A 206,590-nucleotide genomic window follows, 5' to 3' on the forward strand; every position below is an offset into this window, starting at 1 on the left:
CTCACTCTCTCGTTCTCAGTCTCTCTCTCTTTCTCACTCTCTCTCTTTCTCTCTTTCATTTCTTTCTTTCATTTCTTTCTTTCTTTCTTTGGAATGATTTGGTCAGTATCCTTATCAGTATTTCTAATTGGGTCATTCTGCCTTCTCTTTATAAAGCAATACTGAAATCAAATTAACTCCTTAAATTTAAATTGCAGGGAGGGTAATCTGAACCACTGCTTAGAGTACTGTCAAAACAGAAGCGATACTAATTGTATTTACACAAGTTTAAAAGAATCAAAATAAAAATAAGGAAGCAAAACCACCCGTCTTTAATCCTGACAGAAATCAAAGTGTGAATCTTACTTATCACTAAATTTTCCTTGTGACACTTCAGGGATTCTTGCTGCAAGTGGGAAGCAGGCACTCAGATACTCAGTGGAGCCATCCCACCCCACCACAATCTCCAAAGAAACAAGCACAGAATAAAAGCAGCGAGGCTGAAGGGGAAAGAGGGAGAAATGTCTCTTTCTGCCATCACTTTCCATTTTGCGGCATGTCCGTATAGCACAGGAAGGACATAAACTAACCCCGACTGATCAATTAATCAGGAGTGGGCTCTGTGTGCCACCAGCTGTCTGGTGATTAGTAACTTTGGTGTCTGCTTTGGCAGGTCCCAGGTTACCTGGAGCATGAAGGGGCAGGTTTTAAAAGAGCCTTAGTTTGAGGCGCTCTGAAACGAAAACTTGTGCGTGGTCCACTGCTTCCCAGACCCTGCAGTCCCACAGTTTAATTCCAGTGCCTTGGAGCACTTAATGGAGACCTGCCCTCAGCTCTGCCTGCTGCCAGTTAGTCCTGATAAAGCCCTAACCCACCTTCTCGTTGCCTAAGTGGTGACATTCAGACTTTCATCAAAGCAAGGAAATTAAAGGCACATAGCAGACTCGGCTTCATTTAGCCAGAGCTCCGTGTCCAGACCCAGAGATTTCTCTGTCTTGGAGGGAACACTGTCCTGCCTTGTGAGAGAAGGTAGCGTGGCAGTGAATTGTTACGATCTGCGCTTCCCAGTCACTGGAGAAAGTTACCCAGGTGGTAGGAGGCAGAGTTAGGGCACAGATTTATCTACTGATGTTGTAAACAGTTATGCTGCTTTTCAGGGGTGTGTGTATTCCTGAGCTGGAAGTTTTGATATTTAACTTCTGAAATTCCATTGCTGATAACTAGACCTTGCTTTTCATTTTTCCCTTGCTACAGTGGATTTTTTATTCCATCATTGGTTGAGGTTGCATTACCAAACCTGTCCAGATTCCTTTTTTATGCTTATAGTGATGTTCCTCTACTGGACAGAGCTCCTTTATATAATCTATAAAGCACTGTAGAGCTGCACCAGGGTGCAGAGGATGATGTGATAATTTGACAGTAATGGGCAAGTTTCTTCTGAGTCAGCTCTCCCTCCTTTGGGGATATTTGTACAAGGAAATCTGCATCAAAACTCAGGATGTTCCTGTTACCGTGCGTGCTCAGTAATGGAAAAGATCCAGGGCTCTCCTTCACTTTGTACTTACGGAATGTTGTGCCACTAGAAGGAGGAAGAAGCATTTGTACCCTGATGTGAGAAAGAGGATAGATCTTGCTGGGCACAACAGTCACAGCACCTTCATTAAAATATTTCCCAGCAAACCTGTAATTTGCCTTCTGAGCACTTACAGGAATTCAAGCTGAACTATCTTGTGCTGCTGGGTCTTCAACACTTTAACCCCAGGAGTCTTGTGATCCTTTGTTCTCTGCTCTAGTGTGACACAGCCTCACCCAATAATTTTGGTGTCAAGACCGTTAACTTCTGCTGCTTCCAAGACTTCTTTCCCAATGGCTCAGTTACCCAGTCAGACCTCTGGGATGGGGAGTGAAACCACAGTAACACCAACAGAAAACTGCTGTCTTCAGTTAGACAAAATTTTCCACTAGGTGAATTCCCCCAATTAAAAATCAGGAGATTTGTTCCAAGGAGTCAATTAAAGGCAATTTCTCTTTTATTTTTTGGCTTATTAAAACTTACCATTCTCGATTAATCAGCATTTCTTAATTAACATAAAATTCCCAAGGTCTGGTACAATTCCACCACCCACAATCCAGTTCCATGCTGTTCATTTCTATTTAGACTACATATTGCTAGAGCATGTGGGATTATATTGCGTGCCGCAATTATTTTCAGGGCGGACTGTGACACTTGGCCTTGATCTTGGCTTTCTCTAGTACAGAGCACTGTAAGTATTCTATATTTATTTATAACTTGCTGAGGGGAACAACAGAGGCTGCCTGACACTGTGCACTCTCTTCTTCTTTAGATTGTAATTCTCGGATAGATCTCTCAGGAATTACAGGGAGGAGAGCTTTGCCATTTGGAGAGAAGGTCTTACAATTTAATCAGAATACAATTTTAGCCAACCAGCTAGTTCAATCAGCCAGTCCAATTATGGTGTGGGTTGAGCAAGACTCTGTGCTCAGGGTTCCCTGGAGTTGTTTTTAGTTATGAAATCAAAATAAGAAATTAGGTCAGTTATACTCTATTGACTCCTAGCCCTGAAGCTTTCAGGGGTGTACAGCAGCACGGCTTTGCCTCAATTCATGTTTGGCGTCTCACTGCTCTGGCTGGGCTTTGCCACTGGTTGAAAGCTAAACTGGGAGTGCTCATTCCAGGTGGCAAGTTACAAAAGTGCTTGTCCCTGGGCTGGTGCACATGGGCAGAAATCACATGGACTTGTCTCTGCTTTTAACCCTCGCAGCGCTGCAGGCGAGTGCTCTCAGTCCCGTGCTGAAAGAGCTGCAGCAGCTCTCCCATCACCATCTAAGACAGCTGACAGAGCTTCTTACTTCTATCACCAGCCTCTCACGTTCTGTGGGCACACTCAGGAAAATCTCTCGCTCATCCTCCTGCTATAATTTTAGAGGTAGGACTGAAAGAACTGTGTCAATCCCTTCTTGCCATGAGCCAGCGTATCCTGCAACATAATTTGCAATAGCTTCTTCTTTTTTTCTAAGGATTGTTTTAAGAAAAATATCCAAATCCTGAGCCGGCAAACAGGCTGTGTGCATTGCTTCATTCATGGCTGGTCAAATTCATGTCTGTTCTCACACACTGAAATTTAGTGCCTGCACACTGTGAAGAGTGTGGCTCCATGTCTCTGCCCATTACACTGCAGAACAATATTAAATCCAAAATGTGCTGGGAAAACCTCAAAAGAGACGGAGTTTCGATACCCCCCAAGTGTTTTGGTGTCTTGTGTGCACTTACAGAAGTCATAAGAGAAAAGAGATCCGTAAAAATTCTCAGTTCCTGTCCATTTAAATGGCTGTACTCCTAATTCACTGTTTACTCTTCACCCCACCATTGCTGGTGCACATTTCTTTGCATTCAGTGCCGTGGATGCACGTTGTTGAAAACAAGTCCCCTTGTTACAAAGTGCAGATGGGATTCGAGGCATTAACTCTATTTCTTACAAGTTCATTAAAAAAATCAAACCCCATGGAGTTTACACTCGAAGGTAATGGAACTTAGGAAATTAAGATGTTATGCTTCCCAGTTGAAGCTGAGTTGCATTTCCATCTGTGTGATACTGTTGGGTTTTAAGGCCACATGAAACCGAGTGATAAAACCTGCTCCTTTCCTAACAGTGTCATATGTACCTGAGGACAGCTTTATGCACAGATCCCACTCTGAAGCTTCCCGTTTTGTGAAATAAAAGTTGTTGTATTTGCATGTCTAGAATTCACTCCCCTGCTCTGCCGAAGATGAAGCTCCTTTAAATCGCTTTCCTTCTCTTCAGCAAGTCATGTGTGCTTTGAAAGCTTTGCAGGCTTTCCAAGACTCGTCCTCCTTACTGCAAAGCCAGCAATTGTCTTTTCTCAACACCACTGGGCATGGGTCAGGCTAGACTTTTGGAAAACAGGAATGATATTTGCTGTTAAATTATCCTCTGAAGTAAGTAGATTATATGGTATGATCCGAATTATTCAAAGAAGTCAGAGATATTTGTGCAATGTAATGAAATAAAACTGTATCTAAATATGGACTTTGCTAAGTTTCAGTTAGATCTTAACATTTGAGAGTGATTTGGCATCTAGGATAGCATGAAAATTAATTCCAGAAACGAGATGTAATCAGTTCACCTTTCTTGGCACTGTATCTTGCTAAACATAAAAAAAAACCCCTCTTTTCATTTACTCTATAATTATCCTCGTGTATTCTTGAATGAAAGCATAGCAAAGATCACATTTCTGGCACATTTGGGAGCAAAACAGTTAAATTGCTAACAAATAATGTTTTGTAGTTTGTATGAGAGCCAAGAAGATTAATGAAATGTTCATGAGAGAGGCTGGCAAGTGGCCACATTCCTATGGGAACATTGCTGTAGTGAGGTTTAACGGAGCATGAGGGACATTAAGAAACTAATGTGTGGGAGTTTTAGGGTGAACTGTAAATGATAAGAATCTAGTAAAACTAGATATCGTGTATTTTGCCTTTGAGGCTTTCCAGCGGGTCTGTGTAACATTTCTCATCCTTATCTAAGGGCTGTGAGGAAGATGAGCAAAGTGCACCCTCCTTGGGTTTTTTTAAGAGCAGCTGTCAAACACTTGAGCTCTGCTGACTTCTTTGAATGTTACAGCAGATGTAAACTCATTAAACAAATGGCTACAAGAAATAAGTCCTGCAGCCTGACTAGAGTTTTTGTATAGAAGCTCCTCAATTTACTGCTAAATCTGCCAGCCTTCCCAAAACTTCCGTACGCCTTTAATGGCAAAAAGCAGCATTAATTCCATTCTTTTAGACAAGCCAAGGAGAAGCTGTGTTACTGCAGTGTTATTTCTATTTCTGCTGTTCCACCACCCCCCCTGTCATAGCAGTTGTCTCTGAATTACATCCTCATCGACCCTGGGTATCCACTATTGTGCTGCATTTCTGTTTTTTAATGTTACTTTTAATCAAGGACAAGAAAACAAGCTAAGTTTCCCGTGTTTAAGAAAAACCTCTTTTCCACAGATCGCTAACAGCAATCAAAGACTTCTCTTTATCGTATACCAAAAGATAAGAAAAATGGGAAGGTATCGATTTCCCTGGGAGCAGGTTAGGCTCTGAGACATGTGTGGACTCCAACAATAAGCTTCCTAGAGGTTTTCCAAATTAGCTAAAATAATCCTCGGAGATCCTCGCGGGCAGCTGTTGGAAGAAAACCTGTGTCCTTACTTACCTTTCCACTAGATGGCAATGGTACATGGTAGTTACGTGCACTTTAGGAGAGGAAACCTCTAAAAACACTTTATTGGAGGGCTGGATACCTCTTTAAATGAGGGCAGTTGGGCTGCTAACATGTGCTGGAACTCAGCTGTCTCAGCACTCCCTGTCTCGAGCAGTTAAACTAATTCTCTCTCTCTCTCTCTTTTTTTTTTTTTTTTTTTTTTTTTTTTTTTTTTTTTTTTTTTTTTTTTTTTTTTTCCCCGTAACAAATGCAATATCCAGATTTAGAAGTAACGGATGTGAATAATGAAACCTATTCAAAAGCAAAACAGAGGGCTGTGGTGAGCAGGCTGTCTAACACACCGAAGTTTGTGTTAAGTTTCTGCTCTTCTCGCTGGATGAGGCACTTCTCTGGTATTGAAATCAACAGCAGAACCAGTTCTTGAAGTAATTTCATTCGCTTCAGAGCAGTTGTGTTAGGGATGTATGTGGATCAGGAATTTTGTGTTGCAAAATTAAGAGTGCACGCTGCTGTGTGAGGAGGAGAAAAGACTATTCTTTTTCACTGTGGTGAGTCAGAACAGCATCCAAAGTGGGACTCCTGTGCAAAACTGCCCCCAAAGCCATTTGGAGGCTTAACAGCCTAAAGGAGGTGATGTTGGAGGAGGGTGAGAGGGGAAAGAGAGGCACCAAAAACCCCACTTTTTTAGTGTTCCCAAATTTCTGAAGAAGTGCAGTAGACATTGGGACAGATGGGATATCTGAACTGGTGACTTGGCATCTGGAGACCATTTGAGGCCTGCCTGTAATTCAGAACACACCATGGCAGAGCTGCTTTTTCCTAAAGCGTGACAGTTTGTTGTGATGCGCATTAACCATCCTCCTATGAAACTACCCAGAGTGCTCCACCTGACCACAGAACCTGCTTCCCAGTGGGGGGATAGAGAACATTATTAAAGTGTTCTGATACAAGGAAAATCTTTTAAGGAAAATCTTTCATGCATATCAATGTAGAACATTTGTCCTATGCTAACCATGTGCTTCAGACTGGAAGTCTTATAATAGATACCACCTACAGAATTTTCAAATTCGTTTCATGACAAGAGAAGAGCAAATTCAAAATACAAAAGTTTAACTGCCTCCTAGCCAGAGTGTAGTCCCAGCAAGATTAATAACCAAATGTACCTTGCTATATAGAGATTTGGGTTTAATTACTGTTTTAATTTCATTTTGTGCTAACAGTCCGTCATATTACTCTTCTTACTTACATCTGTTTCTGGTTGTAGCAAAGAACCAGACAGTTACATTATTATCAGTGAAACATTTTGAAATGGTTTTGATTGGTTTAGTTCTCCTGTTATGACTGCTTATGACTTCTGAAATGAAGTACATGCTGAAGTTTAGGCATTGGACCATGTCTCTAGCAGTAAAATGATTTCCTTTCGTTCCTCTGCCGCCATGTTTCCATCCAGACCATGGCTAATTTACTTGGACTTTTCAGATATTCCCACTTCATTTCCAGTGTCAGGCATTCCTTAATGTCTGGCTTCAAGGCAGAGTCAATCTTGAAGCAGTAGGACTGTGGTGGTCACTGGTCTAATTAAACATGAACCACTGTCCTACATCCTTAAAGGCCTAGTGCCTGCCAGTACAGATAGGAATTAGGTACCCCAATATAATTGAAGAACTAGGCTTTTGTTTGTTCACAGCCCTCTAGATTGTTACTCCAGCATCTTTGGAGGCCAGGGCCTATGAACATCCACATCTAACACTTAACTCCTCGCGCCAGTTTCACAGAACGCTCCGCAAAAACCTTTCCTCCTGCCCCAGCCCCGCTCCTGTCAGCCTGGTTCATCCCCACACAGAGACCCAGGGGCTGCCAGCAGCCTGCAAAGCACCCCAGCAGCCTGTGACAGCGGGGTCTTTGGCAGGAGAAGGGGCTGCCCCCTTCCTTGGTGCAGAGCTCAGCAGAAGCGCCAGAGATGCTTCCCCAGCAGCAAACCTGGAGCCGCCCGCGTGGTCCCCGGTGGGAGCGCCACCAAACAGAGCCGAAGGTGGCAATTCCCGCTGCTGCTGGCTCCTGCAGGGACATCACCCACCCCGAGCTGCGGCATCTCCCACATTGGCCCCGGTGGATGTTCTTTTGCTTTGTGCAGGTGTGTCACTGAAATGTTTTCACATAAAGCTGTCGCTTCAGACTCCCTCTGATATCTGGGGGCAAGGTGAAATGCTCCATTGCAATCTTTCAGAACTTGGAAGCTCTTCACAGATCCCTCGCTGCCTGATGCGGTGGTTTTTGTCCTGAGAGAGAAATCTGGACGTAGAACCCCTCTCTGGAGGTGTCAGGGAGGCTTGCAGAGTCCCAGAGGTCCTGTTGTGCTTCCCAGAAGCTTCATGGTTACAGCTGTATTACATCAATCCCCAGAGCTGCTGAAAAACCATGTCTGCAGTTGGTCAACATGGCAACACATCACATTCTGCTACATTTGGGAAAAAAAAGGATTTTTTTTTTTTTTTACAGCTCAGCTCTAGCTGAGGTGGTCTTTGTGACAGTCCCAAAATGCTGCCAGGCAGAATTAATATTACTAATGTTGTCAAGCTCAGAGATCATTTTTTTTTTTTAGAACAGGACTTCAAGAAGGAGAAAACAATGTCAAATGCTATGATCAGGTCCCATTTTGTCAAGTGAAAAGAAATGGATTTCATCACCTGCCGTAATAGACCCAACTGCTCTTGTCCAAGTGGAAGCTCTGGCAGTGCTTTAAGAATGATGTTCCTGGACTCTTTTAGGGGTTGTTGGTTGGTTGCTTGGGATGTTTTGGGGTTTTTTTTTGTTCACGGTTTTTTTGGGGGGTGGGGTGGTTGGCTTTATTATTATTATTATTATTATTTAATTTTAAAATTTTTTTTTGCATGTATTGACCTCTGCCAGCAAGTGAAAAACGCATTTTGGGCATGAGGAAGTGACAACTCCCAACACGTTATCCTGTCATAACCCAGATTGGTGCATATGGCTCTACACAAAAAAAAGACCACTTGTCAGTGTGTTTCTAACAACAAGACACTTAGGCAAAGGAAGAAATGCTCCTATCTTCAGAAATTCAGACTGAAGGTGTGCCACAAAGTGTGGGAATTTTGTTCTAGAATATTATTCTCTCTCAGGGGAAAAAAAAAAAAAAAAAGAAAGAAAGAAAAAAAAAATAATTAATATCTCTTGCAAGATCTGTGTTGTATTCTTAATTCTGAGCATCTGGCATCCACAGTTTCTACACTTAGACCAGAGAGACAGAGAAGACATTTTAGAGCTACAGCCTTCCAAATGAGGCAGGAGACCTTCTGCAGCCCTGTGGCTCCATCAAACATCTGAGATGGCTGTTTGTAGGGCAGCTGTCCCAGCTCAGCTGGTGGGCAGTGGTGCTGAGGAACAGGAAAAACTCCTTTCTCCTCGTGCTGGGAAGTTCATTTCAGCTTTGTCTCATGCTTTTTTTTTCCTAAAGCCTGTTTTTCTGCCTCACACCCCTGATAATTTTATCTACTGGATTACAAAAACACTCCAGCAAGTCAACCGTAGGAAATGCAATGGCTGGGTCTTATTCTTGTATAGAGCTCTAAATACAGTCAGGTGCATAAAATAAAAAATCACAAACATAAGTCAACATCGTGGATTTTTAAGGTCTGAGGCATTATTTAGCATAAAAGTCAACCACAGTCCTGCTTTTTATTTAATGGGACCTGTAGACTCAGATCCCTGGGTCTGATTTTGTCTTGTCTCAGCTTTATCAGAAATGATTTCAAGTGTCAATACCTTAATGTGCTGATGGTGTAATACACAGTGAAAACCTGGCACCACACCAAGGGAGAGTCCTTGTTTGCTTCTTCCACTCCATAGCTGCACTAACTCAGGCACATTCTTTTTATTTACTTTCTGCGGCTGTACAAATCCAGGGAAGACACTTAGTTAAGGAAAGAGACTTGGAAGAATATGATTAATTCTCACAAACCAGGTGTGTCCAGCCATAGCCCAGAGAAGAAAGGACGTGAAGCTGATCCTGTCATCGTGCCTGCTCTTTCCAGCCCATCTTCCTGTCACTTTACTGCCAGAACTGTGGTCACAGGGATATCCCCTACCCTCCACTGGTGTGCATGAGATGGGAATTCACTCAGTTCTCCCTGAAGACTGGTTGGAGGCACGACTCCAGAGGGGTTTATGCTTGGTTTGTCCCTCTGTGGTTGCCACAGGAGGACTGCAGCCACCAGGCTCTGGTGTCACAGAACTGCTCTTGGGCAAGAACCCACTGCTTGCTAATCCCCGCTGTGAAGAAGAGGTGAGTGATACATCTACAGCTAAGGTTTCCCAAAGTAATCTCTACTAATTAGTTGGGAAAATGAATAAGAAATATGTTCTTTTCCTCAGAAGGCCCTAATCCCACTTGACTGAGCAGTATTAAGCAATCCTATCAAAGAGTATGTATTTTTGAAGCAGTCCTTGGGGCAAAATTAGACCTTCAAGAATAAGAAATAATGAGAGTTGTAAGAGGGAGAGGCTTTTTTATTTTTAGAACCAATATTAAAGAAGAGCCTTTGCTTCTGAGTCAAGTTCCCATGCTTTTTCATTATGTTCTTTGGCTGAAGTGGTCTTTAGATAACAAATGTGTCAAGCTGTTCTGTCTCACTAAGTTAGAATTAGGTTATGTCTGTGCAGAAGAAAGTTTTGGAATAGCTGCAAAAACAATTACAACGCTGCTTGATTCACTGATGATGTTAATTGTAAATCCATATTAATCTAGGGCTGGGCAGGAGTTGCCAGAAGGATTCATTTTCCATGTAGCATGACAGATGCTTGTCTCCCTTTCCTTTTTTCTGGTGCCTTAGACCTTGGATATCTCCAGTATTTTCTGAAAGCATAAACAGTAGCCTTAAGCAAAGTTGCAGTTGATAGGGAGGTTGCAATAGCCTGTATAAATCTCCTTACATTACTTCAGCTCCCATAAAAGCAGCTCATAATATTTTAATCATAATCTGGAAGTACTTGAATAGTAACACATAGGAAACACTGTACCAATAGCTAGTTTCTTACTTAGGAAACTTCAGGATGAATTTTTCTTGTTTCTTGTTTCTTGTTTCTTGTTTCTTGTTTCTTGTTTCTTGTTTCTTGTTTCTTGTTTGTTTCTTTTTTTTTTCTTTTCTTTTTTTTTTTTTTCATGTGATTCTTAATAAGGAACAGATAAAAATGGAAGATAATATTTTTTTTTTAAAACTCCATTTTTATACCAAGATGGAAAGTTGTCCTTTCCAGTCGGATGCCACGTCTCTTTCTGTTTGCAGGAGTTTTCAAACTCTGTGTGTGCTGCTGAGCTGTGGCAGGCTATTTGTGTGGGAATTATTTCTGTTTGGAGCTCTGTGTTTGCAAAAGCTTGTCGATGCTTGTGTTCTACTGTGCAACTGTTAAAAGCTGCTTGGATTTTGACAAGCTGTTCTAGGGATAAGGAGAGCGTGGAAAATATACAGCTTATGGTTGGTTTTGCCTGCTGCAGATAGGCGGGCTGGCAGGTTGCAGCCCATTTATGAGCGGTCTTGGAGATCCAGAGGCACGGTGTGGGTGCCAGGAGCTGGAACTTTGGCGTGGGCTCCTGGTGTCACCTCGGTGTGGCCACACCACCAGGGGCTGAGCCAGAGGTGAGTTCTGGCTGAATGGAGGGAGTGGGAGTGATGGACCACAATCCCACAGATTCCTGCTTCCAGGAAAACCATGGAAATAGGAACTGCTGCTGGGAGATTGCAGCAGAGTACAGAAACGAAGCGTAGAGTCCTGTGTCTCTGGCAAAGCCCACATGAAAAATTCAATTAATTTTGGTATATTGCTGAGAAATTAGCATTTCTGTGGTTGTGAGACCAGCAGAGGTATTGATCAATGTGAATAGGGCAGTTTATACTCACAAGCATCTTATTAGGCTCTCTGCAGACTCAGGGAGGTCTTGCTGTTCCAAAATATGTTTGAGTCACAGTTTCTCCCCAGGCATAGGAGCTGAGGAGCTGAGGAGCTGGGGGGAGGGGAGGGAAGTGGTTAATGAATAGCAAAGATGGGTGCAAATTCATGTCAGCGAAGCTGAATAGAGATCACAGATCCTCCAGGCCCTTCTGTGGCTGGCACAGACAAAGGAACCACTAAATTGTTCCTGTGACAGAGACTGCACAGCCCGTGAAAGGGTCCTATTAAGTGTGCTTTTACCCAGAACGTTTAGGACTCTAATTGCTGATGCAAGCTCCTTGGCACAGCAACTGACAGTTCATTCATAACTCGGTGGTTTCTCCGTTAATAACTTACCCCCTAATTAGTTCCTGTGAAGGTACTTTATGAAAATGGTGAAGTCATATTCTTGTAACTTCTCCAGTATCACATCTGCCCCGTGCTGGCCACAAAGGACGGGAACTCGCCAGTCTGCTGAGCTGGGCTTGGGAGCTGTCTGGGGACGGGAGAGGGAAGATGTCGACTGCTCTGCGCTCTTCTCAGTCCTAAAATGAATGGTTGGGGCAGGGACAGCAGCAGCCAGGGCACTCAGGCCCCTCCTGCCCGCAGGTGGTTGGTGGGGAGGTGGAATGCACCCCTGCAGTGAAACACGGCGCCCAGAGCGTTCATTACGGTGATGCTGTGTCCTCTGTGGTTCCCGGTACCCAGGTGAGATCCGCGCCTGTCAGTCCGAGGATCTGACCAGGAGCGCTTTCGGTGGCTTACGATTCCCTCGAGTTCTTATTAAGGGAGCCAAATATATTTTCTGCAGCTAATCTAAGGATAAACTGGCTCTCGTCTTCTGCTGCGCTTCCTCAACCCTCTTTTCAATATTCAAAGATAATAACGGACTGTCGCTGCCATTCCCTTGCTCTTGTTTTGGGTTGTTTAAATGAATTTCCAAGTCTCTGACCTTCTGCATCAGCAGCACCATCTGCTTGAGAGTGACATTTTCTTTATCTTGGCAACCAAAGACCTGGAGTTACAGCTCTTTATACTTCTTTTTTTACCGTGCAGCACAAAAGAGCCTTTGGAAGCAGAAAAAAAAAACCCCAAACCACAATTTTACTTTATTGTTTCATGCTTACCTGTGCAAGGTTACCCAGTGCAATCACCCAGAGCTAACTCACCTTTCAGAACAAATTCAGGGCTGACTGTTGTCTGCGCTGAGACCACTTCAGCAGGATGTTGTCCTACAGGGGCTGCATCTCTTGAGATTAATTTAATGGTGCTCTTAACTCATGTATTTTGCAAGGGCTTTTTTCTTTCTTTCTCTAGAGTTAGGGGCCTGAACTCCAAATCCAGCTGGGTCTGAAGTTGTCTAAAGGGTCATCTCTGGCCCACCAAGATCATAGGAGAAGTCTATGAAGCTTGGGTGAGTAAATGGTTATTAAAGATCTCTCTTCTCTCTAAAATGTATCCGAGCATCAACACAAACCTGGAAATGTTTTTGCCAGGTCTTTTTTTTAGTCTCACTCACAAGCTTCCAGGAAGTGCAGTTTTTTAATGCCTTTTAGCTAAATGTCCCATTTGGCCAAGTACTTTGTACCTGAATATTTCTGTAATGAGTAACTCAAACAGATGCACTACTACTACAGCTAGGTCTCCATCAGTTAACCCAAGTTTCTTGCTGTTAGGTTATTTATTAAAATGTTTATTTCTTGAATTGAAATTTGAGATACCTATTAACACATGTTATGAGCTGAACAGATGGCTATATATTTCTAACTCTAAAAAATACATTATGCAGCCAGTACAGCTGTCCTGCCATCCAGAGGAGTCATAAAAATAAAACAAACTAAACTTTACCTAGGTGGGGGTTTTTTTTTCATAAATATTCATCATAGATTTTCTGAACGGTAGATTTTATTGCCCTAGAAAAATGCCAACTTTCATAATACTTCACGTGCTGTGACAGAACATTCCAAGATGAGACAAAAACTGAGGATCAAATTTAATGATGACCTGCAGAGCAGCAGTTTAAAAAGCAGGAGCTTGGCTTCCATGAAATGATCAGATGTGGCCAATTTCATGGGCAGAGGGTGCAGAGCACGAGGCATTGACAAAGGGTCTTTTGCCCCATCAGGTGCAATTTCTGCGTTGGAGTTGAGCAGCACAACCCAGAGCCACTTGCACGGCTACTGAAGGGGCCCGGTTTGGGTGGAGGAAGGGTTGGCTTGGCTGAGGACTTCTCTGGGAAGGCGTGAGCTGAGGTGGTGTCAGGACCAAGGGGTCTGTGCAGAGTGACCCAAGGCTCCCCATGAGGCTCTGCAGCACCAGTGTTGGTGTTGGTCGCTTTTGGCCGTGACCACTTGGCGCTCAACGTCTGAGTAACTTTTTTGTAACGTTGAACGTTTTTATTATTTTTTACAACCTCAGGCTTTATGGGATTCCTGTCAACCAGCTGCAGCCTTAACAAGAATAAAAATCCGTGCTTGTCTGGTGGATCAGGGTGCTGGTAGAGGTCTTGTCCTGGCTGCCACTGGAGCTGAGGCTGCCCAGCTATCCAGGGAGCAGCGTGGGAGGCCAGAGTAGGCTTGCTCAGCCCTGTTCCCAGGAGGAGCTCAGCCCATGCTGGCGTGACAGTAGCACAGAGCAGGTGAGTGTCGCTCTCCTACAGCCCGGGGGAACTGGAACACAAACGGGTTAAAAGATTCCTTTCACGTCAACCCTCCAGCTGGTCCCACAGCCAGGAATAAAACCCACGTTTCTGCAGGTTCCACCAGAGCATTTCACAATTATCTGAGGGGTTTTTTTTTTTCCTAATATCAGCCGCCAAGAAATGCACTGAGACCTATTTGTGTGTGATTTCAATAAACCAGCCTGTGACTCCTTGGGGAGGAAATGCACAGTGAAAAGTTATGGACTGCAGAACCTCGTTACTCCAGTCACCCAGAGTGCAGCTCTGACCAAGGGCTGCTCCACTTCCCTTCCAGGGCAGGAAAATGCCAGCTCTAGTCTGATTCTCTAGGGACTGATGCCTCGAGCATGAATAAGACACCACAAAAGGCTGACAGTGATGTCTACACAAGCTGAAGTTTCTTTTTCATCGTGGAAATTTGGCAGCTGGGCTGCAGTGGTGCTGAAGAGGACCCTGATATTGCAACCCAGGCCACAACATGGGCTAGTTACCCTGCAAAGCAGCTCTGTGGGATGACAGTGAAGGAGCTCCCCATCCAGATTGCTCCCCTGGCTCTCTACTGCTCTGTAGCTCGCAGCAAGTGTCTCTTCCGTGGGGCAGAATGAAGAGCTTTGGTTTGAAACGGGCCACTTCCAGGGGAAGGGACAAGAGAGCTGTGGGTTAACACTCCACCTGAACACTGGTTTTGGTTCTAGATGTTAAAGCTGTTACATCTGGGGTTTCCCTAAGAAGCATTGTGAAGGTGCCTTCCCAGCAGATGTTACTGTGAAACAAATAGGGGCTCCGGAGCGAATACTGTGCTCAGAACCAAAAGTGGCGGCCTCGTTTGAAAACTGACATCTTCTGAGACAAAAAACAGCCTGCCATTCAGGCAGAACAGGACTTCAAACAGTTTGGGGGGATCTACAGATGAAAGGAGGAATCTTTAATTATGTTCTTTAAAAGCTCAATAGTGGGATGTCCTTTAGGATCACAGCTCACAACTCAGCTGGGCTGGACAGTTTGGGGGAGCAAGAAGTGAAAATATATTGACACTGTAGCGAACACAGAAGAAAGAATCTTAATTGAATGATGTGTGATACCTTTTCTGTGTACTTTTCTTCGGTGTGCTGTTAGGAAATGGGCCAATTTCAGGAATGCAGTTTTTAATTTTAACTACTACAGCAAGTAAGCTGATAGCCTCTACAAGAAGATGGAGCAGTGTTCTGGAGGCAGAACCAGACCACACTGACCCACACACAGCAAAATTTTCTCTTCAGAAACCAGAAACATTTAGAACTGCAGAATTGTGAGGGATTCCAGAAAATCACTCGGTCTAGCCCTGCACTGAAATGGGATCAAATGCTCCCAGACCACCCTGGCACACGCACATCCCAGCTTCCCTAAAACTTCCTGTGAAGGGAGCTCCTCTGTCCCCCCAGTCTGTTCTGGTGTCTCACACAACAAATGTTCACTGCTATGGCAATGTAACTCGTAAAGCTGGACTCAGTGATCCTTGTGCGTCCTATCCAACTCAGAACACTCTGGGATATCTGTGAGATTGGCTAAAGTGCATTTTTAACTTAAAGTTTAGGACCTTTTTACATTGCTGGAGCAACACAAAAGGCCCACTAATGCAAGCGAAAACCGGGTTCTGGTTTCTGAAGATGTTTCTAAAGCTATAGACTGGAAAAGCTCCCAAGTACAACAATGTTATTGGCTGCATAAAGAAAAGTAGATCATATACTTCATCTTTTCTCTGAGAGTGTTGTACAATGCCCACATTTGTATTGTCTGGAAATAATAAAAAGAACTGCCCTGATAAGAAAAGAGCGTGCAAGATTCTGAAACCATCTGTCACATATTTTAACGCATATTCAAGAGACTTATGACGTAATTTAATTTTTTTTTTTTTCCCCATGCTTTGTGTGTTGCATCTTCCTCAGTTTAACACCGACAGAGAGCCTTTCAAACACACCAGCTGTGTGGTACCTCCCACACCCACGTGAAGCTGCCCAGGTAAAAAACAGCCTGCGACTCCCACCTTCTGCCTTTCTGCCTGCCCTCTCAACAAGAGCAGGAGACAACAGACTGCAGCCCCTCTCTGGTTTTGCTGGAGACAGGACGGCTCTTTTCCATTCCTTTCCCTCCCTGGATCCCTACCTGTGGGTCTCCAGGCAGCTCCAGACTTGCACCCCCCGTTCTCCTGCTCCATGTGATGGAGTGATGTGACGTGTGAGGGATGTGTGACGTGTGATGGATGTGTGATGTGTGATGGATGTGTAACATGTGATGGATGTGTGACGTGTGATGGATGTGTGACGTGTGATGGATATGTGACGTGTGATGGACGTGTGACGTGTGATGGATGTGTGACATGTGATGGATATGTGACGTGTGATGGATGTGTGACGTGTGATGGACGTGTGACGTGTGATGGATGTGTGACATGTGATGGATGTGTGACATGTGATGGAGTGATGTGTGACGGATGTGTGATGTGTGATGGACGTGTGACGTGTGATGGATATGTGACGTGTGATGGATGTGTGACGTGTGATGGACGTGTGACATGTGATGGATGTGTGATGTGTGATGGACGTGTGACGTGTGATGGATGTGTGACGTGTGATGGACGTGTAATGTGTGACGGATGTGTGATGTGTGATGGATGTGTGACGTGTGATGGATGTGTGATGCATTAACCACCTGCCCCGGCGCAGGAGGCTGCAGGTGAGGCTGTGCCCCCAGCGCAGGGCTGCAGGCAGGGCAGCTCTGCAGCTGCAGCGGTGCAGGCAGTGCCTCCACCAGCCCGAGGGGACTGAAAATCTGTTTTGTTGCACGATGTGCCATAATTGACAGCGAGGTGTCTGGTCTCCTTCTAGAATGCCTATTTTAAAGGACGTTTTCTCGCTCTGTGGATGGAATAAACCAGTTTTGCAATCAGCTGCAGGCCCCACCCTGCCTAACCCTGGCTAGTTAACCTGTAACTGATTGCAAAACTGGTTTGAGTCACACACTGAAGAAAGAGACATAAATTAGGTTTTCAATGGCTCGGCTCTCGTCCTCACCAATAACACAAGCCGTCGGTTGTCGGTGGTGGTGCCACAGAAGAGCACTGCACGTGTCGTCCATTTGCCACACTTTAATGGATCTTTTCATGCTTTTGGAGATTAAAATTTGGGCAGAAATAGAAGTCCCTCCCTGGTGCTGCAGTTTGGATGCCAGATCCATTCCCTGTTTGCAGGATTCACATGGATGCCATGGAAGGCTCTGACACAACTGAGCAGCTGATGTGCACCGCCTTGCAAAACCACTGCTGCTGGCTCACATTTCTGAGCCAGTGCTCGGGAGATATTGGTGGATAGCCACAAACCCTTCAAACCTGGTAAGCAGAACCAGCCCGTGCCTCAAACAAACTGCTTTTCCTTGCCGTTTTCCACTGGCCTGAATTAATGAGGCAGGTTAGACAACAAACCGTCACCCAGGGAAAAGAAAGCCAGAACAAGGAGGTACGGGCAGTGTTTCACATGTAGGATGTTTATGTCAATGTGTTACTAAAACAACCCCATCCCACAGAAGTTTCTTTTCCCCATTGTTTTGCCATAATGCCTGGTCAGAAGGGGCCCAGCCCAGGACTGAAGATGTCAAGCCAATGAGTGCTCCTTCTGAGCAGTTGTTCCTTCCCAACTGGATTTAGATTTCCCATTGCCCCTTTTCAACCTTTAATTCTTTTTATTGCAAAAGGGAGCAGAGTGAGCAGGAGTGACAGTGCAGAGATACATTAATGCCTAATTCCAGTGCTGATGAAGACAACAGGTACATTTTTCCCAGGCTAAATCAAGGCCACACAAGAGATGGAGCCCCCTTACCTCACTGAAAGGTCCTCTGGTGGCCATGCTCCTGGTCCCATGGAAAGGGGAGATTGTATCCCACTTCAGTTCCCAGTTTGGAGGGGAATATCCACTCATGGATATAATACCCACTGATCTTGCCCAGAAATGCTGGGGGAAACCCGCTGCTTTCTTCTGCCAGGAGCACAGTAAAACACAGTTAAATATCTCTGAAGTAGAAGCTGCTCTTCTGCCCCAGAGCAGCCTCCTGCTAGGCAGAGCTCCCTCCGTGGGGCTTGGAGGAGTGCACTTTGCCCAAGCACTGTCAAACACGAAGCAAACGCCCTGTCAGGCACGACACCCAGAGCAGGGGAGGTTCATCCGTCCCTAAGAGCATCAGCTCTGGGGTCCAGTGCAGGGGAAAGCATTTTAAAAAGGAATGGAGAAAAAGAATTTTTCCTCGTGGGGGGGGAAAAAAAAAAAAAAAGGTGCTTTTGTCAAGGTTTTATTCAGGTAATTTTTCCTGTGTGTGACTCATGTGAGCAGAGGGGTCACAGAAGCTTTTTGTGCTGAGGGGTGGCAGGGGGTGGTGCTCTGGCAGAGTTCAGCCAGGTGCCACTGCCCTCTGCCAGTGTGGACGAGATTAGAGGAGGAACCAGTGCCCAAGGAAGGGGTTGCAGGCTTCAAACTTTGTCTGACTGCTACCCGGGGTTTCTGCTTTACTTGCCTTTGGCTGCTAAAAGCCTTCACCTGCCCACAACTGTGTGTGTAGGGCCATTATTGTTAATAAATCAAACGACTCCCCGTTGCATGTGCTTGGAAGGAGTTTCACATTGCTGAATGCTCTACTGCAGCTGAGAACACAGCCCCTCTGAGTTTCAGCCCTTTCCAAGAGTTACTGATGTCAGCTTGGAAATGCCTCTCTTTTACAAGCCATTTAATTGCTTACTTTAAAAATTCACCAAAGCTCAGCTGGGGCCTGATTTTCAGTGAACCTCGGTTTTGTACCCACAAGGAATTTAGATGACTCTGTGACCTCGTAGTAAGCAAATAAATTAGAAAGATGACTTTTTAAAGGTATTGATTGTACCTGGAACACATTTGGGATAAAATATCTCAAGGCACAAAAAAGTTGTACTCACTTAGAGTATTTCGGAAGCTGTCTTGTGGACAAGTTGGGAGCTTGGCTCTTCAACTCTACCAGAGACCAGAAAGCTGGAAGAACTATCAGAGCTGAGGAGGGGATCTTTATATGTAAATAAGAAAGAAAAACTACTTCAGGGCAGTGTGGTGTGTCTGTGCTTGCATTAGGAGAGTCTGATGTGCTACAGGTGTATTTGGATGGTACAGCAAAAAATGGAATTTTGCTGTTACCTTAGCTACTGTGAGGATTGCTCTGACTTCCCATTACAACCTCCATTTGGTAAAAAAGGAAATAGTAATGCTTGGGCCACAGGGGTGGTGTGAGGATGAACTGCTTTGTGTGTAAAAAGTGCTTATAAAATGATAAAAGTTATGCAATTGGAAAATGCTGACAGTTATCATCCATCTGGGACTGAATATGGAAAAAAAAAAAAAAAATTTAACTAATTTCCCCAGGATCTAGAGGGTAAAAGAAGCATAAAACAGACAAGGCTGTGCAGGTAGTGGAGTAAGTGGGCTTGAGAGATCACCTCAGGTGAAATCACCTGTGAAATGAGGTCAGGTTCTCTACGCTTATGATAAACATTTGTCCATTACATCATCTCATTGTATGACACCCTTCTGCCCAGCTCTTTAATGACCACTTAGAGGGACCGTGACTCCCAGGTGTGAGTGTGAGCCACTTCCCTGTGCCACCACTGTGGGCAGGGCACACAGCCCTGGGCTGGGAGCGTTCCCTGAGCAGCAGGACTCGTGCTTGTCCCTGTCCCCCTGCCACTCCCACTGGACAGCTCTTCCCCCACGTTTGGGAGGCATTGCTCTTCCTGCAGGACACTGGGTTGGGGTGGTCTGCCCTCCATGGACCACTCCAAGCCCTGGCAGAGTGTCCTGCCTGGCTCTCAATGGGATGTACCACGTCATGAGCAGAAAAGCCAGAGCAAAGAGAGCATTTGCAATCAGGATTGAGCTTCATAGCAGCCACTCCATCCACTGCGGCTTGCCAAGCTGCAAAACTGCTCCTAGGTCTTCAGCTGACTCTTTTTTCACCCCTGTTTCTAAACTGCCTTCCTAAATACCGGCTAGATGAAAAGTATTTGTGGTTCCCCCCTGGGAGGGATGAGGAAAGGTCGGGATTTACATGCTGATATTTACTACTACGGATTCTGTAATAGCCATTCCAGAAACTTGCTTCAGTGGTTCTCATCCCTGTGAAGGGAGCCCATCCAACGGCATACCCATGCACCATCAGGATTTCCCAGCAGCTTTAGGTAATTTTTTTTCTTCTTTCATTACCAATCAACTGCAAATTACTCTTGGTAATTTTCCTACCAAAAAAACCATGTAAACCTGGCCTTCAAGGATTACTTGCAGTAGGGAATGGATTACCTCTCTTTAGATTTCCTTTTATGCTCATTTGAACAGCTAAAAAGTCGAGTTTAAGGGGAAATGGAAATTTGTTCTTGTGAGAGTCCCTTTCCTTTGCCTCTCCTTTCCCTCTTTCCCCCTTCAAAGGTGGAAAGACGGAATCCTGCTAGTTTTGTACTGCCTGAGAACTGGTGCCGTGCTCTCTCAGCTCCCCTGCTCTGTTCTGAACAAACCCTGAGCTTTGCAGGGCTCTGGAACAGGTTTGTATTTTATTTGAGCAGAAGAAAACACACTGGTAATAATGAAGAGAAAATAATGAAGCGTGAGAAGCTCGGTTACTTTTTGCAAGTGGCATAGAAGGCTGTGTGACAAGAGGACAGACATCTTCTGACTTCTCCCTTCTCAGCAACACTGCCCTTAACACCTCAGCAGAGCTCAGACCTCCTCGCTTCTGTTTTCTCCAAATTTCATTTACCACGAGCGATTCTACCTGCATCATGAGTGGAGAAACAGAAAAAAAAAATCACTGTAAAATAAGGATGACAGCATTCTAGTTGTGCCTTCAGTGTGAAATCTGTCCAACCTGCCTTGATCATGTGCTGGGTACCCCTGCCACTCACATGAAGTTTGGGCTTGTATTTATCAGAACTTCCCGTGATACTTTGGGTTTCGTATGGATAAGGAGCGTTAAACAATTGTTTTGTGTCTGGGACAGATTGTTTCCACTTTAGACACTGTCACTTGTGGCCCACTGGTTTTGGTGGCCTTTCCTAACATATGGCAACTTCTCCCTTAGCACGCGTGGCTTTCCAGGGATTACGTGGAGCAGCAGCCAGGGGAGTCTGTGTCTGCTGCCCTTGGTGTGACAGGATCACGTCATGTCCCTGGCGAAGCTGCCTGGCACTTTCCCTGGTGAAAAATCTTCCATTTCTGGTATTGAGATGGCAGAATGCCCCTGCCTGCAGAAGTCACCTGTGGAGTCGTTTTGGTGGGATAAGTGGGATGCTTGGGAACGGCCTTGTGCAACAGATCTCGCAGCAGCTGGTGCTTTGAAGTGCTCTGAAATATTCCTTGGATGTAGATTTCAACCATGAGCGAAAGGAAGCCTTTGGTGGTTAAGATAAGCATTAAGGCATCTTTCCTTATTATTGTTACTGCTTTTTAAATTATTATTATTATTATTATTATTATTATTATTATTATTATTATTATTAAATAATAATAAATAAATAAATAAATAAATGTGTCTAGATAAGCATGAAGAATTTCCAGAATAGAATTCCCATTGAAAACAGAATAAATTAGGTACTTAGATACTGAAGAGGATTAAAAATACCTGCACCTAACATCAAACATCTGAACACCATCGGAACTCTGGGCCAAAGTGAAGGGAGAGAATATAATCTGCCATTTGCATATTAAGCAGGCTGAGAAATGCTCAGAAACCTGAAATTTTTATGAATCCAAGAGATACTTTGGAAATTTGAATGGGAGTCCTTTTCTCCTTTCCAATATTTTTTTCCTATCCCAGCACAAAAGGACAGTAACACCATGAAATTTGTGGTGCAAAATATATTTTTAAAAGCCCAGCCACACAAGTGGTTTTGACAGCAATTCGCTGCAATCAGTGACACTGGGAATTATTGCTATCAGGAGAAGGAACGGGCTGCTGTGCCTACATTGTTTGCTCTAAAGCAGGACGAGAGCCACACCATTTTGGTGTTAGTGATTTCATCAGTGGGAGAAATACACAGCCCTGCACTCTGGTCGTGTCATTTTAAAAAGCTCTCAGTTCACCTTTAGAAATAAGCACCCAGGATTGTCTGAAATTATATATTTCCACTCTCTGTACTATTTGAACTCAGTTGGGTTCTGAGGCTGTGGTTCATGTCCTGGCTTCCTCTCGACTCAATTATTGTAATTCATTATTAAATTGTTATTTGTTTTCATTCTGTATGCTGTCTGCTGCTTTTCAAAGCTCAGCAGCTAGATTTGTAACATGAAGAGCTCTGTTCCACCACATTACAGCCTCCCCACAGCATTTTTTTCTTTTTTTTGTTGGCATGTTCGGCAGCACATTGATTTGGATATTTAATTCTTTGCACGCTACAGATTAACCCTAATCTGCAGTGCTTTAAGCTTTTCCTGGGATTTGCAGTTTTCTTAATCTGAACTGCAATCCAAGTGCAAAGTTTTAAAATTCTTTCAGTGTTTGTAGCCAAAACACCGAGGCCAAGTGTTGCTGAGCTTTGAGGCTCGTTCCAAGTCCAAAACGGGCTCTGGGTCTAGAATTTGCAAAGTCCACCTTGTTTCCATCTGCCAGTGCTCTCTAGGCAGATGAGAGTTTACTTATTCCTAGAGCAAGCAAGGAATTCTGCTAAGCCTGTGCCTTTGGGTGCTGTTTAATCTCTCAGAGAATTAAAAGCACACCTGTTTTCGGGTGCCTGGGCTGAAACGCGTAAGTCACGTTCCCTGTGCCCAGTGCCCGCGACTATCAGCAGTCTCATTCATAAAGGCAGAAGTGGCTCCTGTATGTAAAGCACAGTTCAGCCCCCACCTTATCTCTAAGCATGTTCACACTTCCCTCTGCCCCAGACTCAATAGGACTTGCACTCAGAACAGTATTTCACTGACAAACGCAAGACTTGATAGTGCTGCAGACCTTTATTCTCTAATTTTTTTTTTTTTTCTTGCTCTTTCTGTCTTTCCCTACCTCACTCCTTTCAGGGTCAAGCTAATTCCCTTTCCTCACTGTTGTCTCCTGTTTCTACTACTTCCTATTTTTTCTTCTCCTAAACTACAGTCTCCCTTGCTCTCTCAGCCGGTTTCCTTTCAGCTGTTTTTTCTGCCCCATCAATTCCTTTTCTTTTTCAGCTTCTCCTTTCTCCATTTTTATCACCCTTTTTAAACCTTCTTTCATTTTTCCTGTCTTCTGTCTGTAGTCTCAAAAACTTTTCTTGTTTTCTCCTCTCATTTCTCCGTCTTTTCTCTTTCCCCAGTCTTTCTCCCAAAAGTCCTTTTATTGGCGTCCGTCTCTTGAATCTCATTCTTTCCCTTTCTTACATTTTCACATATTCCCCACTTGTGTGTCTCCTTTCTAGCTGAGATAAGCATTTGTCCCCAGGAAATGTCCCTGCCTGGGCCTGTCCCAATGTCCCTTTGTTTTCTCCAGCTTTTGTAATTCTCGGCGCACCTGTGTGCCTGAAGAAGCCATTCATCAATAAACAGAGGGCAGGCAATTCATCAACGTTCTGTCCATGAATGCGCTGCCAATGTGCTTTCCTTCTTTATCCATCGGGCCTCCAAAGCCTCCCCTGGCACGGAGACAGTGGCTGGACTGACAGGCTGGCTGATCCTGATCTTGTTTCACCTTGTCTTTACCATCTGTCAAAATGCACAGACCTCTCTCTCCACACCTTTTCTTCCTGGCAGAAAGTCATGGGCATTCCAGGTGGGTGTTTGTTTTTTGAGGCGACTGCCGGCACGGTGTGGCACGACAGGACCATCTCCAGGGTGTATGAGCCAGGAGGAAAGAGGTGCCCATACTTGACAGAGTTTCCCCTCCCTCAGCGTTCAGAGGACACTGGTTTTTGTCTGGAGCTTGCTGGCTGTCCTCTGCAAGGGCCGTGGTTTAGTCACCACACTGGTTCGCTCTTCATCCTGCCCCCAGGTTTGGCAGCTTCCTTGGTACCTACAGTTGCCTGAGAGAAAAATATTGTCAGGAGCCAGCCTTGAGTTGAAAACTGTGGATTGTGGATGAACCTTTACATTGTGCCAGGCATCCAGACTTCCCCAAGCGTTTGGTTTTGCCTTTCTTCAAAGGGAGCATTTATTTCATCCTCTGAAAGACACTAAAAGAAAACTTCAGAACCTGGGAAATGGACAGAACTGCATGAGCCTTCCCTGCTGCTTGCAGTTAACAGGAAAATATGCAGGCATCAGGTAAATTTAATTATTCTTCCACAATTCTTCTGAATGGCAAAAGAGCTAGTGAACTGTCTGCAGATACAGCAAACAGCTACAACCTTGTTTGAGTCCGATTTGTGTTCAACCACAACTATGGCTGAAGAAACAATCCTCTTTTTTGTTTTGTTTTCCACAAGGAGAGCATGGTCCTGCAAAATTTGCATGACTTTCATTTGTGAGAACTGCTGTAGGTAAAAGGTTTCCAAGATCTACTTATCAGTTGTCCAAAGATTTGCTGCTCTCCCTCCACATGTACAGAGCTGTGACACCTTTTGGGCCCTGCACTCGCATAGAATTAAAGAGTCAGTATTCTTGGTGCTTCCTCTGCAAATCTTATGGGAAAGAAAATCACATTTATTTAAAGACATTTCACATTTCTGTGCGTGCAGTGGGGATAGCAAGGGGAGTTTAAAGCCTAGTGACTAAAAAAAAAAAAAATCTATGTTATAGGTGTTAGGGGGCAATGCTTTGTCCCATTTTTCTGTTCCAGCTTTGGAAAAGAGTTGGTAATCTTTAAGTGCACTCAGGAGACTATGGCTTTTGTGCAGACATCTGCAAAGTGATTGGATTTTACCAATTGTGCAGGCACTCAGACACTTATTAGACTATATTACCAGAGCTATTTGGAAAGAAGGAGTCAGAGAGAAATTTTGCATGTGTGAAGGGGTTTCTCGTAGCCTGTTTTGGGGAAGAAATGTTTCAGCCAGTGTGAAACGGTGTGGGGGGAAAAAAAATATCCTAAAATACGTTCGGCTTTGCATTCTCACAGTCCTTTAACCATGACCTGCTCAGACTTTGGCTTGGTTTGACATTGTTGCTTGTTGCACGCTCTTCTGCAGGGTTGCTTGAGCAGGTTTCAGTCAGTGTCATGCGTGTGACCAGCGGGAACCCTGCACCTTCTGCCTGCCATACACACTCCGTGCCTGCTCTACAAAGGTAAAAAAACCAGCTGCAGCCTCCCTGTAAACTGCAATGTGAGCTTCAAGTGGCTCCTTTTCAAGAGGCTCTGGGGTCAGTCACGGGCTGCAAGGATGTTTGTTAGCAGCATGGCTGTCTCACAGGATGGGTACTGGGAAAGCACCGGGACAAGCCTGTTCCTGGTGTTCACACAATGACACACGCCAGGCATCCCTTCTCGATGTTGCAAAAAATTAATATGCAGGGCATTTATTGGGGATTCCACCAGCATGTCATGGACTTACGTGCGACGTGAACACGTGAATGCTGCCTGGTGACGCCGACACATCGTTCTTCTGAGGCCATAGCGTGATTTTTGTGATCGCTCCGAGCGCGACGGCCCTGCTGGGCAAACTTTCAAAGGTGGGTAGAAGTGTGTGTTTGCACATCAAAGTAGGCAATTTATTTCACAAACACCAAGGTGTCCAGTTATCCGTTTTGCTTATGCAAATATGAATTTTCACGAGCACAACAGCTGTGCCTTCCCTGCAATTATTTCCATAAGGTAGCGGTTTGTTAACTGAAGGAGACGCGCCTGTGATGCTGCTTGGGGAGCGTTTCTGGGGGATGGGTTGCACAAGACAAGAAGGGTACAGATAGTCCAGCGGCGCTCGGGCTCACTCGATTGGAATGGTGCAAAACTGGCGTTGAGAAATCTGGATCCGGGGACAGTTTTGTGAGAAAGGTCAGGATCTGGACTGAGGGCGAAGACTGGACCCCTGGCCCACGCCGCGTCCGTGTCGATTTGGGGTGCGATCTCTTCACATCCCATGCTGCGGGACCCTGTTGTGCCTTTTGGACGCAGATCCGCATCTCCGAGCGACCGGTGCGGGCTTGCACAGGGCTTCGCGGGGCACCCGGGGCTTGGATGCGAGCGCGTGTACGCTGAGCTTCCCGGGCCAGCCGGACCCCAGGGCAGACCCCCACCCGGCGCATCCCTTGGAACTCCGTTTCACAGCGCCGCACGCCCCGTCGCGGACCCGGCCGGCGCTCCATCGCGGGACGGCCTCGCCCCGCGGTGCCGCCGGTGCCCGGCGCGGCGGTCCCGGTGCCCGGTGCCCCCTCCCGCGGGCTCCCCTATGAGGTCAGCGCGGCGCGGAGGCTCCGCCCGCGGCCCCGCCCGCCCGCCCGCGGCCGCTGGGGGCGGCGGGCCGCGCTCCGCCCCGCGGCCGCCCCGCTCCCGCGTTCATTTCATTCCTCCCCTCATTCCGCGCATTCCTCGCATCGCTGGCGCCGCGCAGCCCGGCCGGGAGCCCGGCCCGCCCCGCCGCCGGCCGGGCAGCAACTCATCCTCCGAGGGCTCCGTCCGCCGGCCCGCGGCAACCTACGGCCGCGGTATAAATAGCCGAGCGGCGGATTAAAAATAGGCGCGGGGCCATAAATAGCCGGGGCGGCCCGGGGGCGGCGGGCGAAGTTTTGCCGTCGGAGCGCGGCGCGCTGGCGGTGCGCGGAGGGGGCCGCGGCGCGGAGGTAAGAGGGGCCGGGGCGCGCACGCCGCTCCGTGCGGCGGGGCGGGGGGCCCGTCCCGGCCGGGGGCGGCCCGGGGTGGGGGCCCGGCGCCCCCGCAGGTGCCGGGGCAGGCGGGCCGGGGGCCGCGGCGGGGGGGGAGAAGTTGCTCGCCGCGGAGTTGCGGCGCTGCGGGCCGCGGCCGGAGCTGCAACAGGCGCTGCCGCCCGCCCCGCTCCGCTCCGCTCCCCCGCTCGCACTCAGTGGCCTGAGTCACCGCCCGGCACCGGGCGCGCTCACACGCCGCTCGCACTCACTCTCACACACACACACACACACACACACACAGAGGCTCTCCCCCCTCCTACAGGCGCGCACCGATCCTCGGCATTTTTCACATTTTTTGTTGTCGGGTTGGGGTTTGTTTTTTTTTTTTTTTTTTTGGTTGTTGGGTTTTTGTTTTTTTTTTTTCCCCGCGGGGAAGCGAGCACGCCGGGAGCAGCCCCGGGCTGGGCGCAGAGGCTCGCAGCGCTCAGCAGCCATCCCCGGGCCGCCCGGCCTGGAGCGGAGGGAGCTCCGCTCGCCGTGCTGCCCCCACTTTTGCCGCCCTCCCCTCGCTTGTTTTCCTCTAAAAGATGAAAGAAGGAATGCCCTTTTTCGCTGCTTCTTCTCCTTCTCCAGAGCTGCTGCTGCCGCCGCCGCTGCTGCTGGTTAATTGCACATTCAAGTGGAAAATTTTCGGGAGTCAGCAGAAACATTGTATCCAAAAAAGACAAAGTCGCAGTTACAGCAACACCGAGGAGATTGTCCCTGGAAAACTTCCTTTCGGTAGGAACGGCAGGGTTTTGTTTTCGGTGTTTTTGATGGGTTTTTTCCCCCCGTTTCTTTCTCGGCGAGGTTTTGAAGAGCTCCGTCGCACAGCTGTCCCCGGCGCTGGTGCGGAGGGCCGGTGGCAGCCTTTGTTCGCGGAGGAGCGCTTTCAAAGGAAGTACACTTCCAAGGGGGAGGGAAAACTTATACAGTGCGCCTTTTGTACCCAAATTAAAGCAAAGCGGCCCCCTCCACACAACCAAACAAAAACAGCGAGGCGAAATAAAGCGGGGAGGGGGGTGGGGGGGAGGTATATCTCTGTTTTCACCGAGGGGAAAAAAAAAAAAAAAGTTTGCGCTCTCTGCCTCTTGTTGAGCACGGTCCTGGTCGTGATTTTTCTCCTCCTGAAATCTGGTTTAAGTTGAACGGCGTTACCAGTATAAAAATATTTATGAAACAATGAAATACCAGCCACCCACGTTTCTCAGGAGAGTTGTTAACTTATTAGAAACAAGTGCCTGCCTTTGATATGAAGAAATGAAAAGTGACCTCCAGAAGTGCTGGAAAGTTAGGGAGCAGTTCTGCCCTGCGCTCTCTGAATGTAAATGGCTCCCAGGATTTTTTAACTGTTCCCTCCTAGGCGAGGAAGGCCAAGGAACATCAGATTGTGCTGGTATTTTCTGACTTAAAATAGCGTTTATAAGAAACGTAAGTCGAAATGGCAGAGCCTCAGGGAGGGAAAAGTACATATGCAGCTGTATTCCTGCATTAGCAGGAGCGTGTTTGCTTTCTCTTCGTGCTGATAAAGTTTGGAAATGCAGTATTGCCAGTTAGCGGTTTCACGGAGCTGGGTAGTGGCAAAGTTGGGAGCTGTGTGGATAAAACACGCTGCTCTGCCTGGCTGCGTGCTCAGTTATTCTGCAGCACATCTAGTATGGAAATCTCTGTGGGAATGCCTCTAACAGGAAAATTCATGTAAATAACTAAGTGCTACCTGCAATTGAATATGAACACAGAAATGATTATAATTACATTAGGACTTAATTTAAAATTGTGTCGGGTTCTTCTTACAACCCTAGATTGGGAATGTGTGTCTGTAACATCTGATGTATTCTACCTCTATAAATAGTTGGGGAATACCATTACAGAATATTAGATTGTACTGATGGTAAGATGGTGCTATTAAAAATGACACAGACCTGGATATTAAATTACTTCTGGGTGTGGGAGGGAAGCTTGCATGTTTGTTTGTATGTGAACATATATATATTTTTATATACACACAAGCCCTTCCTTTATTTAGGAGTAGAAATATAGAAATTAATACAGTGGATGTTCTTGAAACACAAAGCTGATGATTTTATATTTGGATCCCGTTCTGAAGTTGCAAGTTTTTGAAATCAACTTTTTGGAATTATTTTCACAAAGGGTTGACATTTTAGAGGTGCGTTTATTTTTTCATCTTTGTGGTAAGACACGTCTTTTTCACACCGCACTGGTGTTTAATTAGGTCATAAAGCGCTTTCTGTACTGGTAGGGATAATTCTGTTTTTATCAGCTGACCAAGCAGAAATTTTGGATGCTGTGGTAGGTTGAGTATGCAAAGGATGCCTTTCAATTTTTCTCCTCACCAATCTAGAAATACCTTTGGAAAGTACTTTATCGCTGAACACGTTGGGTGTGTTTTGAGCATCAATCCCGCGTACGCCGCTTTGGTGAAGTAAATATCGCCGGCCTTTTCAGCCAGGAGATTGAAACAACAGCTCTTGGGGCTCAAATTGTGGTTTTGCATTCTCCACAGTTTCCTAGTCGGTGCTGAGTGGGGTGTACAGGAGCACTGAAGCAAAGGAGAAATGTTGATTTGATGGGAGTCTTAGTAAAGGCAGAGTGCGCTTAAAGGAGTTTTAATTAAACAGCTAGAAAAGAACACCAGAAACTTAATTATGAAGTAGCCCTGGCCGTGAGCGTCCAGCTGAGCAGTGATAGCATATGGGGATGTGTGAGCATGTGTGTAGCCTGTTTGGTGGCACTTGGAGCCAGTGGGTTTTTGTTGTTGCTGCTGCTGCTGGACGCTGTAGTGGTTTTGGATATCGTTAAAGTGGTTTCTGGGCTTTGTTTGTCCATGCCTGAAAAAGTTAAGTTCAGTTGAGTCACATGCTGAGGAAAAAAAAAAAAAAAAAACAACCCAAACATTTCTTCCTTCTTTCTGTTTAAGCTGCCTTTGTGATAATATTGTAAGCTAACTTTTAAGGTATGGTATGGGCAATACAGGAATAAAAACTGGAGCTGTGGAGAAATACTGGCATCTTTTGTTTCAAAAAAAAAAAAAAGGGAAAGGTAAAAATCATGCAGTCATGTATCATGATACAGCTGTCAGTTTTCAGCCTGTAAAACTGGATGGTTACGCTGCTGGAAGAATTTAATTTAACCTGAAATAATCTGATTTTATTAGAAGGTGCCTAAGACTTTTCCCAAAACATGGAGATTTACTGTGCAGTTCTGGATGTGCGTGTTTGGGAGAAGGTTACCTTCAGACCTGTTAGGACCACATGGTTTCTTACTGGATACATACTATATATATAAATATATTTATGCACGCATCACTCATTCTAGCTGGTATTTCTTCATGTCATTAATATGAATCCTGTACCCCTCCAGAGGTGGTTTAAAAGCTGTCTTTCTGCAGTGATTCCATTTATTTAAGAAGAGACTATTGGCTGGATCCAACCCTTGCTCAGGTTAAAGTGACCAGGATGACTCATAGGAATAAACATTTGCTGGATCAAATACTAAGATATTTACAGCATGTGCTTTATGGGCATGGTTAGTGTGATATTTGATGTCTAAAGAAGGGCATCTTTGATTTAAAAGAATATTGATTTGACACACATACTTTTTCGAATTTCTCCTCGGGGCTTATGTTCTGCTTAACTTGTAATCTGCCTAAGACTTGAAGGCAAATTTCTATTAACAGCTGATCATTCACTTCATTCAGGCTCTTATTCAGAGCATGTGCAAATATGAGGTGAGGGCTGACTTTATAGAAATCTGCTCTAAATTCAGGTTAATTCCATCAACTTCACACGGCCTGTTGCTGGATGGTATTGGCTGTAATGAGGGCGAAAACTGACCCTTTAAAACTTACTGTGAAGTTCCCCAGCTCATCAGAGGGTAGGTACCTTTCCATGAGAGAAGTGTTCCTTTTTTCTGGGATCCGAGGTTCAATTTCTGTTGTGCCGCCGTGTTGCGCTTTGCCGTTAGCGCTTGCCGCGAGCGGGGACGTTTTACGTTCCTAAACTGCAGTCCTTTGCTGTTGAAGGATTGCTTGAATCTCAGCAAAATTTTAGAACTTTTAGGAGGTAAATAGTCTCCCTGCAAGCAGGGGCTGTTATAGGGTTTGTGGCAGTTTGCTCAAGTGCTGAATAATTTAAATTGCATCCTGTGATATATGAACAGATTAATGGCATTATTAATTGTAAAGCCACCTCTAAGCTGTGCTGAAGATATAGTTTTAAAAGAAAAATCTCTGCAATTTATTCCCACTTTATGACTATCTTGCTCTCTGTTCTTGGACAAAACTCCTTTTGACTTTTGCAAGTGGAACAAGGATGGAATAATATTTCCTGGAATAATTTTGTGTTTGGTTTTAATGATTTCTCATGTCCAAAACAGAAGAGAGTGAAAAGTTGCAGACTTAAGTCCTTTAAGGCAGCGACTTCAAATCTGCTCCTCAGATCTGTCACATAAAGTGTTTTCTGATTTCATACAACAAACTTTGTGTGAAGTCCCGATTCCGCTGCGATCACGGCGAGTTTCATCTCGTTATTGGTGAAGCCGAAATTTCTGCCCGTGTTGATGCAGATTCAGCAACTTTTACCACTGGATCAGGTTATTAATGTTCCACCGGAAGTATATTCATCTCAAAACGCAGGGATTGAAGTCAAAATCCGTCTCCTATCGACTAACTGGGAGTTATTCTACCCAGGAAGTCTCGCAGAGTGACCCATCGTGTGCTGCACGCCCTCGTTTGTCGGGTGAATTTTCGCGCGTACGCCCGGGACGCGATGGAAATCCGCGGGGTGTGGGAAGGGTTTGCAGTTGCTTGCCCGCTTGGCGCAGGGCTGTGACCCCATTTCCTGGTCCCTCCAGCCTGTGCCTGCCTTGTCAGAGGCAGCCTGTTTTAGTTTGGCTCCCGTCCAGCCCGAGGTATCACCTACAACTTCTTGTTCTTTGTCTTCTGCTCATTGTTTACTGGAACAATGTGATTATTCCCCCAGCATCCTGCCGGACCTTTGCGACGGCCCTCCTGGATTTCTGGCTCTTGTTAGGTTTTCCCTAAACTTCGGGGTCAGAGCCGGTCTGTGTGGCAGCAGGAGCACACGAGCACAGAATCCAAGTTTATTTGCTAGCAGGCCAGGAGGTAGAATGTGAAATCTCCATGTGCGGGGAGGGGGAAGGGAAGGAAAGTTTGGGATTATGTGTAAAACTATTAAAATGCTATTGACTGGGAATCTAAAACAATGACGAGTGCTGTTGTTTTTACAGATACATGAACTGAAAACTGCTGCTAATGATGGGAAATGTTAATTATGTGAGAACATATTGAACTTATATTCTCTGGCATGAACTTTTTTAAATGCATCAACTGTGCTGCCTTTTATGCGCACAGCTTTCTAATTATCATAATTCAGTACAGCTCTGGCTTTTGGAAAGAGTTCAAGTGCAATCTCAACTTAACATGAAAGGAGTTGCTTTTTTTTTTTAAACTGAGAATGTTCAAGAACAATTTGAAAAGACAATCTAAAAATGCTACATACTTAGCTGGGTATAAATCAGAAAATAAATATGTTCCCATAACGGCCTATCAAAGCAGAACAGAATATTAGAACAGAAAGTTATCTATTTTTCTCATTATGTCTTTCACACTCCTACAGAACACAACTAAAAGCAAATTTTCATAACTGAATCTCATAGACAGACCTACTATATATTGATTGACAGTAGTTTTTATTTTGTCAATTTTTGAAATGGCTGAGTAGATCACTGTGTTGTTAGGAAAAGATTTTTTTTTTTCTCTTCTCAAACAGCAAGAATTATTTTTTTAAATAAAGCAGGACGACAACTTTCACGACACTTTTGGTATCAATGTGTTCCTGTTACATATTCAAGTCCCTTTGGAAATGGTCTTTGCTGGTCAGTTTTGCTTGTCTTTGTGGAGCTTGAGGGGCTTGTAAATATCAGATCTTTCCAAAGCACTCAGAAGTGGTTTGGGTTTTATTTTTTTGTTGTTAGTTTTGTTTTGGTTGTGTTGATTTGTTTGTTTTCTTTTCTTTTCTTTCTTTTTTTTTTTTTTTTAATTTTACGAGGGGGAAAGTAAATTTCATGTAACTTGCTTTGAATCGTCCTTTCAAAGATTTTTTTTTTTTTTTTGTATGTGATCAAATTGCTGGTTTCCACATCGCACACTCCCCCCCTCCATTTTTTTCGTCTCTTCCGTTACTACAGTACATGCTACATTTCTGAAATGCAAAGAAAGCCCCAGTGAAACAAAATGACTTCATTTGAGCTGGCACTTAAGAGTAGAATTCACTTCCATAGTGCTGAAATAAAAGAAGCCAAGTGTTTTAAATAGCCACTCCCCTAGGCCAGAGTGTTTTTAGAAAAGCTCATTGTCTAGATTTGAGCTGTAGCAGTATGCCTGCCTCTGTTAAATCTCCTGATCCAGACAGCTCGATTTCTAAAGTCGACATCTGGTTTACTCTTTGTTCACCTGTTAAAAAAAAAAAAAAAAAAAAAAAATGCAAATAGCCGAGTGTGCCATTGCCCTAGAGCTCTGCAGGAAAAAAAAAAAAAAAAAAAAAAAAAAAAAAAATGCTGTTGACAGTTTGTCAAATAGTGCTTCCAGTCTAAGACTGCAGTAGCCTATTGTTATGCCAGCAACAGGCAACAGAAGTTGTGGCACCATATGGCCAGTATATGCTTCAGATAAGCTATCTGTTAATTTAGCTTATCAGTGGTGTTTTGATATGCTTCGTGTTTGAATCGCCAACCAGTATGGCCTTGGGTACTTCTGGTGCCAAATTATTCCTTAACATTAGAGACATCACAACATCACAATTATTCCCTTGGTGGAATCTCTCACCATTCATTCACCTCATGGTGCTGTGAACAGCGGTGCTTATTTTTGGAATTAGCTGGCATGGTGTGGTTTTTTGGGTTTTTTTGTTGTTTTTGTTTTTTTTTTTTTTTAACGTGGTTGTCTTGCTGTTGGGAGATTATAATTCAGGAATGACATTTTGGTTTTGAGGGGAGAAAATGTCAGAACAGGCTTTGGAAGAAAAGGTAAATTCATAGAGGTTTAGGGGATTAAAGCTTCCGTTATGTGCATCTCAATTGAAAAAAAAAATATGGTGACCTGGGACAATAATTAATGGGAGAAAGGAAATTTTATTCGCACTTAATCTATCACCAATATTAGTGCAGCTTTTTTTTTTTTTTTTTTTTTTCCCCCCTAAAGCTGATTTACAGTTAAAAGGCAAAACTCTCGAAACAGTTTCATTTTTCACATCCCTGGTTTTACCTTCATTCTTTCAAAAAATTAACCTTTAAAAACAGTCATGTCCCTATATCTGCTGTCAGCTGATCCTTTTTTTTTTTTTTTTTTTTTTTTTTTCTTCCTGCTTTTTCCGCTATCAACTGAAAGCTTTGGAGAAGACTGGAAGAGTCAGTGGCAGTCCCTTGTCTTCCCCCTAGCCCTGTCTTCCTTTGGGAGTAATTACTCTGTTGCAGGAGAAGTTTCCAGCCATAAATACAGTCTTCCATTCAGTGCCTCCATGGTGTCCTTAGGGCTGGATGTGCCTGTGCTGCTCTCTGACCTTGCAGCACATTCCTCTGTCTCCTGCCCCACGGGCTCGGTCTGGCTGCTCCTTGCAGGGCACCACAGCTGTCCCTGGCTGCCTGGACCCTCCTCTTTCCTCGGCAATTCAGACCTGCTCTTGGGGCAGCACATCTCCTACCTTTGGATCCCTGTGGGGTTTTTTGTTTGTTTGTTTCCCTCCTTTTGCAATCCATCTCGCCAGGTCCTCCTTACCCCAGCAGTGTCCTCTGCTGCTGCTCAGGGACGTGGTGGCACTCTGGGGTCCCTTTCCTGCTGCTCCCAGCCCTTCCTTGCCCTGGGTATTGAAAAGGCCACTTGTGCTTGCTGTGCCTTTCGTGTCCAGGTCCTCGATGACCAAGGAAAGGACTGAGGTTCTCTCTCAAAGAAATTTGCAATCACCTTCTGAATCCGTTTGCTGACACCACTTTTTTTTTTAGCAATGAGAAGAGGTCAAAGAGAAGTAAGTTTTTCTCCTGTCCGTTTGAAGCAGAGAAATGTGAGCAATTTGAGCAGTGGTATTCTGTCCCACTTCATTGAAGTCCACCCAGAGGAACTGCCTGGAAAAAGGCAGGAGCTGAACAAAGCACCCAGGGGCCAGTTGGGTGGGCACTGAAGTGAGAGGTGGTGCTCCCACCCTGCTGCTCTGCCTCAGCTGATGTTGGCACCTGCAGAAAACGAGAAAGGCTCCTTGCCCTTGGCTTGGCATTTGAGGGCTTCTGGTTTCTCTGCAGGGACATGAAATGCATGTGTCTGTCTGCTTCGAGCAGGTTTGGGGGGGATTGCCCCCGAATTTTAAATCTGTTTTAAATTCGGATTTAGAGTTCAGCTCCACGGTGTGACTCATGCAGCTCGGTGACAGTAGCATTTTTTGGCTTCTGGCTCGTTGCAGGTTAGACCTGTGATCTCTCATCCTGGTGTGATGAGGGGCAAGGTAAGCAAAGGCCCTGGGAAAGGAGGGGTGTTGAGTCTTCCAGCTCTCTGAGGCGTGCGTGCATCTTCCCTGTGAGTTATTTCTAAGTGCTTAACTGTGAGAGGCAATTTTCAGTTCACTAATGTATCTAGTCACCACCCATAATGAGCTTGGCTGTCTTCGGATTGATGGGTCTGCTAAAACATAACCAATCTATGTTTATTTGGTACCGTAGGACACATTTTTCCGTATGGCCTCTGGGGGTTATTTTGATTAAACTTCAGAGCCTGTGAAGTTTTAGTTTGTTTGGTGTCTCCTCGACTTGGCTTTACTGGTGTCCCATTGGTTTCAGCCACTGCTTTGTGATAGGAGATGCCCTGCTCCAAGTAATGTGCGTTTTGCTCACTGAATTGACTATTACTTATGCACAGTAATTTCTTGCTCTGCTTCTTGGCATTTTTACTATATGCTTACTGAGCAGCTGTAGATAAGCAGCTGAAGGGGCACATTTGGAAGGCAGTTTTAAACATGCAGCTTCCTATACAGATCCACTTTAGCCTCTAGCATTGGTAATAAATTTTTGCTGGTATAACAGTGACCCATAAATAGCTTTATCGTCCAAAATCTCTAAAAACAATACGAAGAAGTCCAAAGGGTAGTAGAATTATTATCATTCTCGGTTGCTTGGAAAATTAACTAATATTCTGGCTTCTGAGATTTTGGAAACAAATTAAAGAGCCCTTTTTTAGGTAGCAGGCTGCTTTTAATGGTTCTTCTGTATTAAGGAGAGTACAGTATTGTAGGTTATTTATTTCTGGGCATGCAGTACAGGGTGAAGAGCCTGCAATTCAGCTCGCAATGCCTCTGTGCCCTGAGGTAAACTCTATTTCACAAAGGGAATTTTGATTATGGTCTACTGCTCTGTAGCATAGTGGAGGCTTCAAGAGGCAAGTGGTAAATGCTACCAAAGAAAAGCTGGATTGGAGCCACTGACGTCATCTAAGTAAATCTGCTGTAGGACTATAGCCATAAAATGACTGCCAGCCACAGAGCGCACTTTGGCCTTTTCTTGTCAAGTGTTTTAACTGCTGGGGGGTTTTTTGGTTGGTTTTTTTTTTTTCCTTTGCTTTTCTTTTTTCTTTTCCTCCGAGCGAGATGCATTTTGTTTTCTTTTTCTTTTTTTCCCTGTGCTGGTCGCGCACAGGGTGAAATATAGAAACGCTGAGGTCCCCCTCTGTCCCCCACCGTGCTGCACCGAGGGTGTGAGTGGCTGCAGCTTGCAGTTCAGAAATTAAAAAGTAAACCAGTACTTTTCCATACATGAGCCTGGCAGAATTCAGCTTCCATCACCGGCTATTTTTTAGGTGCAAGAGCCTGGCAGTTCAAGTTACAGCATACTGATGAGATTTGTGTTGTGGGCAAAAAGGGTTTTGATGCTCTGGAAGGCATGCTTTGCTTTCCTCTGGAAGAACTCGGTGCATAAAAACGGCTGGGCTTGAATTCTGAATTAACACAAAATGCAGGGGGGCGTGTGTGTGAGAATACTTCAAATCCAGCATTAGTCATTGCTTTACCATTGACCTTGGCAGTTTCAGTCACTCCTGAAACAAAACTTCCCTGGGTGTTTGTGACCAGCCAATCTTTGATGATGCTTTCTGTCCACAGCTAAAGAAGCTCAGGTGCATTGACAGTGGGAGCTCTAGGGTTCATTGACTGGGGTGTAGCAGTCATACCTGTTACCTAAGGGTATCTTTAAAAATGCATTGATATCCCAGCTGCTCTCCCCTTGAATTTCAGCTCTATCAGGACCGCAGTGAAAGTGCTCACGTTTTTGACAGTGGATTTTTAATTCAATGTCAACATTCTCTTGAAATGAATTTCCAGGATGCTTAACACACCATATTTTATTTTTTTTTTAAACAGAGTTCACTGTAAAACACATTAATAATTATCAGCCCGTTTGTCCCATGACAATATTCGTTTGCCTGATTTATGTGCTTCTTTATTTTTTTAACTTTCAAAATAAAAACTAAGCATCACTGGTTTTGAAGTTTGGGTCTCATGATCAGAAATATATTAAAACCAGTATCTTATCCATGAATCATTAGATGAGTCAGTTCCTGAAACCACTACAAGCCTCACAGTTCTTGGCTTGGGCTGAAAGCAGGAAATCCAGGCTTCAATAACTTCCTTTCCCAGTACTGGCTATAGCAGCGCTCGTGGTTAGTATATGCTGCTTTTGTAAGCAATAGGAAGATGTATGTCTGAGGAACAAAGGCACTCGAGTCAATTTGCTGAAACTGTTTATAATTTGTGGTCTTGATTTGAATGTCAGGATGCATTGGCATATACTGCGTTCTGTGCTGCAGTACATTTTCCAGCAGTCGCATTCAGCGTGTGGAATAAAGGGAACACGTTATGGCACAATTCTTGGACAAAACCCATCTAATCAGTTTTCCAGAAAACAGGAAGATATCTTTGTGAAATCATCCGACTCCTGAGGACTAATGGGAGTGAGAACTGAGCACATAGGAGTAAATTTAAAATGTTTATTTAGCCAATACTTTGTTTTATGCTTGTGCAACAAGCTATTTTTATTCTGTTTCAATGCTCCAAAAGGGCTTGAAAAAAACCCAACCCAAACTTGGAACTTTGAAAATAAAAACACATGATTTGTTTTTCAGTCTCCCTCTTTTTTTTTTTTTTTTTTCCCCTTTTTTTTTTTTTTTCAGTGAAAACTGTTTGCCTCCTCATAATCAAGGACACATTGATTGTCTCTGTGTCAGTGGAGCATTGCTGGCTGCAGAATCTCTCCTTTAAACTTGGAGTGCCTGTATGCTCTGACATCTGTGCCAGGGGATGAATTATTTACCTTTTGGAGCTAACGGGGCCCGATTCAGGCTTGGTACAACGTTGATCTTAATGTGTTTACACCTGGAAAGTGTTCAACCCTTTATGCTTTTCTTAAATATTATGAAAGATAGCTTGGTATCTTGTACTTATTATTTGGTTAATTTTACTCAAATTAATTAGCAGCACATCAAGGCCAAACCCACCTTCTTTAATTATTCTTTTCATTCTTCCCTCCAAAACATCATTTGTTTTTAACAAACCAAGAAGAATAAGAGCATTGAGATCAACAGATTAGTAGGTACTACATTTAAAAAAGAGAAAGTCTACTTCTGACAGGGTTAGTTAAACTTGTATATTCAGTATTGGTTGAAAACAAATACCAAGCTCTTCATTTCAACAGGCAGAACGGGGACTTTAGGCATGACAGTGAGCATCCAAGCAGGTTGCTTTGTTGAATCTGAGGGATCAGGATTTCTCTCAGAATATTTAAAGGGATGCTAATGGGCCAAAAAGGCGCAGAGAGCTTTTAAAGAAATCAAAACCAGCGTAAGTGCTCCATGATTGCAATTCTCAGCCTCAGCTTCTCTGGTGCAGGTAGTTTACAGTGATCTCCAAGTGCCGTTCTCCACCATTCCTTCCTTTCTCTGGGCTGGTCCAAGCGGTGCCTGAGTCCCAGCTGCTGCGCTGGAGCCCCAGCTGTTTGTGCACGCAGGAGGAGAAGCCTCCCTCAGTCAGGTGTGTCCCCTGTGCCACCACGGGCAGCCAGATGCCGCCGCTCCAGGGATTATGGCAGTGTCGGGCATCACACCGCCCATGGTGGATTTCACTCGCTGCATTGTAATTAACTCCTTGTAATAACAATAATTATAATAATTAACTCGCTACAATAACAAGGATGTTCTTCCCGCTGCTTCTGCTTGCCGGGTTTTGGGACAGAAATCTCGCTTCTTTCCTGTTTTCCGTTTGAGGGGAGCCGTGTGCGCTGGGGCACTGGAGAATAGCAGTGGCATCAAAGCAAATGTAAAAGGCATTGTTCCTGTTTGTGATCACAATAAATGCAATTTTCTGTTAATGAATGTTAAACAACAGATTGTTTAAGAACAAAGGGGAAAACCTTCAAGTGGAATAAGCATCTGAAGTTCAGAAACAGGTTACAGTTGTGCTTGATTTAATTTTTTTCCCCCTTGCAAAGAAATGTAAATGAATTAATATTGCTTTTCTAGTCGAACAGTCCTGAATTTGGGAATTGTAATGCGTAAGATCTGGAGATACATTTTGATCAAGTTCATACACTAAATGTGTATGAACTGAACATCTTTGTGTTGCTATCGATCAGAGAGATGTCCTGTTGCTCTAATGTGGATTTTGGTTTTGGATTAGAAGCCTGGGGCTTTGAATTGCTTGCTTTCTGTAGACCAAGTCATCAGTGGCTAGTGATTGATTCATTAATTAAAATCAATTTAAATGGATTTGTAAGCCTCATGTAACAGATTATCTTATTAAGAGCATGAGAAAGGCACTGTGATCTGCAAGGAATGTGTCGCTTTAGACAAAATATAGCACGATTTTATGGGAGAATTTAATGAATTGCTGTTGCTGTAAGTGATCTATGCAAATGGAAGAGCCTTGCTTAAATCCTACATTAAGCAAACTTCCTGTTGAACATGCTTTATTTTTTTTAAACCTCCTCTGAAATACTTGACTTTAATTGTGTGTGTGTTTCTGTACATATTCATGGTCCCAAAGACACATTAAGTATTGTCAAGTTTCTGATATATTCTGACCTTGGAGATTTTCTATTTTTTTTTTCTCTGTAACTTCTCCCTTGCCTTATTTAAAAATATCCACAATGAGAAAAATGATTTCCTAAATTACTGGAAACAAAATGACAGAAAGAACACGTAATACTGTTTAATCCATGCTCTGCCTGCTCAGCAGTGCTGTCTGGAGGAGACACTTTGGACAGCTGGAGGGGCCAGGCAGGCAGAGGGGACTTCTGGCAGGAGTGAAAGTGTTGAAGAGGTGGCAATAAAAGCTTTCCTGGCTGGGAGAGGGGAGGCTTGTCTGTCATCTTTGCATTCATTTTGTGACTTCTTTTTTAGGTCAGGCTGTATAGCAAGTCATTGTAGGCACCTCTCTGTGCATTAATGTGCTCTGCGATCAGGCCTCAAGAATATCTAAGCCAAGGTGTCAGCAAAATCAACGGGAATTTAGGGGTTAGTCTCAGACAGAGCAGGATTGTCGCCTCTAAGCCATAGCCTTGCCCACAACTTCTCAGTAATCTCACTACCACGTGTGCTCCACTCTGGTTTGCAAGCCAGGTTCCTTCAGGAAAGGAGATTTTTAATTGTGGGTGATAGGTTGCAACATCGCTTCACACCTTCCTTCCTAGCTTGTGCTCTCTTTGAGCATTTGTGATTAGGGAGCAAAGTGAATTAAATCATGAAATCACTTTTTCCTCACAATGAAGCTAGTTTCACTTCATTTCCTCTGCTGTATTGAAGAGATGGAAGAATCTATTATATCAACTGAAAAATTTTAATGAACTTCTTAGGAAAAAAAAACCAAAAAAACAACCCAACAAAAAACAACCCTCACAACAAAATCTCAGCCATCAGAGAGCCCAGAGTTGCCTTGCAGATATCATCCACTCCATGTGTAGGCCATCCTTCAAAGCAAAGCATTGCTGATGAGCTTTGTTTGCTGGGTAATCTTGCTGGCAGAAGAGATTACAAATCTTTAACCAAAAAAGATGTGACTGCATTTTGGTGAAATTAAACTCATTGCCTGAGATGTGAGGAATTTGTCATGGTGGGAAGCGTTTTTTCACTGCTTGGGGGAAATCAAACAAGGAGTTTGGGAGATGCAAATTCAGTGAGATCTCACGCTTCCATTAGAAGACGGCACAATGCCTTGGCAGTGACCTCCAGTTTGCTCCATGGTTATCTCTTGGTGCTCTTTGGGTTTTGACATCAGGAGATGGGTGTTTTGCCTCACCATGCACGTGGGCGTGTTGCCAGCCTGCTGCCTATCAATCCCTCCAGCAGGAAATTTGGGTAATGCCTTGGAAGTGCACAAGGATGGTGCCAGCTATAAAAACAGCAGCTCTTGAACGTGTGCGCCTTCAACAAAGCCGGAGACGCCTCCTGCACCATCCCTTTCCCTCCCTGAGTCTGCAGCAGGTGCAGGTGCCTGAGCCTGGAGGTTTGTGGCTGTGTCCTGCTGGGTCACTCGAGCCTGGGAACTTGGAAGCTAGCATTGGAATTCGGGGCGTGACGAGTTATTTCATCCTGGATGCCGCCCTTGAAACCAGGGAGAAAGTCTTCTTGCCCTGACTTCCATTAGCTCTTACATTAGCATGCCAGTTTGAAATTAGAGTAGTCATGCAACAATTATTTATTTTGTGAACCCTTTGGTTTGGAAAGGAGCAAGGAGACTCTTGAGCTCAGAAGAAATGTGCTGAGCTGCAGCTTTTTCCTAGAAGAGGGTAAGGCAGATGTGCTGCTCTTGGCTGGGCTGGAGTTAATTTTCTTTATCATATTGGTGTGGGGCTGTCTTTTGGATTTGTCAGCTGGGGTTAAGCCACAGCAGCATGACATAAGTAGGATGTAGCCCCCTCAAAGCAGCAAACTGGCAGAGAGGTAACTCCAAGGTGGCAAACCCAGGCCTGGTACTGAGTTGGGTGTGCACGTGTAGTCCTTTCCTTTCGCTGCTTCATCTTACGCATCCAGTCCCTCCGTTGTGGAACCACAATTTCGATTAATTGACTTTCTCCAATTGAATTTCTACCATAGAGTTCTGGCTAACAGGACGAAGACACTGGTGAATAGCTTTTAAATAGCATACTGCATAACCCTGCCATTATGACTTCGGGGAATATTTTCCATTCCACTTTTGTCTATAACGCGAATCTCGGTAACATTTGTCTTGTATTAAGCCTGCAAATATTTTTTTTGTGTATGTATGTTGCAAACCTTGTGAAACGTTTTTTATTCTCACAAATTATAAATAGTTCAGTTGGCTCAACTACCCCTTTTGTAAGCACATGATTTTTTTGTAATAAGACATAGTTCTGGGGCACTGTTGTACGACTGCAATTGAGCTGTACAGTAATAAAATTTCCATGGAGTTCTGTGAAGGTCAGTGGTATGCAATTAATTGCTGGACCCATGACAGGTGCTGAGTAGGAAGTGTTGCTGCCCTAGACACTAAATATAATAATTAAGCTCAGGGGTTAGTATTAAAAGCATGGAAGAGACATGATTCTCATTACCACGGAATTCGTGCCGATATTTGTTTTAACAATTCAATTTGTATCTTGCGTATGCGAGGGAAGCTTGGAAGATGGGAGCCAGATTAAGAGGGCTGTGTACTGAAATTGTTGCAGGATTTTTGGTGCATGGTCAGCCAGTCGTAGCCATGAAAGTCTGTAGTTGCCAGTAGGAGAGAGCTGTGTGCCTTTGAAGGCTTCCAGAGGGAGATCCTGGCCCCCACCCTCTGTGTCTGGATGAAGGTGGGGGGGCCCTGAGGAGATGTAGTAGTTTACTTGGGAGAGGGAAAAGCTGTCATTAGGTGAGGATTTGAACATCTCAGCCTTTTGAGTGCCCAGGTTATCTCTGAATGTTTTACGCTGTAGCTGCCCTTTGCTGGCCCCATGGAAATGTCACTGGGCAAAGAAGGGGGAAAGCTTTGCTGGGTAAGGAAGAACGTGTGTTTGAAAACTGCCTAGCTTGACCGCATCTGCAAATCCTTTGGTTTTTCAGGCTCAGCAAAGTATTTTCTGTTTTACTTTAGAATATTTAGGAAAAAACCCTACAAAATGCTAATGTTTATTTTGCCTGTTTTTTATGACACAGCCTGCCAGATCCCATTGTATTTCATTCTGCTGCCATGCCATGAGGTTCACTGGGGGAACTGGGGGAACGTTTAAAATAAACCGTGGTACACTGCGGCGTGTGAAACTCCCGTAGCACGCGTGTCGTGGTGTGATGCAAACAAGGCATAATTGCCACGAGCACAGACTGAGTGTTCTGCTGGAATAGGCCAGACTGAGCACGAAATGTCACAACTGTGAAGACTGGGTGAAATCTTGGCTCCAGAGAAGTCAAAGTCATAAATGCGCAGTCTCCTCGGCTTGCGTTTACACCTTTATTCACAAAGTCTTTTAGAGAAGGCTTTACTCACTGGCAAACAGAGTGAAAAAAAATAGGGGAAAATCCAGTCTGTTCAATATCTCTCCCCAGTTTTAATAAAGTAGACTTTCTTGAACTCATAGCCCTCTTTAGACAAACTGCAAAAGATAATTGCTCTAATTTCTCCTCTGATTTTAAATGTGCACATTTTATGGGAGGATCAGTTGGTACTAATATAAAAAGGCCAGTTTGCCTTGGCTTAGTCCATCTTTGTAAGAGCCATGGCTTGGAAATTGGAGAATGGTTCCCTGTGGAATGCTGCTGCTGTTGAAGGCATTGAAATGTGTTGTGAGTCCCTGTGGCTGTGTCCTGTGGGAAATAGTGAATTAGTGTTTCAGCAGAGAGTGTTCACAGATACTGCGATGTAAGAAAAACTTTTGAAGTGATGCTTTAGAGGATTTACCACTCCCCTTGTGGGAAAGCCTTCAGTGTGTAAAATGGCTGTAGATTCAAAAGAAATGAAAAGTTATAAATAGTTTGCAACATCTATCTATCTATCTATCTATCTATCTATCTATCTATCTATCTATCTATCTATCTCATATACCAATTTTGACCAACCCTTAAAATCATTGGATTAGAGCTCTTCTAACGTGGTGATTTTTAACATGCCTGGAGATTTTATTTTACTGCTTCTGGGAAGGAAGGTGATCACGTGATTAAGGCACAAGTCAGGGAGCAGAGATTTGCATTTGGTTTCTGGGGCAGAGTTGAGAGAGGAAGCTGGGAGAAGCGATCATAGCTCAGATTACTGGGGTAGGGACAGTTGGGAAAAATCAGAGAAAAACCCATCCTGTTGCTTCGAGGGGGCAAGTTAATATGTGCAATTTCACATACCTATGTGGAAAGTGTCAGTGTAAGTGATTGTTTCCACGACAGATTTCCCTGCTTCTTTACTCAATTTTCTGTAATTGGCTTGGAGTGGTGAGATTGAGTGTAATTAAGTCTCATAATTAATTAATATGAGAAAGCCTACTCAAAAGCAGAATATGTGTTTCAGATTCCATGATTTGTTCCCTTCTGTGAAATTGGAGTAATAATACCTTGTTATTTAATGCTCTAAGCAATAATTAGGTAACAGTTATAAAGTGCTTTATAATGAAAATGTATGTGAAGAACCATTTTTAAGTGCAGAAATGACTGCATGGGTCTCAGTCCTTGCAGAAATAACATGCTGACACTGGTGTGTCCCAGGACCAGAAGACATATCAAGTTCATACTTTAAGGCTGCTCAAAGAATGACCACAGCTTTTTTGAAGTTTGTGTTGTTTTTTGGTTTTTTTTTCCTGAGAATGTGTCTCACCCCTCCCCCCCCCTTTTAATTAAAATAATTGTTTAAAATCCTTAGTTAGAGGTGTAACAACAAGTGATTTAGATTTCCCATTACACTAAGTCACCAAACAGGCCAAACAATCATATACATAATTTAGGACATAAAATCTCAGAGAATGTTTTATGATGAGCTGTTAATAGGCTGCTTTCATCATATGTTTCCAGATCCATGAGAAGAAGGCAGCTTAGAGAGCCCTGGATCCCTTCTGAGAACGACCCACATCAGCAGCTTTTCGTTTTTTATCTTGCCTTAGTAGAATTGAGTGCAGGTGTTGACCTGGGAATTCACTCCACTGGTCAGACACTGGATCTAAACCAAGGGCTGCTTTGCAAAAGTCTGTCCAGCAGCCTGTGTGCAGCAAAACGCACTTGTGCTGCCTGTTTGGCAGACTTGTCCACAGGTGAACAGAGTGAGGAGCAAGGCAAAATCAGCTGCCCGGGTGGGGCTGGGGAAACCAAACAAAGGTCAGTGGGTCTGTGCTGACCCCGGTGCGTTTTGGGGGATGCTTGGAATAGGGATGGGCCATCAAAAAGCTCATCATTCTGCTTGCACCCTGAAGAGGTACAAAAAGCCATGGAACTTGGCCAGGGCAGTCAGAGCTGGAGTGTTTCAGTGAAACTGCAGATGATATGGTCACTGAGCCAGGAAAAGGCAATCCATTCAAAGCCATGCCCAGACCATGCTTTTGTCAGCTCCTTGGCTTTCCTGTTCCAGCTGTGCAAAACTTGAAGAAGTGCAGGCGACTCCAGAGCAGGAAGGACAGACTTTGAGTGATTATCCTTCCAATTGCACAGCAAAGGGTGTTCGTGCCCAGCATGATGGTTTGTGCCCATCAGCACAGGGGGGAGGACCTGGGAAAGGGAGCTTGCTTCAAGCAGTCCCTGGGAGCCCTGTGGCTCCTGGAGGAGCTCCCTGAGGGATCGCTCATGGCACTGGTCAGACAGTGGTGGAGCTCTGCACTTTGCAGCTCCCAGCACTCTGGGAGGGTCCTGTGCCGATCCCTGTGCCTGTTGCTGACCTCAAAAGGAAACCTCCAGAACTGGCTGACTTTGGGCAGTGTAGGAAGGGCGCTTTGGAATGTGCCTCCCGTGGATGCGGCACCACTGACGTCTCAGTGGTACAAAGCTAAGTTTTGGAAAATGCACAGTCTTGTGCGATAAAGTTTGGCAGAGAAGCGCGTGGCTCTCTTTTATTGTTTGCTACATCCTTTTCCTGTGAGAGCTTAGGAGAATGTTTTCATACTTAACGTGTTTCCTCTCTTCGCTGCAGTTCATCTGCCAATCTGACCCTCCCAAGGAAAGTAAGCTGGCTCTGGTTGTCAGATGGATGAAGGGAGCGTCATCAGGAACAGAGCAGGCAAAATTCAAAGCCTAGCCCTTTCTGTGGGACGGGGTTTGGCTGGGTGTGATGCAGAAGGTGAGAGTCAAAGGCCATCTGTGTATCTGCCCGGCACTGTAACAGACGTCAGATAAATACACTGTCCCTTTTGTAAACTTCTCAAGAGAACTTCAGAGCGAGCTGTTGTTTATAATGGAGCAGCGGCAGCTGCTGCGCAGCTAAATCTGCAAGTGAATTGCCAGAGTATATGAGCCTCTTGCTGTGCCCCTCATAAAACTGCCCTGAAAGAAAGTCATATTTATCTCAAAAGTGGCAGGCTTGGCAGGGTGCCCTGGTAACTTTTTGCCAAGCAAACCTAAAAGTGAAACTGTCTCACCCTGACTCCGCTAGGTTTGGGTTCACCTAAACCTCCTTTTGAGAGAGGCTGGAAGAAAGGAGGGGTGGGGACAGAGGATTGCATACGGTTCTTTTAGATTTCCCTGGCACATTTCCACTACCCCACATGAAAGTGCTTTTTAAAATCACAGCGAAGCTTGAAACATATTTAATAATTAAATTAAGATTGTTCCTATTCAGCTTTGGCTTTGCTGAGTCTAATGCAGGAGTCAAATAACTACTGCAGACAGAAGAAAAACAAATGCTTGGCACTTCTCCCTGCAAGGCTGAAAGTGAGTCAGTATCTAAGAAGGCTTCTCAATGGAAAATGAGAAAATAATCTTAATAAAAAATTCAAATTATTCAGATGAGCTGCTTGTAAATTATGCCCATAAATACAGTAGTTGCCGCAATGAGAAACTTCTCTAACATTTTTGGCAGACATTAACTTGAAAATAAAGACTGAGAGATAATAACAATAATAATTATTATTATTATTACTATTACTGTCATTTCGGTTTGTGCTGCATTAGCATTAAGAAGCCCAAATGAGCATCCAAAATCCACTGATCCAAACTCTGCTCTTCTGCAAAGAGATATTCCCAGCTCAGGAAAACTCAGTTTTTAAAGGCCAAGACCAGGATCAAGGTAGGATGTCAGGTAAGGGAATTCAGGAGTCTCGCTCACAGCCCCACAGGAGCTTTGTGGCAGAGTCAGGGTTTAATCCTGATCTGCTAAATTCCAGTCCAGCCTTCTAACCAAAAGCTGCATCCCTGCTGTAAGCCTTTCGAATTCCTTAACAGGATGAGGCTTTACACTGCTGTAACATCAGGACAAGGTATTAACATCTTCTTAGAAAGGTTATACCCGACTCCAATTAAATAGATCTTAAGAAGGAGGTCACGTGACATCAGGACACTTCATGGGGTTTTTTTTTTCCCCTCTTTTCCTTCCCCCACCTTTTTTTTTTTTTTTTTTTTTTTTTTTTTTAAGAAAAGGAACTGTTATCCACCAGTTTACTTCTATTTTATTTTTTTTCCTGAGAGACTACACCTCCCGCTCACGACTTGTCACACACTATGGAGTGTGGAAGTGCAGCATCCAGAACCAAAAGAGGAAATGTGCTGATTTTGGCAGATGACCAAAATGACCTCATTTCTTTGCTATTGGAAGTTTGTGCACTTTTCTGGCAGGCAGCACGGTTAAAAATATGATTGCCTAGCTCTCTTAGCATGTCTTCATTGAAGAAAATGCTTGCCAGATATTTAAATGCTCTATCCAAATCCCTCCTAGTAGCAGAATATACCTGACAGGCACGGGCAGCTGGACAGCCCGGTCGGAGGGAGCACGGCCGGGATGATCGGATTTGGAGGGCAGAGGAAATGGCACCAGCTTCCCGTGCTCTGTGGCTGAGGTCCGGTGCTTTTAGGGCTCTGCAGGTGCAGGAGAGGGGCAGCCAAATGGAACACCTGCGACCTGGCACCTGGGGAATGCTCCTTGTGCCATCCCATCCCTGGCCAGGTTTGGGGAATGCTCCCTGCCTGGCCGTGGAGCATCCCAGCAGCCGGGCCCCACGCGAAACTCTGCGAGGAACTGGCTTTCAGGGCAGCACTGCTGCCTTCCTCTCTCCAAATGGAGCCTGGGACTGTGGAAAATCCTGGTGAGTGATGCAGGTGGATCGCTAAATGGGATTATTGTAGGCTTGTGTTCTGCCCAGAGTCTCCGCTGTGAACAAAACCTTCCAGCGCAAAAGGCACGGCAGCCCGACAGTCTGCAAGGAAAACGGGAATTGTTCAGGATTGTAATTGAAGAGTCCAGGTGAAAATTAAGTCTTCTCCTACGTTAAAACAACAAAAAAATCCGAAAGCCGTTAATTAGTCCAGGAAGAGAAAGTAATAAAAATCTTCATGGAAAAATCGCAGTTTAGATCTGAAGGGTGATTATGTGATTGTATCGGAGGCACAGATGCATGGGTACATTATAGCCTCCTAGAAATATGTAATCTTCCCAGAAGAACCTGACTGCAAATCACAGAAATCTTCTTTTACTGCTTCCCACCCCTCCTGAAAATGTCTTGGGTGTGTCTTGTGCATCAGAAGGGGATGAGATTGTCGTTTGAAGGTTTGGCCTTGGAGAATGTAAGGGCCACTGAAATAGTTTGGCAAAGGGGTTGAGCAACAGCAAATGGCCTATTTCCCTTCTCCAGGTTGGTTGTGTAAGAGCTTTCTTCTGCCCAGCATGATTGATTCTCCTTTTTTGATTTATTTTCTGAGGATTCAACTTCTGGCAGCTCACTTAACTATTTTGGAGACTGAAAATAAAGTGACAAAAGCAAACCTGCAGATGTATTGATGGGCAATTACCTTGCAAGGAGCTTTTTCTGGGTAGACTCCCAGAATCTGTGGAAATACTTGAGAACTCCTGCATCAGACTGAGTGAATAGTCTGGAATTAAATTATATCAGGCTCTTCCTGGTAAAGACACTGTGAAAAGACATTACTGCTTTTGGGACATGGAACAGCTTTGTCATGATGTTTGTTCCATCATAGATGCAAAACTTTCAATTGCAATAAAAGCTTCTTAAAGGTTGGTTAGATGTTAGCTCTTTAATCATACGACTTTAGGTGTAACTGTAAACAGGCAAAAAAACCAACTCAGTAAAGGATTCAGATATTTGAAATAACAATCAATAAAAACCCTGTTCAAAGCTGCTTTTATGTTGGCTGCGAGTGACCACGAAATTGTAAACTGTACAGAAATAGCATATTTAAATAAGTAATTTATCATATTGCATGCACCATATGATACAGCTATGTGATGTTTTTAAAAGACAAGAATCAGATTATCTTTGACTGTGTCACCAGATGGTGCGTAATGGGCAATAGAATTATGGATTATGAGACATAACTTTCACTCCTAGGTAACCTGACTGACAAAACCTTTCTGCCTTGTGAAAACAAGACACTCAAGGACTGAGTGGATGGCAGAATTATTTTTTTTCTACCTGCAAAAATTCCCCTCGACCAGGAAACAAGTTCATACATATAGCCAGAGAAAGAAACAGGCAATCAAACGAAAATATTTCTACCTCGCTGTTATTACTGCATTTTTTTTAACATTAAACCCAAAATTGTTGTTAGAAAGGCTCTCTCCCTATTAATGTAGTTAAATTTCATTAATTGCTGTAACTTGAACCTTGTGGTAGTGTTTGTAGAAATATAAACCCGGGGGAAAAAAGAATTTTAATCTTAAAATGGAAGGCCAGGCTGTAAGTGATTGGGAAAAGTCTCCGGTTACCTGCATGGACTGGTGTAAATTTTGATTTAGCAGAAGCTCTTGCAAGGACGAGCCAGGAGCAGGGAAGCAGAGTGGAAGAGCCAGGGGCTTCTCTTCTTTTCTCTGGGTCCACTCAGAGTGTCCAGGCTCCGTCCTGGGGTCAGGAGAGCTGCCACCACCCACAGATTGAGATGCCAGTGGGTTGGATTTCAGTGTCTGCAGCAGGTCAGAGGGGCTCAGCCCCCGCCTGCCTGGCACCCAGGTACAGCAAACCTGACACCTGGCCTTCCCTGAGAGCAGTGGGAATGGCAGGATCCTGCCTGTGGCCCCTGACAGCCAGGAGGCCTAAGAACAGGCACATTTCTGAAATGCGTGCAGATTTACATTCCGGACAGACACATTGGTCGCCGGAGAAGAACTGCCTGCCCGGAGCGCTGGCAGCACTGTGCCTTTAAATTGATGCAGTCACATTAAAGAGAGACATTTAAATAATGCAAAGGGGTAAACTAGCTTGAGTTATGTGTGGTTTGAGCTGGGTGACTCTTACTGCCTTTTATGGGAATCTCTCATCTAAAGTCCTGCACAATTATCCCCAAGGGCAAGTATTAACCCCATAAAAGAGAGGATATCACCAGTTATACATCAGGCATTATGTATCTGTGTGATGGCTGTGGTTGGCTTTGGCTGAGGATGGAGCTTTATTAGAGCCCGTGCTGGTAGCTGGATAACGGGAACCTGGGTTGGCTTCCTTTATTCATGAAGCAGAGGGAAACTCCTTGGGTAGGGTGATTAACCCACAGCACTAATTAGGCGCTCGTATCATGCTGCAGTAATGAGATGTTGCTCATAAAGGAACGGGGAAAGAAAATGACTTACAGCAGCCTCATTTTTGAGGGCCACGAGCCTGGCTGCGCTGTGGTGGGGTGGAGGGTGCTTGGCAGCGGTGCTGGGGCAGGCTCTGGGCTCTGTTCCGTGACGCAGAGTCGCAGTCCCTTCGTCACCTCCCTGTGGTGGCACGGCCATTGCTACGCGAGGATGACATCCCCGGCACCCCTGCATCCCGCTGGCCGGGGCCAGGAGTGGGAGCTCTGACAGCAAGGCTTGGTGTCCACTCCGGGGGGCCCTTGGGGCTTGCAGAAGAGGTCCTGTAAAGAGATGGTTGTACAGGGGGCCGGTGAGAAGGTTGTTCATTGGCTGAGGCACTGCATTATCTGATGCGCGGCCGCCGCTCTCCCGCGGGCTGGCTGCCCGTAGCCAGAGCTGCCAAAACCTTCCTTGGATTTATTAATCAGGTGATGTCACGAGTCTGGGCCAGTGTGTCTGCACTGGCCTTGGTGCCTGTCGAAACTGATCTCTGGAAAAAACCAAAGTGCGTGTGCAGTGGGAGCAGGGAGCCTGCTCCAAGGTGCGCACCCGTGTCTCTGGCCGCACCTCACGGAAAACACTGGCCTCTGCAAACGGAGTTTGGAGCTTGTTTGGGAGCTGCTGAACCTGCGTCCGTGTGGGCAATACCACCTTAGAGCTACTAACATCAGAGAGCAGCAGTGTGCTTCCCTCAGCCGGGAGGAGAAGGGAAACACTGTCAATGGTTGAAATGGAATTCAAGGAGGGATGAAGCTGGAAGCAGCCTGTAGTGGTTTCACGTTCGCCAGTTTCTGTTTTCTAAATTTACGGTGGCTAAACCACCACACAGCTCTGTTACCTTAGGGGTCATTGGTTGGAGGCAGAAACATCAGGAACTCACCAAGCATCCTCAACAAACAGCCAAGAGCTTATTACTGCAGCTCCTTTCACAGGGGGTTTGAATCTCCCAGGTCTAGAGAGTTGATCAGTTGGGATCTCTCTCCACCCAGGTCTCTGGCCAGTGGTGTTTCCACATCTAGGCTTGAGCAGGGCTGGCTGAGGGTCCCTGTTTGAGTTCAAATCTGTCCTATCGCTGTTCACCCAGAGACTTGTTCTACCTCTTTTCTAGAACGAGCCAAGTCAGCCAAATTAGATTTGTTATGGCCAGATTTATCTTGTCCAGCTACTGACTGTGACACAGCCCTGGCTGAGAGCTGTCCAGAATGTCACAGCCATGGCCATGCCCTGCTGGACCCTGGCTGGGACCTTAATGAGAGCCCGTCCCAAAGCACAGGGGGTGAAATTCCCTCCAGAGGGATCACTGGGGCTTCGGGCAGGCGGGGGGTGCTGGCCTTTGGCCACCAGCACTGCTGTGCCTTGCCTTTCTCTCTGGCTTTTCCCAGCCCTGGGGGCAGAGGCCAAAGAGGTAGAGGCCAGCAGCAGCACACGCTGCAGATATTTTTGAACCCTCGTGCTTTATGTTAACTCACTTTCTGTTCTCATTAATTAGGATGTTGCTTTCCGTGCTAGATTTGAGCTCAGCTTCTCTCATCCGTTCTTTTTTTCTGTATTCTCTCTCTACAGCTTTTCTATTTTCAGGAGGTAAAAGCAGGAATACATAATTACAAAAAAAAAAAAAAAAAAAAAAAAAAAAAAAAAAAAAAAAAAAAAATTCTTTGAACTTATAAAATGCAGGTTGCTTAAATTATGCAGTTAAAGGATAAAGAAAATCACAGAGCAATTTTAACAAATTGCCCTTAACTGTATTGCACAAACAAACCTCTCATAAGAAATCTTAGAAAGGTGTGTTTGAGGGTGTAATCTTAGCTTGTGGCTAAGTAGAGTTGAACTTGTTTTTCAAGTTGGTTGTGTATAACTTTCTCATGCTGAAGATTGTGAGCATTCCAGAAGGAAAACAGTTCATCTGTAGCAGGAGTTTGATGGTAAATGTTGATTATCTCCAGTAACTCTGGCCCCTGGTCCATGTGCAGTGCTTTACCCAGTGGCTTCCCTTTTGATCTGTATTCTCATTGTCTGAGTCGTACAACACACCCGCGTGTATATTTTTATGAAACAACCCTGATGTTTGCAGGTAGTGCAAGTTTTCAAACTCTGGATTATAAACCTGAATGCAGCAGAGTGGACACAGTCCACTCACAATTCCAAATACGCTTGCCATTCTTGTCAGATGCAAGACAAGTTTGTAAATTTTGCGTGTGTGCCAAAGCGTCATGCTCAACATTCCCTTTTAAACAAACACCGTTCCAAAACCTTGTGCAGTTTCTGGATAGACCAACATCCCATATCCTTACTCCAACTTTAATGAGTTTTCTCCAGCGTGTACAATTTTTGTTGGTGTTTATGTAGTCCGCGCAAGCTAATGTGAGTAGCTGAAGAATTGCCGTGTACGTTTGTAAGGATTCATGATACCTGCGAAACCTTTCTATCCAACAGCCAAGCTTCTGTACATAAGAGAACTGTTGATGCTCTGTTAGGGTTTAATTTGTTAATGAAACAAGATGGACTGAAGCTCCTACTACACCTCTCTGGATGTTTGAGGCTAGGCACAATTAATTTATTTGTACTGTCTGTGTAGGCGTATGCCAGCTAATGTACTGTAAGAGCTTTTATCTTTATGTTCATAATGAAGAGGGGCAGGTTTTTGGCAACGAGACAAGGATTTTCTGATGACTCATCCTCTCTGGATTGTAAAACACTTTCTTGTAAAAATTAAAGAAGAAAAGTAGTTCCTTAGAAGTAGGCTCAGCCAGAGTAGTTTGTCCTTCAAAATCGAGCTGGGAAGCAGAAAGAAGAAAGGCTTAGCTGCTCTCATTTAGTTGTAATTGGACCTCTGCTGAAAATTAAATCATATTATTTGAGAGGGTGTTCTCATATAAGATATTAAAGCGTCCTTGGAGTAAACGCGCTGCAGGTTGCATTGTCAAGTACCTGAGTTTTGGCTCCTTTGTCATTATATTGGTGTTTTGATCACCTTGGCAATGCACTGGGCATTTTGTGGAGCTGCAGCAGATCTCCCTCAGCAGTAAGTGGTACTGTTTGGCTCGTGCTATTCGCCTCCCTGCTGTCTAGGAAGCAATGGTGAGCCTGGGGTTTGAAGCTGGAGCAGGGGCTGGGTGTGGGTGTCTGAGTGCAGAGCTGAATCCTTTTCAGTACATTTAGCACCAGTTGCTGCTCGAGTGGCACACTGACTGAATGTCAGCATCAGGCAAGGGGGGAGTGTTCTTCGTGTTCCGGCTCGCAGACAAGAGTGAGCACGGACCATCCTAGGCACCTCAGTGCTAAAAGAAGGAAGAGCAACTGGAATGCATGAATAATTGCTTTATTTTGTGTGAGAGAGAAATCCTGCTTTTCATGAAAACTTACCGCCATTATTTTACCTCGTGGTACCTGTGCATGTTTCTTAAAGCATACACACTCCTGTCCACGCTTCCTCCCACTCATGCGTTCGCTTTCTCTCTCTTTGGAAAAACGGGAGAGTTTGGGCAGCAGGGGGATGTCCATGAATGAACTTCCTCAGCCTCCTTTGCCCTCCGTCACAGTGCTCTTCCTGAATGACTTGTGTGATGAAGCTACTGCTCCCTCTTATTAAGGTGGTGTTTATGCAATCCAGAGTGGATTAATTTAAATCCCTGATTTTAATCACAATTTAAATCAACAAGCAGAGCACTTTGATTTAAATAATTAACTGTAATCTTGTTTTGCATTTTTGCTTTCCAGTTACTTTCCTAAACAAAGGCTCAGTTTTATTGGTCAATATAATTTGCTACCCAGGGCTGTTTGTTATACACAGTTGGGTTTCTCTAAGCACACGTGCACTGCTTACAGACATTTACTCACGTTTTTACACTCTCCTTTTGCTAGAAAACATTTCTTAGTGGTGGTTCACATTTCTTAGTAGAAATAATGGATCTTTTAGTCTCATGTGATTCATTCATAGTAGTTTGAATTCAATTAAAATACTCAAGAGTGATGTCTCAAGACGGCTTTAGTGGTCTATGTTTGATGTTTCAGAATACAAGGCAATTTTTTTTTTTTTAAATATGTTGTGCTTTTAAAGCTGATCTGTTACACCAAACTAATATCTACAGTTACAGCGTGGAGCCCATTGGGTTCTGAGCACCAAGTGCCTCAAAATTTGTGAGCCACTTATGCAGCCTATAATTGCACATCTCAATTTTATTCATGAATGCAAAGAGGAAAACAAACTTTCCTGCTTTTTAAATTGTTTTCCTAGCTTACAGTGAACTAATTATAAACGAACTACCTGAAAATTAGGAGAGTTGTTGCTGTAACTTGCAGGAAAAAAAAAAATACTGTTGAAAAAAAACCCCAGGGCAAAGCTTCAATAAGCTGTTTTAGATGCCTAGGCAGTGAAAGGTGTCCACTCAGTAGCTGAGCTTTCTCCAGAAAAATTAAGAGTGAGCAGTGACGCGTGCATAAAATCACACGAAATTTTTTGAAAACAAGTTTAGGATAAGATAGAAGTGGTATAGGTTATAACTTAATATTTTAATTTGGAAAAAAATGCTATGGATAGGAGGGTCAGTATTTTATTAATATATATTAAAACTTCTTTTAAACTCCTTTTAATATAGGCTTTAATGTTCGTGCTGGAACACTCCTCGTCCATCCCTTAGAAACCAAGACTCCTCTTTGTAGGTACCTTCATGCCTGTTTTCGTGGCAGCATTTTGGCCACGCATTCCTGGCTGTGACTGTCCATCCTGGCCTAGTGCTCAGCTCCTTAGAAACATCACAGTCTGTACTCTGCAATCAGGGGACTTGTGGGTGGAGTCAGAGAGCGAAAGATTAAAGGATTATCTATTCCTAGGTGCTGCAGTGGAGCACAAAAACGTCCACAGCTCCATTCACAGAACGAGAAGGGTGGTTTAAGGATTTGGCTGCAAAGTATTTAAATTGTAAATTTAGACTCGTTTTGCTCTAAATGGGAGAACAACAGCCAAATCTAGATAATATGCACTCCAAAACGTTATTTAAATGTTCCCTTCCACTGATTACTCATAAGAGGACTGTTAAGACAGCAAGTCTGTAATACTGCACATGGGAATTGCAGTATTTAGTATCATCAGGAAGTTGCACAGCAGAGATGGAAGCTCGCTCCATTTAAGATGCCTGAATTTCCTTCTGTTTCTTCCCTAATTGTAGATTTTTCTCTTCTGATAGGGTAGCTAAAGAGTGGGAAGTTTGTTAAATTTAATTCCGATTTATCTGAGTTCAGTCATGTTATCTCTTAAAATGTGTCTCTAAAGGTTAACAGTCCTTTGGCATTTTCATCTTTGCTTTCCTACCCCGAAGGAAAACTTAGTGGCTTGCACGTCTAGGAAGTTAAAGATAGCTGGTTGTATTTTTCCATATCTACAAAGCAATATTATATCTGGATTCATATCTGCTCCTGGAATATTTTTTTTTTTTTTAGGCTTAACGTTTCATTTCCATATGCTTAAAAGGGAAAGTTGCTCAGTCCCAAGGGTTTCATTTCTTTTTGCCTCCAGGCAACCTTTCAGCCAAGGAGAGGTCCAAAAGTGCTGCGGGAGCCCCGTTTTTTGTGTTTTGCTTCCTGCCCCACGCGGCGTGGAACAAAAGCTGGGGACAAAAGGCTTTGTGGTGGGGCGCAGGGGGCCGAGGTGATGGAGACACGTGGGGATGCTGCTGCCGCTGCTGCCCACACTGCTCCTGCCCCTCTGCCTGGGCCTTGCTGGGCACCAGCTCCTTCCCTGGCTCTCTGCTGTGGCCATGGAAGGGCAAACCTCAGCAGTTCCGCCAGCTGAGCTCTCAGTAAATGGAATTATTAACCACCGGCACTCTGCTGGGACCTGGTGCTCCGATATCTCTCATCAGTCACCCTGCAGTGGGCTGTGCTCTCCCGGTTTGTGAGTTTTGCAGAAATACCAGGCATCTGTGACATATTTTGAATGCATTTTTTTTACCTGTTACGGAGGTTTTCTTTACCCAAAAAGAAAGAAAAGGGCAAATGAATTGATTGGGGGGGGGGGCTTTTTTTTTTTTTTTTCCAGATGGGAGGATCTGGTTTCTTTCATGATGATTTTTTTTTTTTTTTTTTTTTTTTTTTTTAAAGTAGAATTCCAGCAGTCTTCCATAAGAAGACAAAATATTTCTGGAATGCAACACCTGTGCAAAGAAAATGAATTACCACGTGCCAAAATCCTTCAGTAAATGCTGCGTTGTGTGGGTAACTTGACAAAAGTTCCGCAGCAAACCCTAAACATCTGCAAAACATTCGAAAGTCTGGCCCAGACTTGGGGCTGCTTGAATTCTGTGGCATTTGTAATAATTTACTGTTCCACAATATGTAATTATTTGTGTGCACCTTAGGACTAATTTTCTTGGCAAGAGTAGAAAAAAGGTCTGCTTTATGAAAGACGTAGGAATGACTGATATCCTTTACCTGGGTGCAACTCCAGGGTCCAGGTTTATCTTTTCCCTCTGGAATGCACCTACTCGTCGCTGTACACTTGTCTGTGCAGCGTGCTGAGGAATGGGAAAGGGGGCAGCAGCTTCAGGCCCAACTGCAGACACATGCTGCTTTTTTAATTTTTTTTTTTTTTCCCCCCCTCGGGGAAGCACTGAGACGATTGAAATCATCCAGCCAGCTTTGTTCAGCTGAGATGAACTTTGGGAAAAAAAAAAAAAAAAAAAAAAAAGCCCCCACGCCATGTGTGCTTTTAGTGAACTCTAAATCTCCGGAGTTCAGCGACAGGTTGGAGCGTCCGGGGAGTGAATCATCCATCGCCTGTGCGGCACCGTCCTCCTCGGCCCACTCGTGTGAATCATTACCCATGGGCTCATGCAAGGGGCTCAGCTCGGGCAGGTCCAGCGCTGCACGGAGCCGAGAGGCCCAAAAGAGCCCTTTTCTGTGTCACTTTTGTCCCGGGAGGAGCAGCCGCACCGAGCGGTGTCACCGCGCCGTTCTCCCGAAGTGCTGGCTTCGCTGCGCTCGCTGCCAGATTTCCAGAGACCTCCGCTTGCTGGAAGGCACCTCAGTAAGGGTCAGAGTTTGAAAAGAGCTTAGCACCCAGCCTGCCCGGCTTTTCAGAAGATCTGGCAGCCAGTGTCGGAGCCGGGGCTCTGCGGAGATGCTGGCACAGCGCTGCCTCCCTGTCCCCGCACGCCGGGACAGCGCTGAGCGCTGTGCGGGGCTCGCACAGCATTGTCCGGGAGAACAAACAGCGACAGGGGGAAGAAAAACCCACACAAAAAAACCCCCAACCCCACGACAGGCAAAGAAACCCCCACGCTCTGCTTCCACAGATCCCGGGGGGCAGGGCGGACGGGCTCCTTTCCCTTTTTAAAGATTCAGTTCGGGCATTGTCAAAAGAAATAAACAAAGCAACATCATTTAAAAGCTTTCGGAACAATAGTCTCTTCCACTTCCCTTCCTCATTGTGGAGCCCTGGGCCCGGCTTTTGTTTATTTTGTGCTGCCAGCCTCACGGTGCCGGATTGGTCGGTGTCTGATTTCATTCCTATGGGTGATGTCAAAAGCTGACCCAGAAGTTCTCGGCAAGTTTGCTTTTAGCTTTCAGTCGTTGTTTTTGTGCGTGTATCCGTGTGCACAAGAGTACTTTGCTGTCCCAGGAGGATTCTGCTACAGGCTGAATATTATTCAGCTGCGAAACTAATAAGGACTAATATTTGTGCCAGGAACTGCGTGGCTCGTTTCCGACAAGCGCTAGGAATAGTGAGCAATTCAGGCGCTGTGAAATTATGGGAGCTGTAATTAATATTAATTACGGTTCTGGTATTACTCTAAGACGTAAAAGCAAATTCAAAATCTGTATGAGAATTTTGTAACGCAAGCAAAAATTCTGATGATTGGCTAGAAGGCTGATTTCACATTCATATTTAACACTTAATACCAATTTTCTTTTTACAGACGTATTAGAACTGTAAATGTACTCTTTTTTTACCATTATTTTTATTGGTTGTATCAAACCGACAATTTAAATATCAGGTTCTCACAGAGGTGTGTATGCCACTGACAACAATATTCCATGTTTATTTTTATAGAAAAATAACCTGTGTTTAAGGGGGTGTTCAGTGTGCTCCATCTGCAAATATTCCTATCTTTGTTAAACTTTGTTTTCCATTTCTCTGGCCTTAACACTTGTGTATTTTTCCTTCAGCAGCCTCTGACCTCTCTCCTGTGTTTCTTTTTGTTAGATAAGTAAAAGATGAGCATTACTTTATAAGGACATAGTTTCATACCCTTGTCCTCTCTTAGAGTACAGTCAAGTTGCTTGTATAAACATGGACAGTTTTGCTTACTTTTCAGTTTATTCGAATGCCAATTTAATGTTCTTGAGCCGGGTGTCCCCACCTCTGCCCTGCTCTTGTCACCTCCTTGTCCCTTTGCCTCTTTGCTTTGTACAACATCATACCCAAATGTAGCAGTAATTCGTAACCAGCTCCAGAAAATAAAATGTTACGGTCTGGGAGAATATTGTAGGATCACTTTCTCTGTCTCTCTCAATATGGATGTGGCTTTGATAAAGGCTTCTCGTTGTGTGTCAGATTTCACAGCAAAATATGTTGAGCAGGATTTGATCTGAAGAGAATAAAACACCCCTCCGGCTTTGCAAAATGGCATCCAGCAAAACATCACTTGTTTTCCTGACCGTTGTCTTTTTTTAAACCGTCAAGGCAAACAGAATTCTTGCCCTGAGATTCCTTGGAAGCAGGACACTTGGAGAAATTTGGATGCCTCAGAAACAGTCCAATATAAAGCAGCAATGCTAGGCTGAAGTACTTTTCACCTGGAGATAATTGATTGCACAGATTCAAGCATGCTATTTCAATTCCCTTAGCCTCATTTATGGCCATGAAGGACGCCAGTCACCCAGGGAAGGCTGTACAAGCCCACCACGGCATCCAGGGGCTGGGATTCCCTCTGGATCACGTCGTGTCCCTGCTCAGTCTCCTTTCCCTTGGTTGGGAGCGGTTTCCACCCAGGGTCTGGGTCTGGCCTCCGTGCCTGGCTGGCCCAGCTCCAGCTGCATCTCAGCCTTGCCTCCCAGGTGCTCTGTTGTTTTATGCTTGGCTGCTTTTAGGGACAGCCTCCCTCACCATCCCTGTCCGAGAGCAAACCCAAACGCCGAGAAGGAAAAATGATTTTATCTGCATTCTGAGTCTGTTTTAAATACTGTGGGTTTTATGATTTCCATATGATTCTTGGGGATTTTAACATCAAAAGACCCAGATTATCCTAATTGGTGTAAGAGGTTGGAAAGGTTTTCTTCATGCTGGACTTAAATAGGGTTCCTGCTTGGATGCTCTTGCGCTGGCTTAGTCCTTTTGTGACATGAAAGCCAATTGCAGTTAAGCAGATTCCCCCTCACACACTTCTTTTTGCTTAATAAACCGAAATAACCATACTGTTAAGTATTAAAATGCGGAAGCATCCTGCATTTTTAAAGCTTCCAGAAATAGCCTACAACGCATCGCAGAAATTAGTGAAGCCATACATGTAACGAAAAACATTTGGTGATGGACTCTGGATCACTTAGCGGCTGATTTACTGCCTGTCCTGTGTTTTGCCTCCTCTTCATAAACTACCACTTACAGAGAGCGGCAGCGAGGGTTTCTTGGGAACTTCTTTGGGGTTTTTTTTGAGGAGAGAGGGAAACCCCTTAGATGTAAGAGCGCAGCAAATGGCTTTGCACAGCTCTGATCCCAGCGATTGCTTCCGCCGTTCCGCAGGAGCCCATCCTTTGATGCTGAGGGCGCTTTTCCTGCAGAGCAGGGTCAGGGTCTCAGATGGCTCAGCCCGGGTTGGCACCTGCCAGAGCTCAGCCCTGGGTGCCAGTGCTGAGGGATGTGCTGTGGCTGCCAAAACATCCCCTGCTCTGGGCCAGGGTGAAGCAGACAGAGAAACGTCCAGGTCTGCTGCATCCCTGCGTGTTTTGGCTCCGTGTGTTTGCACCTGGAGCGGTGGCTGGGTGCTCCTCACCCAAATGCCCTCTGCTAGTCTGATGTCCAAACATAAGTGTGCATTTGAGATGCCTGTTTGCTTCCTGGTGAGTTACTGGCCGAGCACCTAAGGTAAAACTGTGCTCTGTTGTTCCAGCAGTTGCTAAGAAGTCTCGAGACACAGATTTTTTCCCCTTACCCCCTTTTTGCACTCTGCCATACTTGCTGAAGGCAGTTTCAGTAAACTGTGTTTAGCCTGCTCGTTACTGGCAACATCCTCTCGAAAAGCTGGGCACCAGAACTTGTTTTGAGGCTGCAAAAAAAAAAAATCTCTTTGTGGTTTTGAACAAAATCCCAAGCAAAAGAAAACCAACAAAAGATGGAGGAGAACAAAAGGGGCATCTATGCACACAGGTCGGATTTTCAGCATTTAGCTAAATACTTGTTTTGCTGTGCTGTAGCTTCTAAGCTGTCTCTGTAAAACATTTACTTGTCTGTCTTTAATCGTATGCTTCGCTAAGTGTTTGCTTTGCACGTGAAACAAAGCCTTCCTTAAGACTGCAATGAAACCATTAGTTAGGTTTCATTTTCAATACAGCAAAAGCCAAAATGAAGTTAAACATTCAATCATCGATCGAGAATTAAAATAATAGCTGAGTTTCTAATGTGGAGTTCTCGGTGGAAACCTTGAATACAATCTGCAATGCTCTCTGCAGGTTTTTAACTGGTTTTGGCTTCTGTGACCACAGGCCTGAGGTCACAGCAGTCTCCTGATGTGTCTAACAAGTGACAGTTTTTATTATCCACATAATTCTTCTTATTTTTATTTCTGATTTCAATCTCGTGGCATGTAGTTACTGGACTATTTCTGCAGTTATCTAGGTATTTACTTGCATATTTGAAACTTGCTTTTGCCTTCCTCCTCTTCACAGGAAAGTAAATCATTGAAAGGAAAAGACAACCAGATAGATAATTTATAGACCAGGAAAAAAAAAATTCATAATAATAAAAAATTAGAATCCTGAAGACCTTTGTGCAGCAACCGTCTTCAAGAATGGAAAAAAAGAATGAAGTGGAAAAGCAATTGGAATTTATGTGAAACTCTCAGAGGGCTCATAGACACAGATAACAATTCAGTGCTAAATGCCTGGAAAGAACATTTCCTAATTTCTGCCCAAAGAACTGTTGTTTGCAGAACTTACAACATGGTGGGAGAAAGACTCTAGGAAGATGTGGAAGAAGATACAGTGATCCGGATACTCTGATTTTTTAATAGGAAAGGTTTTCACTAAATAGCGAAATAGTATGCACACAGTTTCAAGTGCCTGGGAAAGAAATCTTAAAGTTTTACTGTGAGACAGAAAAGACTGACACAATTTCAGCAGTCTGACTGAGCTTATGAAGCATGCCTGGGAAAGTCCCTCATGCAAATCATTCATAATCATGTTCCTCCAATTGTAAAAGCCAAACTCCCTGAAAATCAGAGCAACTTTTGTTGGAATAGGACATAGAAATTAAACCTTCTGTGCTTCACGACGAGTATGAAGTCACTGACAAGATCTGACACTTTCTTCCCTTTGCAAGATTAAACTCATATTTTCCAGCTGTGCATGAATGTGTACATGCATTTGTTTTTTTCCCTTTGTTTCCCATGAAATCAGACCCCATATTAAAGAAAACTTCTGTGTGCTGCCAGGGCCGTGTGCCTCAGTAGTGATTTCCCAGGTTAGGTGAGGGTGTGGAGTCCCCAGAACCGAGGCCATTCGTATGGAGTGCTGTGTCTCTCTTGGGCTGCTCTTCACAAGTGTCCCATCAGCTGCAGAATTCACACTGGAAAGGGTAGGGACCATGAAGGATCAGCTCTCCCTGCCCCACAGCCCCGGCGACAGCCACCTCCTGGGCAGCTCCTCCCAGGGCTGCGTGGCTGATGCTGCGAGTCCGGCCCGCTGCCGGCAGTCCTTCAGGAGCTCCATCACCAGAGAGAGGAGAGAGAGGAGGCCAGGCTGCAAGCCAAGCTGCCCTTCCCCTGCTTGGAATATGCTGAAAGCCTGAGAAAGCCAGAGGGGAAGGTTTTTTGCCAGCTCCTGACTGATGTAGTGGAGGGTGCAGGGCAACAAGAAACCACTTGTGGCTTCCTTAATCTGCATCCCCCAGTGCTGCCGTGGAGCTCTGCTTTAGGGCTCTGCAGAGAGATCCCTCTCTGCCCACAGCTGCTGGAGCGAAGGGTCTCTGCCTCTGGATCCATCCTGGAATGCCACGAGCTGCTGTGGGTGTTACAGCAGAGGCAGCAGCCCCCCTGAAAATCTAGTTAATAATTACATTAAGTGTAAGAGATAGAAAGCACTCTTTTTGAGATTTCACTTGCTGATTTGCTGTGTAGGCAACCTTGAAGTCACCAGTGCTCACTCATTGCCTTCTCCCCTGGCCATCTGGAACATCTGAAATAATTTGAAGAAAAGAGCAGAAGACTCAAGAGTGACTGGAGTAATTTTTTTTCAAAATTTGCCATAAATTTCCTGTGGTAAAGTCTCAAGCCATCCTCAAATCTTTTGCTTTCTAAATCAGTTTTCTAATCCTGATGTTGCCTGGGAGGAGAGACCTATAATTCAAATTATTCTGTCTTCCAAGGGTATATACCCTTTTTCCCCCCTCTGCAGAATATCTTGGAAGGAGTGTAATCTGGGCACGCAGCAGTCTCCTCCTCAAATGTCTTCTTCTGATCCATGGTGGTTTCTCTGAGGGAGAATCATCAGGATCCTCAAGAGACATCCAGAGTTTCTGCAGCCCCTGTACATCATTCTTGTAGCCTGGCTGGGATGAAAGTCTTCTATCGAGGATTTTGCTTAATAGGAAGGAGAAGTGTGAAATACAAAGTATTTTTTCCTGAGTTGTCTTCTTTTTCTTTTCACATTTCATGTGGCTGTGGCATAAAAAAAGGTAGCAGAATCTCCATAAGACACGGAGGCTGTATGTGACATGACCAAATCCAAGAAGATTAATTGTCCAATTCTAAGTAAACTTTCTTTTTTTGTTTTGCAGTAGCAAAATGGTTTTCTCACCCTTTTGTGCTGCGAGATGTATCCCAAATTTGTACTATTACTCCAGAACAATAGCTGGGCTCCCTATTTAGGCTCCACAAGAGGAAACCTGCGTGTGAGAGCCAACCCTCCACACACACTGAGCCCGGGGAGCTGCTCAGTGTGTGTGAACACCAAGCTCCCCTCTGTCTGCATCTGCACCCTGGGCAGCTGGGGCTCCTGGAGAGACCTGCTCGTCTTCCTGTGTGAGCCCCCCTCAGTTTGGGAGTAGAGAATAAGCAGGGAGAGTTTGGTTCTTGTGGTATCAGACCTTTGCTCCTGTTCTATGAGTTGTTTGTGAATTTACTAATGGGAACAGAATGATTTTTAAGCCCGGGACTCTTTGCTGATGCAGTCATCCCCGCAGCGTGGTGCAATGAATAACCTTTCTTCTACATGGACGTGGCTGGTAATCAGTAGCTTGCTAGGTACTTCTGGCTTCCTAAAACAGCTGCGTGCCCTTGTGGGAGTCTGAACTTTCCCTGCCCATTTTCAGTCAGATCCGGGATCTGTACCTCGTGTTAGCAAATCCAGTTCTTGTCCTGAATTTGGGGCACTGAGTCCCCTGTGGCTCTGGGTGGCTTCAGTGGAACATGTGGTGCCTGGCCCCTCCTGCACTTGAGCGCTGGTCATTGGTGAGAAAAGGTGGGCACGAGGTTCTGCACAAGAGGTTCTGCACAAGGGGTTCTGCACACGAGGTTCTCCCCAAGAGGCTCTCCACAAGAGGTTCTCCACAAGAGATTCTCCACAAGAGGTCCTCCACAAGAGATTCTCCACAAGAGTTTCTGCACATGAGGTTCTCCACAGGAGATTCGGCACAAGAGGTTCTGCACAAGGGGTTCTGCACAAGAGGTTTTGCACAGGAGATTCTTATGCACAAGAGATTCTTCTGCGCACGAGGTTCTCCACAAGGCATTCTCCACAAGAAATGCTGCACAAGAGGTTCTGCACAAGAGGCTCTGCACAAGAGGTTCTAAACAAGAGGAGCTCCCACGGTGTCTTCCCAAGGGCCCCAGGAAGGTCTCACCAAGCTGCCAATCCTACAGGACAGGCTGCAGAGCCAGAGTCCAAATCTTCTCGTTAAGCAGTAGGAAATGCAGCAGATTGGCATGACATGAATCTCTCAGATCTAGAGCACAGCTGGTGGGTTTCTGGAGCCATTCAATGCTGAGGTGTGGCCTCCAAGAAGGGCTGAGGGCAAAACCGTCGTGCTCAGGCCATCACAGCGAGGGGAGAGCTGTGTTTGCCGCCCAGGGCACGAGGCCCAGCTGTGCTCTTGAGCACAGAGCTCCTTGCTCACTTGAACCCACTCCTGATGGGGCCTCTGTACAGTATTATCCTGTATCCTGACATTTGGGCTGTTCTCCATGTGCTGGCAGCTCTGCTCAGTCCCCAGCGCTTTCCTGCAGCTGAGGGCTCCTCAAGTGTCAGGGTGCAGCCCAGCCCCGCTGAGCCTGGTGCCTCTGGTGTGGGTCTGCTGCCAAGCAAGAGTTTCAAGATGTGTAAAACACGAGGCTGCAGCTTCATGGTGAATTACCAGAATGGTCCTCAGGTGGACAACGTTTGTCAGTTCTGGCCTCAAAATCCTCTTTTTGTGGACATCTGTAAGGGTAACCTCTGACTTTATTGACTTCACGGCTGATTAATATGAAGTTACATAGGCAGGTAATTTAAGGTGGACTCGGGAATGACATCTAAAACATGAGGAAGGGCAGAGTGCACGTTCTGGGCTTCCACATGAAGTCCTTTGGTGGAGAGATGTGGATTGAAATACGTGCTTTCCTGTTTGCTTCCTGCAAAATCTCCATGCAGGTGGTGGTCTGGAATCTCCTGGGGCCGGGTTATCTGTCCTGGGAGTGGCCACTGTCGCACAGTGTGTGAGACCAACCGGGATATGCCTGCAGCCCGGGCTGTGGCGCATGGCTGAAGTGTAATTGTTTCTGTTTGGTTATAAATTGTTACCTGAGTTGAGTTTTCCTAATGAAAAGCAGAGCTGCTCGCAGTGTTTACCCTCCATCTGCCGTCATTCACAATTAGGCTGTGAACTCCTCAGAGCAAGAACTTGCTGCCCTTCTGTGCGCCCACAGCGCCGAACACGCTGGGGTCTTGATATTAGCTGAGCTGCCATTAATAATAAATAGAGAGTAAAAGGAGAATGTGTAAATGCATTCAGACGTGTAGGGAGGCTTTTAGGTATAATTGTTATCGCTGCAAATCTCCGCGTGGTTGGCAGCTGGGCTGCCCTGGAAGTGCAGCGTCCCTGTAATTGGAGTCTGCACACTCTGCTGCTCCCTCAGAGCCCCTCCCTGGTGGGCAGCGTCCAAATATCACCACCAAGGACCCAGGGCCACTCTTCCTGAGTGAAGACAAGCCTGAGGGTTTCCTTCAGCCCCCTTTCTGAGAGACTTAGGAATGCCCAAGCTCATTACGTGATGATAAAGCTCAAGGTTAAGTAACTTTTCAGTAATTAATACATAAACACAGGGCTACAGTTCCATCCTTTGAATCCCTGTGAAGCACTTGGAAAGGGAAGCTCTGCTGGATGGGGCACAGCACCCAGCTCTCCTTCTCGTTTCTGCTGCTCTGGAGAGGGGAAGGAGCTGAGGGCAGAAAACTCCCTCAGTTTTCATCACTATTTTACCCATTAATTTCATTTTGCTGGTCCTCGGTGTGTTCCCTTGTTCCCTGCCTCAGTCTGGTTTCCATTGTTTATTTGTATTGGTTTGCCTTTTGGATAATGTTTGTGCTACTAAGGTTTTCTGGTGCCAGTTTTTTAAAAGCAGCAACACCGATTTTGAGAGGGTTTGGGGCTTTATTTATGTAACTCAAGCAATTGCTGCTCATGGTGGTTAGTGCTGTAAATCCCAGAGGTGGGTAAATTTCCTAGCAGGGGGAAGAGTTCCTGGTGTGCTGCAGTGACTACTGATGGTGGAATCTAAGCTGAGAGTTTTTAAATTTTTCTTAATTTGAACCTCCAGCTTTCAGGTTGGTTCCCCCCCACACCTCCCCTGCCCTCTGGTAAATTGTTCTCTTCAATTCTGGACATTGTATTCTTGCTCTGAGAGTTCTTTAATTTCACATTCCCAGAAAATTTGTGTTTTAGTTTGGATCAGCTCCAGGAGGAGGGGGAAAAGTGTGGAGTGAGAGCAAGAATCGTTTGGTAGGCACAGCTGTGAAACAGAAATAAATCAAGGTGGCAGAAAGGTGAGCAAGAGGGAAAAAGAAAATTGAAGAGTTTGTTACTGTAAATCCACATGGTTAGGAAACCCAGCCATCAAATTGCAGCTGCAGTGTCAGAAAATTTGAATTACATTCCATTTTAAGAAGAAAAGCGTATTAATAAAACAGTGTGCAATACATCTTTCATGCACAGCAGAAATAAACCCACTTTTGAGCTCCGACTATAAATGTATTCATTGTAAAAGAAACACTCTTGTTGATCTAAAATCTCATGCACTTATCTGCTGTCATATCTATCTGTGGTGCAGCGACATTGAGCCTGGAAATGCTCTTCAAAGAATAATTCACATGTGAAAAATAAGTCCTTGGCTCTAGGTCATAATGTTTCTCTACCAAGAGCCAAGCTTGCTTCCACTGTAATGTTCATCAGCATTTTTTTAATGCTTTCATATAAAATTTAAAAAATGTCATTTGAGGGAACCAACAGCTATTCTGAGGAAGAAAGCCAAAATACTTTCTTTTCTCTGGGTCATTTGCTGGCTCATTCCCTTTCTGGGTCATTCTTTTTTGCCTGGGTCACTCTCTCCTTCTTATTTGTATTCATTTAATATTAATAATAGCAAAAATAGTCAAATGAAATATATTTGCATAGGATTTCCAAGGATTTAACTAGCAGCAAGGTCTGAGAGTACTGGATCACAACCTGACTGAGCTGCTCTGTGAAGAGGATGTGACAAATGGTTAAGGACAGAAAGGTTTAAAGAACCATATAGCAGATCAATGGCTGAGCAGGAGAAGAACCAAGAGTACTCTAATGCTTTTCTTGAAGTGTTAGATTCGCTAGAAACAACACTGAATAGTTCAGGATTGATAGTCAGAGCGCCCATTCTGACATCTGCTTACCCTGCAAGTCCAGGAATTGTTCTGGCTTAAAGAGGGGTCTGCCCTGCAAGGACTGAAAAGCCTGCAGCCTGAAATTTAAAACGAAAAGAAATGCAAGGTTTTAGTGGTGTTTGGTGGTGGCGAATTGAATTGTGAAATTTGAAGTCTCAGCGGTCAACATGAAGCCACCCCTAAACCTCTAATTCGAAACATACTGGAGAAGCCATGCTACAGGTGCTCAGTTTTCACTACAATAAATGGAGTTAAAGGAACACTTGTGCACAGATTTTATGAAAAACAGAGGTAATTTTGAAGAGCTGGTGTGATTTAACATAATTTAAATGTGTAAGTAATTGAATTGGTCTTTTTCTGAGCTTGACTATAAACTTTTCGAATAGAACTGTGTGCATGGATGAGTATTAACTGTTCTTCCTAAACAGATTTGGACAGTGACTTTCAGATACTAAGTAATACTGTGTTAGAGGCATTCTATTTATACCAGAAATGTCAACTACTGGCTGGTTTTAGCAAGGTGTTTTTGACCGCTGTGGGCAGAGACCCTTTTCTTTCGTCATTCGAAAACATCATTGGCATTTTGCTGTATATTCTCCTTTCCCTGGGGAATCCATGGAACTTAATGAGTCTTCATGTGGCCACAAAGCTATCTCGTTGGAGAGGCTCCTCTCTGCGAGGACTTCTGCTGGTGAAACTCCCCAGCACAGACCTCGGGGTGGAGCTGGGTGAGTCCAACACCCCCTTCCCAAGACACAGCTCCAGCTGGGGAGCAGCAGCAGATGGAATGGCCCAGGGTCTGCTAAGCTCAGGCAGATTCAGGGCAGGGCGATGGTCTCTGCCTCTCCAGAAGGCATCACAACTTCCTGGGACACTCCTGAGAGGGGCGGCCAGGGCTGGAGTCAGAGCTGGGAGCAAGGTTCCAGACAGGGAAGCTGTTCTTTAGGCAGGTGATGATTGTGGGAACGGGAAATGTGAATGGTGAGCACAGGGGAGGAAGGGATGCTGTGGCAGAAATGAGTGTGCTGTGAAATTGCTATTTCTGTTCAATTTGAGATTTTTAAAGTCCAGGAGAATTACCAGGATTAGTTCCTAGGCTTGTGCTTTTTGTTTGGGTTTTGTGATGTTCTGTTTTCTGCTGCCTGAACCCAGCCATCTCTTCTTTAGCTCCACTGGTGTCCAGTGAATTCACAATTCTAATGGCTGCCAGCAAAGTTATTTTTGTGGAAGATTGACACCCCCTGAAGCAGGATTAAACTACAGTGAACAAGGAGTTGAAATAGACTGGAAATACAAGTCAGAGCTTAAGACAGAAATTGCTTCCTCAACAGGCAATAACCACAAGAGAAGTACAAAATAACTGCATAACTATTATATTGAGTTTTGAAAACGCTATAGCCAGTTATTGCAGGTTTTACTTTTGTCCAGCAATTAAAGATTGCCACAGTTTGGGATTGTTTCAGGATTTCAGCAGGAAAGTGTTTTCTACTGCTCCCTTGCAGAAGATGCAAGTCCTGCTGTATAAAAGCATCCTTAATTCTCAGAGGAACCTCAGATGAGATGCAAGAAATATATTTTGCATTATGGGCAAAGTGCAAGCCACAGATCTGTCATTGGAACAGTCATATGGACATTAGTGGGCCAATGCATTCCCTACCTGTGGGAGGACAGGTGTTGGAGGCAAGAGTGAGATGGAAGAAAGAAGCTGTAGTGTAGAAATGCTCTGTTACTAATGCTCATTTCCTTGCAGAGAAAGCTTCCTTTGTAATAGACAGACAAACAACTCAGACTTAAAATTTAATTTGGCGGGTATTTTGCCCATAACACTACTGCTAGCAGTTGGAAAACAAAATGAGTTAAAATACATTTAACAGCAACTGCACTTGCAAACAAAATTGTTGCTTTGCTTTTTCTGTGTACACAAAATCCCACAGGTGGGTTTTCCAGTGCTGGCATGTGATGAAGACATATTGTGACCGGTTGACATGGACCCCCAAGTCCTATCTGATCTCACATGCTGGTTTCTGAAATCTCTTTCAGTTTAGAATTAGTAAGAACAAGGCCAAAAATTTGGGATTAAATCTCAGCCTTGAGGAGGGCTCTGGCACTGTGATTCCACCCCTTCAGGTTTTGGCGGGGGGGTTGGTTGGTTGGTTGGTTGGTTGTTGGTTTTTTGGTTGGTTGGTTGGTTTTGGTTTTTTGTGGGGTTTTTGGGGGGGGGTTTGGGTTTATTTTGTTTTGTTTTGCTTTTTTCTTTTATGTCTTGCAGTTCTGTGTCCCATCACCAGAAAACCACAGCCTTTCCCAAAGTGAGCCTCCCAGTACTATCACTCCTCTGTTTCCAGGCTCCTCCAGGGCTGATAGGCAGGGCCTTTTTGCAGCCAAAACAATTGCTAATGGAGATGTGAGGAGCTTCATTAAACTTGGAGTGATTATTCACATGTACAAAATGGCTCTGTGTTGTCAGAATCAGAGCCCGGGGCTGTAGCTCAAGCAGTAACACCAAAGCAGAATAAAATGGTTTTCTCCTGGTTTTGCCTGGTACAAAACCAGCACATTCACGTGAGCACAAAACACTCACAAGCTCTGTAGCAGCTTTGGAGGGACAGAGCTCAGAGAGTGTGCTTGGTAGAGTTTCTAAACTTGCAAAATGAATTTCAGTGGCAATTTAGCTCTTCCAACAAACGCTTGAGAAAATCTGTTTGTGTGTATGTGTGTGTGTTTGCACTTACACAAAGGAGTGTTTGTACAACATCTGCAAAGCATAGAACAAGTGGGCTTGAGGGATAAAAGGTGACAGCACAGGATTCCAGAGGTGTCTTTGGCCGATTGGACATTGCAGTTTATCCAAAAATTTTCTTTTCTCCCACTTCATAAAAGAAGGGACCTTCTCCAGCTTGGAACAGGGAAAGGGTTAATCTCGTGGCTGTTTCTTGTTTAAACAAATGCACCTGAGTAAATGAATGAACCTTTTACTTTACTGTGCCTTTTTTGTACCTGTTTAACAGAATACTTAAATCATTATATAAAATGCTTTTTATATAGGTGAAAGTTTTATGTTACATATGAACCAGTCAGATGTTGGACCACCCTTCAAATGGCATTGGTTTTCCCTTTCCTGGCTGAACTTACATAAAGTTGTTCAAGCAGGTGGTTTTGTGTCCCTTTCCCCACCTCGCTCAGAGCTGTTAGAGCGAACACTCATGTTTTTGCAGCCATTGCGGGGAAAAAACTTTCATTCTGAAAACAAGTTATTAAAAAAATAAAAAAAAAAAAAAAAAAAAAAAGGAGAGAAATCTAAAGCTGGAGTTCAAAACCAGTTAGTCATATGCCAGAAATAGAGTAAGGGAGCTATGAATGTGAAGGATTCCATCTGGTTTTGCAAATGTCTGTGTGACATGGGAACTCCAATAAAACTAGTGAGGCTCAGGGAGTCGGGGGGAAAAATTTGGTTTCAGAGCTACATCTAGACAGAACGACTTGCTGCCAAGTCCATCATCTGTGTGAGCACTGGATCATATGTGGTCCCAACAGGAAGCTAGTAACACACCAGAGATCAAGGGTGTACCTCATTCTGGTATTTATAACACTTGGTAGGTGGTATTAATAGTTCCAGTTTGGCTTTTGGGGTACAAAATGAAAATAATTGCTCAGTGATGCCTGTGGGAAGGCAGTTACAGCAAACTACAAAGAAGAGATCCTCTGTTTCCCTATGTGAAAGCCATGCACTGCATTTGCATCATTCACCTACACCCAGGGAGATGGGACAGGTGGAAAAAGCACCAGTAGATGCCAAGATGGACAGTTCCAATGGTACTGAGCGTGTTTGTGCCTGGATCCAGGTCTGGATCCCAAAGCTATGTGTATGGAGAGGTGGACAGCGCTGGAGCTGAAAGAAGGCCAGTGCCTCTTTTCTTTGGGCTTTTATGCCGTAACTGGTAATTTGTAGAATCACTGGGAAAGCACAGCGCCTCTGCACACTAACCCTTGCCTCAGCCCCCAGGGTGTGACTGAGCTTAAGGCCCTCAAGAAATAGAGCTATTGCACATAAACAAGAACTGCACCTGTTTTTCTATCCCACTTCCCAGTTCTTGTACATCAAAAAACCTGATTGTCCTGACAGTCACACATACTAGTTTTTATCTTCTGTCCACGTGTGCTGGCAATCAGAATGGGTTACACTGACCTGGCAAACACACATGCCTCAAGCGAAGCAGTGGCTGCAGACCTTGCCCTTAGGGACCTTCTGTGACCTCTGCCTATGGGTCTTGGGGCTGGGAATGTCTCTTACAGACCATTTTTTAGTGCCCAAGTGTAGGAGAAGAGAATAGCGGTGACCATGCCCCTGATAAGTAACAGCGGTGCTAATTACCCAATACAGCCTCACCCCTGATGAGTCACAGCTCTATCCAATAAAGATTAGTAGTGTGATAAAAAGGAGTGGGTTAGCTGGGGAGGGGGAATCATGAAGGAGGAGGAACCTTGAGGAAGAGGAAATGAGAGGATCATGAAGAAGGATCCTGGGGAGGGAGAATCACTGCTGTGAGGTCAGTCTGGGGGTGCAGTTGGAGCCCATTGTTGGAACCTGCAGTCACAGTCTAGCTGGGTAAAAGCCTGCAGTCAGAGTCTGCAAACTGATCCCTGCAGTCAGAGTTCAGCAGGAAATAACCAGCAGTCAGAGGCTGCAGGGGAAACCTACAGCAGGAGCTTGCTGCAGCCAGGGTCAGTGAATGGTTGGAGTCAGGATGGCTGAGCTGTAAAGAGGAATAAACCAGGGCCCTTTTCATGCTGTGAGAAAGAAGGAGTCTGTGTCTTGGCTCATTTCTACTCTCTAACAAGACCAAAGGACGGTCCTTGTGCCAGCCTAAGCTGTTTTGCTTGCTCTGGGAGCAGAGCCCCCTGCCCCAAATGGACAGACACACCTTGGTCGCAGACCATTCTCCTCAAAGCTGCATAACTGGCAAGTGAGTGAAATATTAGTAGTCCCTACTGCACAGTCTAGCAGCTTTTGCCATGAAGAAGTCCCAGCTGGAGCACAGCTGGTCTGAGCAGGCCACGGCACTGCACTGGCAGCGGATGTTGCTGCTCTCGAGCTGGCCCTGCTGGCTGACCGGAGGTCACAGCAGCTGGGTTAGTGCAGGAAGAATGACTTCTCCTTTCCAAAGCTGGTGAATGTTTTATCCTTTGCTTTGTGTTGGCAGTTAGCAGAAGCAAGCCAGACATGGTGCTGCTCGCTGTTGTTCATTCCGCTGAGTGCCAAGTCATGCTTGGAATAATCTTAGTTGGTTGCCACCACAGTGCTGTTGGAGCTGGGTTAAATCCCAGGAACACCCTTATAATTGAAAGCAGCTGGGTGTAAATGAGCACTAGCACCTAGGATGAGCGTGGCTGCTCTGGCGTCACATGGGGAAAGAATTGTATCTGGAGCAGCTGTGACCGTAATGAGAGAGGGATTCACCAGGGGTATGCTGAGATTCACCTCCCCGGTGATAACGTGGTAATCAGCACGGACCATGGACCACGAGGGATGTGTAGCCACTTAGAAAGCGCTTTGGCACGCTGGATTGCTGGTCACTGGCCTGATAACACATGGCTTGAAGCTGGAGCTGTCTGCAGAAGGCATCCTGGTGATGCAGCACAAAGCTTCCCGAGCCTGTGAGTGTGGTGTAGGCACAGTCAGAATCCAGTCGTTTCCCCACTGAGAAGATGAACCATTTTATTCATGGTATGAAATTAAAACTAATGGACAACAAAACTGGGTTGGAGCTAATGACTCAACATACTTATGACAATAATTGGATCTATCTACAAAAGCAGCCTTTGGAAAAATAAATAAATAAAGCTCAGAGTGGTACCAAACAGACTTTTCACTTGCATAAAGAATGCAGAGATGAAAGCTGTTTCCAAAGGGAAGAATTCCCATGTATTAACATCAACCCACTCTTTGCTGAGTAATCTGTTTCTATAAGAAAAAAAAAAAAAAAAAAGGCAATTTAGGGAGAATACGTTGTTTCTCTTTATAAATAGTTCCTATAATCCTAATTTCACATTTAGGCCTATATGCTGCCTACTCTTGCTGATCTAAGTCACCCTTTGTTTAGTAGGTTTCCTCACAGTTTGTGGAAGTACACATGTAAATCTTTTCAGATGGGCAGGCTGCTGACTTCTGTTGGAAGAAAACCATCACTTTACTGATATTAGGTTACACATTTTTGGTATTTTACACACTGGCATGGCACTGTCTTCCTACTGCTTTTGTTTGTACTCTGAGTATGGTAGTCGAGGAGAAGGAAGTTCATCCAAATTCACAGCATAATGCACTCACCTTAGGGGAAAACCATCATGTGCCTTTTGCAGATGCTCTGTGGCTGTAGTTGGACCGATCATGTTACTCCTGCACAGATTCCCAAAGACAGATCCGAAACAGGCAGCTGGCAGTTAATAGATAGCTTGAATCCCAAGCAAGAAATGGTAAATTCAGTCTTAGGATAACAAAGCTAGTTTATATGAGTGATAGGAAGAACATGGAAGCACCATTGCATGCAAGTATTTGATCAGCAGAAAAGCAAAGCATCCTTTTTTTTTTTTTTTTTTTTTTTTTTAAACGGCAAATGTGAATTCAGTGGTTCAGTGGCTGAATTAGTCTGAGTTTTAAAGGAATACTTTATCCTAGAAACAGGCTGCTTCTCTCTCCTGTGCTCTTTCTTCTTAGAGGGAATAATTGCTGATAAGTGGAATGTGTAACAAAAATACAATATAAAGTAATTTTAATCTAATGATTTCACCATTGGATGCTCTGTAAATTATTTACATTTTTATTCTTCGTACTGTGCTGTATCCATTCCTCATAAAAAGAAATTATATATAAAAGTGGCTTGAATAGATATAGTGTTTTCCTGAAAGTAATGCCATTTGAATGCCTTAGAGAATCAGAAAAATCCATACACAGTTACACATCACAACTACAAAATCCACTGTGAATTCTCCTGTAAATAAAAAAGTAATTTCTTTGCGTGCTTGACTAGCACAAACACTGCAAAGATACTTTCACTGGCAAAGTAGAAAGAAAAAATCCTAGGGAAATTCAGGCTTCCCACCAATTCCATATTTGCTTTAATCAGTGCAGAAAGAGCCTGAGCATTGTGGATGTGATAGGAGGGTCAGACAGTTCAGCAGATGTGTGGTAGGATGGGGCAGCCTCTTTTCCCAAAGCTCCCATGGACAGCACCAACAGGAGATGGAGTCTTCTCCTCCCCAAGTCTCCCGGCCTTCCTTCCCATCCTGGCTGCCTTGACAAGCTCCTCACAGGTGGCTGTAGCCCGTGGTGTTCCTGCAGCAGTGTCCAGCAGCTGTGCAGGGCAGTGGAACTCCTCAGGCATCCACCAGAGGAAGCCTGGTTGTGCCTGGATTTCTGCCCTGCAGCTGACAAAGCTGTCTGGTCCCTGGGACATCTGGGAAGCCTGTCAGGCAGCTGGATTCCCCCGTGCCCAGCCGAGGGTGTGCTCCCACTGCAGGCTTCCTTCTGTTGGGGCCTTTTACTGCTCAGTGTCATGGCATCATCTAGTTCATGCTTCAGCTCCACAGAGTGTGAGTTGGTTCCTGAGAAATGACCACAGAAATGTGTCAACTGCTGGGAGCAACCTCTGTGCCCCAGGAGCTCATCACTTGTGGTGTGTGACTGTTGGTGGGGTTAGAACCATCCCCCAAATGCACAGCCCGAGGTTTCCCTGCTGCAGCTCACGTTCTTTGCTTCGTATCCTACCCTTGGTAGGAATGGCCAAGAGCTGCTTCTCTGCTTTGCTCTTACCTTTTCCTTATTTGAAAGTGGTTATCTTCTCACATCAGTTCTTCTCTAAATTTAAACAAACCCAATTCCTTTCCTGGTAGGTCATGTTTTCTAGATCTGATAACTTTCTTCCTCTGGATCCTCTCCAGAGCTTTGGCGCTCCAGCTGTGGATTTGCACTGCTGAACAAAGCAGAAGGAAAATCCCACGGGCCTGCAACTTTTCAAGCCTTCAGAGAAAATCTGCCATCTGCAAATTTAGAATTAGTTGGTTTGCACTCATCTGCTCATTGCCATCTTAATGTTTATAGAAAGCTTGTTGGATTCCTCGTTCCATTGTTTTTACATAACTGAGGCTAAGATGAGGGTGTTCACGAACTAAAAATAAAATGTATTCTTAAAAGTGTAATTTACCCCTTCAAGGCTCAAAATCAAGAATTGAGATTTTTTTTTTCCCCCTGAAAGATACGTTGTAGAAGTATTGATCTGGCTGAACGAACAATTTGGGAGCAGTCTGCATCTATTCATGGTGAGAAGGTCAGTGTGGATAAGAACTGTTCAGTCCCAGAAATACCTGCACTTGATCCCCTCCAAGCAGACACAGTTTAGAAGACTTGGGAGATATCATGGGCTTTTTCCTCAGACAGCTCTCAGAATCAAGGTGTGTTTTCAGTCATTTTGACGTTCCTGCTCCAATATCTGCAGAGCATTAATCCTTTTCCAGGGGTTGTTTGATAGCACAGAGCAGGCACCATTCGGCACCTGTACACTGAAACTCAAGGAAGTAAATTAATCAAACAAACAGAGAAAATGGTTTAACTTTTGGAGGACACTGTAAAATAAGACCCAGCTCTGGTGAATTTTGACAGACAGCGTTTCCACGTTAGTTCATTGTGCAAACACTGAAGGTTAGGAAACATATCAAGGCCGTAGATCTGCTCTTGTCATACGCTCCCGTGAGGAGCCATTGATCTCAGTTGTTGGTCTGTGAGCAGCAGCTTTCTGGGCAAGTCCGGGTTTGCATTGCTCATAAAGTGAAAGGCATAAGAGAATGTTTTGTGCAGGTAAAGAAACCATTCCCTTTATAAGAAGTTGCAGGCTATCATTTGGTTTGAGTTAAACACATTGGTTTGATCGGCTCTGACAACAGTTAGCCTTGGTTCTCGGAGATTTTAAAGTAATTTTTCAACTTGCTGTAGTGAGTGAACATAATGACAGTAAGCCATATCTTGTAGCTGTCTTGAATGGCCTGGCTATAAAACACTTTATAAAACCCTCTGTTGCCCCTAATGGTTTCTGTTCCGAAGCGTGACATTGCGCTGCTTTGACGGGGTGCGGGGGGGACGACGACACATACCTCCATCACACAGGGAAAAAGTGTCTTAATGACTGCATGAGGAAAACAGATATATTTAGAACTGACTTAACTGCACGGAGTAGAAAGCAACTGCAAGACAGATGCATTTGGTTTGGAGCTAAGAGAGTTTTATGCACAGGGGAAGCTGTCTTGAAAGTGTAAGGCTGGTGTTAAAAGGAAAACTCTGAAGAGAGACCACCTAAACTAAAGCAATGTGCTTTAAGCAATCTTAGAATGTACAAAAAAAGGTGAGCCAAAATATTTTGGATTTTTTTTGTTGTTGTGTTGCTCTGTTTTTTGTGGGTTTGGGGCTTTTTTTGTTGTTGTTGTTGTTGGTTGGTTGGTTTTCTAGGTAGTGTTGATGTGTTTTAATTTTGTTAACAGAAAGTGCAAGCAGGGAATTGGTTCTCTGAAAGTTAACATGATAAAAAGGGAATTACAGAAGTCTTCAAGTGGATCTGTCAGGTGTACAAGCTCTGATTTTGGCCAGGGGAGGTGGGGCTAATTTCCCCCAGGAGCTTAGCTCTTCCTCTGCTGAAAGCTGGCATTGCAAGATTTGGAGTTTGCTAATATAAAGTAGGCTCACTTTTTAAAGTTTTTTAATAAATTTAGATTGGATTGTAAATCCACATTTTTCACATGAGATTTAGAACTCATTAGAAATGTGCAAAGAAGCTCATCTGTTGACAGCTTGTGTTATTTTTGATAATCGTGTTGAACTACAACATAACAGGTCTGAAGTTTTTCATCACAGTTGAGTCCTAAGAATTCAAGCTAAGAAGGAGGTGAACATAGAGCTGAGCTGGAAATAATTAACTGAGTTAGCTCATTCTTTTCCTGAAGTAAAAGGGAGCAGTGTAGCACTTGTAATACAAGGTTTTTTCCTCCTTGGCCCCCTGGCTTAATCTGCAGTGTCAGCATTCACCGAAATGGAAATCACTGCAAATAACCTTTAATATGAGCGGTTTTCTTCCAGCAGGCTGTTCCACACCTCTATCATACAGGTGTTCTGCAAGGAACACTTGGTTATCTTACATTTTAAAGGCTGGAATAGTAGCTATGAGCGCCCCAAGATGATATCCAAGTAGGTAAAGAGGAATGGGAAGGGAGATACCACGTTTGTGAAAATTCACCGGTAAACGCAACGCAAGATGTAACACGACTATCAAGTAACATTAATTACTTTAGAGCCTCACTGTGTTCCTTGTGCATTTTAATTATTATTTCAGCGTAATGTAATAACAAGGGCTGGTTTATAAGATGATAACAGGACTTGAGGCTATGACTGTGGCAGGTTTTGTGAGCAGAGCATGGTTGAGCTGAGCAGAAGCTGCCCGTGGCTGTGCTGTGCATTGCAAGCCCCGGGCCTGGGCTCAGGGAGGGGAAGGATTTCCTGCCCAGTCACCTTTGGAGAAGCAGAGCCAGTGATGTGTCCTGGTGAAATACTCCTCATGCTTCCATCATGTGAGGCCAATAAATCCTCCAGCAGCCATTTCCCCCTGCACTACTGCAATAAAACTGACCCCTCCCCCTAATTATCCACATCAACATTCAATTACCTCTCATTTACCAAGGTTCCACCTCTTTGCGAAGGCTTAAGTGGACGTGATTGTTTTTGTCGGTAGTTTCCCGATATGGCTGTGCCCATGCTCGGGCTAAACCTGGCATGCAAGATTCAACTCTCCCAGGAGTTGAATCAACCCTTCAGCCTTCCGAGGGTTATGAAGGATGGGGTTCCGCTATTTTACCGAGGTTTCCATCTCTCTTTCGTGCGATGACGGCTTTTAAAAAATGTGCGCTTCGGATTTCCCCGACAATAAGTGGTGCATTTGGCCGGAGTTCTCACCCACTTGCGTGTGTGTGGTTCCCTGTGAATCCATCTGCTCCCTCAATATCAGTTATTAAAAGGCGTTTGAGGCAGCGATTAGCCTGGCTATTACGGGTGGGGAGGCACTAACATCTTCTCTAAGCTGTGCTGAAATGTTCAACACAAAGTCAAGAAATGCCTCTCTGTAGAAATAGGCAGGCAAGGGAAAATCGAGTTCACACATACTGATCCCTTCGAGCTCCTGTTAGAGCCTGGAGAAGTGGAAATACGCTGTGCTTTGGGTGTCAAACTGGTAATATGGGGGGTTTTTTTGTTTGGTTGGTTTTTGTTTGGTTTTTTTTTTTTTTTGCAATTCACCGTGGACTCGGAGGGACCGGACCATCAGGTTTTGGTTATCTCCAGTGATTGGTTGGCTGGGGAGCTCGGGTGAGGGCTGCTGTAAATATTTCCTCTTTCAGGCAGTTCTCCAGCCTGAAGGTGTTTAGTCATTGGTGTCATGGCCTTCCACGTACACCCTCCCCTTCTTTCTCCGTGGGGTGAATGCTGTTCTGCTGCTTTTCACCTGTTGTTTTAGGATGTCCTGAGACCCCGGTGAGAGCAGGAGGACAGAGGTCTGTGTGAGGGGGAGCTCCTCTCTTCTGCCCGAGCAGAATAAAAATCTTATTCTTTAGGGGGTTTGAGCGTTTAGCCAGGAAACTGGATTTTTAACTGTGTTTGCGGCTCGTGCGTGCATGTTCGAACACTCCCATCCACTTAGATCGGTTAGAGTCACCAAACTTATTCTTTTTTTCAAAATAAAACTGCATTATGCCTAGACATGTTGAGCCAAATCTGTTCCTGGTGTTATTTCTCTGGCTTCCCGAAGAATTACACCAGAGGTGAACGTGGTCTGGTATAGCAGCTTTTTTGCCTGGAGCAAGTCTTTACAGCAGAGTTGTATTTCTCTCAAAAATATAAAAGGAACACTGACAGATCTGCAGCTCTGCTGGTGTGAGCAGGTGCAGCTTTATTAAATTATTTCTTATTAAATTGATTCAGCAACTTGAAGCTTGTAATTTTTGTTCCGCTATGGTTCTGTGACAGAGACCTTTTGAATCAGGCAAAGCATATATCTTCTCTTGTGATTCCTTGCTCTGGTATTATCATTTCAAAGATTTCTTTTCGTACGTAGCTTGGATTCTGATTGTGTTATCTATTTGGGTAACATCTGAAAATTACAGCCTTTTCCAGTTAATTACATTGAGCTGTGACATCGCTGGTATAATTCCATTTAATCCACTGACATCTGGGTGAATGTGAACAATAGTTTTTGCTTTTGTTTTTAGGTTCAAATGGTTTTAGGCTCTGGTGGTCACTGTGGCTTAAATTGGTGTGCTTCCCTTCCAGCCCGTGGCAGCACACTGATTTCCCCCTGCCTGAGGATCTGTCTCGTTATTTTAAGGGTGCCAGTCTTCAGCCAGATGCAATGTGGCTGGAGAGTTTTGCCCCACTTTGACTTTTTGTGAAAAATAATCTGATTCTCTATGTCCTTGTGTAATTGTGCACAGAAAATGTAGTGGAGTTCCCCTTCTGACAGCCTTATTGCCTCACCTCTGCTCGTTTGAGGTAGAATGGTTATGAATTTTTCACTTTTCCTGGGTGCACCCCGTGCTGGCGTTACTGCTCAGCTGCTGCTCATTTAGCATCAGAAGTAGGCAGAAATGTTAGCCTGGAGTTCCATGCCTTTAATGCCTTTTGGGGTTGGTTGTTTGTGTTGCAGATTTATTCCCTTGAAGACTCCAGGCTTAGGCTTGGAGACCCCAGCCATCACCATTGAGCCCAGCAGCTGGAGCGGCAGCGAGAGTCCTGCCGAAGACATTGAAAGAATGAGTGATTCTGCAGATAAACCTATTGACAACGATGCAGAAGGTGTCTGGAGTCCTGACATTGAACAGAGCTTTCAGGAGGCTCTAGCAATCTATCCACCGTGTGGGAGGAGGAAAATCATCTTATCAGATGAAGGCAAAATGTATGGTAAGTGGCACGCATTTAGCCTTTGGAAATAATTGTTCCAACATGAGAACTGTGAAGCCAGCTTGTTTCTACACAATGTTCCTGGTTCTGATTTTGGTGCTTTTGGAGTAAATTGTGAAGAAATCTGTGAAGCTGAGGGAGCTCAGCTGAGCTGATGCGGTGTTCAGGACTGTCCAAACCAAGACACTAGGAAAGCAATATTGATCCAGAATTGTCGTATTAGTTACTTTATGCAGTTGCCTTCGGCAAGTTCTGTGCTGTGGCTGAATGTGAATATTTAAAAGAAGCATTTAAATGTGCTGCTCATTGGACATAAAGAAAATTCGGCATTTTTCTTTATTTTTCACTAAATAGTGAAGACAGGGAAATGGAAAGTGCAGTCTATGTGATGGTGTGGCAGATCATGCAATACCGAACTGCAAAGTGATAAAAGTTCTTGTTGCCTTCAGGAGCCTCTTCATGAAAAAGAGGCAAGTTAGGGGTGCTTTTGCGTATTCTCTTTTTTCCTCACTGTTTTTTCTTTTCCCCCTTCCCTGCGTGCAAACTGCTCTCAATCAGATGCCAACATTCCATAAATACACGCTGCTCCGCCGGAGGGATGCTGACATCTCCATGTGCTCCGCGGGACCGCGCTCTCTCTCTCTCTCCCCCTCTCTCTCTCCCTCTCTCCGTTCCTTTCTCTTTGCCATTTTCCAAACTCCTCCTTGGGGCCGGCAGAGCCCGTGCCCGGGAGTGGGTGGCCGTGTCCCGAGGATGGGTGGCAGTGCCCGGGAATGTGTGGCCGTGCCCTGAGGATGGTCCCCCGTCCCTCGCCGCTACCTGGCGGGGCAGAGGGGCCCGGCCCCGAGCAGATGGTGCCGCAGCTGCCACCAGCTGTGCCCTGCCCGAGGTCACGGGCACCGCCGGGTGACCCGGTGCCTCCGCAGCTGCCGTGTCACCCCCGCGGCCACACCGAACGTCCTGTCCGGGAGAAATAAAAAGAGTAGAGATGAAGCATCTCAGCTGCCCTCGGCAGAAAGTTCCCGGGCTGGGTTTCCTGCCGGGGTGTTTGCTTTTCCCCCTTCCTCCTCCTCCTCCTCCCGCACGCCCCTTCGCCCCCTGCCCAAGGGGATTTAATCTCTCCTGTCCTCTCCTGCTCGCCCGTTTCCGCCTGTTTTGATTGCTTTTCGGTGCTGTTGTTTTCCTTTGGGAAAGGACAGATGATTTGCCTAATTAGGAGGTTTTTGCTCCTTCTAGGAGTACATCACTGTGTATATACAAACAGGCTTATTGTGTATTTATGCTCTAAAGCCTTACTTAGGCTCGAACGGCCTGTCAGCCAAAAGAAGGGTGGCTGTACTTTTTTTTTTTTTTTTTTTTTTTTTTTAAATCAGGATCCCTACAACCACACTAACATGCTTTTTTTTGGTATTTTGAAGCATTTCTTTAATGCCATTGTATAAATAAAAGAAATTAACATTTATCCATTCACTGTGACAATCACCGATTTTGTTTAATGGTTTCTAATCCTGAATGCTAACATTTGTTAAGTTATATATGTATAAAGCTATTTGTGCCTATCTAATTGCTGATTAATAGTGATAGCTGGTAACACGATAAGCATAGGCACATCTCATATTTATGCTAATCCTAAGTCAAATATAGTTAATTTTCAAGAAAAAAGGGAGCTAATGCGTGCTTAATGCTGGAAACTTCACTTAAATTGTTGCCCTGATTGAGTAGAAAGAAACGTGTTAGGAAGTGCAGGGTGCTGTATGAGCAGAATTTACATCCTGACTTTGCAGTGGATGAACTCATGTTTTCATTCTTCAAACTGAGTGACTGCTTTGTAGCGTTTGAGGATTTATTGAAACCATGCTAGGTTTCTGAGGACTTTCTAATAGAGTCTTATGGCCCTAAGAGCATAATTGTTCTCCAAGGATTTTGAAATCAAAACAGTGTAAGTGTTTTACATTCTGTGTGGCATAATGAAAATAATTTAATGCCTTTTAGTGGCATACCAAGTTTATTTCACTTACAAGAGAGACGTTGCAATATGGCCAAGCTTCCATAGTATTGGGGGATATTGTAATGTGTCAGTAATTCATGGGCCACATAAGGCCAAAAGTCAAGAGGGCACCATTTCATTTTCTGACCGAAATTACCTTTAGATACAGACACCAGAACAAATCTGATCGTTATGGAAGCAAATATAATGATCACTCCGTGTGGATTAAGTTAAGCAATTGTAGTTTTTGATCTTTGGAGGGAGACTTTGAGAAGAGCAGAGATTTTGCTGGAAGAAATATTTTAAGTCTCTGCCTTTGATTTAATGAGAGCTTTGCGACATCCATGTAAGCAGGCAGCCAGAGTTTCTTCACTGTTCTTTGTGGTGGTCTAAAAACCATCCTTAAATTGGTGTTTCTAAGAGGTTTGTCTTCAGCTGGCTCCGGGGGACCCGGAGGATTGCTCAAGGAGGGCTGAGGGCACTGGATTCTGTGGGTGAGGGGCTCCTGCCCACGGTGCCACCTGGGCGAGAGCAGGGTGGCTCATGGTGGGAGAGCACCGAGGGACATCTGTGGCTCCTCTGGACAGCCTGAATCACTTCAGCTGCTCCTCCACAGCTGAGACCTCGGATGAAGGAGGGAAGGAAAGGGGGAGGGTGTTTTCCCCTCCCCTTGCCTCCCCAAAAATGTAACTTAAGGAGTAAGAGGACGATGAGAACAAAAGACTTTTGATCCTATCCTCAACAGAAAAGGGTTGCAGGGGCCCCTGGCTGGGGAGAGGAAGGGGGATGTCCTAACATTTTTATTCTTGCCTCCGGGCATCCTCAGGCTGCAAAGACAAAACTGTGACCTATGCAAGACCAGGAGCATTTCAGGCTGCTGCTGACCCAGGGTTATGGCTCCTTGAAGAAACCCTCAGTAAACAAAATGAAAGCTTAATGAAACTCTTGTTTTTAAATTTATAGGAAATGATTGGGTAAGCGGCAAGGACACTTGTTTTGGTTTGGCTGGGCAAATGCCAGAAACTAGTTTTGAAATTCTTGAGAGAGAAAGGGAATACACGGTAAAGCCAAGGGAGATGTGATAAGCTTCCTGCAGGAAAGCTCTGTCCATCTCTCCTTTTCTCTTTCCTTTGCGAGCAAGGTTGTGAAGATCTTACAGTGTTGGTTTTGCTCCTAGTACAGTGTTGACTGAAAGTAAATAAAACTAAAAAAAAAAAAAAAAGGTGAGGAGGGTATAAATGTGGAGGCTTGAAGGAGGATAGAGATTTATAAATTGATGCTCACACCCTTTGTGGAAGCAGTCCAGTGTAGGCCATGGAGGAAAGACTGAGTTCTTAGACCCATTTTCATTTGTCTTGCCAAGGCATTGGTAAGAATTTTTTCATCTGTACTGTTTCAAAAGAAGTATTGATCAAACACAAATACCATGCTCTGGTACAAAGCAGGGCACCTATAATTTGCCTTCCGTCTCCAGAGATCCATTCCAATGGATTTCCGTGTCCTTGTTTATCCAGCTCATAGTAAAACTCCAGCCCATTAGAGGGCATTGGCTGTCCTGTGTTTGTACTTTGTTCCCATTGTTGGTGTTTTACTGCTGACAGTTTAGTGACTTGTAGCAATCCCTGTGAACTCACTTATTGGCAAGATATTTGCCTGTGCTTGTCTTTGCTCCTGGGAGAATGTTTTGGAAAAGATTACAAGAATGAAAGCTGCTGTGAAATGCAGCCCTACTTTTATCCCTGGTGTAACACTGAAGTCACTGGAGTTGGATTTGGCTCTCTGTGCACATTTTTATTTTTATCTTTTTTAATTTTTATTTTTATTTTTCTACAGCAAGAGGGTGGCTTTAGTGCAGCTCTAGGGACAATGCCAAAGTGCCATAAGGACTAACAAGTGGAATATGCCAGGAGACATTTTGTTATCAGCACTGCTAAATTAGCCTCAGTGTAGCAGAGGTGGCTTTTGCCTTTAAGACAAGAAAATAATTTTATATGAATTTCTGAGACCTGTAAACAGCTCTTCAGTTGCGAGTTTGCATTGGAGGTATCCATCTCTGCTACAAAAGTGCTTATGCGTATGTAGTGATGATTAAAAGGAAAGTTTTTAGCATGTTTAGTAGTTTTACAGAGAAGAGTGAGTACTAATTAACGTGAGAAATTGCACAGCAGCCTTTCAGAACTGTGTATGTTTATTAGGTTATACATAAAATCTCTTAGCATGCACTGCTAAGGGAAAAAGATACTTTCATTAAAAAATCTGCTCAGATAATAGAATTTTTGTACAATGAGTAATAATAGTCTTCATTTCCAAAGCACCTTGTGTAAATTGGGTATTAAAATTGAACTTTGAACTAGAACATTGACAAAAGAAATCCTATTCTGTGGGCTTGCCTGATTCTGTAGCTAACTGTCATTATTTGGTGGTTTTTTCGGTTTCTATTAGGAAACTGTGAGGTAAATAGCTTTATGAAGAGTACAGTAACATGTTACAAATTATTTTTACTTTTGCTTTTAATTTTAAAAGTTCCATGCAAGTTGCTGCCTCCATAAAGACATTGTTACCTTATGAAGTTTCCACAGCGTTAAGTATATTTGAATGTGAATAAGGTATTTGGAGTGATGAAATACCAGATGTGAAGTATCAGGTTTCATGTTTATTCATCTGTTCCTGCAATCATTGTACAAAGATATGCTCTTGTATTTTTCTTTTTTTTTTTTTTTTTTCCCCTTTTTTGTTCTCTCAGCAACACGCGCCAAATGAATGCAGTGGAGATGGGACTCCTATTCTGAAAGCCACTATTTGGGGTTTTTTAGGTTGTAAACAAACGTGTCCAGGAAGATCTGGCGGTGCTGGGCTTGCTCGGCGTGTCGCGTCACGGCGCACGCGTGACGCCCGTGCTGAGCCCTCAGCCAGCAGGGAAGGGCTGGAAGGGCCAGAGAGATGGTGTCTGGAGAAGTTACTGCTGAAATTGCTGGGGTTATGAGAAAAATCTGCCCGAGATCGTTTCTGCAACGTGGTGGTGTTCTTGCAACATCCGCAGGCCGTGCTTGCAGGAGGGCAAGATCTGGTTTTGTGAGCCCAGCCTGCGGGAAGGAGGGGTTGTTGGGCTCGCTCGTCCTCGAGGATTTCTGAAATGTGCGGGAGCAGGGTTTCATCAATCTCCTTGGGCTTTCAAGAGTAAATTGTCAGTGCTTTGAGATAAAGTGACAGTGTCTTCATAAGACAGAGAATTGTTTTTTGTTGGTTTTTTTTTTTTTTTCCCCCTCCCTGCTGTAACCTCCTATCCTAAAGAGAAAATCTAGGTAGGACGGTGAGAGCTGTGTGTGATAAGGGTATGAACTCCTCCTTGGAGAGCAGGCTGTGGTAAGCACCACAGCAGAAAGTGTCAGTGATGTTGTGGAGGGTTTACAGATCGAGCCGTGGGTCGAGTATTCCATTGGCTGTGCTGGGTTGGGAGGATGATGTATTCCAAAGGAAAAGGGAATGTGTACTAGAAAGTTTTGCTGAAAAATTATGCATCAGAAAGAGTGAGGCATCCTTTAAAAGTGGTTTTTAGCACTTGGACTTTGTCCTGTCTCTGCTGAACGTGCTCTATTCAGTCACCCATATAGAGGGGATCCGGCAGAAAGTTGTGTATAGCCTGCTCATGGGAAAGACAGCAGCGTGGCTGCTGGCCAGCCTCCCGGAGCTCAGAAGGCACCTCGTGGAGGAGGAGCTGGCAGCATCCGTTCTTGCCTGAAACCAAGTGGAAGCTACCAGGGCAGGTTCAGATCAGGCATTTGTCCACTCCAGTGTGGCTAATCCTATTTAAACAGCCAAACGAAACAGAGTAAGACTGTGTCTTTCCTTTATGATGTTGTTCCTCCGGTAATACCCTTGTTTAGAACTGACACACATTAACATGAGAGCGCTGAAGTGATGCAACCTCACTGGAACATCCAGGATGCATTGAGGTGGTTGTCCAGTGTCATTTGTATCAGCTTGTTTTTCTCCCAGCACTGGTTTCTCAAGATGAACTTGCGATCATGCGATTGCAGGAGGCAGAGTTTTGCAGCTTTAAGAAATAGCTGTCGTGCTAGGAGGTAGTTAAAACAGTCCTGATCAGGCTGATGTAGCGTGTTAGTTGGTTGCACAGTACTGAGAGATCAAGATAATTGAAAAGCCTGCATGTAGATAGCATGAAAGAAAATTGACTTGTTTATTTGATCTCATTCCTTGTAGAACCGGGGTCACTCCTAGGGCAAACACCTTCTCATTCAGGCGACCTGGGGACACCTGGAGTTGGACAAGTAAGGCCCACTTGAGGGTTATGATGGGCTGTGAGGTTTGAATTCCTATTCATGGGACCAGTATGGGATGATGGTAGAAGTGTCTGCCCTTCAAAACTCTGAGTTATGTCACACAGTGGTGGCAGCAGAGCAGTGATTCACATCCCCGGTCAAGGCCTGGCAAGGGGATGGGGAGGGTAAGTGATACCCATGTTGGCACTCTTGTTCTGGGCACCCTTATGGAAGCAGAAGAGGTGAGAAAACATAGGAATTGTTGTTTTGTGAAGAGAGAGACATGGACAGTGCAGGGAGCATCTTACATGACCAGCAACAGAAAAAAATATTGATCAAAAATTGACCACTTAGCTGCCAGCACCGTCATCATGGTTTTGCAGCATTTGGGAAGTCCTAGATGGCTGTTCAAGATAGACCAGGGGCCAGTGAGATAAGTGGTGAAAAACAGACATCTGAACCATGCCAAAAGGGAAGTTTCATCCTGATGTTCCCACTGTTCCCGCAGGGGGTTTGCTCCATGGAGGCGTGATAACAAATAAGACTGTGGGGTACAAGGAGCAGTGGGAACAAAAAGAAATTTTACAGCATCTTTGGTTTTCTGGGGACATGCAGTCTCCTGAGAAGTAGGTTTGTGTCCCACCCCACATCTCACAGGGGTGATCCTGGGCTAACTGTTGGAGAGTAAATGCTGTGGTTGTTGTGACATGAGCCTTACACAATTCCCCAGGGACCTGCTATTCAAAATTAATATGTATCTTATCTGAGCCTTATGGGGATTTCCTAACAGATACATGAATGATTTTTTTTTTTTTTTTTTTTTTTTTTTTTTTTTTTTTTTTTTTTTGTGGTGCCCTTGAGAAGTTGCATTTAATACCATTGTATGAATATTTTCCTACCCTACAAACAATTTAATGTGGGGCACTTGGTCTGGAACATCAGACAGAAACACTTCAGCTCTGGGCTTCCAGATGATTCAAGTCTGGAATTTGAGTTCAAGAAATTAGACACTAACGGATTAACAATTTACAGACTTTCAGTAGAAGTAATGGTTTAGTTAGCAGAAAAAGAAAAAGGCTCCTCTGCAATTTTTTTGGTTTTGTTCTAGGCATATGAAGTGTTTGCACTGTTTGAGTAAGGAACATGTTTTTGTAAGCAAAAATAATGCAAACTGGGGATATGAATGTGCTCATTCCACTTCATGAATGCCCTTTTAAACACGCAGAAGTGGCATGGCTTGTTAAACCTTGTGTAAAAGGGACAGCAATACGTCCCGAATTCACGAGGGAATTGGAACCCTGAGAAGGCACTGTGGGAGTTGCTGGGATGTCAAACACCATCACAGTTCTACCTGAGGGTACTCAGGCACTGTTCATAGAAACTGTGGTCACCACGCACCTTGTCTGGCGTGAGAAGTCCGATTGCAGCTGCCTAATTACAGCCTTCTCCAGCTAAGTCAGGCCTCCTGAGGATTTTCTGGATTTCATGCTTATATTGAGATCTTCTTTCAGTCTTGAAGGGGACAGTCAGCTTGCCAGAGGTCACCAGGTGTTCAGGCCTTCAAAAAAGATCAGGTCATCAACCCAACTCCTTGTTTGGTTGCTCTCCTTGGAGGAGGGGGTGCCCAGGTGACCCAACAGGCAGGGATGGATTCAGCTTGGGCTGAATTCTTGGTTTGTCTGTAGGCAACCATATCACCCTTGATGCCTGGCAGTTTTGGGGACAACAGCACAGAAAATGTGCCTGCAGGTGTTAGGGAGCATATTCCAGTAATCTGTGTGGAAGTAGGTGAGGTAGAGTATGCCAAGTTTACATATAATAAAGAAAATGCTTTTTCAGTTTGCCTAATTTGTCATCATTGCAGCAGAGCTCAATCATTGCAGCAGAGCTCAAACATCTGAAGCTCTTTTGCCTGAAGCTGCTTCACTTTTTTTTTCACTTCCACCTTAACAACAACTGGTGTTTGGTTAGCATGGAAAGGAAAAGGATTAATTAAATAAAAATCACAGTTTGTATTGTGGGTTTTTTGTCATGCGAGCAATGCAAGTGAGTAGAGAACACAGTCAAGAAACACATCCTCAGCTGCTTGGATTCAGCACCAGTTTTACCCCTGAACTAGCAGGTAACACTGCTGTCTTAGACATTGAGTAAAGGAAAATGTTAGGCCAGCTGGGTCCCAGTTTCAGGGGCTCGTGGTCAGCAGGCTGGATATAGTTGGCAACTAATCATTGTCCATAGTGAAAGTAGATGGGCTCTTCTAATGGGCTCTTTGGATCATTTTAGCAGGTGCCTTCATGTGGCCTGGTAACTTCAGCATTTAATTCTTTGAGCAAGAATTGCATTTTCATTTGTTTAGTTCTTCCTTGGATGGACAGTCAGCAGTAAACCTTTCAGTGCTGTCAATGGTGAAAGAAGTGTTTACACTTACAGCTATTAAGCTGTATATAAATATACGCACATACATATGTGTGCAAATAGGTTTGTGTGTGTGAATAAAACATGTTCCAGCCAATTAAAATGTATTTGGGAGTCCTCAGCCAGGAGGTTTACATGCAAGGAATTGGCTACCTCTTTGGCTGGGACCTTCCTTTGCTTTGGCAACTGAAAGCAACCTCCCGTGAGAGCGCTGCGCGAAGAAATAGCGTGATTCATATTTGTAGCTGTTATTAGGTAGGCACGTAGGCATATATTTAGGTAGGTGAGGTATGCAGGCATACATTGTGTGCTACATATTTAGGCTGCACGGGGTATTTTTAGCTGCAGGAGGCCCAATCACCAGCGTGCTGAGGAGAATTGCTGTAAGGGATAGCGCACGGAGGAGCCGCCCGCAGAATTTTCCGTCCTGCCGGGCAGCGAGAAAAGGCCACTGGAGCTGCATAGCTGGGTGGCCAGAGGAGTGCCATTAACAGGTGGGACAGCTCAGAAAGCCCTTTGGCCTGGCTGCCCCGAAGGCTCTTGATCTGTCTCAGCCCCCATTCGGGAGCAGTTGTCCCAGGTTCCAGCCTCCCACTGACCCCGGTGAGCGTGACGCCCGCAGAGCTGGTGGGGGGCGGCGCGTGAGTCCGGCACGTGAGGTTAGCAGAGTGCTCAGTGATGGGGAAGATGCATTAGGGCTGGAAATACCGAGCAAAAATTAAAATGAGGTGAAATAGCCATTAAAAACCCACTTCTGTTAAAATTACGAGACAGGAAATTTTACAAGCAGCCCTTGCCCAATGAAGAAAAAGCAGCCTAGAGGGACTAAATAACTTGTCTGATGTCATCAGGGGTTTTATAGCAGAGCTGGGAATTGAGCCCTCTTCCCCCCAGTGCCGTCTAAGCTTTAATGCTGAAGGGGGTCCTTTCACAGCTTATCCAGTGACCCTTGGGGAGTTTGGGGCGACTGTGGCAAATCCGTGTTCCTGTGCCACATCCTGTGTGTGGGGAGAGCAGGCTGCATCTTCTGGAGAGTGCAATCTCTGCATAATGTGACCACAGGATGCCTTCCTTCACTAATAAGGGAGTTGACTAAATGCCGTTTTATTTTTATTAGGCATTTTCTTAATGCAGTAGTTCCTTGAAACCGAACAAGAAAAGGTCCTTGAGGTGCTGTATGCCGTGTACAAATAATGGAGAGCCAAAAGGACTCCAAGATTTATATGGAGAAGAGAGAGGGAGAAAGTGGATAGGAAGCTGAGGCGGTATTTAGCCCCATATTGATGCTCCATATTGATCATGTGGTCCTTCTACAGAACAAGAGAGAGGCTGCTGAAAATAGGATGATTTAATTTGTTCGCAACACCGTTATTCAAGGAACAAAAAAGTATGTAGCCTTATCCAAAGAAGTAATCTAAGAGGTCTTTACTCAGTGCCAAACTAAAATTCTGCTATTTAATTACCGATTTAGAAAATATCTTGGGCTCAATTTCCTCCTCAGTTACGCTGTTATAAATCTAGTGGAATTGTTAAAGATTTATGGCAGTATAACTGAAGGCAGAATTGGGTCCCTTATGTTTAAAACTTAGTTTGCCACAGAAGTCATAATTCCTGTTTTCCAGGCAAGAGTTTAAGAATTTTGCAGACCTCTGTTTCTGTAAAAGAAATATGAACTACAGTAGTGTGGGTGAGTGATTAATGCTGGAGGGGATGTCTAGGGGCAATCGGAATTGGCTGGTGTGGAAAATCCATGTGCAATTCAGATTTAGGATCTGTTTGCAGATGCCTCATAATTTAAAATGTCAAAAAAAAAACCCCAAACCTTCAGCCTTCATGTAGTAAATTAATATACTGTGTGTTCAGTGTGCAGCAGGCTTTGCTGAAGTAATACCCTCATATGAGGTGTGAACTCATCCCATTCCCCTTAGTAAGGACTTAAATTCAAAATTGATTGTGACTCTTTACATCCTGACAGCCTCTAAATCACGTTAAAAAAAAAATCCCAGTTTTGTTTTTATTTAAATCATGTGTGTAATGACTTAAAAAGGAAAAATACTGCCTCATTTATTCAGACCTAAAGAAATCTTGTGCCAGCGCAGATCTATTTGATCCACTGGCTTGTCGTTCTCTAAAGGAAGGGTCTTTCTAATGGGCTCTTTATTGTTTTTCTCAGCTTCCACTCAGGAAAAGAGCTCAGCTTTGGAGGTTTTCAGAGGTGAGTTAGGATGTGGCTTTATCCTGTTTGGAGGTGCCTGGTGCAATCCCTTGCCCGCCGGACAGGCTGAGCAGGTCTGGGGGAGCCCTGGCCCTTCCTTGGGGCTGCAGGGGATGCTGTGAGCACGGGCACTTTCCCCAGAAGCACACTCAGTGAGCTGGAAATGTGCTGCTCCAGGGTTTACAGCATTTCTGACAAGTTTATGCTTTTTCTGGAGGCCTACAGTGCGTTGTAGACATCGAAAGGAGTTGTAATACAAAACTAAACCAAAATATGATCCCTTCAAAATAATGGAATTCTGTATCTGTTCAGAATAGCCAGTTTTAATTTAAATACAGTATTTAGGAGTATTTTTAGGAGCTTTATTGAGGAGTGGACTGAAGAGTTAGTTACTCTAACTTTGCCCCCTGTTTCTCTACTTCCTCAGTGGTGCAGGGGGATGAGGTATGAGGGTTGTGATCAGTTCATCACACACTTCTGCTCCTTCCTCCTCGCAGGGAGGGTTCCTCATAATTTTCCCCTGCTCCAGTGGGGGGTCCCTCCCGTGGGACACAATTCCCCATGAACTTCTCCGAAGTGATTCCTTCCCAGGGGCAGCAGTTCTTCTCCAGCATGTCCCTTCCTCAGGGTTCAGTCCTTCAGAAACAGGCTGCTCTGGCGTGGGGGTCACGAGTCCTGCCCACAAACCTGCTCCAGCATGGGCTTCTCCTGGGGTCACAGCCTCCTTCAGGCATCCACCTGCTCGATATCCATCCTCATGGTGGATCTCAGCATCCCCGTGTCCTCCCTGTGCTCGGGGCTCAGCTGCCAACCCAGGGGCTGCAGGGGAATCTCAGCCCCAGCGCCTGGAGCACCTCCTGCACTGACCTGGGTGTCTCCAGGGCTGTTCCTCTCACACTTCTCACTCCTCTCTTTGGCTGCAGCTGCCCAGGGTTTTTTCCCTCGCTCCTAAATCCTTTATCTCAGGAGCAGTACCCCTGTCACTGATGCACCAGCAGCGGGTCTGTCTCAGAGCTGGCTGGCATTGGCTCTGTCAGATACGAGGGCAGCTCCTGGCACCTTCTCACAGCGGCCAGCCCTGTAGCCCCTCGCTGCCAAAACCTGGCCATGCAAACCCTGTGAAGAACAGTAGCTCTGAATAAACATAAACCAGTCCAGTTTTTAGTACAATCCTGACTTGATGCATCGATCCATGATACCTGTGACTTTTAAGTATGCGGTTTGTTTGTTTTTAAAATACCGATAAGTCATTAACTGCCTAAAAATTAGTTGAAATTTAAAGGAATAAACCCCCCCCCCCCGTTGTCACTGAGGTATTCTGCAACCTAAGCAAAGGCTCAGGTATTCCAGATATGATAGATGTGCAGATTGCATAAGACATTATGCATTGCTCGCTCTAAGATACAGAGTCCTGTCTGCCCTTAAACCCTTTGTTCTCTTGGCTGAATGCAGTTAATTAGCAACCGTCTCCATAGCAACTGCCTCATAGTACAAAAACATTGTCTCGTTTTTGCAGTTTAGCTTATCACACTGTTTACCTGAAGGGCTTTTCACTGCGTTGAGTCTCATTTGAGTTGGCTACATGCCTGCTCACGGAAGTGAATTGTCAAGGCAGAAAAAACACCATGGCAGCAAGATGCTGAGCAGGGCCCTGTGTGCGGAACCAAAAACATTTTAAAAAGTTCTGTGGAAACAAAAGTTGAAGTTTGCAATGATTTATGTCCAGTTTTCAGGCACGTGACTTGCCAGGAATACAGTGCATTTTAAAATACTGCTGTACTTCTGGGCCTGTTTTACAGATTGCCCCATGCGGTGTTCCCTTGCCTGTGACATCCTCTCAAACCCATGGCCCTCACAGGCACAGACCTTCATCCAGGGCTAGCAGGAAACTTGCCTCCCTCCAAATCCATGCTCTTTCAGGCAGCTCCAGCTCGTTCTTTAAGAGGATGCTGCTGTACCCTGGTCAGCTGTGTCCATCATTGTGGTCCCACCCGTTTCCCTTTATATTAGTAATGTTTCAAGAGAAATCTGTGAGCCGTGGTTCCATATGATAAACGAGTTAGAAAAGGAAGATCTATTGTGGTCATACAATAGGCTGGAGGTTTAGATTTATTCATGTCAGCCATCACAGTGGTGTTAAAATACCTGCTGCGTACTCATATGACTCAGGCAGTTACAATGGGCTCGGATTTGACTTTGTTGGTGTAGGGTGACACACTTAAATCACGTTTGAACTTTAGACACAGGTGTGTCCACATATTCACACACCTCTGTAGAGGCTTACTGGAAGGTGTGAGCGTGTCACTGAAATGACAGTGAAATTTAACTGGTGTCTCAATCCAACAATTGTGTCTGGCCTGACACCAGGATGGTACTGCATGAGAAGAACTGTTTTCTTGGTCATTAATGCTCAATTTCTTGTGGTTTGTTTGTTGTCTTTTTTTTTTTTTTTTTTCTTTTTTTTCTTTTTTTTCTTAGTTGGCAATAGAGTGGATGAGAGGCTGATCTGGACTGGGATAATTCTCATTTTATCCTAGGCAGAGCAGAAAGCAGAACTTGCCATTCAGCCACGCCACCATGCATGGCCTGCCTTCCCTTTCCCAGTGACAGTTTCAGCTGGCAGAGGTCATTTTCCCTTTCAGCCCTGGATGGCACGTGGGGCTGCTGCATCTCGATAAAAAGGCTTCATTCAACATGATGTGTTTGAAACAGTCTCTCCACAGATATCAGAAGGTGTTTTGGGCTCTCTCAGGATAAAAAACAGGAAGCCTGCAAAGGCTGCCAGTACTGCTGGTGTTTTCCATTATTCCTGTAGAACTTCTGGTTGATAGAGGGTTATTCCCTGCTCGTGTTCATGTCCCGGTCACACTATTCCACATTCACCATCGTTATTAGTAGTATTTGAATTATAGCAGTGCTGCAAGTCTGCAGGCAGGATAAAGGCTCTATTGTAGCAGGTCTTGTGCTCACAAGATGAGACAATCTCTGCTCCAGCTGTTCGTGGTCTGTTTTTAAGACCAGTAGTGTAAGTGGGTTTATCACAGCGATGATTCCAGAGAGGGAGAGAAAACGCTACAAATGATAGGACACCTTTGGTTATGTGGGGTCACTGCTCATTTGCCTATCTCGGGGACTTTGGAGGATGTTTGTTACACTTGTAGCTGTAGAATTGAAAGTAAATGAAACGCTTTTAATTTTCGTTGCTCTTCCTCACAGCCAGCCCGGTGGCCACAGGGCTTGGGGAGGGGAGGGGAGGTGGGCAGAGCAACTCAAGGAGGTGCCAGACCAGAGGGTGGGTGTGGCTGGCGACAAAAGGGCTGCTGAAGTGGGGGAAAAATATTCAGCATGATAAATGGCCTCAGTGTTTGTCCAGAGCAAGCTGCCTGCACCTTCAGGCTGCCACACAGGCTGTCCCGTGCTAACCCTCCTGGTCACTGACACGGTTGAAGCAACAGATGCTTGAAGTCAATCCCCCACTTCCTCCAAGTGTGTAAGGTTGTTTGCTCACATTCACAGATCCTCCACAAACTCTCTTTGTGTGCAAACCACAGAGAGTGTCCAAAATTGTCAGGGTATTTTCCAGCTTTCATTGGCTCTTGGCATTGTCAGCACCTTTGAATCTGCATCTCGGCTCTCCTGAAGCCAGGCTTGTTGGGTACCCTTAGGGGTCCAGAAATGGAAAACTCTAATGGCCTGAAAAAGCCTGCTAGAACTTGACATTATTTAATTAGCTTAAAGTAGAGCTTGGCAGATGGCAAAACAGTGGAAAGGACCTCCCTTTATAAAAATATGGGCCACATCCTCAGCTTGTATAAACTGGCAGAGCTCCACTGAAATAGATGTTCAGCTTCTGTCAATTAGCAGGGAAGAGAAAAACTTCTGAAAACAAAAAAAAACAGCTATAAGACGACAGAAGTATCAGCGGGGTTCAGGTACAGAAGTTGTGTTGAATGCTTGAGACTGATCCACTTCCAAAGCAACTTTATCTTTTACAGTCTTGTTTTTGTTGATGTGCAGTTCAGAGAAAGAATTTGGCTCGCTTTGCCAGAGCTGCATTAAGTCTGCACATCTTGCAGCGGTGGGACGTACTCTCTGCTGGTTTCTGCAAGTCATTCACTTGTGAAAGTGAGGCATCAATAATTCATTCTAGTAAAGCCAGTCTCTAGAGTTGTGTAAATTTATCTATTATGTGACAGCTCTAACCAACCTTAACTTTTTTTTGAATCACAGAACTTTGATTGAAAGTTGTGAGCTCACCTCAATCTTTTCCAGCGAAAATTCTTGCTCAGATGAAATCTCCCATATGTTTAAAAGCTGTTGCATTCTTACGTGTTAATATTTCCCATTAATTGCTTGGATTCCTTTTTTTGTTTGTTTTTAATTGTAAACATGAAAACAAAGCCTGAACGACAAAGCTGACTGCTCACTTGTCCCATTTCATGGTATCAACCTGACAGATTCATTAAATCTATAAAAGAATCAGGTCAGAATTGGAAACGAACTGAACTTGCTGAAAGCAATGCAGTGTTCACAATCTGCTTTCAGACCGGCTTTTCTGTACCTGCTCATTTTTCTTCGTATTAAACCATCTGTGTAATTTAAGCAGCTACAGCAGGTTAACCCCCTACTATAGAATATTCACTGGCTCCAGGCTGCCGATGAGGTGCGGAAATAAAAGCAGCAAGAAGGAAAGCTAACTTTAAATACAGCACTGAGAGGCATTTGCGATATTGTTTCAGGTTGCTAAACTTGTGCCGTGCAAACAGTTGTGAAGTCACGTTTCTGGAGCGGGTGCTGAGCCAACCTGTCCCTGCTCCCACCCACCGGGGCACGTGGTGATTCAGGCAGGGGGTGAAGGAGGAGGAAGTGGGAGAGAAACTGTGTCTGGTGGTGCGGCACAGCCGGCCATCCCCGCGTGGGTGCAGCCAGGCCGGCCGGGTGGCTGCCTTCCTAGTTGTTTTCTGTTTATTTCTGATTTATTTCGTGATTTCGCGTAACCGCGTGACACTTCACGAGTTCCTCGCGTTCCGTGAATCGCGTGGCCCAGGGTCAGTTACCACTTCTGTCACCTTTGACGCTGCCACCTGCAGCTGTCACTGCTGCTGGGGGCCACCTGGGCATCCCCATCCTGCCACCTCCCCCCCAGCTCCCAGCAGTAACGGGGCCTCGCTGGCCTGTGACATTCCTCCCACCTTCTGCACCGCCCCGGAGTTGTTTTCTCAGCAGTGGATGTGCACAAGGTGTGCTGTGGCCACTCCCATCGTCATCAGCTGTGACAAGTGTCCAAACCTCGGGAGGAGGGTTGGCATAGATGGCCATGGACAGTAACTTTCCAGCCTATGTGGGATAGCCAAGCAAGGGGCCTTGAAAGGGAAAGCCAGGGTACCCCTCTTCTCACCTGCTGGAGGCAGAAGCCACCAGGAGCAGAATCCAGCTCTGTGCCTCCAGCGGGCTAAGTTGGCTTCTTCCATTTTTCCCCTCAAGGAAGATTCATATATCCCTATTAATAAATTACAAACCATAGTAAATGACTTGAGAGCACTATTTAGTGGCTCTAGTGCTCTGCCGTTCATGAAACCATCCATTAAAATAATGTATTTTGCTTGTGTATCCTTGGAGTTAGGGAAGGCTTGATGGGAGTCTGAGGGCCGGCATGTGTGCAAGCGAGGGAACAGGCATGTGACATTTTTGTGATAAGAGTAATATGACAGCTTGGCCTATAGCCTGTCTGTTATTGAAGCATCTAAATGGCCTGAGAATTCATGGTTAAATGAGCAGACTTTCAGTGCTGTGTATAACTCCAGGTCTTATTATTTTTGTAGCACTAGACTTCATAATATGCAGTGCAAAATACTTTCAATTGTCAAATTGCTCGTGAGAATTGAAAGTTGTACTGGACAATCGAATGAATTGTTGGGCTGGCTACCACAGGCGAAGCTTGATTTCTAAGGCTGTGTAGATTAAACTGTAAAAGATAACCTAAGGTCATAGATATAAAGCCTAATAAGAGCTTTCCTTGTAGAAAATTGTCCTTACGGGCTGTTAAGAAGAATGGTGCTGAAATACAGAGCAAAACTCTCAGGACAGAAACATAATGGCAGGTTACACATGAAAAGCGAGATTCACCTGTGCAGCCCCCTGGAATTTCTTCAGCACAGACAAGGTGAGGCTCTGGCCAGGAAAGCAGCTCCTCTGGGGAATTTCATCATGAAAAATCTGGCCTGTAGCCATTGCAGTCAGGAGAGCGCTGACAAGGATTTTTTTTTGCATATATTCTTACTGTTCTGTTTTGGCAAGTCACGAGCCAGGATTTCAAGTCGTCCTGAAAACTGTGAAGGTGGTTCATTTTATTTCACGTAAAGAATGTCAGAAAAAGACCACTCTCAGGCAAGACTGCTCGGCCATGGAAGGCTGAACCGAGGTGATGGGTTATTTGCAACGGCATTCCATCCAAATGGGGTTTGTGGGTACGAGGGTGCTGTACGCGTGAGCCCGCTCGGCGCAATGCGAATCAGAATTTGAATTTGATTTTTGGCACAGTGATCCTGTGTCTGGGTAGCTGCTGCTCTGCTGGAGGTCCCTTCAGGCAGCTGGGCCTGAACACCTGTGCCACGCATGGTTTAGCTGGAATACCCCTGGAGAACCCACAGGAAATCAGCAACCTGTTGAAAAAGGGAGGCTCAAATTAACTTTTCTTGCCAAAGAAGTAACTGCTTGATTCAGGAGTTCAAAATTCCCTGCAAGGCTCTGACGTGCTGCCTTAAAAACAAAGCCACTGTGCCTAATAAAGACGGGTGTGTGCCTGTGTGTGCCTGAGCACTCTGTGTGTGTTTGAACATAATGGGGTTTATTAGGAGCTCTGGGAGGAAGCAGCCAGGAAGAGGCACGTGATCGGTGAGTTTATTTTACAGCATTGGTTCTGAACCCTCCTGATTCAGAAACTTTAGATACCAAGGCTGTGGTGGAGGCTGAAGTGCTGTGGTGTGGTGGGACAAAAAGTGGATGCTTGGGTCTGAGAATAGGCTGAGCTTGGGGCAAGAGGAGCTCGTACCCAGGGGCAAAAATTAAAGCCCAGGGAGGGGCATGTTTTTTTGTCTGAGTTTCCTGCACTGATATCTCACTTAGAGGCAAATGAAAGTCTGTGTGTAGGAACAGAGAAATAAAGAAATAGGGGACTGGAGGAGGAAAATTCATGGGTTTTGACTTTATTTTTGTGCTGTAAGTACAAGACAGGGCAAGAAATGGTCATGAGAGAAATGTAAAGCATTTGGAGCTTAAGCAATGGAAATTTGGTGTTAGGGTTCTTGACTCCAGGTTGATACTAAACAGAGAGAGGGAAGATGTCCATAACACACAGGGTTGCTAGGTAAGGAAACATGAGTATTTGTAAGCAGTGTAGTTCTTAGTATATAAAAACTAAGGTAATGATCAGATTTTTCATGTGCTGTATTCCTCAACACTTTAAATCACGGCGAATATTTGCAGTATATTTACAGCTATATTCAGACCCAAAAGGCAAAATATACATACGAAATTGCTTAAATCTAGACCTCTAAATCCATTAACAGGCAAGACATAGAAAGAACCTGCCTGACAAAGATGCTCACAGCGCGTTGCCGTGCCACCTCAGTAACCTGAGCTTTACAAACAGCTGCTGCATACAGGGTTGTAGCTGAGGTCATTTCACATCCCAAAAGCCAGCCAGAAAACCTCCAAGCAACTAATGCTAGACAAGTCCTTGCATACTTTGCTGACCTGCAGTCTGTCAAAGCCAACCGCTGTTGGTGAGCTCCTGGTTTCACTGAAATCTGCAGATTTAGGAGGAGATTTCCTGGGTGTGTGAGGAAACTGAGTGATGTGTGGTGGGTGCTTGGCGGGTGGCTCAAGATGGGGGCTTGTTTCTGTAGCTGAGTTTAGAGGAAACTTGTCGGCATCTTTGGTGGCACCTGAATTTCTGCAGCTCCTCCTGACCCCGCTCAAATTAGTGCGAAAACTTTGGACTGCAGAGGGTGTAAAGGGTGGCCTTCGTAGCAGGCATTTGAAAGCTTATAATAATGTATTCTTTACTCTTATGTGTGCTAAGGTCTCATGTAAGAAACACTGAGCAGAGCTGAAAGCTCCACAGAGTTTGCCATCCAAGCCAGGCTCCCCTTTCTTGCATGGGAGCGGCAGGGAGGACTGACACAAAGCAAATTCCATCTTGGGAAGGGAAAGCAAGCAACTTTATTAAAGCTGAAATGTTTGCTTTAAGGATAAGATGGTTGACGTAATTATTTCATTTGCACAGGTGGTTTTTTCTTTGAGTCCCTCCACTTTCTGTAATTATGACTGAGGTTCAGTCAAGTCACTTTTGAGTAGCTGCTCCACGAAGAAAGTCTGCGGCTGCCAGTGATGTTGATGAGGTAAAGTGTTCTATCACTTCGCACATTTTTATTAAGCAGTGGGCTGAAAGGCAGCATAATTGGGAAGCCCTGTCATATCTTTGATAAATGCTTTCTAACATTGCTGTGTTTTGCCCAGCTATGACAGAACCCATTAGAATGACACATATTTCAGCTGTCTCCCGTTTGGATCTGTACACTCCAGGAAAAAGGAGCGTTTCCTCTCCTCCAGGAAAAGGCTGCAGGAGGGCAAGACCCTCCACTGTGGGGCTTGGGTGCTGGCCCACACATGGCAGATCCTGACAGGATTCTTCTGCCATGTTTTCACTGTGGGCTTTTCTATTCTATAGCTGTGGCAGGAGTAGGAGGCCCTGACAATTGGTGTATTTATTCATTTATGAATTCTTTTTTTTTTTTTAATCTAGCTCAGCGAGGTTCTGCTCTTGGGTCTGAAATGGGGGTGCTGCTTCATATAAATAATAATCAGATAGGTGTGTAACTGGTTTCTCAATGCTAACATTCAGCTTAATGCAGCATTTTTCATGAATCATTTCCTCAGCTCCTCTACCAAGGAGAATTTATGTAGCAGATTTCTTTTGGCAAATATAGAGGCTGACTGAATTTAAATGTAGTCAGTATTTGAAAGTATAGTGCCGGCTGCAAGTATATGTAAAAAGTAAAATGGGTAGTTAAAAGAACATTATTTTCATCTCAAAACTATTAATTTTGTGACTACTAAGAGTATTTATTTGTCACTTTTGGGGGAGGTCAGGCAGAAACCCTACAGTTTCTCCCCTGCGTAGTCAATTTCTCATGGTAAAGAGCTTTTCACATAAGAAGAAACAAATTTGAATACACTTACAAATAAAACCATGGTAAGTCTGAAGTCTAAAAATACTAATCATCAGAAATTAGGTTTAATAAATTAAAACGGTCAGTTAAAAATTAAAATAGATTTTATCCCTTTAATTATAAGCAAAAAGTACAGTGTGAAATGCCATTGTAACTGGAGTTGACTGTAAATTCAGTTCTGGATCAGACCTCACATGGCTTGAAGTAAAACAGAGATACTACTCTGACTAATTTTGAATTGTAATAATTATTTAATGCTTACAATGAAGCCTTGTCCTTAGGGTTTTATGCTTTAGCTGTTTCGTACCCACGCCTTGTAGTTATTAAGTACAGACAAAGCTGCCATTTTTTCAAATGGCATAATGTATATCAGTGTGTGTCAATGAAAAACATCAGAAATAGACATTTTCTGGTGGAATACATCAACTGTATGAAATCTGGAACAGTTTATCCAGCTTTGGAAGTTTCTTTAAGCAGTGCATAAGCCATAAGTAGATTTCTATAAGTACCAATGGCTGTCATTTCCAAAATTTATAGATCTTAACTTTTACAGAAGTAGAATTTGCTCCATTTGTGTTCTGTCATATGCTTTCACTTAATTCCAAGCTTCTTCTCATATTAACAAACTAATTTCACCCTATTGGTCAGGAAGTACTTTGTAAGGATTGTCTTGCTTTTATTAAACTACTGAAAATGCATTTATTTTGCATTTCTGTCCAAAAGAGTTTTCTTGATTCTGTGATGTTTGGTTTCAGCCACCTTTTACAAGTCTGTAATGAATGGCTAAATGCAGTACTGAAATAGATTTTTGAGTGCTTGTGGTGAGGTTTTGTATGTCAGGACTGCAGCGTTAGACCTGAGCACCCGTGTATCCTGGTGCTCGTGTAACAGGGTAAGGAGCAAAGGAGCAAGTCTGGTCACATTAAATGTGTGAAAATTCAGAAGTCTTAATGTTCAAGGGCAAGCATTGATGGTACAACTGTAATTCTCTGGGCCCTAAATAGGGGCCTGAACATTTAATGGACAAGCTCATTTTGATTTGAATAATCCCATTTGAGGTCAGAATCATTCCTTCCTGAGGGAGGGAGAAGGCACGTGGGAGCTACACAGGAATAACGCAGGGAAAATCATCTGCCCATGTGAAATAATGCCATGGGCTGTTTCTTGCCCTTGGGCAGTAAGTCCTTACCCTTGGAAAAGAGCCAGATGCTCACATCATGTAAATCAGCATGATTTTCACTGGCATGCATGAGTGCCCATTTACACCACAGGAGGATGGAAGTTGTTGGGTTTTGGGTTGTTTTGTTTTTTTCCTGAAGCTCCCTCTGGTTTTGTTTCTTGACATATACTTGGATATCATCAGAGTGCCGGCCCTGTCAGATATTGTATTGAATATCAAAAGGCTCCTGCATCTCGGATGGCAGCTGGGAGAGTGAGCAAGGGCGGTTAGGCTGTGGTGAGACCCATGTGTGCATGTGATTTGTACGTGCAGAACAAATGCTTATGGCCTTCCCTGTACTAATGTCTTGCAATTAGGAAAGCTCTCTGGCTCAGGAAGTTTAGCAGTGTGTTTGGCCAATATTTAATAATTAGGAATGAATGATATAGATGGTCAAGCAAAAGTAGAATTAATTTGAGGAAAATTATCTTTTCACAAACGTATGTAAGGGTGGCAGTAATATGAAAAAAATAAACCAAACAAGCTTTACAGCCTGTCAGTGATTTAATTGTTTTTCTAGAATCAGGATTAAAACTAACTCAGGGAACTGGGTTGAGAGACAAAATTCCCCAGATGTTATTTAAAACCACCGGTTCTAAGATCATATATGCTGCGTGTTTTTATGAAGTTAACAAAAGAAATTACGCATTGACCTCTTCCCTGGGGGTTACCCATCTGTATGTTCTGTTTAAAATGTTCCTGTGTACTCATCCCACACTCGCCATTTTAATGTAATATTACCGTGGAGGTGAGTCCTTAATTTTAACTGTTCAGTTTTTGGATCACTTTAGGTATCTGTAGCTATTTATAAGAGCTCCTGTAATGCTTCTTTGCTCAAGAAACTCCGAATAGGAGCGATTGCCCTGACAGATTGCCATTAATCTGTCGATAATGAGATTTTTTCGGTGTTATGCTTAGTTGTAAGCTCTTTGGGGAAAGGATCATCTCTGTGCTCTGGGCTTGGCACAGTGGGGCTCTGCGCCGTGGCGGGGCCGCTGCTCCCTCTCCCATCCCATCTGAGAAATAATCATGATGATGTGAAATAAGGCGAGGGGAGTTCTTTGTGTGAGGAAGAACATTCTTTAAAGCCCAGACAGCCAGCTCTAGTGCTGGATTTTTTTCCTCCTGGAAGGGTCTGGCCATTTTCCCTGCTGGCGTACAGCAGGCTGGCAGCAGGGAGGGGCACGGGCAGGAGCGGGGCTGTTTCCAGGGCCAGGGAGGCTTTGGGTGATTCTCCTCCTCTCCCCAGCACGGCACCCAGGCTGGGAACAAGGCAGATATTTTCTGGCTGGCCCAAACGGTGATCAGCCTGAGCAGGCAGCTGTTCCCCCATGCCCCCGGCATGGATGCGCTCCCGCAGCCACGTGCTGGAAAGCTGAGAGTGGGGTGCCTCCCACAGCCCCAGGAACTCGAAGATGCCTATGAAGGAGCAGCCAGCCTGGAGCTCTGAAACCAGGTGGAGCCCCATTCCTGAGCCCAGGAACACAGAGGCTTTAAAAGGAGCTGGTTGGAAAATAGGTAATGGCTTTAAAGTGAAGAAGGGTTGATTTAGGTTAACTATAAAGGAAAAGTTCTTTACAGTGAGGTGGTAAAACTCTGGGACAGATTGCCTAGAGAGGCTGTAGATGCCTCGTCCCTGCAAACATTTTAGGCCAGGTTGGACAGGGCTCTGAGCAATCTAATCTAGTTTAAGACATCCCTTACTGCAGAGGGGTTGGACTGGATGGGCTTTAAAGGTCCCTTCCAGTCTAAACTATTCTCTGATTCTTATACAGAGCTGGGACTTAGGACCAGCACAGGAACACAGTGAGTTTGGGGGGCACAAGAGGCTCCAGGAGCACTCACTGACTGGGAGAGTTGACAGCCAGGGTTAGGAAGCCATTAACAGCCAGCATTATGTCATGTCTGCCTGACTGCTGCCAGGCCAGGTTGCTGTTAGAAAATAACTTAAAAGTTCAGAAAAGTTAAAAAAAAAAAACAAAAAAACAAACACCCAAAAAACCCAAAAAAAAACAAACCCCAAAACAAAAACAGAAGCCACAAAGAAAACCCCCAACAGTTGGGTTTATTTGCATTCACAAAGAAAGATGTATTTGCTTTAAATTGCAGAAAGATTGAAAGTGCTGATAGTGGGGAAAAAAAAAATCTTACCTATGGCACTTTCAGTTAACTGAGAAAGTTCAGCCAGCGATTAAACTGCTGAGAGGGAGGAGAGCACAGATTGCATTTCAAAGGAAAATTCAAGCAATGCATTAACGATTATTAATGTGTGTTATTGTTAAAGTAATCATATTTATTATGGTCTAGCCTAGGGAGAACCAGCAAAAATGGAAGTCTTGTTCCGGAGACTGTAGAAACATGCACGCAGTAGGTGGTCCCTGGCCCTGCAGTCTAAATAGTCGGAGATGGAGCGGATAAAGCCCCAGCCCAGCTAAGGGGAGAACAGCAAGAAATGCTGTGGGTTTGCATCTGCCCTGCAAGGGCCTGGATAATATCTCTTGCCCCCTTCTCCTTCCAGTGTTTGCCACAGATACGTGAGGGCTTCTGTAAGATCCTGACTGGGAAACAAACAAACAGACGCGCAGATGGGAGGGGTATGGAGTAATTGATGTGTTGCTGGGCTTGGCTCTCACAGGCGTAGCGGAGGCCAAGGATGGGAGACAGGATAATGTGAGTGAGCCACAGGCTTGGTTCCTCACTGCTTTGCCTTAATAACAGAAGAATTTTACACCCACTTGCACAGATAGAAACATCTCCATTGATTGAAAGCAGCAGTTGTTTGTTTGCCACTCAAATATTTTTAGTTGTGCCTATTTTGATCATCCTGCTCTGCTTGGAGGCTGGTGTCCATGAACGCTTGGTGTAGTAAAGGCTTACAGATGCCATCGGGAAGTGATACCAGTTTCCTAGGTGGAAGCTGTTAGGAGAGGCAGACAAAACCAATCCGAAGTGGAATTAGGGCCTCCTTCCCTGTGCATCCAGCCATGCCTGCCATGACAAGCAGCTGTTTTTGCCTGGTCTTACAAACTGATGTTTCTAAATGTGTATTCCCCCTGTGCTCCTTGTTGTGCAGTCAGGATCACTGACCCCTAACAAGGAATAAATGTGGTGGAAGAGGTGTTGAGCAGCCTGGATGGAGGTGTATCCCCTCTCTCAGTCCATGCACACCAGGAGAGGTTTGGGACATCTGTGCTGGTGAGCCCTCCACAGGGAATGCAGGTTGTCCTGGCAAAAGAGGGCATTTGCCACAACCTGATGCTTGTACTTCAGGCAAGATATATCTGCTGTAGGGCTTTTTGTGAAATCCACTTTTTGCCAGTGCTTGTGGCCTCATTAGATCCCATTTTCAGTCCAGTTCGCTTACGCAAAGCTGAGGTTTCTCGCTCTCCCCTCATGGTCCCTTCCCCAGTCACCCTTTGGCCCACTGCCAGGCCTTCCCAGTGGCCGGCCAAGCTAACCTGGAAGCGGAGAGGATGTGCAAATGAAACGTGCAAGCAGGGAGCTCCTTGCTCCGGGGTGTGCTCCTGTGGCGGCCCCGTTCCAGCTGACTGTCGCGGCAGCTCTGTGAGCACGGGGCCAAGAGCATCGCTGCCGACGGTGCTTGGCACAGCAGCGCAAGCAGCGTGCAGCAGGGAGCTCTGGTGGCTCCTCTGTGAGGAATAAATACCAGTCCCACGTGCTCAGAGAGAGATGTGGCTCAGGAAATCCTGGTTATCGTTGTGCTTTGGTGATGGGGAGCTGCCGTACCTGCAGAGGGACGTAGCTGTGCCGGCCGGGGCGTTGTGCAAGGAATTTGGCAGGCTCTTCCAGCCTCTCCAGCTGGTGAAGAGGGGAGGAAAACCAGCCCCGTACCTCCTGCCTCCTCCTTTGTGCAGCAATTGCACTATAGAGAGCAGAGGCCCCTTACCCTGCCTGTCTTCTTTGACTTACAATTCAGCCAGCTCTAATTATTAAAAAATAAACAAGCCTGTAACTGCTTAAGAGCCTTAAATCCCCTAAATGACAGGGAAATAGCCCCTGAACACCACCAAAATAGTCTCTTCTATGTCTGCCTACCCTGGCAGCAGATACAAATCATCATTAGTGGGTCACTCTGACACAGATCCTTTAATGTAAGTGCTACATTACATTAACAAGCGACTCAACAATAATATTAGCAATAAATGAAAAATTAAATTCCTAGTAATTCATCCCTTTGGGTTTCCCCAGTGTGTCTCTTGTGTTTTTCTTGTTTTGATCCCGAGCATTTCGAAACAAGAAGGGTCTTTATTTTGTGTCTTGTGGTGTGATCCCAGCCCATTAAAATGGATGACAGTACTGCTGTTGACTTCAGTTAGCAATTACTGTAGGAAAGAGCACATGGTGTGATTCAGAAATTATTAATAAGCATATACACTAATTTTAAGGAGAGGATATAAAACTGAACTTTCCTGCTGAACTGATTTTAATTCAAACCATTTTTTTCCAACAGTTTTTCCAGGAAAACAGATAAAAAATTAATATGCGTTCAATTGGAGTACTTTTACTTTTCTGAACCGAGTGGTAGCGAGGGAGTCACCACTGCTAAGCAACAATAAAAGATAGTGTTTGAACACACTAAGAAAACTCGAAATGAGGAAGACTCCCAAGCAGAACTGGAGGTTTTGGCTGCTAATTTTAATGGAAGATGTGTCTAGGACCTCAAATGGCTCCACAGCTGAAATATTTAAATTGCTTTGTCTGTGTTTCCTGTTGCTAGATGTAGACTGGAGCATTGTTTTTTTTGTTTTGTTCAGATTGCAGCAGTAGCTGAGTTCCAGTATGTGATGGAAAATTGCTTATTGGACTCTCCTGATCAGAAAGCACTGATTATGGGATATTAACTGTAGTGCTTTTATGATGAAGACTATTAAAGACTGAACCAAAAACCACAGCCTCATTACTTTCAGGATTAATGCTCAGAGTAAACCTTCCCTGTTCCTGAAAGGTTAGTCTCCAGTGCATTAATTCTTTGGCTCCTTCTTGGCAGACGTATTCACTGAATTGCACTGGTGGTCTGAGCATTTCTAATTTCACTGCCTCTTCACCCAAAGTGGACCTGCAGAACCTTGTAGCTACAGCTGGGGCAAATTGCATCTAATCAATTATGGAGCATTAAGTATTGCAAAATACAACGAGGCAAGAAAGGGGAAAGCTCAGTGCTGAGCTCTCCCCTGGCACGCGCCTGTAATTAAATGGGTATAAACCTTTCTGAAAGGGCAGTGGGGTGCTCAGCCCTGCAGTGGGGGGGGGGGGACAGGGGTGCCACTGGAGACTCAAGCACTGCTGGGGTGTAGCTGGGTGCTCCCTCTCCCTGCACAGCCAGGGCTTGGCTCGCTGGGAGCCAGTGGGACACAGCTCCCTTCCTGCCCTCCTCCACACACATCCAGGAGCTCCTGAGGATGGTTCTGTCCCCCAGTCCCCAAAGACAGTTCCGCTCAATTATTTGCCATTCGGGATGGCTGCTTTGTTGCTGGGTGCATCTGTGTTCTCGCTGATTGGAAGCATCACCCTTATTTATTGCTGGGGGAGCATTGGTGTGCACTTGGGATAAAGTGCCTGCAGTGGCTGGGCTGGGAAGCCTTGAGGTCTCCTTCCCTCTCCCTGCAGCAAAACTGGCTCATAACTAACAGAAACAGGGTATTAAACATGGGCAGCTGCCAACTGAGGCAGAATAGGAGTTCTTAAGTTTTCAAGGGACTACGTGAAATCAAACGCTAAAAATCTCTGCCGTGTTCCTCCATCGTAGAGCTTGGGGATTTTGTTTGGATTGTTTTCTTTCACCCAACTTTCTCTCAGTATAAATTTCTTTTTTTGGCAGCTTCCTTAGATCTACTAACAGTCTACGTTAATTTTATATCATTTAGACTAACAGTCTAAATAGTATAAAATTAATATTTATAAACTCTAGATACGTAGATTGTATCTTATTTATCCTCTGCAGTCTTTCTCCCAAGGGGTTGTTATCCTATGTATTTGTCACAATATAGACTCCATTTTTTTTATATTTTCAATAACTCCAGCATTTACTTGTGAGTATCATGCTAGCTTTTCAACTAGTAGAATCCATCTAAAGGCCTTTGCTAAAATACTGATAACTCTGTTCTCTTAGTTTTAGCGCTGCTGTTGCAGTGAGGTCAGCATAACATTTTCTCCGTGGGTCATAGTTTGCTGACCAGTGTGGAAATTTATGAATTGTTGAAATTGTGATGTCAGTTAGTAATAAATTCAAGCAAATGTGAAATGTTCCTTCTTTCAATCACAAAGAGAATTCAACTGAAATCGTTGCAGTTTATGATACAGAAAGGCAGGACTCGTTAGAAGCAGTAAATGGGTTAAATCCATAGGAGTACATTGGCTTTGTCTCTTGTCCAGTGGCTCCGTCTTCATGGGTGATCCTTTGCAACAGCAGCCTCAAGCCTTCCATTATGGGCACCTCATGCAATTTATCACTCAGGTTTGTAGCTTTTTGTTTCAGTACAATTGCTGACCCACTCTGGTCCTGCTTAAATTTACTGACTGTTCCTTACAGCTGTTCCAAGTTTTCCATGAGTCATAAAATACTGCACATAGGTCAGCTACTGTGAGAAAATAGTTGATGTTTGTTAGTATTTGCCCTAAAAGCGCAGGCACGATGTCTCTCAGGGGTTTGGCCATCTCCTTCATGCTGTGTCTGGGGGGTCAGAGCCAGTTCAGCCACGAACCCCGTGGTTCTTGGGTTTGCCTCCCATCCTCTGCAAGGTCTGCAACACTGCACCCCCTCTTGGGCACACACGTGTGAGCTGTGGCATGGGAAATGAGCATCAGATTGTGTGCCAGTGGTTTTGGGTATATGCAGAGAATTCCTGAGCAGTTACTCGTACTGAGGAGGGCACTTTGAGTCAAACTTGTTTTGTCCCCTCGACTCCTGTTTGGCTGTTTGTTGGAGCACTGAACAGCAGTGTTACTCAGCATGTGGTCTGTGCATGTCTGGCAGTCCATAAAACTTCAAAAGATATTGTGAGAGGACTTCGCATTTCAAAACCTGGAACACTCCAGTCCGTGCTAATGTTCCCATACTTGCAAGTAAACAAACAAACCAAAAAAAAAAAAAAAAAAAAAAAAAAAAAAAAAAAAAAAAAAAAAAAAAAAAGTGAAGAAATAAAAGTGGCAGGTGATTATTTGATTTTTTTAAGCCTTAAATTTAATTGGGTGATAGAAATTAGAATCTTTGTGGCAGCACTGCAGTTTTTTGGGGGTTTTTTTGTGGGTTTTTTTTTTTTGTTTTTTTTTTTTTTTTTTTTTTTTTTTTTTTTTTTTTTTTGTTTTGTTTTTTTTTTTTTTTGTTTTTGTGTTTTTTTTTTTTTTTTTAAGAAGCCTGGTTTTCCCTTGGTGCTGCAGGAGTGAGGGTGGGCTGTGTGTGGAAGCCTGGGCAGCCCTGTGTATTCTGTGCACTTCAGCTCCTTCGCTCAAAAAGGAGAGCAGCAGACTTGGATGAGATTCAAAGAGTGTAACAAGGAGGATCAAAGAATTTTCCTGAGAACAGCTTCAGCACAAGCAGTGACTCAGTGGACTGCACCTCTTTGGTCCAGGAGCGGCGACTCACGGGAGACTGGGCTGAAATCTGTGGAACTGAGTTGCACAGAGAAGGTGAATGAGGAGCAGCTGCTCACTGCTTCTTCTGCAGCAAGTTTAAGGTTTAGGTGAGAGGCTCAGACAAAAAGCACTAGCACTGGGGACACGCTCTAGTGCAGCTGTGAATCCCTTTGAAAGATACGGTGGAAGCTGTACGTTAACGTAGGGTCAGAAAGTAAAAATTCCCTGTTAAATCCAAAGGTTTCTGACTCGGGACACGGCTCAGCTGCAACTTATTTAAATTCAGGAGAACTTTCTTGAGCTGTCCCTGCATTTACCCTCCTTTGGTAAGGGATGGGATGCTGCCCTGGTTGGGCTTTGCTCAGACCTGGCACCTCATCTGTGTCTGGCACCACTTTCAGTGCTCGTGTACGACAGGGGTCTCCTTGCTGTTCCGTTCCTCATCATCCCCCTGCTTGTCTTCCCTCAGGATTCTCTCCTTTCTCAGTTCCTTTCTCCCAGCCCATACATCCTCTGTTAGTGATGAGGGAGGGTGGTGGTGGGGCACGTTCCCTGTCCTTGGAGGCTGTGGGGTGTTTTAGAGGAAATTCAGTTTTTCCACAGAGAAGCAGCACACTGTATAGATGTCAATAGGGCTCTGGCAGTGTTTGAATTGCTTTGATTTGCTTGCCCCTACGTGTGCCAAAATTCATTTGAAAAGAGGGAAATACTGGTTTACTTTATGTGGCACAGCTGCTGGGTTTCTCTTACCTCTCTGCTGTGCCTTTCACCAGCCCATTACACCTACCTGTAGTCTCTCATTTTCTGTGCTAAGCAAGCTCTTTGAGAAGCTGTGTTTTTAAACAGCCGGTACCGTGGGACTGACACTTCAAAGTAATTGCAAATGTTGCAAATAATAAATAATATTATAGCTATGCAATTATCATATGATACTTAGTTCCTTCTAAGGGTCAGCCTGACAATGTGCTGTGGCTGTGATTCGAGCAGTTCAGTTTGCAGCTGCTGTGTCATCAGGAGCTTTTGTGATTATGTTTACAGCAAAAGGAAACACAACTGTAGAACAAACTGGTGATTATTGTATATACTAATTTATGCCTTCTATTTACAGTAGGCTGACTGCAGTATTGATCTGAGCCTTTCCAAACCAGTTGTTTTGGGCTCAGTTTTGCCTTTTTTGCTTGGAATATCCTCCCGACCATTCACATGAATGATAGTATGTGAACCCAAAGCAGAATTACCTCAGGGCTCTGAAGAGAGGTGCTGTATACCCCACGTGCTGGTGGCTCCTTAGGTAGCTGAAGCACTGGAAATGTGACTGTCTTGCAGTACTCCAAGCTCTGTTTTTGATTATACTGATCACTGCACATCACAGGGAGGAGATGGTGCTCATCTGAAAGAGCTCACCGCTGCAGAAAAGAGAGTGGCTTTGTATGACAGGAAAAATAAGGGAAGCCAGAAGGCTTTGGTGATCCAGAGTCACAACACGTGAAGCCAGCAGAGATCCCACAGCCTCAGCTCAGCACCACGAGGAGAACGGGGGCAAAGTCAGTGTGCTCGAGCGAGTCTCTGAGGAAAGACCTGACATCAGTCTCTGCTGCAGGTGTGTCAGAGTGAGTGCAGCAATTGTGGCTGGAGCAAGGCCCTTCAGGAGCTATTTTGGGATTGAACCTGTGTTTCTTTGTGTAGAAGTTCTGTTTCCTCCCCATAAATTCATAAAGAGGCTTTTGAGGGTTGGCCAGTTGCATTTGTGGGGCAGGAAAGGATAATGGGACCTGTCAAAAAAAGGCATTGTTGCCTCCTCGAAATGGTGGTTGCTGCTCAGCAGAGGCTCAGCAAGATAAAAGCAGCCTTAGCAAATCAAAGATCTGCAGGGAACATGTCTGCAAACACAGTCATAAAATTTGCTGTAATGGTTCTTGGAAAACATGCTTGTCTGTTTTCTTCTAGTTTTCACCTGACATTGGCTCTCACAGCAGCTGAGAGGTGGCAAAATTTCATCTGTCTTGAAAATTAGAATGTGCTTTGCTGTGACTTGCAATTGATCCGATTAGCTAAGTAGGTCCGGGTTTATAATTAAATTTGAAAAGCCGTGTTTTTCAACGAATGGTATTGCACCTATAATTATGGATTATGGAAGTCACCTCTTCCACATAAGCATAAAATCTGCACGAGTGCAGAGCGGTTGGGCTCATATTTCTATAAATAACCCAGGCAGATGATTTCCTTGCCTTAGATAGAATAGGTTTCGTTGATGTACTCCTATCTAACATAAGAATATAGTATTTATTATGCTAAGCCTAAATCACTCAGGCTATACACAGGTGTCTTGCAGTACATCATAAACATGATGCAGCAATTCAACATACTCATCAAAAGAATCTGCGACTCATTTGTTTAAATCTGGCACTGCCTTGTGAATGAAATAAGAATTAACCAGCATTTGTATATTGAGTGCATAAACTAAAGTGTACAGGATTCAGGATCACTTATGGAGGAGCATGAATAATTTCTCAACTGATTTCAAAGCTACAGCATTTTGGATGCAGTAGGTTCCACTTTGACCTCGCAGGCTAGATTTTAATTGGTAATAATCAGATACATTTTTATGACTATTCTAATTAAGTGTTAGAGATAAAATTGATCACAAGATGGTTGTGTTTAGTTTTTTTTCATTATGATGTAGCTGCAATGGTTTTCCTGGTTCAGGTGTCTGAGGGATGATCAGGACCACTGAGGTGCTTCATTTTACCTAACAGCAGCACCACATCCAACCAAAATTAGGAAATCATGGTAAAATGCCAGTTTCCACTTTACAGCACTATGGGAGGGAAATTCTAGTTCAAGAAGAGTGTACAGAGTTGGGAGACTGCTTTTCAAACAAGTAATGTCAGAAACAAACTATTTAAATATTTTTACTTCAGTGTATTTCTTTACATGGCAGAAATATATTAGTAACACAATGAAAACAATGGTAATAATAATAGTAAATATGAGAAATAATAGATTATGTGTAGCAGCAAGCTTGAGGATCTTGCCTTTATTTTCTTCGCAGATGCTCTTCTGGGTGCAAATGTGGAGACCTCTTTGCTGGTGGTTGTTATGAGGGGAGCCTTTTTTTACTGTAGGGCACAGGGCTTGAGCAAGGAGGCAAAGCAAGGAAAAACACAGGTTCCCTATTTTGTGCTCAAACCGTCACTAAGTCCTTCGAATTCAGTGAACTCAAACCAATGTGAAATCAGGTGCAACATGGAAATATTTCTGCCTGTGAGGTGATCCTCAAACCCTGTCTTTATTTTAGAATTGGTCTGATTTTAACTGTATGCAAGAACTTCAGTGAATCGGATTGTGACATTGCTGGTGCCTTGAGGAGAAGTCACTCATTGCTGGGGCAGGGATAACTGAGAGACAGAGAGAAAATCCTGTCGTGAAGTCCCTGGGGACTTCTGACCAGATACTGCTTCTTGCTGGGTCTGACATTTGTGGGCCACTAATTTGCTACTGTCTTTTGCTCAGTTTATCCAGCCAAGACCTGAAAATTCAATTCTGACTTGACCAAAACCATAGCTCCTGTTTATGTGCTAGAGAACTGCTGTTTCCCTGCTAAATTGTATTAATGGGGATTATAACCTGTGTGTCCAAACTCTGTGAAATCTGATAATACTGTGAAATCTGGTAAATACTGATAGATAAATACAGACAGACTGCAGTTTTACATCAGTATGACACTGTTACAGTGTTTGGTGAAATTGCTCCATATTTAAACCAGAAAAACTCATATGAGAAGCTCAATGACTGTGTGTAAAGTGGCTTGGAGTTATTTTCCTGCTGTATGTTTTTCCTTCGATTTTCAGAATTTTAAATATGGTTTTTCATACACAAAATAAATATATGCTAAATATTTTTTTCATATTATTATTTCTGGATAGAAAAAAAACCCAAACCATTTCAAGGCTATCGTGGGCCTTGTGTTTTTAGGCTTATTTAATGTATAGTTTTATATTGTTTATTCTTAATTAACAGTGAGTTCTGTTGTGTTTGAGATCCAAGAGCGGTGTTTGAATTCTGTGTTTGCAGAATGGGCTCTGACATAAAATTTCTCCCTTTTATCATTAGTGGAATTGATTGATGTCTTTGCTTAGCAGAAAGATGGCCACGTGGATACAAAGATAGCACATTTCTTGCTCTGCTTGAAGTGCATGTCATGCCATTTTGCTTTTAAGCACGTGGTTCAGAAGAGATGAAATGGGAAAGCCCCTGCGTCTGTTACCTCAGGCTGAGCGCTGCAGAGGTGTTCTCCTTGTGCTCCTCTGGCACATGACTCGCCAGGAACTTTCCTGTAGACCTGGTGTCAGAGTTCCCTCCAGCCTGGTGAGATTTACTGGGTCAGAACCAAAAAGACTGTGAGATAAATCCAGGCTGTAAAAGAAATCAAAAGAACGCGTTGAGTGGCGTATCTGTTTCAGTCTGCAGAGACTGACTTTTGTTTACTCTGGTTCTGTGGAAACCACAACTCAGGGGCTGTTACAGAGGAAGTTAATGAAGATCATTCCTAGATGGGGGGTGGGGGGGAAAAAAGCCACTTTGTGAAGAGGAAAAATCTGTTCCAGCGTGCAGGGAGAGGAGACGTTCCGGCAGGTGTGTGAGCTGGTGGCAGAGGTTGAACCGGCCCCGCTTCTGCAATGTCTCAGCAGCTCCACGGATTTCCACATTTCTCACAGCAGAGAGAAATGTTAACAATAACTTAAAGCCAGTTTGCTATCCTGCTGCCAGTGTATCCTGCAGTTGGACATGCAGGCACTGGAATTAATGCATCGCGGGTCCCGTGGCGTCTGGCGCGAACAATCGCGGCGCTTGTTCCGCGCCCAGCACGCTGTCAGACAGCAGGGTCTGTTAGCACGGTCAGCTGAGCTGTGTGTCCCTCTGTCCTCTGTGCACTTCAGTTTATACATGCACACGCAGAAGACGACGGAATCAATTAGCTCCTTGTCTTGCAAACAGGACCCAGCTTTCCAGAAGAGCTGCAAGGGTGTGTCTGAGAGCCAGACAAGCTGGAGGTTTCTCTTGGGCAGCTCGTGGGCTGGTTTCAAGTTACTCCATATTTCATTGTCTCCTATTTGCTGAACCTTGGTTTCAAATGATTGCGCTGGTTCTCCGTGCTTCTTAAAGGCACAGGTTCTTCTGCTCCCCGAGGAAGTCTGTATCCTATCCTCCAGAAAGCCTGGGAATGGTTTCACCTGATGTGTGTACAGGGAGCCAAAATTGTGTTGTTACTGACACACAGCGCGTAGGTAGAGGGGCTGGGCGAGGGAAAATCTATCGACTGTGTGTCTTGGATGAAAGGGTTTGTCTTCCCTGGGTTAAATCACTGTATCATTACTCTAATGAGTTCTTTCTCTCTCTTTTTTTTTTTTTTTTTTTTTTTTTTTTTTTTGTAATTAATGTGGGCCAATTCAGTAGGAAGCAGCGCGATGTTTTGTGTTCCCTCTGTTTTACGGTCTGACTCTGACGGTGTGTCTGCCTGCTCTGGACCTGCTGTCCTGCGGTGTGCAGCATAATCCCCCATGTCGTGCTAAATGCATTTCAAGTGAAAGGTCTTCTTGACAAATGTATTGCACAAATCAGACAAAGCTGCAGTGGGTTAGACACTGACAATAGATTATCTGGGCCAACCCTGAAACAGGGAAATCCATTTTGATTTTATTTTATTTTTTTCATTATTTCATTTGTCTCGGCACCAATCTTTTCCTGTGAAAAGGCTGAGAAATGAGAAATATCTCCTACTTCATCTGCAGCGGCTAATGTAAAGATTTAAGAGGGTTTGCAGTTTCTTTGAGGTTCGAGTGCTCTTTATTTTGGCTTCTATCAGTGGAGACTGCTACAGTTATTTAAAAACAGAAGCTAGAGTATTGCTGGTAGTAACTTTCTGTCACTGTGAATTCACAGGCTGACCATATGCTGGGCACGGGGTCATTTTCCTGCTCTGTGTTTAGAGTGCTCTGAGGGCCTTTGGATGAAAATGCTTCAGAGGGATGAAACATTTTTCCAGCGTTGTAAATACTGTTATCTTCACAATTAAAGAACAAAGTATATTAAAAAGAATGTCTCTGTGCCAAGTGATTGTGAAAGAGGAGCTTCACCTACCTCTTCACTGGTCTGTGCCCATGAGCTAAAGTCCAAACACTGAAGACTATTCAAAGAATTCCTATACCAGCCCAACACAGGGAAATATGAGAGAAATCTGTTCATGTTTGAAGCATAAGTGCCTTCTTCAGGCATTTTTCAGAACTGTTTTGCTGAGTTTCTTCTTTCTAATTAACCATCAGAGCTTTCTTTTCTGTTTTCCTAAACAATATTGCTGTAGTCTTGTAGCATGAAAAATGGTTCATGTTTTTGATCTGGTTGAAATAATGAACTTGAAGCATTGGGTGAGCACCATGGAAATAGCTTTCCCTGAGATCACGTGGTTTTTTCTCCAGGTACAATAGTGTTACTTCCCAGTTTTCTGCTTCCATATCCCAGAGATTTTACACTGCCCTGTCTAAGGTGTTGTTTTTAGGGTATGCCTCCCTCACTCAAAATAAGGTATATTTTCCAAACCCTGATTGTCAGGGTGGCTGGAGGCGCCTTTTTGTAAACCAATACTAAGACGTAACAGTTCATTTTTACACCTTTGTGTTAAAAGTGAAGAATACGATGCCAGTGCCTTAGGTCCTGCCACAGGCATCCTTAAACCCAGCAGTGATAAATGAAATCAATTTGGGTAAGGTGGCTTTTTCTTTTTTGTTTAATTGGTAAAGGATCACTTGGCGATCCGAGTGTTCTCCTGCATGAAACGGAATAAATGTGAAGTTGTACCAAGGATGTCGAGCTGCATTCCTGGTGAGACTTTCCTAAAGCAATCAAGGTTTCTTCTGCTTCTTGCACTAATCGTTAATAACTATGCTGTTGTCACAGCTCAAAAACTTTCCTATTGACACTTCAATCATTTTTAAAGATCCTGAATGTTCGGCATGTATTAAAGTAACCTTTTGCACTCTATTAAAATTTAAGAACTGCTAGATTTTTAGTGAATGCCCAAGCAACTGGATCATGAAAGCATTACCTTTGCGCCAAGGGCATGATGCCGAGCACTGATTCCTTTTTAACAAATAATAAGAAGTTTGGCTTTTCATTTACACGTTCTGCCAATTGCTAACAAGTTTCCATCTTGTTCAAACACTGAATTGATCCCAAGAAATTGAAAATATTGATTTAACCCTCTGCCTGGTTTGTGCTGTGGGCACCTGCTAGTACAGTCTTAGCACATTACAATTGCTTGGCCGTAATTCCTCAGGGGACCACTAATAACTACCACATTTGTCTTTTCATCTTCTGAAATTATGCTAGCAGTTGTCCAAGTCAATTGTGATTCATTTGATACTGCTCTCCTTCAAGACATATTGCAACCAAATAGACTTGCTCACCAGTAATATATCTGATGACATAGTTAGTTCTAGTTAATTGACAGAATGATTCAGGCTTTTATGGATGGCATTAATTGGTCCCTGGTGTCCATGCAATAATTGACCAGACAGTGTAGGCTACATTAGCTTCTCATCCAGTCAGAACAGTGGTAAGATGAGGTAAATGTGGTACAAATGATAAAATGGCTATATTTTAAATCAAACATTTATAAACTATAGAAGTGGAAGATTGTGGCATCAGGAGGGTCTGAATAATGAGAATACATAAATGTCCACATTCGAGGGTTGTGTTTCCTTTCTTTTTTTCCCCCCACCCAATTAACACATGTGGTAAGTCACATTTAGATGCCTTAATGGACTCTGCTTGAATCGTGGTTTAATGTGTAAAGCAAAGTAGATGGAAGGGATGCTCGTGGTATTTCAGCTTCTCTGTGTTGATATGGTGCAATTTTAAGCCTGGTGTTAAGTGTTAGAAGGAAGTTAAAGGTAGGACATCCTCTCACATTTACAGAAAGTTCTTATTTTATTTTATTTTTCCCTCCCAGAAAAGGAGATATCTAGTGGAATTATTTTTACATATTCCAGGTGTCCAAGAAAAGCCTGTGCTCAAATAAAAAGTGTAATTTGTTAGAAAAAAGTGAGATAAACAAGAAAAGTGACATCAAAGCAATACTAGCCAGCCACGGCTCCTCTTGAGCAGTAATCATTCAGTGATTTATCACCTACTTTTCTAACTCTGTTTTGTGTAAGAAAACCATAAAGATAAACAAGGAGGGTCTGCTGGGCGTGGCTCAGGTTTAGAGGAATGTAACTGAAAAGAGACCCAGAATCAGGGAATATTTTGAGCTGAAAGGGACCCATAAGGGTCGTGGAGTCGAACTCCCTGCTCATCACAGGACTACCCAAAACTAAACCACATGGGCTGAAGCAAAGAACAGTACTGGTGTCACGGGGGTTCTGTTTGGACTGGTTCAGGGCTATTTGTCTTGCAGGCCTGTCACGCAGTTCATGGCTTTCCCACCACCTGGGGCTGTGTTTACAGGTGTAGGTTTTTAGGTCATACGGACAGAAAATATCAAACAAACATCTAATGGTGGGGGGGGAAGGAATTGGTCAAAGGTTTCTCCTCTCAGTATATTTTCTAGTGCGTCGCCAATTTCATTTTTAGTGCCTTAACATGGGCATTCTTTGGAGCTTGTTTTAAATCTGGAAGGTATTCTCTTGCTTAAAATTTAAACTTTTTGTTGTTGTTAAGATCATTCCTCAGTGTATATTCTCACAAAAAAAAAAAAAAAAAAAATCAATTCCTCTTCTGTCTTTTTGCAACTCAGATGTCTTCCCTGCAGACTGCAGCACTTGTGCCTGTGCCCACGAGGCAGCCCCTGGCCCCTGTGCTGCTCTCCCACCCCATTTATCAGCCCCTTCCATTCCACCTGCAGTGGGTGTGTGAGTGCAGTGCCATGCCAGAGCTGCCCCACAAACCTCCCCACATCCCATGGCCCTCTGGATTACAGCCCTCTGAAGCACGGGAGAGGCACTTCTGTGGGGATTTGTAGGGAATGAGGATGTCAATAACAGGTAGGCTGAGCTGCTCTGGGAGTAGTCTCTCCCTGAAATGTAGAGATTGCTGTGTTAATAAAGAATGCCAGCCACCATCAGCTTTGATCGCTTCATTTACTGCAACACCCCTTTTCACTGCCCTATCCCTTTGGCTTAAATCTTTCCAAATTGCAAAGTTGTCACAACATCGATCATGCATTCCTCCAGCGTCGCGCTCTTGGTGGGTACTGCCAAGAACAAACAATAAGACCAGTCGTTGCCCTGCTTTAATTTTTATGAATTGTTGAATGTCCTGAGCTCCCACTGATTTCAGTCTTCTGGTGGGAATTGAGGGCATTCAGGGATTGCTGGGAAACTCAGCCTTTACACCATGTACATGCTGATTGCCATGTCTCCACTTCCTTGTAACTTCTTCACGAATCAATCTTTCCAATCTGCTAGTAATTTACTGCTCTCCCAGATGCCTTCAGCATGCTGGCATGGTGGTGGGGTTTTTTTTGGAATTGACACCTGCATTTGTGTTGCAGGTTGAGTGGGTTGATACAGGAAAAATGGGAAAATCTTGACTGAAGTAAGGCTCCTGGGAATGGATCCTTTTTCTCGTGAAATGGGTCCATTTCTCTGTTTTTACAGACTGAGCTACATTCAGATGAGGCCGTTCCTAGATGAAGTGGTGTAGTTTCTTTGTTCCTGAAAACAACCTTGGGTGTTTACACATGAGACCAGTCCTGTGTGGCTCAGTGGGTGTGTCTGCCGTGTTGGATGTGAGCATCCTTTGGAAGTGTAATCTTCCCGGGCAGACAGAGGAGGTGGTGTATTTCCCACAGGTCACATTAAGATTATGATCCTTCAAAACACTGATTTTGTGCAAAGGGATGTTATTTCTGGGTAAAGAACTGCCCACAGGTTAGGTCAAATTTAATGTGATCTTCTATTGGAGATATTGGATTTTATGTTGTAGAAAGCAATGCTGAACTTTCAGGCCAATGATTTCTACTGAGCCCAGTATTGAATGCTAGCTGGTTTTATTTCCCACATTTTAGGAAAAAGACAAGACGTTTGTATGAAAGAAAACAGAACTCTTTAAAGTGTATTTTATTTTATGACAGCAATGAAAATTAACCTACATTTAAAATCAAGGTTTTCATGTTTTGTATGCCTTAAGATGTCACTGATGACAACTTCAATTTAGCCTTTCAAATACTAAGGAATGCAATTGATTTTTAAGGAGGCTTAAGAACAGGGATTAAGTTTGCCTAATTTTTATAATTTGCACTGGTTTAAAGCTTCTCAACTTAGAATAAATTATAATAGTTAATAAAACTTAATGCAATTTACTAATTCCTAAAGCTAGATAAATATTTATTTAACCTCATAAGTCAACAGTTTTCCCAAGTCTAATCTTTTCACCCATAAACATTTTGACGTGGTAAAATATTAATAATTTCTACTTCATCCCGAGCTATTTTAAGCACACGCTTAGTAAAATGTATGGATTGAATATGAGCCATCAGCTATATAAAAGAACAGAGGTAGGAAGCAGGACTGGGTTGTTTTTTTTTTTTTAATTTTTGCCCACCAATGTCTCCAGCATAAAGAGCTTTACTGCTGTTTCAGTTATCTCCTCTGTTCAAGCACAGCCATGAAATGACAAGCTTAGAAGAGGAAAACTTGATCCACGGTGGTCTCTGTTGTTCTTTGCCTATGATCTTTACTGCTTGCCACAGAGGATCTAGATGGCTGAGATTAATTCTCTGAGCCCACTGTTTGCATTCAAGTTCAAATGCCATGAGCAGCTGGGCTTAAGATGCAAATTTGAATGCAGCAGTGAAACAAGGCTCCCTTGCTTGGATTTTTCCTTTGCCCACAGCTCCAAAGTGGTCCACAAGTGTCTGCCTGCCTGTGCCCCCCCCGTCACTTCTGCATATCCCTTACTTAACGTTACCTGGAGAGGTGGTGCTGATTAGGAAACATCTTTAGAGACTTCTTGAGAACAAGGAGAGCGGGCAGATGGGAGAGAAACCCAACAAGTAGTTGACCCAGATGTCTTCTTTTTGGGGGTCTTTCTTAAGAATATACAGAAAGAAAACTGAGATCTGATTTCTGTGGAGGTTCGCTTTCTCAGCTGCACAAGTCGAAGTATTTCCAGTGCTCGGAGAATCAGCAAATAATTCAGGCATAGAAGTCTGTGGTCTAATTTTTATAGCTGCTAAATATATTTAGCACACGTTCTCGAATGACTTGACTTCAACTCTTGAATGACCTTACTTATGCACACAGAAATGTCTGTCATCTTCACCTTTTTTTTTTAATCTGGAGAATAAATAAAAGCCTTTTGTCCAGGTAAGGATGGGATGAGATGCAAACAAAAGCCTGCTGGAATGGCTAATGTTACAATAGAAAATAAATGCTAGGATGGCAAGATCTGAGTTGCTGAATTTTAAAATCTTTTATACATTGGCTTACATTTTAATTGAAGTCTTTCATTAATCTAGTAGAAATAAAAAGAAGATGAAGGAAAAGCCCGGATGATTGTTTTAAAGGCACTGTAATAACACTTTTGTTTTCAATCTATGAGCTTGGTTTTTTTTTTTTAATAAGGTCAGAGTATCAAGCACTGACAGGTGCAGAAGACACTCTGGCTTGGGCTTCTTTTTCTGTGAGTGAGTGCAATGAAGTCTCAGGCAGATCAGCAAGGCAATGATTCACCCTGTGTAGGTTTGAAAAGGGATTTGCCCATATTGGCTTGTCCTGAATTTCTGGAAATAATTGCGTTGGCTGTTTCTGTTCCATCAAACATGCGCACTCTGCACTGGAACCTTCAGCTATATTTGCAGTAGTTGCTGTAGCAGAAATTCAGTTCTTCTGAAGTATTAACGTGGAGCGTGAGAGTTTCTGAGGGACCCTTTTTGTTACTCAGATCTATTTTTCCTTCAGAAAATGCCATGTTATCACTTCAAGCCAAGCATCTGATGTGATCAATGTGGCTTCAGGGACTTGCTTTGGTGTTTCTAAGAGTGTCCTTTTGATAGCTGAGGCTTATGTTGTAAATACCCTCTTTGGGACGACTATTAGAAAGGACTGTGAAGGCATGGGAGATGTTTCTGGAAGTGATGGACAAAAGGTTGTGTCATAAAACAGGCTTCCCATCTGTTTGATTGGCATGGGGCTACTCTGCTGGGCCTGCGTCAGAAATAGGTGCCCCTTGGTGCCCATGGCCCTGTAGGAGGGGGGAAGCTCTCCACCTGGAGTGAGGGATTCCAGCATGTCCCCTTTCCTTACCTTTGTTTCATTCTGGATTTGGAGCAAAACCATTCTTCCTGCTTCCAACTCGGGATCTTGCTGCTGGTGTGTTCCCAGATGTGAGACAGAAGGGTCAGTTCAGCTGTGCTTTGGACTCAGCATCTCACATTTAGTTTTCATTATTAGCAAAAGATTCAAGTTGACATCATGTAACAAAACACCTACTTTGAGGAAAAAATCAGAGGAGACTATGTGACATCAGCCTTCTGATATTTCCACCTCTATCCTCTTTTCAGCACCATCGTGCTGGACCTTTGCATAAATTGTGCGGTTCCTTTTTTTTTTGAAACAAATCCAATTGGGAGAAAATCTTCACTGGTAAGATTTTCTAGCTTTAATTCTACCATTCTGCTAGTAAGAGCTGGAAAGGTGATTGATTGCAAGGCATTTGTTTGCTCCTACTCCCCCTTGAAAGCCTCACGCTTGCGTGCAGTAGTCCCAGATAGCCCTGAGAGAGGCAATTCTGTTCAAGCTTGCAGAAGCCTTAGAAAGTCCTTTTGGCACGGGATTCCCTTCTCTGCAGGGGTGAGGGTGGTCTCCTGTGCAGTTCCAGCTGCCCACTGATGCCCATACAATGGGACAGGTCCTTCAGCTGCCAGCTGGTGTACCTAGTTTATAGGTACAGGAGAAACCGGAATATGTTTTTTCTTGTTACCTTCTTGTGGTGGGTTGGCCCTGGCTGGATTCCAGGCACCCACCAAAGTCTATTACCCACCTCTGCAGCTGGACAGGAGAGAGAAAATATAACAGAGGCTTCATGAGTTGACATAAGGGCTGGGAGGGATTGCTCACCAATTTCTGTCATGGCAAAACAGGCTTTAATTAGAGATATTACTTGAATTTATTGCTAACGAAATCAGAGCAGAATACTGAGAAGTAAAATAAGATCTTAAAACCACCTTCCCCACACCCTTCCCTCCTTCCCAGCTCTACCTCGTCCTCCGGCAGGGCAGGGAGACAAGGAATGGGAGTCGTGGTCATTTCATCACACATTGTTTCTGCAGGTGCTCAGGGAGAAGAGTCCTTCCCCTGCTCCAGCATGGGCTCCTTCTCACAGGAGACAGTTCTCCAGAAACTTCTCCAGTGTGAGTGCATCTCACAGCCAACAGTTCTCCCCAAACTGATCCAACGTGGGCTGCCCCAGGGGCTGCAGGGGAATCTCAGCCCCAGTGCCTGGAGCGCCTCTTGCCCCTCCTGCCCTGACCTGGGTGTCTGCAGGGCTGTTCCTCTCACACATTCTCACTCCGCTCTTGTCTGACTGCGATTACATCAGTGCAATAACTTTCTTTTCTCTTTTTCGTTTTTTTTTTTTTTTTGTCCCCTTCTTAAATCTGTTATCACAGAGGTGTTGCCACCATTTCTGCTTGGCCCAGCCTTGGCGCGAGGCGTGTCCAAGCTGTCATTGGCACTGCTGGACATGAGGAACCTGCTGGCAGCTCCTCATAGCAGCCACCCCTGTAGCCCTCACGCTGCCAAAACCCGGCCACACGAACCCAGTGCACGTCTGTGTTCCTCTTAAATCTGTTTTCACATTCATAGCTGCTCTGAGAAATGTAGTGGCAGCATTTCTTCCCCTCCTTTGCCTGCCTGGCTTTCAGCAAGCGAAACGTTGCTGTTTGGCAGAGCCAGGTTTCTCTCTGACAGGGTGCAGCATGTACCTCTCACTCTGGGTGCAGCCCAAAGTATTGTCGTCAACATCAGCGTGATCAGCGCTGGGCCCCTGGCAGTGCTGCACTGCCCTCTCCCATCTGGCTTAAAAAGAAAGGAAAGGAGAAGAAAAAAAACCCCCACATCTCTGAAGTCCAGGAAAGGGGGCCACACATGTTTTAGTGACAGACACTTTTTAAAGCTTGTTTGCGTTTGGGTGATAATGTACTTTAGTATGGTAGGGGAAATGAGAAACTTCACACATGGCATCTGGAAATCCTTGTGGCTCACTACCTTCCTTGACAGCAATAATGTGGCTGTAAATTTCCCCCAACAGAAAACATATAACTGCATCAGCCGTACCAGAAACAACCTTTCATTTTCTTTTAAATGGATGTGTTGTTTTAAATCTCAGCTTTTTAATAGCTTCATATAAACATTTGTGAGCCTCTGAGGTAAGTAAGTATATTTTTACTTCTTGTTCTTATGTCATAGACTCATGGAATCATTTAGGTTAGAAAAGATCCTTAAGGTCATCGAGTTCAACTGTTAACCTAACACTACCATGTCCACCAATCCTTATGGAAAATCATTGTGTGACTCAGTTTAATGTCTGGAGTAGTGGGTCCTGACACATTCATATGCATCTCACAAAGATGAAAGGGGTGTCATTCTTGCAAGCACTCTTGATAACTCCCTGCAGCACTAACTTATTCTCTTTGTGCACATGTTGTAGCTAAGCCTGATGGAGTCAGATGGAGTTCCTTTGGCTGACCCAGTGACCATTTCTTTGTCTTTTAGTAGCAAGAACACTGTGTGTGCTAAAATGTTGATACTGGTGCGATGGCCAGGTTTGGGATGGATTTGCCAGCTGCCTCAGAGAAAATGCCTTTACAACGAAAACATATAAAGTTTAAAATATAGTGCAGTGCTTCAAAGTTTGTAAAACTAAGAAATTTGTTGCCCTGTGGAGTTGGCAGAAGTTTAGGTACAGTGTAGTAGTCTGTACGCTGCCTGTGTTTTGGCAGCATTTGTTTGAATCCAGATACAGAGAATTTAACATTTTAAAGCCCTTTTTCGTTTGTTGTTCTCCGCTGTAATGAAGCTCAGGCCCTTTTCCTCACTTGAAACTCTTCTCCACATGTCAAGATGCATCCAGCCTGCCTCTGGCCAAGGTAGAAGTCAGATGCAGGAGTCTTGGTCGGGAATTTGCCCAGTAGACAGTAGCACCCCTGAAACTTGCTGCGGTGTGGAGACTGCACACTGTGGGCCGGGCAGAAAGGAAGTGCTCTTCCAAGGGGAACCCGTATGGAGTGGAGAGAGATCCTGGAAACAGCCAGGAAAGGAGAAGGACTGGTGTTACTTGTCCTTACCATTGAAGAAGGACAGGGGGAGAAGGAGGAGGGAGGATAGTAGGAGAGACAACACATTGAAAGAGGGGAGAGAAGAATGCATAAATTGCCAGCGATGAGAAGAAAAATGAAATAATTTTATGCACCAGAGATTACTGATTAGCATATCAGCAGGTTAGACAGATGATAAAAGTATTATGAGCAAACTGGGAGCTTGGTAGGGGCAGAAATCTCTAAGCTACATTAATAAATGTTGACTGCAGTTCCAGATATACGTGTGTGTGTGTGTGTAGTTAGACGTTGCTCCTCTGCTGCATGAAGCTGCCCTGCTCATGGCTCCTGCCAGTGGGTCTGCAGCAATGGGGGGTGTGTTGGGACATGTGCCCCCATCCTGGTCCTAATGCCAGCCCTCGGCTCCTGGAAGTGGGCAAAAGGCACGTGGATGTGGCACTTGGGGACAAGGCTTGGTGGTGAACACGGTTAATGGACTCAGTGGTCTCAGAGGTCTTTTCCAACCTTAATGAACGTGTGATGGAACTGAGGAGCAAAGTCCTTCTGCTCCTTGTGAAATGTCCATTGTTGCTGTCAGGATTAGGAGCCACTGGTGTCTGGGGCTGCTCCGTGGGATAACCATGTGTGTGGGTGGAGGGCAGGCAACTTTCATCAATCTTTTTCACCACGATATGCAGAGAACTAACATCTATAACAGGCAAAAGTGTGAGGGCAGCACAGGGACTCGACAGAGCTGCAGCTGGGAGTCCAGTCTCCTCTTCCAGCCCCATGTCCATGGTACTCGGGCACAAAACAACCTGTAAAGTTTCTCTCCTACTGCATCAGGCCTAAAGAAAGTGGGCTTAAGAATTATGTGTGAAACTGTGTTTGCACTTCATTACTCATTTATCCAAAACAAACAAAGAAAAGGTTTTCAAATGTACACTTTTTGAATAAATGTTATGTAAAGTAAAGCCATGAGCTGGGAAGCAAAAAAAAAAAGCATAGAAACAAATAAGCGGTAAAAAGATTATAAATAAGTGTGATTTTCTTTCAGCTCTCTGGCACGTCCTAGCCTTTAAATTATTTTTCTTTAAAGAGCCCTCCCATCAACCAAAGCAACCACTTTAACTAAAAAAATATGTAACAAAGATAACAAATGTTAGGGTTCTAAAACATTTCGTGGCTGCACAAAGCAAAATTCTCCAAGTTAACCCTGCAGATTTTGAAAAGCATGAATGGGGGTTTTCAGAAAGAATGAAATCAGCAGCATGGTATTTACCCTGCTTGGGATGTACAGTGGGATGCTGGAGGCTGGGGCAGAGGGGCAGGGAGAGCCAGGCAGGCATTTTTCTCTCTGACAAATGAGTAGGTTATGAGGAACACTTCCAAATTTAAACAAAATGCATTATGGTGCAGTATTATTTGATTACTCAGCTTTTCATTGTTGTATCTCTTAGCTGAACTTCAAAATAAGCAGTGATGTCTTCTGTTCTTCAGCGGCTGGGTTTATGATGATATCAAGGTTTCTTTTTCTCCCTCCCCTTGGACTGGTGTCTTGGGAATCCTTCAGAAGCGCAGTAGTGTTGTTCTCCATTTTAGCTAGAACATCAGTGACCCAGTTGGGTTCTGCAGGAAGGCAGGAATGGGCAGTTGATCTAACGGGAAGGAACTATGGATGGGTCTTTCTCTAGGCTGAAAAAAAAAAAAAATAGTTAAAGGACTCTCAATTTCAAACATTTTTTGAGACTGAGTTTGCAAGAAATTACTTGCCCTGTAACTCAAGTATGTTGTAGGTCACTCTTGTGGGTTTGTAATTGGTGCAAAATATTTATTGTACTGTAGCTAGAATGACACTGTTAGCTATAAAATCTCCACAAAATGCTACTTTGTGCCTGTGGAATAACTTGGAAACCAAGGTTGGTGTTGGATGTATCCCAAACTCTTTCATATGCCGGTCAAGCATTTCTCCACTTGGCCCATCTGGTGTCAGAAGCTGTCATCTAACACAAACCAAGGCCAAATACCCTGGACATAATGAAAATTTAAATACCTCATTGCACCTGCTGTGCAAATAAAGCATCTGAACTGCGTAGGACACAGACACCATGTTAAGTCATGAGCTAAACAGTTTTTGCAAAGAGTTGCATGAAATCCCCGTGCAGAGTTGAAAATGTGGGCAGCTCACCAGGTGTTTGCTTGCCTGTGGATGCACGGGACTATGTGGCTGCAGGATCCGGCACTGCCCTGCTTTAGACAACCTCTGGATGTGCCCAGAACCCCATCACTGAGGAGGAGAAGAGCCCTGCTCTCTTAAAATCTCACCATAGCAAATGTTGAGTTGAGAAATCGTGTCACAGCTTTTCCTGCTGGTTAGTGCCATCTCTGGAAGAAACGTGCCTCCTTGATGCCTCAGCTTTGCTTTCTGCTGGCGCTGCTGTAGGGCACGGTGGAATATGTCACTGCTCTGGCTGCAGTTCACTGGTACAACAGGCAGAGTTCAGCAACGCGTTTGGCAGTGAGTTTTAAAAAGTGCTGGAATTTCTGGAGGCTCCTGGTTGCGTGTGCCTTGCAAGGAGTAGGACCTTCACAGCTCTGGTCTGACAGACAGACAGACAGATCTTGGTTGCTCTCTGACTGTCCGTGGATGTTTCTGCGGTTCCTACATCCCTTTGCTCGCCTGACTTATGTCCATACGGATTTCTCTAATGGATATGTTGTATAAACAATATGATGCTGTTGTCAGGCCAGCCTTTCATGAGGTCACTTTGTGCAGCCATCTCGGAGTCTTTTAAGTACCATCACTGTGTGCAATGTGAGTCTGGTCAAAAGGAACCTGCAGTGATTCAAGTATCTGATTTATGGTTCCCGAGTCACAGGCTCGTACTCAGGACCTCACTGAAGCATCAATGCACAATTTAATGTAATTTTTTTGGTCTTTTTGATCATCTCTCCCTGAACTCAAACCGCTTTTTGGGGGGTATATGCAGCTTAGAAACATGTAAGCATTAAGGTATAGAACACTGTGCTTCTGTAATGATCTAGTAATAAACGTGGGGAGAAAAGGATACTTTTGTGATAGTAAAGTGTATTTCTTGAAGAATAAACAATAGGAAGCAAACCAACACCCAGAATTTCTTCTCTTCAAACAAGCATTACTTAAACAATCGTAATTCCTTTAAAAATGAACTTCATTTTGCCTATGAGGACAAACAGAACTGAAGCCACCTACTGAGAAATTCTATTTTGCTAATTTTTATCTATTCGAATGCAAATAGTGGTTTTAATCCCCTTAACTCATCCATCATTCATGACAGGTCAGCCAGCCCATTGTCTGTGTGTTTGAAGGATTCCTGTCCAAATCAGACTTTCTGTCAGCAGCGCTGGGCAAGAGTCTGCTCCTTTCTTGAACTGCTCCTGTCCCTGAGAAACTGCAGCCGCCTCTGAAAACGTGGAATTGCACATGGAATTCACATGGGGTTTTTGCAGAGAGGGTACTGACAGTTGCTATCAGAGCAGGGGAAAAACCCCACAATGTCAGATTAAGGACATCTAGGTTTTTACATAATCTACCAAACATCTGTAGCTGATCCAGAGATATGGCAAAGGTCAAAGTTTGGGGATTTTTTATTTTTTTTTTCTCCCATGGGGATTTCTTTGTATATTCTGAAGCCTAAAAATTGCTGTTTGTTTTGAAATCGTTTTTGGTTGCAGTAAAATACAGTTTATTGTAAGTAGAAAATTATTACTAGGGGAAAAAAAAAAAAAAAAAAAGCCAAACCTGCCATGTATTTTTGTAGCATTTAAATTTTAATTAAATGGCCCTTAGAGTAAATTGTAAAACCTTCTTTTGTTGAGACAACCAACACTGACAAAATATTAATTAATGAATATTCAGAGAGCTCTCTGGATTGCTCCTCTCTTTTTGAAATATGTTCTGCCTCAGTTTTTAAAAAAATCAGAAGAAAATTAATAAACATTGCTTATGTGGAATATTTCCCAGTATGAAGACCTGCCAAACAGAATCCAATGCATTGCATTAATGTCAAGGAACACTTCTGAACCAGATGTGTCTATGGGTCTTTTTCATTGTTTTCTCTGAAACTGAAGCCGGGATAAAACCCAAAGATTAAGACTTGACATGAGTAGAATATCTTTCTGTGCTCCTATTAGGTCATTTCCCTTTTGCTGTGTAAATTAAATTGTGGTCTTGATTCAATCTGGGATCATTTTATTGTTGTTGGTTTTAATACAATACACAAAAAGTTCTTTTCTTTGGAAGTATCATTATGATATAACTTAAATGAGTCATTGTAATTGTTCGCTCATTAGCATCTGAAGGGATTAATTTCGGTTGTTTTGTTTCTGGGATCTTTTCTTTCCCCTCTCCTCTCGGGCAGCCTAGTTAGTGTGCATCTTGCAAGCAGTTAATTTGTGTATAATAATATTTAAGTGGCTCGTTGTAGTTTTTTGTGTTTGTACATCCACACACCCCACTGGGGCAGCCCTTAAAACCTGTTTTAGGAGCCCTGAGTTCTTTGTCCCCTCCTGCTCCTGTCCTTGTGTGGCCACTTCTGTGCATGGTCCTTACTTGAATTCTGAGCCAGACCCTTGGCTCCCAAAGGATTCAGAGCACCAACAAGCTCCAGCAAGTCAAAGACACACAGTTAAGATGGGTTTTTTTTTTCCTCCTATCCCATTCTCTGGGGACTATGAGACCTGTGTCCTGGGCCCCAGGTCTCTGACACATACTGCTGCTTAAAGAGGGGGAGGGAAAAAGAGGGAAAAAAACCCCTGGAAAAATAGCAGAAAAAATAAAAGGAAAAGAAAAGGTGTAGGGGGGGATCAAGGGAGTGTTTGCCTTGGCTCACTTGGCAATTAAAAATACATAAGTGAGAGAATTGCCATGAACTTGCCCAAAGGGCTATAATAAATAACATCCTGCATAACTGGTGCATAAAGTGTGCTCTATGGTTTTCAGTGAAATGGCTGTGTTTGTTTTTAGGGTTGTTGGCTGGGGATTTTTTTTTAGAATTATAACAGTTGGAATTCAAATAGACTTATGTTTCTGTAATTGTGGTAAACATATTTTAAAAATCGCTGTTTGATCAACTGTAAATATTACCAGTTCAGAGGTTAAATGCTGCTGGTGAAGTCACTCAGGGAAATCCAGCAGAAGTGTAAATATGGCAGAAAAAGCTAAACAATATGGCAAAGGAATATTTGCTGACTTAAGAGTGCAGGATCAACACCAATATTTTTCCAGTGATGCTAAACCTCTTGTAACTGCTAAATTGGATTTGTAGTTGAATGAAGTATCAGCTGCTGTTGGACAAGCCCATAAAGGTCGGACGGCTGGCCTTTTGTAGGCAGGGCTTAAAGGACGATTGATATGTTTTAGCACTTTTGGGATTATTGTGATTAGGAGGAAGCCATTCTGAATGATAGAGAAAAGGATGTAAAAAACACAGCCCACAGCTGGTAAGCAGCATGTGTTTGCTATAAGGAGAGGTCATGACTAGTTGATCCTACGGGTTCAGGCACTGATTGACAGTCGAGAAAACTTGATATTATGAAGCAGAGCCTTCTTTTTTTTCTTTTCTTCTTTTTTTTTTTTTTTTTTTTTTTTTTTTTTTAATCTCCTAAAGAAATTATGTTTCCGTTGTGTTAAGTTAAAGTATTACAAAATCTGGAACACTCTCACTTGTTGCAAGCTAAATGTTCAGAGACACAGCTGCAAGTTTGGAGTTGTTAAAATATCATGTAGGCATTAGTATTCAACCCATATCGGCGAGAGCAGTAAATAGGAGTTACAGAATTAGCTCTGGTGTTTCTGTGTTTGCCTTTTTCATATGTGTTAGTCTTAACAAAAACCCTCTTTTCCATCTAGTAGAATATTTATGCTAAGCATGAGGAAATTTCAAGTCTGCTCGACTTGTTGACTGTTGTGCGCCTGGTATAGCCAAGATTTTTAGCCAGGAATAATATGTGTAAAAAATATTTTGCCAGCCAGAAAACAGCTTTATCACTTTATTTCTATTAACCACCTGCCTCAGAGGACATGTAGGTTATTTCCTCTTATCTCCACTATCCACTTGGAAATGTAGAGCTGCTTTTTTCTTCCCCCCCCCCCCTTTTTTTCTTTTTTTTTTTTTTTTTTTTTTTCTGTGAGCAGCCATCCGAAAGCTCGCAAATGCACATTTAAATAGTTGTATCTCTGACTCTTTTTAGTGGGGCTGTACCTCTTTCAAAATTTGAGTTTAGCATACCACACAGGAAAGAACACAAGCTTGCCAACTCCCGCTGAGCGTTTTTTCAAGCCTGTGAAAAGAATGAATTATTCAGCAGTAAGCATGCTTACAGCTGGCCATTTGGGAGCTTTGATGTGCGAATCAGGCGGTTGCATGAATGCCCTTATTGTCATGTTATGTGTACACAGTGTGTGAATTATTGAAAATAGTGAGGCCTGAGCCTCATCTGGTAGAGATTACAGTGCAGGCATGCTGGGTGAAGGTCTGTAATTGAAAATCCCCAGATGCTGTTTATTTGGCCTCTGTCACGTGGCCCTTCTGCAGAAAAGCCTGGCTGAACAAAATGCTGCCCGCCTGGGAAGCGGCGCCCAGCCCCCTCCCAGCCCAGCGCGGCCCAGTGTGCCCGCCACTTAAACACCTGCCCATAATATTTTAAAAAGCTTAAATTAGATTTGCCTACAACGTTTAAATAGGGGATGCCTTGCTTAGAGGTTTAAACTGCTTAGCCAGTTGTTGACTCGCAGAACTCTTTTATCTACGAGAGGCTTTTTGTTAGCCAATTTAGCTGTGAGGCGCCTTCGGAAAGCGGCGCTGCCGAATTTGGGGCGAGATCTCCCAAAGCCGGATATTCCGACGGCAGAACAGGACGGAAAAGCGCTGGGGCCGAGCACCATGACAGAGCAGCTTTTCCCTGACTCTGCTGTCCAAGGGCCCCGTGCCCACCCTCTGATGAGGAAGGGGTTCAAAGCGGCACATCCCTGCTGATGGTGTCCGTGCCTCGGCTGGGATCTGCGTCCAGCCCGTGCTCAGTAGCCGGACAAAGAGCTGGGTGCTGCTCACAGGGATTGTCCCAGGAGAGCACTCACGGCTGCTTCCTCATCAAGCAGAAGTCCCACCAGCTCTCCAAATTTGGCCCCCATGCACGTGGGCAGCAGCGCCAGCACCAGGCCAAGCAGAAGTGGGGTTTACCGAAGCTGGCTGAACAAACCTCTGCCGTGCTGTAAACGCGGCTGTGAGAACGATTTGGGAGATGAAATTGTGCAGGTCTGCCCCCAGACTTGTCAGTCAGGATGGGAGATACCTGTTCCGAGCCACGGTCTTGTAGAATTTGAAGAAATTCATCATGCTTCATTATCTGGAAAAAAAAAAAAAAAGGGCTTTTCTACTTGGTCGTTACTTGAATCATGTGGCTGAGTATGAAAACTTTTTAAAATCAGCTGTTCATTTTCAAGTTGCTAGCCAGCTTTCTTTCCCACACTTGCCTATTTTTATCCCGTTTGGATAGTGCCTGTTACTGGGAGCTGGGAGGGCAGAGGTTTGATTTGTGTCATTAATGTTCTAAATAAGGACGCGTGCCGGCCTCACGGCTGCTCAGGGACGTGATGCTCCGGTCCCCGGGTGTGAGCACTGATGCCCGTGTTCGGGACGCAGGGAAAGGGACACGGTGTGGCCATGAGCATGTCCACAGCTCGTGCAGGTGCTGCTAGAGCTGCCTGTGCTCCCCTGCAGCGGTGATGGTGCCGTTCCTGGCCCGGGAAGGGGTTGCCGGTGACGCCTTCCTCAGTCAGGGGTGGATTTCCACCTTTGAGGGCCTCGCTGGCGCTGGGCGAGCGGGGACAAACACACCCTTAGCGTCACGGGCGGACCCGGGAGCCTCGTGCAGACCTTTGTGGGGGATGATGCTTGGCTGCTTTAGGCTCTTCTTGGAAAAAGTGTTGGCCCTGCACAAGGGCCCTCTGTTAGAGCAACAACTGCCTCCCCCGGGGAGAGGCGGTGGGAGCTGCCCCACTTTGCAGCTGCTCCTGCTTGTTTTGAACAAGAGGAGCAGAAGTGTCAGCTCTCTGCTGGCTGAGAGGTGTCCAGGATCACCACACGCTCCCCTGCTGAGGGTGATGGTGCTCGTGGATGGGGCAGTGGATTGGGAAGCTGGAGGGAGTCTGTGTGCCAAGGGTTGGCTGGAGCAGGGCTGCCCTCAGGACTCAGCTGTGCCCTTGGAGGGGCCACAGTGGAGCTTTGAGAGCTTTGGCCGTCCACAAAGCCTCACAGGTTTTTAGCATCTGCACTGTTTTCTAGCTGAATTCCCTTTTTACTCCATGCCATGATTAAAAGAGATGTTCTTTTGCACAAAATGCCTCTTCCTCATCATCAGTCTGGGGGGGATTATAGTGACAACACAGAAGGGTGTGACAGATAAAGCCTGAATTAACAGAGAAAAAAGCAAACTCCAAGAAGCAGCCTATGTAAAATATTTGTTGTGGTCCTCTCCTGAACTTTTCCAGATCCCTGGCAAAGATTCCTGTGCTGTGGAGATGTTTTATCTAACCAGGCACCTCCCCATGCCTCTCTTTGATACCTGAAGCAAAACATTCAAAGCAGGAGACTGTCACAGCGAATGACAGGAAGAAAGAGCTGAAAATTTACAGTTCATAAATCTGACCTCTTCTCTTCTGCCAGGCAATTTCCCAGATATATATGACAAGGAGACAGAGGGAGGGTGTGTATGGAAAGAATTTCCACAGCTGAGATCTTCTAGAGAAAACAGATCTATTTATTAATGAGCATTTTTCACCCTAAGGTTTCTGATGGCCAGTTAAAGAAGTTCCATGAGCCTCCTTTTGTTTCAGACTCTTCTCATTCCCAAGAACAGGAAGGTGTGTTTTTAGGATTATTAAGCTTTCCTTTTAAAGTAAAATCCTCTTTGGGCTTTAGTTGATCTGGAGATAAGATCATTTCTGTCCCTATCAGTCAGAGTTGGTAAAGAAGAGCACCAGTGTTTGGTAGATAACATTAAGGCTGTAAACTTTTAGTTTGGGGCATCTATCATTGTTTATGTCAGGCAGTGCTTCTGTTTGTGTTTATGGTTTTTGGTAGCCCAGGAAAGAATTTATGTCTTTTCAGATTGTTGTGGCCAGGGAGAAGGTATTTAGTGAGCCTTCAGTATCTCCTGCTCTGGCTAAACCCGATGCATGTGTCTTTGCTGTGTTGAAAACATGATGGTAAGGAAAACGTGTGTTAGGCTTTTACCTCAGCCACTTTTTATGGTTCCTTGTGGAGTTCCTCCTCCCTGCAAGTTAAGGCAAATTATTCCACCCTGTTGACTCCTCTGGAGTTAGGTTCTGGGTAACCTTCAGCTTAAGGGAGGCAGTCACTTGCCAAAACTGCAGTCTTGTTAGTCATAGCCCTGGCCAGCTAGATAATGTCTACAAACCGCCCCCCTTGAGTGAAGCCAAAGTATTTCATGGGTGGACTGGGGCTCCACCAGAGACAGCACTCAAATAATACAGTCTAGACTTTCGGTGCTTGGTGTTTTTAATAAAGATGCTTTTTCTGTCAAGTGGCTGCCTGGGAACCTGAGCTTTCCTTTAAATATAGCTTTTTAGCTCTCTTGTCTGGGAGAACTGTGAAACCTCAGCTGTGGCTGGGGGCTGCCTAGGGCTGCCTTAATGGGCAAGGGGTGGCTGGAGTGACCCGTGCTGTGCCCAGGTGTCTGAAACGTCTGCAGCACAGACAGAGGGACTAGAGATGGCATCACATCCTTTACATCACTTTATAGCATCACTGACCTTGCACAGTCACCAGCTGCTGATATTTTTGCAGCAAAAAAAACCATTTCTGGGTATTAATTTGTGCACATACTTAAGCATATGCCAAGCAGGTACTTTCTGGAGGGGGGTGGGAGGGGCATTCCCCAATGAAATCAAAACGGGCATTTGGAAATATGAAAATGTCCATACCACCTATCACACTGGTGATTGCAGGAGTGTGGTGATCTCTGCACCTCACCAGGCTGCAGAGGGCTGCCCTTGCAGGCTTCTGTTTGGGTTATGAGAAAGAACACGAGGACAGGGAGGTACCGAGGTGCGGCATTCCCTGGTTTCACCCCATGCGCACAAAGGCACTCGCTCACTGCAAATGGCAGGTATTTTGTGAGCACTGCAGGCTGCAGAGCTGGTGTTCAGCCTAAAGACAAGGCCTTTGCATGAAATTAGGTAACTACCTGCTCCTCTGTTTGCATACGGAAATCCCTCATTTGTGTGCAGAAATGTGGCTGGTTTGTGTAACTGTTTGCTCACGCAAAATTTACCTCTTGAAGTTTGTCCTGAAGAGACCTGCTGGAGAGTTACAAACCAGAGGCATGTCGTGGGAAACGTGGCACATAGTCCAGACCAAAACAAAAATGCAGCTCGGCTCTGAAGCACCTTGGTATTTCATGTTCTGGTACCCATTTAGCAAACGTGAAAGAGATGGGAACCGTGAGGCATTTCATACAAAGGGTGCAAAATAAGACTCAGAGGGGGAGACAGAGGAAGAAAAAGTCTGGTTTGACTAAATGTCTCTCTGTCTTCAATCTCTCAGTCAACAAAATGCACTTCAAGCATATGCAGGCTACTTCAAAACTTCCTCATCTCTCCCCCACAACATTAAAACTGTAAGGGTTTGAAGCCCTGGCTGATAAAATAATTTTCTGCATTCCCCAGCTATGTTCTCATCCACTTCAAAATAGCTTGATCGGTGACAAGTTATTTTCTTAACCTCCCCATTTTCAGCTCACTGCTAAATCAGTTTTCTCATTTTCTACGCACGGGCTGCTTTTCCCCTGTGCTGAATGCAAATAGCTCTGTAACTTAGGACTTGTTGAACAAGTATATTTAAGTTATTACAACTCACAGAGAAGAAACATAATAGGCAGTGAAAATAAACAGGACACCACATAAAACTTGTGTTATCTTCCATGTCAGCAATACTTAGGAAGGAAATTATTTGGATAGAAAATGTTAGTTTGCATTAGGTAGCATAATGTGTGACTGAAGAAGAGTCAAGCAGCCGTTTTAGAGACTCGGAAGTGTTTCACATTTCCAAGAGAAACAGAGCTCTGAATAACAAACCACCGTGTTGATGGGCCCCGCTCCCACAGGAACATCAGCACTGCAGGGCAGCCTCTCTTGTGAGCTGAGTTAAGGGTGTGATTGATAACCTGATGGACTGGGACAGTGACTTCCATCTCTGGAGGAGGCTTTCTGGCAGGAAGGGCGGAATTTGCTGTCCTCCTTGCAGAATTAAAACTTGGAGAGAGGCTGGCGCATCTGGGTGGTTGGCATTTAGGCTCAGGCAGCACACGACCTTCTCAGGAAGGGGTCCAGGGGGACAAACAGCACCTGGAAGCAAAACCAGAGGAGCCCAGACCTTGTGTCAGCCCCAGCGTGGGAGCTGCTGGCCAAGGAGGCGCCTCCCTGCCTGTGAACCGCTGCAGGATTTCGGTGGGCGCACGCTGAACTCGTGGTGCTCTGCGTAGTTCCTGTGGCACGTGCCGTGCCTGTCGAGGAGATGGAAGACAAATACCGGTGAACAGTGAGAAATACTGCCAAACTGTTTGCAAAGAAAAGCGGAGTAGGTGTGGGAAAACAAACCCGATAGACGAGGAGCTCGTGTGTTCAAATGTGGTATTTTGATGGCGTTTCGGGTGTGATGCTGCTTGTCCCTTACCATGGATTTTTCTTTGTTTCAGGTAGGAATGAATTGATAGCCAGATACATCAAACTTAGAACAGGGAAGACACGGACCAGGAAGCAGGTAAAATAACCCGGTGGGGAAGTATGCATGTCAATGAATGACAAAACATGGCATTTTTGGCTGCAGTGGCTGTCTGTGCTTCAGCTCTGATGGGATGATGTATTAACTTCACTATTCGGATTAAATACACGCTGTTTAGAGAATATTTAAAACTCTGGGGTTTATGTTGTGGTGGTGTGAGGATTCTTTTTTTATTAATCTGCCTGTAAGTGAAGCTATTGTCCCCCCATATTTCATAAAAAAATCAAAAGTTGAGGCAAAACCATCAAACATTGTGCCTTATTTCTCTCTATAATATTGTTATATAATTATTCCTTTGAGGTGGTAAATAATAGAGCTTCTTAAAAGTTAAGAGAATTTGGCTGTATAATAGAGGTTATGATTCTTGGACATGAGAGGTAAATATATAAAATTGAACTTATCATAATCGTGCTCGCAGCTTATGGCCAGTAGTTGCTACAGGATATAAAAATCATTTTAAAAATGCCCTAAGAGCCTTTAGGCTCTTTCAGGTCTTTCACCATGGTAAGATTTCACTCATCCAAGAGTCAGAATAAACCTCAAAACCACCTTTAGCTTTTTTATAGATGATTACCACATAACCATTAATTTATCTCGCGTTACTAAACCCTTTAATTCATAATATTCACAGCAATCAGCAGCCTTGCAGAAAGCACAGTTTGTGTGTAGTTTATGCAGTGGTTACTGCACTGTTGAAAAACACCTCACAAACAGCAGAGGTCCCTTGCTTTACCCAGGTGTGAGATTCCCCTTCTCCCCCTGCACGTGTGTGACAAAGGGCACTCTCCGCATGTCCTGCAGCGCAGGGAAAGGTGGCACTGGGTCACACAAAGCTGGGATTTGAAGCACTTTGGGTGCTGTTTTGCCCTGGGTGGTGTCCCTTGTCAGTCGGGGAGAAAGCACGTGTGCAAGAGATGAAAAAGGGTGGCAGGAAGGAGGAGGACTGCAGCACAGGGAGAAAGAACAAACCAAAGACAGGCAAAGAAATCACAAACTAAAGGCAGAGTCTTCAGTTCTGCCCTGCCTTGCCCAGGTGAGCTCCAGGAGCTGGAAATTATGCTGGGGTCATAAAGTTGCCATAAAGGAGTCAAAATGCAGAGCTTGGGGTTAGATCCTTGGCCAGCATGTGCCAAGAGAGCAGGAGGGCTGTGATGGCTTACGTGTGGCGCTGTCTGCCTCTGTACTTGTACATCCCTCTGCAGTGATGCATAAATCACTTTAAACTGAGTGCTTTAAAAAGTTGATTTGTCATTACTCTGGAGTTTTAACCGAGCGATTAAATGTTACCACTGTTCTTCTTGTGTAGCCCTTAGCACCACTAATATCCCACTGAGAGCAAAACAAACGTGTGAAAACTCGGTCTAGGTGTTTGCCTGCAAAATCGCTCAGTAAGCAGCAGTATAACTCTGAATTACTGCAGACTGGTTCCTGAGCTGCTTCTCGAAGGTGGCCTTCAGGGACTGTGCTCATTGATGCATCGCTGTTTGCTTCCCTACTAAAATACAGGCTTTTTGGTACTATTGACACAGAATAGTCTTGCAGAGGAGGAAATCATTGTTTCTCCTTTTCTTTTGCTTTGTTCTTTCCCAGACAGGAATTTTAACTAATGTAGGAAAAATGTGGACCACCTGATATGGTATGTCCTGGGTCAAGTGAGAATCAGAGATTTCCCTTTAGTGGTTTTTGCCATCACTGCAGGTTTTAAACCTTCACACAGAAGGCTGAAGGATGCCGAGTGCTACCGAGTGATGCCGGGCAGCATCATTAAACCCTCAGCAGCAGCAGCATGGATTTCAGTATGTCCCTGGGTAAACAGGAATGTGAATTTTGGCCTAGAACCTTCACTGTGCAGGCAGCAACTTCTGACCAATAGCTAGTGTAGTGCAGGATTGGGTTTGCATAAATTTCTGAGCAGAACAGCCATGGGCCAGACCTGGGCATCACTCAAGCTGACATCAAGTTGCTGGTCCCCAGTTACACAAATATTTTATGGGCAGACTTGATGCTGAGATTACCGAGGAAACCAGCAGGGGTTCAGGGATCTTTGTTGGGCCAGTATTTTATCATTTGTGCCAGAATTTAAAGCATTTCAGTGGTCTCAAAATGCTGCCTGAATCTCCTCGCTGGAGCTGCAGAGCACAATAAATAATGGATACAATTTCATGGTGCCAAGTTATGTCTCAGGCCTAGTGGCAAATGGTCAGAGTGGGCATCTGCATCCCCAGCAGATGGGGTAGAAATCCTTTGGGTTCCCCACATGAGAGCTCAGGGCCTGTGCAGGATGGGGTCAGTACCAAAGCACGTGGGCTGTGTCCAGCTGTGAACTGTGTCTTCTGTCTTGTAGCTGAATGCACAACCTGGTGGGTTACACTCTTTTTTATTTCCTTTCTCCTTTTTTTTTTTTTTTTTTTTTAATTTTTAATTTATTTATTTATTTCCTTAATCAAATCACTGTGATGACCTGTATTGTTAAGCCTTGGTGCTAAGAGCTTGGTATCTGGCTGGGAATGTGGTATCTTTAACAGCAGAGCTTACTGAAGATGCAAATAACTTCCTCCCCTGAGAAAAGTTTTGGTTTTTTTCCTTTTTTTTTTTTTTTTTTAAGAAAAAAAGTAGACATTTAAAATTTGATTTGCTTTTTGTTTTTCTTTTGTTTGTTGTTTTTTGTTTTTTTTTTTTCCCCTATAAACCTGAACAATGTAGGTGTCTAGTCACATACAGGTCTTAGCAAGAAAGAAAGTTCGAGAAATTCAAGCCGCCATTAAGGTACGTTTGGCTTGCCCAGTTGTAGGGGGCTTTTCATCTCCATGGTTACAGGCTTTTCCTTTGTTTCCTCCCTTCCCCTACCCTGCAGGTGTCTAGTCACATTCAGGTTCTTGCCAGAAGGAAATCTCGTGATTTTCATTCCAAGCTGAAGGTATGCGCTTTTCTGCTTTTGGGCTTGTGGTTGCTATGCCTGTCCCTTCCTCCTCCCCGCGGTGATGGGCGAGCGCTGGGGCTGCTGTGCCTGTAACCTCCTTTTCCTGCATGTGGGAGCTGTCTGTGTCTCTTTGTGTTTAATCCCCGGGTTCTGCACTAGCATCCACATTAAAAACATTGTTTTAACACCGTCCAAATGCCAAGTGAACTCCTCTTTGTAACAGCTCAGCACCTAAATCTGATTTTTAACCCATTAGTCCATTTTTTGTTTTACTTTTTAACAGTTGAGTGCTAGGAGTGTATTTAAATACACAGGGGTTTTGCACAGTTGTGTAGATGCTTTTTATCTTTTTTTTTTTTTTTTTTTTTTTAGCTTTTTCCAGAGGGGTGATTGGGGTAATTGTTTTCCATTCCCAAATGTTTTTTGTCTGTGCTTCTGAACTGCTATCAAGAATACTTAAGCCAGATCATTTATTCCAAGTGGCAGAGCGCACAGTTTATCCAGATTGCTCTATGGTGTTTCTAGACTACAGTCTAGTAGCACCTCAAGTTCCACACTATTTACCAGATTCCCTGAAATTTAATTTTTTTTAAAAGTAAATTATTGACTTTTAATCTTTGGAGAGCCTCAGTCAGAGTCCTGTTGAGGGAATATTAAGTATGTTTGCTTAATCTGACATGATGAATTGTACATGTTCCCGTTTTCTCTTCCTTTCATAAAACATATTCTAAGGCTAAAAAGAACCTCTTGGAAATGCTTCATAGGGGTTTCTTGGATTGCTTGTTTTTTCAAAGCTTTCCAGCAGAGATCTTGAGATTTTTGGGGGTTTTTTCCACACTATTTAAAAGTGGAAGAAGGAGTTTTGCAGTTTTTGCTGTAGATTTTTCTTTTTTTTTTTTTTTATAAAAACCGAAACTTCCCTCCCCCCCTTTTTTTTTTTCCTTTTATTGTGAGGGATTTTTTTTTTTTTTTTTTTCTTTTCTTTTCCTTCGCTCAGATACGAGAACAAATCATGTTTTTGTTCTAGCTGGAAAGCAAAACGTTTCGGGCGGTGCTTTCCCGGTCCTGAGCGGCGAGCGCTGCGGATGCTCACCCCCATCCTGGAACTGCAGTGTAGGAATAACAGCCTGGCTTTGTAACAGGCCTCCCTGACAGGAGCACTGGGTTTTTCAAGGGCAGCATGCTGGCAAGCTTGTCTGGCTGTTGGTGGCTGGCTTTTTAGCTGCGCTGGCTGAGCAGTTGGGGTTCGTAAAGAACGGCTAAGACAACTTAAACGTACTGCTTTTTAACCCAGGGTGCAATAATACAGAGATATGTGGCATTTTAAGCTCAAATTGTCAAGCCTTGATGCCTAAAATTAAGCATGTAAGTAGGTGGCCTTAACTTTCAGAGGTGCTCAGCACCAGCAGCTCCTGGAGTTTTAGAGGACCGGTGAGAGCTCAGGGCTGCAAAAATCAGGAAGACCACATAGGTACAAAACACAGGCCTAGGAGCCGAACACCATTATCGGATTTACCGTTCTAAAACATTTCCCATTCTGAATGACCAAAATACCTTAAAATCTAAAGCCACTTACAAAGCAAAAAAACCCCCATTTTTAAGTACTGCACCTGCTGTCTGATCCATTCATTGAAGCTTTCCAAAGAACAGAAGTAGCCAAACCCTAAGAATATTTCATCTAGTCTAGATGACATTTGCAGTAAATAGAGATCTGGAAGGAATTCTCGTTCTGAGGAGTCGCCTGAAGAAGGGAAGGTCTGCTCGGACAACAAAATGTTTTGTAAGGGCTCTATACCTTGTTGCCCTTTCCCACCTGGAAAGGTGGGCTGCAGCTCCCCCAGGGCTGACTGGAAGTGGAGCAGCTGCCATTTCACTGCTGGGAACTGATGGCCTCCGGAAGATTCCCCAGCTCCAGGCCCCGACACTCTGCAGGGGTCTTTGCTTCACCCCCCTGCCACACCACGGTGGGGACAGAACGCACACAGGTGACAGAGCTTTGCTGGCCCCTGGCCAAAAAAGCTGCTTCAGCCCTCCCGCAGTGGGTCTTGCTGGCTGACAGATCCCAAACTGCTCGTCCCTGCTCCTGAGTCCCCGTGCTGCCCGTGGGATGAGCTCCCTCAGGAGCCCTGGCACCCCCCCGGTTCCTCCTGCACAGCTGCCAGCCTAAGGAGTGCCCAGGAAGGGTGAAGGAGCCAGGCTCTCCCCACCTCCCTCTTCTTTTCCTTGCCAATGTTGGTCTCAGTGAACCAGGAGCCGTGGCACGTCACCTCCCTTTTCCTCCCCACACGGCAGAGGTGAAACTTTGATAGAAAAAGGTGCCCTAAGGGAGCTGCTTTATGAAGAAGAGAGCTCTCGTTCCTCTTGCCTGCTGCAATTGCTCCCTGGAGGTGGTAGAAGCTGCTGGTTTTGAACCCGAGGTGGAACTCGGCTTCTCCAGACATTTTGTCAGTGCTACCATGTGACTGGGATATGCAAAGCAATCACACGAGAGACGAGAGATTTTCGCAGAGCAGAAGGTTCCTTCGAGAGAGCCAAGGCCGAAAGCCCAAGGCGGAGAACGAGGCTGAGAGCTCTCTGCCTGTTTATTTCTTACTTTTTATACAGTTGTGGGTCTGGCTGAAGATTGGCTTTTGGAGTTTTCACCCCTCAGCCAAATGGCCAGACCAGCTGTCAGTTACAATTGTTTTCAGGTTAGAAATATGCAAACAAAGGACAGAGAATGAAAAACAAAGGATTTGTTTATGTTACATATGTGGGAAAAAGGTAGAAACTGCTCCTAATATTGTACAGTAGCTAAAAGGTCTGACTCCATTTTTATGAACAATCAAAAGTCTTTAAAAAACTCAGAAAAACCAGGGTGACACTACCACCCGTATTTCTTTTTATTCCTGTGTTGAACCATCTGTGTTGAGCCACTGTCACCCAGAATCACCCAGAATCATGGTTGGGATTGAAAGGGACCTCTGGAGATGATTTAGTCCAGCTCCCCCCCCCGCCAAAGCAGTTTACAGAGGACTTCAAAAGCTGCCGGAGAAGGACATCACTGGTGCAGAAGGAAGACAAGATGGATACATTCCAGCACCTCTAAGTGCTCATTGTTTCAATGGGGACCAATTTTGGCAGCAGCCTGAACAGCCCCATCAACATCCTTGGAAAGATGACAGGCTCTTGCTGTCCTGGAGTGAGTGCTGTCTGCATTCCCTGGTGAAGGGGTGATCAAGGAGAAGATAAAATGCAGTTTTTTACACAAGCACGTACTGACAGGGCAAGGAGGAATGGCTTCAAACTGCAAGCAAACAGGTTTAGATTAGATATTAGGAGAAAAAGAAATCATTTTAAGGGTGGTGAGGCTCTGGAAGAGGTTGCCCGGAGAAGCTGTGGGTGCCTCAGCCCTGGCAGTGTTCAAGGCCAGGCTGGATGGTGTTTGGAGCAACCTGGTCTAATGGGAGGTGACCTTTCAAAGCAGTCCCACTAGCAATGGGCTTGGAACTAGATGATTTTTAAGGTCCCTTCCAACCCAAACCATTCTATGATTCTATGCTTCCCACCCAGGCCAACTCACCCTTTTAACAGTGAGCTACCACTTGAAAAACCTGTGATTGGTGTCATCCAGGGAAGCAGTTACTACTCTAAAAGAAATCCCATATGCATCTGGTGTCAATTTTCTTTTGAGATGTACCTGATCCAGTCTGTCCCATTGGCCCAAGCTCCCGGCCTCCCAGTTTGACACAGTGTTTATAGAAATAACACTTTTCCCCCAAGTAGCTGCTGAATTTATTTTGTACCAAGAGACCTTATTGTCCTGCCTTGGTCTGAAACCTGCTCATGGAGAGGAGAGGACTTGGGGCAAACCATCTTGTGTTAATCTTCTGCAAAAGTCCACAAGGATGGAAGGATCTCAGAGCTACCTGCACACATGGCGCTGGAAGCTTTCCTAAGAGGCAGAAATCTCACCTGCATGCCACAAAGTCTTCTTGGTCCAGCAAAATCCCTTTTCTTCAATGAGAAGTGCCTGCAGTCACTGTGGATGGATGCATCCTTAGCCTGCAAGGAAGCAAAGTTTCACCCATAAATGCTATAAATGCAGCTATCGCTGCCTTTCAAGACCACCAGTAAGAAGAATGTCCCCTCAGCCCTTCCAGGGATGTCATACATTTTAATTCTCTTTGCAGCAGGAAAACACACCTATTTTAGAGATTTTAATCTTAATATACTGAGGTTATTAAAATCTTCCTGAAGTTAAGAGAAATTTAATCTCACTAAAACGGGAAGAGAGGCTGAGATAAAGTTGTCCTTGGAGACAGATTTGAAAGGCGGCTCCTCTTCGTGGCATTTCCTCTCACACAGGGGCTGGAGGAGGCAAGGCAGAGTTTTTACACTCCAGTATTGTGCTTCTGTGTCAAATACACCAGTCCAGAGTGTCAGGTCACAGCCTTTCCCACCTTTGCACTGATAGGGAGCCAAAGTCACCTCTGTCCATTCAGGACAAAAGGTGGATTGGAAGTTGTACATAAACAGAGAATAAAGGTGTTCACAGCAGGATATACATCAATCTTAGGCTTTCAGATCAGATTTTTTTCATAGTGCAAGATTAATTAGAGACAAAAAAAAAAAAAAAAAAAAGAAAAACCACCACATTAAAATGCCTCCAGTTCACATCTATTACATGTTTTTAAATCCATTATTCTACATTCCGCATTTAGGGATAGAAAGAAAATATTGCTGTCAATTATAAAATGCTAAAGATAGCTCTATACTTTTTTAAATGAACAATGATAAAAGCCTTGAAAAATTCCCTTTGATGTGAATGGAGTCTTCAGCATTTTGAAATACAATAAGATGGATTAATTGCTACTCATTAGGCAGCAAGTTGGGACAGCTTTGAATGCGCATTCTCTTCTTGGCATTAGCTATTGCCTGGCTGAAATAGCCAGCTTTTGTATTTACTCCTGTCTTCTCTAATAATAAGCAAATTGGAGATCAGGGCTAGAAACACTGAAGTGCTCTCTATCTTTTGTCCAGAACAATTGTATATTGTCATGATTTGTTTATCTTTTTTGAGCTACAGCTAATTATTGTAAAGGTTATTTGAATCAATACGAGATCTGAGCAGAAATAACATCTGCAAAATTGCTTATTAGGAAGCTATTTTATGCTAGTGTTACTGTAACATCCATTTTGTGAGCAACTTGTTGTTTCTTATGTCTTTTCTTTTTTTCCTTATGTGAAAAGTTTAGCATTTTAAATATTGGTACAGGTTTTAGGGCTTCTTGATTAATACTGTTTTGTTGTGCTTACTTTTCCTCATGCTGTCTTAGATTTTATTTTTTTTTCTCCCAAAGTCATAGATAACATGGTGTTCAAAGCCCCATTTATCATTCTAGGATAAAAGTTTTTATTTTTTGCTTAAGAACTTGTTTGAACTGATTGATTGAGTTATTCTTCTGTTTATGTTGGATTAAAAGAAAGTCAAGCACAAATCCTTTTGTGCTCGTCATGTAGAACTCTTGTTTCATGCGGGGCTTTTATAGATGTTAAGATTTATAATTGGATGATACTGGGGACTTATTATTATCTGATTTAACTATGTATTTTGCATTCCAAAACAAATTGTGAAAAGCAAACCTCAAGGGCCTGATTCATTAAAAGTTGTAGTCTCCTCGCATTAGATGCTTAGAGCTTACATCTTCGGGAAACAAAACACGAGACACGTCTCGATCTCTTCTACAGAGATGGTATTTTAGGGATTTAGTGGAACTAGACCAGTTTTCCACTGACTGTACCATAAATCCTCCCTGGTAACATTCATTACTAATTATGTGCCACAGTGCAGAAGACTTTTATGAGAGGAGGGGAAGGCAGGGGTGTGAGTGCAGCCTGTTGCTCACTCCAGTGTCATTCCTGGGCAGCAGCAATCCCATCTGAGCTCATCAATTAAGTAAGGTCAAACCAGGTCAGGGCCAGATGGGACCTATCCAAGGAATACCTTAAGCTCCAGCAGGATTTAATGATTCAGTAGGAGATGCTGTCCCCTCAAGCCTCTGCTGAACCTCAGCACAGGACTGCAGCACGCTGGCCCAAACTTTTATTTTACTACATCAGTGTAAACCACACTGAGCTGAAAGAAATTATTCCAGCTTTACAAACCGGCACGAGTGAGAGCGAAACCAAACCCCTTCTGTCTTGGACAAGATAGGAAATCAAAGTCTTAACTATTTGCAGTCATTAAAAATCTCACAACGTTCCTGTTTTAGAGTAGGGGTGTTAACCCATTTGTCCTGGCCAAAGTCCAACCTGGGTAATTACTGTAATCTGCCTGTGTAAATTACCCCTGCCGTTTTAATTGGATATATTACTTCTCTTGCTGCCTAAACTGTGATGTAATACCATTGTGTGTTATTAATCAGTTACCAAGTTTCATCCCAGAAGCGGCCGCCTCGCAGTGATAGGTAGAGCCTCATTCCCTCCTGGCTACGAGTGCTCTCTATTACAGCATGAAAAACCCCAACATACACTTGTTTTTAAGTGGCAGACAAGCTGATATTGCAATCTAAATAATCAGCTTTAAAATGTGGCTATCCCATTTATTTTTGAAGACCATGAAGTCTGCTTGATTATACAAGCACGGCCAACCCACCTTGCAGCTCTCCAAAAGTACCTGGAGCTGAAGGTGCTCTTTTGCCAACGCAGCTCAGGACCTCAGAAGTATCTGTATCTGACTTTGAGTTTGATTTCTGTCATGTTTGAATGTAAGGTTGCTTTGAGAAAAGCTGACCTTCCCACTGTGCAAAGATTCCTAAGCCTGCAAAAGATGAAACTTCCCATTGGAGTGTGTTGGCCTGATTTCCCAGATCAGATTTGTCACCAGTGGGAAGCTCTGTGGGGGTTGTTGAAACACCTCCAAACTAGCCCTATTGCAAGGATTGCGTTTCTGAGCGGTCATTCTGAAGGTTTTTTACCTTTCTCAGCATCCTCCTGAAAACTTAATCAGTCGAAGAGGATGAGATGAATGGCCCCACAAAACACAGATCATTGTAGGGTGAAAAGCAGCAATTGGCAAGAAGGAAGGCACGTGTCATTTCGTCTCATAAAAGAAAAGATGTTTTCTCCCTCCGAAAATCCCTGTCACTGTCCCTAAAATTCAGGATCATCAGATTCACTGTAATGGTGACTAAGAGCTCCCCAGAAGATTTTGAAGGAAGTGTAAATCTTCAAAACTTTTTTCCTAGTTCATGTTAGGGTGGGATTTGCCTGCTGTAACTGTTGCTGGGTGTCCAGGCTCCGGTTCTAGTCCTTGGATGGCAATAACATTACAGAAAGTGATGCACTTTAGTTGGTTTCAGTGCCTCAAAAGGCAGAAGGAAATGCTTCAGCTTCTCCTGGAGCTGCACTAACGCTAGCAGGGAATTAGCCAGATACTTGAGAGGGATAAAGCAAAGCAAGATGAACAATTTCATAGACATATAACCTCAGACTCATGCAACTCCCAGGAAAGGACTTTAATAGCCCTGACAAAGCTTTTACTTTTAAATTCTCCCTTAGTTTAGTTCCATTTAATAGTGGACCCAGAAGAGTTTGGCATCTTGGCAGGAGCACAGGCACTGGCTGCATCTTCATGTGGTGGCACAGGCATGGCTGGTGGCAGGCAGGAGGCAGTGCAGGAGAGGAGCCTGTCTGGAGGATAACAAGGTAGTCACAAAAGCAGCACTCGCACAGTTTTGGAGGTCACTGGGACCCAGAGGCACGTGTCTCCTGTGTCATTTATTTCACACACAGGATATGGATCCCCCGAATGTTGGTTTTTGGTAGGATTCAGCAGGCTGCGTGAGACTCTCATAGTTTGGCATTTCCAAGCCAGCTCGCTTACAAAAAACGGATGAAACAGAGAAATCTGGTAGGGCTAGATCTCCGTATTGCTTCAGGACATCTCACTTTTCATGAAGGAGGGTCCTTCTTGCTGTGCAAGAGTATGGAAGGGTCTGGGGAGCTGCGTGAACCTTAGGATTCTGCCACTTCTTAGCACCCAGCAAAACATCTTTTTTAGCCTGGTGGTCTGCAGACATCCAAAGGCAGCCAGTAAAACATGCCATGCACAAACCTCCTGTTCACACCCTCCCACGCTGGGGCAGGCAGCGCTGGGAGCCAGGGATGACCTCCAGCTCTTACCCAGAGAACTGGTTGTGGCGATATTGCAAAGCTACCAGCTTTGAGAAAGGACTGAGTTTGGGGATGTGTCCCCCCAGCACAGGTGTTGCCAGGGTGTTAGAGCTGCTCAGGCAGCTGAGCACAGGGCTGTTCTTCAGGCTCACACCCTGCAGGGTGCAGAGGGAATGATGCTGGAGCAGCTCCTGCCCTGCTCCACCTGCTGCTCTCCAGGCTGTATCCCACAGGGGCTCCTTGCACAGCTCAGGGAGACACACTCAGCAACAATCCCTCTCCTTCTGTATCCACGGCTTTCACACAGGGAGCTGGGGGTTGTTTCACCCCAGGGTTTTGTTGTTTTGGGGTTTTTTTAATCCTCTTTTCTCCCCCTTTTAATGAATCAGACCCTGGGTGAAAATGATGCATTTGTTTAAAGCTGATATTTAATGTTGAGCAAACTGCTCTTCCTTTGTCTCTTACTATTTTGTTCATATTTTGCTAAGAGTCTGCTATTCTACACAAGCATTTTAATAAACTGTTTGTTGTTGTATCCAGGTAACAAGCATGGTAAGTATTTTGACTAAACCAAGTATTATGTACCTTAGCTGTGCTTGGCAGAATTTTTTGGCTAGCTTTCCCTGTACTTTCAGCCTGTGCTGTTTCTAAAGGAGCTATTCAAAGGAAGAAACTGCTCACCTATAGTACTACTACAAACAAGCTTTAGAGGGAGCATATGTGCAAAGTCGTATATCGTACATAAGAGCATGCACCTCTTGCCAGCATGCTTGCTACTTTGCTTGTAAAATAAAACCAGAAAGGGAAAAAAAAAACAAAACCAACCAACAAAACATCCTTGCCTAATACTGCTTGTGTTCCTTCATTCTAAGTGACGCACCTAAATATTGGTACTTATTAATCCAGTACTTCTGGATGAGGAACCCTGCTTTACCAGCGTGTAACAGTCTGTGTTTACTCATTTTCCCTGATCTAAGACATCCCCCTGGTTAACTCTGTTACATTAAGAGGCCTTCCCTTTCTGTCCTGTGAACATACCTGACTGGCAGTGGCTGGGACTCCGAGTGCTGCTCTAATACAAGTAACCAATAACAACCCACCTTCTCCTAAACTCATTCCTGTGTGCTCAAAAAAAAAAAAAAAAAAAAAAAAAAAGCAGGAATTTCATGGCTGATGTCTTTCTTTGAGAACACTGTAAACCAGTAAAAATGCCACATCCGAAAATTTAAAATGTTATTTCCACGCTTGTGACGTAACTTTCACAATGCTCGTCGTAAAGCTGAATCCAAAATGCCTCTAAGCCCGTGAGCATGAAGAAAAAAAAACCTCTGTCCCTGTTTGCGAGTCAGCCGCAGTTCTGTGTTCTCATTTTACGGTGCAGTACAAAAGGCAAGCTTCTCTTAGATGGAAATGATAGAGCTCAAATCTCAGTGCTCCCTGTCCTGCAGGCAGAGCTGAGCATCAGGAGCACGCCCTGTTTAGCCCAGCCTGATTTAAAATCAGAATTTGCCCAGATAAACAAGTGGGCAGTAGTTTGCTCTCCCAGAGCTTCCTGTGTGTTGGCAGAGCAGACTGTGAGAATTCAGGTCTACCATGCATGTCTGAGAGGAGGTTTTGCCTTGAGGTAGTTGGAGTGTTAGCCTCCGTGCTGTATTTTTTTTTTCACCCCCCCCTGCATGGTTTGCTATTTTTGCATTTTCTGTGTGGCTTTTTAAGTTTTTAGTTTTGTGCTTGTAGCTGCAGTTGTTTGACGTCGTTTGTTGTGCCAAATGTTTTAAGACTCCGTGTAATTGTCATATTAAAGGATCAGACAGCAAAGGACAAAGCACTCCAGCACATGGCAGCAATGTCATCAGCTCAGATAGTCTCAGCTACTGCTATTCACAACAAGCTGGGCCTGCCAGGAATTCCCCGTCCTACATTTCCTGGGGCACCTGGGGTAAGTCATTAACGAGTCCCCAAAAAATCCCCGTATTCCCTAACAATGCTCAGTCGAAAACTAAGACGGAATGAACGGACTAATGCTTTGACTTGAGTTTGCAAAAGGAATCGTGCTTGTTCAAAGATACCCAAAGTTCTTCCAACAAAGAGAACAACTGTGGGCCTGTTTGTTTGTTTTTCCTCTTGCAGTTTTGGCCGGGCATGATTCAAACGGGGCAGCCTGGATCCTCGCAAGAGTAAGTCTGAAAATTCAAATATGTTCCTCTCTATGCAGTGTGAAGGGTGGCTTGTGCACTCTGAGAGAGCAGGGAAGCAAGAACTTGCAAATTTTTTCCAAAAAGGAGGTAAAGGTACTTTTAGGGAAAGAAAGAGTCTTTACAGTGATGTGAACTCACATTCAAAAAGTTAAAAGGGGTCCCAAACCTCAAAACTGAGGCTGAGTACCGGGTGGGCACCCTCCTTTGTGTCCCTGTAGCTCAGTGTCCTCTGGGAGTCCCAGCAGTGCCCATCCCTGGGTGTAATTCTTATCCCTGCTCTTCCCTCTGTGCTGTCTGTTAAATATGCTCTGCAGGGAAGAGATATGTTTATGGGTAAAGGTCATCAGCCACCTCCTTTCCTACGCTGTGTGAGTCTGATGGAATTGCCTGTGGATGGCACAGTGTGTGATTTTTTTGTGTACCTCTTTATTCCAGCGTCAAGCCATTCGTTCAGCAGGCCTATCCTATACAGCCATCAGTCACAGCTCCCATTTCAGGTAACTCTCCCAGTTATCCTCTGCCTTAAAAATACTTGAATTTTTTACTGAATGTGATGTGTTAACTTCTGACCTGGGCAGGGCCACTACTCAGGATCTCACGTTCCCTCCAGCAGAAGGAAACACCAGTCCCAGTGTCCTATTATTACTTGGTTGTATCTTAGGGAAAATCATTGTGTCTGGGTTTTTTTTATGTAGGAAGCACTAATGCATGTGCAAGGAGCTGTGATGTGTGGTTTCCAGTCAGCACTCCGTGTTGTAGGAACGACTGTAAAAAATGAGTAATAGGATGAAGGTTTCTTTTAGAAAAGCTATGTAACAGGAATACACCCTAATTTATTTTAAACTGAGCCTAAAACCCTTCCCAAAGTCATATATGTTTAGCCTTAAGTATAAAACTTCTCTCTATGCATCAGGATGTTTATAACTCATCCCCTCCTGGAGGTCCTGCTTTGCCTGGTACAACTTCGATAAGTACCCAATTTTATTCTGAATTCCATTGCTCAGATTGATCAAGCCCTTCCCATGGCTACCTCCCTGCTCCTTTTTCCCAGGTTCCTTCCATGCCTGATTTCAGAAAAGGTCATTATTTCTTTGCAGACTATTTCTCACGTTACGTCTCCCTGGCCAAATGATCCCAATGCTTCTGACTCTGTTCGTGCTGCAAGTTTTTGACTCTTACCCAATTCTTTATGATTTTCTAACTTGCTGCTATTTAATGCTTTGAACTAAAGCTATTTTTCTGCATTCGTGAAAATGCCTTTTTCTTGACATCCCTAATTTATAACATTCTTTTCTAAGAGAGGTATTTTCTGTCGTCTTCTTTTACCCTTCCATGTTTTCTCTCTCAGAGTAGGAATATTAGTGTTTCTAAATCAGACAAAACTCGTGCATGAGTTTTTGCATTCATTAGAATTCCCGTTCGTGTCTAGCAAGTGACATTTGTAATTCCCTGTTTTGCTCAGGCCTTGCACCTTCATTGCCTAAATTTGAGGGTTGGGGTCAGGTACCACGGTCCCATTATGGGATGTGGGCACACGCTGCCTCCGACCTGTCCCTGGTTCTCAGCCTATTTCAGGATAAACTTTGTTCTCCTACCTTTGGTGCCTCTCCCCTGCCTTTCTTGTGCCTGTGTCTCTCCCAAGATGTGTTTTGCCTTTGAGCTGCTGCTTTTTCCTCCTCCTTTACAGTTTTCTTTCCTTCTTGTCCAATTTTCTACAATGAGGACCAAGAGATAGCATTTATTCCTTCTCTTGAGGTGAATTAGAGAGGGTGGTTAACACCCCTTCTCTATCTAAATCATGTCATTCTCTCTTTATTATCAATTTAAAGCCTTATTTTTTTTTTCTTTTTAAGGTATGATTCAGCTCTCTACAGTAATTATTTATTATTAGCTGTAGCATAATGATGCCTAAAAGCTCCAAAAGAAATCAAGACCCAATGTGCAAATACGTAGTAAGAGACAGTCCCTGCCTTGGAAAGCTTGTACTCTAAATAGGAGAGGGGAATTGAGAGTGGCAGAAGAAATAGGCAGAAAGAGGGGTGATTTACCTGTAACGTGGGGCACATTAGGAGCCAGAGATGGAGGCCAGCTCTCTTGACTCCCAAGGCAGTAATGCCTCCTGTGAGCCTTGATGCCAGTTTCAAATCAAGGGTGCAGCTGTAGGCCTGGGTGAAGTCTCTATAAATCTCTGTAATCTAGTGTAGAATTTAAACAAAAATTCAACAGCGAGTTACAGCCCCAAGGAAACAAAGCAGTAGGTCTTTTCTTTCTGCCATTATTAGATTGCTGGGCTGGCACCTCTTTTTCTACATATTGGCCTGAGTTCTCCCAATTTTAACTCATCCTGAATTAATTACTCGCTAAAATTAATATAAATATCCAAGGGCTACCTGCATAATTCCCAATTATATTTAATTGAGAAAATATAAACCGAGGAAGTGTCAGCTTCTTCATGAAGATGTTTCCTCTGTTTCAGGCTTTGAGCCCACATCAGCTCCAGCTCCCTCAGTCCCTGCGTGGCAGGGCCGATCGATTGGTACGACCAAGCTCAGGCTGGTGGAGTTTTCAGCTTTCCTTGAGCAGCAGAGGGATCCTGAATCAGTAAGTATTTATTGCCCTTGTGTCCACTGATCCTCAGCTTTGCTCCTTTACTCCTGATCTTCAGCTTTTCTCCTTTGCTCCCCCCTCTCTGGGCATGCCTTCCATCCATGTATGATGGAATCCACCGGGTGTCTCTGTGTTCACTGCTGCTCTGTGCAATATTCCTTTCATCCTAGGACTGTATTTTCCTTTCTTGCCCTCTTTTTCCCCATTTACAGCAGCGAGAGGCCTCTGTGAAAGCAGGCAGGGTTTTGCCTTGCTGCTGACCTAGTTTAGCAGGTGTACCAAATTGCATTGTGTTCTTGGCAAGAATTCAGTGCTTGAACTCTAAGTTACAGCCTAATCTGTTTCCTAACCAAAACAAAATTAAGGACTCACACAGAAAGTGTGCATATTGCATACTGGATTTTTTTTTTTTTTTTTTAATGAAGCTTTTAATTTTCTTTTAATTTTTAGTCTGCATACTATACCTGCAAGGGTAGTTTCTGAAGCTGGCTGTAATATTTCATTTACTCCAGTAAGCCTTGTACCCCGTCACTAATCACCATATATTTACCAAGAGCATTTCTTGGTAGCCTAGCACTGATTCTACTGCATCACAAATAAATTGAAAGGGCTTCTTTCAGCTCGAACCTGAGAATTTATTTCTGAGATAATTTCTGGAAAGCAAATACTGTCCTGAATGGGTGATATGGACAAGCCATTCTTGTTCAGATTCCTGGTAAAATACAGTAGCCTGGAGAGGAGAGAAGCTATCATTTTCTTTTTATAATCCAGCACTGGAAACCGTAGCATTTATGGGCTCTGGCCAGGGGTGTTATCCAAGGAGTGTTTACCCTGCACAACGGGGATTGGAGACATAGCCCAGAAACCTTACGACAGAGGAATGCTCCTGGCAGGGACACATCCCAGTGAAAGTGCACCATATCTCAGCTATTCACACACCAAGCACGTGGCAGCGTGCTGGTTTGCCGAACGTCACCCTTTGCCGGGCTGAATTAGCTTGGAGGCGCAGGAAACGTCTGGCAGCAGGTGCGGATCTCTCAGCGCTTACCTGACTGTTGGGCATTCACGGTTTCCCTGGAATCCCTTTGCCTTCCCGTGGTCTCACGGCAATCCTGGCTCTGGTGGGCTTCACCTTAGTGTCCTCCAGACCATTCTGGAACGCCTCCTCCACCGCCAGCCCCGAGTCCATCCGGGCGGCAGTTTGGATTTCCGCTGCCAGAGCGCGACGTCCAGGTATCGCCGTCAGTCACCCTCATCCATGCACAGGTTTCCCAGCCCCTGCTGACCCGGTGTGACATGTCCTGCTGATTTCTGGGCTCTGCCATCCCCAGCCTGACCCACACCAGGATGTGTGTGTGTGTGTGTGTGTGTGTCTGTGTGTCTGTGTCTGTGTGTGCGCGCTCCAGGTAACCAGGAAAACAGGATGTGGCCATGTGATGCTCAGCCTTGCTGTGAATGTGAATGAAATCTCATTTCTGTGCGGTCCCCTTGGCTGTTTTGCCACCTAGTTATGGCTTTTCCATAGGTCTGTAGAACATAAATCTAGGTACAAAACCCGTGGGCTGATAGGGTGTAGTGCCTCTGCATCTGTGGGGTTTTATTTAAAAGGGAGCAAGCAGGGGCTGAGCATTTGGCATTGCAGGGAGAGAGTGGAGGTCTGAACAGAGGCATGGCTACCCAGGATGGCCCCACAAGTACTCTAAAGCCTTCTTTGGAGGAAACTAACATTATTTGAAATTCCTGAGGGTGCAGAGGCCCACTGGATCTTGTCCCAGCTTGCAAGAAGACTGCTGAGAAACCCACCTTTCAAGTGCATTTATGCAGGAGGGTTTACAGGACAAGCAAGAGCATCAAACTACCCAGACTTGTTTTAAAAAAAGCAGCTACTCGTCTGCTGTAACGCTGCAAAAATGAGACTCTAGGAAAAGTCAGTTCCCAATTTAGCTGGGGACCCGTAGGATGAGCCACTTTGGCACTGCGTGGGCATCACTGCCTGGGAAAGGGGAGTCGGGAGAAGGACAAGTGTTGCTTACATTGAATTAAATAAATTTGTTTATTTGGCACTGAAAGGGCATTGAAATAAAAAATAAAAATAAAAATTTTTTAAAAAATAAATAAAATAAATAAATAAATAAATAAATAAATAAATACATAACACACAACAACAACAAAAAACCCAAGGCAGTGTGGCCAGGGCAAAGGGAGAAGGATGTTTGCTGGAGAGGCTCTGGGCAGAGGCACTGGTGTGCAGAGGCAGCTCTGTGCCTCCTGCCAGCCTGCCCTGTCTCCAGTGCACAGACCAAGAGTTCTCCTTGGAGGTGAGAGCAAACCCCCAGCCTCCTGTAGTGCCATGGCAGAATATGTGAATCCTGCCTGAAGCTTTGCACACCTTTCTTTGTGTGGCTGAGATGTTTTATTGCAGGCAGGGTTTGCACAGCAGAGAAAGGATGGGGGTTTATTGCTTTTCAAATAAAGTCAGCGAGGCAGGTGACGTGTGTGTGTGTTTGCACAATGTGCACATGAGGTCATGCAGGCACGTGCTGTGATTGCAGCGTCTTCTTTGTGCTTTTGCTGACCTCAGAAACGAATGTATTTATGTGCTGCTGCAGGAGAGAGGTGTAGGAGTCCTCCTGCATCTTCTGAAAAAGGACAGTTACCCATTCATTACATTGCTGACTTTTCACAGAAAATTACATAAGATATTACCTTCGTCAAATGTGCTTCCAACATTTCATTAAAAAAAGGTGACACTTCCTCCCTCTCTCTCCCAACACAAAATCAGGCCAGAAATTCATAGTAGTAGAGGCAAGTAGACCAATTCCGCCTTAAAATGTAACCTGGAAGTTACTGAAATACCTTTATTGAAAAAGGTGTACACCTGGCACGGCATCTGGGGACAGTCCCTATTCCTGCAGAAATTAGAAATTTGGGGTTGTCACCCCTGGTGACTCCCATGGCCTGCAGTGGGACTGTGCACGGGCACAAAGATCCACCCACAGGGAATTCCTGGTAGGAGTCGGGAATTCAGCATTTCTGTGGCTCTTCCAATGGCAATTGGTGTTTAAAAGTAAAAAAAACAAAACAAAACAAACAAACAAACAAACAAAAAAAACCAACCAAACAAAAAAACCCCACCACTCAATGCCAGGCAGTTTAGTAGTGTAATTTAGTTTAGAGTGGATTTTCTGGAGGGTTGGAAATTTGCTCCATAGAATCCTCTCACTTGTGGACAGCTGTTGATCTTTTTCCTTGTCTAGACACAGAATTGTTCCATTTGCAAAAGAGAAAAATATAGGAAAGAAACACTAAGCAGCCCTCACTGTAACTCTGCATGGCAGAAGATAGTCTGGGGAACACAAGATAGCACAGTTGCAAAATACTGGAATACTGACTCTGCCCCCGAGGACGGGTAAAATTGCTCCTCCTTTTACATGAAAATCAATTCAGTTTACAAATGTCAAGCTGCATTTTCCTTTTGTGGCATTTTGTGCTTAAGTACAATTCCTAAATGGTGCATAGAAGTTCCCCTTGCAGGTCCAAGCAGCAGCATTTCAGTTACCTTTGATTATTGCCTGCCCTATATAACTCTCTTCTCAGCAGATGGAGCAGTTTTTGTGCCCATCTGTTGCTTCCAAGATAGGTTTTCCTTAATGGGGGCCTTCCATTTTTATTGTAGTGGTTCTGTGAAAGTTCAGGACAAATGCTTTAACCAAGCAATCCCATGTTCCCTAACAAATATAAACCGAGCATGCAAGCAGGTTAGAAAGGATCTAAGCAGCTGACTGCTGCACAAGTAGATATAAAATTCAAAGACTATAACTGAAATAAGAATAATTCAAAAGCTTATATATATAAATATATACACTCAAGCTTGATTTTCAATCAGAGAAAAAAAACATATCACCACCCAACAAAAAAAGCCCTTTCTTCTCTTCCTTTTTGAGGTTTCTGGCTCTTGCTGTCACATTTATTTAAATTGTGAGCACTTCACACAGCTTTACTTTTAAAATATCTATAAAGAGGTATAAAGAACATGGCTGATGGACATTTTCAGTATTAGTCCGCCCATCCAAACTGTCAGATTGCGTTAGGTCCAAATTTCAAAATGTATTTTTAAAAAGCGGTGAAGAAATAAAACATTCTTTATGTTTTAATTCAGGTTTTATTGTTGTTGTAAAAGGACTTTGTGAGCCCGGGGAGAATTGTGCCTGAGAACCAGAAAGGGAAAGCAATTGCTCAAGGGCCGTAAAAACAGCCTGCCATCATTAGCCAAATGCAGTAAAATTCACCAAAGTTAATCAAACCACCTAAGTGATGAAAAATAAATGAGATCTTTTCAAAAGAAGCCTTCCATCCTTGAACAAGATCCATTGTTGCAAGGACTGTTTATCCTTTCTGTACTCCCTGTACACAGCATAAAAAGCAGTCCAGCATTTCACTCACAAGGAAGTCCTTGGTTTAGTGTCTTTGTGATGTGAGAGGACAAGAAAGTGAACTCGCGTTAGGATGAAGGTCTCAGAGCCACAGACTCAGGATTAGAGGTCGTTTTAACCTGGAATCAGGAGAAGTTTTGCAAAACACAAGGCTCATTTGTTTTGCCGTGCTGGCGAGCTGCGTGTTGGCCCTGGGATGCAAATGTCATGGTCTGTGTAGCGCTCATTTTCGAGTGCCCGTAGTTAGAAGTCCCAAGAAAGCGCTTTAAAGTGGTCCGGTATTGACACAGGCTCCAGAGGTGAAACTGGGGCACGGCAGCAGGATTCCTGCGGGACCCCATGGAGAACGTGATGGAAATGCCGGGCCAGATTCCTTCCCCAGCCCAGCTGTAGCAGGACGTGGACTTTGCAGGGAGGGTGCTGGGGCCAGAACGTGGTGAGGTGTGTTGGGAGGCCTGCCCCATTCATCCCCCAAAGTCAGCCCACGGGTGGAAAGCCTCCTGAAGCCTGGCTGTGCTCTCACTGCCCTCTTCCTTTCCTCAGATCCGCTGTCAGGGAAGTTTCCCGGCAAAATTGGAAGTGCAGGGGACACGTGGGTTGGGTTGGCACTGGAGTGGGGTGGGCTGTGGCTGTGAATTCCCCACTCTGCCTGCCCCAGCACCCGTCCTGGCTCGCCCCAAGGGCTTTGCACCTGGCTGTGCCTCTGCCCTGCATCTCCCCGACTCGTCCAACAGCTTCCCCCACCCCTACACCCACCCCAAAACCGCCTGGCCCGGCTGCAGAGCCGGGCTCTCAGAAGTTGGGCAATACCCCCCTGCTCTGCTCCGCTCTGCAGAGAGCAGATAACGACATGCTCACGTGTTTATTTGTTCCTCTGCCGCATTCAGTGGAGATGTAGATGGCCCTTCTTTGATAAGCAACTATTCAGTAGTTTGTTTTCTTCTGCTGTTGAAATGCGTGGCCCCGTGCCCTGCTCGCTGTGCACTGTCTAACCTCCCTTCCAAATGGAATTATTAATTCCCTCCATTTGCATTTCACAGATGTGCTGGTGCAGCCTTTTTGGATGAAGGAGCATTATTACTCACGATTGACAAACCAAGAAGTTCAGGTGCAAAAGAATGAATGGGCCACTGATTTTGAGGGTCCCCTCTTGATTTGTCATGAGCTTGATTTTGCGGAATACTTAACATTATTGAGAGCTTCCTATAGTCAGCCATAATTTTCCCATTTGAGTGCTCAGCACTTCTGGAACTGGGACTGCAGGGTCTTAAATCAGACAGGCCAGAGCTGAATGATGCATGGTCACTGTTGCAGAAAAGCTGATGGAAATGTTGTGCAAGCACCTTGCCCAACCTGCAAGTCCCAGTTTCACTCTGGGACTGCTGTGGCAGTAGCTGGGAGGTGCTGGGCAACATTAAGGTGTTAGGGAACTTATCACCTACCCATATCACCTCCCTCTCCACTTCTGCAGCTATAAAGTCACCCAAAATCCCCTTTTACTTTGCATTTCTGATTCAATCCCTGAGCTGATCCAGGCAGGATCTGAATGCAGGGAGGTCCAGGAAAGACCAGGTTGCCCATGCAGCTGTATCGTAGCATACGGCAGAGAAAGTTCAGTTAACATTTCACAGGAAAGTGTTAAAAACCTTTACAACAGGGCCTGGTACGGACTCCAGTTATAGCATTAAAATGTCATGTTTATAACTCCCAGTCTGCCTCAGTGGAGGACAACAGCAGCAGGAGTTAAATATTCAGTTACTAGTGTTTTGGTAGAAATAAGAAAACTTGTTGGCAGACCGAGTGATTTTCTTACATCAGCAGGAAATTAAAGAGTTTCAGATTTATGAGATACGGTGAGGCAGCAGGGCTGAGGCTGGGCAGGGTTTGGGTTAGAGCTGCACACAGACTGCTGATAACACCAGTGCCTGGGTTCCAGGCAGCCCACCCCACCTGGCTGCTGTTCCCCCCAGAAGCACAGTCACCGCTCAGGCAGGTGACTCCCAGCCGTGCCAGTGTGATTTGGGGGGGTTAAATCACGGCTGTACCCCTGGGAGCAGCAGGAGGGTGCAGCACCCTTGCACTCGGGGTGCTGTGCCCATGAGCAAGGTCATTCCCACAGAAACAGCCCTCTCAGGCCACCTGCCTTCCACGTTGCTTAGCACCTACATCACTCTGTGGATGGGGAGCCATCCCCCCTCCCCACGTGCTGATCTGTGTGGTTGTGTCAGAATACAAGTGCAAAACTGGTGAGGAGCTGCTACAAATATATCTGCTGGCTGATAAAGCAGATGTAGGTGGTTTGTCTTTGTTCTGCACCAGCTTAAATGCTTGCATCCCCTGCCATTGGCAATTTGTCTTGGTTCTTTTAAATTCCTAAGTGGATTATAATTTTTCTCGTGGTATTATTTGACAACAGTCATATTTCATGGCTTTACTGCATTCTTTGGATAGTTAGAATTTTTCTAAGGGAAGGAGCTCAGCTTTAAGAGGCGGCCATCTCCAGGGCATGTCGTGTAGTGCAGACACAGGAGAGCGCTGAAAATGTTCTTCCTGCTTTTGTGTGCTTGTGTACTCAGAAAATACAGGATTTGACTTGTGATGGTTTATGGCATCTAAAGCACATTATTGCCCCCATGCCAGATGCAAATCCTTTTAATGCTGCAGAATGAGTAAATTCCTCAGCAACTAATGTGCTTCAGTCACTCTGGAATACTCAGTCTAAATCAACAGCGAATTCTCAATGCAGTGAGGATGTTTTCAAGCCTTTCAGGCACTTATGGGCTCAAAAATATAGGCAGAAAACTTTGCTCCTTTGCCTTTATCTGTGCATCAGTTCCCGTCGTGGCGCGTGTTTGTCTAAAAACGATAGGGATCATTTCAGTGTCCATTTACCCTGCTCCAATATTGCGTTTTCGTTTGTTAGTTCGCAGAAATATGCCACGTCTAATTAGCTTGGTAATGATTGTACTTAGCATAGGAATTGCAGCAACATAAGGAGAAAATAATCACACATTGCAATAATCAAAATAAACATTTCTGTCCTAAGAATGTTGTCAGGTGATGTCATACCATCTGTCCTACTGTACCCGCTCAGAAATTTTGCTGCAGCAGCATCTGGTGCTTTGGCAAGCTCGGCAGACAACTGTGGCAGCTTTGCAGCTGCCTCCAACTCTGCTTTTATATTTAAAGAGTATTAAGACTTCACACGCCGTGCCCCTATTAATGTGTTTGTTTTTACTGAAGTTGGGATACCCAGCAATTTGTATGTTTGCCTGGCTCGCAGAATGAGGCACAGCGTGTGGATTGTCTTGGGAGTTTGCAGTGGCCAAACTGTAAAATACAGCTCTGCCTTCCCCCTATCCCCCACAGCCATCTTTGGACTAGGAGAGAGACACCCTTTTGGGGAGGAGGACAATTTACAGGAGAATCTGAGCCCTCGATCCTGTTTCCATAAAAATGCGGTTATTTGTGCAACCTGGAACAACTCCAGCAGAGAAGACTGAGAGGAAACAATCCCCAAGTTGGTTTTTTTTTTTTTTTTTTGTTTGTGGAAATGCCTTCATAAGACGTTATGTTTTCCTTTTTCCTTCCACAAAATTTAGAGAGAAATACAACCCTGAAAAAAACCACAGGCTGCATCTCAATTTTGGTCCCGTACCCAGATGAGCGTTCTCTGGTTCTAAATTCAGATTTCACTGTGCTAGATGATTTTTTAATAGATTTCAATTTCATTTCCTAAGTGCAGAAATCTAGCCAGTCCATTTCCTTTTCCCCAGAGTTTTGGACATCTGCTAGGGAAGACTCTGCTCACACCGAAGGAAGGCTCTGAGTGGTTGCCCAATTCATTTAGATTTGTCACTTCAATTTGCTCATTCAGCAGGTACATTGTAAACAAAATAGCTTAAATGAGGTTTGCTTGGAGGTTTTAAATATTTTATTTGTGCCTAGCTTTTGGGAATTGCCCCTTATACACAGCATCTGTTCAATGCGACAGGGTTCTCTAGTGCTCGTTGACTGCATATCAGCTTTCCCTTAACTGAGTTAGCAAAATGTTTTGTGATCTGCACGGTGAAAACCCCTCAGTGTTTAATCCTGCCACCCTGGAGCTCCTTCACTCTGCTCTCATGACCCTGGGAGGTGCTGATTGACTGGTGGAGGGTCTTTGGTGTTCATCCTTGCACTTCTGTTTCGGGTGCTGAAAGGCTCTCTTGGAGGAATGGCAGCCCCTAAAAAATCATGTTGGACTCCTTTGGAGTGGAATTCACTGGGCCAAGGATTTCTCCCAGGCAGGAGTGGCACTGCCCGGGTGATTCCTGTGATTATGATAGAAGTGTGATGGGATGAGGTTAAGAAATAGGAAATTGAAGCTGAGTGTGTTTTGGGGAGGGATGGCCATCTACAGAGCTGGCTCCCGAGGGAAGGGGGAGAAGTTGGGCTCTTAAACGTTACATGGGTCAAAATACAGGAGGACAATGTCTATAGGAACAGCAACACAGAGTAACTGGCCTTCTTGTTACTGCCATCCTGCAGTTAAAAGGAAATTCCTTCCATCTCTTTTAGTTGAGATGTGCTGCAGATAGAAGTTTGGGGCTTTTTAGTAGACAAGCAGGCGGCGTGCATGAGTGGGCTCTGTGGCACAAGCAGAAATTCAGGCTCTGAGGACACAGGACATTAAAAGGCGCTGTTTAAAGGAGCAAAAATAGGCTTTCCTCCTGAGCACATTCATCTTTTTCTGCTCAGTGAAGGCTTTTTATCACTGTGCCGCCGCTGGGTCTCGCAGCGTGAATTACCCCCTTGCAGAGGCCCGTGCTTTGGGGTTTGCAGTGGGGACACAGGGGTTTTTTTGATGTCGACCCTCGTTCACAAGGGTCTGTGACACAATCAGTGAAGTTGTTCGTGGAAGCCGCGCTGCGGAAAATCCCGGTCCCGGGAGCGCCGTGCGAGTCGTTTAATCCATCAAAGCGCGGCCCCCTGCCGTAACAACCCTCTGCTCTTCTCCCACAGCGCTGATCTTCCCGTTTCTCCCTTGCAGTACAATAAACACCTCTTCGTGCACATCGGACACGCCAACCATTCTTACAGCGACCCCTTGCTCGAGTCGGTGGACATCCGCCAGATTTATGACAAATTCCCGGAAAAGAAGGGCGGCCTGAAGGAGCTCTTCGGGAAGGGGCCTCAAAACGCTTTCTTCCTCGTAAAGTTCTGGGTGAGTAAGGCGTGCTGGGGAGGACCTCTGCTCTCCAGGGGGGCTGTGCGAGGTGTTCAGCGCCCTTGGGGGTGCCATGGAAGTTCCCTCTGTTACCGTGCCCGGGTGCAAAGCTGTTTTCCCATCAGGAGGGACGCTGGCCCCGTCGCTCCCCGGGGGCGAGGGTGGCAGAGGCAGATGTGCCTCAGCTCTGCCTGGCGCTGCAGCTGCTGGGCAGCAGCCAGCAGGTACCCAGAGCCCCCTTTGGAGATGGGGAACTGCCATCTAGTGGTCCAGGGAAAAGCACGGGAATGGAGCCTGCCTTTGAGTGTCTCCCAGGTGCGACCTCTGCCCAACGCAGGCAGCGCAAGGATCGGTCCTGCCGTCCGCCCACGCTTGTGCGGAGAGGACCAAGCAGGATGGGAACTGAGAGAGCCGTGAGCCTGGGAGGGTCTTCTTGAGGCACATCTGCTTTCTCCTTGCCTTTCTCTTAGTCAGCCACAGGGCTCTGCTCCATAACTTAGCATATTCAGAACAAGGGTGAAAGAATAGTTTGAATGGAGGGCTGGGATGCTGCGCGTTGATCTAGTTGTGATAAATGTCGTTGATAAGCCAGGTTTTTCTCATTGTATTTGCAAAATCTCCCGTTAGCGATGTAATCGCAAAATAATAAAATCATTTAGGTTGGAAAAGGCCTCTAAGATCATTGAGTCCAGCCATCAAGCAAGCCCACCACTAAACTACCAAAAGGATCAGCAAATCTGCAGGCTGAGCCTCATGATTATGCTAAAGCTTTTTATCCTCACTAATTTGTTGGGGTACTTTTTTGTGGTATGCTCCTTTTCATAGCAGCAGTTATCATCTAAGCATTTAATTTTTTTATTTTAAAGCTTCAGTAAAAAGGGCATATTCAGGGTTTAATTACAGGGTGGGCAGGTCAAGGCTGAAACCAGAAAAGGTGGATCTGGAACCACTGTTTATGATCAGATTTCCAGGCGTTTATCTATGGGATTTGAAATACTCTGCATCTTACAAATCCCCCAGACTTCATATCTTTCCAAGAGCTTCTGTGGCACCAGATTTAGGAGTGGAAACTGGAATGAGGGAAACTCTTTTTTTCTCACATCTGGATGTGGAAGGACTAAGCCACTGAGCAGAAGCTATGCTGGACTGCAGAAGAAATTCATGGGGCTTAAAACTGGGCCTAGGAGCTGTAGACCAAGTATTTGAGGGCTGGCTGAGCAAAGAGGCCAGAAAGAGGAGACAGCAGAGGAGTGGGAGCTGAGATACAGTGAGCACCAGTGGCTTGAAACAGGCAGGTGAGAATATGGGGTCAAAAAGAGCGAGGCAGTGGGAAGAGGGAGCATTTGGGACAAGGAGCCTGCAGGGAAACACAGGGATGAAGCACAGCAAAAAGGGTTTCTGGGAAGTGGGAAAAGGACAAATGTGACAGCAGGAGAAATGTGGCTGCAGAGGAGCAGAGCTCGGAGTTAAGGGTCTGTGACCGCTAAATATCTTTCCTTGTGAAATTTGTTTTGAGCTGAAGACTATCATCTCACCGATCCACTCTGCGTAATAAATATTTGCAAAACATACTGGCAATAATGAATGTCACCTCACATGCCTGTTCTCATTTCCCACAGAGGATGATAAGCCTCAGACTTTATACTAGACGTGGACGCAGCAGAGATTTGTGATATGGTAATTGATGCATTGTACGTTCTGCTTTTTCTCCATGTGGAAATTGATTTTCAGGCATGCTGGATGCTCAAAGGCATACCTAAAGCCAGTAGAGACCTTCTTTGGATCGTTGAGGTCTGTGTTGCTCTCCTGTTGTTCAGGAATTTGAAAATTTGAGTGTCAGCCTTCTCTGCTTTGTCTCCTACAGGCAGTGCACACCTTTAACGCTCCTGTCTCAGTCCCACATCTGTGACGTGGGGGTGATACCACCCCTTCACCTCAGGTGCTCCCTGACAAATCAGACTCATGGCTCTTAGAAGGCCCTGAAAAAAGCCTCTATGAGATGTGTAATGCTGTGCCCAGCACAAGTTCTGGGCAGTGTTCAGGAAACAGGGACCAGGCCACAGTGAACAGCAGAGACAAAGAAACGTGTAGCTGTTCAGGGGTTGAGTGTGCAGTTGTGTAGCTAAAGCCTGTGACATGATACAGTTCAGCAGTCAGGATGTGCAGGCAACTTCAATCCAACATTTCCTAAGCTCACCATGCCTTCCAACATAATGGCTTTTTAATGCAATTTTGTGCTGTATTAACTTAGAGATTAAAAAACGTACAGTGCTAACATCCTTCTGAGTTGTACGTTAAAAATGTTGTGAGAACACTTTCCTGAGCCATGATCTTAAAATAGACCAGTGGATTTTCTCTCTCATCAAGTGAGTGAGGCATAGAGAAGGTGCCTGGGGTAGTGCTTAAGAGTCACAATGAGTGCTCTTCTAGGAATAAACTTCACACCAGTGGCCCCCAGGCCTAAATGTATGTAGAAATATATATAGGAAAAAAACAGAAGATAGCTGTCTAATTGGGTATGAGAATTAGATCCTAAGCTGTCAGCTCACTCTCCTTTATTTCTTTCACCCCAGTGAGGCATTTCTTCAGGAAAAAAAAAAAGGATGCCGTTCTCATTTTTATGGGGAATGTTGAAAAACTGTTTTAAACAGGCATCGTATCACCAGGGAAAAGCTGGCACAGGTTGCTGACAGTGTTTCTGGCCCTATAAGTTGCCTCAAATTTATTCAGATGAAAAAAATAGATTAATTTTGGCTGAATTAAGTATCCGGTTCTGAATAAGTATCTACTCTCTCATCATCTGCTACCTCCTCCTACTCTGTAAGTTCACCTCCTCCCGGATTCTGCTCATGATGTGTGCTTATTGCTTAGTCCCAATACTCTGTCTCACCGTTTATTTTCCCATTTCCCCCTTCCCATCCTTCCTATTGTCTTGTCTTCCTCCTTCATTACCGTGTAGCCATCCATCATTTGCTCAGCATTGTGAGCTACTGCATCCTGGGTGATCGTGGTGGGTGTTTTAGTGGGTAAAAGAGGAAAGTGAATTTTGGTTGGGCAGATAAGTGCAGGTGTGAAAGCACTCTGAGGAGAATCAGTGAAGGAAAGGGTCAGAGAATCAGCAGGGTCTGAGTGAAAGAAGTCAAGGCAAACCAGAGAAGGGAAGCAGGAGAGCGTCATGACGTGAGAAGCTTGAAAGTGAAGGTGAGGATTTGGTGCCAGAAGGGATGGTCACCCTGCAAATGGGATTTAAGGGGAGTCAGCGTGCCACTGGAGGCAGCACAAAGGGTATCTTGTTTAGACATTAATCGTGCTGTGGAATGGGTATTTGGGAAACAGGAAGACCACAGATGAGCATTTGTGCTGAGGATGACTAAGGCAGAAAGCAGCTGAGCTCTGGTAGCTGGAAAGAATACTCCTCTGGCTCTTTCCCATTTAGTTCTGCTTCAGGCTGCTCACCAGCACAGTTTTCCCTGTTGTCCTGGTTTCGGTAATAAGGTTTGATTACAAAAAAAAAGTGGGAGGGGAACAGTCTGAGATCTTGCAAGAAGACACTTGCCAGTTGTGGAGTTGACTTAGCAAGGCAGCACCGGGATGGAGTACAAAGCAAGCTGAGCTTTATTGGTTCATGCAGATTGTATCTCATGGGAAACACAACCTGATGCTGGGAATGGATGAGCTTCTGGCCCCGGTCCTGGTGACACATCTGGATGTCACACTTTGGGGCCCCTTCCTACCTAACGGCGCAGGAGGTACAAAAGGAAACTCCTCCTCCTCCTCCTCCACCACCTCAAACAACCAACTCTACGCCCTGCAATGCAATGCCCTGGTCCTTGTCTTGCACCTGCAATGCAATGACTCTGTTCCTCTGCGTTATCCCAGGTAGTCACTGGGAAGCGCAGAGCTCAGGGAGATTGCCACAGAGGCAGACTTCTACAATAACAGAGGGAGTTTTACTGGGTATGTTGTAACTAAGGAACAACGTCCCAATGGCGTGGCACGGGAAGTTTGTGTGACAGGGATATGTGACTCGAGACTGCAGGGTTACAGAATTAAAACAAAATAAAAGTTCCTAAACAAATGTAAAAGCTGTCCTAGAACCCTGATGCAGAATTCAGGAAGGGCTGGAAAATATCTGCAGAGGAAACCTTTCCCCTGGTGCAGGTTGATTGCACAATCCTGCTTCTCTCACTTCATGGGGCTAAGCCCAACCTATGCAAAACAACCAGGAATGATTTGTGCCATCTGACCTCAATCTGAGTGTGGTCAGTATTCTTGGTGGTTAGTTTGTATTTAAACTGTCTTTGTGACTTGGGAATAGCCCCAAAGTTTTCTGCTCTTTGAAGTTCCCATTAGCCTGTCTAAAAGCTAAGTCAACACCGGGTGCCTGTGCTGGTTTCTTTTGTTGGTTCTGTCCGTGTTCACATCTAGTGCTAGCCCCACTGACTGCTCACTACTGTTCTTAAATTCTCTGATTCTAAACAATGCACTTAGGCCTCCTAGACTAAATTCTGCTGCCGTTACTTTGTTATTTCTCTCTCGGGTTTTGCCTCAATCCCCCAGCTGCAAATTCCGAGGCAAATTTTGCAGGATTTTTCCACGTAACCTACAGCGCTGTGCAGTGGGTCCTGCCTCCACTGGGATCCTTAATGCTGCTGTAAGCACGCCTTGCAGTAGCACGCTGGGATTTTGTGTCTCTCACGCCGCCAAATGCTCTGTGCCAACCTGAACTCTGATTTCTGCAGCTACAGCGACAGGTTTGGGAGCCAAATATATCTGAAAGGAAGGATGGATGTTCCCTCATTGGTGACACAATTGGAAAAAGAAACAACTGATATAAATTAATGTTGGCCTGTCAGGCTTTCTATGGATCTGATCCAGTGGCTTAATTTTAAGTGTTTGCAGTAGCTTGAACTGTTCTTCTAACTGAGGAAAGCTTAGCCAGAGCTCACTGCAACTCCAAAACAAAGACCCAAACTCATCTGAAGATGCGTGGATGATATTAATTGATGTTTAAAATGAATGCCTCTATTTGCAGGAATCTGCAATGCAAACTAGGAGTTTTAGAAAGTAATGCATATTATAATTAGGGCAAGCTTTTAAAGATGCTTTGAAGTCCTAAACATTTTTGAAATTCAAATGTGGGATGGAAATAAAGGAATCTACACAATAAAGGGGCATTAAATTATGTCTCCCAAAATTTCACTGTTTTATAGATGTAAATATATGCCATAATTAGTGCTAAGTAACATGAGGAGGATAGTTAAGTTTATTCCTATTCTTATTCAAAACAGCTGTGGCATGAAAAATAATGCTCCTTCTCTTTGTGTTACACTGGAACAAACAATTTACCCATGTAATCAGTGTTCAGAAATGGCTTGTGCCTGTGGTCTCCTCCCACCCCCTCCTGAATTTATCCCCATGTGCCTCCAGCCGTCTTAAAAGGTGCTGAGATTCTTTGTGCCCTTCATTCACTCACGCACAATTGCGGCTACTGCCTTTTTTTTTTTTTTTTTTTTTTTTTTTTTTCCCCCCCTCTTTCTTTCTTTCTATTTTTACGTGTAATTTATATTGCATAATCCAGAATCTTGGAGTTCCCTCCACACACACACACACACACACACACACACAGAGCTTGACTGGCAAATGATCTGCAGCTCACAAATGGGGCCCGGAACATGAATGGCTCCATGGCCAGCATGCAAATGTATGCAAAACAAATTAGATATGGAAGAAAGCAGCCATCCATTTTCTTTCCCCCATCTCAGCCCTCTGGCACAGGGAGCTGGCGTGGTGCTGAGGAGGAGCCCTGTGCAGACTGATGCTGGATAACCAGTGGAAGGGGCCGGGAGGCCGGAGCAGCTTGGCCTGTCCGTCACCAGCCCAACCATGTGGCAGACCTGGACACAACTCCTGAGCCGCACAGCAGCGTGCCAACGGCCCAGATGCTCCCGTTGGAAAAAATTGCTTCACAGTTTGGAATCCCTGCTCTTTGGTGGAGCTCTGCAGAGGAGGAGGGGAGGCACATGAGCAGCACACCTCCCCACAGCCAGCAGCTGCTCAGACCTATATGTTGTTAATAAGTGACCTTATGCGCGTCACGCTAACTACTGAGTGCCAGTGCAAACTGCTCTGGCCCTCCCCAGATCCCACTGTTTCCAGTAGGTGCTGTTTTCCTTCTACTCAGCAGGATGGATTTAGACTCTTCTCAGCAATTTTTTGCTGGAGTTGCTTTTCTGTTAGCCAAAGCTGTTATTATTACACAAGCGCCCTACCCTCTGCCCCTGCCTGTAGCACAGAGCCTGGGAGCTCTTGGGAAAGGAATTAATTTATTATTAATTTAATTTATTTTTTACTCTTTGTTTTGGTTGCAGCCATCTCTCTTTAGGTGCAAGCTCCAGCACACTGGCAGAGACTTCCCCATTCAGTGTGTTGAACACTTGGTACTCTGAATATTTCCAGTGCCACCCATTGACAAGCTGTGCTTTATTAATGAATTAATCATCTCTTGCACAGGAGGTAGGGTGCCAGAAATCTGAGCGCCTCTTCCACCTCCAAGTGCATTCAGCTAATATAAAACTCAGTGCTCAGAAATAAATCTAAATTAGGGTTTTACTCTTGAAAGTAAAGAAAAAGAAATTTTTAAATTCCATTTGTGGTTTTGGGTTTTTTCCCCCTGAAATTGTATTGATCTTTAAAACTCGACAAGTAAACGGACTCCTGTTCATCACGCGTGATCATCCCATAATGTTTGAAATGCCATAATATTTGAACTCACGCCAATATAGTTGAAGTCACCAGTCAGAAAGTTATTTATCTGTGTAGGCAGCAACAGTGCTCCCCAGCCCCAGTGCCTGGAGCCCAGAGCACCACTGCCTGAGAAGCTGTAAGGAAGGAAAGCTGTTTCACAGCTCAGGAAAGCTTGCAACCTGTGTCTGAAATGCAGGAGAAGAGCTGGAGACAGAGCACCGTGGAAATAATGCACCAGAGCTGGTAGCAGCACTCCAGAGACTTGGCTGTTGTCACCTTTTTCACTGGCATCATTGAAACAGGAAATTATAAGGAGAAGACTAATAACATAAATTTCTGTATTTCAGTTTTGTTGTTATTATATTTATGTAGTCCTGCCTGTCATGTAGCTCAGGCAGTGAACCTCACTAAGTGATGTTTGCCTTTGGACAATACCAAGCCTACTCGAACCAGAGCATCCCTATGGGATACTCAGTTGGTTAAAAAAGACCCCAAGTAAAGGTGATTTCTCCTCATCTGAGAATTGTGTCAGCATTCCATGGCCATTCCTGCCTTGTTTCTCATTTTTCTTTTGCTTAGCTTTAGCTTTCTGCCCTTTAATGCCCTTTTCTGCGAGATTTAATCTAGGAGAAGGCTCTTCCCCATGTAGCAACTTGTAGGCTATGACAAGGTTATGGAAAAACTTCCCTTGGAAAAAGTAAGTAGATGGAGTTTCATTAGTCATTCAGTACAAAGGATGTTTTCCAGACCTGAAATCATTCTTGTAACTCTTTGCTGAACACTTTCCAATTTTCCAACATCCCTTCTAAAATGTAGACAGGAGCCCTGGAATCAATACTGTAGTAAGGAGCTAAAGCTGAATGCCAGGGCATTCATTTATAACACATCACTTTATTCCCACATCTACAACTCTCACAGCCACAAAGGTACTATTTTCTTTTTCTTTTTCTTTTTTTTTTTTCTTTTTTTTTTTGCCATAACCTTTTGGAGAAGAAAAAAAAAAAAATTAATTTCATCAGTTTGAAAACTACAATTCAGCTTTCAGATGTATATGTTTAGACAAATCCCTTACTATTTAAACCATAATAATATTCTTAAATCCTTAAGACAAAATTGTTATAGTACTAAAAGAGGCTTTGGTGAAGCCTTCATTTAAGAGCATGTGCTTGCCAACTCCTATGATTTTTCAACGCTAGTGTTAGACTTTTTTGAGGAGTCTTCAGCTCTCAGCCATCTCAGCAATTAGTTGAATGTGAAAACTGTTTACAAAGAGAATTCTGTCCTTCCTTGAAAACACCTTTACTGTGTGCTAGATTAAAAAAAAAAAAAAAAAAAAAAAGAGCAAACAAGTACATAAAGGTAAATTCTCATCTGATCATCATGGGACTTTTGCAACCATGTTGTGATTGCATAAGAGTAAATCATGACAACTGAGTGATAGTTTCAAGTGTTATTCACTGAAACATCAGGCCCCAACCAGGATATGTTGTGTACACAGACCTCCCAGCGATTTCAGCAAGGGCTGGAAGAGCTGTGGGAGTGAACAGGGTGACAGATGGCCACATGTGTTACTTTTCCAGGTTAAATGTCAGCGTGTAAATAGAACAATTGGATTTTTTTTTGTTCAATGGGCTTCAAAATCAGAAGGCAGCAGATAAAAAAGTTATCCTTTTTTAACTCTCTAAAGATTTACTACTGCAGCTCGAAATGCAAGGTCTGTGCAGTGGATTTTTGACAACGGGAAATTGTGAGGGGTGATTTAGTTATGATTTCTTAAATATTTTGCTCCTCTCTGAAAGGAAAAAAAAATGCTTTGCTAGTAAAACTGCAGTTGTGGTAGCAGCAGGAATAACTGCATTTTAAGGGATTACTTCTATTATTATTATTATTATCATTAACTGCAGCAGTGCAACTCTTTTTAGCAGAAATCCCTCTTCTTCAGCAATTCCGGCGGAGCAGCGGTGGCCGGCGGCTGCCGCAGTTTGCCGTGTTTAGATGTTTGCCATGCTTCGCTTGCAGGCCAGCTGTGGTGGAAAATGGCACATTTTCTATCAGCTCTGACCAATTCCTCACAGCTCCCTGCGACAGCCCTGCTTTAGACGCACGTTAAACATTAACCGCTGGCCTGGCGCGAGGCGGGTGCGAGAGACGAGGTGGAACCGCGATAGGATTTCTTCCTCTTATGCAAAATACCTGAGCGTGGGGCTGTTTGTGTCACTGTGTGCAAACCCCAGGAGGCTGCTCCACTGATTAATTTACAAAGCCAGCCCCAAGTAATCTTAGACCTGTGTGTTCCCTGTACCACAGACCTGCTCGGTGTGTGCTGTTATCAGAATATTGCCTCACAAAGCCGTACCACAAATAAGGACTGCAGACACTAAGGAGGATTAATGAGCTGTTGCCAAGTTAAAAATCAAGTAGCAGTTACAAATGGCCTGAACTGTGGGTAGTGCTCCACAGTGGAATCATAGAATGGTTTGGTCATAAGGAACCTTAGATACCTCCTAAATCCAACAGCTTCCACTAGACCCGGTCACTCAAAGCCCCATCCACTCTGGCCCTGAACACTTCCAGGGATGGGGCATAGGTAAGCATACCTGTAAGCAGGGTGTTTAAAAAGTCTGACAGTAAACATGAAGGTACCTGTCAAGCATTTTGTGTTCCATTTCTGTATTAGGAATAGAACCAAGCAGAGCTAGACTTGTAGGTGAAACAGCTGCAGAGGTGCATTTCCCTGCTAAAACGCACACCTCGGCGTCACTTTCAAGTTCAGGTGATTCTTTGCTGTCATGCTGCAGTAGCTGATCAGCTATTTCCACATGAAAGGAAAACCCTGCCCACTCCCTCTCTGAGCATCAAAGATGTCAGCAGAGCTAATGCCTGAATCAACAAATCCAGCTGTGCACATCCCTGGAGCCTGCCTGTATCCATATTAGCGTGCTTTTAAGTGGAGGGCTTTTGCAAATGGGTCCATGATGTCAAAGAGCAGAGTGGCAGAACAGCTCCAGCACTGCTGCAGGCCCGGGGAGGCCAGATTCAGCAGGTGACCTGTGTGGTTGCTTTGTGGCCAAATTAATCCTGCTGTGCACGGGGCTTGGATTCGGACATGAATAATTGAAGGTAGCGCTGTTCCTCACTTGATCCTACAAGTCTTGGTCTCTGATGCCAGCTATCAAAGGCAGCTGGGCTGTTCCTGAGGCTGCAGGGAAATGCTGGGAGCCAGCAAATCCTTCCAGCAGTGTTTGCTGGTGGTAGGCACGGCTCTGTGCACACGGGAAGCCTGGGGGCTGCCTCACGCTGCTCCATGAGCGTTTTGCTGAATCAATGCCATATGGCCTGGCAGAGCCTTATCAGAGACCCGTCCTGTGGTGCCCAGCTGTCTTCTTCTGCCACAAGGATTTCATTGCTTTAAGAAAGGAGAAGGAGAAGGTGAGCAGTGGCCTCTCTGGAATGAGGTGGCTCGGCTGAATTTGGGACAGCAAGGCAGGTTCACTTCGGAGGGGTTGGCTCTGGAGCCAGGCTCCTCGCAGGTGATCATTCCTTTGCTCCAGGGATTTCCTCAGCTATCTGCCAGACAAGAACGTCACCTGTAGCCCACAGAAATACTGGGACATCTTTTATTGTCCAAAGTTTCAATGAATTGTTGATTTCCTAAGGTTTTTACTGCAACAATTAGGCAGCTACTTCCCTGACCAGACTTTTTCTGCTGTCACTGTCATTGCCGTTAAGCTCCCCCCCTTATTTCTGAAAAGAATGGTGAGCTAGTGACAGCTTATGCTACTCACCCTGTCAAATGAAAAATCAAATCTTCACCATGCATTCCTTTCTCCCCACAGGCCGACTTAAACTGCAACATCCAAGATGATACAGGAGCATTTTACGGAGTCACCAGTCAGTACGAGAGCTCAGAAAACATGACAATCACCTGTTCCACCAAAGTCTGCTCATTTGGAAAGCAAGTAGTAGAAAAAGTAGAGGTGGGTGTTGTGATGGGATATGTGCCTTTAATCATTTTTTACCTTTTCTACGCACAGACCTGTGTGGTGTGGTCAGGTCTCTGGTTGGTTTGCTGTACAGTGGTATTGCGGATGGGGGCTAAGCCCCAGACCCACATCTGTCGTGTACAGAACAGTTGTTTTGGGGGAATTTTAGCCTAGAGCTGAAGGTTGAGCCTTTACAGATGTCCTGGTCACTGTTTATGTCCTTCTTAAACTAAGTATGTTTTCTAACCATGCTGACCATTAAAAAAAAAAAAAAAAAAAAAAAAAAAAAGGTTTTAATAATTTCCATTATTCCAAGCTTAGAGAAAGCCAAAAACCCTCATGAACCACCATCTGAGCAATTGGTAGCTGGAGAGCAGAAGTCCAAGAGCCACCGCCTTACCCTCCCTCAGCAATCTAAGTCAGTCTGGCGTTCTTGCAGCTGTAGTCCTACGTCTTTCTGTAGTTCGTAAATTGCCTATTAAGTCGTGCAATAATATATCTACATTTGTATGTGTGCACTTGAGCATAAATATATAAGCTTGTTTTTGCTGTTCCCTTTGCAGACAGGTGCCTCAAAACTCCTGTAAAATTGTCTCACCGCAATTAATTGGCTCAATTAATTTTTACTCAGTTTGGGACTTTATAATCCTCATCTATTTAGTTTGTTAATTCGCAAGTTAGAGAACCAGTAGTGATATTATAATTTTTGATAATTAAAATCCCTTGGATGTTAAGCAAGGCATTACATAGGTCAGGCAGGGAGTCAGCGGGCAGGCGTATCTGTGTGTCTGAGCCACTTTCTCTTTTTCCTGTCTACAAAAAAAAAAAAAAAAAAAGAGAGAGAGAAAAACATATTTACCAGTCACTTTTTTTTCTGTCTCTGAATTATCTGAATTATCATGTTCTAAATGTTTTTTTTGTTTGTTTGTTTGTTTTTTAGACTGAATATGCAAGGTTTGAGAACGGCCGGTTTGTGTACAGGATAAACCGCTCTCCGATGTGTGAATATATGATCAACTTCATACACAAGCTGAAGCATTTACCAGAGAAATACATGATGAACAGCGTCTTGGAAAACTTCACAATTTTATTGGTATGGACTGGCTTTTTAATTTTTTTTTCCACTTCTAAGGTACTCTCAGGCTTTGTATGGCTCGCTCAGCTTATAATGTTGGGAACCAGTTTCCAAACCCTTTAGTCACTGTTGCTTACCAAACAAACCACCCCAGTGACTTCAGAATAATTCTCCTGGAATTGGGCGCTATAGACGCTCAGGATGAAAAGGCTCAGCTGGCTGTGAGTGTGAACAAACATCTTTTGTTATTTTCCACAAATTTCAGCTTACTTCTCCGTTTTTTCCCCTTTGAGTCTGGGGTTTGTAGAGAGCCTGAGGCAGTAACTTTGAACCATTGCGTTCCCCTAACGTGTCCTTATGGGGCTCGGTTTCGGTGCTGCAGAGGTTAGCGGTGTTAATTAGTCCTTGGGTGGGGAAAACAGGCAGCAGACGCCCAAGAGGTGACCTCAAGCACAGAGAATGGCCCACGTGGTGGCCTTTGAGCCAGTTTCATCCAGCGACCCGGCTTGCTTTCCCTGTTGCTCTGTGGTGGCACCTCAGCCAGCTCTCAGAGCCATGGGGACTGGGGCAGGACCGAGGTGGCACGGGTCACTTCTTGTATCAGCCCTGCTGGTTCCAGGGGTGTGATGTTCTGTCTGCCTCTTCCTTCCCCCACACAGGTGGTAACAAACAGGGATACACAAGAAACCCTGCTCTGCATGGCTTGTGTATTCGAAGTGTCGAACAGCGAACATGGAGCACAGCATCACATCTACAGGCTTGTAAAGGACTGAGCAGTTATTTATATATACACTTCATTTCACTTCTTTATCGAAACACAGACTGTAAACCTCAACACTAAGTGGCAGTGCCTCTGGCCCAACTTTCACCCACATTTTTCTAAATCCTGTTTTAGTGAAGTCATTTTTAATGTGTTCATATATAATTGTAGCTGTGAAATTCTGGTACAGTTGTAAAAATTATTTCTAAAACTAAGTGTTCTTCAAATTTGTAAACCACAGTTCTTTGGGAAGACTGTATTTAAGAACCTAACGCCTCTGTCTGTGGAGGCCTATTTTTAATTCTGATAGAAAAATGTATGACAGAGCATTTGCCATGGGGAAAAACTGACAGCATTTATAAGAATTTATTTTGGGTTTTTTTCCAACATGAAATACTTGTTTTACAATGCAAGTGGAATTGAAATGAATCTTTAGCTATAACTGTAAATGAGTACACAAAGTTAATAATCTCTATAGAATTATCTTTGTAACTAATTAGGGTGGAAGATATGGACGAATGTAATTCACTAAATTATTTTTTAAAATGAAACGTTTTTCTGTTTGAAACCAAATGAAAAATATAGCCTTAAGAAATGCCTGATAGAAACAGACAGGTCCTAAAATTAGGCAAATTTTGTATTTTTTTCTCAACGCTAAAACTAATCTTCTAATCCATTAAACCTTCAAACAGGTGTTGCAGAAAAAGAAAACATCACCCCTTACCCCTAACATATCTAGTGTATTTTAAAAGAGTATAAAGTTGTATTGTACTAATATGAAAATTTGATTATTTAATGATAAAGATGGCTCATTTTGCAATAAGTAGGTGAATACTGAAGATTTAGACTTGCATTATATGTAGTCTTGTGTGTGCGGTTATATTTTATATGGACAACTATGTTTTCTAATAAGTTGAGCAAAAAAACTTGCGACTCTGAAATCAAGAGATGAACGGAAACAACTGACATTGCGACAGCATCGAGTCATTCGCAAACAGAGAGCAAAACACTGATGTGTTTGAAAGAAGAGTGTGCACACCTCTGAAAGGATCAGCAGCTTTAATATCTGTGAGACGCTAGAAAATCGCAACCAACATCGGGCAAAGAAGATTGGGAAGTGTAGAATTTTTGGGTTTGGGTTTTTTTGGTTTTTTTTTCTCTTTTTTCCTCTTAATCATGGTGCTTTTACACCTCTCCCAGTTGTCTCCCCAGGTCTGTCAAAGACCTTATCCGAAACAAACGCATGCCTACCACGTGGGGTTGGTCTGCTGTCCTCTTGGACATGGTAGTGTTCACCCTTTTGATAAATTCAGGGAAGACTCCAGGAAGTGAAGCACAGCTGGAGATATTTTAACACTGTAAAGCTTCACACCACGGCCATGGGTGTGAGCGATTATCTGGGGTGAGAGCAGCAGTCTCACCCATCCCGTTCCGGACAGAGGGTGGTGCTCAGCTCCTCTCCTCCTGCTGCCCCTCGTTGCCCAAGCAGAAGTTTTTTGGGCAGGTGCTGGGTCAGCAGAGGCTTCTCAGGCAAAACATTTGTCTGAAAGGCTGACCAAGCACAAGCCACCTTAGGGATCAGTGATGAGTTATCAGCAAAGAGGGTTCTTAGGAAAGTCTTTTGCAGTCCTGACTCAAAGTTCACCTTTAGCAGCCCCCTCCTCCCTGCCCCTTATGATATGTTCCTGTAGTATCATACTTTTTCCTTGTTACCAAAAGCCAATTTAGTGCAAAACCAGCACAGATCCCGTGCACAATTTAAGCGTCCCAGGCCCAGCGCTGTAGTCTTCAAATGAGCAAGTCTAATTCTTTTCTTTAACTTATATTCCTGCATAGTCCTTGCTGCTAGAATTGCCCACTGTTGAAATGTCTGGACTAGACAAGAGCCTAGGCGAGGTGGTGGGTCAGACCAGGAGCATCCCTAACGCCAGTGAGGTCTCGGGTTCGAGGAGGGTGCAGACATCACCGAGGGGTAGGGAGACTGCTTTAATCCCTCAGCCTGATCTGAGCTCCATGAGGTGGATGGTTTGGATGGTTGCTGTGATGTCTAGCTGCTACCTGCTTGCGGATATTAGGGCTGATGATCTTTCAGTTGTTCACTCTGCGAAGTGAACAGAGAAACGTGTCCATGGCAAGGTCTCTTTTAATGCTCATTTTTAACACTAACAATCACGTCAGGAAAAGCACTGCATTGTAACAGCCTAATGGTAGCCCTTTATTCTAAGCACTTGGTGTTACAAGTCAAAAACTACTTTTTGGTTTTTGTTCTAAAGTTGTCTTTTATTTAGGGTTTGAATTGTGGGTTTGGTGATTTTTTTTATTTTTTTTTTTTTAATAACAAGCAAACTCTTTAAGGCATATAAAGTATGTAAGTCAATTTGCAAAACCAGGTACAGGTTTGGTTTTTTTTAGTAGGATCTGGCACACTACATATGCCATAACTATAGGGTTTAAACAGTCACAATGTTTATTGGTGTTCACACATGTAATGTTAGGGAAACTACTTCCATCGTCTTTTCTTTACACTTCTGTAAATGATCCATACCCTGTATATGATAATTCTTAAAAGCCTTAATCCTTCAACTGTTGAGTGTGGGGTGTGTAGTCCAACAGGCTGCCTGTAAACTGTGAGCTCTTTTGTAAGCTGGAAGTACTTCTCTTGTTACTGTTACTTTTTTGTAGGAACCTTTTAATTGAGAGCTGCCAAAGCATTACAATATGCAGTGCCTTAGCATTATATTAGAAGTACCTTTTAGCCTCTTAACATTAAATTTTATACATTGTTTTATTAATTGGTTCCATTTTTAAAATATCCGTATTTTTCCCCGCAGAAACGCTCTTTGACTGCCTGGTCTCAGCCAGCTGTCTGTACAAGTCAGTCCCATTGCAGTGAGATGTCTATACCAAAAGGAAAGGTTACAGATCCCTAGTTCTCCGTGAAAAGTGAATTGTATTAATGAATGCTGCCTTTTTAAATTTCATGACCAAATAATTAATTGTGACTCTTCTGCACTCTAGCATGAAAGTGCCTTTGGTTTGAAATTCCAGCTTAGAAAAGTGCTGCCATAATAATGACAATTTGTAGAGAGACCAAAAATATTTAGTTATCACCGTAATGCCTTTGGTTTATTGGAATAAGTTGAATCTACAGGCCTCCATTCACAAAAGAGCACCATTCGTAGCAAAGGGATTTTGCTAATGATCAGCCTGCTGAAGAAAAATCTACTGTTTGCCATTTCTGACAGCATTGCAAACCAGCAACTGATTCGTCTGTGATATAAAAATGAAAATATTCCCATTTATATTCTCTTCATCCGGTCACACATCTGCATAATGAGAGATCCGTATCCTGCAGAATTTCAGTGGACAAACATGGCTTCATCGATCTCCTCTAATAACGTTTTGGTATCTGTGAAGATTCTTTGCTTAGACAGAAGATTTTGTTTACAAAGTTGTGCATGCTGAAGGTCAGATGCATAAAACAAAAGGAACATGGAGAACTGAGCATAGAGAGGATAAATGCAATCGTGTGGGTTTAAGCATTGAAATGTTGAGTGTGAGCGTTGTGGATGAAGGTGCTGGTGGGGAAACTCTGGCCAGCACGACTCAAAACACAGGGTTGTTTTGTTTTCCTCCCAGGTGATGTCTTGGGGGGAGAAAAAAAAAAAAAAAAAAAAAAAAAAAAAAAGGAAGTAAAAAAAAAAAAAGGAAAGAAAGAGAGAAAGAAAGAAAAAAAATTAACTCCTCCTAATAATGTGTCTGTATTCGATACCTTCTGTGAACGGGGGCCATACTCTCCACCACAACTGAAATCAATGGGAAGAGGAGCAACATTTTAACAATTTTAGAAAGAACAAATATCAGCAAAACCAAAAGCTGTCAGAGGGATTATATAGTTGTGAATACAATGTTAACTTGATTTTTAAAGTATTTGATGAAAACTAAGATTAACTTTTTATATAGAGAAATATTGTGACACTGTGTGGTAAATATTGTGATAATTCAATTTCCCTTTCTCTAAAATATTATTTTTGTTATTCCTTCAAGGTCTAAATCTCACTTACCTCTATAAGACAAGTAATCCTGTTGAACTCAATGAGACTGAGGCAGGGCAAAGACACTTTTGGCCCACAAGCAGAACATACTTTTTCAGTTATTGCCAAACATTTTGGCTGTGCTAGTCAATGTTTTTGGTAAACTACACCTCTGCCTCATTCAAACGAGCATAATGGTACCATTTGGGGCTGTTAAAAATTACTACTAACAAATGTAGTTTTACTTACTTGAATTCCAAACCGATTTTGTTTAGGTACTGCACCACTATTTTGAAGGAATCGCAGATCCAATGCCTGTTTCTCACTTTCCCTCTCCACCACAGCTGCAGCTCAGCTTGGCAGTAGCTTGTCCCGTGGAGCCCCCACGGGATGGGCTATTGGGAATAATGAAGGGTGTACATTAATGTTGAATGTAAGTAACTGGCCAGTCCCAGGCAGATACGACATTTGACGTGCTAATCCGTATCTATTTATTTTTCCACTGCGAGTCCCGGGGCATGCCTGCTGCCCGAAGCAGTGCCCTGGGGAGTTCCCTGGAGCCCTCAGTCCGTCACACTGAGAGCCCTGATGTCCTGATGTTGTCCCCGCTTTCCTTTTCCCGTGAGGATACACGTGCCTGGGCACAGGCGGATGTGAGGAGTAGAGCCCAGCTTTGTCCTTTGCTCAGGATGATCTCCTTTCCCCCCCCCTTCTTATCTTTCATAACCAGATGCTTAGCCCCTCCCCCCAAGAAAGATTGAGGCTGGATAAGTCAAAGTACAAGAAACACTCTGGACATCTTCATCTTCTAACTTTTCAGGTCATTCTCGCTGAGATCATGTAATTAGTTTTAGTGTGTAAATTAAATCTTAAATGCACTCAGTTGACTAAAAGGAGATGGATCCCTGTTACCTCCTTACAGAATATGTGTTTTTGTTTTTGTTTTGTTTTGTTTTATGGGCCTCTGATTCAGGCTCATGACTGCAGACAAAAAATACAATATGTGCCTGAAAAAAAAAAAAAAAAAAAAAAGACAAAAGAATTTTATAACATTGAAAACCTGAATAGCCTTTAATTCTTCAGTACATTTTATGTAAAACAGGTTGGGTTTTTTGTTTTGTTTTGGGGTTTTTTTGCCATGTGCATTTGTTCACATTTGTAAATGACTTAATGGAATTCTCACTTTATGTTTATTTGTGTAATGTGTATAAAATGGGTTTGTGACTTAAGCATATTCATATATGGTCAGTGGTTACTTTAATATTGTACTGCTGCTGGTAACTTTTGATGTAGAACTTGCCTTTTGATGATAAAGTACCTCTAGGTTAGACAGTGAGGGAAGGCTCTTGGAAAAAACTGAATGTTCTCCAATGTTTTCTTAACATATTTGCAGAAGCTTTCAAAAGGAGTTTCAGTCAAACCTCTTGGCAGTACAGTATTCTTGTATTTGTTATTGTCTGTGTGTAGGTACTGGTACCTTTTTTTTTTGTTTGTTTAAAATGTTTTAAGTGTTGGCTTTAAAGTGAATTTATCTTTAGTATGATAGTAATATGAAAATTATAGGTTTTGTGTGCAGAGAATTTTTTTATAAAGTGCTTTGTAAAAAAAAAAAAAATGTATTCTAGCTTTCGCGGTACATATGTGTGATAACTTTAATATCCATGACAGTTAAGTGCAATTATTTCATCACTCTAAAAATGCTATTTTTGTGTCGGTTACTGCAGGTGTTTTCATGTCTTTGCAAAGTGACACATTTTGATGCCTTCTTGATAAAGTGGTAGAATTTTTGTAGCTTTCTAGAAACTTTGTATTCATACAGTATCAATTGAAAATAAAGAAAATGAAAGTGTTTTGTGCATTTGTCGTAATCTCTTACATCAATCTCTTCCTAATGTTGGGTGTAGCTTTCAAAACCCTTTTCCAAAACAGCACAAGGCCAGACTTGCAGCAGTGCCTGTGTGCCTTCCTAAAGGTGAAAGCGAGATCCAGAAGGATTTAGAGAAGCCTGGAGGGATGGCACTCAAGGCTGGCACACCTGGAAGCTGTGTTCAGTGAGGAATCCACCATCCTAGTTCTTGTTCATGTGTCTTCCGAAAGAAACAGTGGTGGATTTTCATGAAACATCTTTTAAACCACACCATTACGATGGGAAAAGCCACCCATCCCTCTTCATTCCAGGAGAAGGAATGGCCTGTTCAAAATATTACGGAATAAATGGTACAAATACACCATTAACTGAGCAACTAGAACTGACTGAGAAGCACAGCAGTTGTCTGAGGTTGTTACTTCCAGGACATTGAAAGAAGTGAGCACTCCGAAAACTGAGGTCCTAAAAAAATGTGCCATGTTTTCAAGAGACTCACTTCTTGTTTTTTCTTAAACCACCCGCCCCTCAGCTGACAGCTGTACCTGGTATGATGAGAGGATGAAACAGGATCAGTTTGCCTCCTGCATTCACAAAGTGAAACTGCCTGGCTAGGAAAAAAAGAATAAGAGGGATATCCTGCATCAAATGAAATCAAAGGGGAAAAGACCGGGACTTGGTAGAGAGAAAAAAACAAAAGTACATCTGGCTCATCCTCTACTTCCATGGGGGGCAGTGGCTTTTGAATGAACCACATGCCCCTTCCACACTCCCCAATTCTTCTTTGGGTGGCAGATGTTCCACTGCTATTTTTAAAATGCCAGCAGAGCACACCCCCCGCCCCGCTCCGTGTGTGAGATGAATGGGGTGAGAACAAGGCACAGATATGGTCTGTTTTGACCCTGTTTTCTCTTCTTTGTTCCCATTAAGTATATGGCTTCACCCCTTTGAAGTGTGTTAGCTGTTTCAGAAGGAGCCTGCTCCTTAATTAAGGTTCTGCTTCTTAATTAATTTAGGTTAAACCCATAAATCTTCCACCTTTGGGAAGATGTCAAGCAGCATTTTGGACTGGGAGTCCCCATGTAGTGTCACCTTGAGTTTATTGGGGAGCTGGTTTCGGTGGGAGCCACCGCCCCTCCCAGCCGGAGCGTGGGGCCGGGCTGGTTTGCTCAGGCAGGGAACAAAGGAGCCAGACCTGTTACTCCCTGCCATTTTATGGAGCACAGGATCCATAGGTGGTCCACGGACTTCTCTAGGGGTTTGGGGTTCTTTTTTAAGATACAGCCAACAGATTCAGGGGACGTTTCATGCTCCCAAACCCGAGAGTAAAAGGAGGGCTCAGAGCTCAGCAATGTGTTAGCAGATGTCTGCAGTCCCCACACACGGCTCTAGCTGTTCATTCCAACCCTGACCTTTTGCAGCCTCACTATTGTTGTGTGGGGCCCCTTGAGCGGGAACAGCTGAACAATCTGTTACCCCAAACGGAGGCAGCTTCGAAATGCTCATAAATAATTACCTGCCCTGTAGGGAGGTGTGACACTTAACCCGTTAATGGCCGTGAATTGTCCTAGGATTGCTGATGTCTCCTCAGAGGGGACACTAGAAGGTGGTAAGGGCAGGAGGGAGTGAGTAAAGGCACCAGACTGGGAGTGAGAGGAAAAGAAAAATTGTACAAAGCCAGAGTGCAAGTGACTGTGCGAAAACCAATAGTAGGGCATTGCTTTTCAAAGAAAATGCAAAGCTGAAGACAGGACGGAACAGGGAAAAGGGAGGAAAAGGATCATTTAAAGACCATCGCCATCAAAACGCTGTCCATCAGAAGAAGGCAGGAGAATCAGAGTAAAATAAAAGCTACAACAAAACAGACAGACATTCACTTAGGTAAATATAATTTGCTGCTTTTTTGTTTGTTTTTTGTTTGGTTGGTTTGTTTTACTTGGTTTGGTTTGGGTTGGTTTTTTTTGTTTGTTTGTTTTTTTCCCTACTGTATTACTTTTTATTAGCCCTTTCTAGTTAGGGACATATCCTCTTAAGCTTAAGGGAAAGGCTGCTGGAGACTCCGTTCTTGTGGGCTTCACTGGGGAGACTCAATAAAGCCCAGAAAAGCTCAGCAAGGCACCCTGTGTCATCCCTGACAGATGAAGAGCAGTCAGCTCCGTTTTGAGGAGAGAGAGAAAGAAAGGGCAAAATGAGCCATGGCCAGAAGAGTGTCTGAAACAACCAGGTGAGCAAAGACACTTAAGTGCAAGAGACTGCTCCCAGCTTACCCATCACTGGAGACTTCTCAAGCCACCTTCCTTCCACAGATGTGTGGCTTTGGGTGCATGTGCAGAGTCCATAATAGGTTTAGGTTGATGTATTTCAAAAATACTGATTTCCATGCCCCTCAGTTCCTAGAGCTAAGAGCATGAATGTGCAACCTTGATGTTATCAAATGGGAACAGAAAGCCAAAAAACAAATGTTTCGGTTTGTTCTCTCTTTCATAAATCTGCTTTTAAACCTCTTTATCGGCTTCAAGATATGTCCACACACACAGTTTTGGAGCGCTTGGCATCATAGCTGTCTCCTAGCTCTGTTCAAGGCAGTGTCCAACTATGGATGGTGGCTGGGGCCATCAGAGAAAAAAGGTTCAGGAGCTGTGATTAATATGTCTAAGCCCCTTTTCATCCCTCTTACTTGTGGAGGTCAATGAGAGGATTACTCCTTGCCTTGCAATGCACCTTGGTGCTCTGCCTTCTGGACCACCTTCTGGACCTCCAGCAGACAGGGTAATGGCAGCAGCTTTCAAACTTACCCTCTGTTTGAAGGGAGCACTGAGCTGCATGGGCAGCTGCCTTTTCCAGGGGCTTGACAAGCTACAAACTGATTTCTTTTCCTACCCCAAGCAGGTAAGTTTATTAGCCATATTTAAAGGTACTTCTCCTTTTTTTTTTTTTTTCCTGCTGGCAGAGACCAAAGAATAAGTTGTTGGGTTTTTTTTTTTTCTCAAGACTTCTAAAAATTCCTTTCAGTTTAAATCATATGTTCTCTGAGATTTAATTTTTTTTCCAAGATGCTTGCCTTCTCTTATCCTTTCACCTGTGAGGTTGAACTTCTTAGTGAGCAAATGTTCCTACTTGGCAAAATGGACAAGAACAGCATCCAGGTTATAACCACTTTTTTTTTGACACAGATTTATGTTCTTTGGAGGAGATGAAGGGCGGAATGGGGTCTTCTTATTGTTTGGCCCCTTCCATTAGGTTTAACATGAACCCACGTGAAAAACTCAGGCAGTGAAGTGCTAGGTTCAACCACACTGCACACACATCACAGCGTGCCACAGCACAGAGAATCTGATGGCTTCTTTGTGAAATATCCGTATTGGTTTGACTATGATTATACGATAGTTTTGATTAATATCAAGAAGGTTGAAGCTAAGCTTTATCGCCAGAACACCGCGATGGGCGGAAACTCGACAGTGCAGTTCACCTCTAGAGTTAACGAGACAGAACACCAGTCTCAGCAGGGTTCAGGCTGCCTATCTCCTGCAGTGATCTCCTGCTTGGAGGGAGGAGGTGGTGAGTAATAACTGGGAGGTGCCCCGAGACTCGCCAGGGACGGGCTCTGGGTAAGTGTGAGGGAACGGGGAGATGTGGGGCAGGAAAGAGCAAACTCCAAACTTCCTCCTAACTCTTGTTTTCCTGGCCTGCTTTCACACCTCTCCCAGATGACAAAGGACACAGTATCAGCAGTAATTACATGAAGGGAGGGTCTTGAGACCTTAGTCAGCCCCCTCCTCATTTTTGCAGGATCTTTCTCTGCAAGTGGGCCCTTCTCTGAAAGGCTATTCCTTGGACACCAGGCTCCACGATTCCTCTTCACTGCAGTGCAGGCAGAGCACTCAGACAGAGCTATGGCATCAGCTGAACATTTTTTTCATCCCATGAAAAAAAAAAAAAAAATCTTTCCATTAAGGACATCAGTGCTGGAAGTGGTACAAAGGTAACAGGAACTCTAAGAGAGCAAGGCCAAGGGTTCAAGAACCACTGAGAGAGACCCACACAGGTGCTCAGGAAGACTCTCCACGTGTCCTGCTCCAGGCCAGTGTGGTTTCTCAGCTGGGGAGGAGGTGGGAGGAGAACCCTCTACCCCTGCAACCTGTAGCACCCAGGGAATAAGTACAAGCACAATGGAGGAAATTAGCTGAAGGTACTGGAATAGTAATGGAAAGAAAGATTTACCCATGATCTGAAGATGAAGCTGATGAAGCAGGAGATAGGGTAAAGGCTGTTCCAGAGAGCTGCAGAGAAGGATTTCCCACCACTTCTGACCATATGCATAAAAAGGCAGAGCCCAAGTCAGTGTTGGTCAGCTAGAGGCAGCTGGAAATGTGTCTGAGAAAGAGGAATGAACCCAAAGGACCTGCCTGAGGAAAGAGTACAGTGTGCTCATTATTAGGAATTAATATGTATATGGCCAATAAACTGGTAGGGAGCCACTGAGTGGTGGAAGGGGAGAAGAAGATCAGATAATAACTGAAATACTGAGGGAACAGGTGCAGAGCTCTCCATGTTTGAGTAGATGGATCATTGCAGGTGACCACTGCCAGCATCAGAAGTTTCTGCACAAATTAGTCTTTCTTGGGTATGTCTCTGCATGGGAAAGCTGTGGATGCAGCAGCAGACAGATTTACAAATAAGAGGGATCTGGGATGGGGTGGAGAATTCAAGATTGGGGCTGCCCAAAGGCTTCCTGTGAAGGGAGGTGGATGGGAGGTCGAGGGGAGCAAGGAAACAAAAGCCATGCAGATAGCTCTGCCCAGCTTGGACCTGTGAAGTGTCTGTCAGCCCCTCATGACTGGAAGAGTGTGTGGTGGCTGCTCCTGTCTGCAGGGCAGGGGAGCAGGGGACTGCTGAGGCTGACAGCCCTCCAGACACACACTCAGGGCTGGGGAAACAAGACAATGCCTGGAGCTGGTGCTTGGCCATCCGCTGGCAGGACAGACAGGCATTTCTGCACAAGAGATGATCACGATGACAGAGGGGATATCTGGGTTTTTGTCACTCTCAGAGTGCCCAAATAAAAGGCATGAAATCAGGTAGTGAGGGGTGGGGTTGCCCAGTTTCTTTAACAAATAGAAATAGAGGAATTCTGTATAATATTTAAGCTTTTTTGTTCAAAGGTGGAACGGAAAGGTGCTGTTCAGCCATTAGAGAAGTACCCAAGGAGAAGCTGGAGCTCTGGACTCAGAGCAAGTGCTGCTCAGCTCTGCTGAAAGCTAGGTAACAGCCCTGGTGTTGAGAGAGTGCACAGCCCCACACAAGGGAAAACATAGGAAATATGTAGGAAAATATAGCATAGGAAACACTAGGCATAGAGAGGCCTTGGCAAGAGCCAAAGGAGTAGAAACTTCTCTGCCAGCAAGTGAATGAAAAAGCTTGAAAGCCAGACTAAGAAACAAGCCAAAATGTCTTTTAAAAGAAACATCCGTTTCTGCCATCCTTCCATTTCAAGATTGTATTAATTCCTGTAAAAACTGGCTTTACCTCTCCCTGTGATAGCCAATCAAGGTTTGTGCTTATATGAAGATCATCTGACAAAAGTCCCTCAGCCAGGAGCCCAGGAGGGCCCACATTTTCTCCTCAGCCCTTCCACCGAAGAGACCCAGATATTTGGGGAAGCCCAAGGAGAGGTTGTGGCTCCAAGACAGCATCTGTTCCCTGAAGGATTCTGGTGTGTGCTGCTGCGCTGCAGTGTGGGGTGCAGCACGGGGAGGCACTGAGGCTCCTCAGGCCCTGCTGTGCTCGTTTCACGACTGCAGAATGGCTCAATCCGTCTACCTGCAAGCAGCAGGTATAACCAGGTTAGATAAGAGCATTACCAGCGCGTGCAACCTTTGGACTTTGGCTTGAGGCTTCTACTTTCCCTTCTGGAGAGAACACGTCGTATTTCACTGTCTGCTTTATTTCTTTCTCCTTTATTGCAGCTGCGCTCAGTACCCCACACAGATTGATTTTCCTGGAGGCACAAACAAGCAGATAGAATCCAGAGGAGGTTTAAATAGAGGGAATCATTGTAAATGGTCTTAGAATTAATAAATATATATAAAGATAAAGAAGAAGCATAGAGATATATAGGGCTACATAGAGATATATAGAGAGAGATTGTACGAACAAATCATGACCCATGAGTTCAGTGTGCCCTCAATGCTAGGATATCCTGGAAAGCAAACGGCTTTACTGGACGCATTTGTGATCCCAGCTGGGATACAGGAAATTTGCCACAATATCAAGTCACTGAAGGATGGATCCCAGGATAACAAAGCATGCCCAATAGGAAGAGTTTATCCTAAAAAGAATACCTAAAAGGCACAGTCTACCTTCTCAGCTAACTAAATTCAGGCTGACAGAATATGCACTTCCACTGTAGACACTACTAATTAGCGGAAGAGAAGTACCAATTTAGAGACGCCTGTAACCTGTAGGCAGAGGCGGTCACTGATTTTTAAGAGGTTCTTAAGGTCTCACCTCTCTTCCCCACCCCCATATTCCTGCCAGCCACTGAGCCTCCTCTGATCTGCTGTAAACCTGGAAGTTTGTCTCCCTTCTCCTCCCTGGATCTGTGTTCAGAAAGAAGAGCTGCAGCATTCATCATGAATAACTGTGCACAGCAACTCCTGAGTCTCTTTTGGAGAGAGACTTATTCCTTCCTGCCTAATTAAGAGAATAGCAAATAGGACTCTCAAGAAAAGGGATTTGGTAAGATTTTTTCGTAAGATCTTTTGACTTCTCAGTCTTCTCTGGTGCACAGTCTGAATACATAAAGTAGAAATTCATCCATCAACATAAATTGGGCCCCAAGATTGGAATGGTTTGATTCACCTGAACGAAAAAATACAAAAATGCCTGTTTGTGCTCTGCTTTCTTGCTGTCAATCTGACTCAGAAACACAGTTCGGTACTTGGGAACAGCTTGTATTTGCTACCCCAGTCTATGTGTATTTTTAGGAGGCGACCAATATAAGTAAATGCATTATACTCTCTTTCCCATTCCCTTGCAAAGACCATCAGCATCCTCCCTTTCTGTCACTTTCAGTCGCTAAATGAATTAAATATTCAGCTCTGCTAAAAAGAGGGAAAATTGTACCAGTTACCATAACATCTTGACTTCTTGACTTCTGCTAATTCTATTTCAGGTCAATTGCTTATTTCTCTCTGTTTCTTCACTGCCAGTGCAATAAGCCATGAACTCTCCTGGCTTCGATCCTAATTCTCTGTCACTTGGCCTCTGTGATACCCTGTACATATAAAAGGACAGAGGCTCTGCCTCTCCTGGAGACCTCCATCGATAAAAAGAAATTTAAAGCACCAGTTTACCTCCAGGTTTACTCCCAGCTACTGGTGAATGTAGGTCTCTGGAGGAGATGGACCTCAATTTGAGTTAGACTTCCCTTGTACCCCTCCAAGATCAAGGCCAAATGACACAGATACTGGCCCTGCAAGAGATGCTCAGTGGCTTTGCCAGCCTGGGAACGCAGCTGTACTTGGGATGGTTTAAAAGCTGAACCAGGCACCTCAATTGAATTACACAGTTCAAGGGAAACTAGCACTACCAAGCGTGTAGAAACCATCTGACTCCCCACAGAGAAGTTATTACTCAAAAGGTTTTTGTGCTTACCGAATAATCTGATCTCTGCTTAGTGCAAAAGCGTTTTCCTTTCTCTTTGAACTGAAGTTCAGTGTGTCCTCGCACGAAGAGCATAATGAATTACATGCCTAGGGCAAGGGCTGTTTGAAGCACTGTCCTTTATTCTTAGAGCCATTTCCAGGGCAGGTGAAACTACAGCGTAGAGCACCTCTGGTTTTATCACAGACCCTCTCTGCCACGTCACTTTGTGCTCAGGGGATGACGCTTGGGTGGGCAGGATTTAGCACAAGCACAGCCCGGTGGATGTCCCCTCTCTCAGCCAGGCAGGTGGGAGCTGTGCCTCACTGGAAGACAGGCATGACAAGAGCCTGTCACCTGAAGGCAGAGCACAGCATTTTAGGACAACTGTGAGGCACAAATCTGAAGATCTGTTCCTTCACTTCCCAAAGGTATGCCAAGATACACACCAAAGAGACAGATCCCACTGTTGGTGTCAATGCTGCAGAAATATACCTGTCCAAGCTAAACCACAGAAGCTTATGGGGACTTAGGAAAACAATCCCACCCTGGGGGACGTGGGGCATTTGGAAGTGATTATCAGGCATGCATTCTCGGTGGCTGGCGACTCACCCAGGGCTTACCTTGTGCAGCCCGAAGATGGCCTCACAAGCAAAATATAAACCGTCATTTGGGTTCTTTTTGGGGTGCCATCCAGGAAGGGCCCCTCGTGAGCACATCTTCCAAATTCCTGACTGATAAATGCAGGAAGCTTTCCAGCCCACAGCCTGTACAAGGGGTCTTACCAGCATCTCTCAGTCACGAGTGGGAGATCTCTCTCTACCACTCCACCCTGAGGCCCAGGGAAGCATCACTATTTTTCCAGCTCTGCCGTAACTGAATAACTCAGCTAACAGCATCAGATGCAGCAGTGATTTTCTGATGTTTGGCCAAGCTGTTAACATTGTCGTTCTAGCACATTTTAACAAGTACGGGCAGGTCTGGGCATTAGTCATATTTCTACAGGCATGGTGGTGTTTTTTTTTCCTCTTTTTCTTTTCTAACTTAGCCATATTACTGGGCTTCAAAGCCGTCAGTGGAAACAGATGTGTGACTGTTATAAAATTACGCTGCTGCATCAGGGGTTTTTTTATGGCATTGTACAAGTCGTATGTCAAAAGACACTTCAGCCCAGAGGGCCAAATGCTTTGCCCTGAGAGAAGTTAGCATAAGCAATTACAATCTGTGAAACGAGCACCCAGTCTTACCTAGATTAAATATATATATATATATATATATATATATATAAATAAAGACAGAATAAAATACTAAAATAAAACTCTCTGCCCTGACTTAATTTCAGTTCTGTGTAGGCACACACTATTCTACTGTCTCCAGATGGATGCTAGTGGGGTTAGTGGTACATCTGAAGGCACAGAACTTCCATAGTTTATCACATCCTCACTGCTCAACGGGTGACCCCGGTACCACTGTTTCCTGAAGAAGGCCTCTGGGGGATGTGAATCCTTCAGGAGCTGGTATTTATTTTCCTGGAGTTCCTCTGAGCTGCAGCTCAGTCTGCAATCCCCAGCAAGGCTGTGCCCCTCAAAGTCTTGTTGGAGAGAAATTCACAGTGCAGACACTTTTATGCCTCCTAGGCTTGAGCTGAAGGGTTTCTGAAGGAAGTCTTGCAGCGAGCCCTATTTTTGGGGCAAAATATTGCACCACTATTTCACCTCACCTATATCAGCTGTTTGCATAGGATGTGCTTCAGGTAACTTAAGGAAATATCCCATTTCTTCGCGCTGTGGGAGCCTGAGTGACTCTCAGCCTGGGCTGCGCTGGTGATGCATGAAGCGAACACAAACATGAAGCAAGCACAAGCCTGAAGCAATTACGAGCAGGACTCCTCGAGGCAATGGCTGGATTAGCTCGGGGCGCCGTTCGTGCGCTCCGAGCGCCGTCCCGGCAGAGCATCGCAGCCCCGCCGAGCCGGGCACGGCCCCGATTCCTTCGTGGGCTGCGGAGATCACGACAGCCGGGCCCCGGAGAGGGCTCCCAGAGCGACAGATTGCAGAGCACCCGGCCGGGCTGCTCGTGTGCCCAAACTCGCAGAGGCGGCGAGCGCGGCTGCTCGGCGGGCGAGCAGATTGCGGAGCACCGGCCCCGGCCCCTTTGTGTGGGACGGCGCCGGTGGCTGGGCTCTCCAAACATATGCAGAGCAGGGTGACATATGGCAATTGGTGACTTCCCGGCGCAGATGCCGAGGGGCTTTGTTCGGGAGCGGAGCGCGGCGCGGGTGCCAGCGGCGCTCCCGGAGTGCTGCGGGCTGTGCCGAGCGCGTTTTGTGCTCCCGGAGCTCTGCACACCCAGGGCACGCCGAGAAATGGGTTTCGTTCAGCAACGAGACCGAGGTGGACTCCCGTCTCAAATCCTTCGCTTTCGGGTTTCTATTCACACATATATATAGAATACCACAGGCTGAAACAAACTACTCTTTAAAACTGTTTGCTTTTCCATTAAAAGCTTTGTCTTCAGTAGCTTCTCGCTATTAATGATATAAACAGAGAACTAGATAGTGATAAATAGTGACACGTATATTATTTTTATAACCCTCTTAATCAAAATCTAAGCTGAGATTAAAAAGGGCAGAACAAAATGATGATTTCCTGGCCGTGGGACTGAGACAAAATGCAAAAGAGGTTCTATCAGCTTGCTCGCGCTGGAAAAACACGAGGGAAGGTTTTGAAATCCCAGCACGGGTCGCAGCTGTGCTCACCTGTGCAGAGCCATGGGACAAGCACGCACTGGGAGCTACAGCACCGGGCTGGGGCTGAGATACAGAGACCTGCTCTTACCTCTGCCACTGACCACCTGTGTGACCACAGAAATCCCTTCAGCCCAAGACACCTCAGAAACTCCTCCCCGTGCACAGTCTGCTGTGGGGCAGACCCTGACCTTACAACACTGGATCCTTCCACGTGGGCCACAGGAGCCTCATCAAACAGGAACAGCATCCTCCAAGCTGAGGACAAAGTATTTGAGTCTCATTCCCTGTCGCTGGCACTATCAGCCTTTGCTCACTTGTCATTTTATGTGTTTCCATGGTGAAGAGGAATCCAAGCCCACGTAGATTTAAAACGCTTTGCATACAGACACACGGCCAGGAGCCAGGCAACCAGAGCCCGAGGAAAACTAAGTGCTGCCTCGTGCCGTGGGTTGGGAACTGATAAAGAGCCTTGTCCTTCCACAGCTTTCTGCTTGAGCAGAGCCCAAGATGCAGAACTGGGATGCGGATCTGGCAGCCACCATCACCCCTAAGAGAGCAGCTTGAGAGCTGCCCAGCTGAGAGCAGTTCCCTCTGCTTTCTGCTCCTTTTGCTTTTTAAGAGCTAGTGAAGCAAACACATTGCTCTGAACAGGGGCTGTGGAGTAGCCAGGCTCTAAGTCGAGGGACACCAAGCAAGTTGCTACCACCATGCTGCAGAAGGAAAAAGCAAAGAAACCACGAGGCTGCCCAGAGGGCTGAGCTCTGCTGACTCTGGGATCCTCAAATTAATTTGTCCCTGTGGTCCTCGGTGGGTCTCTGAGTTGCTACATTTGCAGCAGAAATTGGAGCACATGCGGTAGGTCTGGATAGCTCTGACTGCATCACATGTGCTGGGCAAGCTCCAGCCATCTGTGCAGCAACTGTCCAACCCAGCCAAGGCTGCCCCAGACTCTCTGGACCTGCACCGTGTGCTGGTGCTCACATTGGCAGGGCTCAGCCAATACCCCTGGCTGACTGGCTCATCATTCAAAGCTGCTGGTTCACCTTTGCAGCAAAATCCCAGACAAAGAGCCTAGCTCCTTGAACTCGGCCTGGGAAATGGTCGTGTGGGGAACAAGATAAGATATATTAGGGGAAAACTAGGTTTTCAGTAATCTCTGTGACCGTGAGAACAACCTGACAGGGAAAGGGTGTACGGAGGAAGAGCTTTACCTGGAGACTGGCTCCCTCTGCAGCCGGATAGTCAGCATCCCGAACGTGGCATATCGTTTTAGACATTTGTTTTACTGCTACTCAGGGCCGGAAAACCTTCTGGGAATGAATGGGCTAAGCATGGGAAATCTGTGCTCCCCATCAGGTTATTAGCTCAGCTCGTCTTATGCTTTACAACATCCACAGGGGTGATGGATAAACCACCCCAGTGAAAAAGCAGATGGGCTTTCAAGCTGAAATCACGTCACAAAAATGTCACATCAAAATCTCCTGACCAGGCGGTTAAAAAAAAAAAAAAAAAAAAAAAAAAAAAAAAAAAAAAAAAAAAAAAAGCGGCAATTTCTGAGTTTCATGGAATAACGGAGAGCAGAGCATGGATCTAACAAACGGACCGTGCAAACCCTCCGCAGCGCTTCCCAGTTGTTCAAAACCTTCCCTCTGGGCGCTTCTCCAGAGTGGGAACAGCAGAGTGGGAACAGCAGAGCGGAGCGCGGCAGAGGGCATCTCCCGCATCTCCTGCATCTTCCGCGTCTCCCGCATCTCCTGTATCTCCCGCATCTCCCGCAGCCCCGCGGCCCCGCAGTGACACCGTGCGGGGACAGTCCCTGCGGGGAAGTGTGGAAATGGCCACCAGACACATCTCTAACAGGCGTGATCTCGCCGGCATCACGGGAGAGCACGAGGCAGGAGTTAAGCCAGGGAAATTCCACAGTTTATATTATACGGGAAATCAGATTACATTATCACTGAGGATGCCACAGGGCTTAGAGCTGTGAGTCAGCTGGCAGGTTAACAGCTCCTGCATCTCCCCTCACGAGAGTGAAACCCTCCCCGACAGAGCTGTTTTGAGGTGCTCACTCTCTTCATTACAGTGCACCCTGTACCATCTGGCCTCCCTGCTCAGTCCTCATCCACCCAGCACCAGGTGCAGGCTGAGGAGAGGAGTTCACAAAGTCCCTCCTCCGCCAGGTCAGCAGCCTTGTCCTCCCTCTCCCCGTGTCCTTTCTGCCCCCAAAGCCATCACAGCCCGTAGCCTCCTTTGCGCTGAGCAGAAGCTGCAGCCGCCGTGGGACGGGGCCAGTGCAAGCCATTTGCCGAGCCAGCGAGCCCAGAGCACCAGGGAGGAACAGTGTGCCGCTGAATCTGTGCTGCATCAGTGCACAATGGAGCCCAGAGCTGCAGGCACTGCCAAGACGGGCTCTGCCTTTACCACAGTTCCACTGGGAACAGATGAGTGAAGTATTGTCAGCTTCACCCTGCCAGAAACCATCTCATGCACCCCAAAAAACCATGTGGTAGGATTCTTCAAAAGAAAAATTCCAAGGAGAACTCCGCTGTTACATTTTGGTGCTTCCAAACCACGGTACCCAGAATGGAAACCAACCCCATTTTACATTTATAACCATATGACCTCTATGCATCCCACACAACGTCCCTAAGGCCTGGCTCTTAGGCCAGTGCTAAATACTGAGCCATATCATAAAACTGTGAGAACTGTCAGCACTGAGTAGAGTGTGCATTTACGGAGATAAATAGCCCTATGCAGGCAGACACAAACAACCCCCTTTCTTAGCTGGGCAGCAACGAGTTCATTGGCAAGTGCCTCTTCCAAGCTCTGGATTCAGTGTTGAGAGCCCAAAAAACCATCAGCCCAGAGCACTAGTCACAGTACAGTCTGTCAGTACAAGCAGGACAGCTAGAGCACTCAAAAGGAGATGCCACATTTACCTGGCTGTGTGAAGAGGTCAGGGCTCATCTATTCATGAAATAAAGAGCATGGTTTTCTCTGCTTGCTCTCTTCAGGATTTGTGTCTGGGTATTTCAACAGCCACTCGTGGCAGCTGGATGGATGGATGGATAATTATTATACATAGAAAACTTCAGCTAGCTAAAAGTCAGAAGAAATGGTTCTGAATGTTCAAAACACTGCCCACAAAGTGAAAAGGCTGCATCATGTCCCCACAAAAGGAAAAAAACCTGCCTGATAGCATAAATTTCTCATTGGCTGTAGAAAAATAAAATCCAAACTGGTACGATATAAAGCCTAGTTCTGAACACATCACCTCTTTTTTCTGCTGCCAACTATCAATACTGTAAATTTGCTTTAGCCATCACACCTCTCATCTGTGTTTCATGTGTAGACACACTTATCAAAGCCAGGTGAAAAAAGCCAGGCCCTTTCAGTGCCTCCCACTGCAGTAAAAGCTCATTAGCAGCACTGTGACAACAGCAGTTTGCACAGACCACCTTTTCCAGGTACAGAGTGAGGCTGGAGGAAGGCTAAAGAACAAGCTGAGTTTTGACACCAAGCTGCAAATTGGCACCAGCACACCCAAAGTATCCTGTCTGAGCTCTGCAGCGAAAAACTGCAAATGGGCAGTTAGAGGATTCCAGTATGGGCTTCCCATGTTGCCACCACTTGCCAGAAGATCCCATTCTCCTACAGGCCACCTTCAAAGGACAGTTGGAAGGAGGTCTGACCATCTGGAGAAGTTGTTCATAATGCTCTGTGACATCGAAAAATAAAGCAAACAGCTTGGCAGAATACAAACCTGCTATCACGCTAATTCCCACTTGTTTTCCCTTTTGTGGAGCTGCACGTGAGCTTCCAAAAAAACGTTGGGATGAAGCAGCAGGTTTAGCTCCTCCAGCCAGGCCATCCCTAGCTACAGGTGGCCAGCTGGGAATTCTCAGCCACCTGGCTTCAGGGCTTGCTTTGCTCTGGGGACAATCCCATCTGCTGGCTTTGGTGGCAGCCTCCTCCTGCCACGGCCGCCTGGTTTTCAGCACACGCAGAACACACACCTGGGCTGGCAGCACCTCTGTCACCCTCCACACCGAGCAGCACAAAACAGGAGACTTTTGGGTCACAAACCTAAGTGCGTTGTGGCCCAGACTGAAAGGCAGAAGCTCAAACGTGTATGTTTGTAAGCAATTTTAGCTCTGGTGTTGTGAAAAAGTGTTCTACTGCTTTATTGCTTTTGCAGGAGTTCCGTGGAATGATGGTTTCATCTCAGGTGAGAGTCTTGCCATGGGGATGGCAGAATTCAAACCAGCCTGTACTAAAAGAAAGCATTCTGTTCAGTGAGTTGTAGATTTATGTCCTTCCCTGCTCACAGGGGAGCGTAGGATTACATTTCTGTTAACAAGGATCTGAACCTGTCAATACTCTGGAGTGCACCTGTGAAAGAGAATTACACACAGAAGCTGCAGTGACCAAGGTTTTCATGTTACTTTCTCATTTTTTCCTCCTTTATTAGTCCAGCCTCATTCTCTGAAGTTTATCTATCCTCTGTTGCTTGTGAATCTTTGGGGGGATCTTCCTGTTCTGCAAATGCTGTATTTTCATGCAGAGAGAGCAGAGGACCACCTTCAACAGAGAATGTACTCTCACTCTTCTAGACATATCAGTAACTTGTTTACCATCTTAACACAGAGATTCCAATAAAATCATTAGGTTTGGGCTTCAAATGCTCATCACAGCTCTGCTGTTCTCAAGAGTGGGCTGAATCCAGACATGGATGCAAACGTCCAAATTATCTCACTTTTGAGCTTGAAGTTTGCTATTTTAATTTCAGGTGTTTTGATTTGAACTTTGATGCGCTTCAGAATAAAATGAACTGCTGGCTGAAAAACGCTCTAAGCCAAACCAGAAGACTAAACAATCCCCTGAATAAACTTCATGAGTGAATCTCAAGTGGATTTTCAGGAACTGTTCCACTGCTTGTAGCCATGCCCTTCAGTGTACCCCAAGTAAGGATGATCAGGAGGATTTTTTTTCCCCCATAAGAATGTGCTACAGAATAGAGGAAAGACACAGCAAGTATGACTTCAGACTGAGATGCAAATTTATACTTCCAAATCAGTTTCCTGCCAGGATCTACCGAATCAAAATAGAGCTAACAGAGTGGAGCTGTGGTTAATGGAAAAGATACTCAGCACTTGAATGAAAAATGCAAAAAAAAAGCTTCAAAAGGCAAAGGAGGGAACAGTAGGGCATCAATCTCTTGCCTTTCCCCAGGGCTTCTTTGCATGTCCTGATTTTATTGACACTATCATCTCCTTCTGTGTTCTTAAAGCTCAGCTGTGGTGTGAGGCAGGTTCTGCAGCACTGCCAATCCAGTGAACTAAACTAAGCACTTCTTGCAGGATTGGCCTGGGGCCACTGATTTCAATGGGAGCTGCTGGATGCCCAGCATGACTGACAGTTAGGCTCTTTGTGGATCAAAAATCAGAATAATTTTGTTCCATCTGGCATTTTTCATGATCCCTGCTGTGCCCAATATTGCAGTCACAACACCTCGCTTTTTAAAAGTCACCACTCAGCCAAAGGCATAAACTGTAACGAGCGCTTGAACAAGTGAAAAAGTGGCAACAACAAGATTCTTGCATATTACCACTATAGTAATGGCACTTAGTAAGTGGTTGGAAACTCCTTAAACAAACCTACTCTGTCAGGGAGGGAATGCTTCAACTGCTCTTTGAGGTGCTTCATTCTTAACCCCCCAAAATCACTGGTAACTAGAAAATGTAGACGGGTGTCAAGCTGGTAAAATCTTTTCTAGGTCTTTTCTAGTCTCACAGTAAGGATTTACTGCAGGCCAAAAAATTGGGCTCTGAAGAGGACCTAAAGGAAGTAGAGAATAGCAGAGGTAGTTAGGGTGGCAGAGAACACAGCCCAATAGATGGAAAAACCCAAGAGAGTGATAGAAAAAGCATAAGACAAAGAGAAAATAAGCTGACTTGAAGGAAGTGAAGTTTTAGACTAGAAACATAAGAATTGCTGGACTTTACAGCAGAGCGCAGCCCAGTATCCTATCTCAGCAGGGCTGAATGGCTGATGGAAGAGTAAGAAAACAGGAGTTTATACACTTTCTCCCTGACAAACTCTTTCTGTTTTAAGATACACAGGGTAATAATCTCAGAACCAGAGATGGTAACAAGTGTGTTTAGCAGCTTTTGGTGGAGTTTGCTTCTGTGAACAGGTCCAGTCTGAATCCAGGTACATTTTGGCATTGACAGCACCCTCTGGCAGGAATGCTCACAAATGTACCTACACTGCTTTTGAAAAAGCGTGTCTGAATTTCTTTCAAGTTTGCCATGTATTTACTGAAATATGAGAAATCCTTAATTATGTTTTCCTAATCACATTTGTCCTCTACTCTGTTCATGATTTTTATACTATTTTATCTCATGACCATTCAGTTGCTTTTTTCCTAAGGTAAAAACTTCATGTGATGGTCGAAACAGAAAGGGGGCCATATCTTTTACTGCTCTATCTGCCTATATCTTTTCTAGCTCTACAATCTTTCTTTGGAGGTGTAATCATGTCAATAACACAGCAGTAGAGATAAAGGAACCTCTATTTATTTCCTCACATTCCTTTGAATGCTTCTGAAAGCATTTTCTTGAAACCAAATAGTAGAAGATTTAGTAAATCACCGCACTTTTATGTTTCTGGAAGTGTTTTCAGAAGCACAATGACCATCCCACATACAAAGTGGGAGCCTAGGATGAGTGTCAGGTCCCAGAATGTACAAACAAAAGCATGGATGTCAACCCAGAAATGGTCTTGTTATGGGCTGCCTTACGTCATATGAACGCTGCACAATGCAGGGAACGCTGTAGAGTGCACGTTGCACAAATCCTGCTCTCTCAGAGGTGTGAAGTTAGAGTTTTTATTAGCTCTGAATTACCGGAGGCAAAAAACAAGCCCTATCAAGGTTGTTGTGTGGCTTAAAAAAGAGCAAATTGGAGGTATTTCCAAGTTGAAAATACTGAAAATTCAAAAATAGACAAAAGTGGGAAGAGTCTGGAAAAAGGAAAATGATCTCCAGATGGAGGACAGGGGAATGCCAAAAGTCTAGAAGATGTTTTATTTTAATCCCAATTCCCTAAGCATTGGCTGTTGTTTATAACACAAAATTGCTTGTATTGTTTGTATGTTACTGCTTGATTTCTAAAGCAATGAAACAAGCTGTGGAAGCCACAGCAGGGTTCCCTTTTAGACATTAAATCAATGCTCTACATCTGTTGAAATCCTGGAGAGCCCAAGGCAGCAGTGCCAAATTCCGGAGTCTGTCCTCGGCAGGAGCCGTGCGGTAAACGTCTGCGTTTGGGTTCCAAGTTTGGCCTGTTGGCTGTCATCCTCTGAAAACTCTTTGGAGGCTCTTCAGTCAAAGTGCTGGGAGGGGCAGTTCTTCCCTCCCACCTCCAGCAACTTTTGTGATGCAGCTGGGGCTGTGAAGAGCCCTGAGCCACGCAGGGGAGGACCGTGAGGGGGGCTGGACTGAGCCCTGTGCTTACTCCATGGCTTGATGAAGGAACCATCAAAGATGATGTCCTCATGTTCTTCCAGAGAAAAGTTTTTCCCACCTTTTTGTCTGTGCTGAAAGATGGGAAGTTCTCTGAGCTGGCCAAAATGCACCAACGCAGCAGGCTTCAACGGAGTCAGGGAGCCATGAAAAGCTCCCAACGCCCACATACAGATACACCTAATGTTCATAAATATTTTTTTAAAAAAAGGGGGGAAAAAACCCAACCAACCAACCAACCAACCAACCAAAAAAAAACCCAAAAAACGCCCCCCCCAAAGAAACTAAACAAAAAAACCAAACCCAAAACATCCAACCCAAATCCCCAAAATGAAGAATATACTGTACTGAGCTCTCCAAATGCCTGAGGTCTGTGTGTCCTCCCACAGTTTATGCACACAGGAATCAACCAAGCTGGGAACAGAAATACAAAACATCATGGAAGCCCTGCAGAATGCCGTGTCCGGTCCAGTGTGGCTCTGAGGCTGCTCCCACCACTGCCCGCTCGGACCTGTCAGCAGCACACTTCAGCCTGTTCATTCCATGAGTGTGTTTAGGTGCAATTAGATCCTCAGATTAGAAATTAAGCCTCTTGCTGAAGCATCCTGTCCTTTCTGCAAACTCCCTGGTTGAGCACACACAGAAGGGTTAAAAGGACATTCCTGGTTCCTAACCCTGAGATGCTGCAGGTTTTCAGTGGGCAGCATCCTCTGACGTGCTGGAGCCAGCCTATCTCCCTCAGTGTCTTTGTTTCCAGGAGGAAAATCATTCCTGCTTGTCAAGTGTGGGCGTTGAAAGAATCTATGTCCAGTCATTGCTGTGTTCTGGGAATTAATGGGAAAACCACGTCAGGAGGAGCCCTTGCTTAATGACTGTGATGCACTGCAGGTTTTTTCTGAGGTGGGAGTGACAGCAGCAGGAAGAAATGAGCACGACATGCACACCCCTGCACTCTGAACCCTCACCTCAAAATGACTGCATGGATTGCCAGGCACCTCACATGGCATTGCACCCTCTTACTGTGACGTGAAATCCTAAACCTGACCTGAAACGTCAAATGGGATGCATTGTTCTTCTTTTCTCACAGCAAGTGCCTGCTGATTTGGATGCTCACTTTCCTGCTTTGCCAGGCACCCGGCAGAGTGGCCTCTGCAAACTCACACCTGCAGGGATGCAGCACAGACAGACTGCTCAGGTGCATGATGTCTTGATGAGCTGACCTGCTCAAGAGCCATGAGACTGCAGAGCTGTCGTACCCAGAGCTCCCAAAAACCTTACAGCCAGCAGGCCAGGGGTATTGCAGAGAGGAACACGGCTCATGGTTAAATCTAACTTAATATTAGGTGTTGGAACACGGTTGTACCACCCAGGAGTCTTACTGGTTGAGTCCAAGTTTTACAGACAGTAGATTTCATCTCAAGAAGCAGTGAAATTGAAAATCACTTGAGCTGTGATGGGTAATTAGCTAAATACAGGCTGCTACATATTTCTTCCACATGAGAAAGTATATTACAGTTTTCTTAAGAAACTATAAACTTTTGGAAAAGCATACCGGCATTCATGACTTTACCTTGTTACAAATGATGAATTAAAAATAGGTCACATTTTCTAATAAAGATGCTGTAATTAAAAAATTTAAAAACCACAAACAAACAAACAAACAAACAAAAACCTGGGCTGGGCTCTGATGATCTATTTAAATCTCCTAGCAGTGGTGGTTCCACTCTCTTCCCTGACCTGCCCTATCCAGGTGTCCAGGAACAGCTGCTTCACAGGCATCCCTAGTTGTGACATCCTGCTGTGGATGTCAGCAGATAAAGAGAGCAGCAAACCCCAACTCTGATGAGGTACAATGGCAGAACAAACACATAGGAAATATTCTTTTCTTTAGGATAATTAGGTCTTTTACAAATTTATTTTTTTTTTTTTTTTTTTTTTTTTTTAAGGAGATGTTATTTGTAGACAAATTTAATTTAGCAATGCCCTATTTCTACTTAAAAAAACCCAACAAACAAAACAGAAAAGGGATTTTATAGGAAATTGTATCTGCCTTAAGGTACAGCCTGAGCAATTCACTCTTACGGGATTTATGAGCCAGCCCTCAAAGAATATGTTTATTAGACTTTTCTCTGGTGACACCAAACCAAAGTAACATGCACTCAGCTTTTTCACCTTTGTGCCCTGAATACCAAGAAAAGGGTGGGTGGTTTTTTGGCAGGGCAGATTGGTAAACCAGTCAAGCAGATATTTTGGCTGCTTAGTCACTGTGAAGCATCTTGAAACTGATCCCCATGTCTCGGTGGGTGGAGAGAAGAAGGGGCTGGAAATAGAAAAAGATTCTATCAGCTACCAGCGATAGGAACTAATAATATTTATAACGTGCTTTCAGAGGAGAAGAAGTACATGAGCCTAAATAGTATTAAATAGTATTAAATAATTGAAACTCTCAAAGTGGGGCAGATCACGGGATAAGAGCAGGGAATTGGGAACTTTTTTGTCTGTGTGTCTAACTATTAAGCTTGTTTTGCTTGTGTCTGACCACTTGTGAGATGGTCATGAAAAACCACCCTACAGAGCAACCAACAAAAGCAGTGAATAAGAACTGTTGATAAAGCTGTGGGCACAAGTGTGGGAGTTCTGCCTCATGCCCAAAGCCATTTCAGGTCAAAGATACTGTAAAATTCACAGGAAATAAACGCTGCTGGGGATGAAATAACACTAAAGGGATGAAATCCTGACCTAATGTCAGTTCCTAAAAACTCCATCAGCCTTGAAGTACATCACTGTAAATTTACCTCTGGAATCTCACTACAGAAATTACTTTCACTGCAATATGTGCCACAGAGGAACAAAGCCAGGAGAGCACCAGCCGTGCCCAGAGTTACTTCAGCCACCAGTAAAATATCAGCAATAGCTAGAGCCAAAATTCACAAATCCTCCAGCAGAGACTGCTCTAAGCAATGAACAGTGTGCACTTGTGGAGAAATATGGTTGCACAAACTTCAGTTCTGCTGGACTGCAAAATTAGCAGGTGTAGAGAATATGACAGGCTTGTGAGCCGGGGTTTCTGCTGAGGCATTTCCTGCAGCAGCTCCCTGTTGTACTCGGTTCAAACTGCCTCAGACACAAGCAGAGGATGGAAAACTGGCAGAAGCTCTACAAACAAAAAAGATAGTGATCAGCAGGGAAGTGTTAGAGGAGGTGAGAGTCTAATGCAGCACAGCAGGGACTGCTAGTGCCTGTCTCAGTTAGAAAATCTAAATTAAATTAATAGAAGTACAAAGCAGGGAAAGGGCCAGTTAAAGGAAGGGGCACTCCCTGGCCATGTGGAGCACTACACCTGAATAATTACCTCAAAATTTGCTCAGTTCTGTGTTTCTCCACAACAATATATGGAGTAGGAGAGGTTAATTTTGTGTGACAGTAAGTCCACTGTCAGGTGTTACACACTGCCACAAAATAGGATGGATTTGGAGGCAGATGAAAGTCTGTGTGCACAAAGGAAATTATCTACACCATAGGTAATGACTGTGAGAGAAAAATTCCACTATCTGGGAGAGGTACCAGAGTATAAAACTTCAACTGCAGACAGAAAGTCACTTGATACATCTTTTGCAGGTATCAATTCCTGTCCTTTTCTGAGTTAAGATCCTAAAGAGTATTTCTTAGAAAGTTGTGTTTGATTTGAAGAAGGAGTAAGAAATGGTAGGAAACCTCACCTGTTCTGTAACAAAATAAAGAATTTTTTTTCTGATGTTTCTCCATTTAACAGTTCCAAGAAACATCCTGTCATCACTTTGCTATATCCAGCTTTTACACAGAGATATTGTATGAAGGAGAAATCCCCAAAATTCTTTTGACTCTTATTTCATAGGACTCCCTAGGGACACAAAGCTTGGAGCTACACAAAAATTATTGTCCATAGGCTAGGGGTCAGAGACGCTAAGAAGAATGAGTAAGAGATCTGATTAGGAGAATAAAATCACTTCCTTTAAACATCATGAGCTCTAAGAAGCACAGAGTTTGCTTTCAACTCATAGAAAACACCTACAGAGAAAACCTGTGGAGAAAACCATAAAAATTGGCTTCCTGTCAAAATATTGACCAAATCCTTAACTTTAAATATGTGATTCACAAATTTCAAGAGCCAGATTTGATTTACAGGTGACATATTGTAAGGTAAGAATCAGCTTACCATCAAAGTAGTCTGCAACTACTAGAGCAAAACACAAGGAAAACTAAATGAGAAATGGATTTGCTTCACTTCTCTACTTTCACAAATAAATTCTCCCTTGCAATTGTATTTACCACTCTTAATTTCTTTTCTTGTTTATACATTTTATTTGATTTTACTTTATTACCAGTAAAACTTATGCAAATCTCCCTGCTGTCAGTGTGTGCCTGATGGAGCTGTGGGATTTGCTGAATGTGGGTGGATCCTGGTTCTGGGATCTGGCAGAGCTGGGTTCCCATGCCCTGATGACAATCTTCACCTTCCCTTGTCACCTGCAGCCAGTTACCCACCCATCTTTGCAAGGTCTCAGAATAAACTTCTTTGGTGAAAAGCTAAGAGTTTGGATCACAATGTGCAGAGAGTTTGGCTCACAATGTGCAGACTGTGCGCTTTCAGTTTGTGGTAGCTCACAGCTGTTGTCTGATGCCAGAAGATGATGTGGTTCATGCTCAAGGTTTATTTCCAATAATGTGAAGATCCACTGAAGACAAAACACAGCTTTCAACTTCCATGGCTTTCTCCAGGCTGGGTTACAGGGGAAAACTCCACCATAGCAGAGAGCCTCCCGAGCCAACATGAACCCTTTTGGGACCCTGTGAGGAGACTGATTTTGGAACTCTCCCAGCACAAGCAAGAGCCCTTCTTGTCAAGTCACCTCTTCCCTTGGCTACGGGCTGATCCTCTGCCTTTCTCAGCCCTGAAAAAGAAATCAAGGAACCAGCATTCTGAACTTCGGGCACTCTGCTAGGAAAAGCAGCTCCTGTTGCATCAGGAAACCACTTTTCCTGCTGCTTTTGTGCAGCCTGCGAGGCTGTAAAGGCTGGGCCCGATGCGGACCGACACCCGGGCCGGCCGGGCAGAGCGGGCCCGGCGCACCCTCGGGCCCATCACAGGCTGTGGCTGTGCAGCAGGTTTTCCTGCCGGCCGCTCCGCTTTTAAGGGCATTCATCGCCCGGGTTTTACCCTCGGGTGGAAGCCGAGGAGGTGGAACCAGAAGCCAGCGGCGCCCGCAGCGCCCGGCAGGGGCCGACAGAGACCGCGCTGGCCCTGCCGCTGTCGTGACGGGCGGGCACCGGGAGCTCAACCCGGGCATGGCAGCCGGCACAGGGCCGGCACCCGCCAGGGCCACAGGATGGGCTGGGTCGGAAGGGACATCATCCAGGTCCTCTGCCATGGGCAGGGACGCCTTCCGCTACCCCAGGTTGCTCAGAGCCCCGTCCAGCCTGGCCCTGGACACTTCCAGGGATGGGGCAGGTCTGGGCACCCTCTGCCAGGGCCTCCACACTCTCACAGCAGAGAATTTCTTCCCAAAATCCAATCTAACCCTACAGACCCCTGAGGACAGCAGTGACCATGAGTACAGTGTTGGGGACTCTACAGGAACAAGGCAGCAGGCAGGAGACACAAAACTCCGCCAGGAATCTGAAATCAGAGGTGCAGTGATCCAGCCATCAGAGGTGTCCAAAGGACAGCGAGCGAGTTCAAGCTTTGTGGAGCACCGCTCCTGGGAAAACAGCTCCCACACACACCTGTAAGGAATGTATTTCACCAAATTAGCAAAAGCCCCTCTGAGCAGAGGGTCAGAGGAATCAGTCAGAGGCTGATGGTGTTAGATGGGGCTGGAGAACAGCAGCAAGCAGAGCTGCTGCCTCCTGCCCTGGGTGGGAGACATGCCAGTGCCACAGGCACTGCTGGGAGCCCGCCCTGCTCCTGGCTGGGATACAGCAGGAAAATTAGGGGGAGTGAGGTACACTGGAGTCATCCCAGTGTAGTTTGTAATACACCATTAAAAGCATTTCATATCCTTTGAAACACAAACCTCAGAACTGATGTACCAATGCCACAGCAACAGGAGGACCGTGGATCCAACCACCCCCAGAGTGGCAGTGACCACAGCGGGCTTTGCAATAGGCTTGGTGAGAGGTCAATACCAACACGGAGTGACACCATTCTCTCCACTTGTTCTGACACCTGAAATAGAGCAGATCGTGCCTATTTTTAACTCACACTCAGCCAATGTGAAAAAAACATCCATACAACAACAGGAGCTGCAAAGGTAGGTTGAAGAAAGAGCTGAACACTACAGAGCAGAGCAAGGTGGCTTGAAGGTGCCAGGTCAAACAGAGTGGAAGGGAAGATGGGGGAAATCCTCCCCCAATACCTGTTAGGAAGGAGATCCTATTACTGTGGGCCTAAATCTTAGCCCAACCAATGCCAGCAGCTGTTCAAATTAGAAGGAGCTTTAATGATGGAAGAGCCTTGCAGAAAAATTACTTCGACACAAAACAGTGGTAGCAGAGGTACTGATGGAAAGTGAAATAAGGAAATCAGTTTTCCAGGGAGAAGGATGGATGAGTTACAATGCCACGTTTTGCCACTACAAATATACTTGGGCAAAACCAGCTGGAAAGATCAAATAACTCATGCAAAAATAGTTAAACAACAGTGCATACACACTGCTCAGCAGAAAATCATAGTCCAAATTCCCAAGCAGCAATATCCCTTTTTCTCCCATTTATTTTTCTTTTTTCCCTGTGGACCCTTTGCTTTTCTCTTACGTTTATACTAAAATCCCAGAGACAGCATCACACTGTGCTGAGCAGTTAGTTCATTCGCTGGATGGCCATCTCTTTCACGCACAAAAGCTCTGCCACATTGCTTTTCCCAGAGCCAAACCTGTCCTCTGCCTGCCTGCTGGAGCGGGAGACAAGCCCCGAGCGGAGCACAGTGCTGAGCACAGGCAGGTAAGGGCAGCAGAGGGAGTTCCTGAGAACAGGACAAGGCTGAACAGCAAACAGCTCTGTGCCCCGCTGCTGCTCCCTGCTGCTGTATCCCCAGAGAGGATTCCATCGGCTTAAGGAAATTAAAGGGGACTCAGAATCACAGTGCTCTACGACTGGCCACAGGTCTGTGGGTTTGCACCATACAGAATAAATGAGATCCTGCTAAGTGCTGGGGATCAGCAAAGTCTTAGCTCAGAGCTACAACTGCCTGAATATCTTCAGCATTCTCCAAGCCACTGGGAAATGGGAGTGTTCACCAGCCTGAACACACCAGCCCACATCCATTGGCAGGATCTGCTCTTGATCTGCTCAATGGATAACACTGCAATCACGGGCAGGATCTCTCGAAGAACTCACCCTTCAAACCAGTGGGAACCTTCTGTCTCAAGCAGTGAAACACTGGTGAAGAGGAAATGACTGAGGAGGTTCCTGGGTTTGAGATTTGCTTCTTGCCTCCACCATTTCCTTTGGTCCTGTGGAAACAGTCACTAAATCTGCATCAGCTTCCCAGTTCCTGTAGCCTGTAAATCAGCCAGAACTCCCCTTGACCTTGGTGGGAGGCTTGCACTATTCAAGCCAATAGAGGAGATACAGCAATGAAAAATCACATACAAAAGCCTTTAAAAAAAAAAAAAAGAGAGAGAAAAAAATAAAAAAAAGAAAAAAAAATGTATTTCTAGCAATGAGAATGGTTTTTTTTCTGCTCCTAAGGGCAAACTTTGAAAGTGAAGTAACTGTTACGCGCGTAGATCCCATTATTTGTTAGCGGGTTTCACACAGGTAACTTGCTCAGATCACTTTGAAAACATTTCCTTTAATATAGGAACACAGGAGATAGATTAAAAGCATGCAAGTCTCCTGCTGAATGCCAGAGGCTCTGGAACACTGAACTCAGCACTTTGTAAAATTATCTCCCTTCAAACAAACTTTCTACTGTACTGATTGAAAAGGAGAAGGGAGGTAGAAGCCAAATAATGCTAGAGAGAATTCAAGTCAATTTTCTGCCTCCACAGCCTGACAGGACCCTGGCCTTGGCCATGACCTTTCCAGAGCTCTGCTTACCTGGAGGCCTCCAAGCCCCCATTTGGAAACCATAATTGGCCCTATTAGC

The 206,590-nt window shown here is 44.5% G+C and overlaps 1 protein-coding gene across 7 annotated transcripts; it reads left to right on the top strand.

Moving 5' to 3' along the window:
- The first annotated feature begins 26,521 nt into the window (after positions 1–26,521).
- On the top strand, positions 26,522–180,534 carry TEAD1 (TEA domain transcription factor 1). Of its 7 annotated transcripts, none has more exons than XM_058420876.1 (13): positions 26,522–26,573; positions 27,231–27,377; positions 136,472–136,536; positions 139,261–139,323; positions 139,412–139,474; positions 149,439–149,573; positions 149,765–149,811; positions 150,268–150,329; positions 152,309–152,433; positions 161,905–162,078; positions 172,665–172,805; positions 173,752–173,904; positions 174,546–180,534. In XM_058420876.1, the coding sequence occupies exons 6-13, from the start codon at positions 149,472–149,474 to the stop codon at positions 174,657–174,659; spliced, it is 918 nt and encodes a 305-aa protein (XP_058276859.1). In that variant the 5' UTR covers positions 26,522–26,573; positions 27,231–27,377; positions 136,472–136,536; positions 139,261–139,323; positions 139,412–139,474; positions 149,439–149,471; the 3' UTR covers positions 174,660–180,534. The 7 variants fall into 7 exon arrangements, with proteins under 7 accessions (XP_058276859.1, XP_058276860.1, XP_058276854.1 ...); XM_058420871.1 differs by lacking the exon at positions 26,522–26,573 and adding an exon at positions 80,203–80,456 and having other exon boundaries at positions 27,249–27,377; XM_058420872.1 differs by lacking the exons at positions 26,522–26,573; positions 27,231–27,377 and adding exons at positions 71,944–72,021; positions 80,203–80,456.
- The last annotated feature ends 26,056 nt before the right edge of the window (positions 180,535–206,590 follow it).

This window comes from Hirundo rustica, chromosome 6 (assembly GCF_015227805.2).
Source record: "Hirundo rustica isolate bHirRus1 chromosome 6, bHirRus1.pri.v3, whole genome shotgun sequence".
Taxonomy (NCBI): Eukaryota; Metazoa; Chordata; class Aves; order Passeriformes; family Hirundinidae; genus Hirundo; species Hirundo rustica.

What these genes read in the sequence shown, in the direction of transcription:
- TEAD1 (XM_058420871.1), top strand. Translation starts at nt 80,309, where the DNA reads ATGAGTGATTCTGCAGATAAACCTATTGACAACGATGCAGAAGGTGTC. An exon ending in AGACACGGACCAGGAAGCAG is followed by an intron (nt 136,537 to 139,260) that starts GTAAAATAACCC and finishes TGAACAATGTAG; the next exon opens with GTGTCTAGTCACATACAGGT. An exon ending in AAATTCAAGCCGCCATTAAG is followed by an intron (nt 139,324 to 139,411) that starts GTACGTTTGGCT and finishes CCTACCCTGCAG; the next exon opens with GTGTCTAGTCACATTCAGGT.